The following is a 288358-nucleotide window of genomic DNA, read 5'->3' on the forward strand; positions in this document are numbered from 1 at the left end:
GGGGCTACCCCAAACCCAGCCATTGCAATTGCAAACAGCAGTAGCAGCTCCAGCCGTCAGGTCAGTAGTAGTAACAGCAGTCCACAGTTCTTCCTGGCTTTTGGTAGGCGCCGGTTTATTATTAAGGACAAAGAACATGATATTGATTTCTGGATGGCTCACATCTGGTCACATCTACGGTCCTTGACCACCAACGTCTTGCTGTCTCAATTAGCCGATGACCTTGCTCCTCTCTCCAGGCGTGTATTGGAACCAGTGGTCAGTGAACTTTTCAGCACAAAAGTTTATTATTTTCCTCTCGCTCCATGACCATCTACTGATTGGCCTACCTATTTAATCCCTTCCTGATGCAGCGATTTTCCATTTTTATTTTCACTCCCTGACTTCCCGGAGCCATAATTTTTCCATTCATATAATTGTGTGAGAGCTTGTTTTTTGCAGGACAAGTTGTACTTTCTAATGGCACCATTTAACACAGAATGTAGTAGCAAGCTGTAACAAAAATCCAAATAGGGTGGAATTGGGAAAAAAAGGCAATTCTGCAACAGTTTTATGGTTTTTGTTTTTATGGCGTTCACTATACAGTAAAACTGACTTGTGATCTTCATTCTCCAGGTCAGTACAATTACAGCAATACCACATATGTATGATTTTTCTTTCATTTTAATACTGAAAAAAAAACTTTAGAAAAATGTTTTTCTTTTCATTGCCATATTCTGACCCCAATAGCTTTTTTTTTTTGTATAGTTAAGTCTACGGAGATGTGCGAGGGGTCATTTTTTGTAGTACGCTCAGTAGTTTTTCTTGATACCATTTTGGGGTGTGTATGACTTTTTGATCACTTTTTATTAAATTTTTTTTTGAGGTAAAGTGCCGAAATCTGACCTTTTTTCCCCCCGTTACACCATTCACTGTATTGTTTTTTTTTTTATAGTATGGGCGTTTTTGCATGCGGGATGTTGACTTTTTATTTGAGTATTTTTATTTTGGGTAAAGGGGGGGTGATTTGAATTTGTATATTTCTTTTTAGGTCCCTAAGTGGACTACAATATGCAATCATGAGATTGCAATTTGTATAGGGTAATGGGAATTTCCTTGACATCCTGGATAATTTAGGATGCTACATACAATTACTTTAGTTGGGTATTGTGTTTGAGCTATTACTGTTGATGGGAATCTAGAAAAACATCTACACAGCCTCACCGGCTATAACAGGCTGGGCATCATGGCAAATGAACTGTATTAATACATGTTGAGTATGGACTTCTTTTGTCTTCAGTATGAGCTCATCCATTCAGCAAAAAGTTGGCACTCAAGAAAAGTACTGTTAGTTGGTGCTTATATTATTTTCAAGGCAATCCAACTAAGTATCCGTGTACATCACTTATACTCTGTTGGATTGCTTTGAAAATATTATAAGCACCAGCAATCACTACTTCTCAAATGCCAAGTTTTATTATCCATACTGTATGAAGTGAGACTCCCAACTGGGAGTGGCGCATACCCTGCTTTGACTTGTATATCATGTCAGAATTTCTATATTTGAGTTGCATATCTACTGTCTTACCTATACCCTTATAATATTCTGATTGTGAATGTGAAGTTAACCCAAATGGTTTTAGATCACCTTTTTCTTAAACCACTAGAGTCAACCTTGTTCATTGCCTATGCTCCAGGAGACATAACTTTTAGGAACACTCCTAAAGGTCTACATTTTCTGGTCATGTGGTCCCAACGCAGTTCCAGTCTGAAGCCAAGCCTAATTTTTATATATATATATATATATATATATATATATATATATATATATACACACACACACATACATACACACATACACACACAATCAAATAAAAGTTACTAGTTGTAAACATGTAAAAAAAAAAAAAAAAAAAAAAAAAAAAAAAAAAAAAAAAGTACATTATAACAGAGTAATCTGGACCACAGAAGACGTATGGAAATTTCTGATATTTCTGTGTTGCCACAGAGATTAAATTCATGTAGGCACCCCTTTCTCACTGAAGACCTCCAGGTTTTCCAATAAAAAACTGAAACCACACAAACATTCTCACTGGTGAAGAAAATAGATATGTCCTCCTCAGATACTAACAGGGTATTCTTGTGAAGATAAGCTCTTCTTTCGGCTCAGGCTATGCATTGTACACATAGCTGGTATTCATGCCATTTCTGGCTTTCGGGGTTCCTTTTCATAGATTTTGAAGTCATGCTCATGCCACGTAATCATTATTATTTTTCAGTAACTATATATGTGAATGAAACTTTAATATGAGGATTCATCGATTCAAAGATCAGACCCTTTATATTTCAGCAAATACGTAGTAGTCTGTGTACTGCCATATGTTTGGAGTATGAAGCTTTCATATACCGTACACTCTAAGGGTACATTCACAAGACCGTAGGCCATCCGTGCCTGTATTGCAGAGCACAAATGGCGGTTCTGCAAAATACGGGCACCAGCTGTGTGAATCGCGTGTCCAGAATACAGACTCATTGACTTGAAAGGGACCGCAATCCACAAGATGCGGTACGGAGGCATGGCTCGGAAGCACATGGAAATGCTTTTGTGGGCTTTTTGGTCCGTGCCCACGAACTGCGAAAGATAGGACAAGTCCTATCTTTTGCTATATATTGTGAATCGTGGACCTATTCAAGCCAGTAAGTCCGCGCAGCAATATGGGATTCACACGGCCAGTGCCCGTGCATTGCAGACCACAATTTGCGGTCCGCAGCACCGGCGGCTTACGTTTGTGTGAATGTACCCTGAATCTGTACATGTTTCACTGTTACGGGATACAAAACAGAACTGTGCAATAACATCATGTATTTATGATTCTCTCACCCAAGGAGCTCTTTTTAGTCTATATTTAAAAAAGTCTGTCATTTTCTAGAGGCCCATAAAACGCTTGGTTCTATATAATGTAACTAGTATCAGTGTTTTAGATATCCACAAGTGCTCTGTTGCTAGACTAGTCCTGGGTTAAAAGGTGTTGAGTCTTTTCATAATTTCTCTATCAAGACAATTTCCGGGCGAAAACAAACACAGGGCTCATTCCATACAGTGAATGTATTAATGTTTATTTGAGAAGGAAGATCTCAACTGAGTGCCTAGCAAAGGCAGCAGCTCAATCGTTTACACCAAAAAAACAACCATTGCCTCCAATCAATTTACAAAAATACATGTCTCAGTGACTTCCATACAATAATAATAATAATAAATAGATTATGATGCATCCAACAAAAAGGCACAGAAAACTGGTCACTTAGTAGTCATAAAAATTGCTAACTAGATTTACAAAGCCACCCAATATCTGTACAGGGAAATGTAACATTATATTTCAAAGTTGTAACCACAAAACATTGTTTCATTGTATGCAATAAATACCTTCAATTTGTATACAGTCTAGTAAAAAATAAAAACTGTGCCATTGTAAACAGCATGTAAACAAACACGTTATTCTTAACATCGTATCTAAGTAAAGCCAAAAAAAATGACACTATATGCGTATTACACTGTTGGCAATATTTGGTTTGCAGTTGTGCAATGAATGGCAACCATGAATACACAATTTTGTTTTTCTGTGTGGATACCAGCATCAGGGTCTATTCAATAGCTGGCTTGATTATAAGTTTGCAGTTCTATAACAATGAAGGAGCAGTGTACACTAGTAAAGACAATAGCTTATTAACAGACGAATACCTGATCCTACCAAACACCCAGATTAACCCTCTGCCCTTATAATATTTAATACACCAAAAAGATCAGGGCGGGGTATTGTCATACACCCTATGCTTCACTGTGAATATACATCTTAAAAGCAGAGGAGAATAAGCTATCTCACCTTTAATTGTGTTCATGGGAAGTAAAGGACGGATTAGTAATGCATTAAAAACATTGCACAATAACAATATAATCTATGTTATGCTACTTTTACCCTTCAGGTCTATTAAAAAGCAAATTATTGGGGGTAAAAACCCTATGGAGGTGGCATCTAACAGCAGCAGAAATTAGGCCTTGTTTGCAGGATTTATTTAGATTTTCTTTTACATTTATTCTAAGGACTAGACATGCATGTGACAGTTAAAGGGGCTTGGTACAATTAACATTACAATTAACATTTATTAACTATCCACAAGACCCTATGGGACCCCCACTAGAATGGGAGTCCTTCTCACAATGCGACGGAAACCAACTGAGTAGACCGACATAGATAGCGTTGTACTCTGCCTTCTCCATCAGGCTAACAGAACTTGAACATAAATGATCATTCAAGCACCTTCTCATTGCACTTGTGCAGTAAGGAGGAACAGGGTGTTTGGGACTCCTGTTGTGGTGATTGGTAGGGCTCCCAGTAGTGGTGGTGTGACCCAGCGATCAGACATTTATTACCTACAGTATCTTGTGGATAGATGATAAACGTCAATTGTGGGACTTTCCACAAAGGGATTTTCTACAAGTATTAAACTGAGATTGACCATGTACAGCCACCCCTCCACTGTGAGTAGACCTAACCTTCACGGATCACACCTGATGAGCATTAAAAGGTTATCCCAATGCAATAAGTTAACTCCTATCCACAGGATTGGGTAAACATCTTAATGGGCGGAGGTCCGACCACTGGAGCCTCTGCCTATCAATAGAATGGGTGCCTGTTCCCTCTTCTGAATGGAGCAGTGGACATGCATCTGTTGAACTCTATGAGGCTGCCGTTGACAGCAGATCGCAATCACCAGCTGTCCCACAGAGTTGAATCGAGTGGCAGTGCGCATGCATGTCCACCACTAAAATTTAAACAGTAATGGAGAACATGACCTCAGCTGTTAAAACCCTGACAATCAGACACTTGTCACCTATTCTAAGGGCATAAGTTGATGTAAAGGAACAACCCCATTAAGAGTTTGTTAAAAGTAAACCTTTGGTAGTGGTAAAACCCCAGGTTGTTCAATGCATTTATATTGAAGCTTCTAATTTAAGAATAAGTTAAATATGGCAACCCCGCGTAAATCTGAACGGTTTTGACAACATGAGAATCTGGACCATCTCACCAGAAATTGATGACCTCATCCAGGACATGGCACTATATGTTAGTAAATACAATTTCAGATCAACCAAGCACTTGGAATCCCACCGCCATAGAGTGCTCTCGTACAGTGATGCTTCTAGCGGACAATACCTCTGTCATATGCCGTCTGATGGAGCCTGCTGCACTAAATATTTTTACTGGCTCTGTATAGATCTATAGATCTGTGAGGAAGAACCCATAGGAGGGTACAGTATGCCATATACATTTCTTTGGACACTGTGTTACAGATTCCTTAAACAAATTTTTAACATACCTGTGTGTGAGGTCTGTCTGTCCTACCAATCAGAAGAGCTTTAGATACAGTTAATACTTACCTCTACCCTCTCTGGATATAGAATATTATTAACACTACTGTTTTTGGTTTTATTAACAATATAAAAAAAAAATCAATGCACTTAACAGGTCAACAGTCATCAAAAATACTAGGAAGCTCTAATGTACAAGAATATCTGCATATAAGTGGGTTTGTAGTGGAATGCTTTTTGTTGTAATTATATATAAAAAAAGAAAGGCAAATTCACTTACCTTGCTGGTCGGAACATGACCAGGGCACTTTATTGACATAGATGTGATGGAATCCACAAGGTACTGACATATTATGACAATGTTACAGTTAACCAGCCATTACAAAGCATGCTGCTTGCCATACTGGCACAGCCTATTTGACTATGGAAACCTTCTGACATGTTATACCAACTCTTTAGAAGTTTTGATTGGTGGATCCAACTCCTGAGAACCCGTCTGACCTCTGAAACTAAGAGGCAAAAGCACTCGGCTGTAATCAACCGGGTGTTATACAGGAGAGTATATGAGTTCATACATGGCTCTGCCAACAGACAGAAAAGCAAAGCTGAACACAACCAAAGTGGCACAGTGCTACGCACTTCTACTACTTTGGTTTCAGGTTCAGTGGGGATCTCAGGACCTGGACCCCAACAATTAAAACTTCCGACTAGGGCTGCAGTAAATGATTATTGTAGTAATAGAGTATTCTATCGATTATTTTTTACGATTAATCGAGTAATCTAATAAGAAAAAAATAATAGACTCTTTTCCTTTATAAAAACTCATCAGACCCCCTGCCATCAGTCCCCAACACCCTTTGTTCCGACAAGTCGTTGTAACATGACACAAGTTTTTAGAAATGTAATTGCCCATTAGAAAATGTGATGGAGAATTTAATATGGCGAATGATCATTATTGCCTAAACTGTTGTGAGTATTGATATCTGGCAGATAAGTAAATAATTACACGCATGGCATCTTATCTCCTTGGTTGCAGTCTGCAGAGCTGCATTCATTATTCTGCTAGTTTTAATGGAAACAGCATACATTTCCACTAAACAGGTTATCTTACATAACTATACATTGCCTGGTGTAAAAATAATCCACCCCAGAATGCAACATGAGAGAAAACTGAACCAGCAAGGAATTCTGTGAGATGGATCATGTAGTGAGACCTGAATGTGAAGCTCACATTTTTCCAACACTTTAGAAATGCAGCTGATAAGTTAGAAAGAGTTTTAACACATCGCATAAGAAATGTTATCATACAAAGTAGACTTCTCAGTTGTCTTGGGAGCAAATGGTTAATACACAGCACCATACTATGAGTTTTGGGCCTATCTGGAGTATTTGGTCATCATGAGATATTCTAATGTAGGAGAATGAAATGATATGTCTTAAAAACTGCAGACTAGAAGTATAAAAGTGTCTCATTTGTGCCTGGGTCACCTGGTGCATTATCTCCACCTGCCATGTTTAAATCTTTTACCTTCTACAGAATTACAAGGTTTCCTACTTTTCTCGTATAAGCTCTACAGTCTTTGGCAAGAAAATATCTGGATGCTACATAGACTGAATGCACTGTACAGTCATGCTGGCTATATGGGTTACTGCAGGTTGTTGCCCCTTTGGTCCAGCCAATAGTTAATGTTTCTTTAAGACCAACCAGAAATACAGTCAGGAAAACTGGTCCACTCTCACGAAAAAGGGCTAGACATCTAGAGGCAGTGTTAAGATGCCGATAGATATGAGATAAAAGTCAGCCATCATTTGTTTTTTTTAACTACTGTTTGACATGGTCACCCGAATTCAGCTGATCATTTTACAATTTGCACAAACCACAGGGAGTCAGTTTTAACAGACTAACCGGCCAATTTTAGGGTGGATATATGCAAATGTTTGAGAAACAGGATAGTCTCCTCCTCCCTGTACAGATGGTCTAAATTAACATATCAGGCACCAAAAACAACGGGGGGCACAGCGCCGGATCAGAGGGGTATTTTAGGAAAAAAAAAGTGCTGGCATCTGTAGGGGCCGCCCTACCTGGTAAGCATATCAGTTTCTAACACATAATCCCATGAAAGGTCCTCTAACTTTATTATATGTTCCCTTACCCATGTGCACCTTCCTACAGTTTTATATTCTTACATAGTTCCTTAGTACAGTTGGCACATGACTGCACTACTTTTGCAAATTTCGACTCTCACAAGGCACAATGTTAGCCATCATTTGAAAAATAAACATGAATGATCTTTCCCGATGGCTGACGAAAGACTTCTGTCTAATGAAGATGTATTTGACCAGGTTGGAAAATTTTGGCTGTGGTTTTCCAAAACTACTGTACATGTGCATGACATGGTCATCCAAATTCAGCTGATCATTTTCCAATTTGCACAAGCCAAAGGGAGTCAATTTTAACAGACTAACCGGCCAATTTTAGGGTGGATTTATGCAAAGGTTTTTGAGACAATGGGGGAGATTTATCATATCCCTTTCGTTGCGTTAAAAACTTGACAGTGTGAGTTTATAAAAAATTGTCGCATCTATCAGTTTTAGGCTTATTGCACACAAACGTGTGCGCTTTGTGGCTACATTGCGGACCGCATTTGCAGATCCGCAATACACGGGCACCGTTCCGTGTGCATTCCGCATCACGGATGCGGACCCATTCACTTCAATGGGTCCACAACTCCGGAGATGCGGAATGGTGCAGAGCGGAAGCACGGAATGGAACCACTACGGAGCGCTTTCGTAGGGTTTCGTCCTGTAGTTCCGTTCCACAAAAAGATAGAACATGTCGGATGTCGGATAGAACGGCCGGATCGCGGCCACGGGGCGCACACGTTTGTGTGCAAGAAGCCTTACCCCGAATTTGACACTTTCCCTAAAGAGGGTGTGGCAAAGGCGGAAAGGGGGCATGGCAAGTAGCTCCGACAAATTTATCTTCACTTATGCCGTTTTCTGGCGCAAATACAGCCAGAGGTCGATAGCGCGGTCCAATCGCAGTGGAGAGAGTCACAGCCAGAGAGAAAAAATAGCTCACCTTCTCCCTGGCTGTGACGCTCTCCACTGTGATTGGACCGCGCTACAGCCAGGGAGAAAGAGACGCCCAATGAGAAACAGGGCAGCCTCCTCCTCCCTGTACAGATGGTCTAAATGATCAAATCCGGCACCAAAAACAACACAGCGCCGGATCGGAGGGGTATTTTAGGGAAAAAAAAGTGCTGGCATCTGTAGGGGCCGCCCTAACTGGTAAGCATACTAATTTCTAACACATAATCCCATAAGAGGTCCTCTTTAACTTTATTATATGTCCCCTTACCCGTGTGCACCTTCCTACGGTTTTATATTTTTACATAGTTCCTTCGTACAGTTGGCACATGACTGCACTACTTTTGCAAATTCACACAAGGCACAATGTTAGCACTGTGTTAAAGGAACACTCTGGGAAGAGCTGTGGGTGGAGCATGGCAAAGAGATACTATCTGGTATGCTTTGAATCCCTGTGTCCTCTCAACTCCTGCCCTTGGCGTGACATAATAGGGGGATGAAACTAGATATGGGTGCACCATGAGGGATGCACCCATATTTTCCCCTCATACAGCAAGTATCACATCAATCAGTTGTTGGTATGTGTGACACAGGATAAAACGCCCAGTCAAACCTGTCATTGCTTCCACAAGTTTCTAATTTTACAAAATACATAAAAAAATGGCAGAAAGTGTTAGCAAAAAACCAGACAGGTCAGAGTGACGTTCTTTTACTGACAGGCACATGTTTAGCCTAAATGCCATACTTTTCATTGTACTTACATTTAAAACATGGTACAAGTCTGCAAAAGTGCATCCGTTCTGCATGGAGTGTTCCTTTAAGGAATTTATTAGATGCTAAACAGTCAAAGAATCAAAAGTAAGCATTTTGCAAGAGATGCAGCAAATAAGCACGTACATGTACTGAAGGCTACCATAATAGCTTGATGTAAAGTTGGGGTTGTCCAAGCAACTCTTGTGGTTAAAAGAGCAATCTGCCCATAAGCTCAGGAAGAATGTATAATAAATTACTCCCATGCAGAATAATGGTATAATACAAAGTATATATTTGATGTAATCATTGTGTAATAGTGAAGGCACCCCTAAAATGTATCTGTCAGATATGAAAGCAGCGGGAAGTAGAATGAAGCTTTGTAATGGCCACCATGAAATGGGTATTATACTGGCAGTGTTGGATACTTGTGAGCCTAAGGCCCCTTTAACACGGGCGAGTTTTCCGTGCGGGTGCGATGCGTGCGGTGAACGCATTGCACCCGCACTGAATCCTGACCCATTCATTTCTATGGGGCTGTGCACATGAGCGGTGATTTTCACGCATCACTTGTGTGTTGAGTGAAAATCGCAGCATGCTCTATATTGTCCGATTTTCACGCGACGCAGGCCCCATAGAAGTGAATGGGAAGCGTGAAAATCGCATAGCATCCGCAAGCAAGTACGGATGCGGTGCAATTTTCACGCAAGGTTGCTAGGAGACGATCGGGATGGAGACCCGATCATTATTATTTTCCCTTATAACATGGTTATAAGGGAAAATAATAGCATTCTGAATACAGAATGCATAGTAAAACAGCGCTAGAGGGGTTAAAAAATAATAATAAAATATTTAACTCACCTTAGTCCACTTGATCGCGAAGCCGGCATCTCCTTGTGTCTCCTCTGCTGAACAGGACCTGGGGTGAGCTGCTGCATTAAATAGAGGTTAAGGACCTTTGATGACGTCACTCCGGTCATCACATGGTCTTTTACCATTGTGAATCACCATGGTTAAAGATCATGTGACGTACCATGTGATGACCGGAGTGACGTCATCAAAGGTCCTTAACCTCTATTTAATGCAGCAGCTCACCCCAGGTCCTGTTCAGCAGAGGAGACACAAGGAGATGCCGGCTTCGCGATCAAGTGGACTAAGGTGAGTTAAATAATTTATTATTTTTTTTTAACCCCTCTAGCGCTGTTTTACTATGCATTCTGTATTCAGAATGCTATTATTTTCCCTTATAACCATGTTATAAGGGAAAATAATACAATCTTCAGAACATCAATCCCAAGCCCGAACTTCTGTGAAGAAGTTCGGGTTTGGGTACCAAACATGCGCGATTTTTCTCACGCGAGTGCAACGCATGACAATGTTTTGCAGTCGCGCGGAAAAATCGTGCATTTTCCCGCAACGCACCCGCCTCTTATCTGGGCAAAAAAAAAAACTGACGCCCGTGTGAAAGAGGCCTAAGGCTACTTTCACACTGGCGTTTTTTGCGGATCCGTCATGGATCTGCAAAAAAAACGCTTACGTTACAATAATACCACCGCATGCATCCATCATGAATGGATCTGGTTGTATTATGTCTTATATAGCCAAGACGGATCTGTCATAAACACCATTGAAAGTTATACCATTGTGTCAGAGAAAATGGATCTGTCCCCATTGACTTACATTGTGTGTCAGGACAAATCCGTCTTGCTCCGCACCACATCGCGGACAGAAAAACGCTGCTTGCAGTGTTATTCTGTCCCCAATAGGGGCACAACCAAACGGAATGCATTTTGGAGCATTCCGTTTTGTTCAGTTCTGTCCCCATTGACAATGAATAGGGACAAAACTGAGGCGTTTTCTTCCGCTATTGAGATCCTACGACGGATCTCAATGGCGGAATTGAAAATGCTAGTGTGACAGTAGCCTAATACATCATGCTCCACTGAGCACTCTATAACCGCCGCCTGCAGGAAGAAAAATCCAATGAAACAACTACATGACATGGTCACAGTAACTGTTCAGAATAAATACCAGCAAATTCATATTTAGTGAGGCAATATTAATTTATAGTAAAATGGATAAAAGCAAAAATGCTCACATCTCGTAACACTGAAAATTAACATCCAAGTACAAAAAAAAAAAAAAAAAAAGCCAATATTACTTACACCGTTTCATAAAACTTTATATATGTCGATACAGTGCTGAAACATAATATACAAATATGCAGATCAACTGCATAACAGTGAGACATTTAGATTTCAGATACAGTATTAAAGTAGTGCATGGTAACCCCCTTTATTATAGGCTTTGTGTGATAAGTTACCCCACAACAAACATCACATGCGCTTTGTTTAAGTAGAAATATTGCACATCAAAGATTGTCCTGCTTTTCCAGAAAACAGGGATGTTCTCATACACAAAATCATCCATCATGGAGGGGACAAAACGTCTAAAATCTGCATGGCAACCTGTAAGCGGTTTGTTGAACATGGGGAGGAGGAGGTGACTGTTAGAGCGGGTGAAGGTTTTCGTCCTCTTTATATTAAACCGTCCACATTATCTATGTGATGGTGACCTTTCCAGAAAACAAAGCTTTGGATCCACCATTGTGTTAATATCCTCTCTGGCTAGAAAATACTGTACTAAGGTGTACCCACGTTGATGCCCGGCCTCTCAAGCCTCCATTGGCAGTGTTACAGCGACCACTTAAAGTGCACTTTTGCCCACATAAGTGAGAAAGTTGTGGGCATAACTTTTCCTATGAAAGCAGGTAGGAAAATACACAGGGTTTAAAACTTATCACTAAAGCCCTATGGTAAGTAACCTACAAAAGCATGAAATCCAGGTACAAAATGTGCTTGTCATGCCAGTTACAAAATAGCAAATGCTGCCATTTAGCCCAATTAAAATAGTACACAGCTAGAAAGGTGCTTCGGCAATTTTCTATTTCACTCTCTTACAGAAGCGACAGTACAAGATGGTGCCCACCGCATGACCATATAACCTCAGTCTAACGTTGTGGTCACTAGAAGACCACACACCCAGCTATTCTCTTTACAGCTGTTAACGGGGCTCCATCAGTTTTCCTGACGTGTTGATTACAGTAAAGACTAGTGTTGAGCCAACTTGTGTTTTAAGTTCTGCGTCCAAAGTTCGGGTTATCGAAGAATCCAGTTATGGATTCCAAATTCCGTTATGGGCCGTGGTAGCGGAATGCATAACGGGATTCTTCGATAACCCGAACCCGAACTTTGGACGCAGAACTTAAAACACAAGTTCGCTCAACACTAGTAAAGACCTGTAGTTCCTGTAAAATAACAATTATGGTGCATCGTTATTGTATCTTTACAATGTGCTGCTCCTCTGTTATCCCTCCTAGAATAAACTAACAACTGGGTCAAGCATGTTATCAGCCATTTATAAATGTATATGGCACACTATACAGTTTTAAGAACAGATGCTCTAGAATTGTTATTTTATAGAGAATAGAGAATTCAAGCAAATTGACAAGTCAGGAGAGCTGAAAAATTGTGTTATGTGATCATTTTTTGTGGCGAGCTAAAACTATGTAAATTTGAAAGCTTTTATAAATATCTGTGATCTGTTAACTGGAAAAACCCGAGACAGAAAAAGGCTGGAGAAATTTAGGAGGCAGGTACACTTTTTTTAAGACTACATAATAAGGACTTTCCTAGACTTTTAAGGGAATGTTTTGTCAGAAATAACCTATTGTTTAAATCACGTTTTTATGTTAAACATACTGTTTTAGAATTTTTTGTGAGGTTTTTGTTTTAATTTTCCATGTCACTATGTATATTTAAAAGAAAACAAAAAAATAAAATAAAACATTTTGCATTTTTCACCTCGGCCACTCTGTCTACAGGTCATGATTTCCTGTTCTGTACAGGTAACATTTCAGTACCTATTATCATTATCACCACAGGCAGGATTACAATGACTGATAACACCTCTATATGGATTTTAGGATTATTTTTTTTAAATATAGATAGGGACATGGAATATTTAAAGACAATCATCCAAAGTTCTGCCAAGCATACATATTGGCAGGTTCCAGGTTAGTATCTGCATAGTTGGTTCCCCAGGATGACCAGGTGGTATGATCTGCATGGGGTATATCCCACAAGAACTGTTCCGCTACATTGTAGAATGAAACAACTGGCTAGGATTACATGGGAGATATGAGATTTGGAATGTAACAAATTACCCAAGGAACACATGAAATATTCTTTATCCATACAAAGTTATAGAAAGTTGGTGATACAGAAACGTGATGCAAGCAGCGAGTGAGTAGGCACCCTGGCCTTTTCTGTGGACATACAGTATGTTCTGTATATGCTACCATAAGGCTCGTGGGAAGACCACCATCATTATATTCTATTGCTACATTGAGGATTCTGACCCTAGGAATGCTGCTTAATGATAACTTAATGATATCTCATCTCCAAATCGAATATGATATAAGGCATTGGAAATGGTCCCCATGGATTTCCAAGAGAAAATATTTTGTGAGGTAACCATCTTTGCAGAATAAAAATTTGTAATAACCAAAATTTTATCAGTCTTCATTACTAAACAATATTGACTAACTAGAATAAATAAGCAGAACATACAGAATGCACATAATTTTTTTTTTTTTAGGATACATGGCACATAGGCTACATGTTCACATCCACAATTCCCCGGCCACTGAACAGTCATGCAAAAATATACAACTAATAGAAAAGTGCCTTGAACCAACAGACACATCAGTAGTAATAAATTAATCCATATTAAAATTAATATAAAAAGTTGTTCAAGTTTTTTTTTTGTTTTTTTTTACGCTTTTGTATCAGATATGTCATGCAACTGAAATACAATTTTAACAGGCACTCCATGCATTTAGATTGCATCCACTTTACACAAAGTGTTTTTCTAATCAAACTCCTTGGCCAGTGAATGAGCGGTACCTGAGGCAGCGTTAACCAAGACTACCCATATAGGCCTAGCCCAGTTGCATGTTGGCCTTCCCTGTTATTTGGAAGTCTGGGCCTCATACAAGGTAGCACATTGACTTTTTGCCATAAAATGATATGTTGTCAGACAATGCAGATGGCAGCGTTACAAATGTGCCAATACAACCCGAGGTGGCGTCTAACCAAAAGTCTCTTAGAATCAGATAAGCCACACGTTTCAAGTGCAGATGCAAACTTTATACCAAAATTCTTTTTTTTTTTGCTAATTTTGGCACAGACTGCTAGCTTAAAGCCAAGTTTGCGATAACTCAGATGTTCCCCCTCCAGCTGTATACAACCTCTTACTAAAGACTAAAAGCACACAGTGCCTGGAAACCACTTGAGCCACTGTCCAAGCCTCGCTCCATGCAGGGACTCCAGCATCCACTTCACACCTCTGAAAAAGATGTATTTTTGCAGAGCTCCTTAATTCCCTGTAGAATTCGCTTCATATGACCCACTTTCATTATCCCCAGATCCTGCAAAGAGAACCAAAGAATTTGTTATCTCACATGATATTCCACAAATGACACAATGTGAATTTCAAGAGCATTCCAACACAAAACTAAAACAGAGACCTTGACTTTAGAGGGAAAAGCTGTAAATACATTAAAGGGTTCATCCATTATATCGCTAGTATCCAACCAGTGAGGTTCTGAGAGCTGTCACCACTGTGGATCCTCAGAACCAAGGAGCTACAGTGCTGGTTGTGGTCACCTACTGTGCAGAGAACTGAAAAACAGCCATATTCACTTCAGTGGATTTGGATTGCTATTTCAATGTACAGGAGTTGTCTGGGAGCACCGCTGTGTGAAATGTCAAAGGGGACCTAGGTTCCTTAAAGGGGTTGTCTCATCATAGACAATGGGGGCATATCACTAGGATATGTCCCCATTGTCTTATAGGTGCGGGTCCTACCGCTGGGACCAGCACCTATATAGAGAACGGAGCCCCGCAAGGTGGTGGCTGTAGGACTCTGATCCGGCCAACACCAAGCCGGCTCCCCATAGAAGTGAATGGAAGCGCACCGCGCATACATGGCCCCTGCTCCCATTCATTTCTATGGGGGCGATGGAAATAGCCGAGCCAGTGCTCGGCTAATTTTCGCCGGCCCCATAGAAAATGAATGGAGGACGGCTGCGCATACGCAGTGTGCCCTCCTTCACTTGCAGGGCTCTGTTCTCAATATAACCGCACCTATAAGAATGGGGGGCATATCCTAGCGATATGCCCCCATTGTCCATGATGAGGCGACCCCTTTAAGAATCAGCATAATTCAGATCCTCACTGATTATAACCAGATTATAACCTAGTAAGGGTGAATTCACAAGTGGATTTAAAATTAAAGAGGACCTCTCACCTCTCCTGACATGTCAGATTTAGTAAGGCCTGTTTCACACTTGCGTTGTTCTTTTCCAGTATTGAGATCTGACAAAGAATCTCAAAAAAGGGAAAAACGGTTCCGTTCAGTACTAATGCATCCTGGAAAGAAATCCGTTCAGGATCTCTTCTATTCTGTCAGCCAAAAAAACGTAAGCTGCGGTCTTGTGGCCGGTCATATCTAAGTCAATGGTGACAGTTCCGTTTTTTTAATCCGGTTTGTTCCGTTTTGATTTCACACAACTGCATCGTAACGGAATTAATGCATCTTGATGTGCAAAATCAAAACGGATCAGTTTAATTCCGGTTTTGAGATCCTCTGCCGGATCTCAAAAGCGGAATTAACAACGCAAGTGTGAAACAGCTCTAACTGCTTGCATTCCCCATGTAATAACAGTTCTGGAGCATCTCTTCTTATGACTCTACGATGTTCCGTTCCTTTATTATTTCTACTAGAAGTTATGATTGAATTGCCAGTAGCTTGCAGTAAAGGTACAGATGGGTGTTACCAGCTGGGGGGGTGTCCCTGCACAGTCTGACACTGACAGCACTGATTTGGACAAAGTCAGACACACTCGCTACTGGTAACACCGAACAGTAGCTTTACTGCAGACTGCTGGCAACTTATTTGTACACTTCTTATAGGAATCATACAGGAATGGCACAACACAGAGTCATAAGAATAGATGCTCCAGAGTTATTACATGGGGAATGCAAGTAGTCACTATAACTAACATGTCAGGAGAGGTGAGAGGTCCTCTTTAAGTATAAGGCCAATGGTTGAGATTTTAAACTTTCTGTGCAAAAAATCTATCATGATGGAAATTTTTTAATCCTCTTCACACAGGCTAATTATTGGGTGGATTATCAGGAACGAATGGTCATTCCCTTGAAAAGGTGCTTCAGCCGATGAGTGAGCAAATACTCGTTTAGGCTACTTTCACACTTGCGTTCGGAGCGGATCCGTCTGGTATTTGTACAGACGGACCCGCTCCTATAATGCAAACGATGGTATCCGTTCAGACGGAACCGTTTGCATTATATTTTACTAAAAAAAGTCTAAGTACAATTTGTATTCAGACGGATCCGTCCAGACTTTACATTGAAAGTCAATGGGGGACGGATCCGTTTGAAAAATGCACCATATTGTGTCACCTTCGAACGGATCCGCCCCCATTGACTTCCATTGTAACTCTGGACGGATCCGTTTGCCTCCGCACGGCCAGGCGGACACCCAAACGCTGCAAGCAGCGTTCGGGTGTCCGCCTGCTGAGCGGAACGGAGGACAGACGGTGCCAGAATGCATTGGGGCTGTACGGATCCGTTCGGGGCCGCTTGTGAGAGCCTTCAAACAGAACTCACAAGCGGAGCCCCGAACGCTAGTGTGAAAGTAGCCTGAACAGGTGAAAAGACTGATGATGCGGCACCCAAAATCATTGTTTCTGGGCAGCAGATTGTTCGTTCCCTGCCTGATCACCATTGCAGACAAGGTAAACTCTCCCTCTTTACCAGTCTGTCACTCATTTAATTCATGTTTATTGTACTTTTTATGTTATGTAGCTAAAGGCCATGTACACCTTTGGGGGCAATTTTTATTTTACTATTGCACTGTACTCAGTTTCAGCTAAAAAAAAAAATTGTGAGCCTTTTTCTCTGTACAGCTTTGGGATTCTCTAGTATTAGGCTCTGTATTTTTACTGTTTTCCGTCAGGCAGCTCAGCTGACGGCTCCTTATCTCTGACCTTATAAACACTCATTATAGTTCAAATCTTATCTTACTGGGTGTGTAACCTTTTAGTAATTTAGAGATAAGGTTTATTAGATGACGGCACAAAGTGAAAGTACAATTCACGCAGCCAGTTAACCCTTTGTGACTGAACAGCTGAATATTTTTTAAATAAAGACCAATAAAAAAAATATATATTTTTAGCTCAAAATTAGTAAAATGCAACCATGACAAAAAAAAATAAAAATTGCCCCCGAAAGTGTACATAGCCTTTAAATCCTTTTCAGATATACAGCACTATGGAATTAATGCTCTTTACTGTAAAACATAATAAATCATCACTGTAATGTTACAGGAGCTCTGAATCCATAAGACTTTGCTCGACTCATCAGCCTTTTCAATAATAGATGTAACAGGCAGACACATCACCGTGGAATACTGCATTGTGTATTTGTGTGCAGAGATAACACTGGATTGTTTTCCGTTTTGATGTGAATGGCCTAAGAGGTTTCATAAAACAATCCTGCTATTTAGGACATTAGCATGACAAACTGTGTCCATGAGTACATGTCAAGGTGACAGAATAATGCAAGATAATGGAGATGATCGCTCAGTCAATAAAAAGAAATATGGAACTGTACAATGAAACATCATAAAGTTACAAAATGCTGATAAAAAAAAAAAGAATGTTATGGTAAAGAAATGAGTATTACAGCTAGCAAAAAAAGGAAGAAACATTATTTAATCCACTATTTAATATTTAAGGGTCCTACACAACGGCTCCAGTGGGTGCATTTTCTGAGCCCCTGCCTATTTACCTCTAGCGCAGCATGGGCATAGTCACATGCTCCACTGTAGCCAACGACTAGCTTCAGCGATGGCATGTCCACATGTGAGCATGCCCATTCTGCGTCGGAAGATGGATACACTGGAGCAGGTAAGCATGAATCTTACTGGTCGCTTACTGAGACAGGCTGCAGGCATTACGTAAAAACAACTTATTTCCGGACAGCTCTTTTAAACTTTGCAAAATGAATTGGAAAGTGTTCAGCCCTTTAAGTAGTGCATAACACCTGGCAAAGCTACATAAACAAGGTACAAACATACAGAGAACAGATAGCTTAATGGAAAGTCTAGGTTCTCCTTTGAGGGACCAGCACTGATAAACCAAGGATCGAGGCTTTGTTCGGACCTCATTTTTAGTTTTATGTTAGGTATATATATATCAGGGTCCTGACATATAACAGCAGCCACCATAAAGTTATACATGTCACCCCTTGCTGTGGTAAATCCAGAGTATCCAAGTATTTCATAGCTGGTGATTCAAATGAAATGTAATTCTATATTTTCCCAGCAACAGAACGGCAACCCACCGCTGTGGTGAGAATCAGCATCTTACATTAAAAAGTGCACATGCAGTTCTAACACTATTCCTGCCACAGGCATCACCAAAACAGGGCCTGCTGCTTCCCAGAGAAAAAGTGAACGGGACCAGGCCACAATAACAAACAACTATGGGCAGCTGTTTTTGGGAAAACTTTTATCATGTTCCTGGAAACCTGTTTAACCACTTCAAGACTAAGCCATTTTCCCCTTCCTGACCAAGCCTAATTTTGCAAATCTGACATGTGTCACTTTATGTGGTAATAACTTTGGAACGCTTTTAGTTATCCAAGCCATTCTGAGATTGTTTTTTTCATGACACAGTGTATGTTTGTTAATGGTAAATTTGAGTCAATATGCTTTACCTCTATTTATAAACCCCAACCCAAAAAAATAAATTAAAAATTACTGACATTTTGGAAATATTCACTATTTTCGAAATCTGAATTTCTCAGCTTTTAAGACAAATAGTGATAACTCATAATATTTATTAACATTCACATGTCCACTTTATGTTGGCATCATTTTGGTAATGCTATTTAATTTTGGGGGACGTTAGAAGGTTTAGAATTTGGTGGTTTGCCGCATAAGCTCAAGACACTAGCAGAACCTCCTACCCCCCTAGCCAGAGTCGCTTGAATGACAGGTATTGATGGCAGCCAATTCACAGGTAGCTTCAAATCAATCCCTTTCTACAAATAAAGGAATTGATTTCAAGATACCTGTGAATCGGCTGGCACTAATAAAAAATTGGAAAATTCTTTTTTTCATCCCCATATTCTGACCCCCTTAACCTTTTTAAAGTTACGTCTATGGAACTGTGTGTGGGCTGGTGGAATGATCAGTAAGTTTTATGGAGTGTGTATGAACTTTTTGTTCACTTTTTATGATTTTTTTTTGGGGAAGTGAAGTGATGAAAAAATGGTGAAGCAGTAATTTTAATTTTTTTCCTGTTACACCATTCACCATATGGGATAAATAATTTTATATCTCGATAGTACAGGCATTTTTGGACACTATGATGCCCATGATGTTTATTTTATTTTTTATTAGTTTTTTATGCTAGGGAAATGGGGGAGATTTGAACGCCTTAATTGACTATGAAATGCACTTGTATTCTGTATGCCACTGGAAATTTGTAGATTTGCATAAAAAAAGATGCACTTGGACTGGAGGTCTGCTTCAAATCAGCTAGATGGGTCAACTACGCCCACTTTCAAAACTGTATCTTTAAAGATAACCCAGTGACAAAACTGCTATGATGTGCCTGGTGCATGACACAGGGATTTTTACTTAAAAGGGGTTGTCCACACTTTACTGTTGATGACCTATCCTCAGGATGGGTCATCAATATCAGATTGGCGGGCATCCGACTCCCGCCACTCCCACCAATCACCTGTTTGAGAAGAAGTTAGCGCTCATATGAGAGCTGCCTCCTCTGCTCATTGAAGTAATTGCAGTGGTGATCAGGTGTAACAACAAGTATGGCGTCCCCATTTACTTCTATCGACGGCTCTGTAGTATTCACTTGAGCAGACAGAGCGGTCCCATAGAAGTGAATAGGGACACTATACTTGCAATTACACCTGATCACCACTGCAATTGCACCAGCAAGCAGGTAAACAGAGAAGAGAAGGCAATGCTTGTATGAGTGCTGCCTTCTTTTCAAACAGCTGACTGGTGGGGGTGCCAGGACTGCCGTTGATCTGATAATGACCTATCCTGAGGATAGGTCATCAATAGTAAAAAGCGGACAAGGGTTCTTTAACTCCTTCTACCCCAGGCCAGTTTTCACCTTGTAATAACTTTGGAACGCTTTTACTTATCCAAGCCATTCTGAGACGTTTCTCGTGATACATTGTACCATCATGTTATTAGTAAATATGAGTCAATGTATTTCACATTTATAAAAAAAAAATCAAAAATCTACCAAAAATTTGGGAAAATTTGCAATTTTTCTTCTTTTAAGATAGCAATGCCCCATAAAATTGTTCTAACTTAACATTCCCCATATGTCTACTTTATGTAGGCATCATTTTGTAAATGTCATTTTATTTTTATGGATGTTAGATCGATTAGAATTTTAAATACAATTTTACAATTTTTAAGAAAACTTCCAAAACTTGCTTTGTAAAGGACCAATTCAGTTATGAAGTCACCTAATGGGGCTTACATAATAGAAACATCCCTCAAGTTATTGAAATAGGATTTTACAAAGTTTGTTAATTCTTTAGGTGTTCCCAGGGAATTAACCCAGAATATAGAGGAGACATTTTCAATTTTAATCTACACTGAGCAAAAATATAAACGCAACACTTTCGGTTTTGCTACCATTTTGCATGAGCTGAACTCGAAGATCTGAAACATTTTCTACATACACAAAAGACCCATTTACTCTCAAATATTGTTCACAAATCTGTCTAAATCTGTGTTAGTGAGCACTTCTCCTTTCCCAAGATAATCTATCCCACCTCACAGGTGTGGCATATCAAGTTTACTGAAACACCCCATATGTGGTCGCAAACTGCTGTATGGGCACACGGCAGGGCACAGAAGGGAAGGAGCATTATATGGATTTTGGAGGGCAGATTTCACTGGAATAATTTTCAGGTACCATGTCGTATCATTGGTATCATTTTGGGGTACATATGATTTTTTGATCACGCGATATTATGCTATTTCTGAGGCAAGGTTAGAAAAATAAAAATAGCTGTTCTGCCACCGCTTTTACTTTTTGTTTTTCTACAACGTTCACCTGATTATGTGATATTTTTATAGAGCCAGTCATTACGGATGTGGCGATACCTAATATGCCTTTATATATAATATATATATATATATATATATATATATATATTATTTTTTATGTTTAACCGCTCAGATGCTGTGGTGAACTGGGACCACGGCTTATGAGCAGTCACTTGGAGATAGGGATCTCTCTCTGACCGCTGAACAGCTCACTGACAACAAGATCATGAGAGCCGTTCGGTTACTATGTTGGCTGAGAGCCTTCTGAAGGCTCCAAGGCCTGATAAAGCATAGTTCACAGTTTATAGTGAACCCTAGGTGCAATAGGAACACATCAATTTTCCAAATGACTGCAACACTAATTGATTTCAGTTTATGGCATACGAAATCACATCTTCAAGTCCCCTAGGTTTAAACAAAAAAGAAAAATCCAGCTCCTTTCGCCATCTCACAAAGAACAAAAATGATAATTATGTTAATTGGTATTTCCACATCCAAAAACGTGCAAAATCTTAAATAAAAAAAATTGAATAAAAAAAAAAAAAAAAAGAGCCCATACACAACTCAGTAGACAAAAATATAAAAATGCTATGGTCATAGTATGATGATGCAAAGAACATTTCTTCCCCTTTTTTATATATTAAAACATAAAAATTATACAAATTTGGTATCATAGTAATGTTACTGATCCACACCATGCAGTTCTGTATAAAAAAAACACCCCAAACTGGAAACACCCAGTTGGAAGTTTATTCATAATTGGTATTACATGGGGACGCTAGCAGCTGCTAAACCAGACATGACAGGAGGTTAATATCTCTATCACTTAAGGCATAAAACACAAGGCCCTTCCCATCCCTTTTACTGAATCTATGCCAGCAGAGTATGGGACACAACTTGGCATTTCACTTTAAATTTCCATCTTTTTTTCCCTTTATCAGTTAAAAATATGTAAGGCTATGTTCACATCTGCATCCAGAATTCCAGTATTCTTTTCCAGCAAATCAACAGAATTGCTGGAATTCAACATCGTCAGACACCTCCAGGTCTCTACAGCTACCCATACACTATAATGAAACCTTCCTGCTGGAAAAATACTGCTGCATACATGACAGGTATTGGCTGTATAATACAGCAGACACTCGCAGATAGTGACCGGGATCAGAGTAATTTAAACCTTCAGATGCCGTTGTTAAAAGCGACTGCAGCATCTGTAGTGTTTGACAAAGGAAGGGACCTCACTTCATCCTATGATAGGAGATGCCGTTGAGAAGTTGTGGGACTCCAATCGGTTGCTATGACAGTCTGAGGCTTTGAGAAGGGTACCAGGCCTATCAAAGCAAACTGCCTGCTAAGCGCTGTTTGGACTTTGATGTCAAGGAGGCAGTCCTATCAATGATTGACAGCTATGTCTGTATGCACAGTCAGAGGGAAGGCTGCCAATCACCAATAGCAAAGCTCAGAAAGAGCCTGAATTTAAAGGCTATATACACCCTTGGTGTCAATTTCTTTTTATTATTGCATTGTATTCATTTTAGCTAAAATCATTTTTTCAGTTGGTCTATCTTAAAAATACTGAGCCTTTTTCTCTGTACAGCCTTGAGATTCTCTAGTAGCATGTTGTCTGTCTTCACTGTATTCCGTCAGGCAGCTCAGCTGACGGCTCCTAATCTCTGACCTCCTAAACACTTGTGTTTATGATCTTTTAGTAATTTAGAGATAACGGTTATTAGATGACAGCACAAAGTGAAAGTAGGACACAGCTACAGTTAACCCTTTGTGACATAAAGGACAAATATTTTTAATAAAGACCAAATAAATAATGAGAACATTGCACTATTAAAAAAAAATTGTCCCAAAGGCGCACATAGCCTTTAACATACTTTTCTTGCGCAGTGAATGTTGTCACGAAAAAAAAAAACACGTGTGATTCACAATTTTTGTCTCTCCACCACCAAAAAATGTAATAAAGTGTTCAAAAAGTTGTATGTACCACAAAACGGTAAAATTAAAGACTACAGTTCGTCCTGAAAAAACTAAAAAAAAAAACTAAAAAAAAAAAACAAAAAAAACAAACAAGCCCTCACACAGTCTGTATAATGAGGGCCTATAAAGTTCATTTATGCAATGGAAATTTTCCGGGCATGCACAGTAAACGAGCAGTACCCAAGGAGCCCTAGGTTTCAGTGTATTGTTCTAGACCCTTTTTTTATTTTTTTTTTATTTCATTTTACCCCACAAAGATAATTTTTTCCTGTTTTCCAATAAAAAATATGATAAGGTCTTGCTCGCATCTCTACTTCACTCTACTCCACTGACTGCAATTAGGTCCAGTGGTGATCTAGCCATTTTCTGGCATAAATGCAAGGTTTGGGCAGGATAAAAACCATTGCATGCAAGGTTTTTTTGTCCAGCCAACAGCTGACATTTGCGTCGGATCAGGCACATGGATCCCCTTAGGGGCTCATGCACTTGAACATATTTTTTACCCGCAACCGATCCCAATTTTTGTGGGATGGATACAGACCCATTAACTTCAATAGGGCTGTAAAAGATGCGGACTGTGCACAGTGTGCTGTCCGCATTCATATGTCCGTTCCGTTCCGTGGCTCCCAGAAAAAAATAGAACATGTCCTATTATTGTTTGTATTAAAGACAAGGTTCTATAATGGGCTGAATGTTCCGTTCCGCCAAACGCGGAACGCACGTGGCCAGTATCCGTGCAAGATCCCTAATGGAGATGTGAACGTAGCCTAAATGAAATAGAGCCATTAAAAAATACAACTTATTCTGCAAAAAAGTCTTCATATGTGTATGAAAAATGTTAAAGATTGTGGCTTTAGGAAAGTAGAAAAAAAAATTGACCCAGTCCTTAAAGGGGTTGTCTCACTTCAGCAAATGGCATTTATCATGTAAAGAAAGTTATTACAAGGCACTTACTAATGTATTGTGATTGTCCATTTTGCCTGGAATGATGGGCCATAAATGTTGGAAAACCCCTTTAAGCTACATATACAATATCTATATATTGTAACCGAAATACTGCTACCATTCAGTTGGATGACCACATAACACGCTAAGGCATTTACCTTCCTGACTGCTTCTTTAATGATCCAATGATAGAGGTCTTCCTTTGTATACTTCTCTCTTTCCCTGCCTGACAACGATCTGTATGATTAGTGCAGGCGTCCTGAAAGATCCTAAGGTACAGTGAAAGGAGATGAAAACTCCGATCACAGGAAAATAAAGGACCTTTGATTATGTCAGTGGGAGGGGCCAGAAACAGGAAGAGAATACTGTTGTGTAAGAGTAGAGGAATGTGATTATTTTTTTTATTAAATTTTTATTTTAATAAAATAGAACATAACAAGGTACATATATAGGTATCTTGGAATGTGATCTTTTAACCCTTAGGATACTAGAGTTTTTTTTTTTTTTTTTCTTCCATCTTTCTGGAGCCCTAACTTTCAAATTTTTCAGTTCACATATCCATAGAAGGGCTTGTTTTTTTACGGGACAAGTTGTACTTTCTAATGTCACCATTTATATAGCATACCATATGGTGAAAAGCAGGGGGGAAAAAAAATCTAAATGGGGTGGATTTAGAAAAAATAAAAACAAAATTCCTCCATTCCTCCAGTTTTATGTATTTTTTTTCCCTACGGCCTTCCCTTTGTGGCAAAACTGACCTGTGTCCTTCATGCTCTGGTTCAGTAAGAGTACAACAAATTTTATTTTATTTTTTTCACATCACCATATTCTGACCCCCTTAACTTTTGTATAATTATGTCTACTGAGCTGTGTGGGGGCTCAATTTTTGCGGGATGATCTTTAGTTTTTAGCGATACCATTTTGGAGTGTTTATATCTATTTGATCACATTTTTCATTATGCCATTCGCCGTATTGGAAAAATATTTTTATATTTTAATAGTACCTTTTCGGACCCAATGATGCCCATGATGTTTATATTTTTTATGTATTAATTTTTTTATTCTAAGGAAAGATGGGTGTTTAAATGTTTATATTTTTATATTATTTTCCTTTTTTTTTTTTTTTTGTAGCATCCTTAGGAGGCTACAATCTCCGACACTTTGTTTTTTATTGAATATTTCTATAAGCCCATAGGGAATATAGAAAACCTTAGATTGCTGATTTCCTATGTTGGCCTGACACCTGCTGGACAACTAAGGAAATGCAGCTCTAATACACTGGGTCTCTTCAGAGAAACCCAGCCTATTAGAATTAATTACTGGCGTCCCCTTTTCGCCGCACGGGGATGCCAGTATTAACCCGGAAGTGCACGCTCCTGGGTTTTTCACCATTTAGATGCAGTGATCACACTTGGTCACGGAATCTAAAGGCTGTAATGTTCGCAATCAGTATTATTGCTGGTCATGGACATTAGCTGCGGGCCTCTGCTGTTTGCAGTGCAGCAGGCGCCATGTTTAATGATCGCACCAGCGCCAAACATGTATGGTGCTGGTAGTGAAAGGGTTACTAATGATAATAGCATGTGTGTACGAGAGATGTATATGTAGAAGGGCTGTGTTTGCTCAGTGTGTATGGCAGCACTGTTTGTACATGCAGCAGTGCTGTGTTTTAAAGTTACTAAACTTGACCCCTACTCTTTATTAAAACTACAGAATAAGGTTTAATAAGTATAAAAAATTTTTTCTAATTTACTGTTGTCTGCACCTAAGAGAATAGGAAATATATGTGGGCCAATGGAGGGGAAATTGATACCCAATTGTCTTTACTGTAGAGAATACTGTGGCCACACTCGCCACCCGGAAAGGGGGGAGGGGGTGTGTTTTTGGCTCAACTGCTCCTGCTTCACTAACCTGTGGCTGTCCGCTTCTGCTGCATTTAGCGCCCATATGGATAGGCTGTTCAGGGAGCACAACATGTCCATGTTATTTGCCCCTGTGCCAAGCAGTTCCTGCTGGGAAGGGGGGAGTAGGGAGTACTGGCCAGTTCTAAGTTTTTTTAGTTCTTTTTTTTTAACTTTAGCCCTCCGCTATACAGCTATTACGTGGGTACGACTGCTCCCTTGAATTCAGTGTCACCAGTGCAATTGTAGGATGCCTTGTCCTGTCAATGGTTACCGACAAAAATTAAATAAATAAAAAAGACTAGAAGAATAGCTCTGAACCACAACTAAATCAGAAATAGTATCACCATTATGAGATGGAGAACATGAATTAAAAAAAAATTAAAGACAGTATGTAGCGAGACACGATGAATGCATTAGCTGATGACGAGAATTTAGGCACATCACATGAGTGAAAGGACGGCAATAAAAACACTAGCATGATTTTTCACCTTCCACACTGATCCCACTTTGTCTGAAATTTTGAAAATGTATTCTTCAAAGATTTTATACTGTAGATTTATGTAAGCCAGGTTCTGAATTTATCATACAGTACGAAGGCTGTGCTCATGGTACCAGTAATGCTGATGTTGAAGGCTGCAATGGCAGTGTAACACACAGGGAGTGCAGGCCACAGAACAGTGCGGATTAGTTACAGACAGATCGTCATTGAAGCCAAGCTACAAGCACACAACAAGAAGGGCACAGGAAAGAGGTTTGATTCCAACAAGAAGGAAAAAAAATCTTAAGAGAGCGGAAAAAGTAGCACAAAGGAAATACCTTAAGATCCCGCCTTTCCAGATGCACTAGCTCTGAACCTCGGATGTCATGACGGATGAAGATTTCTTTGTACTCTCCCAAACTGAGCAGATCCAGCCAAGCTGCAACTTCATCTGTGCCCCATTTTTGAACTAACAAAGTTAAGAGCAAAACCCCCTTAATTTGTACATGCACAAATGCATAACAAGCACAGGTTAGGCCAAAGAGTGGAGAACAGAAATGCAGTGCTAGCAGAGGGAAAAGAGAAAAGGTATCAAACAAGACCTAATGGTTTGATTTCTCGGGCATGCAGGTTAAAATCAACAGTAATTCAAACAAATGTCTGTACAAGGACTGGGTTCGTTGCTTTGCAGCCGTGCTTTCAGCTTCGTCTTTCACTAAAGCGGGTTGTCTACTAATAGTAAACCATCCGTGAAATACAAAGAATTTGCTCTACAGGTTAGGATCAGTGGTGCAAGGTACACATTTGGTCTCATACAAAGTTGCTTCCGGTAGACAGTTCAGACGCATAACATACAAAGCTCTTTATCCATACACAAGTGACAGTATTACTGGCATGAGCAGAGAGAAGGCTTAATACTCAGCAAATAGCCAAACACAGAAGAGAAAGGTCAGCCGAACCAATCCGTTTCTTCAGGACTAGCTGACCATCCTCTGTTAGTCATTATGGATTGTTAAATGGTCATACTCCGGTCCAGCGGGAGATATGTTACTGCCAAGGGAGCCTGGTAGTGGCTTAGTAAAGGGGTTGTCCTATGAAAAATATTCTACAGTTTTTCAACCAGCACCTGTATCAGAATTATTTTATAATTGCAATTAATTAAAAATGTTTTATAGCTACTGAGTTATTTATTTAAATCTATACGTAAGGCACCACCTACCGTTTTCTCTTTTTTCTCATTTCTCTGTCCTGCTCACTAAGGCCTCTTTCACACTTGCGTTGTCCGGATCCGGCGTGTACTCCACTTGCCGGAATTACATGCCGGATCCGGAAAAACGCAAGTGTACTGAAAGCATTTGAAGACGGATCCGTCTTCAAAATGCTTTCAGTGTTACTATGGCACCCAGGACGCTATTAAAGTCCTGGTTGCCATAGTAGGAGCGGGGAGCGGGGAGCAGCATACTTACCATCCGTGCGGCTCCCGGGGCGCTCCAGAATGACGTCAGAGCGCCCCATGCGCATGGATGACGTGTCCATGCGATCACGTGATCCATGCGCTTGGGGCGCCCTGACGTCACTCTGGAGCGCCCCGAGAGCCGCACGGACGGTAAGTATGCTGCTCCCCGCTCCCCACTGCACTTTACCATGGCTGCCAGGACTTTAGCGTCCCGGCAGCCATGGTAACCATTGAGAAAAAGCTAAACGTCGCATCCGGCAATGCGCCGAAACGACGTTTAGCTTAAGGCCGGATCCGGATCAATGCCTTTCAACGGGCATTCATTCCGGATCCGGCCTTGCGGCAAGTGTTCCGGATTTTTGGCCGGAGCAAAAAGCGCAGCATGCTGCGCTATTTGCTGCGGCCAAAAAACGTTCCGTTCCGGAACGGAAGACATCCTGATGCATCCTGAAGGACGGACTGTCCATTCAGAATGCATTAGGAAAATCCTGATCAGTATTCTTCCGGCATAGAGCCCCGACGATGGAACTCTATGCCGGAAGACTATAACGCAGATGTGAAAGAGCCCTAAGGTGGTCGCACATGCTCAGTTTTATCTATCAACTGCCACTAGCTGATGGATCATGTGGGGAACAGGGCTGGTTCTAGCTTTGTTACAAAGAGGTTGTCATGTACTAGAGTACGTAGGATTTTCATTTTTTACATTATTCATGGGATAACCCCTTTAAAAACACAACTTATCACTGAAATAAAGATGAATGCTCAGCCGAGCACATCGTGCATGTTTATGGTGGAGTCTGGAAAAAAGATTGTTCACGCGATTTGTCCTGTTTGACCAGCATGGGGCAATTGATTTCATGCTTAATGGAACTGAGCAGCTTGCAATGTAGGAAAACATATGCAGGATGCAGAAGACAAATAGTTGATTTAAAAAAAATGTATATCTAATTCCAAAAATTATTTTTGCCAAAAATACATATACTGTATTTTAGTTAAAAAAAGCCCCCAAACTGTCCACAGCATTTAAAGCTTTACTTTTAGTAATATAATTCTGACTGGAATGGAAAACCAACTCATAACAGGTATAGATCATAGTGACATTTAAACTTCTAAGATGTCAATAAGTAAGTAAAGCTACAAAACAAAATCAAGCCTTTGGGGGTAGTAGATGGGCCTCAGTGTGCAGTATCAAAGGTTTCTTAATCTAGCCCACAATAAGTTTTTTTTTTAGGGGGACAGGAGGAAAGTCCAACTCTAAGAAGAATATTAACTGGTGAATTCCAGTACTGGACCTCTTTGTCTTATTTCTATGGTTTTGTACTAATTTGGCGATGTTCAAGAAAATTTAGGCTAACACAGAACAGGAAAGGGGTGAATATTATCACAAACAAGACGATTTCTATTAATATATATGACGTAGCTAAGAGAACTTGTGAGATTATAAGATTTATTATATCACATGGATATTAACACAGTATATGTTTTTGCTGACCATGAGACTATAATCGCAGGCTATGAGACTATAATCGCAGGCTATGAGACTATAATCGCAGGCTATGAGACTATAATCGCAGGCTATGAGACTATAATCGCAGGCTATGAGACTATAATCGCAGGCTATGACACTATAATCGCAGGCTATGTGCAATACTCTGAGCAACTACCAATTTCAAAATGCAATAAGTTCTTATACCCGAATTTATCAAGGCATAGCATTTGGGAAGAAGAAAAATGAACAAAAACCTATCACAGTCATAGTTCGTTTTCCACGCCTTGATAAACGTGGCCCTGCAAGGTTTCTAAAAATGGATGCCAAGGACTGAGTAGAATACAATGGAACAGGAAAAACAGGGGAAATGTAAGCCTGCTAACAGAGGGCACATAATTCCTCACTGGGACAGAGCGTGAACCATGGGAAGAGGGGGAGATGCTCTGTTCCAGCGTAGAAGGAGTTTTTAATAAAAGTGGCAATTGTACCTCTTCATGGAAGGCTGGAGGGCTTCTCCACACTTGATCTGATGGAGACAGAAGGGTCTCTTCAACATGACTTGCTGTCCCAGTATGTGCACAGTACACTGCTCATCAGTGGATGAATGCAAAGTTGGGTTAGCAGCTCATCTCCAAAGTTCTAGACCAACACTGGTGGAAATCTGGCCCATCTAAGGCTATGTTTACATCATGTTTTTGCTTAGCAAGAGCCCTGGGAAAGCGCCGAATGTACAGGCTAAGGCTACTTTCACACTAGCGTTCGGGGCTCCGCTTGTGAGTTCCGTTTGAAGGCTCTCACAAGCGGCCCCAAACGCATCCGTACTGCCCTAATGCATTCTGAGTGGATGCGGATCCGCTCAGAATGCATCACTCTGGCAGCGTTTGTCCTCCGCTCGCTCAGCAGGCAGACACCCGAACACTGCTTGCAGCATTCGGGTGTCCGCCTGGCCGTGCGGAGGCAAACTGATCCGTCCAGACTTACAATGTAAGTCAATGGGAACGGATCCGTTTGAAGTTGACACAATATGGCTCAATTTTCAAACGGATCCGTCCCTCGTTGACTTTCAATGTAAAGTCAAAACGGATCCGTTTGCATTATCATGAAAAAAAAAAAATGCGTTTGCATTATAGGTGCGGATCCGTCTGTGCAGATACCAGACGGATCCGCACCTAAATGAAGGTGTGAAAGTAGCCTAAATGTGTCCATGAGGTTACATTAGCGAGAGGGAGGCCAAAAAAAAAAAAGAAAAATTACCCTCTGTATGGCACATATGGTAAAAGGGTTTTATGAGGTCTTTATACTGATGACTTATCCTCTGGATCAGTCATCAGTATCTGATTGGTGAGGGTCCGACACCAGGGACCCCGCTGATCAGTTGTTTGAGAAGGCAGTGGCGCTCGTGGTAGCACAGATGCCTTATTGCAGCTTTTACTAGGCCATGTGATGTCATGTTTATCGATCACATGTCCTAGGAGCAGCTCTTCCCCACTGAAGCGAAGGGCTGAGCGTGATACCAAACACAGCCACTATACCATGTACGGTGCTGTGCTTGGTAAGCTACCGCTAGTGCCTTCATAAACAGATGACTGGCAGAGGTCCAAGGTGTCTGACCCCCACTGATCAGATACTGATCTCGGAGGCCATAAACGTGATGTGAACACAGCCTTAATCTGATATTTTAATATAATAGAATTACATATTCCACTCCGATACTTCACAGAAGGAGGTCATATCCACATTATAGATGTCTGCTCTCTTCTTGAGTGCACCTTACAGGGCAGTACCATATCACCAATAGAAATGCCTGTACAGTACTGAAATACCAAGACTCTGATAACATTAAGTTGTGATTAATTTAGGGATCGGCTCCATTTACCATTATTATGCAAATGAAGTCAATCTTACTGTAAAACACAGTGCACATGGAGTAAAACCAAAGCATGTCACCTGGCACACAGCTAGCTGCAGTGTCGGGATGGTTCAGAGTATCTGAAGACAATCATTTAAGACATCTGTTAATACCGTACGGAGGCATGTGCAGAGACTGGTATAACCAGAGATGCCAGCTTTCACTTACATGACCTCTGTTACAGCTGGCAGCACCAGGACCTGTGTGAATATCTACAGAACACCATTGACGCTATACTGGCATGATGGGACAGGCGTGGGTAGCTGCACATGTAACAGACTGCCGAGGTTTAATTGTGATTGTGTTACACATGTATTCGACATATGCATATGGTAAGGTCTGAGTTTACCACACTTTACAGTGATGAGAAACCATGTGTGTCTCATCAAGGAATGGCGTATAATGGGGAAGATGACATAAACCCAGTGTGCCATCTGCCCCAACACTACCACGACTGGCAGACACATACCAGGCTGAGGGCTGGACTTATGCTTCTGAGCCTTCTCCTTTTTAAACTTTGGCACTATACGAAATACTGTGCTTCTACTGTTCCTTTTTGTATATTCCAGGGGAGGATCCTGTTTCAGTAACAAGAAAATACCGCAGTTAGGACAGTAACATTAGGGCAGATATCACTCATTGCAGTAAAATGACGCATTCTTATGGGTGCTGCAGAAGTGCATGCCATGTACCTCTTCCTCATCTGGCTGTAAGACATAGTATAGCCAGGGGATCTCCGCTAGCTTAGTTAACTCTACTTCCACGTCATGCAGTGCATTGGACAAAAGCTCTTCATGATGAACTTCCAGCTGCTGCAAAACCAAAAGGAAATCACTAAAAAAGTGCAAGAAATGTCAGCCATGTATGAATGAAATCATTTCTATATACTTTATTAAAATATATTCTAAAAACCATAAAATGAATATTTGTAATACACTTTTTTTTTTTTTTTTAACGTTTTCTTTGCAAAATAGGAACATTCAATAATTTATGTCAGACTTTGGTGGAGTGGGTGCAGGCATGAGCACCGGAGTGCTATGCAGAGCTCCTGCCTGTGCGCGCTCTGCTAAAAGCTCTGCATACTGTATCAGTACAGGCTTTTAGCAGAGGGGTGTAAGCGGGTGCAGGCAGGAGCTCTGCATAGCACATTGGTGCTCATGCCTGCACCCACTCCACTAAAGCATGGCACAGCACACTGAATATGCTATGCCAGGCTTTGGTGGAGAGCAGAGCTGGCAAAGACAAGAGCTCCTGCCAATACAACGCTCACTGCGGCCCCGCACTGCAATCCGTACATCCGTCAGTAGTGCACGGATTAAAAAGCGCTATAGGCAATTGAACTTTACATGCCTATTTTGCAAGCAAAGTGTAAAAACGTTTCATGCACAAACTGAAGGCCAGGAGTGCTGCTGCCCAGCTTAAGCCTAGAAGGGAATGCAGAACTGTGACTAAAGAATAACCGCTCAGATTCATCAGTACACATTCCATCATAAAAAATAAAAACTTAGGCCAGCATGCGACTGCTGCAGCCAATCAGTGGCAACAGCAGTCACATGATGTGTCACTGGTATCATGGTTTCTACTGCTGAGTGGTGAGGTCAGTAGTTTGGCATCTGACCGCTAAAGCCACCTGTAAGCGGAGGGGACTGGAAAGCGCATGCACTGGATCGGCAGCTTTCTAGAGAGGCATCTTGGACTGTATCATTTGGTTTAAACCTGCACTGGAGATCTGCTTTCCTATAACAAAGTGTACGACAAGGAGCTGCACAGAATTCAAGCCTCCTGAAGCAATAGGCAGACAAAAGTTGTGGCTGCAAGTGCACCGGGATTTTTTTTTTTTTTTCAAGTAAACGATTGCTTACTTTGTAAGAACTGCAGTAAAGGGGTTGTGCAGTGGCCTAATATTGATGACCTATCCTCATTATGGGTCATCAATATCAGATCGTCAGGGGTCCAGCTCCTGGCACCCCCTGCCTATCAGCTGTTTGAAGGGGTCGCGGCACTCGTTCAAGATCATTTGTAGTATCAGCAGATTCAAGTCAATAGGACAAGCAATTGCAATTACACTGCATCGTTGCTGCATGCAGGTAACTTTGAAGAAGTGACGCTCCCAAACAGCTGATCTGCAAGGAACTGGGAGTCGAACCCCCGCCTATCTGATATTGATGACCGATCCTGAGGATAGGTCATCAATATTAAGCCACTAGACAACCCCTTTAAGTATTGAGTACATCAAGGTCTTACCAGTGGTACTCTCCCAACCAAGAGAGATTCTGTCTCGTTGTGCAGGGCCTTCACATTCACCGCTACCTCTATGGCAGTGTTCCTGGTGAGATTCTACAATTAGAAAACAATATTACTCTTTTATGGAACTTCTGGAAACAAAGGTCAAACATGACTCCTTTTATAAGGAGATGGGGCAGCTTTGGGGCACCTTACATTGCGCAGATCCCCTCAGATGGAATTACTGGAGGATCTGTGCAGGAATTGTTCCCTTTTCCAGCAGTGGCCAAATGGTCAGCTATTCCTCCTGACCTCTCCTATACACATGTATGCTCGGCTTAGCTAAGCATGCATGTGTACTCATTGGGGACAATAGAATAAGCCACTACCAGACACCTTTTACAAAGACTATTTTTCATGAGAACAAAGCCAAATCCAACTCCCCAATCCCGCTTCCCCAATTCCTGAATGGGAAAATTTGGGGAACCCCTATACTCATTAGGCTGATTTGGCTCATATTCATCTAAATGATGCAAAAACCTCCAAAGTAGTTTTGGGATTTGTTTTTAGCAGGGTCTGTACGATGAGCTGTGGGAGCTCATGGTGTAACCTGGCAGGCCATGGTAATGAATAAAAATTCGAAAGGGACATTGATGGATTGTCCCTATGGAATATTTGAATTTTACAGCGTTTCTGGACTGGAAATGTAAACTGCAATGTGTTATCCCGGCCTTTGTCAGTGGTTATCCCTGATCACTGGCTGATAAAAGGAAAATTCCACACGGACAATGACACAATATCCGATGGGACACATAGGAATAGCACAGGTTCGGGACTGTGGGCTATGGGAGTTTTACACAAAATAGACCCATCACCTCCTTCCACGAGCTCTACCGACCTACCTCAGGAAACCTGGGATTGGCTTTATTTAGTGCATGTGAGCAGGCGTTCACTGCATGTGCCAACTCCTGCTCCAGCAAACCATGTGTTTTCGCAGCTTCACATATTCTGTGGAGAAAAAAAAATGTATAATGTATTTAGCTAGGATGATGATCAAATGTATAAATGGATGGGATTTATCGTTCTTGCTCAATTAGTGCCAAAAAAATGCCATATATGCTTTGCACCACATGTATTTTAGATACTTTAAGATGCTTTTTGAGACTTGTCCACCAAGGGGGCAAAGCTGGGTGGAAATGGATGTGGCTTTATATAAAAGGGTGTGGAACTTTTTTTTGGAGTAACCTAAGCCAACATATAAGCGGTGTTACGTTAGACTAGACCAAGGATCAGCAACCTTCAGCACTCCAGCTGTGGCAAAACTATGACTCCCTGCATGCACAGATGCTTGGCTATAGAAGTGAATGGAGCATGTTGGGAGTTGTAGTTTCACCACAGCGGGAGTGCTGGAGGTTGCTGAGCCCTAGGCATCTAAAGATGCATCAGATTTATCATCCAGCTTTAACGACTGTGATCCAAAATCTGGAACAGTTTAAGATGTCTAAGGCGGAGATTTATCAAGACTGGTGCTTTCTGCGGCAGTCCGTGTGCTTACACAGAAATCTACAGCAGCTCAGCGCTGCCTGCCGTGGATTTCTGGCTTCATTTGTGCCAAAAAACTGGAGTAGAAGAAAATTAATTTGTTGCAGCGGCTGGCCACACTCCCTTCCTACCTACCTCGCCATTAACGCCACTTTTCTGGCGCAAACAAAATGATAAATCTCCCCCTATGCGTGCACAGTCTTCATTTTGGACCATATTAGTAAAATATAAATATATACACACACACACACATATCTAGTGCAGTGGAAATGAGGACAGCTTAATGTGTCTTAGCGGATTAGCCTCTTTTAATGCTGAAGGGGTGAAATCCACTACAGGATCTACTTAATTAAGCTACAGTGTTTGGTCAGTTAGTAAATTCCTGTATAACTGAGTGGGACGCTGTGACACCGGACAATTGTTTGTCACTCAACGTTCCTTACCCAATTCTGCCACAATACACTGGTGTATAAGTAGGCAGATGTGCCGTTCAGATTTCTAGAAAAGATGATGTGGGATGGGAAGGGTGTATCCAGGGGCGTAGCAATAGGGGGTGCTTTGAGGCCCGAATTCAGTATTATACAATGACATAATATGCAGTAACATTCTAGAAAACTGACGGAGCGGCTGATGGGCCTCGTCTGAAAGCGCGATCTTGACTAGCCACAGGAGTGGGGGTTAGAAAGAAGTTGCTAAGAATTTGCTGGGGGTGGGGTGCATTTAAAAAATTTCTATGGGGCCCGGTCAAGTTTTCCCTTGAATGTGGCGTTAAATAAAATAAATAATAAAAAATTAATAATACTTTTATTCCTTTAAGGATACTGAAACAAGCAAAAGAAATAGTGGAAACTAATTCACTAAAATAGATGAGACTGTTGAAATTATAATAGTATTACAGAGAAATCAGTTGTATTTGGCACACTAGAAAAAAAAGGTAGCTAGTGTTAATTATAAGGCAATACCTATGCTGTCCACAAGATGTCCTCACTGTCTTACAGATAGAGTATCTAGCTGCGATAGCTGTGTTATTTCACATAGAAACGGCAATTATAGGATATAAAACTAATCAGATGTAAGCAGGGACATTCAGCCAAACATACAATAGAGACTATAATTTATACTAGGGGTTGTCTATTTTAAAATTCTATGGTCAGATAAATTCGAGATAATGGGATAGTAAAACTGCTTGTAAATCGGGTGACAAGTGCTGGATTTACAGGTCTATGGGGGCCCATTTGGAAAGGATTTCTAAATGATGGAGATCAGGAACAGACAGTATCAATTGATCTTCAGAATGGCTGGCCAAGAGTTAATTATCTAAGAGAACTTATGGAATATAAACATTTTTGAATATGCCATTAGGAATTGTAGCGTCTAAGCATAACTAAAAACTAACCCTCCTGAATGGGGAATACAGCTTAGGTTACGTTCACATCTACGGCAGCGGACCACCATGCCAGACCTGTACAGTATACCTTCGGATCCCCATTCACTATAATGGGGTCCTGCGGTGATGCGATTGTTTTCCTGCATAAATGCCGTGTTTTGGCCGGACAAAGACTGTTGCGTGCAATGGCTTTTGTCCGGCCAATAGTCGGCCTTTATGCCGGACAAGGCTACTAGATTTAGAAAAACCACTGTGAACGTACTGTAACTGAACGTACTGTAACTGGGAGGACAGAATCCAGCCCAGGCACAGGGCAGATATGAACACATTTGGAGAACTGGGAGGCACCTGAGGATTGAATCTACCTTGAAATGAGTTCCTCCGCCGCCTGTGAGCAGAGGGTAATCAGTGCAACCTCTTCTTCTGAAGCCAAGTCCACCGCTTGTGGGGAGTACAGGTGGGGGCGGAGGGCCAGCTTGCAGGAGTCATACTTCTGCTTATCCTCCCAGGACTTTAGGGTATTTTCGAAAGCCTATTCAGAGAGAACACAGGTCAACACTTTGGAGAGTCACATACTGCACTGATTCCAGTAGGATCTGCATCGCTGGAACGGTTTCTGTTTGGATGTAAAACCGTCAATGATCTGCATCATATGTTTTCATATCTCATGAGAAGTGTCTCCCCCTGGCAGGTCATGACTGGCAGCTGCGGGCAGCTGGCCTGTTGTCTATGCATGCAGCAATGCCCAATACATTATTAAAATGGCAAACCAGAATTTCCCCTGAAGTGTGACTGTCATATCAGCTAGCAGGTGAGACAGCGCTACTGCCCCCATGTTGTAGTGGTCAGTGGGGGCCATAGCATCCAGACCCGCGCCAATCAAAACTTTTGACATATCACTATGACATTACATAAGTCACAGTGCCACATACTTTATATCTGACGCACTTGAGCAACATAATGAACAGATAAGTAGCATGTGTTGCCCCATAAGGTTACCATGTATAGGTAGTAACTGTGGTCCATAAAACAGTCTGTCATCTCTCCTGGCTTCTCACTGTAGATACTGCATGTTAAAGGGGTTGTCTAGCCTAGGAGCCGAAGACCCATGTGATCCTGACATATACAGTGGCGGAAATAATTATTTGACCCCTCACTGATTTTGTAAGTTTGTCCAATGACAAAGAAATGAAAAGTCTCAGAACAGTATCATTTCAATGGTAGGTTTATTGTAACAGTGGCAGATAGCACATCAAAAGGAAAATCGAAAAAATAACTTTAAATAAAAGATAGCAACTGATTTGCATTTCATTGAGTGAAATAAGTATTTGAACCCCTACCAACCATTAAGAGTTCTGGCTCCCACAGAGTGGTTAGACACTTCTACTCAATTAGTCACCCTCATTAAGGACACCTGTCTTAACTAGTCACCTGTATAAAAGACACCTGTCCACAGAATCAATCAATCAAGCAGACTCCAAACTCTCCAACATGGGAAAGACCAAAGAGCTGTCCAAGGATGTCAGAGACAAAATTGTAGACCTGCACAAGGCTGGAATGGGCTACAAAACCATTAGCAAGAAGCTGGGAGAGAAGGTGACAACTGTTGGTGCGATTGTTCGAAAATGGAAGGAGCACAAAATGACCATCAATCGACCTCGCTCTGGGGCTCCACGCAAGATCTCACCTCGTGGGGTGTCAATGGTTCTGAGAAAGGTGAAAAAGCATCCTAGAACTACACGGGAGGAGTTAATGACCTCAAATTAGCAGGGACCACAGTCGCCAAGAAAACCATTGGAAACACATTACACCGCAATGGATTAAAATCCTGCAGGGCTCGCAAGGTCCCCCTGCTCAGGAAGGCACATGTGCAGGCCCGTCTGAAGTTTGCCAATGAACACCTGAATGATTCAGAGAGTGACTGGGAGAAGGTGCTGTGGTCTGATGAGACCAAAATAGAGCTCTTTGGCATTAACTCAACTCGCTGTGTTTGGAGGAAGAAAAATGCTGCCTATGACCCCCAAAACACCGTCCCCACCGTCAAGCATGGGGGTGGAAACATTTTGCTTTGGGGGTGTTTTTCTGCTAAGGGCACAGGACAACTTATTCGCATAAACGGGAAAATGGACGGAGCCATGTATCGTGAAATCCTGAGCGACAACCTCCTTCCCTCTGCCAGGAAACTGAAAATGGGTCGTGGATGGGTGTTCCAGCACGACAATGACCCAAAACATACAGCAAAGGCAACAAAGGAGTGGCTCAAGAAGAAGCACATTAAGGTCATGGAGTGGCCTAGTCAGTCTCCGGACCTTAATCCAATCGAAAACCTATGGAGGGAGCTCAAGCTCAGAGTTGCACAGAGACAGCCTCGAAACCTTAGGGATTTAGAGATGATCTGCAAAGAGGAGTGGACCAACATTCCTCCTAAAATGTGCGCAAACTTGGTCATCAATTACAAGAAACGTTTGACCTCTGTGCTTGCAAACAAGGGTTTTTCCACCAAGTATTAAGTCTTTTTTTGTTAGAGGGTTCAAATACTTATTTCACTCAATGAAATGCAAATCAGTTGCTATCTTTTATTTAAAGTTATTTTTTCGATTTTCCTTTTGATGTGCTATCTGCCACTGTTACAATAAACCTACCATTGAAATGATACTGTTCTGAGACTTTTCATTTCTTTGTCATTGGACAAACTTACAAAATCAGTGAGGGGTCAAATAATTATTTCCTCCACTGTAGCTCAAATTGTCTGCGGTCTAGCAAGCAGGGATCGCAGGCAGCCAGGAACAGGCAGTGGCACAGGACCAGAACAGGAGAGTGTTAGAGCCATAAGGGTTGTCAGCAACTTTTTGGGATATTTTGGAATAAGCGGCTAAAAGGAGGACCACCAAATATAATACATAAACGGACCTTTTAAAGGGAACCTGTCACCGGGATTTTGTGTATAGAGCTGAGGACATGGGCTGCTAGATGGCCGCCAGCACATCCGCAATACCTAGTCCCCATAGCTCTGTGTGCTTTTATTGTGTTAAAAAAAAAAAAAAAAAAACGATTTGATACATATGCAAATTAACCTGGGATGAGCCCTGTAAGTGAGAGGAGTCAGGGACAGGACACATATCAGGTGAATTTGCATATGTATCAAATCTTTTTTTAACACAATAAAAGCACACAGAGCTATGAGGACTGGGTATTGTGGATGTGCTAGCGGCCATCTAGCAACCCATGTCCTCAGCTCTATACACAAAATCCCGGTGACAGGTTCCCTTTAAAGAATATCTGTCAGCAGCTTTGTAACTATGAAACTGGCTGACCTGTTCCATGTGCACTTGGCAGCTGAAGCCATCTGTGTTGGTCCCATGTTCATATGTGCCTGCATGGCTGAGAAAAATGAAGTCTTAATATGTCAATGAGCCTCTAGGAGCAACGGGGGCGTTGCCATTACACCTAGAGGCTCTGCTCTCTGCAACTACTGTGCTCTCTCCACTGTGACCGTGCCAGGGCATCTGGATCCATGTGAGGTACAGGGCATGTTCTCACTTTGTTAGAAAGAGGTTGTCATGTCCTATATGATGTCTGATTTTCATTTTTTTTACATTAATCATAGGATAACCATTGGTCTAGTTCTCTTGTTATAGGACCTGCATATATTCCAAATAACAACCTGTACCACTTGTACCAAACAACCCTGGCATAAAATGAGGGGCATGTGCTGGCAGCCCGCAGCTTCAATATACTTCCTCCTCCAGGCATGCTACATCATGACACAGGTGCAATGCGATCAGCCAGAATCATTGTACGAGAGACGTTGGGACTGAGGGGTCTTTTCAAAATCCAACCTCAAAAAGACTAACACATTTTATGTCCTATGGGGAAGTAATGTACGAAAGAACAGTCAGTAGCTCTGAGCTGCTACAGCCTCATATTTACACCACCATCAATCACACACAACGCTATCTTATACATTTCCCTCAATAAACGTAAAGAGATTGTCGGTTCTGCAGACGACGACAGCAGACGTCACCGCACTGAACACATTGTGACAGGTGTCATTGCTCAGGAGTCTCGAACAGCACAGAAGGAAAATAATGTATCACATTGATTGATGGCAGCGCTGCAAAACTCATCGACTGGAACAGCACAGAGGAAAGTGGACTCCAAATTCTACAAAGTAGCCTAACCGATGAATCAGGAAGCAAAAACCGGGCTGTGCACGGCAGACCTATCACCAAGGTTTTTTAACTAATTAAAACTAGATACTGATAAATATTCTGTGTTTTCATTTTCTAATTGTAGGTTTTTGTATTCTACAGTATATTCTGTACATGATTATGGGGGCGGCCATCTTGCCTAAGCTGCTACTAGCGGCATTCTGAGATAGGGCCCACAGGAACCTGCAGTCTGAAGATGTTCATTGACTTCCATGGGACAGCATTCTAAGTATGCTTTGTGACCTCTGTGGATACGGCGATATCTATACGCAGATATACACTTTGTTATCTTGCCTGTGATGATAAAGAGATGACTGCTGAATAGTAGACCTGTAGAGAACAAGTGTGTCAGGAGTGTCTACCAGTATCTGTCTATGGTGAGGATCACCGGTTAGAAAGAAAACTGCAGGATTTTAGTATTTTTTATTTTTTTTATATACATAGTATTAAAGGGTTTGTCTAAGTTATTTCCATTGATCGCCTATCCTCAGGATAGGTCATCAATATCAGATTGGCGCAGGTCCAATACCGATCAGCTGTTTGAAGAGAAGATGCGCGCCGCACCAGCGCTGCCTCCTCTTCATTGTTTACGTCATTTTAATGGGACGGCTCATTCCTATACAAGTGTATAGGAGGGAGACAACTTGGACAACCCCTTAAAGTAAAAAAATATGATGCAGAGGCGAGAATAAAGGGCGTGATGTCTAGCCTTCCTAATCACAGATGGGTGTTACCATAACGGTGCTCCAAGCCTTCTACCCACCCCTTGGTCCTCAAAAGAGCAGTAGAAAAAGCAGATATCTCAGAAATGCTTTTATGTAACAAAGACAACTAATGTAATAATTATAATGTGCCTATGCATGCACAACACGAAAAAGGTGAGCGTAACTGATTATATTTATTCTGTCAGTCATCCACAACGAAACTATCACCCTATGAGAGCCTGTCCCTTTTCTTCCACAATTAGTGTAAAAGATGAGGCTGATCATGTCATTCGGGTGGCATAGAAACTCATACTCCATGTGCAGCAGATCGTGATGCATAAACGACAATCTGCGGCGCCGGAACAATGGTTTTCTATGGAGACCAGTGGTTACTGTATCAATTGTTTCTCCCAGCATGTAAATGCGGCCCTCATCTCCGATGATTTGACAGTAACCGTCAGGGTCTGTTTCGTTCCCAATAATCTGACAGCTCATTGGTCCGTGTAAAAGGAATCAGACTTTTGTATTTCAATGTAAAAATTGGTGAGCACTTGGATTACACTGTGACATATATAGTCATTGGGATGTATGGAACTGATGCAGTCATTTTTGTTGCCATATTGATACAGGACGCCCACCACACACAGCACAAGCTGCATCCCCTCCTAGGCCAGAAGACAAAGGAAGAGCCATTTGTCACAGCAAGGATATCAGCCTGTTCCAGAAATCTATTCTTGCATTAATGATGTGACTTAATCATCAGAATAAGTCAAAAAATTGCTTAATTATTTAGAATGAAAAATGGTAAAAAGACATAAAAAGATGAGAAATGGTAATTAAATGGATATTCCTCAGTGAAGGCTAATGACAGATTTAATAAGTAATACTAATCGGACTTACTCTGTCTCTGGTTAACATCTGAGCCCTGTTTTTGTGAACAATTTTTATCACCCCAGGAGGCTGGATCCAAGCTTCCCCATCAACTTGTACAGGAACCCCCTCTTCTCCGAGGATTGTGATCTTCACAGATCGACACTGGAAAGGAAAAAATACAAAAGAGTAAGATGCAGGAGCACAGGTGGAGAACGCCCATCTAAGTGAGGTTTTACGCAGGAAGTAATGTAGCAAGACATGCCCTTGAAAAGGGGTTGTTCACCTTCGGGGCCTTTCAGCCAAACCCCCCCACCATCATGTCATTGGACCTGCTGAGGGAAGCATACTTACCTGCTTACGCGACGCTGCACTCTAGGTCCATTCATCAACATATGGTTTGACGGGGGGTCATGTGTGCCGCTGCAGAAACGTAACCTTCATGCGTCACATCAATGGGCCACGTGAAGCATGGGAATGCGTCACTGCTGTGGCCAGTCATTGGATGCAGAGACACACATGATCCCTAACAGGACTAAAGTGTGGAACCTGGCAGCAGGGTGCAAGTATGCTTCCCTTCCACAAGTCCGTGGAGGGCAAGGGGGAGGAATTGCCCCCCGCCAAGAAAAAGCAGACAACCCCTTTATCCTTTCAAATCTGTAGAAAGTTTAGTATGGAAATCCTGACATCCATATTAACACATAAATTACTCTTACCTGAGCTATTCTATGATGCTGAAGCTTGATCACCCTGGAAACTGCCATCTGCATGCTCCCAAATACTGCCACCACCTCCAGGATTTTATCATCAAAAGAAGGCGCACCAAATATCTGGGGTGAGCAAATAACACCAAGGTATGTCAGTACATATACTTTTAACAGTCACCTAAGAAATCAAAGATATTTAGTCAGTTGATGCCATCCTCAATCTAGAGAGCTTTATGTCCGTTCTGATTACTCACAGTGAACATTAGGGGGCAGTGTTGAAAGGTTAACCATGAAAACACACAAAAACCCTCGTCCCTTTAATTAGACTGGGGGTAGTAATGACTTAAACAACATTCACTGAAATTATAGATTTCCAATTAAAATGCTTACTCAATATAGAAGCAACATAAGTGGTTTTCTGTAAATCTAACACAGTAGAAGCTATCAAGGACGGTCCATATCACGGTGCTTGGTAATTAGGCTTTACAATAACTTGATGTATATATCCTTTGAATATGAACATTATTAATAAATGTTTAAAAGGAAATCCAAAATCTGAAGTACGTAACAGCGTGCATTTGTATTGTAACTCTGCTATATTGCCATAGACTGCTAATATACTGTACGTCTTCTATTAGGCTATATTCACCCTGCTGTATACAATGAGAGAGCTCATGGCATATACGTCAAACAAATCCATAGACCCTATTAACATGATAGAGGCCAGAAAAGTGTGCTTTTGTCTTTCGTCAGGCTGTTATGTTGTTCTACCTTTTTTCTGCTGAATGGAATAGTGCAGCCTGCTGTGCTACTCTATGTACAGGCGTCCTGCAATAAACCTACGCCGCGCAGCGCTGTGTGGCTACGTATCGGAAGTATACAGGTGAAACGCCAAAAATTAGAATATCGTGCAAAGTTCATTTATTTCAGTAATTCAACTTAAGAGGTGAAGCTAACATATGAGATAGACTCATTACAAAGCGAGATATTTCAAGCCTTGATCTGTTATAATTTGGATGAATATGGCTTACAGCTAATGAAACCCCACAGTCTCAATCTAAGGTGCCCTCTGCTCAGGGGGTATGGACTAATTAGCTGACTAAAGTGTGACACTTTAAGCCTAAAATATTGAACCTTTTCACAAAATTCTAATTTTAAGCTGTATTAATGCAATTGCTTTTAATTTGCATTACTGAAATAAGTGGACTTTTACACGATATTCAAATTTTTGGCGTTTCACCTGTATTTTGGGAAATCTGCCTGCCTTATACACTGCAAACGCAATGTGAAATGCCCCTTAAAGATAAGTCACCAGTTACTGTACACCATGTGAATATTGAAAAGGGTTTTAAATCTGGCTAAGAAGGCACAGATGGGAAAAAATAAAGAGAGTATACTTGCCAGTTAAGTCCACTGCCGGCCCTCCCCACAAGTCTGTGGTTATTTCAGCAGCAATGACATATATCCCACGTGGCTGCTACAGGTAATCGCAGGCCTCAGCAGTATAGGACACGGGTCTGCTGTGGCCAATAATTGGCTGAAGCAGCCTCATGTGGTGTTTGGTTTAGTCACTGCTGCAGCCATGTAAAGCGGTAGCGTGATAACGGTGAGGGATTTAAAGGGTTTCTGTCATGAGAAATAACGTTATGTAGCTGACTGACATTAGCGATGTACTAATGTCCGCAGTACATCACCGTATGCTTTATAACTCCCTGTCTGCCGCCATTCTCTTAAAATAAAGACTTGTATAATATGCTAATGAGCCTCTAGGTGCTATTAAGGCGTTGATCCAGCACCTAGAGGCTTGGTCTACGCACCCTTTGGCACGCCCAGGTCCAGTTGATTGACGTCCGAGTTCTCCTCAGGAGCGGGTCCTTCACTCACTGCGCCGGATACTAAACTGGACGGCGCGGCATTTACAGGACACTGAGGAGAACTCGAAAGTCAATCAACTGGACCTGAGTGTGCCAAAGGGTGCGTAGACCGAGCCTCTAGGTGCTGAAGCAACGCCCTAATAGCACCTAGAGGCTCATTCGCATATTATACAAGTCTTTATTATAAGAGAACGGCGGCAGGCAGGGAGTTATAAAGCACACGGTTATGTACTGCGGACATTAGCACATCGCTAATGTCAGTCAGCTACATAACGTTATTTCTCATGACAGAAACCCTTTAAAATGGTTTTACAAAATCCTCCGGATAAGTCATTAGTATCTGAGGGGTTATGGTTGTTGGGAATCCAACAACCATAACCCCTCCGATAAGCTGTTCGAGAAGGTAACAGCGCTCACTGTGAGCGCCACAGCCTTCTCCCCGATTACCAAGCACAGTACCCGTACATTGTATAGCGGCTGTGCTTGGTACCGTGCCCAGCCCCATTCAGTTATATGGGGCTGAGCTGCTCCACTGATGAACGTGGTGTCACTGGTCTAGGAAAAGGGGAGAAAAAACGGCGACACTACTGTGAGCATTGCTCCCTTCTCAAACAGCTAATCTGTAGGGGGTCTCGATACTACTGATAGGATAGGTCATCAGTATTTAAGTCTCGGAAAAACCCTTCAACTAGGTGAGTATACCATGATTTATTATTAACAACATCTGAAACCCGCCCCCCTCGGGGAAATTTTTCAACAAATTGGAAAACCCCTTTAATTATCTTTAATTAATTCTATACAGAGACTCATGCTTTTACATGCACATATAAGTATCCATTGCATTGTGGGCATCAGGTACCAGATTGGGCTCGTCATATGGAAAACAATGGGGTGATCCCTTTAAGATTTTCAGTCTGCATCACTCATGGACAGTGAGTGAGTGACATGAATAGGAACAGGGCACGGGAGGGTCAGCGACTATAACATTAGCATAGTCACTAATCAAGTAAATATCATGGATGTCTAGGATATGTGGCATGTCATTAGAAATATCCGACAGATCATGTGCACCATTCACAGTAGGAAGAACAGTACAAATTGTGCCCTGACAGGGAAAGGACCAAAAGACTAACAGGAGTGGAGCCAAAGAAAGAGTATTAATGTCTGTATTTATAACATGCTTTTCAGGAAATTTGTTTTAATGAGGATCTATCACCTTACATGCCTGTTTTTATTCCCTAACAATTTAAAGGCGTCTTTTCTTAGAATTCTGTATTGTCCAGTCCTCTGTTATTCCTCCTAAAAATGTATAAAAAAATTGACAACTGGGCACTACCACTCTAGGTGTTCCCCTACATAGTTTGACATTGTCATCGGTGATTGGACAGGTTGAGTGTGCAGAGACACCCCCCCAACAGGTAACACCCAATTATCAATGTATTCATAAATTCCTAGGAGGAATAAACAGAGGAAGACGTAGCATTCTTTAAGCCTGTAAACCTAGGGCAATACCCCAGTGGTTGCTTAATTTAGCTTATGGGGCATAAGTTCATTCTTAACAGGGCAAGTTAATTATAGTAACTGGCACAGTATTCGAAGGCTGAATTTGCACTGGAAACAAAGCGTAGCTGAGTTTTCAAAAAGTTTGCATAGTGGCTGTGCTTCTTTGTACAATCATAAATGTAAAGGAACAGTTATGTTTGGCCTTCCCAAATGTTTTTTCAGCCATATCATTCCGTTTGAGCTGCACAGCTAGATGTATTTCACTCAGAAGCAGGAGGTGTACCGTGTGAAATACACTGTACTGCTGTGACGTCCCTTCCCTTGTTTTCCACTATGTTTGTTTTCAGCTCTGGAGCTTACAGAACAGATAAGGAGAGAGAGAGATCACATTTATAGCCAGGCTATGAGCTGTGCGCTGCGATTGGCCAGCAGTTCAGCAAGGGACACGCCTCCTACAAGAAATCAGTCAGACGGAGCTGAGACACCGGAGCCTATACCGGGCGAACGGAGCGGCGCCCAGGCATACTAGTAAGTGCAGGGGGACCCCTGGGCGCCGCTCTGCCCACTGATCTAGTTAGTTTTTAGTTTGTAGAGTAGTGAGAGGTCCTCTTTAAGTAAATGTAGGGGTGCATCTTCCATTCCCTTTAAGCTTAACATCAAAAGTCCAAAAGTTGTCCAGAAGTCATCCCCTTTAATACCAGCTTGTTGGAAATGTGAGTTTACGGGTCAATAGGAGTAAGTAACTGGTAAGACTGAATGCACATAACAGACCTCTGACATGGTTTTCTTATCTCGCTGCACTCTCCCATAAGACTACTCTGTCATTACACGTCCAGGAAAAGTCTTTGTTATTTTATTCTTCTTGTAGGACAAGATTCCTTCACTGAATGTACAGAGGTTCCCACGCCTAAAATAGCCCCACGACGTGGAATCTGAAGCAAGCTACTGGATGAAGAATACCACGAGGAAAGGAAAGTGTAAGCAGATCCTACATGACGCAGCAAGAAGAAAAAATAAGAAACAAGGCTGACATAGGCTTCCTCTGTTCTGCTTGACTTACATCATCCTCTTTAGTTCCACCCCAGAAATTGGTGCCGCCAGCGTAGCTAGGGATGTTTAACACCGCAATGCCCTGGAGACTTGGAAGGGGGATGTACTGGCCATCACACTGCCAAGAATGAAACAATGGAGAGTAATGAAGAAAACATCAAGAGGCGATTGCATGACCAGAATTTATATAATGTAAAGCACAGAAGACAGGAAATAAGCTATACAGCATAAAGCAACAGTACACAGCTTAAAGTACAGCTTTAATCCACTGGGGCAGATTACTTGCAGCAGTCTACAGATGCACCACGTTTATCGCAGTGGCTCATGAAGATAAAACTGGTGCATAACTTGGCACCAGAATTCTGGCATAAACTTAGGCCACTCCAGTTTCCCACTAAGGGTACTTTCACACTGCGTCAAAGTTTTCCGGCACTGAGTTCCGTCCTAGGGGGCTCAATACCGGGAAAAAAAAAACTGATCAGTTTTATCCTAATGCCTTCTGAATGGAGAGCAATCCGCTCAGGATGCATCAGGATTAGTGTTGAGCGAACTTGTGTTTTAAGTTTGGCGTCTAAAGTTCGGGTTCGGGTTATCGAAGTATCCCGTTATGGATTCCGCTACCACGGGCCATAAAGGAATTTTGAATCCATAACGGGATACTTCGATAACCTCAACTCGAACTTTAGACACCGAACTTAAAACACAAGTTCGCTCAACACTAATCAGGATGTCTTCAGTTCAATCCTTTTACGGTATTTGGACAGAGAAAAAACCCGCAGCATGCTGCATTTTTCTCTCTAGCCAAAAATCCTGAACACTTGCCGGAATGCCGGATCCGGCCTTTTTTTTCTATTGGAATGTATTAGTGCCGGATCCTGATTAGTGCGCATGCGCAGACCTTTAAAAATGCAAAAATAAATACCGGATCCGTTTTTCTGGATGACACCGGAGAGACGGATCCGGGATTGCAATGCATTTGTGAGATGGATTCGCATACGGATCAGTCTACAAATGGTTTCCATTTGCATACAGATTGCCAGATCCGGCAGGCAGTTCCAGCGACGGAACTGCCTGCCGGAATCCAGCAACGCAAGAGTGAAAGTACCCTAAGCCACATCCCACAGCCCCCAAGAATTGCCCCCTTGGCAAGCTAGTTGTGGATTTTCCCAAAAACTAGATGCACCAAACAGAAGTGCATTTTAAGACAAGGTCTAGTCCTTGTAAATGTGGGCAATTGTTCTAATGGCAGCATCGCAAAAGCTGCAGCAACCCACCCAACCTACCACACTGCTCAGTTCACTGCCCTGTGGTAGTAGGCAGGACTAAAGCCTAGCACAAAAAGATCCAAAAAGGAGGTAGCGGATAATAAAACCTAGCCTTTATATAAATTAGAGATAAAAAAAAAATACCACCATGTACCCAAAAGACAACCCCACACACCACAAAGGATAGGCAGCAGCTCATGTCATTCCTGCGGCACCAGTACCCTGCATCATAACCTGGCGGATGAATGTAACGGAGGACGTAATTACACCTGCTCGCTGCTGCAAGGTCGAGGGCAAGCAGGTAAATAATGAAGAGAGGGGGTGCTGCCAATCTGATATGGAGGACTAAAGCTATTTCCACATCTGTGGCACGGAGATCCGGCCGAGCATGCCGGCAACCAGCCGGACAAAAACCGCAGCATGCAGCGGTTTGTGTCTGGCCGATTCTCAAAAATTTTCCCAGAATGCAGCCAGCTCTTGGACGGACCCTATTATTCTTAATAGGGCCGGTGGGTATTCCGTTTGTATCTGGCAGTGTTGGATCCGGAGAATTTCGGCAGGCTGTTTTCTGCCAGAATCCATGCTGCAGATGTGAAAGTGGCCTTATCCTCAGGATAGGTCATCAACATTGGAAACTGGACAATCCCTTTAATTCATGCACCTAGTCTCTGCTCACATAGACATGTAACCAGATTACAAGGTTACGGCCTTTGGCACTACGCTGTACTATCAGAACGGTGGTTTCTAGGGGCAGCACGTGTCACCACTGATTGTAACGTATCTGTTCACACATCAGTGGTTTTCCAATGACTGTGGGTCACTGGAAAAATCACAGACATGCACAAATTTGTTCCGTAATGCAGACCAAACATGCACATTTAAGGCCCCTTTCACACGAGCGAGTATTCCTCGCGGGTGCAATGTGAACACATTGCGTCCGCACGGAATCCAGAACCATTCATTTCAATGGGTTTGTGTACATGAGCGTTGGTTTTCACGCATCACTTGTGCGTTGCGTGAAAATCGCAGCATGTTCTATATTTAGCGATTTTCACGCAACGCTGGCCCCATAGAAGTGAATGGGGCTGTGTAAAAAACGCATTGCGTCCGCAAGCAAGTGCGGGTGCGATACGTTTTTCACTGATAGTTGCTAAGAGATGTTGTTTGTAAACCTACAGTTTTTATTATCACGCACGTGAAAAACGCATCAAAACGCATTGCACCCACGAGGAAAAAACTGAACAACTGAACGCAATCGCAGACAAAACTGACTGAACTTGCTTGCAAAATGGTGCGAGTTTAACTGAACGCACCCTGAACGCATCCGGACCTAATCCGTCACGCTCGTGTGAAAGAGGCCCAAGTCTATGGGTCTGAAAAACCACTAACACAACATAAATAGCATCCGTGTTCTGTCGTAGTTTCATGGACCATGGGTAGGAGATGCTCTGGAAATGAATTTTTAGCTGAGCAGCGTTTGCGTCATATGGATGGATTTTCCATGGACGTCAAAACGCACACACGGAAATGTGAACGAGGCCTAAGACCGATCCGCTCCAGATTACCTCCAGCTGAACCTTTTGCTCTAAATTCTTATAAGTTCTTTGCAGCAACTCTTTGGTTCCAAGAACGCCATACCACATCATGTTTTTTGTACGGCTTCTGTAATAAATTACAAATGGTCTAAATTAAATACACGGCTAATAATATAAAACACTTGTAAAAAATATCTGGTTTTGATGTATATGCCAGAAAACTGCCGTAGATGATAATAAATCTGCCTGGGCTGATGGCCCTAAGCACACCACATCACCTTTTGGCTCCATTCACACATTCGCAATTCTGCGCCGCATTTTGCGGAACGGAATTGCGGACCCATTCATTTCTATGGGGCCGCACATCCGGGTCCGCATTTCCATTCCCGAAAAAAATAGAAGATGCCCTATTCTTGTTCGTAATTGCGGACAAGAATAGGATTATTCTATTAGTGCCGACAGTGTGCGGTCCGCAAAATGCAGTACACACATTGCCGGTGTTCGTGTTTTGCGGATCCGCAAAACACACACGGATGTGTGAATGGACCCTTTTGGAAATTAGCGATGGTTGAATAAATCCCATTTGCGCAAATTTGGCCAATTTGGCACTTAAAAAGTTACAAATCTGCCAATTTTCTGGAGTTTTATGTGTTTTATGTAAGTCATTGACAACTTTTTTGTATAAAACAATTGATTTGTCATTACCTGCACTTTTCAGGGTGTTCCTCGCGTTTGTTGTTAAATTCTAGGGAAATTTTGGCATCTAAACCGATACCAAAGTAGTTGTTCATTACACACTTTTCTGAATAACCTTCTCTGAGGAAGGAAGAGGAGGGAAATGAAATAACAGATAACAGATTATAGATAACTGTAATAAGAGAATAACCATGTTCATGTTTCAGACAAAAAAATAATCTTATGCAAAGAGAAATTGTTACACTGAACATGCAGCGTGTTATAGAGCAGGAGGAGCAGACTGATGGATATTTTTGTGGAAAACGATTCAGTACAATTTCTATTTCTTTAAAGGGGTTGTCTCATCTCGCCGTTATGTGAAATGAGACACAGTCCCGACCACCGGCCGCCCGGGACATAGTGCAGCACTCCGGCGCTTGCGGTTTCAGAAGCGTCCATTGCAATGCTTAGCAGCCATGAAAATAATGTAGCACAGGAAGCTACGCTGTATCCCTAACTCAGCACCGCAATGGCAGCTACTGAAACAGCGAACACCAGCCGGCTGGTGGTCAAGACTGTGTCCACATCTATCCTTAGTAATGGCAAGATGAGACAACCCCTTTGATTTCTCCTTTCATTTAAATTCCTGCTATTTCTATGCTTAGGCATTGCTTGCCGATTATAATTATTCTATTGAAACCGAATTGAAAACCAGCAGACAGCTTATACACAACAGCCAACCTAAGCACAGGCAGCAGTAGTGTAAAGCATGGTGAATAGAGCTTCTCAAAAGATTAAATATTTCAGACTACCTTAGTCCCTCAAAAGTCAGTGGGGGATATTTATACAACTGGTGTAAAGTAGAACTGGCTTAGCTGCCCCCCCAGTGGATCTAAGCTTCAGTCTCTGATCAACAGCCCCACCTAAACTGACCACCTTAAGACCACAACAGCTGGCCTAATTTAATGAGGTATATTGTACAGTCACCACACATTGCAACATATGAGCGATGTGCTTCAATAACTGAGCTACTGGGCATCTGTCAGCAGATTTGTACCTATGACACTGGCTGACCTGTTCCATGTGCACTTGGCAGCTGAAGGCCTCTGTGTTGGTCCCATGTTCATATGTGCCCGCATTGCTGACAAAAATTATGGTTTAATATATACAGATGAGCCGCTAGGAGTAATGGGGGCGTTGTCGTTACTCCTAGAGGCTCTGCTTTCTCTGCAAACGCCGCACCCTCTGCACTTTGACTGACTGGGCCAGGTGTGATGACAAGCCTCTAGGAGTAATGGCAACTCCCGCGTTGCTCCTAAAGATTCATTTACATATATTAAAACAATTATTCTCAGCAATGCGGGCACTTATGAACAGGAGACCAACACAGATGCCTTCAGCTGCCAAGCGCATATCGATATGCCCCAATTATCTGGCAGACGTGGGTCCCACCACATACTCAGCTATTTCCAGCGACCCCATAGAAATAAATGGGAGCAGTGGCCGCGCATGCAAGGCTTAATTTAGAGATAGGTGCGGGTACCACCTGTCAGACAATGGGGGCATATCCTAGCAATATGAGATGGGAATACCCCTTTAATAGTGCAATAACAAATTTATTACTATGTATTTCCATAATACAGCAAAGCCTAACCGGTCATACAGTGCAGGAGAGCATCAGTAAACGTGTCGATCGAGCACTCTACATCATGCAGCCTGTATATAATAGTAGACTACAGCACCAGCAGAACTCCGCGGACAATGGGGGCCATGTACAGACATTCTATGCCTGTCTTTTAGGGTACAAAAGTTGCAAACTATGCTGCACGTGCCGTTTCCGACACCCTCTCCACTTTTCCAAAAAGTGGGCGAGGTGTGGGCAGGAGGCAGCAGGGCATGGGCAGAAGCTCTGCAGCCCGACTCATTTACCAACATGTGTGCCAGCAAACTAGCGCATGTTACACCAGAAATCTATTCCGATTCGGAAGTGAAGATTTCTCTTCTGGTGTACAGACATCTCGCAGGGTTTTTACTAAGATGGGCATGTCAAATGTGGTCTTTAATAAATGACCCCCAATATCTATATAGGCATAAGATCGATGACTCACACCCCCCCACAAACCATTATAGCTCTTTATATACTGTAATAAATATTACTTACAAGGAGTCTGAATCTGGATCAATAAAAGGTGAAGCACCAATTGCGTCCATATTTGCCAGTAACATTTTGTTAATTATTGAGCTGCCCGCAATGGAAGCCGCCAATCCTGCTCTCAAACCTGGCGAACAAACGTAAGAAACAGGAAGTAAAAAGAATGTAGATCTGACGCTATATTTTATATAAAGATGCCCAGAGACTCAACAAGAACCTGTCATCACAAAACGCAGTGCAATCTGAAAGCACAATGGTATAGAGCAGGAGGAGCTGAGCAGATTGATACATAGTTTTATAGGAAAAGATTCAGTACAACTTGTATTTTATACATTTAGGTTTCTGCTTTTCTGAACTCTGTTGTACACAGGGCCATCTTATCAGTGACTGACAGCTATCTATGTATACACACTTACACAGAGAACGCTACCAATCACTAATAAACACCTTCCACATGTACAATGAAGTCAGAAACTGTAGAAATTTAAATAGACAAGTTTTACTGAATCTTTTCCTAAAAAACTATATATCAATCTGCTCAGCTCCTCCTGCTCTATACCATGCTGCCTGCAGACAGAACTGCATTTTTTTGGCAAGGTTTTTAATCTGATACCCTCAAAACGCATATTAATTCCCCCTAATCCTCAAGCTACAACTGCCAAAAAGTTATCTCATACACAAGTATCATGGGTGATGTTCAAGACGGGAGAAGTAAGGGCTGTATTACACCAACAGATTATCTTACAGATTTCTGACCAATCATTGGTCCGATGGCCTATTACACACAGATCTTTTGTAATACACACGACTATTGGTCTGACTGGACAGAAATTGGTCAGATAATCTGTTGGTGTAATACAGCGCTGAAAGACATTGAACCTCCCTTCACCTATAGGGGTTTTATGATCACTAAACAATCCGGGATCAGCCTCTATTCCTGTTTGTCTAGTGGTTTGAAATGTTTCCTTTATCTCTAAAAACAGGATATTTCAGACAGAACTATTATATACAAAGGTTAGCGCCACTTTGTTTTAATGAGAGGAAACAACTGTCATAAAACCCAACCAAATCACTTTATGACTTTAAATATAGAAATGCGTAGATGTAAAGGTGAAAGGGTTTGACCGGTGGATTCAATAAAAAAAAAAAAAAAAGGCAAAATAATGCAAAATAATAAAATAAGCCATAGTCCCCTCACCACTCGGCCAATCACTTGGTGAGAAGTCTCAGGGCTGCAGCCGGTGATTGGCTGAGCGGTCGCTTCCTCTGTGTTGAGAGGGGCCAGAAGAGTCAAAAAGGGAGCGGCAAGAGACTTATAGGGTGAGTAGAACTTATTTTAATATTTTTCACTTTTTTGTTCATATGAATTCCTGTAATAAAGACCACAGAACACAACACTCAAAGGTCCTGGTTTCTTACCTGGGCAGATAATTCTAGTGTTTAACACAGGGAGATTCTCCTTACTAGATGCCAATGGGGGGCTGGAGAAGGAGCCGCTCTGGGAGTGAGCACTACGGCTTGTGCGTCTGTCTGGAGAACGTGGAGCAGCTTTTACTGTAGGTGAAAGGAAGAATATTGATAATACATAATACCGCGCAGGGCTATGGAGCTTAAAGCTTTTGTATGATTATATAGTAGGTTGCAGGACTCCAACCTGACAATTCCAGAAGAGGAAAAACCAAAAATGCAACTGCCAATGTCCTGCAGGAAAGTAGTGACATCTACGGTTATGGCGTGGTACACCGACTGTACGAGCCAGTTCTGCAGGAGCTATACCGTCAATGTATGACACTGTCTAGGCATACTGCGCAGTACACTCTGCATAAAATAACATGGTTACAATATTCTATACCACAAGAATTTTTTTTTAAAAAGCCCCGACCCGAGAGAGGTCACAGGGACTTTAGTAAGGCAACATTCACACTCGCGTTTGGTCCGAATCCGTCATGGATATGCACAGACGGATCCGCACCGATAATACAACCGCATGTATCCGTTTGCATTATCTTTGACATTGCCAAAACGGATCCGTCTTGAACACCATTGAAAGTCAATCGGGGGGGATGGGGGGGGAGAATCAGTTTTGCATTGTGTCAGTGAAAACGGATCTGTCCCCATTGACTTAGACTGTGTGTCAGGACGGATCCATTCGCCTCTGCATCGTCAGGCGGACACCAAAACGCTGCAGGCAGCATTTTGGTGTCTGCCTCCAGAGCGGAAGGGAGATGGAACGGAGGCAAACTGATGCATTCTGAGCGGATCCTTTTCCATTTAGAATGCATTAGGGCAAAACTGATCCGTTTTGGACCGCTTGTCAGAGCCCTGAACGGATCTCACAAACGGAAAGCCAAAACGCCAGTGTGAAAATAGACTTAGGTTCCCACGTATGCAACAAACATAGCACTCAACCACGGCCCAGGTTCTTGTAACCCCAAAGGATGCAGCCAATGTTTTACCATTTGTGTCCCACCATAAGTATGATTTTTCATTTACATGTACATATAACTTCGCACTAATTCGTACGGTACAAACAACATGTCAACCTGGTCATTACAATTACAGGAATATTAAATATGCATAGTATTTCTAGGTCCTATCACTTTTATATAATAATGGCTTTTCCATTAAAAAAAGATAAGGTTCATTCTTTTACATATGAGTCAAATTCAGTTTGAACCTTTTTACATTTTTCTTGTCCCACTAGGTTATTTTACTTTTAAAACATAGCTTACGGCAACACGTATGTAAAACATGCAGGCACCTATTAATCCATTTTGGAGAAAAAACAGCCATGGCTCATCCCCATACAGTGGAGGTGACTGCTGAATAAAAAGGCAGCTATTTCCTCAGCTGACGAGCAGGCAATTATCAGGAATGAATGGTCCCTTCCCAATAATTGCCTGCTCAGTCGGTGTGTGTAAATTCACCTTAAGAAGCAGTTGCATTTGACATCTCTGCAGGGGCGGACTGGGAACTTAAAGTGGCCCCGTTTTGTAGTTGGGTCCAAATTGATGGAAGGCAGGGCCAGCAATACCATATTGGGGCACTTTAGACGGCTCCAACAGAGCCAAATACAACAGTCCATCACAAAATACATCCCCATAAACTTCCACTGGCTGGCCGTGAGGAGGGCCCCCTGTAAGGTCTATGGCCAACCCGCCCCTGCATCTCTGTGGGACTTTGTGAGGCCCTGGCTGCTACATATACTATTCGGCACCATTACCACATGACTGGGGATAGGAGTCGGTTAGGGACGGATGACCTCATGTTAAAAGGAGAGCTCTCCCTATCTTTACATTTCTTAGGTGCCCACTACAGAGCTCGGCGTCAGAGACATTTCAGATTTTGGCGGATGGCACTTTAACTGTGCCCGCAATGTACAAGCACAGTGCATTAACGCACTGCTGTCATTGCTGTACCAATTACTCCAATGCCCTCTTCTGAATTTTTTTCTAAAACATCCACCGAAACCATTTTTTCTCTCCTTGCTGTGTGAAAGAAAGCGGGAGGCTGCCGAATCATTTTGTACGTAGGATGTTCTGCTCCCTTTACATAACAGTATACCGGACATGGTGGTCACCTTACTGTCACATGGACTGTTGCTATGTAACGAACCACAGATTTTGTAAACGTGTATGATTATAAAATAATTATGCACAATAAACTAGGGGGCGGACTGACGATAGACCGTACAGGGAAATTTCCAAATGGGCCGATGTCCGGGGGCCCCCTGATCCCTCCCTATGGCCACCAGCCAGATACATACTGTAATAATCAGATGCTCTCAGTATTAATTAATGTCAGGTACGTATGCCCCTTCAGAATACAATTGTCCTCCTCAGTATGGAGATACAGTGGAGTACAGCAGAGGGGGTGGCAGTATTTTGTGCTGCACTACGGTATCATTGGCCTCATCAACCTGTGTTGCCTGCCTTCTGTCACTTTGGACCTGCCTACAACATGGGGGCCTCTTTTAGTTTTTCCCCAGGGCCACTTTAAGCTCCCAGTCCGCCCCTGCTACAGAGTGACAAACATTTACACCTCCAGTAGAAAGCAGCGAGGTGTATGTCACACATCAGATAGACCATGAGATGTGTGGCTTGTGTCACTTCTGAAATTATCTGGATGTTGTGACTTTGGAGGCCGCTGCGGCAATCATTCACTCGCCTGGTAACCTTTGCACTACACGGTTACTCAGGATCTGGAAGTGCCATCTTTCACCTCATCTTTACTCCATGACAAAGCGAGCGTACGCCGTATAACAGCTGCTCTTTACGATGACAGATGGGACTCCTGCGGCTAGGCTACATCAAAAATAACCTTTTGCTGTTCATGCTCTGATAAAAAGCAACAGAGTCCTAATGACTGAAAATGATGTCTTGTTGCAGGGACCCGACTTCATATCTCATTATTCCTCGTGGAACACCAGCACAAATAACATCCATGGGCTCGGCTTTCTACCGTTCCCAGCCCTGGAATATGGAAGCTGCTCTTCCATCATCTCTTAAGTGGAGCAGATAAAAAAAAGGCCAGTAGTACTGGGACTGTGTGTTAAGATCACAGAGGGAGAAGATGAAAGCCGTTTACTCAAAGAAATGGGTTACAGAATCTCAGATGAATGGTTGTAATGAAACATTTTGAAAGAACACTGCTCGTCTGTACAAGTGAAATCTTACAGGCCATCCAGAAACACCGAGTCCTTATGAAGTCACCTATTTATGTAACGGCTGAAGACATCATTCATTCCCCTGACAAGCGCAGCATTCTGTACATATGTGCTCATACCCGACAAAGGGTCCAGTTCCTTGGTGTCTTCATCCTTTTCCTCTTCTCTTGACTCCTCTAACTCTTTCCTGTACTCCTCGGCAGCCTGGTTCTCTTGTTCTTCAGTGTGGGCATTTTGCTCATCCACCACTAGGACATAAAGCTCTAATTTAACATAACGTGAAAGGCAATTGTTGATTTTGAAACACTGTAGGGATCAAAAAATTCTATGAAAGTATGAAGTGCATCTTGGGGGTGGGGGTTGCATTCTGTGCCCCAGGGTTTTACTGAAAAGGACATCCAGGAGAAGAGCCTTGTCAGCTGCTCTAAGCCAAACAATGGCAATGCCGATTGGTTGACATCAGCTGGCTGTCAGACCTCTACTTTAAATGCTCCTCCCAAGTGTCCTGTTCAGTTGGATGCAAGTCAAAACATACAGCCCTCTAAACTAAGGTTTAGAGTGCCCACTAATTTAACCCTTTCTCGGAATGCTACAATGCCTGTCCCACCGGTCTACCGCTAAAGTACATATCATAAACTACATTTCACTCTTTATTTATGGAACATTTTAAAGAATAAAATAATTTTTTTTTTTAACCCAAAAATATATTCCATTGACATTTACACTGGAACATACTAACGAAAATAAAATGTGGATGTTTTTTCCATATCAATCATCTAGGTTTTCACAATTTTTTTTTAACTTGTTCTTTAATGGGACTAATTAGCATTAGGTTTTATACAGGTCTCACCTAATGATACAAAATTATTCAGTAACTACCAAGATCTTAGTCATGATGGGTGAAGCTATTTTCTGTGACACTTAGGCCTCTTTCACACTTGCGTTGTCCGGATCCGGTGTGTATTCCACTAGCCGGAATTACACGCCGGATCCGGAAAAACGCAAGTGTACTGAAAGCATTTGAAGACGGATCCGTCTTCAAAATGCGTTCAGTGTTACTATGGCACCCAGGACGCTATTAAAGTTCTGGTTGCCATAGTAGTAGTGGGGAGCGGTGTACTTACAGTCCGTGCGGCTCCCGGGGCGCTCCAGAATGACGTCAGATCGCCCCATGCGCATGGATGACGTGCCATGCGATCATCTGATCCATGCGCGTGGGGCGCCCTGACGTCACTCTGGAGCGCCCCGGGAGCCGCACGGACGGTAAGTATGCTGCTTCCCGCTCCCCACTACACTTTACCATGGCTGCCAGGACTTTAGCGTCCCGGCAGCCATGGTAACCATTCAGAAAAAGCTAAACGTCAGATCCGGCAATGCGCCGAAACGACGTTTAGCTTAAGGCCGGATCCGGATCAATGCCTTTCAATGGGCATTAATTCCGGATCTGGCCTTGCAGCAAGTCTTCAGGATTTTTGGCCGGATCAAAAAGCGCAGCATGCTGCGGTATTTTCTCCGGCCAAAAAAACATTCCGGTCCGGAACTGAAGACATCCTGATGCATCCTGAACGGATTTCTCTCCATTCAGAATGCATTAGGATAAAACTGATCAGGATTCTTCCGGCATAGAGCCCCGACGACGGAACTCTATGCCGGAAGAAAAGAACGCAAGTGTGAAAGAGCCCTAACTTGAGTAAATCTCACTACGTACACTACAGTAAACATAAATTAGGAATATTGTGGTCAAAACAAACAAACTAAATGAAGCAAATTGTAGTAAAAGCTTAAACAGTTAAAAATATCAGTCTGCAGCTCAGCTCCTGTAAACTGACAAGTATTCACGCTATGGATATCCTCTGCACTGCAACATACCTGGACAAAAATCACCTGGTAGAGCTTTTCCAACCAACACTATTTCAATTTACCCAACAAGAGGCTAGAGTAATCTAAGTCCTACAACACAGGAGATATGACCCAAATAAAAAACCTTAAGAATATGATGTACTTTACTTAAAGGGAACCTGTCATTAACTTTGTGCTGCCTATACTAACGGCAGAATAAAGTAGAGACAGGGGAGATGATTTCAGCGGTCTGTCATTTATAAGTTAAAAGTAAGTGGTTGCCGAGAACCAACATCACAATCATTGCAGACTGGGCCTGGAAAAGAGTCACGGCCACCTGAGAAGAGTCCTGGTTATTCAGGACTTCCTGCTCTCCTGCCCACCTGCTGATGACCGACCGTCTTCTACCTAGTTTTCTCTCTTTCTCTCTAGGAGAGAACTGCCAATCATCAGCAGATGGTCGGGGAGAACAGGAGATTATGTATAACCAGGACTCTTCTCAGGTAGATTTGACTCTTCTGGGATGCAATGATTATGATGCTGGTTCTCGGCAACCACTTACCGCTGAAATGAGCATCTCTGTCACTATTTTATACGGCCCTCAGTGAGGTCAGCATAAAGTTGATGACAGGTTCCCTTTAACAATGTAGGCCTGCACCTCGCCATAAACTATGCACATCCACCAGCAGCGCAGGGGATATCTAGACCAGTACAGCACATGCTGGTCTTGAAAAATCCTGAAAAATCTCCAGTTATTGGTCATGCAAATAATACTATTGTAAAAGGCCACCGAAGACCCCTAACTATATGTATACCCATACTGTGTGCATCACCAAACAGTGATAACGTCCCATCAAGTTTCCTATGCTGTAAGAGAGGAAAGACGCACTATATGCACATGGATATACAGCCTCAGACTTGAAGGAGTGTTTGTCTACTCCAAAACGCGTTGTCACGTATATGTAAATAAAAAGAATTGTCTCTAAACACTTGAGGTCGTGTTATTGTGCCAGGAGGTATCGAAAACAGTGGCCCACCCATACTCCACACCCCTCTATTGCCTCTCATCACTCCTCCAGGAGGACTGGCAACTCCACAAGTGAGGAGCGAACACCGACCACCACTTAAACATACGACTACACTAGTGTTGTGCCTATGCTTGCACAACACGAAAAGGTGAGCATAACCATGACCTCTTTTTAAACCAATTCACTTAAACTATTACCCTATGAGAGCCTCTCCCTCTCTTGCCACATATGCTATGCTGTAAGAGTGCGAAACCGGGTGTAGAAAACCTATAATTCTCAGGTTACATATATATTTTAGTGATTTAGCATATACATTTTTATGGCTGAAGTATTGGTAACTGGCTTCAGTAATCTATCTGGGCGATACTCATAATATCTGTAGAATCCCAGTATTACAGCAGCTCCAATCCATTTCCAGGCTTTTGTAATGCCTCGAATCATGACACATTTCATCATATTAATCTAGGCCCAACAAAACACCCACCCTTCTCCGCTTGTTCTATGATCTGCCTGACTGCTTTTTTCAAGCTGTTGGCTCGCAGCATGAGCTGCTCCCGAGGTTTGAAGAGCTTTGGGGTGGAAGACTTTGCAATGCTGTCCGTCAACTGCTCCTTGCTCTCCGAGAGGGAGTCTTCACTGGAGAATTCATCTTCTACCTCTTCTTCTACAATAGGTGGTGTTAAATGTGCCAACAGCGGCACCGCCTGAGCTTCTGCATGCAGGGTCTGAAGTAGCAGATCAAGCTTTTCATTCAAGGTAGAACACTAAAATACAAGAATCACAAAGGAAACAGATGAAGATCACATTGGGTTTACTACACTGCAATTCCTAGAAATATTCTGAACTTGAAATACTGTATGAACCTGATTTCACTTTGTCTATTGGCATGGAACCTGCTATACTGTGAGAGCTAGTGAATATTAGACAGTAGATACATTTGTCACTACTGCTTTCGGCACCTTTCTGTAGTAACTATTACACCATAGATTCCATAGAATAGGGCCAGCCTATACTGTGCTATAAAGGAGTTTGAGCTATCTGAACATTTTTCCTAAGCCTTAAAAATTTTTCAAATAATATTGTATACTCATCCTTAAAGAGGTTTGCTATATCAGTGCCAGATATCAGCGTTATATCACTTTCCCAAATACTACGATTTATTAAAACTAGACTAAGGCTACTTTCACTCTCGCGTTTTGGCTTTCCGTTTGTTAGCTCCGTTCAGGGCTCTCACAAGCGGTCCAACAACGTATCCGTTTGCACTCTAAATGCATTCTGAATGGAAAAGGATCTGCTCAGAATGCATCAGTTTGCATCAGTTCAGTCTCCATTCCGCTTTGGAGAAGGACACCAAAACACTGCTTGCAGCGTTTTGGTGTCCGTCTGATGACAATGAGCCAAACGGACAATGTAAGTCAATGGGGACGGATCTGTTTTCACTGACACAATAGAAAACGGATCCGTACTCTATTGACTTTCAATGGTGTTCAAGACGGATCCGTCTTGTCTGTGTTAAAGATAATGCAAACGGATCCGTTCTGAACGGATGCAGACGGTTGTATTATCTGACCATGACGGATCCGCACAAAACGCGAGTGTGAAAGTAGCCTAACATTGCACCCTGGGGTAGATCTGGTTTGATATTCGGTTGCTCTTGGACACGTCCTGCATTGGAGCCTTGTAATCTCGTACATTGGTGGCGTAATTGGTAAGAACAAGGGGTGTGATTAGTGTCAGATGATCTGCAGGTGATAGGACATCTCACTGCCCTAAGGCATGATGGGACGGCAGACACATGACAAACCAGGGAGCAGGATTCAAGCATAATGAGGTTAATCTAAAAAAAAATGAAGAAAAAAAAAACTATCCAAGGAAGAATGGGAGCTAGAGTAATTGATGAAAATAAAGTTTACACTGAGGCCAGTGACTGGCTGCAGCAGCCATGTGCCATATACGGCATCATCTCCGTTGTAAACACAGACCTGAGGTGAGGACTGGAGTGGCAGCAATGGAAACACCAAGGATGAAGCAGTAAGTATATTTAAAAAAAAAATATATATATTATGTTAACATATTTAGGGGCTTTGGGGAGACATTTAAATACGTTGGATAACCTCTATACAGATATTTTTGGCAATAATTACATCCCAAGGGCCATGTAACTGTATGAGGGCTTGTTTTTAGCAGGACTAGTTGTATTTTGGAGTTGCATATAGTTAATCGGTTAGATTGTATTCGCCTGTAACCAACAATTATTTTTGCGTGCTTCCACCATTCATGTGATGAAACTAAAATAACAAATCTAATTTTATTCTAGTGTTCAATAAAAATACAGCAATGCTAAATAAGTATATTTTTTACGTTTTGCTGCTTATGCTCAAGAAAACATATTTTACAGAGAAAAGGTACTTTTTGTGTTACATTATATATATATATATATATATATATATATATATTTATTTTATATAAGAATTTTGTCCCCACCCCTGGTCCCCCCTAAGATATTGTAACAGCTCTCTGTTTCTATATGAAAGCAACTGATGTTCCAAGGTGTTGAATTTACTGTGAAAGAGACATACATGGAAAGAATGTGTTTTCCAGTCCCTTTTGAGAATAATACAATATTTAACCAGAACAGAGCCTTTTGTTAAAGGGGTTGTCCCATCTCGCCATTTCCACGGTAAGATGCAACTAAGAGCTGGCCCCATACGGCTGGGCTTATGGAAACTGCTGAGCGGTCTGGCAGTCCGATGTTTCCCTAACTCCCACTGTAGTGAATCGGAGGTAAGTAAACATTGCAGAACAGGGTAGGCTGCTTCCGTAACTGCCAAGTCACACTGTTTGTGTAGCTCCTATTCACTGCAATGAGAGCTATGAGATCGGCACTAAGTCAGTTATTTCCTCAGTAAAGGCCCATTCCCACGACCGTATATTTCTGTCCGCATCTTTTCTGCATTCATTTCAATGGGGCTGCAAGACACCGTGTGCTGTCCACATCTGCATGTCTGTTTCGCGGACCCGCAAAAAATAACGTGTCCTATTCTTGCCCGTAATTGCGAACAAGGATAGACATTTCTATCATGGAGAAGGATGTTCCGTTCTGCAAAATGCAGAAGGCAGACAACCAGTATCCATGTTTTGCGCAATTTGCAGACTGCAAAAACACATATGGTCGTGTAAATGAGCTCTTACTGTGAGCCAAACCCAGTTGTGACGCCTACTCAGAGATCAGGTATAATGGAAAGATCTGCACCTGTTCTGTGTTTTTGACTCACAATAACTGATGGAAATAACTGAAGTGTGAACTCAGCCTAAGAGATCTACAATGCTAACTGTAAAATATACGTGCACACAGAAATAATGGTTAAAGGCATAAAGAAGACTAACCAGAGGGGAAAAACAGGCTTACCTTCATTGCCATCACTTCTGCTTCCTCTGAATTCTCCAGTGGTTTCTCATATGTCTTACCAACTTTTGCCACAAAGTCTTTTACAGTCTCACACAAAACCCTTGAGGAGGAAATACAATGAAGAGTAACAGCAGAGATGAGCTACAGCATACGGTAAATGTACAGAGCATGGTTTTACCACATACGTTATCCATTTTATGGTGTCGGAGAAACGAGGGAGAATTCCTATTTACCCGATTCCCTATCTGTTCCTGAACCGCTCCTTAGCGTCGCGCAGAGGTCACGCTCACAGGTCAGATTTGCCATAGATGTTGAGCTGAACCCACGCTGACATTTGGCGACAATCCTCAGTGCTATTCACATGCAGCCGAAAATGTCAGCCACGCAAATAAATAGCATGTTACACAGAATATGCTCCTAAGTACTCGTTCAGAGTACTTAGGAGCAAACCACAGATACCGGCCCAAGTGCTTTCTGCATTTTGCGGAAGGCACACGGCTAGCTCTATACAGAAATTGCCTATTCTGGTCCGCAATTGCGGGCAAGATGATGACATTTTTTTGCCGCGGAACTACGCAGGGAACACACCGTGTGCTGTCCGCATCTTTTGCGGCCCCATTGAAATGAATGGGTCCACACCCGTTATGCAAAACTGCGGAACGGATGCGAACCCATTCGCACAGTCGTCTGAATGAGCCCTAAGAGAGGAGTATTAGCCCAACTGAATGACAATCTGTGGCTGCTCAAACTGAACCCGAGGGTCGGCCCCGTAGTTCTGCTGCTGACATTCATGTTGGATTTTATCGCGACAGGTGAATATACAACACCAACCTTCTACATTACTCTAAATATGTGTCTGATGGTGGCCACAAGGTGAACCTATGCTCCTAGTACATTATAGTATCAAAGAAAGTGTCCATCATTTAAAGGGGAGGAGCAAAGTCAACCGGCATGGTCATCAAATATGACAACATTGTAATAAAAACTAAACCTAGCAATAAAACAGACCTGAAAGAATCGTTAGATGGTATTGGTAGGTTTCATGATGCCTCAGTAGAACAAATGTAAGACTTGGAAAACATACACAGCATAAAAAATAAAAATAAAATCTAAAAATGTGAAGGTTTCTGGGGCACAAAAGCCTGCAGTGTAACAGCGGGCGTACAGACGACTCACTTTGCAGAAGATATTACTATGGAATGCTTGTCTGAATTGAGAATTTTCGCCAAATGAGTGGCCACCGAGTCTTCATATGCAGATATCTGAAAGTGGCAAAATTGTTATTATATAGGTTTTTCTTTACTCTATTCCTATAGCTTGATTTTTTTTCTGTGTCGTATACACTGAATTTTGTTAGTCTTTCTAAATGAAAAATTCAGATGGGAGAAAACATTTTTTTATCTAAGACATGAACAAAAAACAAACAAAAAAAAAGACCTTCCTGAAATCACATAAGGCGTTTTGTGAAATTGACTTCAATGCAGCCTTTTCAGCCAGGAGGTGGTCCAAAATTAAAGAAAGTATACAGGAAAGACATCCACTCCTGTGTTTGGCAAAAAAAAAAAAAAAAACTGCCACAAAAACTGCACGTGTGATTTTGGTCTTCAGTAAAAAACAGAAGTGGACTACATAAAATGGTGAAACACCTATACAGTGGCTTAGATGACCAAGATTACGTATATTTCAGCAGCAGGGAAGACAGCACTGCCTTTAGAAAAGTGAAGTAGTCGCCACTTCCATTACATAGAAGACAATGTTTTTGTGGGGGGACCAAAGCTTCAAAATGGGAGATAATAAATACAGTGCATTGCTCAACAGACCAGTGGGATTTAGGGTACTTTCACACTTGTGTTTGAGGATCCACAAATCCGTATGCAAAAGTATAGCATTATTTCTGAATCTGGATCCGTCTGACAAATGCATTGAAATACCATATCCGTCTCTCCGGTATCATCTGGAAAAATGGATCCGGTATTTTTTTTTTTTCACAGATTTAAAGGTCTGGGCATGCGCAGACCGGGAAACCGGATCAGGTTTTCCAGAACACTTGGTACCGTATCCGGCATTAATACATTTCAATGGAAATTAATGCCGGATCCGACATTCTATCAAGTGTTCTGGAATTTGGGCCTTAGGAAATACCGCAGCATGCTGCTGTATTTTCTCCAGCCAAATACCGTAAGAGGGACTCAACTGAGGACATCCTGATGAATACTGAACGGAATGCTTTCCATTCAGAATGCATTAGGATAGAACTGAAGCGTTTTTTTTCCGGTATTAAGCCCCTGTGATGGACCTCAATACCGGAAAACTTTAACGCTAGTGTGAAAGTACCCATAGGCTACTTTCACACTTGCGCTTGATCGGATCCGTTCTGAACGGATCCGATCATATTAATGCAGACGGAGGCTCCGTTCAGTACGGATCCGTCTGCATTAATAACTTAGAAAAATTTCTAAGTGCGCAAGATGCCTGAGCGGATCCGTTCAGACTTTCAATGTAAAGTCAATGGGGGATGGATCCGCTTGAAGATTGAGCCATATGGTGTCATCTTCAAGCGGATCCGTTCCCATTGACTTACATTGTAAGTCTGAACGGATCCGCTCGCCTCCGCACGGCCAGGCGGACAGCTGAACGCTGCAAGCTGAACGCTGCGGAGGCGAGTGGAGCGGAGGCTGAACGCTGCCAGACTGATGCAGTCTGAGCGGATCCGCTCCATTCAGACTGCATCAGGGCTGGACGGAGGCGTTCGGGTCCGCTCGTGAGCTCCTTCAAACGGAGCTCACGAGCGGACCGACGAACGCAAGTGTGAAAGTACCCTTAGCTGGTATACGTACTTAACGATCTTCCAAATGATGATAGGTCTTCGTTAACACTAGACTTCACATACAAGGCACATACTGATACTCTAATCCACAGATTTTTACACTAGACGTAAAAAGAGACACTGTAGATGCACACTTACTTGGCACTCTTCAGACTCCTCTTCTGGAGATATGGGAAGTATTGAGGCTTTTGGCGGTAACTTCAACTCATACGACATTATACTCCATCTACAATGACAAGAATGCTTAATGCATATACTCGTAGCTTTCTTAAAGGGCATCTGTCAGCAGATTTGTACCTATGACACTGGCTGACCTGTTACATGTGCACTTGGCAGCTGAAGGCATCTGTGTTGGTGCCATGTTCATAGGTGTCCGCATGGCTGAGAAAAATTATGTTTTAATAAATGCAAATGAGCCACTAGGAGCAATAGGGGCGTTGCTGTTACACCTAGAGCCTCAGCTCTCTCTGCAACTGACGCACCCTCTAAACTTTGACAGGGCCAGGCAGTGAAAACATCAAACACCTAGTCCTGCCAATAAAAGTGCAGAGAGAGCAGAGCCTCTCTGTGTAACAACAACGCCCCCATTGCTCCTAGAGGCTCATTTGCATTTATTAAAACAACATTTTTCTCAGTAATGCGGGCACATATGAACATGGGAGCAACACAAATGCCTCCAGCTGCAAAGTGCACATGGAACAGGTCCGCCAGTGTCATAGGTACAAATCTGCTGACAGATAGACTTTAAGAATGCGGTGTTGGGCAGCACAGACAAGTGTATGGTTAAATTCTGGAGAGACGGCAAGCATCAAGATGACAATAAAAGGCATACTGCTACTAAATCCTAAAGTAAATTTATAGTTACATAGTACGGAAATTAAAAATACAATACATTTCTCCCAGTTGTGTTTGCCTTTCTTCAAAAGGGGCAAGTTCAAATTATTATTGCGTTCAATAGCACCTGAAGTACAATTCTAAAACTAAGCCAATTGCATACATATAAGGAGGCATTAAAGGCTATGGAAAACTTTGGGGTAATTTAGTTTTTATGATAGTATTTTACTCATTTTGAGCTACATTTTTGCAATTAGTCTTTATTAACAATTTCTAGCAGTTTTTGTGATACAGGGGTTAAAGTTGTCTATTTGCAGACTGTCACCTTGTGTTTCCTGTGAGTGCTGTCAGGGGAAGGCTCATGCACAGCTCTCTCCTGATCTGATAAACACTGATTATAGCTAAACTGTTATCATAATGATAAGAATATGGCTTAACTCCATGTTCATGAGGTCAGGAGATCAGTGCTAAGAGCTCTACATGAGCCATCATCTGACAGGACCCCCGAGTAAACACAAGGTGACAGTCTGCAAATAGACAACTTTAACCCCTGCATCACAAAAACTGTTGGAATTTTTTAATAAAAACTAATAGCACAAATGATTTTAACCCAAGATAAGTAGAATGCAATTTAAAAAGTTTCCCTAAAAGTGTTTATAGCCTTTAAAGGGGGTCAGTAACCAAGTTTATGCTGCCCGATTTGAGAACAACATGTGACAGAGCCCTGATTCCATCGAGATACCATTTACAGCATGGTTCATGTTATTTCAGCTGCAGTGGGAGCCAAGGATGCAGCCTGGGCAGTGTTGTGGACGGGCAGTATAGTCAGCGATAAATGCAACTTTTTGTTGGATATATACTAGCACATCTTTTCTAACTGTGAGGATAAACAGAGGCTCCATAGCGAGGTTTATAACAAAAACCAGACTTCAACTGTATGGTCCATCATTTTCTGACAACACATTTTCTTACAAATCTACATATTCCATAGAAGCCATTTGAAAGCAGTGACGCAGCGAAGCAATTAATGATATAACCACGTGCTACGGGTAGGTTTAGCAACCTCAGGCACTCCAGCTGTTAAACTACAACCCCCAGCAGTCTCGATTCACTTGTAGGGGAGTTCTGAAAGCAGCCTGGCATGCTGGGAGTTGTAGCTTCACCAAATCTGGAGTGCTGGAGGTTGCTGATCCCCGCTCTACAGATATTCTAAGTTGGGAATATTCTAGTAGCAACAATTTCTAGCTGTGCTTTCCGCACAATGTCTGAGAATTACAACACATTCACCAAAGAACTAGGGCTTTGCCTCGGAGCAGTGTATGGCTGCCGTAAGACGGTCACAACAACATCAATAACTCTCCACTAAAAGAGTAGCAAAGAACCATACACAATCAATACTTAATAAGACATCGTCTTAAACAAGCTCAATGCCAAAAAAGACCAAGGCTTTGTTCTCATATGTGTTGGAGGCTCCATTTGACGCCTCATTTGCAAAGTCTGTCAAAAATGTTAGATGAAATAGAGCTGCCTGCTGTGCTATTATGTCCGGGAAAATGATGGACGCCATGACAGAAACCCAATGGATCCCATTATAGTCAACAGGGTTTGTTGGGCACAGTTGGTGTCCATTGTTTGACGGATCAGTCCATGACTTACATTCTGTTTTCCTGTTCTTATGATGGTACAGAAGAACTGAATGCCCTGATGCAAATGTGAGTGAAGCCTTAAGGCCCCCACACACATTCAATAGCTGTCGGACTGTTGGCCGAATGACTGTATTGCCGACAGCTCTCTCCTGACTCTCTTATGGCTTCCATGTACGAGTTTAGCAGAGTTAAACGTGTCGTGTATTCTATGGGGAGAGCGGAGAAAGATGCTGCCAAACACTTCTGGTGGCAGCTCATCTCCTGGGAGAATAAAGGGATGGGGTGAAAATATTAATTTCACCGGATCCTTCTCTCCCCTAATCAACTGTCTGGGGAGAGACTGTAGCTTCAAATATACTGCTGTCTCTTATGAGACTGTTGGTCTGTTGGATTTACTAAGCCCTGGTGCATGTGGATCCAAATAAACTTATGGATGTTATCAGCTAATTATGTATAGGTCAGACATGGGTCCTTCAGGTACCAAGGACTAGTAAACTGCTGAAAGAGACCAACAGTAGAGGAAGATAAAAGGACAGTGTTTATGGAAAAGAAAGAAATTGTACCTGTCCAACATTTTAGTGCTGGCACGTTCTAGCTTCTCCAATATCTGAGGCAACTGTGTGTCATCATCACAGGTAGCACCCCAACCAAGCACCCGCGCCAGGTCGTTTCCAGTACCCAGGGGAAGGACTCCTAGTTGACACTATAGATATAATTATATAGAGGCATATAAGATTACTTAAAAGTAAGTAACACAATAGAAAGACAATCTGTGCAATCTGTCTTACCAGGAAATTCACTGTTTGCCATGGACCACACTCATTTTACTTATTAATGGGCTTCTACAGCATTAGAAAAAACATGGCTGTTTTCTTCTAAAATATGTGCCACACCGGTCCATGGATTGTGTCTGGCATCGCAGCTCAACTTCACAGAAGTTACACTTCAGCAAATAACATTGATCATGTCGAGAAAATGAATACAAGGCACTTACTAATGTATTGTGATTGTCCATATTGCCTTCTTTCCTGGCTGGATTCATTTTTCCATCACATTATACACTGCTCCTTTCTAGGGCATATGACCACCCTGCAATCCATTAGCGGTGGACGTGCTTGCACGCTATACCAAGAAGCGCTGGCCTCTCTGGAGGTTGGGACCATGGGGGCGCACAAAGGCACACATGCACAGCAGTTCCTGTCCCGGGTACCTCATATCTATGTTGCAGCGGTGGCCGTGGCCATATGGACCATCACAATAGTACATTAGTAAGTGTCTTGTATTAATGTTCTTTACATGATAAGTGCCATCACCTTTAATAATTCAGGTCACAAGATGAAAGTTCTCCTCTGTCATACGAAAAATGAATAATACAAAGCATGTATGGAAAATTTGTATATATATATATATTTTTTTTATTCATACACATGCAATTGCTTTATTTGTATAATTAAGAGGAAGACAGGTACAGACAAAAACATGATCCAAAGCTTTTAGCTAAAGAGGTTATATCAGAGGATCACTGTTGTTTCAAGTGGTTGTCACAAAAGGGACATCCCCGCTCTGATAAGCAAGTCGCCCTTGAGGTTAGCTGATCAATAAAGATCCCGTAGAGTCTACATTGACCTATTTCCCGTGAAAATTGTTAAAAGCCAGTTTCCGGTATACCACTGCTACTAAAAATACCACAGCACAACATTTACATAAGGGTTATATAATAATAGAAACAACCGCAGTACAATATTCTGTGAAATGCTACGCATACTGACCTGCTTGTGCAAGCTCAGCTTATCTATCTCAGACAAAACCCAGCCAACGCTTCCATCGCCTCCACACACAAGTATTCGGAAGTTATCAAACTTCTGAAATAATCGTAAACTACAAAAAAAAGAAAGAAGAAGTGAAAGAAAATAAAAAAACATAAAGGTCATGAAGCTTCCGTAAGTCCGTTTGTTTCTAATGTTCACAGCCTTAAAGGGGATGTCATAAACAGCACCCATAAGCTGTGTCTTTTAGTGACAATACTAAGCATAGCACACTGACAAACGTGGTTTTAGGGCAAAATAGAAAAAAGCTAACCGTTTTATTCTAATAACAGAAGAGAGGTGCAAAATGTTTTACCTCATTCATCCAATGTCTAAAACATTCCCCCCCAATGTCCAGGCCCCTCATATAGATTATACTTACCCCGCTCCCCCGCACACAGCTGCATCTCCTGGATGCTGGAGATGCAGCGGCGGCCGTGCGGGGATCATATAATCTAGATATGAGGGGCCAGAGCATGGGGGGCATGTTTGATACTTTGTATAATCCCTTTAAATTTGCCAATGACTACACCGGATTATCCTATTGCCCACTTAAAGGTGTTGTCCCGGATTTTGATATTGACGGCCTATCCTCAGGATAGGCCGTCAATGTCTAATCGGTGGGAGTCCAACACCCAGCACCCCCACTGGTCAGCTGTTTGAAGAGACCGCCTCACAGTTTACCAATAACAGCAGCGCATTCAGGTGAATGAGACTGAGCTGCGCCTAGTCATGCGACGGATGTACACGACGTCACTGGCCTAGTAAGAGCCACAGCACTCACCGAGTGCCACAGCCTCTTCAAACTGCTGATCAGGGAGGGTGCCAGGAGTCGAACCCCCACCAATCAGATATTAATAATTTATCCTGAGGATAGGCCATCAATATCAAAATCCCAGACAACGCTTTTAAAGGGAACCTGTCATCTTTATGCTGCCCATACTAACGGCAGAATAAAGTAGGTGAGTTGATTTCAGCGGTCTGTCATTTATAAGTTAAAAGTAAGTGGTTGCTGAGAACTAACATCACAATCATTGCAGACTGGGCCTGGAAAAGAGTCACAGCCACCTGAGAAGAGTCCTGGTTATTCATGAATTCCTGCTCTCCTGCCCACCTGCTGATGACTGACCGTCTTCTACCTAGTTTTCCCCCTTTCTCTCTAGGAGAGAACTGCCAACCATCAGCAGAAGGTCGGGAGAGCAGGAGATTATGTATAACCAGGACTCTACTCAGGTAGATTTGACTCTTCTCAAGTCCTGGGCTGTAATAATTATAATGCTTATTCTCGGCAACCACTTACTTTTAGCTGATGTGTGGCACACCGCTGAAATCTGCATTTCTGTCACTATTTTATACTGCCCTCAGTACGGTCAGCAGAAAGTTGCTGACAGGTTCCCTTTAAATCCTCTCAATCTGGGTGGGAAATAAAATCATCCAATGCATGCTAATGGCTGGCAACTCATCAACATTTTAGCAGAGATAAACCTTTTGCTGATCTCTGTTAAAAAGATCAGAGGATTACATCTGTGCCCCTTTTCTTGCTAGTGCTGAAAACATTCATTTTGCAGATTTCTATGCCATGTTTGAAAATGAGGTGTTATCAGTGTCATTTACCTCTTTTGAGGATGCTTCAAGCATATCCATATAGCTTTGCAGCATAAATGGAACTTCCCATTAATGGAAGTTATAGCATAACCCTAGGATATGTCATAAATGATTGATTAGTGGGGATCTGACTATTGGGATCGTCCCCAGTCACACAGTGTCCACTGTATAGTTGTTATGCTGGTGGCAGCCACCACTGATCTGATATTGGTGGCCTATTCTGAGAATTAGGTCATCAATATCTAAGTACCAGAAAACCCCTTTAAGACTTTGGCACAAGAAAATTAAAAGGGCTGCCATACTATCGCATTTAATAACAGATCAGTAGGACACAACTGGTTCAGCTTTGGGATCAGTGGTCCTGAAGTTGGACAGTCTCCTAGCAGTCATTATGTGCCTCAAGTGGCATTGAAAGTTACTGGTCTCCATGTGAATGAGTGCAATGTTAGTTTTTAGCCATAGACCTGTAGGTTCATTACCCTAAATGAGGTCCTCCATTCATCAAGTCAAACACCTGAGCGGGGTTCAGCAACTGCTTGAATCTTCGGAGGAATTTCACACCCTGATTGTCTCCGCTTTTTGAATTCACAAAGACAAGTAGAGGACTGGCACAAGAGGGAGGGCAGGTCGCTTTCCAGAACCCTGGCACAAGAATAAGGTTAGGTTCTAGTTATACCGTTCATCTGTCAGCACACATATATCCTGATTAATATACTTGTGCCTGTAATGTGGACAACCTAAACGATTACCCTCAAGTATCAAACATTTGCCCTGAGATATTCCCAAAGACTATACATTCCCAGTCTTCTTAATAATCCAGTTATAGCAAAAAGCCTCTGCATAGCAATAGGAGTAATATGTAGCACATTTCATTGCAAGATCATAAAATACTTCATAAGGTACTAAATGTTCTAGAAAACGGGAACGGCCTTAGGGTACATTCACACGACCGTGTGTAATCCTTTCCAATTTGCAAATAACGGAACCGTGTGTCCGCATTTTGCGGACAAATGACTTCCGTATGTCTTCCGTTATTTACTGTCCGCAAAAAACGGAAGGAAAAGAGAAAGAGAGAGAGAGAGAGAGAGAGAGAGAGAGAGAGAGAGAGAGAAAAGAATTATGGCCTTCAAAAATACGGAAACGGATCCGCAATAAACTGATGACATACGGAAACCATTCACTTGAATGGTTCTGCAGACCGATCTGTATGGACAATAGTAGGACCTGCTTCATATTTTTGCGGAATAGAAATGCGGACACACGGATGCGGACAACATACTGAATGTTGTCCGCACATTTTATTCACCCATAGGAATGTATGGGTCCGCTTTTATTCCGCAAAATGCGGAACGGATGCGGAAAAAATTATATGGTCGTGTGAATGTACCCTTAATGATGCATACCTAAACACTGCATACATTGAGGATTAAAAAAATACTCCATTCTGTAGGCACTTACCATCAGAGTCTATACTGTTGAGTGCTGTGGGAGGTATTATAGATACTTTGCATTGGCCAAGGGGACATTTTCGAGGATATTGGTCCTTGCATCCAGTGTGTACCTGAAAAACATAAAACATACTCAAATGGGGTATCTAGGTTTGTAAAAACAAGGCCTATCCTTAGGATAGTTTATCAATGTTACATTTGGGGCGATCTGACTCTTGCCGCCCCGTCACCCCCTGCCTATCGCTTAAGCTCTGTTACCTCTTCATTGCCTACATTGCACAATGCTATTGTTCTTGCAGCTCTGTCCCATTTACTGACCCATAACTGCTATGAAACGTACAGCATTTTACGGTACTACAAATGAAAATGAAGAGGCCACCGTGCTTGCATGAAGGAAGTGACACTGGTGATCGAGGTGGGTGCTGAAAGTCAGACTCTCACCAATCTGGTTTTAAAACCAGGAGAACAGAGTTTTCCACACTCACTATTGTTTTTAGTATGCTCCTCTAGATGCTTATCTCATGTACATCTTCTTCATCCTTTTTTTTCCCAATTTGGACTCTCCTGATCAGTTTTCACCATGTAACAAATCCCTCTGGTTAGTTTGTATGTAGTGCTTCCTGTTGCTGTATCCAACCAAACCCATGATGCGCTTCTCCTTTCTCTACCACAGCGCAAGCACCGCCTCTAACAAGCCCAGCTAGTTTACAGCTCCTCCCACCCAGCTAGTTACATACAATGCACCGCCCCTGTTGCTGCTTTGACACGCCCATGGACATATCACAGGAAATAAGAATGAGCTGCATGGACATGGTCACGTGACCACAGCCCATTACAGAAGAGAGGAGCAATAAAGAAATGCATCACAAAATCACAGCTACCTCAATAAATGATTATTTTAAAGGATGTAGATAAAAACCAGAAAACCCATTTAAAGGATATAGACATCTTTGTACTGATTTTTCTTATCGTTAATTTTCTTTATGCTGTACAGTCTTTGCAACTCCTGTACATAGCTAGCTGTACTGCTGCTTTTGACAGGAGCATACTGCTCCTGGCTGCTGTTGTCTGTCTCTGCTCTACCCCTACCTCCTCTCACAGTATCCCAGTGCCAGATATACCAGAAGGGAAGGAAAAGAACTGGTAGCAGTGCAGAGAATAGAGATTGAGGAAAGAAACCAAGAAAGGGCAGACTGCACTGTATCAAAGTGTGTATAGAGAAGGGCAAACAAGGCAGTCTGCAGGGCAAAGGGGGGAAAGATCAGACAGGCTGAGTAGAAGAGGACACCCACTGCTCGCTACCAAGGGGTTATGGCCACTGCTGCAGCACATGTACAAAGTGGTTGGGACCTTGTACTACAGTGTGCAAGCACGACCACCGCTGCTGGATTGCAGGGTGGTCATAACCACTGGAAATTAACAGTGTATAATGTGATGGAAAAATGAATCAATCACAATACATTAGTAAGTGTCTTGTATTAACTTTCTCTACATGATAAATGCCATTTGCTGAAGTGAGACGACCCTTTTAACGGGCAGCGCAGGAATGAAGTTGTGCTACATCCAGCGCATCCAAATGAAAAAAGTCAAAACTAAGAGCACATTGCACACTTCATTCAAAGTGAATTAAGGAATTAAATTTACACACAAACTTACTACAACATTTTTCTTCAAGGCAACCACTAACATGTTACAGGTGTCAATCGCCTTCACCAAGTGCAACAGTTTACTGCAATGACCTTATTACTGGCAATAAACTTGTGAAATGAATGGCATGTATAGAATTTTACAATATTCAACAATCGAAGTAAACAGTAAAGTCTAGATAAAGGAAAAGTACAGCATTCTCACCATTGCTTTACACCAAAGGCACCGCCAATCCTGCAGGCGTAACACACTGCCACACGTCTTATCACAAACTGCACATTTGGCACTGACAGGCAAGTTTCCTTCTAGCCACTGATGAGGCATTGCTATCTGGAAAGAAAAATCGGACATAGCAAGTCATTAACACTGGCAACCAAAATGTCTTACATCCGTGGCCTTAAAGAGGACATGTCACATCTCCTGACATTTGTCAGTTTTAATAGCTTCATGCATTCCCCATGTAATAATACTGGGGCATCTATTCTTATGACTGTATGTTGTGCCATTCCTTTATTATTCCTGCTAGAAGTTACAAATGAATGGTTAGCAGATGGGTGTTACCAGTTAGGGGTTTGTCCCTGCACAGTCTGACACTGGCATTGGCAGCACTGATTGGATAGTGTCAGACTGTAGAGGGACAAACCTCAACTTTTAGCACCCATCTGGACCATCGTTGCAAACTGCTGCCAATTCATTCATAACTAATCTCTCGGTATAGAGCCATATTGACACTAAGGGGGAGATTTATGAAGACCCGTGCTTGCAGCTCCGGTCTTGATATCGCCTGCACTGCCGGAGGATGCAACTAATTTATGACGACGCTTAGATCTCGTAAAAAAAATAGGCACATCCTCCTGCAGTCCGTGTGCCTAAACAGAAATCTAAGACGGCTCAGAGCTGCCCTAGATTTCTGGCTTCATGTGCACAAGAAAACCGGCGTAAATGAAGAAAAATTTGTTGCAACTGTTGGTCACACCGCCTTCTCTCACTTGCCATGCCCTTTTCTGAAAAAGTGGTAAAAAACCCTCAAGATGCATTGATTTTTGAAAAAGTCGCAGAAACGTAGTATTTCCAACATGCAAGTTGTTTCCAGGGAAAAGAAAAAGATACAAAGCACAAGCCAATATCTATACTCACACCATCCTCATCCTCAATGATATCTTTGCCAATGGAAGCTAGCGTTGTCCACTTGCAGTTGTTTGTAGCTCTTACAGCACATCTCTTATGAGCCTTAAATTTACACACTAAAATAATGAGAGAGATAGAATAGTACAAACGGTTGCATTGATGCCAGGGCGGACTGCGTATAGGACATTGCTCAGATTCCTAAAGAGGACTTTTCACCGCTCCTGACATGTCTGTTTTAATAGCTTCATACATTCCCCATGTAATAACAATTCTGGAACATCTATTCTTTTGGCTCTGTGTTGTGCCATTCCTCTATTATTTGTGCTAGAAGTTATGAATGAATTGCTAGCAGTCTGCAGTAAGGGTACAGAGGGGTGGGAACCAGTTGGGGGTGTGTACCTGCACAGGATGAAAATGGCAGCACTGATTGGACAGAGTGAGTCTGTGCAGGTACACACCCCAACTGGTTCCCACCCCTCTGTACCCTTACTGCAGACTGCTAGCAATTCATTCATAACTTCTAGTAGAAATAATAAAGGAATGGCACAACATACAGACATAAGAATAGATGCTCCAGTATTGTTATTACATGGGGAATGTATGAAGCTATTAAAACAGACATGTCAGGAGCGGTGACAGGTCCTCTTTAAGTCTGATTCCAACAGCTTTAAATTAAAAAAGAAATATTATATATACAGTGTCTATTTAACTATTGCAAAATGTGTTGTAAGTGGAGATAGCACGGTATGCTATTCCACTGCACATATAGCAAGAAGCCAGAGTGACAAGCAATTACTTAGGATCTACAGCATCTACCAGGGGCAGGCGCTGCCTGTAGGGGGCTGTGTACAGATAGCGGCTTTCCTGCCTCCCTGATGCCAATATCACTGCAGACACAGGCGCTCTCAAGCAGCAGCTCCATGGATTTTATTTTAAACACACACTCATTTGCTGGTGACAAAATAAACACTTAAGAAAATCTGATTTCTCTATGTAAATGTTTGGAGTAACGTCTGACCGATACTGAAGTAATTAAACAGTGAGGTTTTACGTGTGCTTCACCTGTATCGCCGCCATCAGGCATTTAGCACAGGGGTGGAAAGCATCATTCACATAGGAAAAATGTAGGTTATTTCCAGGGCAAACACAAAGGAATCACAGGTTGTTTTTAGAACTTGCTGCCTGAGTATACAGTAAATTTCCTTCTATTTGACATCAAACGGGAAAAAAGGAAAAACAATCCTTTACATTATGTTTTTTTTATTTTATTTCATTGAAGGCAGGAAAAAATACTCTGCTGCCTGGAAACTGTCAACAGGTATGCCGGCTGCCCCCACCAAGTCTTATGTATTTTAGAGGGGATCCTATGAATAACACTCATCTGTCCATATGACATGATATATATTAGACCAGGCATCCTCAAACTGCGGCCCTCCAGCTGTTGTAAAACTACAACTCCCACAATGCCCTGCTGTAGGCTGATACCTGAAGGCTGTTCGGGCATGCTGGGAGTTGTAGTTTTGCAACAGCTGGAGGGCCGCAGTTTGAGAATGCCTGTATTAGACTGTTGGGTCTCCAGTCACAGGAAACGACGACTAGAACAAGGGATCGCCATACCCTCCAATGTGGAGATGCAAGAAGTGGTGGCCAAGCGAGCAAAACCCAGCTCTCTACCAGCCTATGGGAGAAAAGGAACCCAAGCATATTCAGGAGATGCCTTGTACCATCTACAGCACCTAGACTAGCGCCTACACCCAGATCTGTCATCGCCAATCACCATCTTGGACTATTATCTGCAGTAATACATGGGTAGTACAGCAGATCAGGAGTCCAGGTCACTACTTTTTATTTTACTACTGCCCCACCACCCACCCCGAATTCCTTCACTGTCAGTATAATAATAAATGCAGGCAAAAAAAAAAGAGCCCCTGATGTACTAGAAGGTTATTAAAGTAAATGGTATCTGTAACAGAGAAGGTCACTTGCGTACATCATCTCCTGCAAAAGGGTAGATTAGGCGAGAATATGCCAGTCTGTACCAGTTTCTAGTACCAAGGACTAATGGGTAGCAGATAAGCATATAAGGGGTGACCTCCAGCTTAATTACGTGATTAATGTGTTCATGCTTAATTAATGTATTCATACGTAGCTGGAATATGTACATGTTAATTTAACCGTTTCACAGAGTTCTACCGCAAAATGATGTGTTTAATGACGACTGGTTACTTTTTGTACATAAACGGATCAGAAGCTATGAGACAGAGAAGCTTGCTGAGCTCGGATCCAGCCATATCTGTGTTTCATCTGACTCTGTCCATACAGTTATCATTTTATATTTCTGCGAATTCGGAACACCAGACAAAAGCAGGCACTGCTGCCTGAAATACACAGTCCGGACTGCTGTGCTGTAATGGAGAGGACTCGTGTGCGCATGCACAGCAGTCCTGACTATTTATTCCAGCACAGCATTGAGAGATGACAACAGAGACAGGGACAGTAGGCAAATAAAGAAAAGCAGTCTGGATTCCTTATATCTACTACTACTACTCATGTGGTACTGCAGAGAATCGTCCAAAATCATGGTGACAGATTTCCTTTAAATAGCTGTTGGCCAATAGCTATCCACTCATCCCTTACAAACAGCATGCATATATATTTCAGGACAGGGGAAGGGGCAGCAGCCGACTATGCCGACATCCAACATGCTCAATGATCTGATTTGTACCTATGAAACTGTCTGACCTGTAGTATGTGCGCTTGGCATTTGAAGGCCTCTGTGTTGGTCCCATGTTCATATGTGCCCGCATTGCTGAGAAAAACAATGTTTTAATATATGCAAATGAGCCTCTAGGAGCAAAGGGGAGCTGAGCCTATAGGTGTATCGGCAATGCCCCCGTTGCTCCTAGAGGCTCATTTGTATATATTAAAATACATTTTTCTCAGCAATGCGGGCACATATCAACATGGCACCAACACAGATGCCTTCAGATGCCAAGTGCACATGGAACAGGTCAGCCAATGTCATAGGTACAAATCTGCTGACAGGGAAGCAATACTTTTGATGACGTTATAGTAGTCAAAGGGGGTTGGCTCATCTCAGACATTGGGTGCACATCACTAGGACCCACTCCTATTTCAAGTACAGGTACTCTGAAGTGAACGTGGCCACCCTAAAATCATTTCTATGGGAGTTCCAAAAATAGTCAAGTGCTGGCCAGAGGTGAATGGAGTGGGGGCCACGCTTGTGTGGTGTGCTCCCTTTCACTTTCAGGGGCCCATCACGGCACCTACATATATGACGTTGGTTATATATCCTAGCTATATGCCACTAATGTCTGATATGATATAAACCCCTTTAAGTAGTCATAGCTTACATAAAATCTGTATTCATGGAGATTACTATGGATTGTCCTTCACTGGACCACTTTTAGTAGGGACAAACCTCTGCATGTAAGAAATACCCCACAAGACCTGCGGTTTTAGAGACGGTCTGACCAAGTTGTTTAGCCATTACTATCTGGCCACTGTCATAGTCAATCAGATCCTTACACTTCACTTTCTAAATCGTTTATCCCACCCATTGTCAGAAGATAATCAATGCTGCTCAGTTCTCCCGACAATGGGTTCAATGTTTTGGCCGATCAGTGCACGTCTGGCAGCCCATTACCTCATAAGGGGGATCAAAGCTTGTGTTGTAGACATGTTCGGAAAGATTATCTGACAGCAATCTCATGTGTATTGTCATCTCAGATAGTGAACCCCAATGACGACAGGGCCTAATGTGGTCACCAAGTGTGGGATATCGGAGTACCAGGAAATAAGTGATGGGCTACTGGACAGGATGAAGAGGACTCTAAATGATCATGCCCTCGTGAACATGTTAAAGATTTACCATATGTATCTTGGACTTTCCTAATACTGTCAATTGTGCAGAAAAAAAATGAACACAATATTTTTTTCTCCAATGTATTGACTGAGGAAAATAAACTGTCAGATGACATGCAGAATGTAAAAATAAATTCCCCATTAAAAGTGTCCTGTCTGACCCAGGAAGAAGTACATCAGCGACTTAAAAAGATTAAAATAGACAAATCGCCAGGACCGGATGACATACACCCCCGTATCCTAAGGGAATTAAGTAATGTCATAGCCAGACCCTTATTTCTGATATTTGCAGATTCTATACTGACAGGGAATGTCCCACAGGATTGGCACATGGCAAATGTGGTGCCAATATTCAAAAAGGGTCCAAAAACAGAGCCTGGAAACTATAGGCCAGTAAGTTTAACATCTGTTGTGGGTAAACAGTTTGAAGGTTTTCTGAGAGCTGCTATGTTAGAGCATCTCAACGGAAATAAGCAAATAACGCTATATCGGTCATGTCAAACTAATTTAATCAGTTTCTATGAGGAGGTAAGTTCTAGACTTGACAGCGGCGAATCAATGGATGTCGTATATCTGGACTTCTCCAAAGCATTTGACACTGTACCACATAAAAGGTTAGTATATAAAATGAGAATGCTCGGACTGGGAGAAAACATCTGTATGTGGGTAAGTAACTGGCTCAGTGATAGAAAACAGAGGGTGGTTATTAACGGTACACACTCAGATTGGGTCACTGTCACTAGTGGGGTACCTCAGGGGTCAGTATTGGGCCCTATTCTCTTCAATATATTTATTAATGATGTTGTAGAAAGCTTGCATAGTAAAATATCAATTTTGGCAGATGACACTAAACTGTGTAAAGTAATTTACACTGAAGAGGACAGTATACTACTACAGAGGGATCTGGATAGACTGGAGGCTTGGGCAGATAAGTGGCAGATGAGGTTTAACACTGACAAATGTAAAGTTATGCACATGGGAAGGAATAATGCAAATCCCCCGTACACACTAAATGGTAAAACACTCAGTAACACTGACATGGAAAAGGACCTAGGAATTTTAATAAACAGCAAACTAAGCTGCAAAAAACAGTGTCAGGCAGCTGCTGCCAAGGCCAATAAGATAATGGGTTGCATCAGAAGGGGCATAGATGCCCGTGATAAGAACATAGTCCTACCACTTTACAAATCGCTAGTCAGACCACACATGGAGTACTGTGTACAGTTCTGGGCTCCTGTAAACAAGGCAGACATAGCAGAGCTGGAGAGGATACAGAGGAGGGCAACTAAAGTAATAACTGGAATGGGGCAACTACAGTACCCTAAAAGATTATCAAAATTAGGGCTATTCACTTTAGAAAAAAGACGACTGAGGGGAGATCTAATTACTATGTATAAATATATCAGGGGTCAGTACAGAGATCTATCCCATCTTCTATTTATCCCCAGGACTGTGACTGTGACAAGGGGACATCCTCTGCGTCTGGAGGAAAGAAGGTTTGTACACAAACATAGAAAAGGATTCTTTACGGTAAGAGCAGTGAGACTATGGAACTCTCTGCCTGAGGAGGTGGTGATGGTGAGTATAATAAAGGAATTCAAGAGGGGCCTGGATGTATTTCTGGAGCGTAATAATATTACAGGCTATAGCTACTAGAGAAGGGTCGTTGATCCAGGGAGTTATTCTGATTGCCCGATTGGAGTCGGGAAGGAATTTTTTATTCCCCTAAAGTGGGGAAAATTGGTTTATACCTCACAGTTTTTTTGTTTGTTTTTTTGCCTTCCTCTGGATCAACTTGCAGGATAACAGGCCGAACTGGATGGACAAATGCCTGTTTTCAGCCTTATGTACTATGTTATTATGTTACAATAAGGTTTCTGCAGATTTAGAGAACAAGATGACTGACATCAAGGAAACGTCCTCGAAAAAAACATCAAAGCAAAGACTCTGCTAAACAAGTCAGATCTATAGAAAAGGGAATAGAAGCTTACACCATGGTCAAAACAAGCAAAAAAAAAAAAAAAAAAAAAACTACTATAAGGAGTCCATTATTCCTCCTTCTCTATTAGCTTGTGGCCACAAAACAGACTTTTTAAAACAGACATATAACTAAGAAAAAGTAATTAGCCCACCACTCTCTGGGGACTCCATTTAAGAGACTAACCAGGAATATGCCTGGAAGTTCTTCAGGTGACCGTTAGTCAACAAAAGCCAGAAGACCATTAAATACTTTTACCCTACAGTCCAATTCCGCTGCTTCCTGAGATACTGTAGGTTGAGAGCTTTTACTTAGAAAATCCATAATCAGTAAGTTTTCCTTATGCCTTGGAACAGTAGAGTCGGCTCAAGAGCATGTGGCTGTATGGAAAATGGGAAATTTTCCCTGTTCATAGGTCTCGCTACAAAATCAAGTCTAGTATTGTTTGTAACCGGACATAATAGGTATCATATACCAAAAAGCATCCAATAAAATGGAGCAAAACCATCCGAAAATAAGCCATCTAAAATGCATGCCATATGAATTGCTGGACATTTTCACCCTAGATGTGCTTTTCTTTCCTTCCTACTCTTAGTAGGTGAAGACACTTGGGTCCAAATCATTGTAGCCCTCGCTGCTGAAGACATCTTAGGAACTATGAATACCTCCAGATTTCTGGCATGTCTGCTACTGAAATGAATTTTAGGCTAAGGCTAGATGGCAACTTATTTATGTGCGACATAAGATGGCAATGTCATGCCGCCACATTAGTACCCGTGACAGGAAATGTGGCTCGTACAAGGTACTGGGACATGATTTGAAGAGCAGCCACATTCCCTATCACTAGTAGTGATTCCAGCAACATGGCATTGTGACTTTATGTCCTGCATACACAAGTTGCTGTGTACTGCTGGCCTAATGGTCGCTTTTCTTGTATACTTTCTTCTAATTGTGGGTGTAGAGTATACCGCCACTCACACACTGATACATACATGACCAGTATATTTTATCCACCATGATTGATTTATTATAAAATGTATCAGTCAATGGTTTAATTGGAAAAGAATATTACATATTTTGTCATGTCAATTAGAAGGAAATGACACGAATAACGGAATTTACACCATCCCAGAAAAAGGAAAGTGGTATATTATTTGGAATCGCATTAAGGGCGAATTCACTATAAGCGTTTTATGGTCTGTAAACCGTAGATCCGCAAAACACAGAGGCATGTCCTATACTTTACCGCAGCACGTAGACCCATTGAAGTCAATGGGTCTGCACCATGATACGGCATGCAAACGGCTGGTATCCATGTTTGGCGGGTCTGCGAATAGCAAAACACTTACGGTCGTGTGAATGCACCTCTACACGCAGATCTTTGCAGAAAAACAGTAACATAAAGGTTTTCACGCAGTATCAGTGATACGAACACAAAAGAAAAGAAATTGGGAGAAGAGGTTGAAGACTCCCCCAGTTTCTCGGCCATTCTGATTTGCTACCATTTTAGAACTCTCACACACGTAATATGTAGGCAGTTAAAATATTCAGTTGTCACATACCTTCACAAGACAGCCCATGAGAGGTGACCCCCGAGAGGCTTTCCCGGCACACATTACAGAAGGTAGGGCGGGCGTGGGAGCAGGCGTACCAGTTATGCATTCCTGAGAAATGTTCCACATTAAACTGTGCGGTCTAACAAGGGAGAAGTTGAAACAAAATTTGGCAGTACAGCTACGGTACATCAATTTTTTGCACTGACAATCTAAAAGCACACAAAAAGAAGAAAAAAAAAAAGAAAGAAAAAAAACACAGAACAGGATCTGACGGTTTAAACATAAAACCATTACAGTTTAGAACATTGCACCGTATTTCATTCATTGTGAACAACAAAACAAAAGCCTCCAGTTTTGCCTGAACGAGTAGCTCAAAAGCCATTTGGTCACCAAGTAGTGTCGCCAAACCGGAGGACATCAGGCGGTTTGGGATGCACATATTTATACAATTTACCCACATGTGACACCATGTGGATTTCTAGCAGATTTTTATGTATTTTATTTGTAAAATGTGGTTATGACAAGCACAGGAGAGATGCTTTCTTTAGGCGGATTTCATATGTAGCACTTTTTGCAATGTTTTTTTCCTACCTTATTTTACCCCAAAAAAAACCTGGTGGTCAGATGTTAGCCTTAAGTCAATAAGAAATATATAAAATGTACTACAAACTGTTTTTTCCCCCGTTTGTCAGCTTTTTTTTTACAAGCTACTGTATATGACTGGAAAACCCATGACAAAAATGCATGTTAAAAAATCATTTAAAAAAAGCCACCAAAAATGCTTTAAAACATGCATGAAATGCATTTTTTAAGCCACAAAAAGCACAAATACATATACAGTAATAAAAACTTAAGTGAAAGGACAGTATAAGGCTGTGATGGCTAACCTCTGGCACTCCAGCAGTGGTAAAACTACAACTCCCCAGCAGTGGTAAAACTACAACTCCCAAGGTGCACACTTGCTTGGCTCTTCTCAGAACTCCCTAGAAATGAATGGAGCATGCTGGGAGTCATAGTTTCACCACAGCTGGAGTGCCGGAGGATAGCCATCACTGGTATAAGGTATGTACAGACACACTCACTTCAGTAGTCTGTCACTTACATGTTAATGTGCTGTAGTTTGGGAGAACTTACAGGTTATTCCTTGAAATGTGATGCATGCGTCCCTAGCAAGTAGTTCTATATATTTATGGCATGCATTCTCCCCCGACCTCACCATTACTGTGCATAGGGAGAAATCTGTGGGTGGTCGAGGAGACTATACTGTATATCAGGAAAATAGGATGTAAGGGATATACATGCTCTTTTTAGCATAATTGCTGCTCTTATGCTTTCACCAATCTCGAAAATAAATCAAAACTAAGCTCACCCATCACAGGTACAAAACAAAATGAAACGTTCCTATTCAACTGTATTTGACATAAAAAATAAAATATCTTTGCTATACTGCTAGAAATATTTTCCGGATGTGTTACATGTCCACATAAATGCAGTGGAATAAACATAATAAAACACTTGAATACTACAACTTCCTAAAATGTCAGAAGAAGGCTGTCTCGCCGCTTTAGGTCAGATGATATAACGCCCCAGCACTACAAAATGCACTTAAAGGGATTGTGCACCTTTTGGGGCGCAGACATCCGAAGGGAAGCATACTTGCCAGCTCCCGTTTTAATGTCGCTGACCACAGCGGTGACTCGTTCACCTTGCGTCGTGACAAATGGTTATGTGAGGCAAGGGAGACAGGTCAACCCTGCGGCTAGTGACGCCTGCAGTGGGGTCAAAGCGGAAGTCTCCAGGCGGCCGGGCAGAGATGCCAAGGCTGGGAAGAGAAGGAGCCAGCAGCCAGGTAAGTATGCTTCCCTTCGCAGGTCTGCCAAACAGGTGGATTTGCCCATCCCTCCAAAAGGTACGCAACCACTTTAAATCAGTAACCTACAGTCAGAGTGGCAATTACCGTCTGAGGTCACTGCTCGGCACATCTTACAAGTTTCATTTCATCACAAAGATATTTCCTACCTCGTAATGCTCTCTGGATTGCACCGACTTCAAGGAGCTGATCCAATCCTCCATTTCTTTCCTGTTCTCTGCACACAATATGAGTCTTCTAAAAGGAGTGATTATCTGTGAGAGACAAAAGGAGTAAGAACATTTTAAAAAGCTGCAGATCTAACAGAGTGTGGCAGCGCTGTGAAAGCTGAGCGCAGATCCAGGGAACGCGCCTCACTTGCTCTGATCAGATGTTCTTCAGAGCTGCATAATCATTTAAGCTTTGCATACTGTCTTCATGAAAAATGCTGTGTCTGAGAGTGGGGGGAGAGACCACTTTCATCTCCCTGTAAACCACCGCAAGCAAGACTTATCCTGATCCCAGCAGACTCATTTGTAAGATTTCTCTTACGGAAGGGAAAAAGGAAGGAGCAAAAAGTCTTCCCTGATAAAACTCTGGAGGTTTATGACGGAGAGGCTACACAATCACTTTGCTCTCTGGCTGGAAATGGCTTCACACCACACAGCCATCAATACACGGACCACCACCATAAAGGGGTTCTCCACCCTGGACACTCCATTCTCGCTAAAAGGGTTTCTTAACAATAAGTGGATCACAAAGTGTTCAGCTCTTATCTCTGGGGAAAACCTGGTAGTAAGGGTCCATTTACCAAGCCTGCTGCAAGGTTATAATGAGCACCGATCAACGATCTCACAAACTGATCGGTGCTTATTGAAGAAGCCTTTATACCAACCGTACGGTGGTCTCGCAAGTTACATTATAAACTGAAATCATTGTAACTTCAGTCCATAACTCTAAAGAAAACTAGTTATTGGATCCAAAGCCCCGAAATGTCATGCCAAGATGACAGAAAATGAAGACTTAAGAAACATAAGAAGATCACCAAGACAGATAAAGCAAGTCCTTTAACATAACAGCCAGGAATAGATGCTGGAAGCTGGAAATCACCATCTATGGTGAGGACAGGAGCTTCTTCAGGGTTTTGTGTAGTACATCCATGGACCAGAAAAATAAAATGAAGCTGCTTCTCACCTGGTGTCCAGAGGAACGGCTCAGCGGGCACAGATAGGGGGCAGCACAGAACATGTAGTACCAGAGGAGCTACTAGACACCAACACAGATCTTATACTAGGGAAACGGCAACGTTCATTGCTTGTGTCTGAGGCATTGCATGTTGAGTCTACTTTCAACTTATGCTGGATGATTGAATGTTGAAAATATTGCACCCCGAGGCCATTGTTTCTTGAGGGACCATTGTATTATTGCTTGTCCCTCAGTTTACATAGGATAGCAGCTCATCTCCTGTTTACTTGGGAAGCATTTGTACACCGACATAAAACGTCCGATCAGTCGATCATTTGTCGTCTGATGGCAGCCCTGTTTACATGGGGCAATGAGTGGGAACCAAAGTTTTTATGAATGCTTGTTTGGCCAGTACAAAAAGAGTCCTAGGTGTTCAATTTCCCTGCAGTGCCACCACAGGGACAATGAATTACTGAACGGAGTCTACTGAAATCAATAGGTTGTCTGTGTAATGCAGGACAGGATAGGCGAGAGACGCTCCCCACTATGTGAGATGGACATCCAGAGCAGAGAAGTCCTCCACTACTACTTCAGAATTTCATTCCTTTACAAGGCTTACGAAAACGGGTTTTAGAAACTGTACAATCCCTTTAAAAATAAAAGGGTGTCTCATATTTATCTATCACTTCAGAATATAATCACTGCTTGCATTAATGAGGCACGTTCTTAAAATTCTAGTTAATAGTTGTTTTTGTGATTGTGTGGAAAGAAGGAAGTTTAATAGAAATAATAAAGAAAAAGTTATCTCTGTTTTCTTAGCAACACGGTTATATTTATATGTCGTAGTCAAATCATTTCAAGAAAAACAAGGAACGTATCATATTCTTTCTATGCAGTCATTTTAGTTGTGAAGGAACTGAAACCTTCAATTTAAAAGATACTGAAATTAAAATAGACCTGCATTTTGCCATTTTGACAAGAAAAAAAAAAAAAAAAAAGGCTTTAGTAATAGAAACTTGCACAGGTTCCATACATGTTATCATACAAAAGAAGGGTTTTCACATTGTGTCTACAGAATAAAGCGCATCAAAAGTGGGAGACTGGCTGACTGCATGGAAACTGTGTGGGAGATCTCTGATGGAACAAGATTCAGCAATAAGGAAAATAAATGAGCACGCTTCACCTTCTATACCCCGTACAATGGATTCTTTTTCTTCCGAAAAAATGCGCTTCAGCTACTCAAGCAGGCAGAACCCGCTGACCCTGTCCATTCAGCAACACCATCTTGTAATTAGCCAGACTGAGAAGCCATAGCACTTCCTAATCATACTTGCATCAATATGTATACTTTTAGATGTCAAGGATCAACACTAATATTACTACGAACATGGTACAAAAACATGTAATTATGTCCAAGCATAACTGTATGGCAGCTCTCATCATCCGAAACTACACTACACAGCCCAAGTGCAACTGTATGGCAGCTCTCATCATCCGAAACTACACTACACAGCCCGAGGGTAACTGTATGGCAGCTCTCATCGTCCAAAACTACACTACACAGCCCGAACGTAACTGTATGGCAGCTCTCATCATCCAAAACTACATTACACAGCCCGAGGGGTAACTGTATGGCAGCTCTCATCATCCAAAACTACATTACACAGCCCGAGGGTAACTGTATGGCAGCTCTCATCGTCCAAAACTACACAGCCCGAACGTAACTGTATGGCAGCTCTCATCGGCCAAAACTACACTACACAGCCCGAGTGTAACTGTATGGCAGCACTCATCAACCAAAACTACACTACACAGCCTGAGGGTAACTGTATGGCAGCTCTCATCATCCGAAACTACACTACACAGCCCAAGTGCAACTGTATGGCAGCTCTCATCATCCGAAACTACACTACACAGCCCGAGGGTAACTGTATGGCAGCTCTCATCGTCCAAAACTACACTACACAGCCCGAACGTAACTGTATGGCAGCTCTCATCATCCAAAACTACATTACACAGCCCGAGGGGTAACTGTATGGCAGCTCTCATCATCCAAAACTACATTACACAGCCCGAGGGTAACTGTATGGCAGCTCTCATCGTCCAAAACTACACAGCCCGAACGTAACTGTATGGCAGCTCTCATCGGCCAAAACTACACTACACAGCCCGAGTGTAACTGTATGGCAGCACTCATCAACCAAAACTACACTACACAGCCTGAGGGTAACTGTATGGCAGCTCTCATCATCCAAAACTACACTACACAGCCCGAGTGTAACTGTATGGCAGCTCTCATCATCCAAAACTACACTACACAGCCCGAACGTAACTGTATGGCAGTTCTCATCATCCAAAACTACACTACACAGCCCGAACGTAACTGTATGGCAGCTCTCATCATCCAAAACTACACTACACAGCCCGAGTAACTGTATGGCAGCTCTCATCATCCAAAACTACACTACACAGCCCGAGTAACTGTATGGCAGCTCTCATAGTTGGAAACTACACTACACAGCCCGAGTGTAACTGTATGGCAGCTCTCATCATCCAAAACTACACTACACAGCCCGAGTGTAACTGTATGGCAGCTCTCATCATCCAAAACTACACTACACAGCCCGAGCATAACTGTATGGCAGCTCTCATCATCCAAAACTACACTACACAGCCCGAACGTAACTGTATGGCAGCTCTCATCTTCCAAAACTACACTACACAGCCCGAGTGTAACTGTATGGCAGCTCTCATCATCCAAAACTACACTACACAGCCCGAGCATAACTGTATGGCAGCTCTCATCATCCGAAACTACACTACACAGCCCGAGGGTAACTGTATGGCAGCTCTCATCGTTGGAAACTACACTACACAGCCCGAGTGTAACTGTATGGCAGCTCTCAACGTTGGAAACTACACTACACAGCCCGAGTCCAATTTGCATAATAATTTGGAACGCAGTGGACTTGTCCATTTTCAGGGATTGGCAGACGTAGGAAAGCCTTTTTTTTGGTAGCATATAATCATTTCTGCCCAAACTGTCGCCAATGCTGCAACCTACTAACAATAAATTAGTCCATCACCAGTAACACTAACTTCACAGTTTAAGAACATGACTACTCTCCAAACGACATAAAGGGCTAATGGAGGACATCCCTTCCATACAATCCCAGGAGATTACCACAATAACTCAATGTGTGCACAGTTCTTTACATAGAGGTCCCTCCATGAGTGATAATAAAGACTCCAAGCAGTGAGATGCCATAGTTTCAACTGCAAAAACCCGCCGTGTCAGGTGTGTCTGCACAATCTAACATAAGCTTTTACAGTTTGTGAACATTAACAGGGCTGTCCAATACTTTAATATTGATTGTCTACCATCAGAACAGGACATCAATAACTGATGGTGGGGGTCCAACGTTCTGCGCCGCCACTGATCAGCTGCTACCATGTAGCTCCGCTGATGGAAGTAGGCACCGGAGGCGCACAGCTCTGTCCACTGTGTAGCACTTCACGCCAGTGGGAGCAGTTGTCAGCTCCGTCCAGTATGGATGCGTAGTGTCGGCACCAGGACTGCTGCACTGGCGAAGGTGTGGGATGTATATACTGAGGAGTCGCCATCAATATAGAAATACAGGACAACCCCTTTAATTAAATGCCGTTTTTTGAACAAATCAATCATAAATGGCTTTCAGAGGTTTATTACAAGGTTTATCCCATGAAAAGTACTACCTACCCACAGGATTGTGGGGGTCTGACCATGGGAACCCCAAGGTTGAGGGTCCCTGGATCACCCCAGTGAATGGAGCAGCAGTGTGCTTGTCAGTCCACTGCTTTATTCACTTTCATGGAGCTAGACCTCACTTCGTCAGTCCCATAGAAGTCAATGGAGAGGTGGACTGACATGCTCTACCATTGCATTCAGAAAGGGGACTCAGGGACACCTCATTCTCAGGGTTGCTGGGGGTTCCAGCAGTTGGACCCCCCCCCCCCCACCCCCCCTATAATAAGATATCTGCAACCTATTCTGTGGATAGGTGATACTTTTCCCAGGATAGCCACCTTAAGTTTCCAAGGAGTATATTAAGCAGTAGACTAGTACATAGGATGCCTGTGTGTTCGCACAGATAGGCTGGATAGGCAAAAATAGCGTCAACAAATAAATCTTTTGTGGCTTTAGAGTAAACTGTATGGGTTCCGGATAAATACAGTAAGTCCATGTCATTATGGGTGGTTCTGGCAGTACTAGTTAGTGAAGGGGTTTGAATTCACATCCTCCCGGTAGCCTGCCACCCCTTGCCTGTGATGCTATGGAGAAAGCTTTGAAGTGATATCTTCCTGTTTGCTTTCAGTGACTGTACTGACTAGCAGTGCACTAGAGAGGAAGCTGAGCAGGACCAGTGCCACAGGAGCCAAAATATGCATAGTTAGGTCACATCTGTGTTGGAGGCACCGCTTGGGCCCTCTGTGGCATATTCTGCCAGAAAGAGAGGACAAAAAAGTCTGCATTCAGCTAAAAAAGTATAAAAAAAATGAACCTCATTAGGGTCAACGTGGTCTGTATGGCTCCATTGGTTTCAGTTGTGTGCCACATCCGGCACTTCTGTTATTTTCGTGGTTCTGCTCGGCTAACGGAGCAGAACAATGGAAATAACTAGTGCAGATGTGAACATGGCCTAAGGCTAGGGCTATCCGCGGCCAGGATTGTTGAGTAGCGGTGATCGCCGCAATGGATTGAATGTGATCGCCGCATTGGATTCCTTTCTATTTGATCATCGCTACTCAGGAGTCCTGGCCGCGACAGCGACTCACTGTGTAGCCCTAGCCTAAGAGAAACACTATGATAAGGTATAGCCCCTCAAAGTAAAAATACCAGTGAAGTTAACAAAAAGCTACAAGCATGTAATAACAGAGTACACCTAAAAAGTAGTAGAGCATGCCGTAAGGGTTTACAACTAGTTACATCTAATAGGAAGAGGGCAGCCCACATCTAAAATGAGAATGACTGTATTCACGGTTATTTTTAACTGTAAGATTCTAGTTCTGTTTGGACGAAGAACAAAAAAAAAAAAAAAAAAAAAAAAAAAAAAAAAACATTTTAAGAAAGTGAAGAAATGGAAATAATAGAGTCAGTAAGTGAGCGCTGCAATGTGAAAAGCAGGGAGCTCATTACAGCCATAACAGGAAGCAGATCATGTAAAAGTTAATTGAGATGCACAGAGACGTGGGTGGCATAACGGCTGAATACTCCGCTGGAGTACTGTCAGCCGGAGAAAAACCCACCACAGACCGCGCTTCTACATTTTAAGGATTTACAGGAGTTTTTAAAACAAAAAATTACTTAAAGCAAGCCTGTCACTTTGCAAAGGCAATGCAATCTGTTATAGAGCAGGAGGAGCTGAGCAGATTGATATCGTTTTACGGGAAAAGTCAGTAAAACATCTCGGCCCTTCCTCTGCTTAGGAGTCCAGTGGGTGTATACAGTACAGACAGAACAGGGCCTAAAAGGGGTTGTCCAGTTTAGAACTACCCCTTATATGAGCATCAGAGCAAGGAAATGCTTTGATAATCTCCTTTGCCCTGCGCTAAATCACACAGGGCAAAGACTTTTTTTTTTTTTTTTTTTTAGATACAGTGACATACCGGGCTGTCCATAGGGACTAATAGGCGGAGGCTTCAGTCTGGCAGTGAGCACGATAACATCACTGGCACCAATGGACTGGCTTTAGAGCTGCCCTAGCCTGTAAAACTGCTAGGGCAGCGCTAATGCCCGCCCATCAGTGCCAGTGATGTCACTGAATACACTGCTAGGGGGAAGCCTCCGCCTAGCAGTATAAAAACAAACAAAAAAGCCGACATGCATATCACAGGGCCCGCCTGTGTGAAAATGTGGTTATGTCTGGGTTCATCTGTGAACCTGGACAACCTCTTTAAATGTATAAATTACAAATTATATTGAATGTTTTTCCATAAAACTATATCAATCTGCTCAGCTCCTCCTGCACTATAAACTCTGCATTTTCAGGGTGAAATAGACTAAAAATCGACATCTGCCACGCCTCTAGCCTTCCATGGTGCCTCATACCAGCTTCAAGGAAGAGCCAAATAATCTAGGGCTAATAATGCATATTTACCCCCGTCATTCTGACACCATGCTGTAGTGGGCTAGTCAGGACTGGGGCACGGGTGGCAGGTCATAGGCATCCTTTAAGAGGGGGCCTGTCAGTTCTCTAATATTTCTGTTTTAGAAAAAACGTTTATTCCTGATGAAATGAAAACCGCTGGAGCAGCTCTTAGAATTGTGTACTGTGCTTTCCCCTTGCCCATGGGCGGTGTGCCTATACAGTCGGACATTTTTAAAACTAATTGGGCAGACTGCGCAGGGACACGCCCCATTGACATGGGGGATGATAACGCCCACTCATTGATCTTTTCATACAGTTCCAGAAAGAAGAACAGAAGAAATACACAAATCAATGTCTTAAGAAAACATAGTCCAGAATTGCAATTTTGCGACAAATGTAGAAATTTACTAACTCCCCCTCGTTTCCTCTTCCTTTTTATCATGTTTTCTATAACGGAGGCAAGCTGCTCAAGAACCAGAGAGCGCAGGATGAACAATGCATTGCATTAAATTGAGGAAGGTAGAAAGAGACGGTGAACAGCACTGGTAGATGGATGTGTGGCAAATAATGGAGGGCGAGGAATTTACTCTTCCCAGAAAATGACCATTGCACAGTAGCTACTGACACGGGAAGTAGAGAAATCTTTATGCCACACATCGTTGGGGCTGCGGCTTTTAAAGTATCCAGAGGTGGTTTCCAGGCACATTTAGTGCTGTAATATCCACACACTATTTAAAGATGCAGAAAATAAGGTCAGCATTTCCAGGAAAGGATAGACCCATTACATCAGATGTCCTGCTGCGCAGCGCCGGTGGTGACCACAAGAGGCCTTCTCCATCCCTAAACGTCTAACAAGCTTTATTTCAGTCCTCGCTTCAATAATAGAAGATTGTATTTTTTTCCAATAAATTCTTAATGCAGAGAAACATTTTTTCCTCATTAGCGGGGTGCCAAGTGCACGCTTTATTACCTCAGACTTCTTTTTTCCAGTGGACAGCTCATCAAGCAGAACACAGAGGAGTCATTAAACCACAATTTAATCCCAGCGCCCGTAATGAGCCTGTGCAATGCTTACCGCTGTCAGCAATGGGGGAGCATGACATCATGCGAAGGATTCCCCGCAACATGCTGCAGCCAGACATTCTGGGGCTATGACACAAATCGCTTCATTCACAATGAGACACCCCCCACCCTTCCTCAGGGTCTTCAGTCTACGGCAGCGTCTTCTGCCCGGTTCTGAAACACAGCTGGGGTATACTAATATATGTTAAAAATAATAATCCCTTAATAATAAAGGCAAGGGAGTGCACATGCTTGACCTGTGGCTCCGTTCACTTCAGAGGGGCCCCTGTTCTCGTGATGAGACCACCACCAGTCAAAGTTATCAACATGACTTGAAATAACTGGAATACCCCTTAAAGGGTCCATTCACAAAATCCGCAAAATGGGTCCGCATCCGTTCAGCAATTTTGCGGAACGGGTGCAGACCCATTCATTTTCAATGGGGCCAGAATGTGCTGTCCGCATCCGCATTTGCGGATCCGCACTTCCGCATCTGTGCTTCAGTTTCCGCCCAAAAAAATAGAACATGTCCTATTCTTGGCCGCAATTGCGGACAAGATTAGGCATTTTCTATTATAGTGTCGGCGATGTGCGTTCCACAATGCACATTGCTAGTGTCCGTGTTTTGCGGATCCGCAATTTGCGGATCCACAGAACACATTTACGGACGTGTGAATGGACCCCAAGGCCTCCCAGAAAAATATCTCCCAGTAAACTTCTGGAACAAATCTACTGATTGTGAATTAGCTCTATTAGCCGTTGCCTTTCATTGTAATCCTACCATCTGATAATGTGATGACTGCTTACTCAGTGAACACTGCAAAATCTGAAAAGGGCCAGGAACTGTTACGCAAAGTGGACCCTGGAAGAGTCTTCACATGGCTAGGAAGAGTCACAACTTTCTGTTTGGAACCTTGGCTTTCCAGTTTTCCTGCATAGCGCCACCCTTGGCTGGCTGCTGTACATGGAACTACAGCACCGCACCATTTACCTGATTGGAGAAATGCTGAAATTCTGTCCCGTTATTCTAGGGCCGGGGAGAGTCCGAGAGGAATGCCCTTACCGATCATAAGGGTACAGCAGATCCAGATGACGTATCACATGCATTTCGCTAATGATTCTAAAGTGAACTTACATATGATCTACCTGCAAGAGAAGTCAATACCAGAAAAGGTCCTACAACTGCTGCTCTTTCCACTGACCTATGATCCAGTCACAGATCTCAGAGCCTGACAGCGCTTCCAAACTTACCGCAGTACCGCAAGGACATGTTCATCCACTTTTATTAATCAACATGCAAAACAATCAATGCTACGGATTCTATTTGTGGCTGGGAGTATACAGTCACTAGACAGCCCATTATCTTCATGCTTTTTAAATGTGGGCTACGGCAATAAATGACATAGGCTGCATGATCCAATCTCCATGGGTCAGATGTAAAAGCACAGACACAAGCCTGCTACATTACAGGAGCCCCGTGTCCAGACTGGCATAGAAGGGGATTCCAACGTAACAGAAGGTTTGTATTCACTTCAACAGAGGGCACAGCTGAAGAAGACAAAGAAATGAGTTTTTTTTATTTATTAGAAAAGATTTAAAAAAAAAAAATATATATATATATAGAGAGAGAGAGATGTCCTACATGGATCTCACATGGTTCTAGTACAGCTACTTCTAAATGGCCAATTGGTGGCTACTTACCTGTAACCACTAGGACCATCGGCACAGACGTTACCAACTGGGGGCAGGAGCAGTACTCCATTTACTTTGTCCAGGGTAACTTTAGTGCAGGAATATTTAGCACCGTTTTAACCCTTTGTAGACTACTTACACTGATCAATACATAGAAGTGCATTTGTCTTAAGTCAAATGCACCTTAAAGGGGATTTCTGGAATTACTATGTTCTTTAATAGATATGCTCATGTAGTTTCATCAAGTACATAATTTTTCCCATGGACTCTCCTGACCCATTTTCAACATGTAAACCACTCTTGTTTGTTATATCCTGTTCTGTATCCAACCAAACCCATGATGCACCTCTCCTTTCTCTACCACCGCCCCCAACAACGCTCAGTTAGTGCACAGCTCCTACCATCCAGCTGGCTACACTGACACTCCCCTATCACAGCCCCTGATACGTCCACGTCAATAAAATCACAGGAAATAAGAGAGTTGCATGGACATGGTCATGTGACCACAGTTTAGAACAGAAGATAGGGACAGGAAAGGGAAATGAAATCTATTACAAAATTACAGCTACCTTCAAAAATGATGCAAAAAGAAAAATCCCTTTAAAGGACTGTCCGAGATCCAGCACCGCCGCCAGGCTTTTTAAGGCTAGGGCTTCATGGCAACATGTGGCACATAACTGCAAGTCACAGAAAAGTCGAGTGACAAAAATATGTGTGACTTGTCTGAAACTTGAAGTTGCATGAGTATTTTAGAGCTGTGATTTGGCTATAAAAACACTGCCATGTCGCTGGCGAGTCACCTGTGACTTCAAGTTAAGGGAGAAGAAAAAAAAAAAAATCGCACACAACTTGGGATGTTGTGCGACTTTTATGTCGCTAGCCCGAGCCTTAAACTCATGCACAACTTGCGACACAAAATCCATCCAGTCTGGATTTTTTACGGGTCACAGTAGGTCATGAGACGCACTGTGATACCACTGACATGCCCATTTACTGTAGTAGCAGGGAAGATCTGAGCGACGGCACTGGAGCAGAGGGGGTTTGAACCAGGGGGTGTGCACTCCTGTTATGTTAACACCTTCCCTGCCTTCTATCTTTTTTTTTTTTTTCTTGTTTTGTTTTAGACTACTTTCCCACTTTCCGTTTGTGAGATCCGTTCAGGGCTCTCACAAGCGGTCCAAAACGGATCAGTTTTGCCCTGATGCATTCTGAATAGAAAAGGATCCGCTCAGAATGCATCAGTCTGCCTCCGATCAGTCTCCATTCCGCTTTGCAGACGGACACCAAAACGCTGCCTGCTGATGAAACTGAGCCAAACGGATCCGTCCTGGCACACAATAGAAAACGGATCTGTCCCCCATTGACTTTCAATGGTGTTCATGACGGATCCATCATGGCTATATAAGACATAATACAACCGGATCCGTTCATGACGGATGCATGCGGTTGTGTTATTGTAACGGAAGCGTTTTTTTCAGATCCATGACGGAGCCACAAAAAAACGCTACTGTGAAAGTAGCCTTACTCTGATAACCCCTTTAACAGGGTTTTCCAGGATTTTTATCTGAATGGTGGGGGTCCGACACCTGGGACCCCCACAATCATCTGTTAGAGAAGGCGTTGGCGGCCTTTTCACAACTTACCAAGCGCAGTACCATACATAGTACAGCGGCTGTACTTGGTATCGCACTCAGTCCCATTCACTTCTATGGGGTGGGGCTGCGCTGGGCCTAGGCCATATGATCGATGAAGGTGCCGTCATTGGCCTAGGGAAAGCTGGTAAAGGCCGCGGCGCTACTGTGCATGCCGCTGCTTTCTCAAAAAGCTGATCTATGGGGGTCCCAGGTATCGGACACCCACTGATCAGAAAATCTCAGAAAACCCTTTGAACTTATGTACTAGCCAGCATATAATAAACTGCTGAGAAATTTCTAACGAGATATACAAATGTTTAAATCGCCGTGTAATAAAAAGGTTTACAAGAAAACCGATAAAAGTTACATAACATACACGTGTAAGATTAGCGACTTGTGCCGTTTTCAACGTAGAAAACCATAAATTTAGTTTACTATTTCACTGGTCTCTTTGCTTCCTCAGTTGCATCTTTCTCGGCCCCTTTCTTGGAATACGACAGGCGATATTAGCAGTGATAATAACATAATGAAGTGCAGTTACAATCGCTTTTATAGCCCTGGGAGAACTAGCAGCCCAAATAGGGATCGAGCTGGAATACTACAAGCGTGTTTTATTTGGAGCTGGCATTACAATGTAAATAGTACAAAGTACTGTACAGGATCACCCTGCCAAATTTAAGGATTTCCATTTCAAAAGGATCGTCTGCTATACTGTTACTTGGTGACTAATGTTCACTACTGTGGTTTCAATTGACAGTCTGGAGAACGGCCTGTATCAAAGAGGCAGAAATATCTGAATAAGACAAACAGTACCGACATCATAGATCAGTCATTCCCATTAATGCCGCGGCTCACAGTCACTGGCTCCCAGCCGCCACACGTAGCCAGTGCTGCCCTATATTACTAGACCAAACCAATGCAGGAATCTGAAGCTGATCTCTGGATTAATATAGGAGAATCAAGGTCTGGAGGGCAGCCTGCATGGTCCAGCCATCTTCTTGTACGCACAAAGTCAAAGGGATCATCACTTCCTTCCGATTGACCCTTTGAAGAAGGATTCGGAAAGACTACTGATCACGTTTAAAAAATAAAATAAAATCTTTCTAAACTAAAATTACCAGTCCTGATACCCAGCCAATAAACTTGCTGGGCGAGGAACATCATTGGTGCCCATTAATGGCTTTCCGCAAGCAAGGCAGCGATGACCTGAATACTGTCACCAAGAGTGACATGTATGGATCGTGCTGCTGGAAACGGTATCATGATCCATAAAGATCAAATAAAAATTATGGCTATACCGTTTATCTCCTCTTCATTCACCCTGGCCAATGACTGTCAGCATGGCTTGGAGATCAGGGCCAGCAGACATGTACAGAGGACGATTCCAGGACTTGCCAAAGAGTTGCTTAAAAAAAAAAAAAAAAAAAACACAACACAAACTAATACTGCTCATTTACCATCATTGCTCTAAGACGGGAAGTGAAAAATCAAATCAACCAAAACCTCAAAACCTTTGCTTTCAGTTTCTAGCCTTGTACTGTAATAATTGGCTGCTTGCGGTGGTTAAGTGCACACTTCTACGATACAGCGATATTGACCCACAACCCTGAGTATATTCAGTACTGTGAAACCTTTCTAGGAGCTGAAGGGTTTATCCTGTGGCTTGGCACATCTTATAAAACTATTCTCTTTAACTCGATAGTCTAAAGCCACCATCTTGCCATGGTTTAAAACAGATCAATCCCTGAAGGGAAATGTAAGGAAATTAAAGGGTGTGTCCCCTTTTGCAACCATTATTTATAGCTTTTTAAAATAAGGCTAGCTTCACATTTGCATTAGACACCTCTGGCAGGCTGTTTCGGCAAGGAGCAGCCTGCCAGAGATGTCTGGATCTGACACTGGTGGACGCTACTTGACACCTGCCGGCCCGAGTCACTATCATGGGGACTGGCAGAGATCCAGCCACTACCCGGCAAACATGCTGAAAATTGGCGGGATGAGAACCTCTGCACACAGCAGTTTTCGTCCAGCAGACTTTCGTCATTTTTGCCAGGTTGCAGCTGGATGTGCGCTGGTGCCCATTATAGTGAATGGGCCTGGATAGCGATGCGGTAGCTTCCAGCAATGCCAGAATGCAGAGAGATTCGGGAACAGCCTGCCAGATCTCAAAGCGCTAGTGTGTAACTAGCCCAACATGTAGTCTTGACTGAAAGGATCCTACAGTATAGTTAGTTTGATTTTTTACTACAAACAAATTGTGTGCAGTGTAATATATGACTGAAGGATCACCATGCTAAATCTGCCCCCCCCCCCCCCCCCCCCTCACACACACACACACACACACACACACACTTTTTGCTAACCTAGGGGGTAGATTAAAGAGAGTAGTGCATGACTGCAGGCTCAGACTACTTACAAGTTCAGACTACACACAGGGATTGTTTGTAGCAGGCATCCTCAAACTGCGGCCCTCCAGCTGTTGCAAAACTACAACTCCCAGCATGCCCGAACAGCCTACAGGTATCAGCCTACAGCAGGGCATTGTGGGAGTTGTAGTTTTACAACAGCTGGAGGGCCGCAGTTTGAGGATGCCTAGTTTGTAGTCTGTAACCGTGGAGATACTCTACTAATTTACAAGTTCAGACTACACACAGGGATTGTTTGTAGTCTGTAACCATGGAGATACTCTACTAATCTATGCTAAGTGTTTTGCTTCATATACAGCACCCAAGAGGCTCAGAATACAGAGAGAAATAAATAGTCACAAACCATCTTATCCTTCTACCAGTCTTCCACTATAAAGAGGAAGGCTTAAACTCCTGTTTAAGGCCACGTTCACACTACAATTGGAGGCTTTGTTGGGTTTAATGGCTACAACAGAATAGTATGCAATGCTATTCCTGCTGTCAAAATTATAGAAACTACGACAGAACCTCAAAAGACCCCATGATCGGTCAGTGGGGCCGGTAGGGATCTCTCGTGTGAAGGGTCCAGCACAGCGTGACATGATCACGCTCCACTTCCCCGTGCTCATTCATAAACCTCAGTGGATGATGTGTTCTCCCCCTAGATACTGTACACAGGCTGTGGTAAATTCACAGCTTGAGTGCAAGCCTGGAAATACAGACTGAAGCCGCTTTAAATCTGCATCCACTGCCTTCCGGATGACGCTTTTCCATGGGCATGCTTTTACTTCCATTTAACATTAAAAAATATATATCCTCCAGGATTATTCCAACTGATGTCATGAGACTCCAGGTTCTTACCCAATCTGCTCAGCTCCAAAAATATCTCGTCTGCCATCGCACAGGAACATATGCAGATCTGAGGCATTTACACCACTGAACTGGCAGGGAGGGAGAATTTTACAAGTCCATCTGTTTTTACAAAACAAATTGAAGCCGCCAAAGACAACAGTGGATGTATTAAAACATAGCAACCTCGTAGCAGTGCCCTAGAGGACTACAGCTTGGCAATGCACATGAGCACGGCAGCAGCTACTCTGCACAACATCCCTTTAAGGGAAGACGACACCACGGTTTTTAACCCCATTTTAGTCGGATATTATTATCCCTTTAGACTTGTTAGATATAATTCTTCCACTATTTGCTGAGAAAAGCCTGAATGTGTTTGGGCCGTTGCTAAGAAACAGCTGTCGCTGTCCGCGGGTGACACAGCTGGATGTCCAAGCTCTAAGTTTAGCCGCGGAAAAATATGCTTCACCAGCAATTCCAGACCCAAGTAAAGAGAAAAATGGCGGCGGACGGTGGATATCACAGCTCTCCAATGAAGACGAGTTATTTTGTTTTGGAAAGATTTCACATTTGCAGCTCTGTAGGGGGCGCACTTATGGAAGAAAGTAATGGAGATCACTATACATGGAAGTATTCAGTCGATGCAAAGTCTGATGGCGGTATCTATGTGTACACATCAGGGGTGACCAATCTTAGAACCAGCCCTGTACCTCACATGGATATAGGGACCTCCCCATTCATTGCTCCAATTGCTCTGCTAGGTTTATATTAAACGGGCCTCTCAGGGGTCATGTCCTCTCTGCTGCAGCTCAGGAGGCATGTCCTTTCTTCTACAGCACTCTCCCTATCACAGCTCAGAAGGCAGATGAATGATGGAACTGTGCAGGTGCGTCCACCTCACCGTGGTGTACAAAGAAGAAAGAGAACAAACAGCAGGTGGCGCTATACAGATACATTTTACTGAATACACAGGCTACTGCAGTTGTTCCTCCCTCATTCTGTTCACAGGGAGATGTGCTACTGATAACTGGGCATCTTTCATCCTGATTTTACGAGCCTATTACTGGAAACTAGGGTTACTATGGACGCTTGTTCCGGATAATCTGCGGTCTAAGATAAGGCTAAGAGAGTAAGTGCCTACTAAGGGCCCATTCACACGTCCGTAGTGTATAACGGATCCGCAATACACCTGGCCAGAACCCCCATAGAACTGCCTATTCTTGTCCGCTATTGCGGACAAGAATAGGACATGTTCTATTTTTTTCTGAAGCCGCGGACCAGAAGTTCGGGGCCGTGCTCCGGAAATGTGGACATCACACTGTGTGCTGTCCGCATCCATTCCTGACACAAAGAGAATAAATGGGTCCGCACCCGTTGCAATTATCTGGAACGGGACACATTCTACGGACGTCTGAATGGAGCCTTAAGATGTATTTCACATGTATGGGTTTAAGAACAGTTACATTTGCACTGGGGGGAAAAAACGTGTTTTGCCATGTTTTTTCTAAGCAGCTGCGGTTTCATAGGTGAAACATATTACACTGAAGTGTTCACACATCAAACACATTAAAATACAATGAAAACAGTGGCAAAAACACATTATTTTTCCTGATATGGTTTTAATGGCACCTCAACCACTGTATGTGAATATAGCCTATGGATGAAACCGGCCATGCCATGTGAGGTGCAGCTTCTGTGCACCCACTAGGGATCGACCGATTATCATAAGTACCGATATCATCGGACGATATTCAGGATTTTATACATTATCAGTATCGGCATCTAACCTTGTCAATATACCGATAATGTGTATATAGCGAATACTTGTGAGCGCTACCATTATGGAAGCGAGCACTAGTATGCATCGGGTGCCGGCAGGGGGGAAGAAGCGCAGCAAGCGCTTCCGATACTCACCCTCCCTGGTATTCTTTGATGGGGCCCACGCTGCATTGTCCTGACCCCGTACAGCGTCAGGAAGTAGTGCGCGCACTATGACCTGACGCTGCACACTGTCAGATGACATTGCAGCGCGGGTCGGAAAACACAGGGAAGCGAGACGCTGGACCCGGAGATGAAGAGGAGCCGTGGCGCAGGAGAGGAGAAGAGATTTTTTATTTTATTCATCTAAAGTGTGATAGGGGTTAATAAAAGTCTTATCTGAGGTCTGATAAGGGTTAATAAAGGTCTGATCTGAGGTCTGATGGGGATTAATAAAGGGCTGATCTAATGTCTGGTTGGGGTTAATAGAGTCAGTGAGGATGGGGGGGGGATGGTGTGGAAATTGTCATTTGGCACTAGTATATTATACATTTAAATTATAAATTGACTACCAACTAAGGGCTTTATTAATTTTTAATTTATGTTTATAATATACTAGTGCCAAATGCAAATTTCCACCACCTCAGTGACTACCAACTACTATATATTATGGCTATCGGCCTGAAAGTTCACAGATTATCGGTATCGGCTCAAAAAAAAAAAATCTATACCGGTCGATCCCTAGCACCCACATGCAGTTTAACCATAAACTAATGTGGTGTTTCCAATGTGCACTCTGACAATAAGATTGTAACACACACAAAACATCAGAAGCCTGCAATAGGAAAATAAAAAATTAAAAAAGCATTTTTGTTCCCACTTTAGGCATCTGAAGGGTTAAATGACAGGAGTTCTCTCTGATCCCCATCATTGCAGCTGGGTGTCAGCTGTATTACTCATGTATAAACTCATGAGCCCCGTGCCATACATTCACCACATGCTAATGACATACAGTTATTCTGCATTAAGGAGTTATTAACAACAAGCTCCGTACTTATTGCCCAGCTATTGCTTGCCGTGTTGGGCACCAGTATTATTGCTGTGCCAGTCAGAGCACTCATCAGTGCAGGGAAAGTCTTGTGTAGAAATATGCATACGTCTCTTTACAAAGTGTAAAAATGCCTGTACCGGCATCTATGACACTTATTATGTTATCTCTCATTACAGCCACATATCCACAGGCTTAAAGGGTAAATGTCATGTTTTCATAGAAAAATCGATTTTAGCATGTTACTGCTGCAACAGCATTATGCATAAAGCAATCTTTGGTTTCTTCATATACCATTGTTTTCTTTGAGCTTTTCCCTTAGTTACGGCAGTTTAAACATTTACAATATGAGGACCTTCTCAAGATGGCTCCTCTGCCAGTTCTCTGAGGCCAAAACTGCTTTCCCTCACTTCCTATACACACTAGCAGTAGCCAGCAGCTCCCTGCCAGCCAATCAAATTGGATTACTGAGAGACACGCCTCCTCACTCTGAGCCTAATCCAGGCATGCAGCGTGAAGGACCGCCCCCGCCATCTTCCTGTCTTCTTAGCTGGAGACAGACAAGCCATAGCAACAGTCTTTTAAGGGAGCAGTGGAAAGAGACAAAGGACATTAATGAAAGCTGTTATTATAAGGTAATTACAGATCTTTGACAATCATTGACAGACTAACTCAGGTATACATGCCTAGCTCTAATAAACTAGCAAATAAAATAAAAATATGACAGTTACCCTTTAAACTACCTGAACTAACAGCATCATGGGGATCAACGATACTGTACATTTTCGGTCTGGATTTGCATTCGTAACACAGCCGCTAAAATGCAGCCACATTACAGCTGTCTGAATGAAGCCTAAGCGACATGATTAAAATAAATGCATTAAACTGACGAGGAGAGGCAGAGGACTTTTCCATGCACCCTTTTTGAGATGCGCAAGGACTGAAAAATATAGCAGTAAAGGCTAATACACACGACTGTGATCGGCCCAGGAAACACTGCCCGTGTGTCTGCCGGATCTCCCAGGCCGACCGCAGCTCCCCTGAACTGACTGTATCATAAAACACTAAAGGCTCATGCACACAAATTTTATTTATTTTTTTCGTGTCCATTCCGTTTTTATTGTGGCCTATATACAGAACCATTCACTTAAATAGGTCCACATAAAAAAAGAAATGTGTGCATTCCTTTTCCATACCTTGGAACCGAACCAGAGTTCGGGAAATGTTTTTTTACAGTATAAATCAATTTCTGTAGTTATTATGATAAGTCTTGCGAGACTTCGCAAAGCAATAACTTCGGCTCATCAGAGCCAATACATTCTAATATTCTCGAGAGTAGGAATACATGAAGTGACTTCTAAAATTATATCCAAGAACCATCCACAAACATAAAAATAATTACATAGAATATTCACATATAGGCTGTTAATATGTGATAACCCCATTTTATATAAAGCGGTCAATAAAAAATAAATAAATAAATAAATAAAAAAAAAGCCAGGAAGCCATTAGAATAAGGCTACTTTCACACTAGCGCTTGATCGGATCCGTTCTGAACGGATCCGATCATATTAATGCAGACGGAGGCTCCGTTCAGTACGGATCCGTCTGCATTAATAACTTAGAAAAATTTCTAAGTGCGCAAGATGCCTGAGCGGATCCGTTCAGACTTTCAATGTAAAGTCAATGGGGGACGGATCCGCTTGAAGATTGAGCCATATGGTGTCATCTTCAAGCGGATCCGTTCCCATTGACTTACATTGTAAGTCTGAACGGATCCGCACGCCTCCGCACGGCCAGGCGGACACCCGAACACTGCAAGCAGCGTTCAGCTCTCCGCCTGGCCGTGTGGAGGCGAGCGGAGCGGAGGCTGAACGCCGCCAGACTGATGCAGTCTGAGCGGATGCGCTCCATTCAGACTGCATCAGGGCTGGACGGAGGCGTTCGGGTCCGCTCGTGAGCTCCTTCAAACGGAGCTCACGAGCGGACCGACGAACGCTAGTGTGAAAGGAGCCTAATAAGAACACCTCCCCTCCACATCTCTGTCCTCCCTGCCAGGGGTTGTTTTTCTGACTGCAGATGTAAAGTGCCCATATACTGTACATGACTGCTGCAGACAGTCACTGGCCTCAGTAGTCTCATGCTGCATATCACTGAGACCAGCGATTGTCTGCAGCAGTCACATGCAGCATAGAGGTATGTCATCATTACAACCAAAATATGATGTCATGGCTACAGTGGTGGAGAGGACAGGAGTGACCGTGCTGGAACAGATTGGGGTCGGGGGCAGTGAGTATAATTTTTTTGTATTATTCTAATATAATTGTAATATAGACATCATATAGCCCATGACATAGTCTTTCTAACAAAGCTAGAACCAGCCCTGCACCTCACATGGATCCAGAGATCTCCACATTAATTGCTCTGCAAGATTTATATCAAGCTGATAGTTCAAGGGGAGTGTCTTTTCTGCTGCAGCTCAGGAGGCGTGTCTCAGCTCTCCCTATCACAGCGCAGGGTGTGCCCTTTCTGCTGCAGCTCTCTCCCCATCACAGCTCAGGAGGCAGTTGGAGGTGGACAGAGAAATAGAAAAAAACAAAACAAATAGAAGATGGCGCATTTTATTGAATAGCTTAGTAGCAATGCCACATATAAAAGTAGGTTTGAAAACTGCAGAATATGTTTCGTGGGACAATCCCTTTAAACACCTCCCGACCGCCTAACTCAGGGATGCGTCCTGCGGGCGGCCGGGGGTTATTCCTCTGTCACGCAATGCATCATCTCGCGACAGCCGAGATTTCGCGTGAACGCACGCGCGTTCACAACGACGCGCAGCTGAGAAGTTGATCTACAGCCTGCCAGCAGCAATCATTCGCTGGCAGGCTGTAGATGCGATTTCTTTTACCCCAAAAAGGTATATTAGACGCTGTTTTGTTAACAGTGTCTAATATACCTGCTACCTGGTTCTCTGGTGGTCCCTTTTGCTTGGATCGACCACCAGAGGACACAGGCAGCTCTGTAAGTAGCACCAATCACCACACTACACTACACCCCCCCTATCACTTATTAACCCCTGATCACCCCATATAGACTCCCTGATCACCCCCATGTCATTGATATCCCCCCTGTAAGGCTCCATTCAGGCGTCCGTATGTGTTTTGCAGATCCGCAAAACACGGACACCATCAATGTGCTTTCCGCATTGCGGATCCGCACATTGCCAGAACTATATAGAAAATGCCTTTTCTTGTCCGCAATTGAGGACAAGAATAGGACATGTTCTATAGGCTCTTCAAAAAACTCAGTGTTCGCCCGATCAGGCCTGATCTTGTGCGCACACTTGCGTTCAGTCCGCCCCACCGCAGTGACAGAATATATATTTTTTCTGATCACTGCAAAAACACCGTAAAATCGCTGCGGCACTATAAAGATCACTTTTGAGGGGCATGGCGAGTTCATAGAAGATTTTTTTTTTTTTTGGGGCACAAGTTAGCGGAAATTGTTTTGTTTTTTCTTACAAAGTCTCATATTCCACTAACTTGTGACAAAAAATAAAAAATTACATGAACTCCCTCACGGAATCCAAATGCGTAAAAATGCCCTGTGAAATCCTAAAGGTACTCATTGGAATTTGAGTCCCTTTGCGCATCTTGGCTGCAAAAAAAAAGTTTCACACATTTGGCATCGCCGTACTCAGGAGAAATAGGGCAATGTGGTTTGGGGTATATTTTTACATATACCCATGCTGGGTGAGAGAAATATCTCAGTAAATTGACAACTTTGTATAAAAAAAATGTAAAAAGTTGTCATTTACAGAGATATTTCTCACACCAAGTATGGGCATATGTAAAAATACACCCCAAAACACATTGCCCTACTTCTCCTGAGTACGGCGATACCACATGTGTGACACTTTTTTGCAGCCTAGGTGCGCAAAGGGGCCCAAATTCCAATGAGTACCTTTTAGGAGGGCATTTTTAGACATTTGGATTCCAGACTTCTTCTCATGCTTTAGGGCCCCTAAAATGCCAGGGCAGTATAAATACCCCACATGTGACCCCATTTTGGAAAGAAGACATCCCAAGGTATTCCGTGAGGGGTATGGTGAGTTCATGTAAAATTTTATTTTTTGTCACAAGTTAGTGGAATATGAGACTTTGTAAGAAAAAAATAAAATAAAATCAGTTTCCGCTAACTTGTGACAAAAAAATAAAAACTTCCATGAACTCACTATGCCCATCAGAGAATACCTTAGGGTGTCTTCTTTCCGTAATGGGGTCATTTGTGGGGTGTTTCTACTGTCTGGGCATTGTAGAACCTCAGGAAACATGACAGGTGCTCAGAAAGTCAAAGTGCGTAAAAAAAATTTTGGCACCATAGTTTGTAAACGCTATAACTTTTACCCAAACCAATAAATATACACTTAATGCATTTTTTTTATCAAAGACATTTAGAACAATAAATTTAGAGAAAAATTTATATAGAAATGTAGTTTTATTTGAAAAAGTTTACAACAGAAAGTGAAAAATTTCATTTTTTTGCTAAAACTTCGGTCATTTTCGATTAATATAAAAAAAAAAGTAAAAATGTCAGCAGCAATGAAATACCACCAAATGAAAGCTCTATTAGTGAGAAGAAAAGGAGGTAAAATTCATTTGGGTGGTAAGTTGTATGACCGAGCAATAAACGGTGAAAGTAGTGTAGTGCAGAATTGTAAAAAGTGGTCTGGTCATTAAGGGGGTTTAAGCTAGGGGGGCTGAGGTGGTTAACATCTTGTCTGCTTTACAACTCATCAATGTCAAAAAGAGGACCTTTCATCAGGCTAGCTCTAGTCTAATTATTCGTCTGCTGTTGGCGCCGTATATTTTGGCGCCTTATATTATAATAAAGGCGACTCGGTTACACTAGGCGGAGACTTGTATTTTTCCTGGGAGCGGTTATCTTCCCCCTGGCTGTGAGCGCATCTAATCAGAGCGCCCCGCTCGTAGCCAGGGAGAATGAGTTCAAGTATGTCTACACGCTCAAGTTCTCGCGATTCTCACGAGAACTTGAGCTCATTGTCCCTGGCTAAGAGCGGAGCGCTCTGATTGGATGCACTCAAAGCCAGGGAGAAGATAACCGCGCCCAGGGAAAATGCAAGTCTCCGCCTAGTATAACCGAGTCGCCTCATTATAATATAAGGCACCAAAATATACGGGGCCAACAGCGGATGAACAGGGGGTTCTGTAGAAAGAAAAAAAAGTGTCATGGCATCAGTGGGGGCCGCACTATAAGGTAGGATAATAATTAGACCAGAGCTAGGCTCAATGAAAGGTCCTCTTTAAAGGGGACCTGTCACCACAAAACACAATGCAATCTGCAGGCAGCATGTTATAGAGCAGGAGGAGCTGAGCTGACTGATGTATAGTTTTATGGGAAAAGAGTCAATAAAATTTTAAATTTAAATTTTTATACTTAAGCCATCAGTGACAGACAGAGATCTTAGTATACAGACCTAGATATAGAATGCTATCAGTCACTAGTAACATCTCCCCTGTGTACAATGAAGTCACAAATAGAGATTTAACTGTATAAATTACAAGTTTTACTGAATCATTTCCCATAAAACAATATATCAGTCTGCTCAGCTCCTCCTGCCTGCAGACTGCACTGCATTTTGTGGCGACAGGTCCTCTTTAACCCCTATTCCCTAGGTGCCGAAATTAAGATCACTAAAGGCTCTACCAGCGAGACACCCCCCCCCCACCCCCCGCCGATTACTAGAACGGGTCCCAAGTCTCCGCTCGTCCTCACTGTGGACTTGCAGTGAGGGGTTTGAATAGAGAGGCGGTGGAGCATGCGCCCTGCCATTCCAATCAAAGTCCATGGGACTGACGGAGCCATTACTTATCCTTTTCTTTGTTTCATACCACGGGTTACTCGCAAAATCAATCTGAAAACATACAGCATTAAAACACGTGACAGGTGATATGATAAATGCCATTTTTCCCCTCACAAAACACACTTGTGGGGTCATTTATCAAACTGGTGTAAAGTAGAACTGGCTTAGTTGCCCATAGCAGCCAATCAGATTCCACCTTTCATTTTTTACAGCTCCTATGGAATCTGGTTGCTATGAGCAACTAAGCCAGTTCTACTTTACACCAGTTTGATAAATGACCCCATAGATTTTTAGATTTCAGTGCCACATATTTCTACGTCTTACCGTGAAGCTGTTGTTGACATTCTTTGTACTTGATTCTGCTACACTGGCGTCCGACAGGTCAACCTCGTCAAATATAAGAGACTACAGAAAGACAAAAAAAAGAGCATATCAGGTTTACAAGCATGGTAACAGTCATGAATAAATGCCACCTTTACATTACAATGTCGAGACGAGAGAGAGAGAGAAACAATCATGACGCCACCAGTATACACTGGCTGAGCAAATACTAGGCATGACTGCTTAGTACCTTAAAGGGGTTGTCACAGCTTAAAAGAAAAGTTTAAATGCAGGGAAGGTGTTCAAACAATAAGAGAAGTCGTACTCTCCGGGCCTCAGCCCCTATCCTCCTTGCCGCTGCAGCCATGAAGTCTTGTTCCTGACTGCAGTGGTGACACCCCGTACACTGCTGTAGCCAATCACTGACCTCAGTGGTGAGGCCTGCGATTTTCTGCAGAGGTCACATCCAGTCTATGGGTAAGTCACCAAACACGCCCATTAAAGTATACGGGTCCATGAAAACCACTGACAGGACAGAGTTGGCATCACGGATGACCACTGCTAGGAGATGATTTGGAAATCCCTTCAGCCTAGCAGTGCATGTGGAATATGGATGACACAGAGAGGGTAAAAAACAAACACCTGGACCAAGCACTGATGCTTCACGGACATCTGGATGCATGTCATGAAGGACGTGTGTAGCATGTGCACCAGGTTACTCTGTGCCGTTTTGGGGATCAGGCTCCACCTAAATCCCCCAGGTAACCCAACCTGCAAGAGAGGTCCAAGGCACTGCCACATTCAGCATAACCTGCTTTATTTGTAACAGTAAGCAATGTTTCAGCATGCAGGGCTTTCTCACGCTGAATACACTGAAAAATAAGGGGGATTTAGCAAAACTAGTGCCATCGTTTTTTTGTTTATGCCATTTTTTATTTCGTGTCATTTTGTTACAAGCATTTCTCACATAGGCTTCTCTATAGGAATAGAAAAACTATGAGAAAAACACCAGGAAAAAATAGCCAGAGAATGCTTCGGTTTAAAAAAATAATAAAAAAAAGTGCCGCTGTCTAAATCTAACAAACAATCACAAAAAAACACTTAAAAACGTCAGAGAAAAAAACTACCTAATTTTCGAAGGGCCTAGGAGAAATGACAGGACTGATTTCATACGGGCTCTGATTTTCCCTCGTCACATACCTCCCCCAATGTCTACCATTCAATGTGGCCCTGATGCAGGGTTGTAGGGAACAGCTCGTCTCACGGCGTGCTGTGTTGTGACGGATTCTCTCGTTACGCCTCCTCACGATGGCGGTCATGCATCATTAATGTGCTACGCTGCACAGATATCATGGATGCGTATGTGTGAACCAGCAGCGCTCAACAACACATCGTATGTTGAGGATTTTAATACAAACCCAAACCGCACAAGGTACGTCCAAGATTCGCACATCACAAGCCAGTAGAACGTGAAAACATTCATGTGCTTTTCCCCGTTTTTTAATCCGTCATGTGCGCTGGGGTGAAAAACAATGGCACGTGGCCATGTACATGCCCTAATGGCTACCAAAAAGGGTCATATTGTAAGGATCCATTCACACGTCCGCAATTTCGTTCCGCATTTTGCGGAACGGAATTGCGGACCCATTCATTTCTATGGGGACGGAAATGTGGACCTGCGCTTCCTGGTCCGCATTTCCACTCCAGAAAAAAATTAGAACATGTCCTATTCTTGTCCGCAATTGCGGACAAGAATAGGCATGTTCTATTAGTGCCGGCGATGTGCGGTCCGCAAAATGCAGAACGCACATTGCCGCTGTCCGTGTTTTGCGGATCTGCAAAACACGTTACAGACGTGTGAATGGACCCAAAGGGTCAACCAAACACGACTGCAGAATTGGGAATTCATCACATGCTTTAGCTTCTGTTTAGACTGGGCCTACGTGATGTATAAGGCTCTGTGCACACTATGTTTTCTGAACGCGTTCAGGGAATGTGCTGGGAATGCTTCCAATGCTATAGCCACAAATACAGACCATCAATCCATGAAGTATAAGGCTCTGGTCACATTACATTTCATGAACCCGTTCAGGGTGCGTACTGGGAAAAAAGTTATAAAAAAAAAAAATACATACAAATAATATAAATCTGGCATCACTGTAATTGTGCACAATGAACACCACAAAAACAAACCCCCCCCCCAAAAAATGACTGAATTGCATTTGGTTTTTTTTCCCTACAAAAAATATTTTTCTCGCGTTCCTCATACAAAACATGGTAAATTAAATGGTGCCATTAAAAAAAATACAACAGGGCGATGTGAACAGAAAAGTAAAAAAGGTATGGGTCTTATAGGGGGAGGAAAAAGAATACAAAAAAATGAAAATGGTCCTGATCCTGAAGTGGTTAAAGGGAACCGGTCACCGGGATTTGATGTATATAGCTGAGGACATGGGTTTGCAAAAAAAACCTATTTGATCCATATGCAAATTACCCTGAGATGTGTCCTGTACGTGAGATGAGTCCAGCGTGAAGGAGCGCAGCACCGCCCCGCATCCTCAGAATCTCCTCCTTGACATCAGACAGCCAGAGCGCCGTAATCTCGCGATGCGCAAGCTAGCTCATGCGCAGTGTCCTCAGAGTGTTCCTTCCCTGTGCTGGCATCAGCCTCAGTGAAGGAACAGCGCATGCGCTAGCTCACGCATCGCGAGACTACGGCGCTCTGGCTGTCTGATGTTGGGGAGCAAGGAGGAGATTCTGAGGATGCAGGGGCGGTGCTGGGCTCCTTCACGCTGGACTCATCTCACGTACAGGACACATCTCGGGGTAATTTGCACATGGATCAAATCGTTTTTTTTCTCCACAATAAAAGCACACAGAGCTATGGGGACTGGGTATTGCGGATGTGCTAGCGGCCATCTAGCAACCCATGTCCTCAGCTCTATACACAAAATCCCGGTGACAGGTTCTCTTTAAAGCCAACAGAGGAGCAGCATAAAGTAGTCTTATGACATGTTCTCATATGCAATCTTATAATTGAATCCATACTTTTTGGACAAAAATTAATTGTAAGTTAACCAAAGCAATAAAAGTCTAATCCGACCATTAATAAATTATGTAGAGTTTCTGGAACAGATATAAAATGTTCTCCCTTCAGGGGATGGACCGGGTCAAAGGGAAGACGTTAAAATCTGAAATGATACCAATTAAGTAGGACCTCTCAGCTCTCCAGACATGTCCGCTTTAGTAAATAACTGTATTCTCCAAGCAAGAACAATTCTGGAGCAGCTCTTTTTGAAATCTATATTGTGAGGTTCCTATTTTATTACTCCTAGAAACATAAATTGACAACTGGGTGTTAACAGTTGTGGGTGTGTCCCTTATACTGTCCAATCAGTGCTGACAGAATCAAATGGAGTAGGCATAAACCTCTTCAACAAGGAGTATGGCAACACTCCTAAATTGCAAGGAGGAATAATTGAGGAAAGGCTAAGATCAGATGGTTCAGAATTGTTATTTCATGGGGAATGAAAGCATTTAGCAGCACAGGCATGTCAGGAATGGTAACAGGTCACTCCAAGCTTCGGATATTGATGACCTTTTCCCAGGATAGGTGATTACTATCCAAGTGATCATGGTCTGGCACCCGAGTTTTCAGCATTAAAGCACCTAGCAACATTAAGCGAGCGTTTCTAAAACCAAATTAACCTCCACAGAAGTAAAGCTGTAAGGTCATAAGACGTGGTCCTGAAAGGCACGATTGTGGAGCACATCATTTACATTTTTAGGGATTAGACCCACTGTATAGACACCCTGTTAACTGCCTTATTTGGTTTAATGCTGAAAAACCGTGAAACTGAAATTCAGCTCTACAGTTCTCTTTGACGTCAGCAGAGAGAATAAAAATAGTGCGGCTTTCTGCCTCAAATAAAAAAAACACTATGTCCCTGTACTGTGTGTGGTAATCTGCAATTGTGCTGCCAAAATAACATTTCCCATAGGAGTTGCATAAAAAGATACTAAAATAAGAAATCCTGAAAAATGTGTGGCTTCTCCGAGCCTCCCAGAGCACAATCTGAACTGGAATGCTCAGAGCGTATTCCTGTCCACAACCTTCTAGAAGTTAGGTCCTATCAAACTGTGGCACCGTGGACTCGGCATAAAGGAAATCACCACGTCACAAAGTTATTTTAACCGACTTCTCTGTTTATTTTCCAAGTATACAAAGTTTCAGTGTGTCTGTGCTATACCCAGATTTCCTTCACTGCTTCTAACGTCTGGTACTTTGCTCCATTAAAGGGATTATCCCATGACTAATTAAAAAATGAAAATCCGAGATCATATAGTATACAGTAATTTCTTTCTAACAAAGCTAGAACCAGCCCTGTACCTCACATAGGTCCAGAGATCTCCCCATTTATTGTACTTCTAGATCTATATCAAGCTGGAGCTCAGGGGAGTGTCTTTCCTGCTGCAGCTAAGGGGGCGTGTCCATGCTCTCCCTATCACAGCTCAGGAGGCAGCTGACGGATAAAACTGAGCATGTGCGGCCTTCTCAGTGAGCAGGACAAAGAAATAAGAAAAAGAACAAACTGCAGGTGGCGCTATACAGATACATTTTATTGAATAACTCAGCTGCTATGCTAAATTTGTAATTACTTGCAGTTAAAAAAGTATTAAGATCCAGGTGCTGCTTTGAAACCTGTTTCGTGAACAACCCCTTTAAGGGTCAGGCTATGAGACTGCTATTTAGGCATCACACAGAACCCTAAATAGTTACCCCAGTAAGTATTCCAAATTGAACACCAAATTGGACTCTATTTTCTAAAAGGAATATAAAGCGTGGGAAAAAAGCACTAAATAAATAAATAAATGTACCCAGAAGCCAGATCATCTGATAGGACACCCAGGTTGGTGATGCATATGTGGACTGCATAGGGTCCCATATTTCTTGAAATAGTTTACAGAGGTGAACATGCTCTTTCACCTGCTTACGATCACGATATACAACTGAGGGCACATGTTCCAATCTGTGTTTCGTATATATGATATAATATAAATTGCTATATGGATAACGTTTAGGCTTTGTTCATATTACGCTATGGAAACACATTCAGGATATGTAGTTTTAGCTTCTACTGCATTTGTATATTTTTTTCTTGGCTGTACAGAATAACACAATTGATTACACTTTTCAATGCAACTGCATCTATTATATAAAAAAAAAAAAAAAAAAAAGGATATAGAGTATATAAATAAATATATATTATTGGGGGGGCCTGACATATGCCGCTATAGACCTAAAGAGTGTGACATATGTTGAAGCTTTCTGTTGGAGGTATATGTTGTGAAATACTGCATTAACCATTTGCTGGTTGACTATACGTATATGTCAGGGCAGTCGGCACTTATCCCCGCAAGTGTGTTTCTGAATGTCCATGTTTGCAGGTGCATGCTCATCGTGTGGGGACCCCGCTGTCACTAACAGAAGGGTTCCCCATAGATAAGGGATCCCTGCCTTCCTCATCTCTATATACACAATGCCGCTTTCTATAATGTTCCTAGCGATCATGCTGGGGGTCAGGTAACTGCATGGAGCTGCTGGGTCTTTGCAGACCAAGATCAGCTCTGCCATGAGGTTGTACAGCCTTGCACAACCTCTCTGGGGGTATTATTTTCACCTGTAGAGGGGGGTATTATGTCAGCCCCAATTATAGGATAAATCAGCAATACAAAATGTAATGTTAAATGTCCCCCAAAGGTCGTGTATGAACTTATCGAAGGCCCAATTTGTAAAATGAAGACAAAATAACTAAACAAAAACTATTACAATAAGGCTTCTAGGCCCAGCCAGGGCAAACATAACCCATACATCCCTTAGGCAGAGTTCACACTTAAGTTATTTGGTCAGTTTTTTCCATCAGTTATTGTGAGATAAAAACCAGTAGTGAAGCTACACAGAGATAAGGTGAAATGGAAAGATCTGCACCTGTTCTGTGTTTTTGACCCGCACCTGGTTTTGGTTCATAATAAATGATGGAAATAACTGACCAAATAACTAGAGTATGAACTAGGCCTTATATCAACACTACTATTATAAAAAAAAAACGACAATATTTTTAAAAAAGTAGTTGCATGTTGTACTATTAAAAAATTATAGAAATGGAAAAAAAAAAAATAAAATGACCATTTCCTTTTTAAATAAAAAAATTAAAATTAAAAAGTACTGAAATAAAAACCTAAAAATAAATATCCATATATCATAAAAAAAGAGCACAAAAATTACATCCATAATTAACCAGGAAAAATAGTTCAAAGATGAAAGCACAAAAAGAAAGAAAAAATAACTGAAAATGTACCTGGCTAGGAAGGGGGGTAAATGGCCCGGTCTTGAACTTGTTAAGGGGTTTTCCATGGTATTCTTTTATTTTTGTAAACTGCTAGGGGTGTGTCAAATAACAAGTAAACTTACACTTCATTCCCAGCGCCCCCTGCTCCAGAATCCCCACTCTATCCTCTTACCTGGGCTGCAGCCAGTGATGTACTATTTGGGCTGCAGTGGTGACGTCCCCTATACCTCTACAGCCAATCACTGGCTCAACACTGTACACTCAACACTGCAGATCGCTGAGACCAGTGATTGGCTTCAGCCGTGTACAAGATGTCACTGCTGCAGCCAAAACAATACATCACTGGCTGCAGCCCAAGGAATAGGAAGTGGCACTGCAGGATTGGAGGGGTCCTGCAAGATATGTGTAAGTTTGCTTATTTTGACAGATCCCCAGAAGTTTACAGAAAAAATAAAAATAAAAAATCCAGTACAGTATGTGGCTGTGTCACTTTAGAAAGCAATTCTTGCAGGATTAGACAAGCTCCATGCTTTATACGTTTAGATTTTACTAGATTTTTAACTAGGCAATAAAAATGAATATGCTTCTACAAAGGGGCTGACAAATGGCTGTATAATCCCACTGCTTTTTACAGCCAAGTCCTCACTACATAAACACTGCTTATTGGAAAAAATACTCAATGTCGATTCTCTTACCTTTGAATCCTTGGCATAGTAAAGGGTTCTGCCCCGGAGCTTAAAATAGCGTTTTTTCCATCTCTGAAATGAACTGGTTTGCTTCAGTAATAATCCTTCTTTGATACTTGTCTGGAAAGTAAACAGAAAAAACACAATTGTCAAAAAGGAATGAGCACATTTTTCTTCTTCCTCCAGAACATGAGTGGTCAGCAGCACATTACAGCAAGCGCTGCTCCTGACATCCAAGCGCGAGCTTCCCAAACTTCCATGTTCACCAAAATCAGGGATGAAATCTCCTTAAAGGCACGTACTTTACAGAAGGAGCTGTATCAACCCTTGAAGCCCACGTAGACATCAAGAAAGCTCCTTCTCCTAAATTACTGGTGGTTGATGCAGAAATAGAGATAAAAGGCGTTTTTTAAAAACTACATAGCAATAGTATGTAGAAATATATTCAGTGATCTGAGCTTCAATGACCAAACCTACTCAAAGGAACATAGTAGAAGACTGTATCGGTAAGGTCCACAGGTTGTACACAACGCTATCGTTTGCGCCATGTCTTGTCAGCCTCAGTCTCAGATCACTTAGGAAACAATAGATTGAGCCGATACAGTCTCTGCACTAACAGCGTATCTGATGAGTGAAGAGAAGAACTGCATCTGATGGTCTAAAGCAGGCATCGGCAATCTCCGGCACTCCAGATGCTGTGAAACTACAACTCCCAGCATGCACACTTACTCTGGGAGGATTCTGGGAGTTGTAGTAGAACAGCTGGAGTGCCAGAGGTTGCTGATCCCTGTTTTAGAGACTAGTAGTGGTCTCAGCTCCCTGAACCCATCTTCCTACAAGTCGAAGAGACAGTTAATTTTATGCACACGCTCTTTAGGACTAGATCCGTATTTTGATCCATGTGCATTCCGCATTTTCCTCACTCGCATAAATAGAAATGACTTCTCGTCCACAAAATGGACCAGAATCGGACATGTTCTATAAGTTGCTCAACAGCCACATGGATAAGCAAAAAATACAGATGTGTGCATGGCCTTAGGGGTGGGCGATATGGCCTAAAATCTATATTGCGATATAATTTTAAGCATGTGCGATATGCGATATATATTGTTTTCTATATTGGGGGGGTTTAAACTTTTTTTTTTTTTTTTTTAAATTTATTAACTATTGGCCTCCTTAAGGGCTAGAACCCTTGTCATATTCACCCTAATAGAGCTCAATTAGGGTGAATAGGACTTTACACTCTCCCTGTGCTTTGTGCACACAACAGCAGGGAGCTGACCATGGCGCCAGCCTCTCATGTGCCCTCCAGCCTCTGATCTGCCCCCCCAGCCTCTGATCTGCCCCCCCCCACCAGCCTCTGATCTGCCTCCCCCCAGCCTCTGATCTGCCTCCCACCAGCCTCTGATCTGATCTGCCTCCCCCCAGCCTCTGATCTGCCTCCCCCCAGCCTCTGATCTGCCTCCCCCCAGCCTCTGATCTGCCTCCCCCCAGCCTCTGATCTGCCTCCCCCCAGCTCTGATCTGCCTCCCCCCAGCCTCTGATCTGCCTCCCCCCAGCCTCTGATCTGCCTCCCCCAGCCTCGATCTGCCTCCCCCCAGCCTCTGATCTGCCTCCCCCCAGCCTCTGATCTGCCTCCCCCCAGCCTCTGATCTGCCTCCCCCCAGCCTCTGATCTGCCTCCCCCCAGCCTCTGATCTGCCTCCCCCCAGCCTCTGATCTGCCTCCCCCAGCCTCTGATCTGCCTCCCCCGGTAACGCAACCCCCCCCCCCCTCCCCAGTATTAATCATTGGTGGCAGTGGCCACAGAGTCCCCCTCCTCCTCCCCATCATTGGTGGCAGTTTGCAGTTCCGATCGTAGCCCCAGCAGTGTAATGCTGGGGCTCCGATCGGTTACCATGGCAGCCAGGAGTCACGCTACTGAAGTCCTGGCTGCCATGGTATGTTAGTGAGCAGAGAGCAGCGCATTATATTCACGTGCGCCGTGGCCGCCGGTCGCTCCTTCTTCTCATAGGTCTGTGCGGCGCATTGCTAATGCTGTAAGATACTGCATATCGCCTATATCGCCCACCCCTAATATATATATTGTGAGACAGTGACTGGAAAAGTAGTAGAGAATCGTTATATTTCGCCTTTACTATGTACTAGGCTACAGGAGGTGGATATCTCAACTAGGAAAGCTGGGCGAGATATCAGAAATCCAGGAAAGATGGGTTACCTTAGCAAAACATAGCTTGATGAGGATATAGGGTAAATGGTGTTGTCAGGCCTGGATTTTAATGGAATGAGGATGCAGGTTGGTAGCGGGGCTCCTCATTCCCTTCCTGTCCAGAACAGGTTTCCTATAGAGCTCTCAGCCAGGTGATGAGCTCAGCTTTTTTGGGGGCTATAAAGGTTTGCACTATGAGCATGTCTGGGTGGGGGACTGGTTGAACTGATTGGCTTTCACCATTGCTGCTGAAGTCTGCTCAAACAAGAAAAAGGACACTGAGGTTTTTTTGAATTGTGTCGTGTGGCTGGTAGTAGGCCCCCCGTATAGAAAGGGTCATTTTATGTTTAGTTACTGCTCAGTCGAGCAGGAATTTATTTTGTGTTTTGCCTGATTGTAAAGGCCTTATATTTTGCTTGTTGATGAGAATAAAGAAAACAGGCAAATCCCTGTGTGAACTGTGCCATTGTGTCACTGTCTCTGACTGCTGCCCACCACTATTGAGCTGACCCCAACATATATATATCTATCCAAATAATAAACATTTAAAAAACCTTGAGCTACCTTGCTAGCCATCAAGCACATAAAACTCTCTGTTCAGCTCAGGAAGTCACATAAAATAATAATTTAATTAGGGAAATTGCTGTACCCATCACTTGGGGTATACGACTGCTCCTGAATCTTTACTTTAGTCCCACTGATTTCTAATCTGTAATTCAGCAGCTTCTGTCACAGGACCATACATTCACATTGAATATTGAAGGGAAGTCTCATCCCCTGGTGTTCTTCTGATTCCCTCTCAGAACATCCTCTTAATAAAAGCAGTAATCACTCTGCTGCCCCCGGGGTTCTGACTAAGCCACATACATCTCAATTAGTATGCTATAATGACAACCTCTTTCTAACAAAGCTAGAACCAGCCCTGTACCTCACATGGATCCAGAGATCTCCCCATTCATTGCTATTCTAGATTTATATCCGCTCAGGGGAGTGTCTTTCCTGCTGCAGCTCAGGGGGCGTGTCTCAGCTCTCCCTATCACAGCTCAGGAGGCAGCAGGATGAAACTGAGCATGTGCGGCCTTCTCAGTGAGCAGAACAAAGAAATAAGAAAAAGAGCAAACAGCAGGTGGCGCTATACTGATACATGCTATTGAATAATTAGTTTTGCTAAATTTTTTATTACATGCAATTACAAAAGTGTTCAGATCCAGGTGCTGGTTGGAAAACTGTAGAATATTTTTCGTGGGACAACCCATTTAACAGGAAGATCTCACAGCATTAGGCCTCTTGCACATGACTGTATGTATTTTGCCGTCCACAAAAAAACGGATCCAGAAAAAAAACGGATGAGATCCGTGTGCATTCCGTATTGCAGACAATAATAGGACATGTTTTATTTTATTTTTTGTAGTGCGGAGGCACGGAGAGAAACCCCACAGAAGCACTTCGTAGTGCTTCCGTGGGGTTCCATGCCTCCGTTCCGCACCGCAGCTCTGGATTGCGGACCCATTCAAGTAAATGGGTCTGCATCCGTTATGTGGGGAGCACACGGCCGGTGCCCGCATATGGCCACGGCCGGGCAACGGCATTGTGCATGAGGCCTAAGAATGGCATATTTTGCCCCAGTATATACAAAATGCAGTTCTGAAGGACAGTCCCTTTAAGTTTATGCAGAGATAGATTTTTAATACCTGTAGCTGATCACAAAGCCAAAGCAAATGAAGATTAATGACAGTAAGCATTAATTATGAAACATAGTCTGTTCCATCCATTACTGGATACTGTGAGAGACATAATGGATCAGTCTGGGCTCAGACGCCTCTCTTGGGAACCATGAAGATGAAGCAGAAATAAATCATCACGTATAAAAGAGAAAGAATGTAAGGAAAAATATATATCTGTGGATATTTATGAAAGATACTTTATTATATCGTGAAACTTCAGTTTTGAGACTTTACTTTCTTATTTTAGGAAAGTCCAAAATGCATCAAATTGATAAGGCTACTTTCACACTTGCCGCAGGACGGATCCGACAGGCTGTTCACCATGTCGGACCTGTTTTGTGGCTATTTCACCGTGCCTCTGGACCACCGCTCCGTCCCCATTGACTATAATGGGGACGGGGGCGGAGCTCCGGCGCAGCACGGCGAAAGCCGCCGGACTAAAAAGCCTGACATGCAGTAATTTTAGTCCGGCGGCATTATAGTCAAAGGGGACGGAGCGGCAGTCCGTCGGCACGGCGAAATAGCCGCAGGACGGATCCGACAAGGTGAACAGCCTGTCGGATCCGTCCTGCCGCAAGTGTGAAAGTACCCTAAGGAGGTGCACACCTGTTAATAAATTTAATAAAAATATTTTTTTTAGACTGGCGTATGAAACACCATTTTTAATAAATGGGGCCTCGCCTCGGTCTTTACCTTACAGCAGTTGTTTCCCTTAGGCAATTATCTGAAGTCCATGACCATGAGGCTCACGGCGGCTGGCGGCAGTTTACAGCGGGCCATGGGAGCTTTGACTACTGTCCCTGCATTTAGCCTCATAGGCCTCATGCCACTAGGCCTGAAGCCTATGAGACAGTAGAATAACGTAGGGGGCATTAATACAGGCACGCGCACTATAGAGGGAGGGGGTAGCATTATAATTCATGAGGAACTACTGGGGACATCAATACAGACTAGAGGAATAAAGGGGGGGGGGAAGGGCAATATAATACATAAGGCAGTACTGGGCTCATTAGTACAGGCCTGAGCACCTCTGGGGGAGGAGGGTATTATAATACATAAGGCAGTACTGGGGTCATTAGTACAGGCCTGAGCACCTATGGGGGGGGGGGGGAATTATAATACTTTGAGGCACCACTGGAAGCATTAATACAGGTCGGAGCACTACAGTGAAGGAGGGGGGCATCATAATACAGGGGTACTACTGGGGCTATTAATACAGGTCAGAGCACAAGAGGGGGCTTTAATATAGGACAGAGCAATATGGGGGCATTATCCTACAGGTGGCACTATGGGGGCGTCATAGCTGCAGGAGGGCATTATAACTACATGGAGGCACTGCAGGGGGCATAATAACTACTGGGGCACTACAGGGGCACATTATAACTACTGGGGCACTACAGGGGACATAACTACTGGAGCTACTACAGGGGACATAACTACTGGAGCTACTACAGGGGACATAACTACTGGAGCTACTACAGGGGACATAACTACTGGAGCTACTACAGGGGACATAACTACTGGAGCTACTACAGGGGACATAACTACTGGAGCTACTACAGGGGACATAACTACTGGGGCTACTACAGGGGGCATTATAACTACTGGGGCTACTACAGGGGGCATTATAACTACTGGAGCTACTACAGGGGACATAACTACTGGAGCTACTACAGGGGACATAACTACTGGAGCTACTACAGGGGACATAACTACTGGAGCTACTACAGGGGACATAACTACTGGAGCTACTACAGGGGACATAACTACTGGAGCTACTACAGGGGACATAACTACTGGAGCTACTACAGGGGACATAACTACTGGAGCTACTACAGGGGACATAACTACTGGAGCTACTACAGGGGACATAACTACTGGAGCTACTACAGGGGACATAACTACTGGAGCTACTACAGGGGGGCATTATAACTACTGGGGCACTACAGGGGACATAACTACTGGAGCTACTACAGGGGACATAACTACTGGGGCTACTACAGGGGGCATTATAACTACTGGGGCTACTACAGGGGGCATAACTACTGGAGCTACTACAGGGGACATAACTACTGGAGCTACTACAGGGGACATAACTACTGGGGCTACTACAGGGGGCATTATAACTACTGGGGCTACTACAGGGGGCATAACTACTGGAGCTACTACAGGGGGCATAACTACTGGAGCTACTACAGGGGACATAACTACTGGGGCTACTACAGGGGGCATAACTACTGGAGCTACTACAAGGGGCATGTTAAATACTGGGGCCACTATTAGGGGAATTATAACCACTGGGGACACTAAATTGGACTTTATTACTACTGGGGGCATTTTTTCTAATGGCAGCACTATGGTTGCATATTTACTACTGGGAGTATTGTGGGGGCATTAGTATACATCCAGCAGAGTTTGGGACCCCTGCCTTAGAGTAGTACAGTAGTCTACACACATAACATTTCTATTAACCTGCACAACTCATACAGCAAACATATAAAAGTTAATTCCGTCACAAACAGAAACATTTTATTATTCATTGTGACTAAAAACAGAGCAGACAGCCGCGCTTCTAATTACCCTAAATAGGAGTGTGTCATAACATTTATTCAGCTCACATAAGTGATGGCGCAGTGGGGAGGTGAGCTGAATGGAAATGTCCCGTGCGTCTCGTAGCCAAACAAAGACATAAACCTCACCAGATTCCCAAAGTGCACTTGGGGTGCTCCAGGTCATTAATAACACGGCAAGGTTCAGAAGACAAGTAGAACATGCTCAGAGCTGGGGTGAATGAGGACAGGGGACTGCACTAAATGGATGAGCGAGGTTATGTGCAGCACACCTTTGATGCATGTAAACTGTAAGCTCTCCAGACGTATCCGAGTTAGTAAAGAATTGTATCGCCCACACAACGTCTACAGGCGAAATAAGAATAAAGACCCTGCCATTTGGCACACGTGAACGTGCCCTTACAGGAATAACAGAGGGATGACCCAATGAACACTGCGATCCCTCCAATGTATCTGAAAATGAAAAATGAAACAACTTTGCAAAAGGATTAAAAACTTGACTTGTTTCTGCAGCTCCTATGCAGGTCTATGTATCTCCATGGCAACAGACAACAAACTGTGCAGTCTGATTTACCTCTCACATATATACTCATCACTCCACTCACTATTGACTGGAAACAATCTCATAACTCATAAGTCATGACGATCAATCACATGCAGAGCCTCCTGCACAGTTGTATCACTGCTGGTTATTTCTGCCATGCACTGATTGAGTCTTACCCAATAGAGATATCTAATAGCCAATTAGGGTCACATAATCAGGTACACAACTATCACGATACTCTCGCAGTGCATGGAAAGCACAATTAAGCCTGGGTTCACGTCTGGGTTTTAAACTCCGGTACTGTAATCCGGCCTACAAGTCTACTTTCAGCCGGACGACAAATGCTGCACGCAACATTTTTTGTCCAGCCGAACGTTGGCATATCTGCCAGAAAGAGGCCGAAATACCACTGGATCTGGATTTTCAGGATTTGGTGTTTTCCTACATCTTGCCTCATCAGATACAACCTCTTTTTTTTTTTTTTTTAGGACTCATTCACATGACCGTATATTTGCCGTGCCCATGTTGCGGACTGCAAACAGCGGGTCCACAATACACAAGCTCCGGCCGTGTGATCTCTGTACTGCGGTGCAGACCCATGGACTTGAAAGTGTCCACAATAGGCAAGAAACTGCAAAAGATAGGGCGTGTAGCTTTTGCTGAATTGAGGCACAGATCAAGAACCCTTGGAAACTCTTCCATGGGCTTTGGGGTCCGTGCCTCCGCACCACAAAAGCTAGGACATGCCCTATCTTTTGCCGTATCCTGCGGATCGTGGACCTATTCAAGTCAATGGGTCCGCACTGCAACACGGAATTCACACGGCCAGTGCCTATGTTGGCAGACGAGTATTTGCAGTCTGCAACATAGGTACGGCATCCACTGATCAGCTGTCCAAGAAGGCACCGACGCTCGCAGAGTCGCCGGAATTCTCTCTGATCACCAAGCACAGCGCTGCACATTGTATAGCGGCTGTGCTTCGTATCACAGCTCAGCCCCATTGACTGCAAAGGGGCTGAGCTGTTCCTAGGCCATGAGACCGATGAACGTGATGTCACATGGCCTAGGCTAAGCTGTGAGAAGACTGCAGTGCTACTACAAAGTTAAAAAGGGTGTCCCACAAAACATATTCTGCCGTTTTCAAACCAGCACCTGGGTCTGAATACTTTTGTCATTGCATGTAATTAAAAATTTAGCATAGCCACTGAGTTATTCAATAAATTGTATCAGTATAGCGCCACCTGCTGTTTGTTCTTTTTCTCATTTCTTTGTCCTGCTCACTAAGAAGGCCGCACATGCTCAGTTTCATCCTTCAACTGCCTCCTGAATTGTGATAGGTAGAGCTAAGACACGCCCCCTTAGCTACAGCAGAAACGACACTCCCCTTGAGCTTGATATAAATCTAGCAGAGCAATGAATGGGGAGATCTCTGGATCCATGTGAGGTGCAGGACTGGTTCTAGCTTTGTTTGAAAGGGCTTGCCATGTACTATATGATGTCCGATTTTACTAACTGCATCAGAAAGGCTTCCGTTATTTATCTATCTTACTAGGAGCTGTAAACTGGATGCTTATTTTTATAACTTTTTACCTTAAGGATTGCAATATAGGGAAGAAACAAAATAGATGATTCTCTGTTTTACCAATATTTTTTAGGTTTACTGTCCCTTTAAATAGGTAGGTACTTTTTGATACAACAGGGCAAAATACGGCATACACAAACATGCTCGTCACTATCCATCCAGTGGACTAATAAGATGACTACACAGGTTCTCCTCCTTTGAAGTGTAATGGGTTGGACATAAGGAATCTTGTGTGCATATGTAAACCTGTAATTACCCGTCTACAGATCATTCAGTAATGATATTCCTACACGTGACTTTGAAGTTGTGTAAGCTTAGGGTAGGTAGGTACTACTTGATGGCAAAATAATATCCAAAGCAGTATCTCCTTCAGAAATAATAGGACATGTTCTATAATTTTTGAGGAATGGCCATGCAGACATACAGAAATGGAATGCACACGGTCATTTCCGTATTTTTTTTGGGCCCATTGACGTGAATGACCCTGCATATCGGCCATAAAAAAAAAAAAGGAACGGACATGGAAACAAAATACGTTGGTGTGCATGAGCCCTTATTGATAAGCTCCAGCTCTCCCCGCCCATCTGCAGATGATTGACCGTTCTCTTCTAGGGAGAAAAGTAAGGAGAAGACGGTCAGTCATCAGCAGATGGGCGGGAGAGCAGGAGATCATGTATAACCATGACTCTTCTCAGGTAGCCATGACTCCTTTCCAGGCCCGGGCTGCAATGATTATGATGCTGGTTCTCGGCAACCACTTACTTTTAGCTTATAAGTGACACACCGCTGAAATTAGCGCCTCTGTCACTACTTTATCCTGCTCTGAGTGAGGGCAGCAAAAGGTTCCCTTTTATATACTTTTCATCATTAGTTTGGGTCAGTGCTCAGCCATGAATTTTGGGACAGGTAAATACTTCTGTAATGAGCTCCTATACCTAGCGCTGGTGAAGAACGAGAAGTTTCTCAAGCCGGTGTGGAACTTATCTGTCGCTTAGCAACAGTACAGTGCGCATATAACTACGTGGCCTTTTTTTTTTTTTTTTTTTATAAATTCCAAATATAGCCACCATTTTCACAGGCTTTTTTTTTTTTTTTTTTTTTTTTTTTTTTTTTTTTACATATGGTTTAACCAGCCTCACAGAGAACACATTTATAGGACCATGGCTGATGTTCTAGATTTTGTAAAGCTACTTCGACATTGGTATCCTGAAATATATCAACTAATGAGGCAGCAGCAATCTAAATCATCATAGCAATCTGATGGCAACATAATAATGACTTTACACTGTAATTAAGATAACTTATCCCGCGTGTACTCTGCCGCTCTAAATGAATAATTGTCACTAACATAAATTACAAATCAGCGAATACTTTCCATGAGAGCAGAGACACTTAAAAACGGGATTTTAACAATGCCAAGGATTATTGAGTTAATGCAGCAGTAAGACACATACATAGCAATATATTACACCAGGAATTACTCACAGATTACAAATGTCACAGCTTATCTACCTACAGGAGGAGCGCTGGGTGTCTGACCAGAGATCTCTGTCAACAACGAGAACAGGGTTCCCGAGTCCCCTGTGTCAGACCAGCATTGATGAGTAAGCAAGACCACCGCTCCATTCCCTTCTATGGGACTGACTGGGATAGCCGAGCGATGTACTCAGCAGTCAAATAGATGGGAATAGGGTGGTCGCATATGCGCACTACATTCACATGTCAGAGCGATTACAGCGCACAGAAGCTCTATGGCTCCGTGTTGATGAAGCCATACAGGCTCAGGGCGCATTCACACGACTGCGGAGTATTCTGTGGGCCGCAAATTGAGGATCCACAAAACATGGATGCCCATTACAGAAATGGCTATTCTTGTCTTGCGGACAAGAATAGGACATGCGCTATATTTTTTGTTGGGCAACAGAATGGAACAATGGTGTGCTGTCTGCATCTTTTGTGGCCCCACTGAAAAGAATGGGTCCGCACCCGTACCACAAAATTGTAGAATGGGTGCAGACCCATTCATACGGTCACGTAAATAAGCCCTTACTTTGTGCATGAGCCATCAGATGTTCAAGAAAAACCTATGGACCATAAATCCCAACACTGCAATTATTACATCCCAAATGAAGATCCAACCTGATCCTAGAAATTGGCAAAACTGAGCCCCACATTTTAAAATTTAATACATTGCATCATGCTCCTGGGGATGGACACCGTAGATAAAGAGTCAATAGGACTTATTTGGAGCCAAGGCAACAAGAAAATGGTTCTATAGAAACCATTTTAATACAAAAATAATCTGGCATTTCATAGGATGCAATACGCACAGGTAGGGGGACCACGAGGAATTGATCAGATGTCCCAGGACTGGAGTGAGACACACGCTCTCACACCTAATTAGTAAATACTTTCTATAACCACAACAATAGCTTGGCCTTCCTTCATACAGGCTTGTAAATGCCCCATGTATGTGCAATACAGGGCTTAAAGTCATTTTAGTCCTCACATTAAAACAGCACATATGTGAATAATCTGTGTCAGTCATTTATTTTATTTTTTTACAGAAACAGGTAGATGTTTTTTTTTGGGGATAGAATTTTTTAAGTGACTCCATGTACTCTACTTCCTGTCCTGGCTCATTAAAGGGGTTCTCAGGGAATTATTATTATAAATATATTCTCAAATACCTTTCATTAGGTATAATGGCTTGTTATCTCTAGGAGGCAATCATTAGGAGAAATACAATGGCCGCTGTCCTAATAGTACACACAAAACCTGTCCTAATCACACAGGAGGACAAGTTACTTCAGAACACTGAGCTGAAGAGCTGCCTCATCCTCCTCTCTTCTCTGCTTGTCAGAGATCCTAAATACACCTGATAAAATCTTCAGCTGAATCTCTGTAGAAAAGGAGTTTATGAGGAGACATGAGAGGACGGACAGGACAGGCTGTGGTAATGGAGACTATATACAGGAGCTGCTGCTCATGAGCTTCACCCCCCACCTCCTCTCTGTACTTCATGTCTCCTCATGAACTCCATTCCTACAGAGATTCAGCTGAAGATCTTATCAGCTGTATTCAGGATGATAATCCCTGACAAGCAGAGAGGAGGCTGGGGCAGCCCTTTAGCGCAGAGTTCTGAAGTAACTTGTCCTCCTGTGTGATTAGGACAGGTTTTGTGTGTACTGATAGGATGGTGGCCATTTTATTTATCCTAATTCGAGATGAGCGAATCGGCTTCGGATGAAACATCCGAAGTCGATTCGCATAAAACAACGTTCTAATACTGTACGGAGTAGCAGCTCTGTACAGTATTAGAATGTATTGGCTCTGATGAGCCAAAGTTATTGCTTCGTAAATTATTTTGTACTGTAAAAAAAAAAAAAAAAAAACATTTCCCTAACTCGGGTTCGGTTCCAAGGTACCAGAGTTCAGGAAATGTTTTTTTACAGTACAAATTAATTTATGAAGTTTAAGCAATATGAAGGGGCACACTCAAAAGGGAACCACAATGGTAGCAGAAAAATATGGACTTTATTAGTCTAAAAACATACCCCTAAAAAATGCATATAAAAACATACAAGTAGGCACACTTGTACCTATACAATTCTATGCAGATATGGTCTGACTGTTTGCGTATTAATTTCCCATTGACATATATAGCGGCGTGCCGGCAATGTCCCAATAGGTGCTATTATAAGTCAATGGGAAATTAATACGCAAACAGTCCTACCATATCTGCAAAGAATTGTATAGGTACAAGTGTGCCTACTTGTATGTTTTTATATGCATTTTTTAGGGATATGTTTTTAGACTAATAAAGTCCATATTTTTCTGCTACCATTGTGGTTCCCTTTTGAGTGTGCCCCTTCATATTGCTTACACCTCATTTTGTTCTTTAAGGTCCTGAGTGTGGGACCTGAGGGTGAGCACCTTATCCATACGGTGAGGGGGTGAGCCGCTGTATCCTTGCAAGTATTTTTAATTTATGAAGTTATTGTGAGACTTCACGAAGCAATAACTCCAGCTCATCGGAGCCAATACATTATAAACGTTTTAGGCCCCATGCACACGGCCGTGTTTCACAGCCGTGTGCGGGCCGTGGAACCGCGGCCTGGATCCCTCCTGAGAGCAGGAGCGCATGGCGTCACTGGTTGCTATGACGCCGTGCGCTCCCTGCTGCCGCCACAATACAGTAATACACTGGTATGATCCATACCAGTGTATTACTGTACTGTGCCGGCAGCAGGGAGCGCACGGCGTCATAGCAACCAGTGACGCCGTGCGCTCCTGCTCTCAGGAGGGATCCAGGCCTTGGTTCCACGGCCCGCACATGGCCGTGAAACACGGCCGTGTGCATGGGGCCTTATGCAAATTTACTTCAGAATTTTCATCTGAAGTCAATTCGCTAATCCCTACTCTTAATGATTGCTCCCCATTCACTGCAGGCAGAGAGGGAAGGGGATGAGAGTATCAATTACAGCATCACACATTACACTGATAAGTACAGTGCTTGTCTGTGGGCATCTTCGAGCTATCATACTGTTATCCCAATGCTACACATACAATTATTCTAGCAGATAGTATATTTTCCTAACAGCAGCAGTGAGCTGAAAATGGGTTTCCAATCTATATAGGAATTAATCTCTGTGCGCTGACCGCTACAGAAGGACAAAAGGTGGGAAAAAAACGTAAAATTGTGAAACAAATTGCTTTCTATGAATAGAGGCAGATTTACTAATAGTGTCATACAGTTTGTAAATTTGGAGTACAGTAAATCCTATGCCACATTTACACTAGCATTCTGTTCGTGCGCCACAAATTTGTCTATGCGCCTGAATAATGTCTGTACACCAAAAGTTTGTCCGTGCCCCCAAAAAACTGTCTAGTCTAAGTTTATGCCACTTATAAGTTGATGTAATTTCACTCCAAAAATGGTCCAAAATTTAAGCACCTTTTTGGCCCACAAATGTGTATTTAGGGCCATCCCTTTTCATGCAAAGTTGCACCCCTTTTCCAGCAAAGCCACACACCCTTGTTAGACGAGGCGTAAAATGCTTAGAAAAGAGTGTAAAACATAGGTGTTGTGACTCTCAGTTCATAAATGTGTTCATAACTGCATTTGTAGACGGCTACTTTTTGGGGAGAGTACATTTCCTACAAATACATAATTTGTAACTACCCTCCTAGGGTCCCTACACACATGAAATTGGCTTTTTTTTTTGTTCTTTGTCTTTTTTTGTGCTGTTTTTTGTTAAATATCTGTGTGAAGTCTTATTTATTCTGGCTTTTTCCCCTAATAGTGAAAATGATGTAGCAACTCTTAAACGACTGTGGCGGAACCTTGTGACAGACTTCCTGTAGGGCTCTGTTAACATCATATTTTCAGCCCACATGGAGGCATACATTCGGAGCCAACTCAATTTTTTTTTTCTTGGAAACTTATGCAAAAATCACAAACGTCCACCTTTTTTCTTTTTGCAAATTCGAAAAAAAAATCTGAGCTGTACACATACTGTATATAACTGATTATCTTTATGATTCGTTATGAACACATCAGATGAATTTACTATGGACTGTAAAATAATGAAAATTTACAACCACAGGAATTTACAGACGTTTGGCAAGCCTCATGATGCATACCTCAGACAGAAGGCTAAGACATATCTAAATGCATAGACAAATAGTGGGATGGGATAAGCTGCTATGGGAAATCCGATTGAAAAAAAAATATATATTTTATATATATAATGTAGAAAATCCGCAGCACTCCTTGAAGTATAGAAAAAATGTGTAGTTTTATTCACACATGTCAAATAAGACTTACATATATGCACCATAAACCTTTGAATGATCATAGCCTACTCCTAAAACATACAGCAAAGAAAAAGGTATCCCGACTTAAAGTAAACCCAAAACGTGCGCATGGTTTTCATCACTGTATTCTACTCATTTTGCCCTTTCAATTGGTCTTTATCAAGACATTTCACATTTTTTTCTTCTACAGCTTGAAGTTTAGGTGCATCTACAGACTAGCAGACTGCTTGACACTGAATCTGTCAGGGAGCTGCTCTGACGGCTCGATCTGTAGCCAGACTCATGGTTCTGTGGCAGATTTAATGGTAAACACATCTCAAACTTTTCTGACATGTATTTGGGCCATGTGAACACGGCCTTAACCTTCCTTCAATCACACAGGAGACAATGGGAAATTATCACGTATTAGGTTGAGATGGTGCCCATTGGAACAGGCTGAGGAATTCGCCTTAAAATTTGTACCCTAATCTGCTTTTGCTGTGGGTTTCCTTGACAATTGCAATGGGTGCAGTTTGTGGCAAAAAAAAGTTCAACAAATATGATACGTGTGACCAAATACATACATTCTTCTAGGTTTCTAGTGATCTAATAATCAATGCACATCACGTTTTGCCCTACATTGGAAATTGTCAGTCTAGGTTTAAAAGGCATCTGTCAGCAGATTTGTACCTTTAAAATTGCCTGGCCAGTTGTATGTGCGCTTGGCAGCTGAAGGAATCTGTGTTGGTCCCATGTTCATATGTGTCCGCATGGCTGAGAAAAATTATGTTTTAATATATACATATGAGCCTCTAGGAGTAATGGGAGCGTTGTCGTTACTCCTAGAGGCTCTGCACTTTCTGCAACTGCCGCACCCTCTCCACTTTGATTGACAGGGCCAGGCAGTAAAATCAACATAATGCCGGGATCTGTCAAAGTTCAGAGGATCTGGCAGTTGCAGAGAGAGCAGAGCCTCTCGGTGTAACGACAACGCCCCCATTGCTCCTAGAGGCTCATTTTCAGATAATAAAACATCATTTTTCTCAGCAATGTGGGCACATATGAACATGGGACCAACACAGATGCCTTCAGCTGCCAAGTGCACATGCTACAGGTCAGCCAGTTTCATAGCTACAAATCTACTGACAGATGGACTTTAAATGTTGGGAAAAATATATTTAAAATAAAAATAAATCCATATCCTGGTCTACTGACCAAAAATAATAACCCGTGCTGTACTGCCAACTGAAGTCGCTCCCAAGCCTCTATCATTAACTGCCATTCTTTGTAATTAGGTAAAAGAGGGCACAGGCATAAGCAGACACGCTGGACATGTATGTATACTCGCAACATTCTTCTTGTTCTAATTAGAAGACGTCTCCAGTAGATAGCACAAGTTTCGCTCAGATCTGGATAAACATTCAGCACTAATGAAGCGCTATACTTAATCTATGTTACCAGGCAGAAGACAAAGCAGATAAGAAGCAGAATATTCCCTGTATCCCTGGCAACAAGATGGGGCATCGTCGAGCACACAACCACTTCTTTTCTGCCGTAAAAGTTGCAGGTGTTTCTGCGGTATAATGTAAAGACAATTCAACCCTTGAAGTTGAAAACGCGTCGAATGTGGAGTACAGAGAACCAGAGGATACATGAGGACAGCTAGAAGACCTGGGAACCATGGCCGTTTACAGCAGTTGAGGAACGTTGGGTGCTCATCTAGAACCGTCTGTGTGGAAAAAAAAAAATGCTTTCAAGTTTCCTTCCAGCGTCTTGCATCTCGTACAAGATAAGAAGGGCTGTTTGGGCAAACAAGACCGATGACAACAGGTCATGGGATACATTGGCGCGAGAATTTGTGTTGATGGGCTCCTTTATAAACAGGGGTCGAAGAAGTGAAGCCACTAAACGTTTTAAGAAGGGAAGGCTCTTTGCTGTTCCTGCATCTGAGGTTTACAAATGTTTTAATGTAAGTCAAATATTATTAGTTTAAGTCGTCAACAGTCGGTGAAGTGTTTTGGCACAAAGTTCTTAGAGTCCACCGCTCTCTGACGTCCAATAAATTGCAATGGGATGTTTAAAGAAACACTTCATATATTCTGTCACACATTAACCTCAGACTGCGAATCCCACTCTTTGTGCATTCTCCTTGATATCCTGGTAATGCTATGGCTAAGAAAACAGCTGTCCTTGTTTAAAGGACCAATAAAGCTAAAATACAAGTTAAAGAGACTCCATTAGTTTTCTAAAAGTGGAGGCAACCTACAAGAAACCTCATTAGACAACATACATTCAGGTGTCCTCTTTATATAAAGGCAGATAGTCAAATGGGTGCTGCAAGAGGGACTATACCTCTTATTATTCTCACCAATACTTTCAATATGGCGATTATCATAATAGGGGTCCTTATACACAGGGTAATTTTAGCCCCCAAAAAGCACCATCAACAACAGTATTATACGGCCTAATGCAAACTGAATTAGGGTCAAAAGTCGGTTGCTTGGCTGATTGCTGGGTCTCTGCAGCCATATTCTTATCAGTTTGATAAGAATTTAGCTGTTAAAGAGTGTTTATAAGCTGTCAGGAGTTCAGAGACGAAGGCTACAAAGCGAGGCATCCCTGACAGTGTGAGGCAGAGAGCAATAATCTGTAGGTGCACTAAAACTGAAAGCTGCAGAAGAAAAACTGTTAAAGGGGTTGTCTAGGATTTTAATATTGATGGCCTATCCTGATCAACACCCCACCAATTCACTTAAGTGGGAACAATGCTGCAGTTACCAGACCTGTCCATTACACAATGGCTGTGTAGTTCTGCCGAAAACTTCTGGCACCAGAGCTACAGCAGAACAGACGATTACCAGGGGTTCGGGGACTTAGACCCCTGCTGCTCCATATCGATGGGCTGTCCTGAAGATAAGCCTTTAATAGTAACATCCTTGACAACCCTTTCATCAAGAAATGAGACTTTGACTTTTACTGTGTTTATCAATTTACTATTAAAAGGTCTTACATTCATTCCAATTAATTTAAAGGGAGCCTGTCAGCTGCACTGTGCTGACCTCACTGATGTCAGCGGTCTGTCACTGCTGTGATGGCATTAATTACTTTTATAGTAGTGAGCAGCAAATGCCTGTAGGGCACACCAGTGCTGCAAGAAGGACGAGTCCGATGCGGCTCACTTCCCTCAACCTGTCAATCATCGTCCAGAAACCGGGTCGGGCGGTGGCAGTATTCATGTGTTCTCAGTAGGCGAGAAACCTCTGGCAGCGACTTCTCTCTCGAGGATTGGGCATGTTTGGAGTTGCCACCGAAATCGGCATTAATGTAATGCATAGGGCAAGAATTACAGCTCTGTGAAACTGGTGATGGTACATTTACGGCTCAGTTATACTAGTAGATAATTGTTGCAATTCGAACGCTAGCTGTTCATAGTGGAGGATAATCCTGTAATGTGAACGTTTGTACTGACTGAACGATTAAAAAAAAAAAAAATCTCATTCGACACCTTTAATTGCTTGTCATTAATGAACTTAGGTACTGTGAATATACATTGTGTGACCTTTCGCAGATAGGCACGATGGCTAGACCTGCCTGGACACAGTGAACAGTCATCTTTTAAACAAGTATACCATCAAAGAGGAACAACTTTGTACACAATATTCCCTCCATGTAAATGCTTGTCCTCTGGATAGGTCACCAGTATCTGATTGGTGTGGGTCCGACACTCGACCCCCACCGATCAGCTGTTTGGGAAGGCACGGCACTCCATTAGTACCGCAGCCTTCTCACAGCTTTTCCGAGACCAGTGACGACACGTTCATCGGTCACGTGGCCTAGTCACAGCTCAGCCCCATAGAAGTGATACCAATACAACGTACGGCGCTGTGCTTGGTAAGGTGTGAGAAAGCAGCGACGCTCACAGGAGTGCCGGTACCTTCTCAAACGGCTCATCGGCAAGGGTCCGACGCCGATAAGATACTGATGACCTATCAAGAGGGTAGATCATCAGTTATAAAATCCTGAAAAACCCTTACAATATATATATAATGATATATTTGGACCTAATATGGCACTTCACATATTTGGGGTTGTCTTTCCCTCATAAAACATAGGGCTCGTCATGCCTGATGTTGACTGATAACACCATACAATTTTTGTTTCTGGGTTTGATTTGTTTGGGCTGTCCCATCCAATGTGGTGCGAAACCTCCAGACCTGAATGTACTGATATGTGCTGTGAAACTCATTCCGATAAGATTTTTACTTTACTTAACTCCCAATTGGTGAGGGGCACCCTGTGTCCTCCCAGTCTAACATTAGCATGACTGATCTGTATAAGTTGTAAGAATTTTCACTACTATGTTTACTTATGTCACTTTCAGCACCGTGCACTTTAAGGGTCTATTCACACGTCCGTTGTTTCTTTCCTGATCTGTTCCGTTTTTTGCTGAACAGATCTGGACCAGATCTGGACCCATTCATTTTCAATGGGTCCTGAAAAAAATCGGACAGCACAATGTCAGATTTTTTTTCAGGACCCATTGAAAATGAATGGGTACAGATCTGGTCCAGATCTGTTCCGCAAAAAACGGAAGAGATCAGGAAAGAAACAACGGACGTGTGAATGGACCCTAATATTGTGAACCAACAGTTTGTATACAGTACAGACCAAAAGTTTGGACACAGCCTTCTCATTCAAAGAGTTTTCTTTATTTTCATGACTATGAAAATTGTAGATTCACACTGGAGGCATCAAAACTATGAATTAACACGTGTGGAATTATATACATAACAAAAAAGTGTGAAACAACTGAAAATATGTCATATTCTAGGTTCTTCAAAGTAGCCACCTTTTGCTTTGATTACTGCTTGGCACACTCTTGGCATTCTCTTGATGAGCTTGAATGGTTTTCACTTCACAGGTGTTCCCTGTCAGGCTTAATAAGTGGGATTTCTTGCCTTATAAATGGGGTTGGGACCATCAGTTGCGTTGTGGAGAAGTCAGGTGGATACACAGCTGATAGTCCTACTGAATAGACTGTTAGAATTTGTATTATGGCAAGAAAAAAGCAGCTAAGTAAAGAAAAACGAGTGGCCATCATTATTTTAAGAAATGAAGGTCAGGCAGTCTGAAAAATTGGGAAAACTTTGAAATTGTCCCCAAGTGCAGACACAAAAACCATCAAGCACTACAAAGAAACTGGCTCACATGCGGACCGCCCAGGGAAAGGAAGACCAAGAGTCACCTCTGCTGCGGAGGATAAGTTCATCTGAGTCACCAGCATCAGAAATCGCAAGTTAACAGCGAACGGATGGACTCTACATGCCTGGTTCCCACCATGAAGCATGGAGGAGGAGGTGTGATGGTGTGGGGGTGCTTTGCTGGTGACACTGTTGGGGATTTATTCAAAATTGAAGGCATACTGAACCAGCATGGCTACCACAGCATCTTGCAGCGGCATGCTATTCCATCCGGTTTGCGTTTAGTTGGACCATCATTTATTTTTCAACAGGACAATGACCCCAGACACACCTCCAGGCTTTGTAAGGGCTATTTGACCATGAAGGAGAGTGATGGGGTGCTGCGCCAGATGACCTGGCCTCCACAGTCACCGGACCTGAAGCCAATCGAGATGGTTTGGGGTGAGCTGGACCGCAGAGTGAAGGCAAAAGGGCTAACAAGTGCTAAGCATCTTTGGGAACTCCTTCAAGACTGTTGGAAGACCATGTCAGGTGACTACCTCTTGAAGCTCATCAAGAGAATGCCAAGAGTGTGCAAAGCAGTAATCAAAGCAAAAGATGGCTACTTTGAAGAACCTATAATATGACATATTTTCAGTTGTTTCACACTTGTTTGTTATGTATATAATTCCACATGTGTTAATTCATAGTCTTGATGCCTTCAGTGTGAATCTACAATTTTCATAGTCATGAAGATAAAGAAAACTCTTTGAATGAGAAGGTGTGTCCAAACTTTTGGTCTGTACTGTATATACGAACAGCTTGATTTTATTAATTGTATTGATGAATTAGCTTTGGGCACATATTGAAGATTTCACAAATTATGTATATATAAACTCGATATTGTCACAGTATTTCATGCTTGAGAAAGGTCCTGTGATAGGACTGAAATGCTGCTGTTGTACGAGGGTGAACAGTCCACTCGTCTGCACATCATTGATTGAGTGCTGCAGATTGCTACTTCATAGTCATCACACAGATATGCCAGCACATAACTGTTTAAATATTGAAAAAGGATGTGTAACCTCCCCTGGTACATCTTTTTTAGTAGCATCTATTCCTATGCTGTGCCATTCCTCTATTACTCCTGCTAGAAGTTTATGAATAAAGGTACAACTGGGTGTCAACAGATGTTAGTGTGTCTCTGCACAGTCTGAAATTGGATGCACTAATTGGATAGTGTCAGACTGTGCAGGGACACATCCAACTGGTAACACCCATCAGGACCTTTACTGCGCACCGCTAGCAAGTCATTGATTACGTCTAGCAGGAAAAACAAAGGAACAGCACAACATAGAGCCATAAGAATAGATGCTCCACAATTGTTATTACATGGGGGTGCACGTAGTTGCTAAAACAGACATGTCAGGGGAGGTGACAGGTCGTCTTTAAAGATATATGGCATTGCACAAGATATTCATGGCAAGGCATGCGTGATATCTCCATAGCTGTAATAACCTGTACAAGAAGCATATCCAATTATTGATAATTTGCTATGAGATACAGTCATGGCCGTAAATGTTGGCACCCCTGAAAGTTTTCAAGAAAATGAAGTATTTCTCACAGAAAAGTATTGCAGTAACACTTGTTTTGCTATACACATGTTTATTCCCTTTGTGTGTATTGGAACAAAACAAAAAAAGGGAAGAAAAAAGCACTAAACATGGACAACAGAAAGAGGAGAAGAGAATTGTCTGAAGACTTGAGAACCAAAATTGTGGAAAAATATCAACAATCTGAAGGTTACAAGTCCATCTCCAGAGATCTAGATTTGCCTTTGTCCACAGTGCGCAACATTATCAAGAAGTTTGCAACCCATGGCACTGTAGCTAATCTCCCTGGGCGTGGACGGAAGAGAGAAATTGATGAAAGGTGTCAACGCAGGATAGTCCGGATGGTGGATAAGCAGCCCCAAACAAGTTCTGAAGACATTCAAGCTGTCCTGCAGGCTCAGGGAGCATCAGTGTCAGTGCAAACTATCCATCAACATTTAAATGAAATGAAACGCTATGGCAGGAGACCCAGGAGGACCCCCCTCCTGACACAGACATAAAAAAGCAAGACCACATTTTGCAAAAATGAACTTGAGGAAGCCAAAATCCTTCTGGGGAAACGTCTTGTGTACAGATGAGACCAAGATAGAGCTTTTTGGTAAAGCACATCATTCTACCGTTTACCGAAAATGGAATGAGGCCTACAAAGAAAAGAACACAGTACCTACAGTGAAATATGGTGGAGGTTCATTGATGTTTTGGGGTTGTTTTGCTGCCTCCGGCACTGGGTGCCTTGAACGTGTGCAAAGCATCATAAAATCTGAGGATTACCAACGGATTTTGGGTCGCACTGTAGAGCCCAGTGTAAGAAAGCTGGATTTGCGTCCGAGATCTTGGGTCTTCCAGCAGGACAATGACCCCAAACATACGTCAAAAAGCACCCAGAAATGGATGGCAACAAAACGCTGGAGAGTTCTGAAGTGGCGAGCAATGAGTCCAGATCTAAATCCCATTGAACACCTGTGGAAAGATCTAAAAATTGCTGTTGGGAAAATGCGCCCTTCCAATAAGAGAGACCTGGAGCAGTTTGCTAAGGAAGAGTGGTCCAAAATTTTGTGTGAGAGGTGTCAGAAGCTTATTGATGGTTATAGGAAGCAACTGATTTGTTATTTTTTCCAAAGGGTGTGCAACCAAATATTAAGTAAGGGTGCCAATAATTTTGTCCAACCCATTTTTGGAGTTTGGTGTGACATTATGTCCAATTAGATTGTTTTCGTTCCCTTTTTTGGTTTTGTTCCAATACACACAAAGGGAATAAACATGTATATAGCAAAACATGTGTTACTGCAATAATTTTCTGTGAGAAATACTTCATTTTCTTGAAAAATTTCAGGGGTGCCAACATTTACGACCATGACTGTATAAGTACAACTTGCCTGCCGAAAGGTCAACTATATTGATGTACAGATAAGGCTCTGTTCATATCTCACTGTTGCTTCCGTCTATAACAGAATCCACAAAGCTGTGCCAGATACGGCACAAGACATACCCTGATAGTGCCCAACATATGTAACTGACTGACAGTGGGGTCTGTTGGGTTGAACTGAAATGTCCATCATTCCATAGGAAAAAATACAGCTGCATACTAGGATATACTATTTTTTCCACATAAAAAACAATGCAAACAATCTTTAAAAAAAACTTTTAAAAAAACCACAGCTCAATCCTCTCCTGCATAAAACACACTAGCTGCTGTATTCTTTATTAGGTGACTTGTTCTTTACAGCATAGCATGATGAATTATAAAGTATAAAATAGGGTCAGACACAATGATTTCAATGGGCCGTCAGTCATGAGGTAATATTAAGTGACTGCCCAGAACCTGCAGCATAGGGGCGCATGCCAGCCATGCCCGTGTTGTGGTCTGCAGAACAAGGGCACCAGCCGTGTAAATTCTGTGTGCGGGTTCATGATCCACAAGTTGCGGCGAAAGATAGGAAATGTTCTCTCTCCTGTGGCATGGAGGAACAGGCCTGGAAGCCCACAGAAATACAAGGAAGCCCTTCCGTGGGCTTCCGGGTCCGTGCCTCTGGTCAGCAAAACATAGAACATATCCTATCTTTCGCCACATCTTGTGGATCTTGGACACATAAAGCTGGTTTGCGGTTAGCAACACTGGCACCACGGTCGTGTGAATGCGCCTTTAAAAGGGGTGTCCGGGTTCAGAGCTGAGCCCGGACATACCCAGATTTTCACCCAGGTAGCCCCCCTGACAAGAGCATTGGTACAGTTCATGCTCCGATGCTCTCCTTTGCCCTGTGCGAAAGGGCATTTTGTGGAGTTCCAGTGACAAACCAGGCTCTCCTTCTGGCTGCCAGGCTTCCGCCCAGCAGTGAGCCTGGTGACGTCCCTGGTACTGAAGGCGTAAGCCTTCGCCCGGCAGTGTGTTATAGTAAATTAAAGAGACCTTGCCCTGTGTGATCCTGTGCAAGGGAGAACATCGGAGAATGAACTGACTGTGGGCTTCCTGGGTGAAATATGGGTATGTCCGGGTTGAGTGCTGAACCCGATCAACCCCTTTAACTGTCTGAGCCCAGCCCTGGAAAAGAGTCACTGCTGCCTGAGAAGAGTCACAGTCATTCATGAGCTCCTGCTTCCTCCACCCGCCTCCTGATGATTGGCAGTGCTCTTCTTAGGGGAAAACTGCAAATCACCTGGGCATAGGTGGAGAGAGGAGCTCATGAATAAACAGGACTCTTCTCAGGCAGCCTGTGACTCTTTTCCATGCCCAGGCTGCCATGATTACATGGAAAGTTCTTGGAAACCACTCGATATTAGCTCAAGAGTCACAGCTCGCTGAAAGCAGTGTCCCTGTCAGTACTTTACAGTGCTCTCACTGAGGGCTTCCCTTTAAAGGGAATGAGCCAAGTTTGAAATGTATCCCTTACCCACAGGATGGAGTATACCTGTCTGATTGGTGGGGGTCTTGTGCCCCTCCTGTATGAATGGAGCAGACTCCATTCATCTCTATGGAACAGCTGGAGGGAAACAGAGTACAGTGCTTGCTTATCTCCAGCAGCCCCCTTCCCATGGTCACTGGGAGCCCCAGCAGTCGGGCACCTCACTTATTAGGCACCTATCCCCTATGCTGTGGCAGGGATCAAGCTTAAAACTTGCCACAAGCCCACTAAGCACCACTAAACTAATCGCAACAAACCAATATGCTACAAATGCTACAGTAACCAGCGATCGGCCATACCAGAGATGTAACTGCGCAGAGCTGGTGTAAGAAAAAAAAGGAAAGAGAAGAAAAGCATTTAAATATTTTCTACAAGAATAAACAGCGTCTATCCTGGAGGGAGTCTCTCTGTGTCTGGAAGGTATTTTGGTCCTTTACCACTGTAACTACATCATGTAGCTGCTTAAGTCTGGAAAACAAAGCCGCAGAACAAGAAAAAGCAGATGTTTCGAATTACGCATATTTTTAGATTCAGGAATAGAAGACTATATAAAGCAACATGCCTCCTGGCAGAGTCCTCTCCTCCAGCGTTTCAGAAGGTCACGTTCATATGAAAAATCACTAAAATAAAGTGGTCTAAATGGGAGGAAATACCCCAAAACCCCAAACACTGTAGCGTGTTTATAACCGGGGGAGCGATTCCTCCGCATGTGATCCGTTGCTAGCGGCAATCCCCAGCAAAAAATGCATACAATGGAGGATGTCGGCAGCGGACCACACGCACCACAAAGGCATCCTACACAAGATGGAGCAGTGTGTGGACCCATGCCACACTGAGATACCTTGACGGGTGGTGAAAAAGGGCTTCGATGTGTTCCTGACAGGAATAAAGTCTCCGTTTTTATCATCAGCCTGAGGGATCGGCCAGTATTGTCGGTTGCATATCACTGTGGTGCACCTTTTGTAGCGATTCATGTTCATATGAAAACACAAATCAGCTCATTATTATTATATATACATATATATATATATATATATATATATATATATATATATATATATATATATATATATATACACACACACACAGCGGTCCCTCAAGATACAATGGCCTCAGGATACAATATTTTCAACATACGGTGGTCTTTTCTGACCCATCTCAGACTCGGACCCAACCAATCCCCTTCAATGGTAAAATAGCTGTATTTGATGCTGTTAGATGGGTCAATAAACCATCCACTTTTTTCATCACTACCTTGGAGTGCTGCTTTTTTTCTTTCTATATATGCATTTGGGACCTTGGTCGCAGGCCCGCATAAGGATTTGCACCCGCTATTTACGTGTGCTGCTTATTTCTGTATTAGATGCTAGTTAGCAGCTATTCCTGTTATATGTAAGGACTTGTTTTATCTGTATCAGTTATCATCTTAGTTCTCTTAAAGGGAACCTGTCACCAGGATTTTGGGTATAGAGCTGAGGACATGGGTTGCTAGATGGCCACTAGCACATCCGCAATACCCAGTCCCCATAGCTCTGTGTGCTTTTATTGTGTATAAAAACTGATTTGATACATATGCAAATTAACCTGAGATGAGTCAGAGCTTGAAGATATGACTCTTCTCTGGTCACACCAGTAAGATATGACTCTTTTATGTTAATTTGCATATGTATCAAATCGTTTTTTTTACACAATAAAAGCACACAGAGCTATGGGGACTGGGTATTGTGGATGCGCTAGCGGCCATCTAGCTACCCATGTCCTCAGCTCTATACCCCAAATCCCGGTGACAGGTTCCCTTTAAATCTTCATTTTCTCTTATCTTGGATGACATTTTGGGGCTTTGGAACAGATTACTCAACTTACAACGGTTTCAACATACAATGGTCGGCGAGGAACCAATTAATATTATAACTTGAGGGACCACTGCATATAATTTTTTATAGCGATATATATATATATATATATATATATATATAGTACTGTGCAAAAATTATAGGCAAGTGCGAAAAAAAAGTAAGAATGCTTTCAAAAATAGAAGCATTAATAGTTTATTTATATCTATTTAAAAAGTGCAAAGTGAGGCCTCATGCACACGGCCGCAGTTTTGGCGGCTCGGATGCGGACCCATTCACTTCAAAGGGGCCGCAAAAGACGCGGACAGTACTCCGTGTGCTGTCCGCATCCGTTGCTTCGTTCCGTGGTCCGCAAAAAAAAAAAAAAATGTAACATTGTAACATGCCCTATTCTTGTCTGCGCTTTGCGGACAAGAATAGGCAGTTATATTAAAGGCTGTCCATGCTGTTCCGCAAATTGCAAAACGCACACGGACACCATCTGTGTTTTGCGGATCTGCGGACCGCAAAACACACAACGGTCGTGTGCATGAGGCCTGAATGAACAAAATAAAAATCTAAATCAAATCAATATTTGGTGTGACCGACCTTTGCCACCAAAACAGCATCAGTTCTTCTAGGTATATCATACACAGTTTTTGAAGCTCAACAGGGAAGCCTGAGAAAGGTCCTGTGATAGGACTGAAACGTCACACAGACATGGGTGAATAAGTGCCACTTGTTTCACATCTAAATTCAGAAGTGCTGTGGATTTCCTGATCTATTACTTGGATCGGTGATCAAGGTCCCTTCCACTGGCACCCCTGGCTTGTCTTTTCATTGGGGAGCAGGGCTGCCTATTTTTCATACTGCTAAACTATATAGTGGCAATGTAGCTGCCAGAATGGCATACTGGGGTCATTATTATGGTGTATCTCAGCCAGAGAAAGCGGATTGTGAGAGAGTTGGAGAAAATAGGGTTTTCCCTCTCTGTACATCATCTGAGGAGCTCAGGTAAATGGGGGCTTCGCTCTGTCCATGGGGCTCCCGCTGTAATGTGTTGTGGGGGACACTGAGTGGCAGATGCAGATCCTGGTAGTTAGGACCGATAAGGGTCCATTCCCACTGTTTTGTGCGGGGCCACGGAACGAAAGTGTGGATGTGGACAGCACACGGTGTGCTGACCGCATCTTTTGCGGCCCCATTGAAAATGAATGGGGTCTGCTCCACATCCATTCCACAATTATTTTGAGGATGTGTAAATGGACCCTTATTGTGTAGACAGACAGCTAAGTGATCCCATGTGGCATGTGTGTGTTATATATATATATATATATATATATATACACACACACACACACACTCATCAATGTGCTTCAGAAAACAAGGAATTATCCTGCTTTTCCAGTTCCCCGCAGAATAAATGTGCACAAGCAGAAGCAGCTCAACCCGTCCGAGCACGCAGGACGCAGCGACAGATTTATTGTCTGCAGCACGTGCCTAGATAATTTCACACCACATTCAGATGAATGGAAAGAGTCGAAACTTCTGTGACAAATGTGTCACGTATGGCGATTCCATTAAAGGGATTTCCCGGTTGGCATCAACATCCTTTAAAATACGGTAATCGTTTATGAAGGTAGCGGTCCTTGTGTAATGCATTTCTTTTTCCTTTATCGCTCCTACCTTGCGTTCTGGGCTGTGGTCACATGACCGTGTCCATGCAGATTTGACTTATTTCCTGTGATGTTATGTCCATGAGCGTGTTCAAGCACAAGGGCAGTGATAGGAAAGGGTCTATGTAACTAACAAAAGGAGAAGTGCATCATGGGTTTGGTTGGATACACTACATACAGGATGGTTACATGGTGAAAGTGGATCTGGAGAGTTCAAATAAAAAAAATAAAAAATAGAACAGGGAAGATGTACCAGTAATTCAACAGCCTTTGATACTTCAGGCCTCCTTTACACACATTTTTTTTCAGCATTTAAAAAAACTTGAAATGGCCAAGAACTTCACGAGTTTATTACAACAGTTTTGTTGCCTTTTTTATTATTTTTTTCAGCTTTTTTTTAAATCCTACGGTATAGTAAAGGGGTAAAAATCACTAAGACTATGCTGCGTTTTCAGCCCATTATTAGAATAGATGTTCGTTATATACATTTATGACAAACAATCTGATACCATTTCGTTTCCTGAACCGCCAGAAGCAGCAGAAATTTCTATTTTTGCCTCCACGTGCGGCGCCTGTTAGCTGCATGCGCTCCATGCACTAATATCCGCGCTCATACCACATTTACGTTTTCATTCTGATGTTATATCTGGTCTATAGCAGGATTTATAATCAGCAGTAATTACACCGCCATGGAGTTTACCAATGCAAATATCAGTAAACCATTCACCGGGGGAATCCAGAAAGTAGCCCAGCCGCCTCTCGCAGAGTGGCATCCTGCTATTTGTCAGGAGGGCTCGCCATAGTCTCCCTCTAATTAGGACAATGTGAATACAAACATTTCACAAGAGTGACAGCTTGGCATGACCTAGCCGACGCTGTCATATCCCGGTGGGGGAAACCAACCCCAGCTAGATCTAATTTTAGAAGCAGATCCTTCATGGCTGGAGGTCTGCCAGCAATGCAGGGACATGACAGGATGATAAAACATCCTCACTTTGCAGCTGAAGTCACAGCGGTCACAGGAAGCAGGGAGCCAAGGTTGCAGTGCGACCTGTGGTGACATGGGACTTGAGTGACTATGCATTTAGGAGTCTGCACTCAAGACCTTAAGAGTCCATTCACACGTCCACAAGCGTTTTGCGGTCCGCAAATTGCAGATTTGCAAAACACGGACACCAGCCATGTGCGTTTCGCATTTTGCGGACCGCACATGGCCGTCACTATAATGGAAATGACTTTTCTTGTCCGTGTCTGTGGACAAAAATAGGACATGTTCAAATTTTTTTGGCGGGGCCACGGAACGGAAGTGCGGATGCGGACAGCACACTGTGTGCTGTCCGCATCTTTTGCGGCCCCATTGAAAATGAATTGGTCCGCACCCGTTCCGCAAGATGCGGACCCATTTTGCTGACGTGTGAATGTACACTTACTAGGAGTCAGAGCGCCATAGTATACAATGCTGAATACATCCACTACAGCTGTGCGGTTCACACAACTACCAGCGCAGTGTAATCGCACCTCATACCGACGCTATTAGCTGTCCAGTTACATGCTAAGGGCTTATACACATGACTGTGGTTTCACCGTGCACCCGATGTGCATTTTTTGCAGATTGAATGCTGGCCCATTCATTTCCATGTGGCCACAAAAGATGCGGACAGCACACGATGTGCTACCTTCATCAGCGGCCCCGCAAAAAAGATAGAACATGTCCTGTTCTTGTCCGCTTTATGGACAAGAATAGACTATTCTTTAAGAGGGCAGGACATAGCATTCCGCAAAATGTAAAGCGTACAAGATCAGTATTCGTGTTTCGCGAATCTGCAATTTGTGGCTACAGCTGTGTGCATGAGGCCTAAGGCTGTGTTCACATCAGTGTTATGGTATTCACTAGGGATGAGCGAACTCGAACTGTATAGTTCGGGTTCGTACCGAATTTTGGGGTGTCCGTGACACGGACCCGAACCCGGACATTTTCGTAAAAGTCCGGGTTCGGGTTCGGTGTTCGTCGCTTTCTTGGCGCTTTTGTGACGCTTTCTTGGCGCTTTTTGAAAGGCTGCAAAGCAGCCAATCAACAAGCGTCATACTACTTGCCCCAAGAGGCCATCACAGCCATGCCTACTATTGGCATGGCTGTGATTGGCCAGAGCACCATGTGACCCAGCCTCTATTTAAGCTGGAGTCACATAGCGCCGCCCGTCACTCTGCTCTGATTAGCGTAGGGAGAGGTTGCGGCTGCGACAGTAGGGCGAGATTAGGCAGATTAACTCCTCCAAAGGACTTGATTAACTGATCGATCTGCAGCTGTGGATCATTGAGCTGCTGATCCTCAATTGCTCACTGTTTTTAGGCTGCACAGACCGTTTGTCAGTCTCATTTTTCTGGGGTGATCGGCGGCCATTTTGTGTCTTGTGGTGCGCCAGCACAAGCTGCGACCAAGTGCATTTAACCCTCAATGGTGTGGTTGTTTTTTGGCTAAAGCCTACATCAGGGTGAAGCTGTCACACCAAGTGCATTTAACCAGCAATAGTCTGTTCATTTTTTGGCCATATACAAAATCAGGGGCAAGCTGCGCCTGTCACCAAGTGCATTTAACCCTCAATGGTGTGGTTGTTTTTTGGCTAAAGCCTACATCAGGGTGAAGCTGTCACACCAAGTGCATTTAACCAGCAATAGTCTGTTCATTTTTTGGCCATATACAAAATCAGGGGCAAGCTGCGCCTGTCACCAAGTGCATTTAACCCTCAATGGTGTGGTTGTTTTTTGGCTAAAGCCTACATCAGGGTGAAGCTGTCACACCAAGTGCATTTAACCAGCAATAGTCTGTTCATTTTTTGGCCATATACAAAATCAGGGGCAAGCTGCGCCTGTCACCAAGTGCATTTAACCCTCAATGGTGTGGTTGTTTTTTGGCTAAAGCCTACATCAGGGTGAAGCTGTCACACCAAGTGCATTTAACCAGCAATAGTCTGTTCATTTTTTGGCCATATCCCAGTCTAATTCTGTCACTAAATCCATACCGGTCACCCAGCGCCTAAATACTAGGCCTCAAATTTATATCCAGCTAAATCTGTCCCTAGTGCTGTAGCTGGGCGAGTTATTTAGTGTCCGTTCAAGCACATTTCTTGTTCTGGGTTGAAATACAATTCCCAATTTAGCAATTTCATAATTTAGTGGTTCCTGCTATATCAGAGCTATTTGAAATCTATCCCAAAAAGGGTATATAATATTGAAGGTGCACATAGGGTCATTCAGAGTAACTTCACACACACCCGCTACTGTGTATTTCCAAGTCTAATTCTGTCACTAAATCCATACCGGTGACCCAGCGCCTAAATACTAGGCCTCAAATTTAATTCCCTCTAAATCTCTCGTTACCCACCGCTGTACTGTTGTTGCTGGGCAAGATATTTAGTGTCCGTCAAAGCACATTTTTTGTTCTGGGTTGAAGTACAATTCCCAATTTAGCAATTTCATAATTTAGTGGTTTCTGCTATATCAGAGCTATTTGAAATCTATCCCTAAAAGGGTATATAATATTGAAGGTGCACATAGGGTCATTCAGAATAACTTCACACACACCCGCTACTGTGTATTTCCAAGTCTAATTCTGTCACTAAACCCATACCTGTCACCCAGCGCCTAAATACTAGGCCTCAAATTTAAATCCCTCTAAATCTCTCGTTACCGTTGTCCTGTTGTAGCTGGGAAAGTTATTTAGTGCCCGTCAAAGCACATTTTTTGTTCTGGGTTGAAGTACAATTCCCAATTTAGCAATTTCATAATTTAGTGGTTCCTGCTATATCAGAGCTATTTGAAATCTATCCCAAAAAGGGTATATAATATTGAAGGTGCACATAGGGTCATTCAGAATAACTTCACACACACCCGCTACTGTGTATTTCCAAGTCTAATTCTGTCACTAAATCCATACCGGTGACCCAGCGCCTAAATACTAGGCCTCAAATTTAATTCCCTCTAAATCTCTCGTTACCCACCGCTGTACTGTTGTTGCTGGGCAAGATATTTAGTGTCCGTCAAAGCACATTTTTTGTTCTGGGTTGAAGTACAATTCCCAATTTAGCAATTTCATAATTTAGTGGTTTCTGCTATATCAGAGCTATTTGAAATCTATCCCTAAAAGGGTATATAATATTGAAGGTGCACATAGGGTCATTCAGAATAACTTCACACACACCCGCTACTGTGTATTTCCAAGTCTAATTCTGTCACTAAATCCATACCGGTGACCCAGCGCCTAAATACTAGGCCTCAAATTTAAATCCCTCTAAATCTCTCGTTACCCACCGCTGTACTGTTGTTGCTGGGCAAGATATTTAGTGTCCGTCAAAGCACATTTTTTGTTCTGGGTTGAAGTACAATTCCCAATTTAGCAATTTCATAATTTAGTGGTTCTGCTATATCAGAGCTATTTGAAATCTATCCCTAAAAGGGTATATAATATTGAAGGTGCACATAGGGTCATTCAGAATAACTTCACACACACGCTTCTGTGCATTTCCAAGTCTAATTCTGTCACTAAATCCATACCGGTGACCCAGCGCCTAAATACTAGGCCTCAAATTTAAATCCCTCTAAATCTCTCGTTACCCACCGCTGTACTGTTGTTGCTGGGCAAGATATTTAGTGTCCGTCAAAGCACATTTTTTGTTCTGGGTTGAAGTACAATTCCCAATTTAGCAATTTCATAATTTAGTGGTTTCTGCTATATCAGAGCTATTTGAAATCTATCCCTAAAAGGGTATATAATATTGAAGGTGCACATAGGGTCATTCAGAATAACTTCACACACACCGCTTACTGTGCATTTCCAAGTCTAATTCTGTCACTAAATCCATACCGGTGACCCAGCGCCTAAATACTAGGCCTCAAATTTAAATCCCTCTAAATCTCTCGTTACCCACCGCTGTACTGTTGTTGCTGGGCAAGATATTTAGTGTCCGTCAAAGCACATTTTTTGTTCTGGGTTGAAGTACAATTCCCAATTTAGCAATTTCATAATTTAGTGGTTTCTGCTATATCAGAGCTATTTGAAATCTATCCCTAAAAGGGTATATAATATTGAAGGTGCACATAGGGTCATTCAGAATAACTTCACACACACGCTTCTGTGCATTTCCAAGTCTAATTCTGTCACTAAATCCATACCGGTGACCCAGCGCCTAAATACTAGGCCTCAAATTTAAATCCCTCTAAATCTCTCGTTACCCACCGCTGTACTGTTGTTGCTGGGCAAGATATTTAGTGTCCGTCAAAGCACATTTTTTGTTCTGGGTTGAAGTACAATTCCCAATTTAGCAATTTCATAATTTAGTGGTTTCTGCTATATCAGAGCTATTTGAAATCTATCCCTAAAAGGGTATATAATATTGAAGGTGCACATAGGGTCATTCAGAATAACTTCACACACACCGCTTACTGTGCATTTCCAAGTCTAATTCTGTCACTAAATCCATACCGGTGACCCAGCGCCTAAATACTAGGCCTCAAATTTAAATCCCTCTAAATCTCTCGTTACCCACCGCTGTACTGTTGTTGCTGGGCAAGATATTTAGTGTCCGTCAAAGCACATTTTTTGTTCTGGGTTGAAGTACAATTCCCAATTTAGCAATTTCATAATTTAGTGGTTTCTGCTATATCAGAGCTATTTGAAATCTATCCCTAAAAGGGTATATAATATTGAAGGTGCACATAGGGTCATTCAGAATAACTTCACACACACGCTTCTGTGCATTTCCAAGTCTAATTCTGTCACTAAATCCATACCGGTGACCCAGCGCCTAAATACTAGGCCTCAAATTTAAATCCCTCTAAATCTCTCGTTACCCACCGCTGTACTGTTGTTGCTGGGCAAGATATTTAGTGTCCGTCAAAGCACATTTTTTGTTCTGGGTTGAAGTACAATTCCCAATTTAGCAATTTCATAATTTAGTGGTTTCTGCTATATCAGAGCTATTTGAAATCTATCCCTAAAAGGGTATATAATATTGAAGGTGCACATAGGGTCATTCAGAATAACTTCACACACACCGCTTCTGTGCATTTCCAAGTCTAATTCTGTCACTAAATCCATACCGGTGACCCAGCGCCTAAATACTAGGCCTCAAATTTAAATCCCTCTAAATCTCTCGTTACCCACCGCTGTACTGTTGTTGCTGGGCAAGATATTTAGTGTCCGTCAAAGCACATTTTTTGTTCTGGGTTGAAGTACAATTCCCAATTTAGCAATTTCATAATTTAGTGGTTTCTGCTATATCAGAGCTATTTGAAATCTATCCCTAAAAGGGTATATAATATTGAAGGTGCACATAGGGTCATTCAGAATAACTTCACACACACGCTTCTGTGCATTTCCAAGTCTAATTCTGTCACTAAATCCATACCGGTCACCCAGCGCCTAAATACTAGGCCTCAAATTTATATCCCGCTGAATTTGAATACAATACATTGGGCCAAATAATATATTTGTTGTTGTGGTGAACCATAACAATGAGAAAAACATCTAGTAAGGGACGCGGACGTGGACATGGTCGTGGTGGTGTTAGTGGACCCTCTGGTGCTGGGAGAGGACGTGGCCGTTCTGCCACATCCACACGTCCTAGTGTACCAACTACCTCAGGTCCCAGTAGCCGCCAGAATTTACAGCGATATATGGTGGGGCCCAATGCCGTTCTAAGGATGGTAAGGCCTGAGCAGGTACAGGCATTAGTCAATTGGGTGGCCGACAGTGGATCCAGCACGTTCACATTATCTCCCACCCAGTCTTCTGCAGAAAGCGCACAGATGGCGCCTGAAAACCAACCCCATCAGTCTGTCACATCACCCCCATGCATACCAGGGAAACTGTCTCAGCCTCAAGTTATGCAGCAGTCTCTTATGCTGTTTGAAGACTCCGCTGGCAGGGTTTCCCAAGGGCATCCACCTAGCCCTTCCCCAGCGGTGAAAGACATAGAATGCACTGACGCACAACCACTTATGTTTCCTGATGATGAGGACATGGGAATACCACCTCAGCATGTCTCTGATGATGACGAAACACAGGTGCCAACTGCTGCGTCTTTCTGCAGTGTGCAGACTGAACAGGAGGTCAGGGATCAAGACTGGGTGGAAGACGATGCAGGGGACGATGAGGTCCTAGACCCCACATGGAATGAAGGTCGTGCCACTGACTTTCACAGTTCGGAGGAAGAGGCAGTGGTGAGACCGAGCCAACAGCGTAGCAAAAGAGGGAGCAGTGGGCAAAAGCAGAACACCCGCCGCCAAGAGACTCCGCCTGCTACTGACCGCCGCCATCTGGGACCGAGCACCCCAAAGGCAGCTTCAAGGAGTTCCCTGGCATGGCACTTCTTCAAACAATGTGCTGACGACAAGACCCGAGTGGTTTGCACGCTGTGCCATCAGAGCCTGAAGCGAGGCATTAACGTTCTGAACCTGAGCACAACCTGCATGACCAGGCACCTGCATGCAAAGCATGAACTGCAGTGGAGTAAACACCTTAAAACCAAGGAAGTCACTCAGGCTCCCCCTGCTACCTCTTCTGCTGCTGCCGCCTCGGCCTATTCTGCTGCTGCCGCCTCGGCCTCTTCCTCCGCCTCTGGAGGAACGTTGGCACCTGCCGCCCAGCAAACAGGGGATGTACCACCAACACCACCACCACCACCTCCGTCACCAAGCGTCTCAACCATGTCACACGCCAGCGTTCAGCTCTCCATCTCACAAACATTTGATAGAAAGCGTAAATTCCCACCTAGCCACCCTCGATCCCTGGCCCTGAATGCCAGCATTTCTAAACTACTGGCCTATGAAATGCTGTCATTTAGGCTGGTGGACACAGACAGCTTCAAACAGCTCATGTCGCTTGCTGTCCCACAGTATGTTGTTCCCAGCCGGCACTACTTCTCCAAGAGAGCCGTGCCTTCCCTGCACAACCAAGTATCCGATAAAATCAAGTGTGCACTGCGCAACGCCATCTGTAGCAAGGTCCACCTAACCACAGATACGTGGACCAGTAAGCACGGCCAGGGACGCTATATCTCCCTAACTGCACACTGGGTAAATGTAGTGGCAGCTGGGCCCCAGGCGGAGAGCTGTTTGGCGCACGTCCTGCCGCCGCCAAGGATCGCAGGGCAACATTCTTTGCCTCCTGTTGCCACCTCCTCCTTCTCGGCTTCCTCCTCCTCTTCTTCCACCTGCTCATCCAGTCAGCCACACACCTTCACCACCAACTTCAGCACAGCCCGGGGTAAACGTCAGCAGGCCATTCTGAAACTCATATGTTTGGGGGACAGGCCCCACACCGCACAGGAGTTGTGGCGGGGTATTGAACAACAGACCGACGAGTGGTTGCTGCCGGTGAGCCTCAAGCCCGGCCTGGTGGTGTGTGATAATGGGCGAAATCTCGTTGCAGCTCTGGGACTAGCCAATTTGACGCACATCCCTTGCTTGGCGCATGTGCTGAATTTGGTGGTGCAGAAGTTCATTCACAACTACCCCGACATGTCAGAGCTGCTGCATAAAGTGCGGGCCGTCTGTTCGCGCTTCCGGCGTTCACATCCTGCCGCTGCTCGCCTGTCTGCGCTACAGCGTAACTTCGGCCTTCCCGCTCACCGCCTCATATGCGACGTGCCCACCAGGTGGAACTCCACCTTGCACATGCTGGACAGACTGTGCGAGCAGCAGCAGGCCATAGTGGAGTTTCAGCTGCAGCACGCACGGGTCAGTCGCACTACAGAACAGCACCACTTCACCACCAATGACTGGGCCTCCATGCGAGACCTGTGTGCCCTGTTGCGCTGTTTCGAGTACTCCACCAACATGGCCAGTGGCGATGACACCGTTATCAGCGTTACAATACCACTTCTATGTCTCCTTGAGAAAACACTTAGGGCGATGATGGAACAGGAGGTGGCCCAGGAGGAGGAGGAGGAGGATGAGGAAGAGGGGTCATTTTTAGCACTTTCAGGCCAGTCTCTTCGAAGTGACTCAGAGGGAGGTTTTTTGCAACAGCAGAGGCCAGGTACAAATGTGGCCAGCCAGGGCCCACTACTGGAGGACGAGGAGGACGAGGATGAGGAGGAGGTGGAGGAGGATGAGGATGAAGCATGGTCACAGCGGGGTGGCACCCAACGCAGCTCGGGTCCATCACTGGTGCGTGGCTGGGGGGAAAGGCAGGACGATGACGATACGCCTCCCACAGAGGACAGCTTGTCCTTACCCCTGGGCAGCCTGGCACACATGAGCGACTACATGCTGCAGTGCCTGCGCAACGACAGCAGAGTTGCCCACATTTTAACCTGTGCGGACTACTGGGTTGCCACCCTGCTGGATCCACGCTACAAAGACAATGTGCCCACCTTACTTCCTGCACTGGAGCGTGATAGGAAGATGCGCGAGTACAAGCGCACGTTGGTAGACGCGCTACTGAGAGCATTCCCAAATGTCACAGGGGAACAAGTGGAAGCCCAAGGCCAAGGCAGAGGAGGAGCAAGAGGTCGCCAAGGCAGCTGTGTCACGGCCAGCTCCTCTGAGGGCAGGGTTAGCATGGCAGAGATGTGGAAAACTTTTGTCAACACGCCACAGCTAACTGCACCACCACCTGATACGCAACGTGTTAGCAGGAGGCAACATTTCACTAACATGGTGGAACAGTACGTGTGCACACCCCTCCACGTACTGACTGATGGTTCGGCCCCATTCAACTTCTGGGTCTCTAAATTGTCCACGTGGCCAGAGCTAGCCTTTTATGCCTTGGAGGTGCTGGCCTGCCCGGCAGCCAGCGTTTTGTCTGAACGTGTATTCAGCACGGCAGGGGGCGTCATTACAGACAAACGCAGCCGCCTGTCTACAGCCAATGTGGACAAGCTGACGTTCATAAAAATGAACCAGGCATGGATCCCACAGGACCTGTCCGTCCCTTGTCCAGATTAGACATTAACTACCTCCCCATAACCATATATTATTGGACTCCAGGGCACTTCCTCATTCAATCCTATTTTTATTTTCATTTTACCATTATATTGCGATGCTACCCAAAGTTGAATGAACCTCTCCTCTGCCTGTGTGCTAGGCCTAAATATATGCCAATGGACTGTTGCAGTGGTGGCTGACATGAAGCCTGATTCTCTGCTATGACATGCAGACTAATTCTCTGCTGACATGAAGCCAGATTGTCTGTTACGGGACCTCTCTCCTCTGCCTGGGTGCTGGGCCTAAATTTATGACCATGGACTGTTGCAGTGGTGGCTGACGTGAAGCCTGATTCTCTGCTATGACATGCAGACTGATTCTCTGCTGACATGAAGCCAGATCGTCTGTTACGGGACCTCTCTGCTCTGCCTGTGTGCTAGGCCTAAATATATGCCAATGGACTGTTGCAGTGGTGGGTGACGTGAAGCCTCATTCTCTGCTATGACATGCAGACTGATTCTCTGCTGACATGAAGCCAGATTGTCTGTTACGGGACCTCTCTGCTCTGCCTGTGTGCTAGGCCTAAATATATGCCAATGGACTGTTGCAGTGGTGGGTGACGTGAAGCCTCATTCTCTGCTATGACATGCAGACTGATTCTCTGCTGTCATGAAGCCAGATTGTCTGTTACGGGACCTCTCTGCTCTGCCTGTGTGCTAGGCCTAAATATATGCCAATGGACTGTTGCAGTGGTGGGTGACGTGAAGCCTCATTCTCTGCTATGACATGCAGACTGATTCTCTGCTGACATGAAGCCAGATTGTCTGTTACGGGACCTCTCTGCTCTGCCTGTGTGCTAGGCCTAAATATATGCCAATGGACTGTTGCAGTGGTGGGTGACGTGAAGCCTCATTCTCTGCTATGACATGCAGACTGATTCTCTGCTGTCATGAAGCCAGATTGTCTGTTACGGGACCTCTCTGCTCTGCCTGTGTGCTAGGCCTAAATATATGCCAATGGACTGTTGCAGTGGTGGGTGACGTGAAGCCTCATTCTCTGCTATGACATGCAGACTGATTCTCTGCTGACATGAAGCCAGATTGTCTGTTACGGGACCTCTCTGCTCTGCCTGTGTGCTAGGCCTAAATATATGCCAATGGACTGTTGCAGTGGTGGGTGACGTGAAGCCTCATTCTCTGCTATGACATGCAGACTGATTCTCTGCTGTCATGAAGCCAGATTGTCTGTTACGGGACCTCTCTGCTCTGCCTGTGTGCTAGGCCTAAATATATGCCAATGGACTGTTGCAGTGGTGGGTGACGTGAAGCCTCATTCTCTGCTATGACATGCAGACTGATTCTCTGCTGACATGAAGCCAGATTGTCTGTTACGGGACCTCTCTGCTCTGCCTGTGTGCTAGGCCTAAATATATGCCAATGGACTGTTGCAGTGGTGGGTGACGTGAAGCCTCATTCTCTGCTATGACATGCAGACTGATTCTCTGCTGACATGAAGCCAGATCCTCTGTTACGGGAGCTCTCTCCTCTGCCTGGGTGCTGGGCCTAAATTTATGACAATTGACTGTTGCAGTGGTGGGTGACGTGAAGCCTGATTCTCTGCTATGATATGAAGACTGATTCTCTGCTGACATGAAGCCAGATTGTCTGTTACGGGACCTTTCTCCTCTGCCTGGGTTCTGGGCCTAAATTTATGAAAATTGACTCTTACAGTGGTGGGTGACGTGAAGCCTGATTCTAGGCTATGATATGAAGACTGATTCTCTGCTGACATGAAGCCAGATTGTCTGTTACGGGACCTTTCTCCTCTGCCTGGGTTCTGGGCCTAAATTTATGAAAATTGACTCTTACAGTGGTGGGTGACGTGAAGCCTGATTCTCTGCTATGATATGAAGACTGATTCTCTGCTGACATGAAGCCAGATTCTCTGTTACGGGACCTCTCTCCTCTGCCTGTGTGTGTGCTGGGCCTAAATATATGCCAATGGACTGTTGCAGTGGTGGCTGACGTGAAGCCTCATTCTCTGCTATGACATGCAGACTGATTCTCTGCTGACATGAAGCCAGATTCTCTGTTACGGGACCTCTCTCCTCTGCCTGTGTGTGTGCTGGGCCTAAATATATGCCAATGGACTGTTGCAGTGGTGGCTGACGTGAAGCCTCATTCTCTGCTATGACATGCAGACTAATTCTCTGCTGACATGAAGACAGATTCTCTGTTACGGGACCTCCCTCCTCTGCCTGGGTGCTGGGCCTAAATATATGCCAATGGACTGTTGCAGTGGTGGCTGACGTGAAGCCTCATTCTCTGCTATGACATGCAGACTAATTCTCTGCTGACATGAAGACAGATTCTCTGTTACGGGACCTCTCTCCTCTGCCTGGGTGCCGGGGCCTAAATATCTGAGAATGGACTGTTCCAGTGGTGGGTGACGGGAAGCCAGATTCTCTGCTATGGAACCTCTCTCCAATTGATTTTGGTTAATTTTTATTTATTTAATTTTTATTTTAATTCATTTCCCTATCCACATTTGTTTGCAGGGGATTTACCTACATGTTGCTGCCTTTTGCAGCCCTCTAGCTCTTTCCTGGGCTGTTTTACAGCCTTTTTAGTGCCGAAAAGTTCGGGTCCCCATTGACTTCAATGGGGTTCGGGTTCGGGACGAAGTTCGGATCGGGTTCGGATCCCGAACCCGAACATTTCCGGGATGTTCGGCCGAACTTCTCGAACCCGAACATCCAGGTGTTCGCTCAACTCTAGTATTCACATTTCTATTCCTAAATAAAAATAAAAAAAAAATTAAACTACACAACGGATACAAATGGAACACCTTCTGTCATTCACTGTCATTAAAAATAAAAGAAACCTGACAGAACGAGAGAAAAAAAAAATTAAAAAAAAAAAAAAAAAAAAAACGGGGTCCCAAAGGCAGCACCAGGCTTAGGCCTCATGCACACGACTGTAGTTATGGTCCGCATCCAAGCCGCAGTTTTTGCAGCTCGGATGCGGACCTATTCACTTCAATGGGGCCGCAAGAGATGCAGACAGCACTCCGTGTGCTGTCCGCATACGATGCTCCGTTCCGAGGCCCTGCAAAAAAAATATAGCATGTCCTATTCTTGTCCGTTTTGCGGACAAGAATAGGCAAGTCTAGAATGGGCCGCCCGTTCCGTAGATTGCGGAAGGCACACTAGCGACTTCAGTTTTTTGCGGATCCGCGGACCACAAAAAAAAAACGGCACGGTCGTGTGCATGAGGTCTTATAAACAGATCTGCCGTTTTGTTTTTTTTTGTTCCTCTGATGCATCAGAAATACAAAAAACACAATCCTAGTGTGAACAAGCCCTAGCCATTTAAAGCAAAAAAACATTATTCAATAGAAATGCAAACAACGTGCATCTTTCAATTATAAAACTAAAATCTACAATACTCCCTTACTTCAGTATTAATATAAACTCGGACAAAATCACCAATGTGTGGCCACCGGATTAAAGGTGAATGGCCTATAGCCATATATTCTAGCCGGGACACTGCTTAGTATGAAATCCGAAACAGTAAATTCTCAAGATCAGGGCCCAACCTGCGGCCCTCCAGCTGTTTTAAAACTACAACTCCCAGCATGCCTGGACAGCCTACAGCTATTAGGGCATGCTGGGAGTTGTAGCTTTTCTAGAGCTGGAGAACCGCAGGTTGAGCATTCCTGCTCAAGACAAAGTAATCCGAGAGCACCTACCGTCCAAATAGGTGAAAGCCAGAACCACAGATGACCGTGACACAACAGAACCCGGCAGATGCCACCACACTCCGCATTCTGTGGAGCAGCCCTAAAAAACTCCTTCTCCAAAGTGTTCACTGCTAAACACGAGAATCCGCACAAGCAATTATATCTTGTCACATCCCAATGTTCACCTATTCATGACAACCCGTTATTTTCACACTTTAAATTAACATCAAACCTATAATTAGGCACTAGGTTTTCTACCTCAGCCTTTCACTGCTGAAAATAGACTGAGATGAATGCTCACGCATGACATGCACGACAAAAAAAAAATATATTCCATCTAAATCCAAGTATAAATATAGCACTGAGGTTGGGGTACGGAGAAAAAACAAAAACACCCAAAAGGTTCACCTTGTGGCACCACAATGTTTCATACAAGGGGCTCGTAGTCTTGGCTGGAGGTGCCCTGACCATGAAATAGTGAAGATTTTATTGGGCATTTTTTAAAACTGTAATGTACAACTTTAGTCAACATGGAAAAAACAAGACAAGATAAACATTTGTATAAAGATGCATTAACATTTTTATTTTATTGACTGGCATGTTTTACATAATGAAAACACATTTTTGTAATCGGATTTAATCAAGTATTCTCAACCGTTAGTCTTCTGCAGCCTGCATGTGACCTCATACGCTGCATGCTGCTCAGTTCTGCACAGGGTGGATATAGCATGTAGCGCTCCTCTCTGGTCTCCTGAACAACCTTTTAAGCAGACATCTTTACAGCCAAGGAAAAAACTTAAATCACTAAAGGTCCATACAGACGCACCAATTATCGGGCAGATTATCGGGAATGACCATTCCTACAAACGGTCCTTCCTCACAATCTGCCCGTCTGAATGCACTGCCAATCACCCGATAAATTAGCGAAGCGCTCTTTCATCGGGTGAGCCTGTCGCTCGATCAGGCACCACCAATCATGGCTTCTGTACAGCAGATCATGTGGTCTAAACAGCGTTCCGCTGCTCAGAAGCCATGATTCTGTATAAGAACAAGGGATCGCAATAGCCATCCCCCGTCCTCATACAGTGAAGGGGATCGCTGCATGTAAATGCAAACAGTCTCCTTCACAGAACGAGCAACAGACTGTCGCTTCCCTCCAGACAATCTGCCACTGCATCGCCTCGTGTAAACCTGGCTGTATTACACCAAGATTATCTGACCAATTTCTGTCCAATCAAACCAATAGTTGGTGTGTAATACAAAAGATCGGCGTGTGTGTGAACGGCCATCTGACCAATGATTGGTCAGAAAATCTGTCAGCTAATCTGTTGGGGCAATACAAGTGTCTCCTTAACCGATCATTCAGTATTTTGATGTGAAGGTGTCCGCGGTCTTGGCCACTCACGTAATATAAAAAAGGAAATGGGTACCGATGTCTTCATATGTAAAGTCCTGCCCCCTTGTTCAGTACTGACTTCAGGGAAGCCTCCTTCCAGGACATGGCCGATGATGGAGGGGCACCAAACTTACCAGATGTTTGTTTCTATTAACGTGTGCAGTGTTATTTAATGGAAAAATCACAGTGAGGTGTCCAACCGCTTTAACAGGGTTCTCCAGAATTTAATAAGCGATGACCTATCCCTAGGACACGGAATCAATATGAGATTGTGATCATTTGTTCGGGAGAAGCTCCAATTTGGAACAACACAACTCCAGGTGGTACGTAGCGCTACTACCATTCACTCCGATGGGACCAGCTCTGTCCACTCCACAAGTGGACAGAGCTGTGTTGCTCCAGCATCAGAGCTACTCCCGGACAGCTGACCGTCCGGTGGGGATAGGTAAACAATTGGTATCTCCTGCGGGGGAAGGGGATCAGTGCAGATCTTCCCCTGGAACTCAATGTTGTCTCAGGAAATGAGCTGCTAAATAGCCCTTTATCATCTTCTTAATCCATTTCATAAATATCTTCACAGATGGACCCTTTCACAAGATATTTTTAGAAACTCCAAATATGTGGGAGGGGGTGGAAAATGAAGGGTTAAGTAAGGCCTGTTCTGAGGTAATGACAGGAAAGAGTCCGCAGGCGTTCAGTGTAACCGAGATGAACAGAGCAGCTTTCTCAGCTGGATCATATCCTTTTCTGAACCCCTTTCCATTCCAATGCAATTGAAATGTAATGCTATAAACAGCAACTTTACCTAGAGGTCCATGCAGACAGCGCAGAACACAAGCCTCGTGTCCGGTGCCAGGCCTCCCCATAATTAAACCAGGCTAGCAGATGCCCTTTCCACGGTCATGGCGGACACTTCAGGTTTTATAGAAGTTATCCGACATCTGACCTTGATTTGGGCTTTACCAAGTAAGGAAATTATGGTGATTTTTGCAGCCAAAATTTTCTTTGGAGTAGGGGGGAGGGCACTGGCCGAGCTGACAAATAAATAAATAAATGAAATTTAGGCTAAAATCACACACGGCATTTACTACAAGCATACATCTGCCATAAAAATATCAACATGTATATATATTAGTAGGTTTATAAAGTATAACAGTATACGTTGTTATTATTATTACATATACAAGTGATGGCTCTGAAAAGTGTCCATGAAATATATAGAATTAAGTCAGGACAAGATTTGCAACAATCACATCAGCGATTTGTATCTACGTACATAAAGAACTCAATAAAAGGACGGTCAAGATATTAAATGGGTGTCCCACAAAAAATATTCTACATTTTTCAAACCAGCACCTGGAACTGAATAGTTTTGCAACTGAATGCAATAATTTTTTTTTTTGCATAGCCACCGAATTATTCAATAAATTGTATGTGTATAGCGCCACCAACTTTCCTTATTTATTTCTCTATCTACCTCACTGAGATAGACACATGTGCTTAGTTCCATCTGTCAACGGCCTGCAGCCATATCTACTGACAGGAGCTGCGACAGTTACAGGGACAGAGCTGCGGCAGAAAGGCCACAACCCCTGAGCTGTTATAGGGAAAGAGCTACAGCAAAACACAAAAACTCAGCCATTATTATTTGGAGGCTCTGATAACGGTAACCGCTACAGAGATTCTCTCTCTTTATAATAAATAAATATATATATTATTATCTTTAATTCCCTCCTCTGCACATTTAGTACAAGGGAAAGGGTTAAGAATGGCGAGTTAACATTTACGGCGTGCAACCTGTTTCCAGGCAACCACCTATCCTTAGTCCCTGGTAGTCTGCCAACTTGACAATAAGAGAAACTGGAAGAAAAAAAAAACTAAACAAAAAAATAATATTTAAAACCACCATTTATTTCTTCACATCAAACTAAATAAAGTACACAAACCCTAAAAGTGCCTAGCTTCTGGCGGCCTCCTGGCCAATGGAGATCTTTTTGGGCAGAGAGCGCTTTCCTCCACCGAGGCGTGCATCACTGGAGATAGCCTTTTCTCTGCCCGAGCAGCCGGCCACGTATGTTTGTCAGAGATTGTCACGCTGCTCGGCCATATTTGCAAAAAAGGAAACAGGCGGAAAAGCTTGTTACAGCACAAGATAAAAGCAGCTGCTCCTACAGTCAGAAGACAAGGAATAAGCAGAACCGGCAGATTTTGTATTATTTTAATGCGATAATAGAGGCTAAAAATAAACCGGATTACACAATTTATGCTGCCATAAACAGTGCTATAAATAAGCCGGAGAACCTACAATGTCTGCACTAGAAATGGGTTACCCATGATGAAGCTCCACGTGATGTGGCAGGAGGCAACTGGAGAAGCAAAAAGAATCATGATAATAACAACAACAACCCAGCACAGTCAGCAAAAACCACCACCAATAACCTCCCCGTAAGCAACGAGGTAAATAAACTCATGATGAACTCCACTGCCATCATGGCAGACTTGGAACGAATGACCAAATATAAACTAAATTTAGGTTTCCAGGGTGATGCTGCTGATAATAATACACCTTTATATGGGAGACACCACCGTCTGTAAAGCCAAGCAATGAAACGCATGGCGCAGATGTCTGATGGAAAACATAAACACTAATCCTTTCCAACTAACACCTGATATCTCCCGCGCAGCCGCAGCGCCCATTTATTGTGCGTTTTATAAACTCTTTAATAGTTGGTTTGCGGATCATTTACTTAGTGGACCCAGGAACTTAAGAGAAAAAGGAAATCCATTCATTGGGTCGGTATGGTTTTGGAATGACAGCTTTTATTCTATTTACCGTGGAGATCCAATTCCTAAAACTACACCCACGCAAAACATAAACTGGAAAAAAAAATAAAAAAAAATCTGTTATGGATTAACCACTGAATTGCCAGGAAAAAAAAAAAATCACTTTTTCACATGGCCTTTAAATGTGGATTTGCTGCAGATTTCCCCCTATGCATTGTAAAGGGTAAGATCCACAAAATCAGCTGACGTGCTTTGGATTTAAAATCCATTAAGTAAATTGACATGCTGCAGACTGAAATTCCACCCCACTTGTCAATTTCTGCACAGATTTTTTTCCACAATAGTTTAACTCTTATCTACTTTAGTGCTACTGGCAGAAAATCTGCAGCGCATACGCCATGCTTAAAGGGGTATTGTGATTAGTTAAATTTATCCCCTATCCTACTGCTGGGACCCCCACCGATCACAAGAATGGGGCCCGATGCCTGCATGTGCGACTGGCCACTCAGTTCTTTTCTCATGATCTGTGGGGTCCCAGCGATAGGGGATAACTTTAAACAGACCGGAATACCCCTTTAAACATGTCTAATGATCCCCTGACAGCGAAAAGGAATGGCAACTACTCTCTACTGATACTTCAGCAGCATTTGATACTGTAGACCACAAATTTCTCCTTAGTATGCTCTACACTACTGGTCTCAAGGACACTGCTCTCTCCTGGATTTCTCCCTCTCTCTGGACGCTCTTTCAGTGTATCATTTGCTGGCTTTACTTCTCCTCATCCTCTTGATGTTGGAGTTCCTCTGGGTTCAGTCCGAGGTCCTCTCATCTTCTCTCTCCACCCAAACCCTATCGGACGGACTTTTAGTAATTCGTTTTTTACAACCATCTCTACGATGACACCCAACTATATACTTCTTTGCATGACATCACTAAAGCGGTACTCCGAAACACCAGCTGTTTCTAACATCATGTCCTCTCTCTACCTGAAACGGAATCTCTCAAAAATTGAACTTCTTGTTTTTCATCCCCATTTCCACATAGATTGTAAGCTCTTGCGAGTAAGGCCCTCACTAGTATTTCAATTGTATATTAGCCTGTAATACTGTCTGAGAAGTATATTCTGGTTTGTACACATACCCTCTGTGGGATATGGTGGCACTATATAAAGCTTATTATTATGTATATTCCCAAGTGACACTTGCACAGGTTTGGCGCAGGATTCCCTTGCATTGTATTGAGTGTAGGCAATTGCCCCAGCAATGAACGATCATCTGACTAGCAGCACAACCCTTCACATTCAGTTGTGGTGTGGACGATCTCTAAGATTATTCATCTATAAGTGACCAGCACGTCAAGATTAAAAAAAAAAAAAGAAATGTAATTTAAACCATTTTGTGAGTTCTGAACACGTGCTTTCTAAAAATAAAAGCCATGAGAATGAAACTGCTGGAACGAAACACAAAAAGGCACATCACCAACTTTATTTAAGCCATCTGCAGACATCATGGAAATCTACTGTATTCCACTACTGTAATTATGTGCATGTGTGATAGAGAAAATATATACCCTGTAAACAGACCATGTACATTAACCCTGAAATTTTCCTTTGGAAGGAAGAGCATCTGACTATCCACAGGCCAAGAGTTCAAGTGACGAACATCAGGAGCCAAACCAAAGGAGATCTAAGGGGCTGTCTACACGGCAGATTATGAAGCTGGTAAAATCCACTTCGTATAATGTGGCAAAAACTTTGTCGGGTTCACTTAGGATGCCGCAAACTCAATTGCAGTTTAGGTCCTCAGAATTTCAAGAGGTGGCTGTCCACATACCGCGTCCAGCAGGGACGTGTCTGTTCACTTAAGATGCCGCGGACCAGCTTGTGGCTTTGCGCCATACAGCTTCAAGCAGCGGCTGTCTGTGCACCAAGAAGGGACATCTCTCTTATTTGCATGGTTCCAGATTTTTACCACCAGGCCACGAGTTTTAGTGCCGTCTCCCATTGAAAACAATGGGAGGCAGAACACTCGTGGCCACAGCTGAAACTTTGGCGTGCTGTCTGCGCCAAAATTTGGTCCCGAATAGTCTGTTTCTAAGGCATGATACATAACATTAGCAAAATATTCATATCAGGCATCATAAATATCACAGTTGTAGCTTTTTGGTCCACATATAATGTGATATCAGGAAAACTGGCCAATAATGATTATATATACAAAGAGCTTTCAGGGTTTTCTTTCATGTCTTTAACATTACAGTCAATCGATGACGGACAGAAACTGAGCATTTTCTGACTGCATCCAAGATTCAATCCGTTTTAACGGTTCATTTATTTTTTTGGGGAAAAGTCAACACAGATGTGAACTCAGCCTGTAGACTATTAGCGCTGCTCTGATATACATGCACTAACGTATATGTGACCTGCAAATTGGTATTCCAATGATGGAATGACTGTGCGTCCAAAAAAACAGTTTCAAAAGCTTTAAATCCGGTATTTCTGGGCACAATTATTCTAAACACCACTCAATAAGGAAGTTATTTTCAATGAGACAACACAGATTAGAATTTGGGGGTATGCAGCTGCAGGCAGCCACTCTCCGTACCTTTATGGCTGTCATGTAGTATATTATAATCTTACCCACCATCAAAGTAACAAATGCATTCACAACCTTAGCTCACTGTAATGTCTGCCTTCTGTTCTTATCACTTATTTTCCAGCAACCCCAGGTGGAGAAAGAGAGAGAGAGAGAGAGAGAGAGAGAGATCACTGCTTGCGGTTCTTGCATGGATATATACATACATTAAAGAATATATCTAGTTTCCAAGAGCTCTAGATCAACAGGCAAAGGAAGTTTTCATCTTCATCTGTATTTGGATGAAAAACTTTTAGCCGCTACTATTTTTAGTCGTTTTCCATGACTTTACCATTTACTTCCTTAAATAGAAATCTGGATGTTTATCTGAAAGTCGCTGAGATCCAAGGGGTTCAAGGGGCGGCGGAGGGATCAAAGCACAAAACCCTGAAGAGCGGAAGGTAAATGTCTTTATCCATATTTATTACAATTCTAATTTTCTCCTTTTTTTTTTTTCATTATGTTGCAATGTGAACAGTAACCGGAAACATTTGGGGTACGTTCACACACAGCTGCTTGTTGTGGTCTTGCCAGTTTTTTAAAACTACAAAACACTGCAACAAGAACAGTGATGTATGGACGCAATAAACAGTAAACCAGAGGGCGCACTAGGTGTTTTTTGGCCAAGTAAAAACAATCCTCTTGGCACTTTGAGAAATATTTTTAGCCAAGGAAAAAGTACGACATATGAGGGATGACTTGAATTTTTAGCCCATTTTGAGGTACTTATAACTTTTCAATTAACTTTTATAAAAATTTTGGGGTGGTAATAAGAAATAAAAGCAGTTATTTTTTGCACTTTAGATTGACACCATTCAGCGTGTTGCATAACTAGCAAGTTACATTTAATCTATGGATCAGTACAATTACCGCAATACCAAATATGTATGGTTTTAGGTGGTTTTATTTTTTACTACTTTTGCACAATAATAGCACTTCTCATGCAAATATATTAATTTATGTCGCTGCATTCTAAACCATAGAATTTTGTAATTTTTCCATCAATAGAGCCATATGTGGCTTATTTTCTGTAGGACAAGATGCAGCTTGAATAGGTAACATTTTGGGGTACATGGGACTTAAGATTTTTTTTTGTGGGGGTGAATAGGGGAAAAAAAAATTAGATTAGTATTTTTTGCATTTTTCGGGTATTAACAGGTATATGGGTTGTGGCAAACACGGCAATATCATGTGCATGTTTTCTTTTAACTTCTACAAAATAAAGCCACTTTTCATGGAAAAATGGTTTTAAATGTTTTGTCAAACTTTACTAACCTTTATTTTTAGTCCCACTAGGGAACATCGCTATTATAAAGTATTGGTTTACCCCGTGTACCAATGCATTAAAACCTCATTGCAACATCGATAAACAGTCTATTAGGCTGTGTATGTGGCACTGTCTAATAGTCAATCGTGGCAATGCAGAGACACCCCTACAACTGCATATGTTTGGAAGAACTGGGGGGGGGGGGGGGATTTGGTCAGGATTAATGGTATTCTAAGGCTACATGCACCCAACCGTATGCGTTTTGCAGTTGTGATCCGCAAAAAAAAAAAAAAAAAAAAAGGCGACATCCATATGCCATTGTTTTTTTTTTCTTTTGTTTTTTGTGGATCCATTGTAACAATGCCTAAAAACAGACAAGAATAGGACATGTTCTATATTTATTTATTTATTTTTTGCAGGGCTACGGAACGGACATACTGATGTGGACAGCACACAAAATGAATAGGCCGCATCCTATCCGCAAAAAAAAAACCTGAATGGACACGGAAACAAACCACGTTTGTGTGCATGTAGCCTAATGCTGAGAAATATAAGCAGATACATATCCATCATGGAGGTGACTGATTGGATCCAAATGTATTCTGCAGCAGGACAACAACCCCAAAAATATAGCTAATGTCATTAAGAACTATTTTCGGTGTAAAGAAGAACAAGGAGTCCTGGAGGTGATGATATGGCCCCTAAAGAGCCCTGATCTCAACATCATCAAGTCCGTCTGGGATTACATGAAGAGACAGAAGGATCTGAGCAAGCCTACGTCCACAGAAGATCTGTGGTCAGTTCTACAAGATGTTTTGAACAACCTCCCTGCAGAGATCCTTCAAAAACGGTGGATAAGTCTACCTAGAAGAATTGATGCTGCTTTGAAGGCAAATGGAGGTCACATCACATACAGATTTGATTTAGATTTCTCTTTTGTTCATTCACTTTAGGCTACTTTCACACTAGCGTTCGATCGGATCCGTTCTGAACGGATCCGATCATAATAATGCAGACGGAGGCTCCGTTCAGAACGGATCCGTCTGCATTATTTTAGCATATAACAGCTAAGTGTGAAAATAGCCTCGTACGGATCCGTCCAGACTTTCAATGTAAAGTCAATGGGGGACGGATCCGCCTGAAGATTGAGCCATATTGTGGCATCTTCAAACAGATCCGTCCCCATTGACTTACATTGTAAGTCTGGACGGATCCGCACGCCTCCGCACGGCCAGGCGGACACCCGAACGCTGCAAGCAGCGTTCAGCTGTCCGCCTGTCCGTGCGGAGGCGAGCGGAGCGGAGGCTGAACTCCGCCAGACTGATGCAGTCTGAGAGGATCCGCTCCATTCAGACTGCATCAGGGCTGGACGGCTGCGTTCGGGTCCGCTCGTGAGCCCCTTCAAACGGAGCTCACGAGCGGACCGACGAACGCTAGTGTGAAAGTAGCCTTACACATTTTGTTAATTGATCAAATTAAACTAACGATTCAATTTTTTTAAAGCATTCTTACTTGCCATTTTTTCCACACCACAGTTCTGTATATTGGTCTTTTGGACTCTGTCGGAGGACTAGTGCCGTATAAATACTCATGGTGCACACACTGGGACTTTTCCTCATGTAGACCCCAAGCATAGGCAGAAACATGATACGGACAGGTCCTAATAGTTAACCAGTCTTAACACACATAATACAAGTTTTATGCCCATACACAAACATGGAACAATCTTACTATAAAAATGTATGAGCTAAAGACTAATCGCTATATACAGCGTCACAGCTCTATAGATGAGCATATGCATTATGTTCCCAAAAACGTTTCACAAAGGAAAACTCTAGAAAAAGGATGAAATTAATTTAAAACTTCAAAAGAGTTGACAGAGATGCAAAGTCCAGGCAGCACAAGTGGCCCTATAATTTCATCATAAAACCCAACATGGTCCATCCATAACATCTGACTCAATACAATTTGTCCTGAAGCAACAATAGAGCCATGACTGTAATATTGCAGAATTGATTTAAGCACTACAATGACAACCTTATATAATCCAATCTCCTAAAGCAGAACGTTAGATAAGATTTCAACAGCAGTAAACCAGTCAACGGTTAGAAAAACAGATTCCCTTATCAGCGGATCTCAAATTTATCTTCATCTGAACCATTCCGGCTAAGAAATATAGGGTGCAGAATCTATTAATCTACCCAGCAGACACGAAAAACATAAAGGATCTGCCTGGATATTACATTAGAGTTTTATTAGGAGATGGATGCAAAAAGGAGTTCATTTCTAAGATGCTGTAGGAAAGAAGGCAGCAACAGCGATGAGGACTCCTAGAAAACGAGTGAGGAGAACGTTGCTGCAGATCTGACCAGACATCCGGTCACCCAGACGAGTAAAGCCACTTGAGAACATTACTACAGGGAAACAAACAGAAAAGACAAATATTCTCCAACAACAACATCTCAGCAAAGTTACTCGGAGGATATATGAGAGCGATAAATTAGAAAAAGTCACCACACGTACCTCAAGACAAACATTTACTGTCTGGGAAGAGGAATTCCAGAAAAGTATAGCTTGATCCCACATTTACACATGCCCCAAGGTCGGAGCTTTGTGAGGAACTCTCGTCAGTGCCCAAGTGCTTTATGGAAGAGGCAAGGGAAGGAGACTCAGGCATACTGAAGTTTACTGGCACACGACCAAGATGGGAAGGCACTAGATTCGCAGAGCGAGCCGACAATACTAAGCACTCTCATCTGGCTGGAGGTTTATGGGGAACACCAAGTTTCATGTACCCAAATCTGGAGCTTGTGTTTTAAGTAGCTAAATCCAATTTGCCATCATCTGCCGTTTAGATCTGGTTTGTGTACATTTGATCTGCACAGCAAACGTAATTTGCAAATTGAATTTACCTACAGTTTCCTAATGTCCATTAATGTGCCTCTTCTTTTTAAGCAAGGCTTTTACACCATTTACAGTTCAGGCCCAGTGCTTGTAATTAGATGTGATCGATCCTGAAATATGGTAAATGGCTCCGTTAGCGAGACAGAGAGACGGCCTGTCATTTCCTCCATAATTGTAACGAGCAGTAAATGAGGGAGATAACAACTATTTTCCAGCCCTTATCTATTCCTTCATCGGCAGACCCAAACCTTTCTAGCTCTGCTTCATCAGAAACAAACGTAAATGGCGCACCAGAACGGCAATCGGCAGAGCCATGATTAAAGGCTAGGCCGAACCAACACGTCATCTGTCAAATGGATGGTGCACATACAATTGACAGGAGCATCTGCAAACAGTCCATGAAGACAAAGAAGAGATATCAGAATGTACTGGAAGGAAAATACTGCCCTGCCATACTGCTTCTATAGGTATATGCTCTAGTTCTAGCACTATTCACACCATTACATATTCTCATAGTCATAGGCTATCGTCCACTTTTCTATTTTTTATTTTTTTTTAGGTGTTTGGAGAAGGGAAAGTTTGCAATCAAGAACATTTTTATTGAGAGGACAGATAAAAAGGAGTAGGAAATGCAGATTCAAATTAGGCTAGTTTCACACTAGCGCTATTAGACCGGAAGCTACCACATTGCCGCCTGTCCCCATTCAGGCTGATGAAAAACGCTGCGTGCTGCTTCTTGGCATGTTTGCCGAGTTGTGGCTGGATCTCCGCTGATCCCCATTAGAGTAAATGGGGCCTCACGGCAATGTGGTAGCTTCCGGCAATGCTGGATCCAGATGTCTTAACGCTAGTGTGAAACTAGCCTTAAACAGGGTTAGGTTGTAGTCTGTAACTATGGAGACACAAACATCTGCATAGGAGGTGCAAGTCGGTAGATTTTTTTTATAAAAAATATTTACAAACTTAATTTATTTAGATGAATCACAAATCTGTATAACATTATTATAATTATTATTATTCATTCCATAGCGCTGTACATATGAGAAGAGGTACACATACATAATACAGACAATTGCACTAAGCATGAACAAGACGAGTTACAGACTGGTACAGAAGGAGAGCGGGACCTGCCCACGAGGGGTTACAATCTACAAGGGATATATAGCACATCCTTATACAGAGCAGCCCAGGAAAAAGTAGCCCGCCTCCAATATCTCCAAATCAAACTACCCAATAGTAAATTGGTCTTAGATGTCCATAGCAACAGATTTACTATTAGGTAGTTTGATTTGGAGATATTGGAGGCGGGCTACTTTTTCGTGGGTCTCCTTGTACACAGCACGTTCTTTTTTACACTCTACAATTGCCTAATAATATAATATAATTATTATTACAAGAGCCATAAGGAAACAGGGGGTAAAAGTGCTTGTTCTGTACAATGGTCCAGCCATCTTTTGTCCTAACTAGAAGAGTCCACATGATCCAGTCACTAGGCAGTAGTATGTACAGATATGACGGGTCAGAAATATGCACATCATAATGGACAATGTAATGATAATTGCCGTTAACTTCATAGTAAATTATTGGCATTGAGACCTAGATTTATTTCCCCCTTTATTTGAATTAAAAAACTAGAACAATTTCCCTGAAGTCCCAAGGTACACTAGTACAGTTTCTAATAAAATGAATAGGCTGTCCTGTGTGCACTGCTCTGCTATCTGTTAGTCCCACAGAGGTGAACTGAGTGGTAGCGCACCTGCTGGACCACCACTTCATTCATATGGTAGGACACAGGACCCACCACCATTCATGACCATAGTGTCAATCGGACATTTATCACCAATCCTGTGGAAAGGTGAGAAGTTTATGACTTAGGAAATCCGACAAAACTAATTTTGCCCCCTTCAAAACTAACAATTGAAGTCAAAACCGTGAGAAGTGCGTACCCTGAACCTGTGAGGCTTGGTACTTGTAATCCAGGTGGAGAAACAGCTCCACAGCATGGATGCCTTTGTAACCACCCTCTGCACCGGTCCATAGAGGATGGTCCCGCATATGGGTCCCCTCTAGTAACGCAGGATACATTAAATTTCTAAACCAGGTAACCATTTTCAGGAATTTACTTTTCTAAAATTCCTGCAAAAATGGTTAAAGAAAAGCTGACAACAAATACCTTCCAACATAGGTATTAATGTAGCTCCTTATGATCAGTGGTCCGAGAACTGAAGACAAGGGATATTCTCAAGCTTCTACGAAAACCAGTCTGCACACTGAAGGGTCACAGACAGGCTGAACGTCCAGGGCAAAACACACTTGCACATTTTTCTCCGTGATATAAAAAGCAAGGTTAGTTGATTAATTACCTGCTACAGAAATTCCTAAGCTGTGCCGCTGCCAGCAGCTCTCTAGGAATGAGCCGTCAGCTCCTACGCTGCCAACTGCATGGTCTGCAGTAGTAAAATACAAGAAATCCACAAAAATGGATCAACGCCTGCCTTATGAGACTGGAAAGCGGACAACCAAGTGAACAACAAGCAGGTCTTCTCTGTATGGCCCAAACCTATATCACACCCCTAAAGAGCCTGCTTTCAACATGCTAATGTAGAAGCCATCATTTCAGAACAATACCATAGTACACTATGTAGAGTGAAGGTTATTAAATAGTTAAAAGGGTTTTCTAGGACTTACCTACTGCCCTGGGCGGTAGTATCCTTTGAATGAAGAGGAGCATTTTTAACATGGCTACTTGGGCGGAATATGAGAGACTGGGAGAAAAATTTTGCCCTTTGCTCAGCTTGGTATCACAGTGTGCAGCGCAAACCCTGGGTGGTCCAGCTCCAATATCTTTATACAGAAGCCAAAGCCACCAATGAATAAAACTGAAGACCTTAAAGGGGTCTTCTGACTTCAGCAAATAACATTTATCACGTAGAGAAAGTGAATACAAGGCACTTACTAATGTATTGTTGTTATCCATATTGCTTCCTTTGCTGGCTTAATTCATTTTTCCATCATATTATACACTGATCGTTTCCATGGTTGCGACCATCCTGCAATCCAGCAGCGGTGGTCGTGCTTGCACACTATGAGAAAAGGTGCCAGCTTCTCTGGTGGCCAGGAACATGGGAGCGCACAAAGACATGCATGCACAGCAGCTCCCGTTCTGGCCACCTTGAATCTATGCTGCAGCAGTGGTCGTAACCCCTGTGATGGAAAGGAGGCAATATGGACAATCACAATACATTGGTAACTGCCTTGTATTAAAGGGGTTGTCCGGGTTCAGAGCTGAACCCGGACATACCTCGATTTTCACCCCGGCAGCCCCCCTGACTTGAGCATCGGAGCAGTACATGGAGTTCCGGTGACGTACCGGACTCTTCATGGAGCTCCCAGGAAGCCCGTTGACGTCACCGGCACCGATGGGCGGCTTTAGTGCTAAAGCCCGCCTATCAGAGCCGGTGACATAACCGAACACACTGCCGGACGGAAGCTTCGGCGAGACAGTGTGTTATTGTAAACAAAATAGCCCTTGCCCTGTGCAATGTAGCGCAGGGCAAGGAAGCGCATCGGAGCATGAACTGGGGCTGCCTGGGTGAAAATGGAGGCATGTCCGGGTTCAGCTCTGAACCCGGACAACCCCTTTGACTTCCTCTACATAATAAATGCAATTTGCTTAAGTGAGAATGCCCCTATAAAGTCTACCTAAACTTTCAGTTTAACTTTATTAAAATATACTGTACATGTAATAAAAAGCATATTTCTAATATACTTTCATGACTTTTTTTTTTAACTTTTACTTTTCCTAGTAAAATAGGCATTAATAGTTTGCTTATGAATCAGGCCTTAGACCAGGCATCCTCAAACTGCAGCCCTCCAGCTGTTGTAAAACTACAACTCCCACAATGCCCTGCTGTAGGCCAATACCTGTAGGCTGTTCGGGCATGCTGGGAGTTGTAGTTTTGCAACAGCTAGAGAGCCGCAGTTTGAGGATGCCTGCCTTAGACACTGCAAACAATGAGGAAAAATGAGTGACCACCGAAGGAGGTGGGTAATATTAACTATTAATCTACATTTAACAGCTTGCTTTTGAGTGTGTACTGTGCTTAGAATAAAAAAATAAATTCTAAAAGCCCGAAGAAAATGGTTACGAGCAGTGTTCCCTTATTAGAGCGCACACTGCCCCATGGCAGAAGTAGAAACATAGAAACATAGAATGTGTCGGCAGATAAGAACCATTTGGCCCATCTAGTCTGCCCAATATATCTGAATCCTATGAATAGCCCCGGCCCTATCTTATATGAAGGATGGCCTTATGCCTATCCCATGCATGCTTAAACTCCTTCACTGTATTTGCAGCTACCACTTCTGCAGGAAGGCTATTCCATGCATCCACTACCCTCTCAGTAAAGTAATACTTCCTTATATTACTTTTAAACCTTTGCCCCTCTAATTTAAAACTGTGTCCTCTTGTGGCTTGGACAGCACCGATTTGCTAGACTTTTTACGGCCTGTTCACACAGGCGCTATTTTCATGCGTTTGCCACGCCAAAAAATGCCTCTAAAAAGCCTCCCATTTATTTCAATGGGAAGCAGAACTGAAAAAAAATAAAACACAGTGTGGAAAAAAGAAGCAGCATGCTCAATCTTGCGGGTTCTGCACTCTCCCATTGAAATGGAAGCTGAAAAAAAAATGCACAGAAAATCAGAACAGATTCTGCGCAGATTTTTTTCAGCACGTTTTCAACATCCATCATGTGAACATTGATGGATGCGGACCCATGAGCAATTGCGGACCCATTCATTTCTATGGGGCAGCACGATGTGCTGCCCGGACACGGAATTACGGATCCGCACTTCCAGGTCCGCAGTTCCGATCACAAAAAAAAATAGAACATGTCCTATTCTTGTCCGCAATTGCAGACAAGAATATGCATTTTCTATTAAGTGTTGGCGATGTGCGGTCTGCAAAATGCGGAAAGGACATCGGGGGTGGGGTGTCCTTGCACATTTGGATACTATTCAAACAGTGCTGCCAGTGTTTGACTATTCACACCCCTAACTGGTAACACCCAGCTGGACCTTTATTGCAGATGGTCGGCAATTCATTCATAAAATTTTAGGGGAATACCACCAGTTACTAAAACAGATGTTTCAGAAGAAGTCAAATGTCCTCTAAGGCTGGGGATGCATGTGCATACAAAATCACCACTCTAAGTACTCTCGAGAGCTACTTGTCACAACTGAAAGAGAACTTCAAAGCCCAAAGCCTCCTCCGACATGTTTCACACTGAAACCGGCATCTTAAGGAGTACAAGGTCAGAGTTGACGAAGATAGTTCCTAAAGACACCAGTTTCAAGGGAAAACAAGTCAGAGGGCACAGTGGAATTCCTAGAACTACTCCTAACAAACACCTCCTGCCCCATTCAGCCAATAGTGCATGTAGTCTCAATGGGGAGAAGGGAATAAGCGCTGCCACACACCTCTCAGCCAGGATCCTTTTATTATTATTATTATTATTTCCCCTGGCAACTGCTAAAATTAGTGGGTTCAAACAATTAGGATCTAATGTGTCCGGCATGTATGGCAGCTGTCTTTAAAGGGAACCTGTCACCAGTTTTATGGTGTCCTAACTAAGGGCAACATAAATAAGTGACAGATTCTCTTAGCAAAATGCTGGGTCACTTTCTTTTATTGACCCAGTCAATCTGCCAACATCTTGTATTGAAAAGTTTCAGCTGATAATGATGAGTCATGAATATTCATGAGCTCCTGACTCTCCCCGCCCACCTGCTGCTGATTGACAGTTATTTTCCATATGAATCAGCAGCAGGTGGGCAGGGGAGTGGCTATAGCTCGAAATTAAATATACGCTGGACTCAAATCAGCTCATTAGCATGCAGCATCTTTGTGTGTATATTATGAAGTAACCATCTGTCACACCAGTAAGTGAATACATCTAAGGTACTTTTTAGTAGTTAATGATTGTATATAATTAGTTAGATTATAATCAAATATCCACATGACAGGTTCCCTTTAAAGATGACGCCCAGTCAGGAGCTGGGTGGGCATGAAACCCTCTGGAAGCCCGTTTTACATAGCAGATGCCTGGTGTTAATGTCCATGACCGGTGACAACTCCAATCATGGCCTTCCATGCTGTGGCAAAAAGCAACCACTGAGCAGTTATTTACCAGGGACACTCATGGTGACTAAACCCCCCCCCCCCCCCCTTCACCCCACAAAGAGGCTGCAGAAGCTGGTTGGTTGCTATGGCAGCCTGGGTCCTTCTGAATGCTTTAAGGCCTGCTGTATCACATTTCCTATCTAGACCCCTTTTTTTTTTTCAAACATTTTTTAAAATGTTACAAAGCAGTAATCAAAGCAAAAGGTGGCTACTTTGAAGAACCTAGAATATGACATATTTTCAGTTGTTTCACACTTTTTTGTTATGTATATAATTCCATGTGTTAATTCATAGTTTTGATGCCTTCAGTGTGAATCTACAATTTTCATAGTCATGAAAATAAAGAAAACTCTTTGAATGAGAAGGTGTGTCCAAACTTTTGGTCTGTACTGTATATAGATTAAAAAAACTGAGAATTTTACAAATCAAATCTATTTTTTATTATTGTAAATGGGGGAAAAAAAAGAAGATTTATTAGGAGCTTCACATCTGAAAATACTGAAAAGTATTTACCCTGTATGGTTAACATCTTAGCCGGAAAAAAAAGGAAATCAAAAGGAGAAGAAAAAATATATAATAAAAAAAAAAAAAATGGAACTAAAAGTGATCAAAAATTCACACACAAGCCCCAAAATAGTATCAAATTAAACTACAGATCGCCCAGAGAAAAACAAGCGGGCCCGTACCCAGCTCTGTAGATGTAATCACAGATGTCAGAGTAAGGCAATGCAAAAGAATTTTTATTTCAAAGATTATTATTTTTTTTATGTATTAAAACAGAAGACAAACTATAAGATAATTCGTATTGCTGTAATCCTACTGACTCATAGAATGAAATTAAAACATCAATCTTTGTGCATAGGGAACGTAAAAAAGAAAACCCTGCGATCCAGCAGCGGTGGTCGTGCTTGCACACTATAGGAAAAAGCGCCGACCTCTCTGCTGGCCGGGACTGTGGGTGCGGGCATAGGCAGGCATGTGCAGCAGTTCACATCCCAGCCACCTAATATCTGTGCTGCAGCTGTGGCCGTAACCCCTGGAGATGAGCAGTGTATAATGTGATGGAAAATGAATCCAGCCAGCAAAGGAGGCAATATGGACAATCACAATACATTAGGAAGTGCCTTGTATTAACATTTTCTACATAATAAATACCATTTGCTGAAGTGAGACAACCACTTTAAGAAGTATAACTTTTAATTTTTCTGTTCACATAGACAAACTGATTTGTCTATGTGAACAGAAAAATAAAAAAGTTATGGGAGAAGAAAAAAAAAGAAAAAATCTAAATTAAAAGGCTGTGTCAGTAAGAGGCTAAATAAAGTACCTTATCAGCAGTCTCCATGGCATGAAGTGGCAGTGCTACTTCTGTATTGTTGAGATAATGGTGTTAATGCTCAATAAAACCCCAAGAGCACTGTTCATACATAGCCCACTTGTCCTGCGCACCTATGTCCACTGGCCTATGATAGGCACTTGCAGAGATGAATGCTCTGCGCCGCCATCACGTTACTGCAGCAGAGAGGATAATGAAGAGCGGCAAGCTGTCTAGAGAACATGCCATCCCCTATCAGACACAACAGGTGCCCTTAGTCTTTACCCATATTCATTCAACTGGGCTATCCTATGACCAGAAAGCAGAAGCTACATTTCAGTGGAAAAAGAAACAGCTATGACAGCCATTAAAGAAACCAATTCAAACAATCGCAAAAGTAACACCTCTCATATCTGCAATTCAAAGATGTAAAATGACCCTTAAAGGGGTTGTCCTACAAACATTTACCACCTATCCAAAGAATAGCCGATGTCAAAGACAGATATCACAGGATTAGGGCTCCTTCACACGAGCGAGTTTTCCCTCCGGATGCGATGTGTATAGTAAACCCATGGCAGATCCTGACACCTTCCATATCCCTCGGGGGGCCTCAGGGGATGGCAAACAGACTTCTCTCCACCTCATCGACATCAAAAATGAAATTAGCATACAACATGAAGAGGGGTTAAAGTTCTTATTGAAGTGTACCTAAAGTTCCAAAGTTTATTAAAACCTACTGTAAATACCTCAGAATGATTCATTTTCAAATATACTTTATTTTTTGTTTTCCATGCAGTATAGGCACCTGAAATCCATACTTACGTAAACCTGTGTTGGGGAGGATGGATTCACCTGCAGCCGCACTGAGCGCTGTACAGGCAGGAGCTCTGTGGCACATCGCTGCTCCTGTCTGTACCAACACTGCTCTCTTAAAGCCGGACATGACAGGCTTTAGCAGAGCGGGCACAGGCAGGGGAGCGATGTGCTACGCAGAGTTCCTTCCCTGCACCTGCCCGTTCCGCACTGCTAAAGTGTTGTATGAGGCAGGGTCAAGCAGAGCGGAGAAAGCAGGCATGAGGCAGGAACTCGGCATAGCACACCTCTGCCTGTGCCCGTGCTGATAAAGCATGCCATAGCACATCCATGCAAGGCTTTAGGAGAGCAAAGTTGCTATAGACAGGAGCAGTGAAGTGCTGTGGAGCTCCTGCCTGACAGGCAGCCGCCGGGGAATCCATACTTCTATACACAGCGGTGAAAGGGAGTACGGATGGCAAAGCACTATGGGCACAGGAACCTCAGGTGCATATATTGCATAGAAAACAAAAAATAAAGTATATTAGAAAAAAATAATTTAAGGGCATTTACAGTAGATTTATTAAACTTTATTTATAAGATTAGGTACATAATCCTGCACCTACTTTGGACAGTAAGGACAATTAAAAAGGCACAGATACTTCACGGTTGCAGTTTGGAGAGCAGAACGCTTCTGACAGGTTCTGACTGAAAGATACTTACAAGTGAATGCAAAACTATAACGCTGGGTTCAGACCTGAGCGTTCTGAAAGGCGCGCTCTGTATGCGCGATTGTACCGGCGTCTGCAATTGCGCATACAGAGACAAGCGAACACCTATTGTCGCGCGTTCCCGCTGAAGTCTATGTACGGGAACGCGCGACAAGACGCCCCAAAGAAGCTCCTGTACTTCTTGGGGTGTCGGGCGTTTTACAGGGCGATCGTACGCGCTGTAAAACGCCCAGATGAGAACCATTCCCAAAGGGAATCATTGGTTTCTCCTTGTTGAGCGTTTTACAGCACGTAGGAACGCGCTGTAAAACGCTCAGGTGTGAACCCAGCCTCAAGGAGCCTTCAGTGGTAAAACTGGAAGAGCTACAACCAAGGTTCTCACTAAAAGGGGTTCACAATTTTAGAAACCCCCCTTACAGACAGAACATGCTGGGTATCTACTCCACGGACTACTCTGTCAAAGTGGACTTCTACTCCCAATAGGGCTGAAACGATTACTGGATTGAATCGAGTAATTCGACACCCAAAAAAAAAAAAAAAAAAAAAAAAATCACTGATGCAAATTTTTTGCAGAGGATTAGTTTGTGTCATGTGACCACGGAGCGGAGTGAAACGCTTGCTATTACTTACCGCTCCGTGGTCACCCGCCGGCCCGTACCACGCTGCACTGGATCCTGACACATCGTCAGGTCATAGTGCATGTAAGTGTGCACTATGACCCGTCGCCATGTGAAGTCAGGATCTAGTGCAGCGCACGGTGAAGAAGAGGAAGGAGCTGTGGAGTGGCGCCCCTACAGGAAAGGTAAGTATTTTATTTCACTGGCACTGGGACATGGCTCTGAAAGAGGACAGCCGGCAATGGATGGCACGGAGGGGCTGATCCGATGGCAATGGGAAACACGGAGGGGCTGATCCGATGGCACTGGGGGACACGGAGGGGCTGATCCGATGGCACTGGGGGACACGGAGGGGCTGATCCGATGGCACTGGGGGACACGGAGGGGCTGATCCGATGGCACTGGGGGACACGGAGGGGCTGATCCGATGGCACTGGGGGACACGGAGGGGCTGATCCGATGGCACTGGGGGACACGGAGGGGCTGATCCGATGGCACTGGGGGACACGGAGGGGCTGATCCGATGGCACTGGGGGACACGGAGGGGCTGATCCGATGGCACTGGGGGACACGGAGGGGCTGATCCGATGGCACTGGGGGACACGGAGGGGCTGATCCGATGGCACTGGGGGACACGGAGGGGCTGATCCGATGGCACTGGGGGACACGGAGGGGCTGATCCGATGGCACTGGGGGACACGGAGGGGCTGATCCGATGGCACTGGGGGACACGGAGGGGCTGATCCGATGGCACTGGGGGACACGGAGGGGCTGATCCGATGGCACTGGGGGACACGACGGGGCTGATCCGATGGCACTGGGGGACACGGAGGGGCTGATCCGATGGCACTGGGGGACACGGAGGGGCTGATCCGATGGCACTGGGGGACACGGAGGACATAGCAATGGATGGCATGGAGGGGCTGATGGCACTAGGGCAGTACAGCTGAAGGCACTGGGGTGGAGGACAGCTGAAGGCACTGGGGGATCTGATGCACTCGGGCTGATAGCACAGGGGGGAACGAAGGGTGTTGGGGACTGATGGCAGAGGGTATGATTTTTTTTTTATAAAGGAAACCAGTCTATTAATTCATTTTTTCTTATTAGATTACTCGAATAATTGTAAAAACTATCAATAGAATACTCCATTACTGCAGCCCTAACTCCCACCCAACCTGTTTCTTCAGAATCTGACGTGCAGAGTTCTAACTGTTTTGTGTAAAGCAGGGATGATAGGGTCACGCGAAGGGACAGTTAAAGCGCCCAACGTACTGCCGGCCAATGACTACAGCTTTTCCCAACCCATGGAGAAATGGGTTGTCAAAGATGTTTTCAGGACATTCCTTTTTAAATTTGTAGAGGACCTGTCACCTCTGGCTCTTTTAACAACTACTTGCATTCCTCATGCAATAACAATTCTGGAGCATCTTTTCGATTAACTTTTTGTTGTTCTGTTCCTCGGTTATTGCCACTAGAAATGTATAATGAATTTGCAACTGCTGAGGGTATGTCCCTGCACAGTCTCACACTGGCAGCACTTATTGGATAGTATCAGATTGTGCAGGGACACATCCCCAACTGGTAACACCCATTTCAAAGATGAGCAAATGGATTCTAAATTAATTGGACTCGTCACAAATTTCTAAATGATCCCTCTGCCAAACGAATCTGGAGTTAGAACCAAGGCTGGACCCTGATTAAAGAGGCCACTAGTTGGCCTGACTCTGTACCTATAAGTAATCTCAGCCCCATGATACATCTATAATAATAAACTGGGTAGTTTCTTAAAGAAGACCTCTCACCGCTCCTGACATGCCTGTTTTAATAGCTTCATGCATTCCCCATGTAATAACAATACTGGAGCATCTATTCTTATATCTGTATGTTGTGCCATTCCTTTATTATTTCTACTAGAAGTTATGAATGAATTGCTAGCAGTCTGCAGTAAGGGTACAGAGGGGAGGTAACCAGTTGGGGGTGTGTACCTGCACTGTCTGACAATGGCAGCACTGATTGGACAGAGTGAGTCTGTGCAGGTACACCCCCCCAACTGGTTACCACCCCTCTGTACCCTTACTGCAGACTGCTAGCAATTCATTCATAACTTCAAGTACAAATAATAAAGGAACAGCACAACATACAGGCATAAGAACAGATGCTCCAGAATAGTTATTACTATAGTTATTACCCCAAAAATTACAATCCAGCTTTTAATATGAACATATACTGCTTGACATGCTGGGCACTGCCCATCTACACATAGTGCAGTCAGTCTACTGTCCATAAGCCACTTGTGCAGGAGGTGGGAGACTAGGGGCCAATCTTGCTCAGGGGCCCGCCGAGCGATTCACCTGTTCCCATGTAGGCCAGTCTGCGATGTCAGGTTTCTGAAACAAATATTCCTCAGAAAGTTCAGAAAGCTGCAATGAAGTGTAACAAATGGTTACCTGATCTTTACACAGCCACAAAGAGAAGAAGTGGTTTGGCTGCTGTACTTTGCTTTACTAGCGGTTTCATGTATCTACTTATGCTACAATAGCAAACATACACCACCCATGACCAGGAACTGTCTGCCTAAAAATAACCTTCTCTAAATAATGCATTGGCAGCGAGAGGAGGACCTGCAAGTGCATTATTCCCAACTGCTAACTAAAGCCTTCTCTCAGCACCCACCGAAGTAAGCGAGACCTGCGCGCGTGATCTTTATCTAAGTATCAGTCTCCTGCCACAGGAATGACACAGGAGCAGCATTTTAAGAGATTTTCTTGTAATGGGAGCAAAATAAAAAGTGCACTGCATGCAAAGTACACGTAGCTTCCCGCCATCATGTATTCAGAAACTCGCTTCCAGACTCACAATGTGGTATCTCCATAGGTCTACGCTCACATCTCCGGCAGCTCATTTTTCAAGTTTTTGCCTCTCTATGTTGAAGCAGCCATAATTTTGTATTACAAAATTATTTTATACAAACCACAAAAATGTGACGTCTCCCATTGCATCTGTTTTTTTTGTTTTCTTTTGTGGACACATTGTAATGATGCCTATTGTTGTCTGCAGGCCTACAGAACGGACATACGCATGCGGACAGCAAAAAATGCTGATCGGATGCGGACCAAAAATACGTTTGTGTGAATGGGTCCTTAATGGCAGGAGATGCCCACTAAGCTAGTTACTGCCATTCTCTGTTTGTCAAGCCAGGACCAGAAATCGGAGACCAGCGGGGACCGCATAAGCATCAGAATAGCAGCAATTCACTGAGCTGAGTAACGCTTTGGAGTTGTTGTTTTTTTATCCCATTCTTTAACATTTCTAAGCATCAAATGACCGGTGTGGCGGTGAGGGAATTGCATTCTGCTGTCCTGTGTACGCATGTAATAGTAACACCCCAGCTTTTTAACAATTCCAATAATCCCTTGCGCGGTAATATACTGGTGGTGTGGTTTCACTGGAGAAAAAACTAAATTCATACCAGCAGTAAAAAGACTGGAATTGTCTGGACTTGCAATTATTATAATATGGACTTTGTGACCAGACGTCTGATCGCTGGGAGGCATAAGGTGACAACCTTCAGTACAAGCCCCGTTCTGCACTAAATGGAAGTTAAGTGGTAACGTCCTGTTCCTGTCCTGCATTTTCCTGGAAGTAGGGATCTGTGCACTGTCCAAGGACATGAGAGTTGTGTCTTGGGCACGCAGACTGTGCTGCTGAATCCACATCAGGAAATGGGTAGCACCTTGCCGGTGTGAGCTGCCTCCCAATTTAAGAAGCACTAATGCATTTATTCTGGCGTTTTTTACAGCTCCCCACCCAAAAAATAGTTTTTTTGTTTTGTTTTTTTTAAATGCTACAAGTTCCTACCAGTAATGTGATACTCAGACAGGGACATTTAGGCCCCATGCACACATAAGCCACAGATTCGCAAAACACGGATCCCAGCCGTGTGCAGGTCAGCTTTTTTCTCCACCTCCTGTAGAAATGTCCTACCCTTGTCTGGACAAAAAGAATAGAACATGTCCTGTCTTTTCTGCGGGGCTACAGAACGGACATACAGATGAGGAGTGCACACAGTGTGCGGTCCACTGAATAGGACAGAGAATACAGTTACGTGCATGGGCCCTTATCAAAACACCCAAATCCTATTAATCCAGTTACTATCTGACACTGGAGTCTGGAATCTCCGGTCCGCGGTTCAAGCAGCGTTTTACAGTACCATGAAAGTGGAGAAAATCTTAAGAGATCTCATCCACATGCCACAGAGTCATTTTTTTTTTCAGGTTACCCACAAATTTTAAAGACCATCTGTCAGCATGGTCAACCCTATTAAGCTAGACATACTGGCTGGTAGGGTTGATCATGCTGATTAAAATGCTACCTTATTATGTTTCTACATTGCCCAGTCTAGAAATCACTTCTTATATAATTAAGTGCCTGCTCTGTGCCTTGCACTTGCGCAATGGATCTGCTGCTGCTGCATCCCGGGCAGCACAGATCCTAAATGGCAGAAGTGGGCATAACAAAGGGATGTCACAAAACTGGTACTCCGAGGGCTCTGGCTGATCCCTTGGTGCTCAAGCTATCTAATTTGCATAATGATAAAAAGGAGTGATTTCTAGACAACGGGTCAATGTAGAAACATAACGAAGGTGGCGTTTTAATCAGCATGATCAACTAACTCCTCCAGGCAGTAAGCTGCCTAGCTTTATAGGGTTGTTTATGCTGACAGATGCTCTTTAAATCTGCAACATGTGAACTCTGCTGTAGATATCCACTGCGAACTTCACCCTTATAAATTGCAGCAAATCTGCAGCATATGCGCTATGTAGGGACATAACGCCAACGGTAGTTTTAGCAAGCTCCCAGTTACCTCTGAAAAGAATTTTCTTCAGTTTTTCTATTATGTTTTACCTAATATGCCCTTTAATTTTTTCAAATGGAAAAACAAGACAAAAAACAATGAATAGCAACTCAAACGGCTTTACTTTACAAATATCAATATGTATTTAGAGATTAATAAAAAAAAAAAAAAGGATAAAAGCTACGTGACGTTAAAGGGGGATGGTAAGGTTAAGAAAAACATGGCTGCTTTATTCTAGAAACAGCATCACACCTGTCCATGGGTTGTGTCTGGTACTGCAGCTCAGCTCTATTAAAGTGAATAGGACTGAGCAAAATACTGGACACGACCTCTGGACAGGTGTTGTGCTGCTACTGGAAGACAGCAGCCATGTTTTTTTTTAATCCTGTACCACACGCTTTAAACACTTTTGTGTTATGTCAAAAGTTTAAGTGTACATTTACAAGTGCATTTTTTGAAGCAAAAACTAAGGGCTCATGCACACGAACGTATTTTCTTTCTGTGTCTGTTCCGGGTTTTTACTGCGGATCCAATGCGGAACCATTCATTTCGGTGGGTCAGCAAAAAAAAACTCCAAAAAACAGAAGTTACTCTGTGTGCATTCCGTTTCCGTATGTCCATTCCGGAAAAAAATTGGAACATGTCCTATTTTTGTCTGCATAATGGACAAGGAGAGGACTGTTCTATTATGGCCAAGCTGTTCCATTCCGCAAAATGCGCAATGCACATGGAGATCCGTATTTTTTTGCGGATCCGTGTTTTGCGGACAGTAAAATACATATCGGTCGTGTACATGAGCCCTAAGTGTGGATTCGATGGAAAAAGGAGACGTAGAGGCGTCTGCTTTTATGATCCACATCTAAATTTTGGCTTAAAAAACTGCACCGGTGAACATACCCTAGAAGGAGCGATACCTTTACTGGCTTACCAGAAAAGAAATAAAAAAAAAAAAAAAAAAATATATATATACACATCCGAAAGCTTACAAACATCATTTTTGTGCTTGGTCCACTGCTATGAAACTCTTCTCTTGTTCTGGAAGATCAGATCGAGTGAACCCTAGCACACAACATACAGCAGAGGAGGGGTGGGGTAGAGATGTGAGCGGGACTTTCAGGAAGTTTTATTCTTTTTCCTTCCTATATTCCTCATTCCAGAGGATGTGCATCCTTGTAACATATGTGTTATCAATACCGGCTACTTCACATATCTACAGAACTACGGTATTTCATATTAAGTTCTATGCAAAAATAAATCCTTTTATCCTTACTGCAAACAAAGATTGGTCTTCATCAATTTGTCGGTTTTTAACCACTTAATAAAAAAAAAATTTAAAAAACACACAAGCCAAAATAAGTTTGTGCTTCTTGTCAGGGCACTTGCAATTTGCTGAGTTTTTTCTGGCTTTTCTTTTTTTGCTTACAGTGAAAGGAAGCCAGAAAGACAACAAAAAAGCCACTTAAACCCTTCTACCCCGGGCCAGTTTTCGCAAATCTGACATGTGTCACTTTATGTTGTAATATGTTTGGAACGCATTTACTTATCCACGCCAGTCTGAGATTGTTTTCTCGTGACACATTGTACTTCACGATAGTCATAAATGAGTCAATAGATTTCACCTTTATTTGTGAAAAAAATCCCAAATTTACCCAAAATTTGGGAAAATTCCTAAATTTTCTAATTTCAATTTCTCTACTTCTATAATAGATAGTGATACCTCATATAATAGTTATTACTTTACATTTCTCATATGTCTACATCATGTTTGGATCATTTCGAAAATTAAATTTTATTTTTTGGGGACGTTAGAAGGCTTAGAAGTTTAGAAGCAAATCTTACAAAACCCACTTTTTAAGGACCAGTTCAGGTCTGAAGTCACTTTGTGGGGTTTACATAACAGAAACCACACAAAAATGACCCCATTTTACAAACTACACCCTCAAGGTATTCAAAACAGATTTTACTAACTTTGTTAACCATTAGGTGTTCCACAAGAATTAATGGAAAATGGAGATGACATTTTAGAATTTCACTTTTTTGGAAGATTTTACATTTTAATCCATTTTTTCCAGTAGCAAAGCAAGGGTTAACAGCCAAACAAAACTCAATATTTATTGCCATGATTCTGTAGTTTACAGAAACACCCCATATGTGGTGGTAAACTGCTGTATTGGAACATGGCAGGGCGCAGAAGGAAAGGAACGCCATATGGGTTTTTGGAAGGCAGATTTAGCTGAACTGTTTTTTAGATGCCATGTCTCATTTGAAGCCCCCCTGATGCACCCCTACAGTAGAAACTCAAAATAAGTGACCACATTTTGGAAACTACGGGATAAGGAGCCAGTTTTGTTGGTACTATTTTGGGGTACATATGATTTTTAATTGCTCTATATTATGTTTTTTGTGAGGCAAGGTAACCAAAAAATTTATGTTTTTATTTTTAACAGCATGTTAGATCATGTGCTATTTTTATAGAGCAGGTTGTTACGGACGCAATGATATTAAATATGTCTACTTTCTATGTTTGTTTCAGTTTTACATAATAAAGCATTTTTTTTGTTTATGTATCTCCATTTTCTGAACGCCCTATTTTTTTTATTTTTCGGCCAATCGTCTTGTGCAGGGGCTCTTTTTTTCAGGAAGATTTGATGTTTTTATTGGTACCATTTTTGGGTACATATGATTTTTTGATTATTATTACACTTTATGGGGCAAGGTGACCAAAAAATAGGTTGCTTTGGCGCAGTTTTTATTTATTTATTTTACAGCGTTTACCCGAGGGATTAGGTCATGTGACTTTTTTATAGAGCAGATTGTTACGGACGTGGCAATACCTAATATGTCTACTTTTTCTTATTCAAGTTTTACACAATAATAGCATTTTTGAAACCGAAATAAAGATCTATCAGTGTTATCCAAAGTCTGAGAGTCATAGCTTTTTTATTTTTTGACCGATTGTCTTAGGTAAGGTCTCATTTATTGCAGGATGAGGTGACTGTTTGATTGATACTATTTTGGGGGTATATGCCTTTTTGATCGCTTGGTGTTGCCCTTTTTGTGTTTTTTTTATTTTTTTATATGGTGTTTATCGGACAGGGTGGATCAGGTCATATTTATAGAGCCGGTCATTACGGACACTTTTTTCATTACTTCATTTCTGATATTCACTTTTGGGGGTCTGATCCCCTCTGAAATGCATTACAATACATCTGTCCGATCACCATCTCCTATTGCGTCAAATTGCAGGAACGCAGTGGCTTCCATGACGTAATAGTACGTCATGTGTCGGGAAGGGGTTAATTAACAAAAATGCCAGGAGCCATTTCATACAGACCTTTAAAGGGGTTTTCCGGGATTTTGATACTGATGACCTGTCCGCAGCATATTGGGTGTCTGACTCCCGGGACCCCCACTAATCAGCTGTTTGAGAAGGCACCACCCCCCCCCCCTCCCCCCACACCGATCAGATACTGAAGACTTATCCTGAGGACTAACTAATATGTGGATATGGCATTTGTGCAGCAAAAAAAGGCCACAAAAAACAGTGTGAAAGCAGCCTTACAATACACTTTAGGATGTTCTCAAAGTTGTGGAATAGCAGTCCATTCTATACCTAGCATGAGGGGCTTCACTGTACAGGGGAAATATGTGAAGGGGCTTCTGTAATTTAAAGGGTTGTGCCACTAATAACAGGACAGGGAAGAAGTGTTTGATTTCAGGGGCTCCAACCACTGGGACCCTGTGATCACAAGAACTGGGTTCCGCAAGTGCCACCAAACTGCCCCACAAGAATGGAGAGGAGGTGCACATGTGTGTCCTCCACTCCATTCCCTTTCTCTGGGAGTACAGTTCTCACAGCAGTCCCATAGAAATAAATGGAATAAAGAATGCACGTGCACATCATGACTCCATTCTCATGGGCCAGGTCGGCGGCACTTGTGGATCCAGCTCTCGTGTTGGGTGGGGGTCCCAGAGGTCAGAACCCCAGCAATCAAACACGTATTTCCTGTCCTGTGGATAGCGGCACAATCCCTTAATCTCATATGATCTTATGAGAGCGGGAAAATAGCCCCGCGGTCGGACCGACGTGCACAGCATCATTGTAATCTATGATGCTGTGTGCTCCCGATCAATGCCGCTCACGGACCGTATGTCTCGCAGGGCATACGGTCATGTGCAAGAGGCCTTATGGTCTAACTGTTGTGGGGATTCAGGTGCCAGAACTCATTGATCAGCAAATTGTGAACATTTTCTGTGAATGAAAATCAGTTCCATTTATTTGGGTTATTTTGGCAGGAAGCACATAGATTTCTGAAAGCACCATTCAGGTGATTTCTGATTTTGGTGCAGTATGTGATGGTGTCGAGGTGAATTCACATTAGTAAATGTGGGCCACATTTTTTATATGTCAATGGTGGCATTTTTTGTAGCATTATTTTTTTGTTAAAAAAAATCCTTCCAAGTCTCTAGGTGTCTGTAGGATCTTTGTTATTGAGGTCACTGGCATTTTTAGCAAAATACAGTATGCACTAGGTATTGGGGGGTCTCAATCAGCTTCCCAAGACCTAAAAAATGCAGCAGAAAAACCACATGTACAAAATTAAGAAAAGAGCCATCAAAAATGCACATAAAAATTCTGAGGCTTCAACACAGAAACTAGAGTGTGTGTGTCCTTAGAAAGCTTTCCACCCACCGACCTCTTTCACGTGAGCCAGAATCTGCTGCTAATGGTAATGAATAGAGCTACTCACATCGGCACACACTACTCACAAAAAGTTAGGGATATTTGGCTTTCGGGTAAACATAAAAAGTTCACGCTACAGTGATATTATATCATAAAGTAGGGCATTTAAGTAGAAGCAGCAATGGTGATTTTCTCATCCCAAACAATGTATTGAAACAAAAGCCAACAGTGGTGGGTATACCCCACAACAAATGTCAATGTCTCAAAAACTTGCAAATAAAGATCGGCACTCGCTGATGAATATTGGGAACTTCTATACATTTAATCTAGATATGGACCTACAACGTATTTACCCGGCGGTAAATAGTGAGAAGGCAGCAGCGCTGCTGGAGCGCCGCTGCCTTCTCAAACAGCTGATCGGCACGAGTGAGAGAGGATGGAGTCATTGATGCGAAGTTAGGTGATTTTCTAGTCAATCAGCATCCGATTACCCCAGTATTTTATACTCTACCAAAGATTCATAAATCTCTTACAAAGCCTCCGGGCCGCCCTATAGTAGCAGCCACTGACTCCATCCTCTCTCCCCCTGCGATCTTCCTGGAGAAGGTATTGACACCTCTCATCCAGAAATCTCGCTCCTATTTACGTGACAAGGGACATTTTCTATCTGAAATAGGCACATTAGTGACTGATAGAGACTGCATACTAGTTACATTTGACGTATGCAGTCTCTATACCTCGATTACACATGAGAAGGGGCTGGAAGCAGTTAGGGATTTACTCGATACTAGTCCATATCACACAAATTAAAAGGTAGATTCCCCCCCCCCTATCACTTCTTAAGATTGTACTAGAGAGAAATTATTTCCTATTCCAGGACTCTTTATCAACAGTGCTGTGGGACCGAACGTCGCACCGCCATACGCAAATTGCTATATGTCTTATTTTGAGAGCAATTTTATTTACCGCAATGACTTATCAGCAACATTGTGTCTTTTGGCGTCGATTTATCGATGACATTTTTTGCGTATGGCGTGGCGACTTTCGGTCCCTCACGGCCTTTACTACATATATCAATTCTATATGGGAGGAATTCCAGTTCACCATACATTTTGATGAAAAAAAGGTCTCATTCTTAGATACCTGGGTCTTACTAGGGGATGATGGGCGTATTCACACTGACCTTTTCATCAAAAACACAGATCGGAACAGTCTACTCTCCTTCACCAGTAGTCATCCAGAACCCACAAAAAAATCTATTCCATTCTCATAGTATCAGCGGGTCAAGGGGATTGTGAGCAATCCAGATACCCCAGAAATACGTTTAGAAGAAAGGACTCAAAAATTCTTGAGAGAGGTTACTCCAGGCGACTACTGGATGAATAGAGAAATAGACTGGCAGGTCTACAAGAGGTTAAACCTACTAAAACATCACGGATCCCACTGGTGGTCAAATATCACCCTTGGATCCAAAGGGTTAAAAGCATAGTCAATAAACATTGGCAGATAATTTCAAGATCTTACCCCCAAATTGATGAATTTAAGCGACCTCCGATGATGTGTTTTAAGATAAAATTGTCAGAGCAGACATAGGCAGCAACAAGATTGGCCCCAGACAGATGACATTATCCACCCCGAGACACATTCCCATGTTTAAATTGTGTGAATTGCTCTAATGTTATTAAGGGTGGTTACCTTTCACACCCGCATACCGGTGAACAAATCCCTATTCGAGGGGTCTTTACCTGCGATAGTCAATTTGTGGTATATATTCTTAAATGTCCCTGTGGTTTATTGTATGTGGGGGAAACCTCCATGAGAATAAAAGATCGACTTAGGTAAACATAAATGGACTATCAGAAAGGAGCACTTGCTACTCCCACTACCATACCACTTTCATCAAAAGGGCCACACTATAGCACAATTGCGCTACCAGGTCATTGCAGGCGTTACTTTACCTCGACGCGGTGGAGACCGAAATAAGTTACTTTTGAAAAGAGAGGCATCTTGGATCCATCGGCTACAAACAATGGATCCAAAAGGCCTCAATAGAGATTATAATGTCAGTAGCTTCATGTAATACGATTATTTGTATGATAATTTTGCTCAGTTTTTTTGTGATGAAACTAGATGTTTCTGACAATGTTTCACCTGTTTGATTGAGTTGATTCGCATACTCCCCAGACACCTGATTGTGGGAGGAGCCTATAGTAACAATGTGATGTCATTTCCTTTGTATATATATCAGAGCTAGTGGTAAGGTATTCACACATGTCTGATGAAAGCATACGATTTGCTGAAACACACGCATCACTATGATGGAATATGTGACTGAATAAGGCTGCTTTCACACTAGCGTTCGGCTGTCCGCTCGTGAGCTCCGTTTGAAGGGGCTCACGAGCGGATCCGAACGCCTCCGTCCAGCCCTGATGCAGTCTGAATGGAGCGGATCCGCTCAGACTGCATCAGTCTGGCGGCGTTCAGCCTCCGCTCCGCTCGCCTCCGCACGGACAGGCGGACAGCTGAACGCTGCTTGCAGCGTTCGGGTGTCCGCCTGGCCGTGCGGAGGCATGCGGATCCGTCCAGACTTACAATGTAAGTCAATGGGGACGGATCCGTTTGAAGATGCCACAATATGGCTCAATCTTCAGGCGGATCCGTCCCCCATTGACTTTACATTGAAAGTCTGGACGGATCCGTACGAGGCTATTTTCACACTTAGCTTTTATATGCTAAAATAATGCAGACGGATCCGTTCTGAACGGAGCCTCCGTCTGCATTATTATGATCGGATCCGTTCAGAACGGATCCGATCGAACGCTAGTGTGAAAGTAGCCTAAACCTACAAGAATATTCATCAGCGAGTGCCGGTCTTTATTTGCGAATCATCTACTGGGATCCCTGCCCGCAGACACGTGCACCGCTGCACCTCTTGAGCAGTGCCGACCTTCTTTGGAACATGTCTCCATAACTTGTCATGTGGCCTTGTGCATCAAGTACAGCTTGACAACAACGTCTCCTGCTGTTCACAAGTCAACTTATTGACATGCTTATGGCATCCCACTCTTCTTGAAGGGCGGCCCTCAGGTCATTGAGGTTCTGGGGTACAGAGTTACGAGCCTCTACACGGCGACTCAAGTGATCCCATAGGTTTTCAATAGGATTCAGGTCTGGAGAAAGTGCAGCCCACTCCATTTAAGGTACCCCCTAGTCTCCAGCAGCCGTTCCCTAATGATGCGACCCCGATGAGCTGGCGTATTGTCGTCCATGAAGATGAAATTAGGCCTGTGTTGTTCATGCAGAGGCACAATGACTGGATTAATGATGTTATTCAAGTATCAGGAAGAACATGGTGGATCCGGGAAGAGTACGCTGTATTACGGTTATTGTAATGTATATGTAACATGACAGCGCGTGGTCAACCACAAGGTGCCAGGCTCAGGTCACTCGTGATAACCACAGCTGCCCCCGACCCAAATGTGCCCGCTACTAGATCACACTCCGCAAGGAAAAAGAGACCGCTTTACAGGAAAAAGCTGCACTACATCTAATATACACCCAGAATGGAGATGAGCAAATTTCATATTTTGACATTTGTTCACACTTCGTTGGGTGGTAAAAGGGGAATTGCGTTATGGATTCCGTTACCACGGACCATAACGCAATTCTATAACAGAGTACATAGCGGAATGCCTTTAGAGGCATTCCGTTATTCATTCCATCATAATAGAAATCTATGGGCTGCAAAACGGAAGCCATTATGCAGGGGAGTCCTCTAAAGGCATTCCGTCATAGAATTGCGTTATCGTCCGTGGTAACGGAATCAATAACACAATTCACCTTTTACCAACAAACGAAGTAGGGAACGAATTTCATAAGCGGAAATTCACTTCTCACTGACCCAGAGCTACCTACGGAGTCGCTGGGATCATTATGACCCCCTACAGCAGAAACGGGTATAGAGTGCCAGTCTCTGATAAGTGACCCCCATTGTGATTTTTAGTTCGTCACAGAAACAAAGAACAAAGGGCCCCATGTTCCCGGCCAGAGCCACTCTCCATAGACATGAATGCAGCGGGTACCGAGTGGTAATAATAAGAGCACCAGCCTATTCACATACAACACACAGGAGAGGCAGCAGCAGCTTCTTGATGGCTTCACCCCAACAAACGTTTCTGCACCGCACGGGGTAAACACAATACATAATGCAATACGCAATATACACATTTTTGCTCTTTTTACTTTTTTCACTACTTCCCAAAGATAATCCAGTCTTCATTTACAGCCTTTAATACTTCCATACATACAGAACCCAAGTTACAACCAGTACAAAAGTCCAGAACTGCATTCACTATTCTGCCGACTTCAGAGATGAAATCTCCCAGAAATCCTGGCCAGCTCAAAATCATAACGCCGGGGACTGTACAATAGCCTCTCACCGCTTCTGACATGTAACTACTTGCGTTCCCCATGTGATTCGGGAGCATCTATTCTGATGACTATTTTGTGCCGTTCCTCCATTATTCCTGCTAGAACTTATGAATTATTAGCAGTTTGCAATGAAAGTCCAGATGGATGGTACCAGTTGGGGGTGTGCCCCTCACAGCCTGGCACTGAATGGATAGTGTCAGACTATGTAGAGACGCACCCCCAACTAGTAACATCCCATCTGGACAGTCAGTGCAAATTGCCAGTAATTCACTCATAACTTCTAACTGGAATAATAGAGGAACTGCTCAGAGTCATCAGAATTCTTATTACGTGAGGGATACAAGTGGTTACTAGACAGACAGGTCAGGAGAACTAACCATCTCACTGCATGATAGAAGTTCAGTGAAGCAGTTAGGGATGGGACTGACAAGCTTACTGACTGTTACCCAACAGCTGACAGAACTGAGAAGGCAGCGCTGGACATGAACATGTTAAAACTCAATATCAGCACAAGTCATACAATGTATATACAAATCTTACAGTTTATGTCCGTTAGAGAGTTATAAACTCAGGTAATTGCTAAATATTACGGTTAAATTACACACCAGGCAGTATTTAAAAAAAAAAACATTTAAATACTCCATCGTCCAGCTGAGAATTGGATTTTCTCCTGGATCAACACAGCTACCCGAGCTTACGTTAATGCTCGTAACCCTGGATGCTGCGCAGAGCTTAGAAGGGCATCCAGCCACACAGTGTGCGTAATCCGCTCAGCATATCAGAGAGCAGGAAACCAGCGCGAGGAGAACCATCACCTACCGCGTCACAACAAGGCAAACCACCAGCACAACCACATTACAAACCCGTCTCTGCCACAAGGGCCCACTTGGTATTATACAGGGCACACATCAGGACCGAGTACACGTGCAATTACCACCACACAAGGTGCAGCTCAAAGCAGGAATTACTACCCACCCCTGGCACCAGCTGCCACATACTAGTATATACAGTGTGTGGCACTGCCATGGTCTTGTCACGTACCAGTATATACAGTGTGTGGCACTGCCATGGTCTTGTCACGTACCAGTATATACAGTGTGTGGCACTGCCAGGGGCTTGTCACGTACCAGTTTATACAGTGTGTGGCACTGCCAGGGGCTGGTCACGTACCAGTTTATACAGTGTGTGGCACTGGCAGGGGCTGGTCACGTACCAGTATATACAGTGTGTGGCACTGGCAGGGGCTGGTCACGTACCAGTATATACAGTGTGTGGCACTGGCAGGGGCTGGTCACGTACCAGTATATACAGTGTGTGGCACTGGCAGGGGCTGGTCACGTACCAGTATATACAGTGTGTGGCACTGGCAGGGGCTGGTCACGTACCAGTATATACAGTGTGTGGCACTGGCAGGGGCTGGTCACGTACCAGTATATACAGTGTGTGGCACTGGCAGGGGCTGGTCACGTACCAGTATATACAGTGTGTGGCACTGGCAGGGGCTGGTCACGTACCAGTATATACAGTGTGTGGCACTGGCAGGGGCTGGTCACGTACCAGTATATACAGTGTGTGGCACTGGCAGGGGCTGGTCACGTACCAGTATATACAGTGTGTGGCACTGGCAGGGGCTGGTCACGTACCAGTATATACAGTGTGTGGCACTGGCAGGGGCTGGTCACGTACCAGTATATACAGTGTGTGGCACTGGCAGGGGCTGGTCACGTACCAGTATATACAGTGTGTGGCACTGGCAGGGGCTGGTCACGTACCAGTATATACAGTGTGTGGCACTGGCAGGGGCTGGTCACGTACCAGTATATACAGTGTGTGGCACTGGCAGGGGCTGGTCACGTACCAGTATATACAGTGTGTGGCACTGGCAGGGGCTGGTCACGTACCAGTATATACAGTGTGTGGCACTGGCAGGGGCTGGTCACGTACCAGTATATACAGTGTGTGGCACTGGCAGGGGCTGGTCACGCACCAGTATATACAGTGTGTGGCACTGGCAGGGGCTTGTCACGCACCAGTATATAAAGTGTGTGGCACTGGCAGGGGCTTGTCACGTACCAGTACATATAATATGTGGCACTGGCAGGAGCTTGTCATGTACCAGTATATACAGTGTGTGGCACAGCCAGAGGCTTGTCACGTACCAGTATATACAGTGTGTGGCACTGGCAGGTGCTTGTCACGTACCAGTATAAATATAATATGTGGCACTGGCAGGGGCTTGTCACGTACCAGTATATACAGTGTGTGGCACTGGCAGGGGCTGGTCACGTACTGTGTGGCACTGGCAGTGGCTGGTCACGTACCAGTATATACAGTGTGTGGCACTGGCAGGGGCTGGTCATGTACTGTGTGGCACTGGCAGGGGCTGGTCACGTACAAGTATATACAGTGTGTGGCACTGGCAGGGGCTGGTCACGTACCAGTATATACAGTGTGTGGCACTGGCAGGGGCTGGTCACGTACCAGTATATACAGTGTGTGGCACTGGCAGGGGCTGGTCACGCACCAGTATATACAGTGTGTGGCACTGGCAGGGGCTGGTCACGCACCAGTATATACAGTGTGTGGCACTGGCAGGGGCTTGTCACGCACCAGTATATAAAGTGTGTGGCACTGGCAGGGGCTTGTCACGTACCAGTATATACAGTGTGTGGCACTGGCAGGGGCTGGTCACGTACCAGTATATACAGTGTGTGGCACTGGCAGGGGCTGGTCACGTACCAGTATATATAATATGGGGCACTGACAGGGGCTTGTCACGTACCAGTATATAGTGTGTGGCACTGGCAGGGGATTGTCATGTACCAGTATATAGTGTGTGGCACTGGCAGGGGCTCGTCACGTACCAGTATATACAGTGTGTGGCACTGGCAGGGGCTTGTCACGTACCAGTATATACAGTGTGTGGCACTGGCAGGGGCTTGTCACGTACCAGTATATACAGTGTGTGGCACTGGCAGGGGCTTGTCACGCACCAGTATATACAGTGTGTGGCACTGTATATACAGTGTGCGTCACTGATAGGGGCTTGTCACGTACCAGTATATGGCACTGGCAGGGGATTGTCACGCACCAGTATATACAGTGTGTGGCACTGCCAGGGGCTCGTCACGTACCAGTATAAAGAAGAGCAGCTCTGGAATGAGCCTACCACGCACTAATCGCGGCTCTTGTACAGATTCGTCGTGTGCCCTGGCTTATCACACACAACTATATAACGGTGCAGCTCTGCCACACATGACGCTCGGGTACAGGCTGCCCATACACCACTATATAAATGGGGTCCCGTCACACAGGCTGACCAGAGATTCAGCCATGGCACACAGCTCTGCTACATGGCGCACAGGTGCCGTTCTGGAGGAGACTTCCCATGCACTGCCCAATCTTAAAGTGGTATATCTAGTTTGCAAAGTAAAGGCATAGTGCTAGGATAATATTTATATAGCGCCAACATAGTCCGTAGTGCTCTACCACTAGGATTAGCAATTGATGAGGGCGCCCAGTACTTCTCCTAGTGGTACACCTTCATCTCACAGGACTGGAGTGCCCCCGGGGTGCGTGCTGCTGGCAGGGCACTGGGTGACAGCTCAGGTGATGCCATGGGCAGCGCACACTACACGTCTCTCACCTTGCTGCGGATCTGGCCGGAGGTGGACACTTTGCGGATGAGTTTCTGGGGTCCTTCATGTTCGCCCTCGCTGTCAGAGGACTCGTCTCCCGCAGCAGTCCCTGAAGTTGTCCCGGGTGGAGGGTCCCTCATGCCGGACATCTTGTCACAGTCCTGCCGGGAGAAAAGAAACCAATCCGTGTCAGCCAGGCCGCCCACTGCTCTCCTGCCGGCCGGGGGCAGAGCGGAGGTGCCGGGCACAGTGGCGCGCCTGGCCGCCATCTTCCACCGACACCGCCCCCTCTTACTACTCCCCGTACTATCACCCCCGACCACTCCTCCCAGCACTTACAACCGACCACCCAGCCCCGCCCCTTCCTCCCGACCACCGCCTCTTACCCATCCTGGCCGCCTCTACAAGTGTCCCGGGCACAGTGTCACCCGGCCACCATCATAATGGGCACGCTCCTGTCCTCCCCCCGCTCCTGGACCCCTCCCCGGCAAGGTCGTTCCCTCTGGACACCACTCCCATGTGAAGGCTATCCCCGATCCCAGCAGCGTGCGGCTATAAATAGACGAGGCACCGACCTGAGGCGCCTCACATCACACTGCCCGAGCCGCCCCCACAGGAGGCATCCCTCATGTCACATCTAGTGTCCCCTCAGAACCTCACTCCAGGTCACATCTAGTGTCCCCTCAGAACCTCACTCCAGGTCACATCTAGTGTCCCCTCAGAACCTCACTCCAGGTCACATCTAGTGTCCCCTCAGAACCTCACTCCAGGTCACATCTAGTGTCCCCTCAGCGCCTCACTCCGACATGTCACATCTCATGTCCCCTCAGCGCCTCACTCCCACGTCACATCTTATGTCCCCTCAGCGCCTCACTCCATGTCACATCTCATGTCCCCTCAGCGCCTCACTCCATGTCACATCTAGTGTCCCCTCAGCGCCTCACTCCATGTCACATCTCATGTCCCTTCTGCGCCTCACTCTGTCCCCTCAGCGCCTCACTCCATGTCACATCTAGTGTCCCCTCAGCGCCTCACTCCAACATGTCACATCTAGTGTCCCCTCAGAGCCTCACTCCATGTCACATCTAGTGTCCCCTCAGCGCCTCACTCCAACATGTCACATCTCATGTCCCCTCAGCTCCTCACTCCATGTCACATCTAGTGTCCCCTCAGCGCCTCACTCCAACATGTCACATCTCATGTCCCTTCAGCGCCTCACTCTGTCCCCTCAGCGCCTCACTCCATGTCACATCTAGTGTCCCATCAGCGCCTCACTCCAACATGTCACATCTTATGTCCCCTCAGCGCCTCACTCCATGACACATCTCATGTCCTCTCAGCGACACATCACTCCATGTCACATCTCATGTCCCCTCAGCACATCACTCCATGTCACATCTCATGTCCCCTCAGCACATCACTCCATGTCACATCTCATGTCCCCTCAGCACATCACTCTATGTCACATCTAGTGTCCCCTCAGCACATCACTCCATGTCACATCTCATGTCCCCTCCGTGCCATGTAATCTCACATCCCACGTCCCCTCACCGCGACAGTCTAATATGTCACATCTCATCCCCTCACCACCATGTAATGTCTAATCCCATGTCCCCTCACCAACATATAATGTCACATCTCATCCACTCACCACCACTGTTCACACTAACACATAATGTCACATCTCCACAATTGGCAGTGGATCTGCTTAAAGGGGTTCTGCAGTTTGTTTAAACTGATGATCTATCCTCTGGATAGATCATCAGCATCTGATTGGCGGGGATCCGACACCCGGGACTCCCGCCGATCAGCTGTTTGAGGAGGCAGCGGCGCTGGCAGTAGTGTCACGGCCTTCTCGCTGTTTACCGCCGGCCCAGTGACGTCACAACTAGTATCACTGGCCTGGGCGGGGCTAAGCTCCATTCAAGTTAACAGAGTTTAGCCCCGCCCAGGCCATTGATACTAGTCGTGACGTCACTGGGCCAGTGGAAAACAGCTGATCGGCGGGGGTCCCGGGTGTCAGACCCCCGCTGATCAGATGCAGATGATCCAGAGGATAGATCATCAGTTTAAAAAAACTGTAGAACCCCTTTAAGGCCTCATGCACATGACTGTAGTTTTGGTCCGCGTTCAATCCACATTTTTTACAGATCGGAGATGAACCCATTCATTTCTATGGGTCCGCAAAACATGCAGACAAGAATAGGCATTTCTACTCATGAGTGAGAAAACTGCGGCATGCACATGGCCGGTATCCGCATTTTTTTTTTAGATCCCTGGTTTGTTGACCACAAAAAGGATAAGGTCATGTGCCTAAGGCCTCATGCACACGACGGTATTTTTTCACGGCCCGCAAAACAGGGTTCCGTGATCCGTTTTTGTTTCCGTGTGTCTTCCTTGATTTTTGTAGAATCACCAGACATGAAGGAAAGTGAAAAAAAATCTAAGTCAAGTTTGCCTTGCAAATGATAGAAAAAAAACGGACACGGATCATGGACGCGGATGACAATCTTGTGTGCATCCATGTTTTTCATGGAACCGTTGTCCGTGAAAAAAAATAGGACAGGTCATATTTTTTTCACGGACTGGAAACTTGGATCACGGACGCAGATTACAAACGGTGCATTCTACGAATTTTACACGGACCCATTGAAAGTCAATGGGTCCGCAGAAAATCACTGAAGACGGAACAACGGACACAGGACTCAACAACGGTCGTGTGCATGAGGCCTAAGGGGAATATCATCAGAATATGACCTATTGCTTGGATTGCTTTAAAGATTAACTAAACTTTTATTCAACTTTTTTTTTTATGTCTCAAATGACCTAAAATACGTTTTTCTAACATACTTCATAAATTGATTTTGACTTGTTACTAAAGAAATTTCCACCTAAAGCCCCGATTTCAAGCACATCGGTGACTTGTCAGCAGAGTACGGACTGTGCACTGTATCAATGGGGCCGCGCTGCTCCTGTCTGTGCCCGCTTTGCTAAGCTACAAGCCAACATGCAGGACCTTTAGCTTAGTGAAGCAGGAGCCGCCCCGAACAGCTAATCCTGGCATAGCCCTTGGTTACAGTGTACTGATGTGCCAGCATTTAGCCAACCTCAGGGGGCACGGGCAGGAGCAGCAATGTGCACAATACAACGAAGAGTCCATACAGCACTGACAAGTCAGCAATGTGCCAGAATAGGGAATTTAAACTGCACTTGAAAATCAAGGCTTTAGGGGGAAATGTCTGAAGGGTCTCATTTATCCAGGTCATGGTATATCTGTAAAGAATAAATCAAGAATTCAGAATTGAGAAAGCTCGTTGGAGGAACGAGTGAAACGTTTTCAAGAAATCTACAGTACGTCCAGTTGCCTTGATTTATTCTTTACAGATTTAGGGGGAAATGTATTTAGTAAAAGTCCAAATAAGTTAATAAACTATATTAGAAAAACTTTTGGCATTTGGGACATTTAAAAAAAGTTTTATAAAAGTTTATAGTTACTTTTTAACATATTCTTAAAGAATTTTTGGTGATGTTATTTTTAATTTGCAGTGTCAATACATATATTAAAAAACAAACAGTTTTTGCACTGGCCACTAAGCGTAATAATAGGCGCCACTTCTTGGTCTGTACAGATCACTCTACTGCAGTTATCTGCTTATCATTACTGGCAGGATCACAATAACATCACCTCTATACAAATGACAGCATCCACCATTTACAATAGGGGACCCTCAAAGCTATTCTTTCTTTGTACGATGGAAAACTTGCCCATAGAAGTCAATGAGGTCCCCTCCTGACCATCGTGTCTATGGCCCATGAGGGTTCTGTAAAGCATCTCGCTAAATGCTGTCAAGAACAGCTGAGGCAAGATGGCTGCCCCCATCATCACGTTCAGGAAATAGAATTTTTAAAGAGTCTACTATCAGGAAAAAAAAAAAAAAAAAAAAAGGATATGCGTCGCCATCTGGTTCTAATGGCAGAAAAAAGAAATTGGGGGACATTTCCTAGACCATATATTACTGTGCAAGGAAAGGCCTTAGAAGGTCTATTTTACACAAGGCAACGAGTCCAATAACAAAATGCACTTAACATTACAACCACGAACTACATCCAGTCCATTACCATCCTGTAGGCTGTTTCGGAGAACAGATCACTTTGTAACCTGTAGGTCCAGAGTCTTGTATTAGGAGCTGGAATATGGCTTGATTAGATTCCTGTATTGATTGAGCACCCAGTAATGCAGGGCGGTAACATCTCATATTGATTTGGGCTTATGCTCTAATACAGTCTGGGCAGCTCTCATTTACTGGCGTCATCAATAATGATGTACAGTAGAGAGATGGAACTTTTCTGGGCTCCTGGCTTGTACCCAAACCAGGGGTTAGATTATCTGCCCATCCCTGCTGTTATGGCTAGTATTAGATGGGATTCCCATAAAGAGATATTACATAATAAGTAGAGTATTCTTAAAAATACTGTGATTTAGGCTGTGAACACAGTTTTTCTGCAATTTAAAACCCCAAAATTAGCCATGCAGTTACAATAGCAGCAGCGTTGATGAACGTGGCATAATGCCATCACATTACTTAACTGAATGATCGCGTTATATCAGCTATCCAGTCTATGAGCTGAGATTAAGGGGTTAAACATGTACAGTAGAGGAAGCAATAAAATTCTAATAGCTGTAATCTGAAAACCTGTTCAACCAAAAACTATTCCTCAATGGCTTAGCATAGCATCCATGTGTACTTAAAGGGAGAGGAGTTTAAGCATCCTATTACATTGCCTGATGCTGGGGCAGTGCGAGCGCTGATGGATGGACACGCTGGCATTAGCCTGATGCAAACTTTTAGGCCTCTTTCACACGGGCGTCATGTTTTTGGGCACTATAAGATGCGGGTGCGTCGCAGGAAAATGCAGGATTTTTCCGCGCGAGTGCAAAACATTGTAATGCGTTTTGCACGCGCGTGAGAAAAATCGGCATGTTTGGTACCCGAACCCGGACTTCTTCACAGATATAAAGGGAAAATAATAGCATTCTTAATACAGAATGCATAGTACAATAGGGCTGGAGGGGTTAAAATAAATAAAAAAATAATTTAACTCACCTTAATCCACTTGCTCGCGCAGCCGGCTTCTCTTCTGTCTTCATCTTTGCTGTGCACAGGAAAAGGACCTGTGGTGACGGCACTACGCTCATCACATGGTCCGTCACATGATCTTTTACCATGGTGGTGGATCATGTGACGGACCATGTGATGAGCGCAGTGCCGTCACCACAGGTCCTTTTCCTGTGCACAGCAAAGATGAAGACAAAAGAGAAGCCGGGCTGCGCGAACAAGTGGATTAAGGAGAGTTAAATTATTTTAAAAAATTAACCCCTACAGCCCTATTGTACTATGCATTCTGTAATTAAGAATGCTATTTTCCCTTATAACCATGTTATAAGGGAAAATAATAATGATCGGGTCCCCATCCTGATAGTCTCCTAGAAACCGTGTGTGATAATCATGCACCGCATCCGCACTTGCTTGCGATTTTTACGCAGCCCCATTCACTTCTATGGGTTCTGCATTGCATGGAAAATGCACAAAGAGGAACATGCTGCGATTTTCACGCAACGCACAAGTGATGCATGAAAATCACTGCTCATGTGCACAGCCCCATAGAAAAGAAGGGGTCTGGATTCTGTGCGGGTGCAATGCGTTCTATGGATCGACCGATATAGATTTTTTAGGGCCGATACCGATAATTTGTGAACTATCAGGCCAATAATTTATACCGATATTCTGGGAATTTTCATTAAAAAAAAAAAAAAAAAAATCCTACACAAATCTGCTGAAAATTAATGTTTATTGTTAATGTGTATTTATTTTTTTGTAAATCTTTTTTTTTTCATTTATACTTAATATTTTGGTGTTTTATTTTTAATTTTGTACTTTTTTTTAAATAACTTTTAGCCCCCTTAGGGACTAGAACCCTTGTCCTATTCACCCTGATAGAGATCTATCAGGGTGAATAGGAGCTCACACTGTCCCTGCTGCTCTGTGTTTTGTGCACACAGCAGCATGGAGCTTACCATGGCAGCCAGGGCTTCAATAGCATCCTGGCTGCCATGGTAACCGATCGGAGCCCCAGCATTACACTTCTGGGGCTCCGATCGGAGGAGCATAGGAGAGGGGATCCTGTGGAGGGGCGCACTGCGCCACCAATGTTTTTAATACTGGGGGGGGCGCACTGCGCCACCAATGTCTAATACTGGGGTTGGGGGGGGGGGACTGCACCACCAATGTCTAATACTGGGCTTGGGGGGGGGGCGTACTGCGCCACCAATGAAGATTAATCTCTCATTTATTCATATACAGGAGGCGGGAGCTGGCTGCAGAATCACATAGCCGACTCCCGACCTCTATGAGCAGTAGCTGCAATCCGCGGCACCTGAGGGGTTAACTACCGCAGATCGCATCTACCGCTCATAGAGGTCGGGAGCCGGCTATGTGATTCTGCAGCTCCCGTCTCCTGTATATGAATAATGAGAGATTAATCTTCATTGGTGGAGCAGTGGCCATAGCTCCTCCCCTCCTCCTGTCCCCTGTCCTTACATTGGCTGCAGCAGCAGCACAGGGGGAGGAGACACGGCTTCCTTCTCCCCTGTGCTGCTAAGGGGAACACGGAGAGTGCCGTCAGCAGCGCGATCTGTGTTCCCCATACGCTATCGGAATATCGGCAAAATAGATACCGATAGCGGTCAAAATCCTCAATATCGGCCGATAATCGGTAAAACCGATAATCGGTCGATCCCTAAATTTGCGTTCACCTCACGCATCGCACCCGTGCGGAAATCTCGCCCGTGTGAAAGGGGCCTTAATATGGGAGGAAAAATGGCTACCTCAGTCGTTCTTCCCTCATTTTTTTTCTATTCCGTATCAGCGGCACATCCCTGATGACAGAGCGTTTGCTCGTTCATTAACGGATCGATCACAAAGGTAAATTATCAGGGTTCATTCACAAAGGCGAGTTTTCTGTCCGGATGTCGTGTGTTGCAAATGCATAGCATGCACACGTATCTGAGAACCAAGGTCAGGGCAGGCGGCAAAGGAACAATACAAGAAAGAGGCTAAGGTCAAGGCAGGCAGCTAAGAGTCAGTCAGTAATCAGACAAGAGTTCTGTACACGGGTAGTCATTCAGAAGAACTCCTTTGCTGGTTACTACAGACTAGGAAAACCTAAAGCTTAGGCACTCTCCCACTGGGGAGGGTGCATTAAATAGCCAGAGACCACTGGCTGGTGATGGATTTGGACGTGCACATGCTCGACCTCTTAAAGGGGTTGTCCAGGTTCAGAGCTATACCCGGAAATATCCCCTTCTTTCCCCACTCAGCCCCTCTGACGTGAACTGAATTACGCAGGGCAAGGGCTTTTTCTTGAGATCCAGTGACGTACCGGGCTCTCCATGGGTAAGCTAGGTGGAGGGTTCCACCTAGCAATGAGCCCAGTGACATCACTGGCACAAATAGGCGGACTTTAGTGCTGCTCTAGCCTGTAAAACGGCAAGGGCAGCGCTAAAGCCCGCCCATCAGTGCCGGTAACGTCACTGGGAACATTGCTAGGCAGAAGCCTCAGCCTAGCAGTGAACAAAATATAAACATATAGCCCTTGCCCTGCATAGTACAACACAGGGCAAGGGGGAGCATTGGGGCATAAAATGCAATGCTCATGTCAGACAAATGAATGGCGGAAGGGGATATGTCTGGTTTCAGGTCTGAGCCCGCACAACCTGTAGGGGACATTGGCGACCAGGAAGAAGCTAATAGGACAGGACACCAGGGTGAATCGCATGGTGCCCGTACCCGCAGGAAGGAGTGGGGCAGCAGTGGGAACGAAATGCCAGCACAACAAAATGCTATTCACTGGATAATGAAAAGCTATAAAATGTTCCTACATACTTTCTGTATAAACTTGTGCAATTGCTGTCAACGCCTGGATTAAAAAAAAAAAAAAAAAATGTCCTAGTCATGTGCTAAACACATAATTGCACAAGACAAAGCTCTAATAACGTATCTGTACTTGAAACCAGATCTAGACTGTATCACATGACTGAAAGCAGAGATCTTGAAACCCATAAGGAAACAATGCTATATGTACAGTATATTGGAAAGTTGTACAACTATTGGTCATACAAATAAATAATGATAAAAAAATAATATGGCTTTAAAGGGGTTGTCCGGGTTCAGAGCTGAACCCGGACATACCCTTATTTTCACCCCGGCAGCCCTCCTGAGCCTGGCATCGGAGCATCTCATGCTCCGATGCGCTCCCGTGCCCTGCGCTAGATCGCGCAGGGCACAGGCTCTTGTGTTTTCAATAACACACTGCCGGGCGGTAACTTCCGCCCAGCAGTGTGTTCGGTGACGTCACCGGCTCTGAGGGGCGGGCTTTAGCTCTGCCCTAGCCGTTTTACTGGCTAGGGCAGAGCCAAATCCCGCCCATCAGTGCCGGTGACGTCACCGGGCTGCCTGTCAGCCCCATAGAGAGCCCGGTATGTCACCGGAACTCAGAAAAATGCCTTTGCCCTGCGCGATTTAGCGCAGGGCAAAGGAGAGCATCGGAGCATGAACTGAATGTCCGACAACCCCTTTAATGCTTAAAACTAATAAAAACAGCTATTCAAGCATGAAGTTGTACTGACTCATTTACTGGTCGCTATAAAGCAGCTTGTCGCAGACTGACTAAAGCAGGCATCCTCAAACTGCAGCCCTCCAGCTGTTGTAAAACTACAACTCCCACAGTGCCCTTCTGTAAGCCGATACCTGTAGGCTGTTCGGGCATGCTGGGAGTTGTAGTTTTGCAACAGCTGGGAGGGCCGCAGTTTGAGGATGCCTGGACTAAAGCAATGGTGACCATCAGTACAGACTCCGTGTGACGCTGAAGAAGGCCTGTGCACGCTGTACATGAGCCCTTAGGTCTCTTTCACACGAGCGTGACGGATTAGATCCGGATGCATTCAGGGAAACTCGCACCATTTTGCAAGAAAGTTCAGTCAGTTTTGTCTGCGATTGTGTTTCCGTTTTTTTCCCGCACGGGTGCAAGGCGTTTTGATGCTTTTTTAACGTGCGTGATAAAAAAAACTGAAGGTTTACAAACAACATCTCTTAGCAACCATCAGTGAAAAACGACCGCATCCGCACTTGCTTCCGCATCTCTTTCACTTCTATGGGGCCAGGACTGTGTGAAAACGCAGAATATAGAACAGGCTGCAAAGCAGTACTGATGCGTGAAAAAAACTAAGACCCATTGAAATGAATGGGTCAGGATTCAGTGCGGGTGCAATGCGGTGAAGTCACGAAGTGCACGCGCGCCGAAAACTCGCATGTGTGAAAGGGGCCTTAGTCTCATTTCCTAGAACTCCCCGCTCACACGATAATGTACTTTTTTAGCCCCACTATGACACTTATGGACCAATTTAAATACAATACTTTGAGATTTAAATTGACAAGTTATTCTCCTATAACACAGGGAGCAAAAAGCAACAAGGAAAAAACAGGGCAGACAGAAGACGGAACGTGATCTCTGTGCTGCCACCATATGGCTGGCTGGGTACACACATGCAGCAAAGAGTCTTCATTAGAGATGAGCGACTTTCCGCTTATGAAATTCGTTCACACTTCAGTTTAGTGGTAAAAAGTGAATTGCGTTATGGGTTTCGTAACCACGGAACATAACGCAATATCTTTAGAGGACTCCCCTGCATAACAGAAACGGGACGGATCCGTTATGCCTCCCATAGACTTCTATTATGACGGAATGAATAACAGAACGCCTCTAATGGCATTCAGTTATGTATTCCAACTGTATTCCAACATAAAATTGCGTTATGGTCCGTGGTAACGGAATCCATAACGCAATTCACCTTTTACCACCAAACGAAGTGAGAACGAATTTCAAAATATGACATTTGCGCATCTCTAGTCTTCATGTATGTTTGCTGTAAATTGTAGGCATGTCAGTCGTGGACAATGGCCATTTTCCACATAGTACTTTCCACACGTCTTTTTCACTACACAGCCGTTTTCAAGGCATATTATTTCTTTTAGGCGTATTTAGCTGCGTTCACCAATCACGTCAATGGGGGAAGAGCTAAAATAGCTAGTGGTATTTTGAGATCTCAGAGACAGGCAGATCAGCCAGTTTGGCTGCCATGGATTTTCACCATGTGAACCTAGTCTCGGAGTTCTACTTTACATGGAAGTTTAAAGGAAAAACAGAAATGCAGATTTCAAATACGTAGTATGTCAATCTATGGAGGTATGTGGCCATATTTATAGGGAACATTACATGGCATATTTCTGTGGCAGTGTCTTCCTGGAATAAACGCACCTACTGTAGAAACTACTGCATGGATCAGATTTTCGGCTTGCAATTAATCTGCTGTGTGTGAACATAGCCTCAGGCTATTTTCAGACTAGCCCTAAAGCAATCCTACAGGCTCATCCAACAGACTAAGGCCCCATGCACACGGCCGTGTTTCACGGCCGTGTGCGGGCCGTGGAACCGCGGCCTGGATCCCTTCTGAGAGCAGGAGCGCACGGCGTCACTGGTTGCTATGACGCCGTGCGCTCCCTGCTGCCGCCGCAATACAGTAATACACTGGTATTATCTATACCAGTGTATTACTGTACTGTGCCGGCAGCAGGGAGCGCACGGCGTCATAGCAACCAGTGACGCCGTGCGCTCCTGCTCTCAGGAGGGATCCAGGCCGCGGTTCCACGGCCCGCACACGGCCATGTGCATGGGGCCTAAGGCCGAATGCACACGGCCGTGGAACGTGGATGTGAGCGGTCCGTGGTATCCCGGCCTGGCATCCTGCTGACAGCATGAGCGCACGGCGTCATTGGTTGCTATGATACCGTGTGCTTCATGCCACCGCTGCACTAGAGTAATACACTGGCATAGATCATACGAGTGTATTACTGTAGTGCAGCGGCGGCATGAAGCGCACGGCATCATAGCAACCAATGATCCCGTGCGCTCCTGCTGTCAGCAGGATTCCAGGCCGGGATGCCACGGACCGCTCACATCCACGTTCCACGGCCGTGTGCATTCGGCCTAAAAGCTCATGCACACGACCATATGTATTTTGCGGTCCACAAAAAACGGACCCGGAAAAAATACTGATGACATCCGTGTGCATTCCGTATTTTGCAGAACGGAATAGCTGGCTCTTAATAGAACAGTACTGTCCTCATCCGTAATGCGGACAATAATAGGACACATTCTATATTTTTGCGGAACGGAAAGTTGGACATACAGAAATCAAATGCACACGGAGTAACTTCCTTTTCTTTTTTTTTGCGGACCCATTGAAATGAATGGTTCCACATACGGTCCACAAACAAAAACTGAATGGACACGGAAAGAAAATAAGATTGTGTGCATGAGCCCTAACAGCCTGCTGGAGTTCTCCAGAACCGGCATGGCTGTATCGTGCCGCATGCCTTCCGGACCCCATAGACTATAAGGGGATGCTGCAGAAATCCGGCTGGTCCCCGGCATAAATTCTGGGATTATGCTGGACAAATATCACTGCATGCAACAATCCTGGCATTTAAGCAGGAGAGCGGCCAGTTCCAATTACAGTCAATGGCCCAGATTATCATTAGCTCAAGTCAGAATAATGGAGTGAAAAAGTTGCAAATTTTTGCGCAATCACTAAAACTGCGCAAAAATTTGCGACTTTTTTCTGCTCTGCACTATGCTCACCAGTTTTCTGAAAGTGGGCGTGTTTTCTTATGTAAATTAATCTCTAGACAGATTTACTATTGGGACTATTTAAAAAGTCGCAAAAAAATGCGCAATTTCACTCCAGTGAGGACCATGCTTATCTTATGATACTTTTTAATAGAACATGCGACTTTTTCGTAAAGATGTGCGACTTTTGTAAAGCTGCTTACTGGACGGATAAACTGCTACCGTCAAACCACATTTATTACAGTCTTAAAGGGCCGATCATAAATCTGACTTGGCTAAAACTGACTTTAGCCATACGTGAAAGTGGAGTGAGCTGTCAGAGTCATGATAAATCTGGCCCATGTGCTCTGGTGGTGAACAGCTGTATCCGGCTAGGCATTCTTATACCAGCAAGAAGTCATGTGATGGAGCCCTTCTCCCGAGGAGTCATGCTGGGCATTCCTCCTCCCTTGAGGCTGGGTTCACACCTGAGCGTTTTACAGCGCGTTCCTACGCGCTGTAAAACGCTCAACAAGGAGAAACCAATGATTCCCTATGGGAATGGTTCACACTTGGGCGTTTTACAGCGCGTACGATCGCGCTGTAAAACGCCCGACGCTCCAAAAAGTACATGAGCGACTTTTGGGGCGTTTGTGGCCATAGGACACTGTAGTGAATCACACAAACGCGCGTCAAACGCGCGTTTACTATTACAAAAACGCGCATAAAAATGCGCGTCAAAAACGCGCGTAAAACGCGCGTTTGCGCAACGCTCAAGTGTGAACCCAGCCTGACTGTTGTCCCAAAGATTGGGTACGTCTTCACAAACTTCCTAATTCGGTGCATGCGCAGTTTGAAGTTTAAAAAGACACTACCATACAAAATTTTGGTCATATAGTAAAAACCTATATCGGACTATTCTATATCATTTTTTTGTTTTTACAAATAAAAAGGTGTATGGTTTTCTGGATATAATATAATTTTTTTATGTCCCTCCTTGTATTCTTCCTGTTCTGGCTTTTTAACTTCCTCCTTTATTCAGACTTTTAGCAGGGTAGACAGCCTCTCTTGATTTTTTCACTCAGACCATTCACTGTGGCCAGAGAGAAGAGCGATGAGAGACTAAAGCCTGTATTATACTGGATGATTTTTTGGCAGATAATCGCAAACGAGCATTTGAAATGCAAATCTTTTCACATATTAAAATATTATTGTTCGTGGTGTCTAATAATGATCTGCCACCAGCAAACTACTAGACAGCATGGGGATGATGGAAAAATGATCGCTCCCCCCATGCTGCGGAGATCGCTGCAAGTAATAGCATAGGTCTACTCCGCTAGTAAGCAGGCGATTGCTGGGATGGAACGCTTCCCCCTCGGCAATCGTCTGCCACATCGGGCTGTCAGTCAGAGCATCACACAATATACTGATAGGTGCAATGATCTTCTGTAGGGCTATGAAAATAACAACACAGCTGTCATACTGTTATCCCTATTCTACTAATGTACTATTTTATTAACAGATGACATCCTTCCCTCACAGCAATGGAGTCTCTATCTATATAAGAGTTTTATCTCTGTGCTGACTGCTACATAAGCGCAACAGGTTTTTTTTTCATTTTCAATATAATACTGCCAAAAACGAGAAAGAAAAACTGCAAAAATTGTTTTAAAACCTTTTTTTTAGGAATATAGGGTTTTAAAAATACCCTTCTGACAGAAGTGTACCTTTAAATTTGTCTACCCTAAAAATCCAAGTGTCTGTGTTTCCGCAGCAGAAAACATAATGCGTTGCGGATTTTGTAAAGTTGTAAAGGTCAATGAAATCCACAACAAAAAAAATCTGTATTTGTGTTTTTGAGTGTGTATTTTTCAGTCATGGGTGAAGGCAACATTAGGTGACTTGTGATATACATCTGGTCTGTGGGATGTCAATCAAGCCTGGAGGGAGACCGCCCAGCATGACTCCTCAGGACAGTGGCCCGACCCCTATGACTTGCCGGCATCCAAAATAACTTTTTCATGATGCAGAAATACCGTAGAATTAAGAAGATGATTATTGTAAATCTGTCACTAGAGCGGATAACAGTTTAGTGGCGGTTTGGTTGGGGTCAAATCCTAATAACGCAATTCTCTTTCAGGCTAGGACAGGTTAAAAAAAAATATATATTATATTATAAATAAAAAAGGACCAACATTCTAATAAATGTAACAACTGAATAACAAATAAAACCATAAAACCAATATCAAATTCTATTAATAAAAACTCGAGAGCAGAGATACGTGAAATGACTCGTACTAAAATATTCATCTCATCAACGAGTTCTTCACCTGCAAGGGGCTGTCCCCACTGCTTTAGAAGATCCCCCCGCAGCTTGATTGACAGGAACGGACATCTCGCACCTGCGCTGCTGCTCTCATTAGCGCCACAAGCACAAAGTCTCTGCTTCCACCTCTAGAACAGCAATTGTTCACGTGCCACTACCAGAAAGTGTAGCAGCACATGCACAGTCGTTGCTCTGGAAGTGAAAGCAGAGCCACGGCGCTTGCGCTACTATTCAGAGCAGCGGCAAGATTGGCAGGGCCAGGCAAGATGTCCATTCATGTCAATTAAGCGGCAGGGGAGTCTTCTTCTCCCCTTGCAGATGAAGAACTCTTGTTGATGAGACCAACTGCATTTATTAATCTCTAACTGGGAGGCAATGGATACTGTGCCCAACTCACAGCATGACTGAAATCTAGGTACAAATGATTGAATAGCAAGATCCGAAAAGCAGACCACCACAGGATGTAAAAAAAATTACTATAGTAGTTAATAATCGAATGGTAAACTACGTGCATTTAAGTAAGTAAATAACATTTCATTGTGGTTTTCTTTTAGCACTTACTACGGCTGTACAAATGTAGCCATTTTTGAAAGGCTTCTTTTGGCGGCACTAAGTATTTTCTTTTCTTTTACAAAGCACAAAATTATTTACTTCCCTTTGGAATGAGACAAGTGTTTGTCTCCAGTTGGTGTTGATGGAGGGCTTCCGTCAAGTCCATCTGTTGACTTACAAGGGGAAATCCACCAGTAGATCACACCATGGAGTCTACAAAACTATAAACGCACCCAAGCCCCTTTGGTACCAACAAATGATGTTCACCAAGGCATAATCTCCGATACAACGTTCTAAGCACATTGTCATTGACCTGAAAAGCCCTTTGCTAAAGCGGTCTATAAAAGGGGTTATCCCACAAATAATATTCTAGTTTTCAAATCAGCACCTGGATGTGAATACTTCTGCAATTGCATGTAATTAAAAACCTATCATAGCCACTGGGTTATTGACCTATCTGTATAGCGCCACCTGCTGTTTGCACTTTTTCTCATTTCTACTCACTGAGATAGAAGCACATGCTCAGTTCTATGCTTCAACTGCCACTATCTGCAGAAAAGGACACAGCCCCTGAGAAAGAACACCTCCCCTAAGCTGACCTCACAGGTACATACCTTCCTACAAAAAACAGTGCAAAAGTCAGGTGTATTTGGGGAGGAGGGCGCACAAAAAATAAACTATGAGCCTGGAACTAATTACTGTACATTTTTTTAGATTCAAGTTACAAGATTTCCAAGTTAAAATGGTGGTCCTAGCCCATATCTTAATTGCAATATATCCACACACAAATATATATACAGTACAGACCAAAAGTTTGGACACACCTTCTCATTCAAAGAAAATTGTAGATTCACACTGAAGGCATCAAAACTATGAATTATCACATGTGGAATTATATACATAACAAAACAAGTGTGAAACAACTGAAAATATGTAATATTCTAGGTTCTTCAAAGTAGCCACCTTTTGCTTTGATTACTGCTTTGCACACTCTTGGCATTCTCTTGATGAGCTTCAAGAGGTAGTCACCTGAAATGGTCTTCCAACAGTCTTGAAGGAGTTCCCAGAGATGCTTAGCACTTGTTGGCCCTTTTGCCTTCACTCTGCGGTCCAGCTCACCCCAAACCATCTCGATGGGGTTCAGGTCTGGTGACTGTGGAGGCCAGGTCATCTGGCGCAGCACCCAATCACTGTCCTTCATGGTCAAATAGCCTATACACAGCCTGGAGGTGTGTTTGGGGTCATTGTCCTGTTGAAAAATAAATGATGGTCCAACTAAACGCAAACCGGATGGAATAGCATGCCGCTGCAAGATGCTGTGGTAGCCATGCTGGTTCAGTATGCTTTCAATTTTGAATAAATCCCCAACAGTGTCACCAGCAAAGCACCCCCACACCATCACACCTCCTCCTCCATGCTTCACGGTGGGAACCAGGCATGTAGAGTCCATCCGTTCACCTTTTCTGCATCGCACAAAGACACGGTGGTTGGAACCAAAGATCTCACATTTGGACTCATCAGACCACAGCACAGATTTCCACTGGTCTAATGTCCATTCCTTGCGTTCTTTAGCCCAAACAAATCTCTTCTGCTTGTTGCCTGTCCTTAGCAGTGGTTTCCTAGCAGATATTCTACCACGAAGGCCTGATTCACACAGTCTCCTCTTAACAGTTGTTCTAGAGATGTGTCTGCTGCTAGAACTCTGTGTGGCATTGACCTGGTCTCTAATCTGAGCTGCTGTTAACCTGCGATTTCTGAGGTTGGTGACTCGGATGAACTTATCCTCCGCAGCAGAGGTGACTCTTGGTCTTCCTTTCCTGGGGCGGTCCGCATGTGAGCCAGTTCCTTTGCAGCGCTTGATGGTTTTTGTGACTGCACTTGGGGACACTTTCAAAGTTTTCCCAATTTTTCAGACTGACTGACCTTTATTTGTTAAAGTAATGTTGGCCACTCATTTTTCTTAACTTAGCTTAGTCATGAAAATAAAGAAAACTCTTTGAATGAGAAGGTGTGTCCAAACTTTTGGTCTGTAGTGTATATATAAATAATAAAAACTTTTGGATCAAAATGTACTAAACATCACCTATTGCTACAATGGAAGGAGAGACTACAGGAAGTATGCTTTCCACATGTGAAACCAGCTTATGAGGAAGCAGAAATTATGGCTTTGGAGTAATAAAAGCACATTGTCTCATTCACACCGGATTTCTGAAAGAATTTCACAAGAGTGAAGATTAGACATAACTGAAGAGCTGAACAAGTCAGGACTCTGCAACGCAGCTCCACTGTACCCGAGACTGGGAAACAGAACTGCTCCACCACAACAGGCTTGTGCACGTCAAACCCCAATAAATAGATTATTCCGTTATTTAACTGGATGGTTCATACTTGCCGCAGGACATTAAGCAACACAAAAAAAAAAATACTATAGCTCGCATCAGTCACAGCTACAAGGAAGAGCAGCAGAAAGCGTGTGGCAACCAAATCACTGCCTATAAACTAGACCTGCCCAGGCTTGAGCTATGCAAGCCATGGAGCAACTCAGTCATTGTGTCCTATTTACAGATTGCCATGTTGGGTAAGATGTCTCACCTAAACGAAAACTTTAAGATGGTGGCATGTTTTTTTTTATTATTTCTCTCCTCCCTCTCTGTGACTGTCTACCTCCATGGACCAGGGTGTTGGGATGTGGACAGGGGTTGATTTTTCATAGCTGTAATTTTTTTTTTCACTATGTTTTGTACTAGACCAGGTCAGGGTTTCAGAATATGCCACCGTATGAATACCTGTGCTAAGTCCTGATGCATGGACACTAATTTTATCACCTGCTCAATACTAAGGAAATCCTGAAAACATAACCGTTAGGTGGGTCCCGAGGATCGGAGTTGAGAAACCCTGTACTAGAATAAAAATCTATAAAAAATGTATTAAAAAAATAAAAATGTATAAAAGGGTCTGCAAAGAAGTTTAGCAAAAAGCAGAAGGCACTTGGTGTTTCAATAGTATGGTTACCTAAGACATCAGAGACTGTGTTGGCAAAATTGAGTACTTCTAAGGCTAGGGGTACACAATGACATTGGTCGCGCAACAATATTTATAATGATAGTGTATGGTGTCGCAAAGAATCCATTCGAAATGTCACGTGTCACATGTTGCAGTGTTGCTGTGCCCTATGTGTTTTGCGACTTATTGTCGCGCGACACATGTCGTTGTGTAGCCTTAGCCTAACTGTGGTGAAGAACTCCAGAAAATGTTAAAGGAGCCACACACCTGAACATTTCTAAGGCCTCTTTCACACGAGCGTGACAGATTGGCTCCGGATGTGTTCAGTGAAGCTCGCACCATTTTGCAAGCAAGTTCAGTCAGTTCTGTCTGCGATTGCATTCAGTTGTTTCATTTTTTCCGCACGTGATATAAAACTGAAGGTTTACAAACATCTCTTAGCAGCCATCAGGGAAAAACACACTGCATCTGCACTTGCTTCCGGATGCAATGCGTTTTTCACTGAACCCCCATTCAATGCTATAAGGCCAGGGCTGTGTGAGAATGCAGACTATAGAACACGCTGGGTTTTTCACGCAACGCAGAACTGATGTACACAGACCCATTTAAATGAACGCGTCAGGATTCAGTGCGGGTGCTATGCATTCATGTCACGCATCGCACCTGCGCGGAAAACTCACTCGTGTGAAAGAGGCCCCAGAAAGACTTGGGACATAAACGTATTCCAGTTCAGTTATTATATACTGCCACTTAAAGAGCTGTGCAGCGATAAATAAGGCATTATTGTTGGCATGCTACCCAATACCAGTGGTTGGAAATGGACAACAGAAGGTGCATTTGTAAATGGCAGGGCTGTGGAGTCGGAGTCAGCATATATACTGGGGGTCATTTACTATAACTGCACACCAGTTTTCTACTGTAGTAAAGTCACAAACTTGCAAGTGCCGGTTTGCAAAATTTGCAACTTTTCAGCTTTTTTTGACACCTTCTTTTTACAAAAATAGGTTGGGGTTGGAGCAGGAGGAGGCAGGCTGCAGGGGAGTTCCATGGCCCAACTCATTTAACATGTGCATCAGAAAACTGGAGCAAATCGCAGCAGCTCTTTGGCTGGAGTAGATTTCGGTTCGGACCTACAGACAGCAGAAGATGTGCATCTCTTAATAAATTGGATAGTTTAGTTAGTACATAGAAAACACAGGCCCAGGGCAACTGTTCAAGGATACAATAGTTTATTAAATTGCTGGTTACAACACATCTTGTTCTTTCTCCAGCTGTTTTTTACTAAGTCTTCAGTAAACGACCCCCACTGACTCCAACTCTGACTTCAAAATAAAAGTATCAAATATATACCATATTTTCAGATCCATAAGGCGCACTTTTCCCCCAAAATAGCAGTGTGTTTAATGGAGTGAATACTAATGAAAGCTTCCATTAGAGGTGGTCATCAGTATGCAGAAGGTGAGAGGCGAGTGTAGAGCTGCGCAGGCTTCACTCTGATCCCTGGTCTTCTTCCGGGCACAGCACTGCACGTGTTCTGACTGCGTACAGCGTCAGGACGTAGTGCACGTAGGTGCGCCTTATGACGCTGTGCAACGTCAGGTCACAGTGCAGTGCTAGGCTGGCAGCGGTGCATGTCAGCTCAGTCTGAAGCAGGAGAGGCAAGTTTATTTATTTATTAATATTTTTTTGTCTGATGGAGCTTGGGGGACTGATCTGAGGAATGGGGGTCTGATACAGAGGCCTAATGGAGCTTGGGGTCTGATCTGAGGAGGAATGGGGGTGTGATCCAGACGTCTTACGGAGCATATATTGTATTACTTATTTTCCTCCTCTATATCCTAGGTGTGTCTTATGGTCCAGTGGGTCTTATGGGGAGAAATATATGGTATTATTAATATTTTATCATTTATTAAATGCACAGCTTTTTGATTATTTACTTTCACAGGAATTTATGAACGTTTATACATGTTACGTCAATCTAAAGCTAGGTTTACATATCTGTTTTGTAACTTCAGTAGTCTGTTCTGGTAGAGGAACACACTACTGGAGTTACCATATCCGGCATTGCCAGACACCACCAGATCCCAAATCACAATAATGGGATATGGCGAGTTTCCTAAAGAATGCTGTCATTTATGCTAGAAACGCGCCAGTAGAGTAACTCCAGTGGCTGTGCCTACAAAACATAGATGTGAACGAACCCTTACAAGCCGATTTGTCAAAAAAACTGCGTGAACTAGCAGGGCTTGGGAGTCGGAGTCAGTTTTGGGTTATTGTAGATGGAATCAGAGTGGATCATTTGGCTTCCTGACTGCATAGTCGTGGGGAATGGAGTGCTGTATTCGGCATAGCCAAATGTACAGATTCGTAGCTATGTCTGCAACCCTTGTAGTACTGATCATCAGGGAAAAGTCAATCAATATGTAATATTGCTGGTAAACCCATTTTAACGCGTAGCCATACAGTGCTGTAATATCTTACAATATCTACGTGCTCTATTGTTGAGCTGAAACGTCGCTGTACCACTTGGGTGAATAAACTTTTTTTTTTCTTTACCTTAGAGTGCTCTCATAAAAAAAAAATAATAATAATCACTAAAAACTGCACTTTGTTGTAGGTTTTTCATCAGTTTTGGCTTCTGTACTTCTTTCATCAAAAAATGTCTAGAGCCATTTTATTACAGTTATAAAATGCTCCATAAGCTTCCTATAGATTCACTTTCCAAGAATACATCACAAATCTGAGGAACCTTCCCCGCAGAAGGCTGCCACACTCACACTGTTTGCTTTGTACGGTTGGATTTATTTGTGCAGCCAACACCTTTATTTTATGCTGTTTGTATAACTCAGCCATGCTACAAGGAAATTCATTTATATTACCAGAAAGATATATAACGTCATGTAGATGCAGTATTATATCTCCTCTTCTGTTTTTCTAGACTAGCGAGACTGAAGATACAACCAGTCGTACGCCAGATTTCTTTTTCTTCTACTACAATGAATGGGAAACCCAGAACACCAGCACATGGGGTCTCTACAGCCCTCCTAGGTCTACAGGTAAAGCTCCATAATACTTTTTAAGTCTTATTTCATGCAACTGTTAGAGGAAATCTTTGTATAAAGTAAGAGGTAAAGGACACCATGAACAGCATATAAAACAAAATGTATTAAAGGGCACCCATCAGCAGATTTGTACCTATGACACCGGCTGAAAGCATCTGTGTAGGTCCCATGTTCATATGTGCCCGCATTTACAAATGAGCCTCTAGGAGCAATGGGGGTGTTCTCATTACACCTAGAGGCTCTGCTCTCTCTGCAACTGCAGCACCCTCTGCACTTTGATTGACTGGATCAGGTGTAATGATGTTTTCACTGCCTGGCCCTGTCAATTGAAGTCTAACAGACCCCACCATACCCCCATTCCTCATCAGACCCCCATTCCTCCTCAGATCAGATCCCTGTTGCATTTTAATAAGTACTAATCTGCTGATGCCCTTTAAGAGACAATACATTATTGTTTCAATAAGGTTTTTGTATTTAACATATTTTAGAGAACTTAAGGTAATGTTATTTTTAATTTTCTATATCACTAACATAAAAAATTCCTACAATCCTCCATATGATGGTTACAACTGATCTACTCCCCCTCCCTGTACAATGACCACTGCACAGGTCATAGACCATGCCTAGAAAACTCCACGTCTCCTATTGCTCCATGTGGCTGCTGCAAAGCATACAGTTGCAAGAAAATGTATGTGAACCCTTTGGAATGATATGGATTTCTGCACAAATTGGTCATAAAATGTGATCTGATCTTCATCTAAGTCACAACAATAGACAATCACAGTCTGCTTAAACTAACAACACACAAAGAATTAAATGTTACCATGTTTTTATTGAACACATCATGTAAACATTCACAGTGCAGGTGGAAAAAGTTTGTGAACCCTTGGATTTAATAACTGGTTGAACCTCCTTTGGCAGCAATAACTTTAACCAAAGTTGCAGATCAGACGTGCACAACGGTCAGGAGTAATTCTTGACCATTCCTCTTTACAGAACTGTTTCAGTTCAGCAATATTCTTGGGATGTCTGGTGTGAATCGCTTTCTTTCAGCATCTCAATCGGGTTGAGGTCAGAACTCTGACTGGGCCACTCCAGAAGGCGTATTTTCTTCTGTTTAAGTCATTCTGTTGTTGATTTTCTTCTATGCTTTGGGTCGTTGTCCTGTTGCAACACCTATCTTCTGTTGAGCTTCAGCTGGTGGACAGATGGCCTTAAGTTCTCCTGCAAAATATCTTGATAAACTTGGGAATTCATTTATCCTTCGATGATAGCAATCTGTCCAGGCCCTGACGCAGCAAAGCAGCCCCAAACTATGATGCCCCCACCACCATACTTCACAGTTGGGATGAGGTTTTGATGTTGGTGTGCTGTGCCTCTTTTTCTCCACACATAGTGTTGTGTGTTTCTTCCAAACAACTCAACTTTGGTTTCCTCTGTCCACAGAATATTTTGCCAGTACTGCTGTGGAACATCCAGGCACTCTTGTGCAAACTGTAAACGTGCAGCAATGGTTTTTTTTGAACAGCAGTGGCTTCCTCTTTGGTATCCTCCCATGAAATCCATTCTTGTTTAGTGTTTTACATATCGTAGATTCGCCAACAGGGATGTTAGCAGATGCCAGAGACTTTTGTAAGTCTTTAGCTGACACTCTAGGATTCTTCTTCACCTCATTGAGCAGTCTGCGCTGTGCTCTTGCAATCATCTTTACAGGACGGCCACTCCTAGGGAGAGTAGCAGCAATGCTGAACTTTCTCCAATTATAGACAATTTGTCTCATCGTGGACTGATGAACAGCAAGGCTTTTGGAGATACTTTTATAACCCTTTCCCAGCTTTATGCAAGTCAACAATTCTTAATCATAGGTCTTCTGAGAGCTCTTTTGTGCAAGGCATCATTCACATCAGGCAATGCTTCTTCTGAAAAGCAAACCCAGAACTGGTGTGTGTTTGTTATAGGGCAGCTGTAACCAACACCTCCAATCTCATCTCATTGGATTGGACTCCAGTTGGCTGACACCTCACTCCAATTAGCTCTTGGAGATGTCATTAGTCTAGGGGTTCACATACTTTTTCCACCTGCACTGTGAATGTTTACATGGTGTGTTCAATAAAAACATGGTAACATTTAATTCTTTGTGCGTTATTAGTTTAAGCAGACTGTGACTGTCTATTGTTGTGACTTAGGGCTCTTTCACACTTGTGTTGTCCGATTCCGGCGTGTACTCCACTTGCCGGAATTACATGCCAGATCTGGAAAAACACAAGTGAACTGAAAGCATTTGAAGACGGATCCGTCTTCAAAATGCGTTCAGTGTTACTATGGCAGCCAGGACGCTATTAAAGTCCTGGTTGCCATAGCAGTAGTGGGGAGCACGGGAGCGGTATATTTACAGTCCATGCGGCTCCCGGGGTGCTCCAGAATGACGTCAGAGCGCCCCATGCGCATGGATGACGTGCCATGTGATCACGTCATCCATGCGCGTGGGGCGCCCTGACGTCACTCTGGAGCGCCCCGGGAGCTGCACGGACGGTAAGTATGCTGCTCCCCCGCTCCCCACTACACTTTACAATGGCTGCCAGGACTTTAGCGTCCCGGCAGCCATGGCAACCATTCAGAAAAAGCTAAACGTCGGATCCGGCAATGCGCCGAAACGACGTTTAGCTTAAGGCCGGATCCGGATTAATGCCTTTCAATGGGCATTAATTCCGGATCCGGCCTTGCGGCAAGTCTTCAGAATTTTTGGCTGGAGCAAAAAGCGCAGCATGCTGCGGTATTTTCTCCGGCCAAAAAACTTTCCGGTCCGGAACTGAAGACATCCTGATGCATCCTGAACGGATTTCTCTCCATTCAGAATGCATTAGGATAAAACTGATCAGGATTCTTCCGGCATAGAGCCCCGACGACGGAACTCTATGCCAGAAGAAAAGAACGCAAGTGTGAAAGAGCCCTAATTAGATTAAGATCAGATCACATTTTATGACCAATTTGTGCAGAAATCCATATCATTCCAAAAGGTTCACATACTTTTTCTTGCAACTGTATCTCTTATTGCAGTTAACAGCAGGTCAAATAAGATGGCTGCCCCAATAATCATGTACAGCCAATAAAATAAATCTACAATTGGAAAATAAAAACAGATTAGACATATGAAGAATATTTGCCACTGTCTTGTTCTAATTAGTAAAAATGGCTATTCCCTGTAAAGGGGTTGTCCCATCTGGGACATTGGTGGCATATCACTAGGATATGTGACCCACTCCTATCTTCAGAAAGTGCCCCTCAAGTGCTCTCCATTCATCGCTATGGGAGTTCTGAAACCAATGGCAAATTGTGTGTGCAACAAGCCAACGATTGTCTGCATTGGTCATGTGTTGTCAACGTGACGTCACCGCTATAGCCAGGTAAACGCGGCCCGACTGGGAGAACCAGAGCTCTCAGAGGGATCTGTCAGGTAAGTATTTACAAGTTCTGTATTGCAGGCAGAGCTTGAGGGTTGTCCAGGTTTCTTCCTGAAACTGGGAGACCCCTTTTAAGAAGACAGAATGGGAGCCTCTTGTACAGCGAGTGTCTCTATTCTGTGTTATACAGCCAAGTTCCAAGTGGGGCACCCTTGTTTATCAAGTCCATATACCCTAATAGCATATGTGGACAGAGGTCATCTCCAGGAGATAATCAACTTTGATTAAGTGTAAAAATGAGTGTCTTCATCTGCACCGGGCTTCATCCTCTAAAGATTTTACATTTGCAGCTCTCTAATCCTGCCAAATACTGAGATCACATGGCGATTAGAACAGTCCTGAGACCCTCTTGTGATTTCACTCTGACCCGGTCAGTAAGCAGGGCGCTGAGGCTTGTATACGTGTCAAAGGGAGAAAACTGAAGCATAGCTCTACGCAACGTGTACACTGCCTATTCTCCTGCAGCGAGTGCTCTTCTACATCTCATACAAAGAGAACTGTTCTAGTTCTGAAAGCCAAAGAACACAGCATTCATCACCAGCATATACCAAGTCAATGAAATACCGGGAGTAGCAAAGAGCTCATAATGTCACCACCGGCGTGCTGCCTGGAGTAGGAAGGATTCTCAGCCTCAGCTGAATGAATTGTCAACTTCTACTATGGATAGGCTATAAATCACCCCTGGGACCTGCTCCTATCTCCACAACAAGACCCTAAAGTGCATGGAGTGCAAACAGTGGAAGTCCCATGGTGGTGAACGAAAAGGTTGCTCCACTTGCGTGGAAGGCACTTCATTTACTACTGTGGAACTTCCCAAAAAAAGTCCCATATCAGTGAATGGAAAGTACCCTGCACATAAGTGGGTGAGCTCTCTGTTCTTGAGAGGTGGGACCAACACCAATCAGACATTTATGGCATATGCTATCTATAAGCCATAAATGTCCCAGATGGGACAACCCCTATAAAGGGTTTGTGCAGCGTCATTGTCTTTCTGCAGAGCAAAGCCTCTGCTTCCGCTTCGCAGGAAGCCCGGTGACGTCACCGTCAGCCTCAGTGATTATGCAGAGCGCACTGAGCGGCAGAGACTAGACGGCAACACATTGCGCTAAGCCCCGCCCCTCTTGACCGGTGACGTCACCGGGCAGTGCGCTTTCTTCTCAATGAAGGAGTCAGAGCACTATGCTACTTAGCATAGTAAACACCTCCTATGTAAAATACAGGCAAATGGTGCAGCAGGCTGGAAAAAGAATGATTCAGGGGGGCGGATGCACGGAGAAGGTGACGATGTGCGGCAGGAGGCGGAATATGAATGAAGGGGGCAAATGCACGGAGGAGGTGACGATGTGTGGCAGGAGGCGGAATATGAATGAAGGGGGCAGATGCACAGTGGATTGCTGCGCTGGGACCCACAGGGCAGTGCGGCAGGAAGTTAGCGTGAACATAAACATCAATGTCAACAATGAGTGGGGGACTGTCGGAGCCCTGTAGAATAGGAGAAAATACAAAAAACATATGTGGGGGCCCTGAATCGGCTATTTAGAGTGAGTAAACTTATTTAAAAAAACAACCCCTTTAAGTAAGGGTTTATTTATTATAACACAAGGGAATTGCGCAATAAGAATTCCCTAAATCTAATGTTTCCTTTCGCTGCGTGAATAACCAGACTGTAACTTACAGGGATGCAGAGGACATCTCAGATGATAACAAGTATCCATTTACTACCCATTATGATCCATTATAGAGCCTCAGACCTCCATCGGCATAGGCAATAATCCTCACTAATCCCTTCTCTCCCATCTGTGTGGTTCACTCCCACTGCGCCCTGGTATCCGTTGTATCATGTCAACACATAGGGAAGTAGAGAGGTTTTTCCAGCCAGCCACAGAATAGGCGACAAATGTCAGCGTGCTGGGGGAACATGAACTAAGCCCCAAATCACTAGAACAGGGATCAGAATCCCCCATGATGAGTAGCAGGCAAAACCATATAAATATGTGCGGCAATAACACACATTATTTTTACATGTGGCTTTAGGGTGGCATCTGATGCACATGACAGAGTCCGTTTTGCGGTCTTCAAATAGTGGATCCACAAAATACGGAGGCAGCCTGTGTGCGGTCCGCATTTTGTTTGCAGATCCACTGACATCAGTGCTACACATTTTGCAGACATAGTCCATCTTTTTCAGGAACGGACATATGGATGCAAAAGGCACACAGATGATCTGTGTGCGTTCCACATCCGTATGTCTGTCCTGCAAAATATGAAGTCAATGGGCCAGATTTATCATGACTGACAGCTCACTCCACTTTCACATATGGCTAAAGTCAGTTTTAGCCAAGTCAGATTTATGATCGGCCCTTTAAGACTGTAATAAATGTGGTTTGACGGTACCAGTTTATCCGTCAGTAACCAGCTTTACAAAAGTCGCACATCTTTACGAAAAAGTTGCACGTTTTTATGAAAAAGTCGCATGTTCTATTAAAAAGTCTCATAAGATAAGCATGGTCCTCACTGGAGTGAAATTGCGACTTTTTAAATAGTCCCAATAGTAAATCTGTCTAGAGATTCATTTACATAAGAAAACACGCCCACTTTCAGAAAACTGGCGAGCATAGTGCAGAGCAGAAATAAGTCGCAAATTTGTGCGGAGTTTTAGAGTTCGGGACTTTTTCACTCCATTATTCTGACCTGAGCTAATGATAAATCTGGCCCACTGGGTCCACAAAAAAAAATATGGAGGCCTAATGGAGAGGCTCTTTAGTGTGAGTGAAGTCTGTAAAGTAACACCTCCGATAAAGCGCCCCTTTCATAGAGGACCACCTCACAGGCAACATTATAGGATTTGAAGACTGGTCTGAAGGCTCAAAGGAGCTTGTAGCCCCTTTCCTTCTGGAAGTCAGAAGTAGACAGTGTTCACAGAATACAATGATAAGCCCTTTCAGGAGATTTATTTTAGGTGGATTTCTCCTTTAAGAAGTCTTATAATCAACCATTATGTCTAGGACCAGAAGGGACTGCGCTGTCAGCTCTCAATGACATGACGGCCTGGGTGATCTGCTCCCCTGACAGGTGACATATAAAGATTGGGATCCAGCGGAGAAGACCACAGCACTATGTCACGACTAAGGAGCTCGATTTACTGATCCGAAACAGTCGCTGTGTCCTATATTCTGCGTGCGAGGATTTATCATTTCTTACAATAAACTGCGAGTTTTTAGTGGAAACTGGACCTTTCTGACATTTCTATGATCTAAGAGAGAAGACTGTAAGTGACCAACACTGTACCAGTCCAGAATAACCTATGGCCAGTACTCAGTAAACTGCACCTGTCCATTATAAAGACTACTGTACCAGACTGGTATAACCAAGGCACAGCAATACCATGCCAGCCCGTTATACCCAGCATATAACTGTACTGTACCAGACCATTATAACTAATGCACAAAACTCAGCATATAGCCTGTAATGTACTAGACCATTATAACCATTATACAACACTCAATATATACCTTGTACTGCACTGGACCATCATAACTAATGTGCAATACTCAGTATATACCCTGCATACTACACCAGACCATTATAACCACTGTATAATACTTGATATATACCATGTACTGCACCAGACCATTATACCAGTGTACAATACTCAGTATATACACCGTATACTGCATCGGACCATTATAACCAGTGTGCAATACTAAGTATATACCCTGTGTACTGCACTGGACCATTATAACCAGTGTGCAATACTCAGTATGTACCATGTACTGCACCAGACCATTATAACCAGTGCACAATACTCAGTATATACCCTGTGTACTGTACCAGACCATTATATCCAGTGTACAATACTCTATATATACTGTGTACTGTACCAGACCATCATAAGCCATGTACAATACTCAGCATATATCCTGTGTACTGTACCAGACCATTATAACCAGTGTACAATGCTCAGCATATATCCTGTGTACTGTACCAGACCATTATATCCAGTGTACAATACTCTGTATATACCCTGTGTACTGCACCGGACCATTATAACCAGTGTACAATGCTCAGCATATATCCTGTGTACTGTACCAGACCATTATATCCAGTGTACAATACTCTGTATATACCCTGTGTACTAAACCAGACCATCATAAGCAATGTACAATACTCAGTATATATCCTGTGTACTGTACCAGACCATTATAACCAGTGTACAATGCTCAGCATATACCCTGTGTACTGTACCAGACCATTATAACCAGTGTACAATAATTAGTATATATCCCATGTACTGTACCAGACCATTATAACCAGTGTACAATAATTAGTATATATCCCATGTACTGTACCAGACCATTATAACCAGTGTACAATGCTCAGTATATATCCTGTGTACTGTACCAGACCATTATAACCAGTGTACAATGCTCAGCATATACCCTGTGTACTGTACCAGACCATTATAACCAGTGTACAATTCTCAGCATATACCCTGTGTACTGTACCATACCATTATAACCAGTGTACAATAATTAGTATATATCCCATGTACTGTACCAGACCATTATAACCAGTGTACAATAATTAGTATATATCCCATGTACTGTACCAGACCATTATAACCAGTGTACAATACTCAGTATATACCTGTGTACTGCACCGGGCCATTATAACCAGTGTACAATACTCAGTATATATCCCATGTACTGTACCAGACCATTATAACCAGTGTACAATACTCAGTATATACCCCGTATACTGCACCGGACCATTATAACCAGTGTACAATACTAAGTATTTACCTGTGTACTGCGCTGGACCATTATAACTAATGACCCCCACCCAGTATACTACCAGTACATGACAGCACACTGACGGGACAGATAAGTGGCACATCAGACAGCACACACAGTCACAGTCGCTCCCAGCACCATGTACACACAGCGGTCCGTGAAGTAGATGCCAAGTTCCTGCAGTCAGCCCCCGCTCCCCCCAGTATCGGCATTCCGTGCCCCCCGTACCCACCATCTCCACCCACACCGGGCTCCGGCCGCTGTAGGACGGATATGTGTGCTCCATCATCCCCCCAGGAAGTCGCAAAAGGTGTAAGGAAGAAAGAAGGATCGGAAGGTCCCAGGAAGTGTGCCTAGTGCTGCCCCGGCAGTGGTGGCAGAGCTCCGGGCACAGCGCTCCCTCCGTCCCCGCTCTCAGCTCGGTGCTAGTAGCGCCCCACTCCGTGCTTCCCGCTCGTCCGCAGCTTCCTCCAGTGTGAGGCGACACTCCTTCTCCTCATCTTCCCTAGTGTGGAGCCGGCGGCTGCCTGTTCCCGCCTCCTGCTCCGCCCCGCTCCAGCCTCGGCTGCTGTCTGCCCGCTCTCCTCAGCCTGAGGGAAGAGCACTCAGCGGACCTGCCTGTATGCTTGCCTGCCGCACACACCAAGACAGTGGCCATGCAGCTCCTTGAGTTTATTGGGTCGGCTCATATGGGGTTCTGAGGAGATGTTCACACTGAGCGTTAGAAATGTCTGTACCTTAATTGTGCCCAATATATATATTTATTTAACAGAAAAAATGGCCATCAGATCTCCCTACCCCCACACTGCGCAGGCGCGGAGATTGGATGGATGTTCTGTTAGCCGCACTGGGCCGTTATTTTTCCCTACCCTAAGGTTGGTGAGGCTCTCTGGCGCATGCGCAGTGTCCCGGTGTCCAGCTGAATTCCGCTGTGAGATTTCCCTGAACCGTCGATTTGCGCATGCACAGATCGGCACGACTCCGGCACGCCTCCTACGAAAAACGGACACACGGACTAAACGCGGATCCTTCACAGATGAAGCACGGACTGATTTTCCATGCACTTCAGACACAGATATGTAAACAAGGCCTAAGGTGTCTCTTTTTTTTAAGGCAAACTGTTGTCAGGGCATTGGCGGATCCAGGAGGGGGGGCAATTGCCCCCCCCCCCCCCCCTTCCCCCGAGAATGTAGTGAAACATTCCGGGCCCGGCGGCGATGGCAGCGGCAGGGAGAGAAGAGCGTTTCCATTGTGGCAATACAGATGAGCGGTGGCAGAGCAGATGAGAGGCGTCTCCCTTGCCCGTTCCTCTGATAGGCTACACTATGATAGGCTAACTATCAGAGGCCGATGCAGGCGGCGCGATGACGTCATCGTGCCGCTTGAGCCTCGCAGTGTCATGGAGGTAAGTATAAGTGTTTATTGTTTTAATTATTTTTAGTACAGTATAGCAAGAAGGGGGGTGGGGCCCTACATACTGGCACATTATGGGGGGGAGCACTATGGGGGCCCTATATACTGGCACATTATGGGGGGAGCACTATGGAAGAGGGGAAGCACTATGGGGGCATCTAATGGGGGCCCTATATACTGGCACATTATGGGGGGAGCACTATGGGGGACACTATGGAAAAGGGGGGAAAGAGAACTATGGGGACATTATATAGGGGCATTTAATACTGGCACCCATTTTGGTGCCACTATGGGGAAGGGGGAGAGAAGCATTATGGGGGCATCTATGTGGGGCAGTCTATAGGGGCATTTTATGCTGCCACATTATGAAGTGCACTATGGGGATGGGATGGGGAGGAGTACTCTGGGGCACTATATAGGAGTATTTTATACTGGCACAAATTATAGGGGCACTATGGGCACCTTAGCTCAACTAAGTGTTTCTTGTAGTGGCACACAGTACGGGTCATTGGAACACATTAGGGCATACTGAGGGCACTAAGAGGAGGTATTTTTTATTTATTTTTTTACTGCCACACAACGGAGCATTTCTTTGTACTGGTGCACATAATAAGGGGGCTTTATTACAACTGGGGGACTATGGGAGCATTATTACTTCTGGGACACAATTACTGTTGGGGGCACTGTAGGAGCACTATTACTACTAAGTGCACTCTGGCACAGAATTATTACTATTGATGGGATTTTGGGGAGCACTATTACTGTGGGGACACCCTGGCACAGTATCAGCTAAGCACATACATTTCTGGGGGACATTACAGGGCTCCAGACAAAAAAAAAAATTTCAAGGAGCCATTGGCTCCTAACCTGAAAAATTTAGGAGGCAAATTTGCATTTTTAGTCGCCAAATTTAAAATACATATACCGTATTTATCGGCGTATAACACGCACTTTTTCCCCCTGAAAATAGGGGGCAAATGATGTATGCGTGTTATACGCCGATATAATGTTAAGAAGCCATGTTTTTACATACCGGAGGTATAACATTAAGACGGCGCAGCGCCTGCCGCAGCTCCCTCCTCATGCACCGCCTGTCCCAGCTCCCTCTGTCATGCGGCGCCTGCCCCAGCTCACTCTGTCATGCGCCGCCTGCCTGTTCATTCATAAAGTGAGATAAGCAGGCAGGCGGCGCATGAGGAGGGAGCTGGGGCAGGCGTCGCATGAGGAGGGAGCTGAGACAGGCGGCGCATGAGGAGGGAGCTGAGACAGGCGGCGCATGAGGAGGGAGCTGAGACAGGCGGCGCATGAGGAGGGAGCTGAGACAGGCGGCGCATGACCGAGGGAGATGCCGGTCTGCGCCGTCTTAATGTTATACCTCCGGTACTACAGTAAGTACCGTACACTGTACAGCGCGTCTACAATTATAGAGATCAGATTGAATGTTTAACAGTTGCGGGGCCCGGTGTATTAGAGTAGAGTCACTGCACCGGGCCCCGCCATGAGTGTCCCCGCCTCCTCTCTCCACACTGATCCATCTGATGGGGGATCTGTAGATGACACTTATGGGGATCTGTGTCATCCACAGAGCCCTATAAGTGTCATCCTTTTACATTATTTACCTTTATAAGTGGTAATAATATTAATAAAAAAAAGTTCTGAGCTACCCTTATTATAGTTCTTTATTTGAAATTTAAATTTTTTTCCTGAAATTTCCCTCTTAAAATGAAGGTGCGTGTTATACGCCTGTGCGTGTTATACGCCGATAAATACGGTAATTACTGCATAATAAAAAAAGAAAAACACACATGTCTTACCTAGGGTTGTCACAATACCAAAATTTTGACTTGATTTCGATAGCATAAAAAAGTATTGCGATACTCGATACCACGTGAAACAAATAAAACACCAAAAAAGCTGCGTGTATTCCACATTTTATGGAACTGGAACGTCTGGAACATAAAAGCACAGTCCAATCCTAATTTTTGTCAGGAAAAGGTGACCAAAAAATGGCAAATTGCACTTTATTTTTAATAGTTCGCACTTTTTCGGCAGTGGTGATATGATATTTTTTTATTGTTTATATATTTTATATGTAAAATTGGGCAAGGGAGTGATTTAAACTTAATATTTTGTTGATTGTTTTTTTAACCTTTTTTATTTTTTTTAATTTTATTTAATATTTAATCTTTCATCCCTTGTCCTATTCACCCTGATAGATCATCAGGGTAAATAGGACCTACATCAGGGTGAATAGGACCTCACATACTATGGTAACCGGGATTACACTGCTGGGGCTCCGATTGGAACTGCCACTGCCACCAATGATAATACTTGGGGGGTTGGGGGCGCACTGCACCACCAATGATTATAATACTTTGGGGGGGGGGTTGGGGGCGCACTGCACCACCAATGATTATAATACTTTGGGGGGGTTGGGGGCGCACTGCGCCACCAATGATTCTAATTTATAATACTGAGGTTGGAGGGGGGGGGTGCGGTTCACTGCACCACCAATGAATATCGTTTATGCTTAATACAAACGCAAGCTGCAGGTGCCGTGGACATATCCTATACCCGGCACCCAGCTTCTATGACTGTGCACTGCGATCCGCTGCTATGAACCCCTCAGTTGCCGCACCTGTGGGGTTAATAGCGGCAGATCACAGCGCGCAGTCATAGAGGCTGGGTGCCGGGTATGGGATATGTCCGGCACCCGCAGCCTGTGTTTGTATTAAGCATAAACAATATTCATTGGTGGTACAGTGGCCACAGCCACTCCCCTCCTCCTCCCTGCTATCAGCCCATTGGTGGCAGCAGGGGGGAGAGACTGCCTCCTTTTTCCCTGTGTTGTTGAGATGAGAACATAGCACGCGCTGAGAGCAGTTTGTGAAAGCGGCAGAGCAGCGGCGGGCCTAGGCGCAAATGGCGACAAGACTGCAAAGTGTCGTCGCCATTTAGTAATTCTAGGTCGCATTTGCAACCATTTTGGTCGCCATCTGGAGACCTGCATTATGGTTACACTATTTGCTGGGTACAGTTATTTTTTAAGGCATTGTGTTTCCATAATTATTGAAGGGGGCGATATCTGTGTGTAACTAGTATTTTCAGGGGGTTTCTGTTTCTACAGTATAGTTTTGGGGGGCACAGCGTCTCAGTATTGGGGGTGCATAATGGGATGTTGAGAAGGTGGGAGGAAAAGTAGGAAACTAAGATGTCTGTCTGTTTTTTCCTGGTATTGAGACCCTATGACGGATCTCAATACCGGAAAATATTAACGCTAGTGTGAAAGTAGCCTAACTGTTATTTCTTGTATTACATGTAATGTGCCTGGTTCACAAGCAGGTGGCAGCGGATATATGGCAGAGAGATCTCTAGATAGAATGACACTTACCATTCCATTCTCCCCCCCTATTGGGCAGAATTGGGCTAGTCCTGCTTCTTACCAAGGGAGGGGCTGCAGGAAGTTCTAGTTCAGTTGTTCTAGACTAGCATTGGAAGGAAACGTGTCAAGATGTAGCAGAGAGAGGAAGGTTCCCATCCTGCAATAGGAGTCCTTCCAGAGGAAAGCAGCTCATAGAGAACCATGACTCTTTACAGATTAAGAGACAGGGTATTCCGATGGGATCAACAGCCAAAGGCACCCGACTCTGAAGGTACCAGAATCACTGCAGAGTCCAGCTACCAGACTAAAGTCGAGTTTAGCACTGGAGAGAGGGATAAAGTAGAATATTCAAGTTTGCCTGCCAGTTATCAACCTGCTGGAACTAAGAGTAAGTCTGAATATTGTATGGATGCAAGTTTATTCCAGTAAAGCTGTTGAACTTTATAAAGTCTGGACTCAATTTATTCTCCACCTCCACCATTATTCTCCCCTTTATTGCTTCGGAGCCTAACCCTGGGGAGTGACGGTATCCAGGTAGGAACACCGTGACACACACAGAGACTATTAAGGCCGCACCACACCATTCGGCATTCCTATAAACCTGGGACACTATTGGCCCTGGGGGGTGGCGTGTTGCACTAACTTTGGCACACCTTTAGATTGTCTAGTCTAAGTTTATTCCACCCATTAGGTGGTTTACTTTGTACTAGAATCGTATGCCTGAATTTTGGTAAGTTTGATAAGTACTTACTTTGGTTAGTGAGACTAAGTCACAAACTTTGGTACATGTGTCATTTTGCTGGTCGCCAGTGTGTGCCATCATGATGGTACAGTTGCAAGAAAAAGTATGTGAACCCTTTGGAATTATATGGATTTCTGCACAAATTGGTCATAAAATGTGATCTGATCTTCATCTAAGTCACTACAATAGACAATCACAGTCTGCTTAAATTAATAACACACAAATAATTAAATGTTACCATGTTTTTATTGAACACACCATGTAAACATTCACAGTGCAGGTGGAAAAAGTATGTGAACCCTTGGATTTAATAACTGGTTGAACCTCCTTTGGCAGCAATAACTTCAACCAAATGTTTCCCTTTAGTTGCAGATCAGACGTGCACAACGGTCAGGAGTTATTCTTGACCTTTACTCTTTACAGAACTGTTTAAGTTCAGCAATATTCTTGGGATGTCTGGTGTGAATTGCTTTCTTGAGGTCATGCCACAGCATCTCAATCGGGTTGAGGTCAGGACTCTGACTCGGCCACTCCAGAAGGCGTATTATCTTCTGTTTTAGCCATTCTGTTGTTGATTTTCTTCTATGCTTTGGGTCGTTGTCCTGTTGCAACACCCATCTTCTGTTGAGCTTCAGCTGGTGGACAGATGGCCTTAAGTTCTCCTGCAAAATGTCTTGATAAACTTGGGAATTCATTTTCCCTTCGATGATAGCAATCCGTCCCAGGCCCTGACGCAGCAAAGCAGCCCCAAACTATGATGCCCCCACCACCATACTTCACAGTTGGGATGAGGTTTTGATGTTGGTGTGCTGTGCCTCTTTTTCTCCACACATAGTGTTGTGTGTTTCTTCCAAACAACTCAACTCTGGTTTCATCTGTCCACAGACTATTTTGCCAGTACTGCTGTGGAACATCCAGCTGCTCTTGTGAAACTGTAAATGTGCAGCAATGTTTTTTTTGGACAGCAGTGACCTCTGTGGTATCCTCCCATGAAATCCATTCTTGTTTAGTGTTTTACATATCGTAGGTTCGCTAACAGGGATGTTAGCATATGCCAGAGACTTTTGTAAGTCTTTAGCTGACACTGTAGGATTCTTCTTCACCTCATTGAGCAGTCTGCGCTGTGCTCTTGCAGTCATCTTTACAGGACGGCCACTCCTAGGGAGAGTAGCAGCAGTGCTGAACTTTCTCGATTTATAGACAATTTGTCTTACCGTGGACTGATGGACAGCAAGGCTTTTGGATATACTTTTATAACCCTTTCCAGGTTTATGCAAGTCAACAATTCCTAATCGTAGGTCTTCTGAGAGCTCTTTTGTGTGAGGCATCATTCACATCAGCCAATGCTTCTTGTGAAAAGCAAACCCAGAACTGGTGTGTGTTTTTTATAGGGCAGGGCAGCTGTAACCAACACCTCCAATCTCATCTCATTGATTGGACTCCAGTTGACTGACACCTCACTTCAATTAGATCTTGGAGATGCCATTAGTCTAGGGGTTCACATACTTTTTCCACCTGCACTGTGAATGTTTACATGGTGGTTCAATAAAAACATGGTAACATTTAATTCTTTGTGTGTTATTAGTTTAAACAGACTGTGATTGTCTATTGTTGTGACTTAGATGAAGATCAGATCAGATTTTATGACCAATTTGTGAAGAAATCCATATAATTCCAAAGGGTTCACATACTTATTCTTGCAACTGTACATTCATGATACATTCCTCCCTTCATTTCAAAGCACAGACCCTTTGCTAAATGTGACCTTCTTCACTTTGATTTGCTTATATGTACAGTATAAGCCATTTTTACCATAAACCAAGGGACTGTGCACACAGCACAATCTGTGGACACACTGCATGTATAGAGCAGTGTATACAGCCGGTCTATACTACTCTGTCTACACACATATTTGAACAAGCACAACCCCTCCATGTAGGCATCCATACACAGACACCGTATAGAATGTGACTCCAATGAATTCTCAAACCACTGATGACACAGATTGTTGCCAGTCACTCTTATCAGTACAATACCAGTGCTTCACATCACTCTGATTTCCAAACATTTGCTTGTCCAGTTTTTCCCATATTTCACCTAGTTTTTTAAGCTAGGTGAGATAAATTCCCAGGGAAGTTTGTTTTGCTCAATGGAAACTATTCTACTTCAGAATATTGATTAGAAAATGCAGTACAAATACAAACGTACATATTTCCACTCACACTGAATGATGGGCAGCGTCCACAGCCACTCAAAAAAACCAGCTTAACAACAACTAAACAAACCTACTGTCACAGGAAGTACGGGGAAGGAAAGACAACTAAAGGGAACCACAACTAAACAACAACAGACTAGGCCCCAAATCTAGGGAAAGAAGAGGTCACCTGCTAGTAATCCCTGATACTCTCCCTACGCTGCTAACAACATGTGCAAACCTCAAAGGTAAAAATGCACATGCACCCGAACCTGAGACTGCTGCAACACTGCATCAAACCCTCAGCTTCGGGAACAGGGAAAGAGGCAACCGGCTCCTTCCAAACTGAAGGAGCTAGTGTCTCCCTGAGGCCTCATAAGAACCGATACACCAAGAAAAGTGAAAAGGACTTAGCTTGAGATGTAACTGGAACAGGAGAACCACCACACAAGCAGAGCACTCCACAGAAGAACTATCAGCGGCAGGGAAACAAATGAGAGGCGGAACATATAAAGAGCCACCTGACTGATAATAAGCAGCATCTGCGAAGGGGTGGAAACCTGTCAGCAACAATGAAAACAAGAGAGATCTGTCAGATAGACTCCTGAGTCTTACGTCTATCTGAACTTCTAAGATCTCTCCCAGGGCTGGCGGTGACACCTACACAATAAGACGCTGAGTCTCAAATGGCTGTAAAAATGATAATAATTTTTATTAAATACATATAATCAATATATTAAAAAGAGGTGGAAAACATCACCATAAACGTGTGGCACACGAAAGAGGGACAAAGTAGTAGTACTTTAAATGAAGAGGGTAATATGGTCACTGTATGTCATTCAATCACCAAATAGTAGGCATATAGTAAAAAACATATTGTGTAACCGTCAAGACACGTCTATCTAAACAAAAAACATTGAACACCTCTCACAAAGAGACTGCAAATATGAAACAATTAGTTACATACCTATAAGTGGGGGAAATCCCCTCAAATGGTCCTTAACTATCCACGGTACAGTCTAGACCTGGCTCCCAGTGATTACTTTCTCCTTTGGAACCTTGGGCAACAATTTCCTGGTAAGGTGGTAACAGGGTTCCTGCAGCAGCAAGAAGTCTCCTATTCTGAGGGCATCCAATCGCTGGAGGTGAAGTGGGATAAGTGTGTTAAAGGGAGTCTGTCACCAGATTTGACCTTATAGACCGCTTACATAGCGCTCTAGCATAGCAGTCTATGATTCTAATGGTACCTTTGATGTTTTCTTGTCAAGTTCCCCCAAGGCAAAAACAGACTTTTATTCATATGTAAATTGGGGGTCGCAAGTGCCCAGAGGCGGCGTTCACCTCGTTGGTGCCCAGGCTGTTCTGCCTCTTTTCGTCATATCCCCGCCCCAGCCTCTTCCTCTGCCCGCCCCGCCCTTCTTTTGCGTCCTCCTTCTCAAGTTCTCTGCAGCGAGATCCCGCGCCTGCGCTCTCCATTGCTTGGCCGGGGCATGCGCACTGCGATGCCCATTGTGGGTGTCTCTGGTCCGCCTCCTCGCCGCTGTTTCATGTCGTTGGCCGGCGCATGCGCAGTAGCTACTGGGATGCATTGCCCACAATGGGCATCGCAGTGCACATGCCCCGGCAAAGCTATGGATAGCGCAGGCGCGGGATCTCGCTGCAGAGAAGGAGGACGCAAAGGAAGATGCTGTCCGCATCCGTATGTCTGTTCCGTAGCCCCACAAAAAAATAGAACATGTCCTATTCTTGTCCGTTTTGCAGACAAGAATAGGCATTGTTACAATGAAACCACACAAAAAAAAAACAGATGCCATACGGACGTCATAAATTTTTTTTTTTTGCGGATTCGCAGTTTACAGACCGCAAAACACATCAAGCCTTAGACTGGACACTGCACTAAACTACTAATCAGGAAGGCAGAACCAGTCATCCCCTGGCAACCTAAACATGGTTTGCCAATTGGTAAACATTAGATTGTCAATACATGCAACACAATAAATCCTAAAGGGGTTTTCTGAGATATTTTTATTGATGACCTATTCTCAGGATAGGTCATCAATATCACATAGGCAGGGGTCCAACACCTGGCACCCCCGGCGATTAGCTGGTTGAAGGGAAGGTCAGAGCAGCCTTCCCTTCATACCTGCTCACCGTCGCAGTGGTGAGCAGGTGTAATTACAAGAAGCCCTCACATTCACATAAGTGGGACGGCTCCTTCCTATACAAGTCTCTTCAACCAGCTGATCGGTGCCGTTACCAGGTGTCGGACCCTTCCGATCTGATACTGATGACCTATCCTGAGTATAGGTTAACAATAAAAATATCATGAAAAAACCCTTTAACATTTAATTTTAGAACATTGCATTAACACTTTTGGTATTAGTTAACTCTTTGCAGTAGTCCTCGGGAGTATGGTGGGTAGAATTTTTTGTAGGACAACCTTTTAAACCGCTTCATGCACTTTTAGCACCTAATACCTTTCTTTTGGTTTACAAGATCGTATTAATTTGCTATCTACATGTGAAGCCCCAAATATTCCCTATTCCCCTGGTAATCACCATACCTTTATTATTATATCATTTTAAATATATTGTAGCATGTATAGATTAGAGATTAAAAGCTGATGCTGTGCTGTATGTAACTGTGTGCATTCCTAAAACTGAAGAATGTCTTTGATTTCCCATTTCCATTAACTAAAATAATGACCGTGTCAGTGACTCAGTGACATGATGTCTTTGCTGAGAGGGATTAGACTTGATTAATTTGTTTTGATTTGGCAGCAGCTTTACAGACTGCAACGAAAGATAGGAATATATGTGCCGTAAATCCAGCAGAAAACCTTGTTTCATAGAACCACAGGGAATAATCATTTTGATCACAAAAGCAAGAATAAATCCCCAAAGAAATGGCTTTAAAATGGTTTCTCCAATTTATTCTCATATAAAATACCTAGTTATCCAGAAACCCCAACCAATTAACATTTCTGAAATCTGCTTTGGGATTTTCGCACTCGTGCGCTAAAATTGATAATTGAGAGTCTCATAATAAACTGAGAGATGATTAGAAAACATGGACTCGTAGAGTTTCCTGGTTACTGATGTTATTTGTGGTGCACTAGGAATAGGTAAGGTACAAATTAATTTCTATTTCCCATGGGAACTCGCAGAGCTAATCATAAAGTAGACAGTATTTATTCTAAACAAAAAAGGAATGATTGGGTCATGATTAAAACATCAGAACCAGGACTACCCATCAAGTGGCCTATAGTCCCCTCACGGCCATACTTCTTGTGGAACGTTGGGGTCTGATGGACCATTTTAATAATTAAAGCAGCTCTGTCACCAGATCACTCCTATTAAACCAAGCACATAGCCTGGTAGGGATGATCTTATGATCTTGCAGTTTAAAATCATACCTTCCTCCTCACTGTCGGTGCCACAGTTGTTGATAAAATCATACTTTTATTCCTTTGCTGGCACGCAATTTCGAGCACCAGGAGGTGGGCTTTTTAAGTACGAGCACCGCTATGCGACGCCTACCAACTTCTACCCCCCCCCCCCTTTGGTCTAGCGCTGTCAATCAAGGGGAGGGGGGGGTTTGGATTTTGGTAGGCGTCGCACAGCAGTGCCTTCTGGTGCTCGAAATTGCCTGCCAGTAAAGGAATAAAAGTATGATTTGATGAACAACCATTGTGTCGACAGTGAGGAGGAAGGTATCATGGTAAACTGCAGGATCACCCTACCAGGGTATGTTCCTTGTTGGTGATCTGGTGACAGAGCTGCTTTAAGCTTACAAATACAAGATTTACAAAATACAAAACTGTTCATAGTAAAGCTTATGGAGCTTCACTAGCACGCCAACCTGGTTGTAAAAAAATAATAATCACCACTCTTGCAGATGAATTGGTCTATTTATTGTAATGCACGTATTATTAGGCATACTTATTTATCCACAAAAGGTCATGACTTTCATAGAAAGATATTTACATAACTGTTAACAACAAAGTTTGTGAAATGTTGTCGAAATCTCTTCCTGTTCCATTACTTCATCTTGTGTTTTCCTTACTATGTTAGCAACATACCTGTTCTTCTTCAAACAATAAGTAGGTGAGTAGTAGTCATTTTATCATAGAGTCACCCAGGCTTCTTGGAAATGCATAGCTTCTGTTTTCTCTTCAGGCTACTTTCACATCTGAGGCGTGTATTACGGCACTGCCAGATACAACCTCAATGGCCCCATTAGGTGTAATGGGCTCCGGCAAAGATCCAGCTGCATTCCGGAAAAAATGCAGAGAATTGCACCCTTCTATGTGTCTTCTGATCATGGCAATCATTTTTACACAACACCACCGTAAGTAACCTGAAAAATACCTCTATGCAAAGCTCTCATTCTATACCTGGAGGTATGTTCAAAATAAAAAAGACTGTGATGGGATAATTTATGCACTTGTAATAAACTGCATGGATCATCTGCATTAGGGCTCGTTCAGCCCGTGCTGTGGACCGCAAATTGCGGTTCGCAATGCACGGGCACTGTTCGTGGGGCAGGCGCATGGGGATCGCAGACCAATTCCCTTGAATGGGTCCTTGATCCTTCCATTCCGCAAAAAGATAGAGCAAGTTCTACAAACCGGATTCCAAAAAAGTTGGGACACTATACAAATCGTGAATAAAAACTGGATGCAATGATGTGGAGGTGCCAACTTCTAATCTTTTATTCAGAATAGAACATAAATCACGGAACAAAAGTTTAAACTGAGAAAATGTACCATTTTAAGGGAAAAATATGTTGAATCAGAATTTCACGGTGTCAACAAATCCCCAAAAAGTTGGGACAAGGCCATTTTCACCACTGTGTGGCATCTCCCCTTCTTCTTACAACACTTACAACAGACGTCTGGGGACCGAGGAGACCAGTTTCTCAAGTTTAGAAATAGGAATGCTCTCCCATTCTTGTCTAATACAGGCCTCTAACTGTTCAATCGTCTTGGGCCTTCTTTGTTGCACCTTCCTCTTTATGATGCGCCAAATGTTCTCTATAGGTGAAAGATCTGGACTGCAGACTGGCCATTTCAGTACCCGGATCCTTCTCCTACGCAGCCATGATGTTGTGATTGATGCAGAATGTGGTCTGGCATTATCTTGTTGAAAAATGCAGGGTCTTCCCTGAAAGAGATGACGTCTGGATGGGAGCATATGTTGTTCTAGAACCTGAATATATTTTTCTGCATTGATGGTGCCTTTCCAGACATGCAAGCTGCCCATGCCACACGCACTCATGCAACGCCATTCCATCAGAGATGCAGGCTTCTGAACTGAGCGTTGATAACAACTTGGGTTGTCCTTGTCTTCTTTGGTCCGGGTGACATGGCGTCCCAGATTTCCAAAATGAACTTCGAATCGTGATTCGTCTGACCACAGAACAGTCTTCCATTTTGCCACACTCCATTTTAGTTTCAAAAACCATTTATTGGGTTATTGAATATCGAGCAAAAAGGTCATTACATAGGCAATTGATGCAGCAAAGAACATAAAACAAAAATAAAAATGTTTCTTGGAGTTACACAAGACATATATCGTAGTAAGCTATGAATTATTAGATAATACAGTCATAATTATATGTGGAGAGAGAAAGGGCGTCATTCACAAAAGCCATTCCGAAATCACATAGAATCAGAGCGAAATACTGTATCGGATGTTTGAAGAATGAGGGGAAGCTATCCAGGGTTCCCATACCTTCTCAAAGGTGGCATACGTGTCAGTGCGGATGGCTGAGAGTTTTTCATACAATAATATTTTATTGACCCTATCTAAGACAGCTTGAAAGGATAAGGAGTTTGAACGCCATTTAAAAGCTATGTGGATCCTGGCTGCCATAAGTATGAATTGGGCGAGTTTGAATTTAGCAAAGGGCAGTCTATGGGGTTTATCCCCCAGCAGACAGAAGGTAACTGTCATTGGATAGGGGCATCCCAAAACCGATGAGACTAAGTTTGTCACCTTGCTCCAAAACCTCCTAGTTATTCGGCATGACCACCACGTGTGTAGCATAGACCCCATCTCACCGCACCCTCTAAAGCACATCGGGGATACCTCTGGGTATAAACTATGCAGGCGGGTTGGAACCATATAAATCCTATGGAGCACCTTTACCGAGGATTCGGCCAAAGTGACTTGCCAAGAGCCCTTCGTAAGGGTTATAGAACGTTCCGACCACTTGGAGGGTGAAAATTCTCGGTTCAGATCCTCTTCCCAAGCCCTCATGTACGGCATCTTATAGTCAACTGGAACTGCATTGAGTGCTGCATACATTCTGGATAATAACCCCTGTCTGTATAGAGAGAAGTTGATTGAACGCTCAAATGGAGTTATTTCTACAGGGCGGTCCGATGGCATAATTGATCTGAAAAAGGAGAAAATTTGGCACATGGTATGGTGTTCTTTAGTGGGAGGAGAGAACTTCGCTTTAAATTCCGTAGCAGAGATCAGCTTGCCTCTATTCAAAAATTTGAGTAGGGAACATAAGTTATTGTTCACCCACCAGTCCAGTACGTGGGGTTGAGTACCTGGTAGGAAAGCAGGATTCCCTAACAGGTTTTCCAATGGCGAAGGCTTGGCCTGCAGTGTAAACTTAAATCGAACCGACCTCGACAGCAGGATAGAGTAGTACGACAGTATTGAGTTACTATGCAGAACTTGAGGAATGGGAGAGGTTGACCAAATTAAGGCCCTCCAAGTGTAGGGTTTAAAGTTGTTAAGTTCCAGCCCGATCCAGATAGGATGCTCTCTCGGGTCAAGGAGGGTCAGGAACATCTGGGCCAGTCTCGCTGCTCTATAATACTTCACAAAATCAGGTACTGACAAGCCTCCCTGGATTCTATGGCTACATAACGTTGTTCTAGATATACGTTGCCGTTTATTTGCCCAGACAAACGTCATCACATCTCTCTGTATGGACTCAAGGTCCTTTATAGGGACTGGTATTGGTAAGGTTCTAAACAGATATAGTAGCCTAGGTAGGATTACCATTTTGATTATGTTTATTCTACCTATCCAAGATATTTGCATGGATTGCCAGGCCAGCAAGTCCTGCCGTATCTTGCGATATATGGGTAGGTAATTGATTTTGTAAACTAAGTCCAGACTACTTGGTATCTGGGTCCCTAGGTAAGTAAAGTGCTGGGGTCTGTATTAAAAGGGGAAGTTATGCATCAATGCCAACCTAGTAGAGTCAGGGGTATTGCACAAAAGTAATTCGGATTTGGTATGGTTAATAGATAGGCCTGATGCTTTAGTAAAGGATTCCAGTAGTTTTATGAGGGAGGGGAAAGTAACCAAGGGGTTAGTTATAGTTAGTAGCAGGTCGTCAGCAAACAGACTAAGTTTATACACCCCTGTCTCGTACCTCTGTTGATGCGTATGGGGGAGGGACTAGTTGTGGGAAGTTTAAGGTAGGCCTCCGGGTTAGAGTAGATAGCCTGTATGGCAGCCAAAAAGTGACCATTGATACCCATTCTTGAGAGAACCTCATACAGATAGGTCCAGGCTACAGTATCGAAGGCCTTTTCAATATCAAGTGCTAGTAGAGCTAAAGGGGTTTTGTTCTTGCTGGATGAGTGTATGACATTCAAGATCTTCCTGATGTTATCAGGGGCCTCCCTTCCTGGTATAAACCCAACTTGGTCTTTGTGCACAAGAGATGGGAGAAATCTTTTAAGTCTATTAGCTAAAATAGAGGTGAAGATTTTATTGTCAATATTTAGAAGGGAAATTGGTCTGTAATTGGATGGGAGTAGTGGGTCTCTATTGGGCTTGGGGATAACTGTGATTGACGCTTTAAGATATTCCTCAGGGGGAGTGGAACCTTGCAGTAGTTGATTACAGTAATTTGTTACATGGGGGATAAGATGGTGACTAAATTTCTTATAATATAATGCAGAGTACCCATCTGGCCCAGGGGCTTTGCCTAATTTCAGGGAGTTAATGGTATAGGTCACTTCTTCCGCTGTGATAGGGTTGTTTAGTTCAGTTTGAGCTTCCGTTGTTAATGAGGGAAGTCGAATAGATGATAGAAAACTGTCAGTTTGGATACGGGTGCTACTCTCCGGGGCAGAGTAAAGGGATTTATAATAATTATGGAAGATCGTATAGATGGTGTCTGGATTAGAGGTGATCTGTCCTGGCCTGGTACGTATCTGAAAAACCTGATTGATCCTCTGTTTAGACTTAAGTTGGCTTGCTAATAGTTTGTTCGGCTTATTCGCATATTTATAATAAAAGGAGTTGGTCCATCTAAGAGCTTTTTCAGTATTGTTCGAGAGTACCATATTCAGTTGTTGTTTAACATCTTTTATTGCTTTGAGTAGGTATAATGTAGGGGATCTTTGATGCGCCCAGACCAACCTTTTCAACTTGGCCTCCAACCCTATTTGAGCTTGAGACCTTTCCTTCTTTCTCATGGAGGCAACTCTTATTAACCTTCCCCTCATAAAAGCTTTGTGGGTCAGCCAAAGTGTCATAGGGTTAATTTCAGGGGTATTGTTTTCAATGAAGAAGTTTTCAAGATCCTCCTGTAGTTGGGAGAATATGGTGGGATTAGTAAGGATGGATTCATTTAACCTCCAATGAAAGGAGGCTTTCGCTTGACCGGGCATCAAAAAATCGGAGATAACTAGATCATGATCTGACCATGATGATACAACGTGCCTAGAATAAGACATGTATGGTAAAATGGAGGTGGATGCTAATATCATATCAATCCGAGTGTAGAGTCGATGGGCAGGTGAGTAGTATGTATACCCCCTCTGTGGGCCATTGTGTTCCCTCCACGTGTCCGCCAAGGATAATGAGAGCAATACCTGATCAATCAGTTTCACTTTTGTTGCCGGGCGAGGAGCAGCGGGGGGAACAGAACGGTCCAATACTGGATGGAGAGTGAAATTAAAATCCCCACACCACAATAATCTCTGAAATGTAAGGGTTTCAATCACCCTGCTTACAGACTCGAAAAAGTGAATAGGGTCATCTGTGGGTGCAAATGAATTAACAATGCAGTAGGATTCATCTTGGTGGATTCCAACCAAAATCACATACCTCCCGTTGGGGTCAATACAAGTCTGAGTCACAGTGAAAGAAAAAGAATTTCTTAGTAAAGTGACAACTCCCCTACATTTTGATGTAAAAGAGGAGGAGTGGAAGTTAGAATATTGTGGGTGGAAGTATTTCGGGTGTGATGTTGTTGTAAAGTGCGTCTCTTGGAGACAGATGACGTCAGGCGCATGTTTAAGGTAAGTTGCAAAGGCAGCTTTCCTTTTTCTAGGGGAATTAAAACCCCTTACATTGTGTGATATTAGTTTACACATAATAGTATTATAAAGAGTGAATCTCCGTAGTGGCATGTCCCGACGTCACCTACTCCCCGAGATACCTCCACCCTGGCCCTCTCTCTCACATTAGTACTTACAGTGACACTCATGACCGCATAATACAAGAGCAAAACATCAAAACAGTAAAACATCATAACATCCTGAGGGAACAGGAAATGTAAAGTGGAACCAAAAGGTTCCATCCTTAAAATTGAACAAGGTGGGATATAGGAAAAAGGAGTCAGCCTATTAATGGCCGGCATCACCTTCTCATAACATCCCATAATCAGGGGTAGCATGAAAGTCCGCAGTATCGAGACCCTGTAGTTACAAAATTGGCCTGACTAGATATTTAAGGGATATGGAACTAAAGTCCCCATCCGCGGTCACTGCAAATAATCCTGACTGTTACCACACTCTGGACGCGCTGGGCTGAAAAGTCAGGTATTCCGCTGTCTGGTGGAACCATTCGAGGTGGATGGAACTTTTGTCCAGACTCTTGCCGGTCTCTGCGGTTTCGGCGAAGAAGATGGTAAGTCTTGATGATCGCATGGGATCCCGGCCCGCCGTAGTGCTTCTAGGCCCTCCGTCACAGTATGGATCGTATGTGAACGTGAGTTCAGCTGGAAAGACAAATTGAAGGGAAACCCCCACCGGTATCTGACATTACTCTTCTGTAAAGCCTGTGTAACCGGCCTCATTTCCCTGCGTCTGCGGAGGGTGGATGGCGCTAGATCAGCATAGAGGTGGACCGACGGTGGCAGCCCCGGAAGGTCAGGATTGTCCCTTGCTGCTGCTAGGACCTTGTCCCTTGTGTCAGGGTGGTGGAACTTAAGGATTACATCCCTAGGGAGATCTGGGTTCCGTGGTTTACCCAGAGATCTATGAACGCGGTCCATCTTCAGAAAATGCGGTTCTGACTGGGGGAGTAAGGCGGCGAATAACTCAGACAGAGTGGATTGCAGGTCAGTAAACGACTCAGGTAGACCTCTAACTCTAAGGTTGCCCCTCCGGGACCTGTTTTCGAGGTCTTCTATCTTGAGTTCCAACTCCGTTAGCTGAGCGTCATGAGAATCAATGTCCTCCCGGTCTCGGCCTAGTGTATCAGACAAGTCGTCTGTTCTCGCTTCCAGGTCTGAGACTCTGTTACCCAGATCCTGGATTTGGCGCGTAAAGTCCGAGACTGCTTGGGATAGTTCTGCTTTAAATAAAGCCGCAATGTTCTTGTATAAGTCCCCCTGACCAACCTGTCAGTCTGTTGTCTCTTGTGGAGGATCGCCGCCATCCGATGAAGCTGGGCTGGCGGGAGTATTTGGTGCGTCCGCCATGACAGTCTGCCTGGTCATTCTGAAGATCTCTGGCAAAGTCTGCGACGGGACCGGAGTACCCAGTATTTTAGACTTCCCCTTGGTGCGGGTCATCTTCGGGGACCCCTGCATCAGGTTTCAGGATAGTTGGAGCCCGATAATAGGCGCTTTGGGTAGGGTTTTCTCGATGTGCGGAGCGGAGCTCACTGAAGCATGTCCTCCTCGTGAGCCGCGCGCATGCGCCCCCCCACCACACTCCATTTTAAATGATCCCTGGCCCAGTGAAAACGTCTGAGCTTGTGGATCTTGCTTAGAAATGGCTTCTTCTTTGCACTGTAGAGTAATAAACTTCCTTTATTATTATTTTATTTTTATTTAAGCATTTATCCACTGAGCACCATCTGAGCAGTGTCATAGGGAATCTGAGGTTGGTCAGAGTGTGAGGTCTGCATGGGGCTTATGATTCGTCTGCTAGACACAGCAGTGACAGTCTAAATGCTCCGTATTTTTGCCTTTGGTAAAAAAAAAAAAAAATATTCACAGCTTGCCTGAGCACTGCGGCCCCTTCAAACAGCTTATCTTTTCCTTACTTTTCTAATCACTCCTAATAGAAGGTTGATATGTTGGTGCTATAAAAGCAGCAAGGAATAAATATCAAGTGTTTTCTAGCTGAGGCTTCACTTTAAAAGGGTTTTCTGAAAAATAACATTTATCATGAACATGGGATAAAAAAATCTGAATGCTGGGGGTGCCTGTCACAGTCTCTCTCATGACAGGGGTCAGAAGATCTAAGAGACTGGCTGCACATGATGTGATCTGACAGCCTCTTTGGTTTCACTTGTTTCTGTGTTGTTGCTGGTTATGACCACACCTCTTGTCTCATGTTTAGCCAGGGCCGGCATTGGGGGGGGGGGGGGGTGCAAACTGGGCAATTGCCCAGGGTCCCCATTGTCTAAGGGGCCCCGTGCTTCAGTGCTGCTGTTCAGCTGAATGTCCGAGGAAGCCAGGGCCAGACTGGGGATAAACACCAGCCCTGAAAAAAGTTGCATACCAGCCCCACAGCATTGCGTCATTATTTACTTGTTTATAAAAGGGGAAAGCATTTATTTTAAACACGAATATGAACTTTGCCCCACAATAGCTCTTTTGTAGAACCCCCATTGTTCATATTATCACAGTAGACCAGCTTTTCCCAACCAGGATGCCTCCAGCTGTTGCAAAACTACAACTCTCAGCATGCCCAGAGAGCGTTTGGCAGAGGACCAGTCAGTGTCTGGTGCCTAGGCTGGCACACTGGGCGCACAACATGACTCAGCATTTCCCCGACCTGGCTTACACCTCGGCTCTGCCCCTCTCTAATATCAAAAACACGTGAGCGGAACCTATAGGAGACCTCAATACAGCAGTCCAGTACAACAACCACAGCATTCGGCATGAACAAACTACTTAAGTCCCAGGAGGAACCTGAGGCCTAGTGACAATTCACGCTCTCATACACACCACGGTGACAGTAGGTTGGTTGAAATGCTGAGGTAATATGGCTTCAACCACCCTTTTACCTGTCAATAAACTTTTCGGTAGAAGAACGAAGCCTTTTCAGCGTTTTCTCAGCAGTGAATCAGCCGGATTTCATTCAAAGTAATGCACACAGAGCACTTCCGGGTGTAAGGCTACGTGACGTCCGGTCTTTTGCAGGCAACCAATCAAGGGGGAGCATTAGGCTACTTTCACACTAGTGGCACGGACCTCCGGCAGGCTGTTCCGTTGGGTGAACAGCCTGTCGGATTCGTCCTGCGGCTAGTGACCGTGTGCCCCGGGACTGCTGCTCCGTCCCCACTGAGTATAATGGGGACGGGGGCGGACTTCCAGTGAGGCACAGCAGCGAACGGCAAGAGGCTGCCGCAATAAATGTCGGACATGTCATAGTTTTATTCCAGCAGCCTCTCGCCGTGCGCTGCCGTGCCTCGCCGGAACTCCGCCCCCACTATAGTCAATGGGGACGGAGCGGCAGTCCGGGGGCACACGGTCACTAGCCGCAGGACGGATCCGACAGGCTGTTCACCCGACGGAACAGCCTTCTGGAGGTCCGTGCCGCTAGTGTGAAAGTAGCCTTAGATACACAACTGTGTTACGCTGCCGACAACTTAAGTGCTCTATCGAATGCTAGAGTGAAAGCTGCTTTCATAACATGTGTCTGTAGTACAGGAGCCATGTTTGGTGCGCCTTTGTGTATTTATGTACTGAGTAAAAGGCAAGCTACAATGAAAATGGTGACTGCTTATCACGTTAGTGGTGTATATGTTGCTGTGTAACATGCGGCAGTCAGCTACACGCCTTCACCTGCCAAGAGGGCCTCTGTGATAGCAGTACACCCCACCAGGACATATAGATATAAGTAATGTGAAGCCACCAGTCCCCTCGCTGCTATACTGCACGCTTTGAGTGGGCTGACATGGCCTTTCTTGCCAGGTTTGTGGTCTCCCGACACCCGCAGCACCAGCGCTATCCTCAGCACCAGCACTAGGACAGTGAGCAGAAAGCCAACTCCATCAGCCCCAGCGCGCTAAGACATTGTCACTGGGCACTCACCAGAACCGGCCACCACCAGCAGGCTGACATGGCCTTTCTTACCGGGTTTGTGGTCTCCCTCAGCACCAGGACAGTGAGCAGAAAGCCGATCCCCGCTGGCAGCAGCCACTCCATCAGCCCCAGCGCGCTGAGCAGAAAGCCGATCCCCGCCGGCAGCAGCCACTCCATCAGCCTGCTGTGACGTCCAGGCCGCCCTGAAACGCACAGCCATTCCGCATTGGTGACGTCAGGAAATTAGCATCCTGCGGCTGGCTGTACAGCAGTCAGGGCTACCGGCCTAACAGGAATTTTCCCGATGTCCAAGTAGGCCAGTCCGGCCCTGGAGCAAGCAAACAGGCGGACAGCTGAACAGCTGCACTTTACAATGCAGTGTATGGTCTCCTCCCTCACATATAAGAGAAATCATTACCACAGTGCTGACAGGACCTGTGATAATGTCAGATGCAGGAGGCTGGAGCTCAGCAGAGAAGAGGGGATGAAGGACCTGTGATGACCTCACCATTATGTGACCAGAACTGGTGGCGGAGCTCAGCAGTGCAATAAAGTAATGAAGAAGTAATGAAGAAGAAGACCAGCCATGCATGTGAAGAAGTATGGATTCAATGTAAGTGCAAGGGAAATGCTGGGAGTTGTAGTCCTCTCCTCTTATGTAATATCAGAGTACATTACAAGAGGAGGTATGAGGAGATGACTACAACTCCCAGCATGTCCAGCTTTTTATGTAATATCAGAGTACATTACAAGAGGAGGTATAAGAGGAGAGGACTACAACTCTCAGCATGTCCAGGCCATTATTATATAATACCATTACAACACCCTGGATATGCTGGGAGTTGTATACTACCTCTTATAATGTACTCTGATATTACATAATAACTGCTTGGACATGCTGGGAGTTGTAGTCTTCTGCCGCCTGCTTCATTCATAAAGTGGGCGGCGCAGGCGCGTGACGTATGACTCACGTTGCCAGCGCCCGTCCTCCCGGCCTGCCTCCTCCCTCCTCTCTGCTCCGAACGGCGAGTGCTTCTAATTGTAAGTACGGTGATACACAGCGCTAATTATCGCTCATTATGCGATTACATGCATACAACAATTAACTATTAGGGATATGATTATACAGTAAGCGGGGCCCGTGTAGTAGAATACAGTCACTGCACGGGCCCCGCTGTCATTATAAATGCAGATGCCGCCCCCCAGCCCCTCCTCCCTCACAGCTGATACACCCGCCGCACGGCATTGCGGCGGGTGTATCATTGAAAACTGGGCAAAATCAGCTACATTCGCCATATAAGACGCACTGCTATTTTCCCCCCACTTTTGGGGGAAAAAAAGTGCGTCTTATACGGCGAAAAATATGGTACTCTGATATTACATAATAACGTCTTGGACATGCTGGAAGTTATAGTCCCATCCTCTTATACGTCCCTCTGTAATGTGCTTTGATATTAAATAATAATGGCTTAGACATGCTGGGAGTTATAGTCCTCTCCTGTTATACCTCCTGCAATAATGTGCTCTGAATTAGAGCCGGGACGGTGGATAGGGGAGGGTAGTCATCCGCCTAGGGCGCCACTTCGCCCCCATAAAGGGGGGTGCACTCATGGCCATACAACTTCACAACCCTCAGGCCGCTAGGCCTCAAGCCTGTGAAGCATTAGAACAGAGCAAGAAGCCGCAATGACATCACTGCAACCTCCTGCTCTGGGTCTCTCATGATGATGTCATCACGTGAGACCCGGAGCAGGAATGGTGATTAGTGATGAGCGGCATAAGCAATATTCAAATTTGCAATATTTCGCAAATTTTTGGCCGAATATTCGTCATAAATTAGCAAATTTGAGAATTCGTGATCTCCAGTCATTGTTTACTTGATTGCGAAAATCGGCAATGTAATATATTCGCGATAAATTCGCAATAAATTAGCGATAAATTAGCGATTAGAATATTCAACACTATCCGAATATATAGCACTATATTTAAAATATTAGCAAATTCTCTAAGTGGCGATATTCGCGATTAAAATTCGCGATTCGAATATTCGTGCTCAACACTAATGGTGATGTCATTGGGACATTAGAGCTACTGGGAGCATTATGGTTATATTGTACTAAGGAGAAAAGAGGCGGAGTGGCACTGGAGTAGAATGAATGGCGCCCCTGTTACTGTGGCAAAGACACGTCAATGGGGATGAAGTCAGGTGAATCTGCTATTAAATCGAAGCGCTGGCTGGCGGTGCACTGTCCCACGTGTAACAATCAAGTTACATTTAGAAAATTTCATTAGCAATTGTAGAAAAGACGGACGGCACTCACCCTTTTGCGCTAATACGATCTTCTTTTTATTGGCAGTGAGTAGCGGACAACATGTACAGCAGTGTGACCAGCTGAATGGGCGACGGCCGTTTCGCACCTAAGTGCTTCCTCTGGCCCTTAATCAAGTGCTAAATTCACCTGGTCTTTTAAGACAGACAGCCCGTGACGCGGAATTACCTGCGCCCAACAGGTACTGCACCTGTGCGTCAGAGTAAACCGCGTCACAACTGAAAGACAGATAACAATACAACAATTAAAAACAGTACCATAATAATGAGGTTCCACATACAGCATGTACCCCGGAGAAATCGGGTCTCTACAGGAATATACCCATATCTATTTTATCATTTAATCCCAGGGGTCCCATTGCGTCTGAGCGTAATATCCATCTACTCTCTCGTCTGAGGAGTTCCTTGTGTCTATCGCCCCCCTGTGGTAAACTTTGCAATATTTCTATGCGGGCAAAACTAAGAGTCGAGCTGTCACCTGTATGCTCCTCCCTCACATGATCAATCAATCGCATACAGCCTTTTCCTGTAGACAGGGAATTCAGATGTTCCCTAATTCTTTCATGGAGACCCCTGATGGTCTTGCCTATGGTTATATTATTACTACTAGGGTACTGTAGGGGCATTATTATTTGATGCAATATGGAGGGCATTGTTATTGATGGGGGCTATCTTGGGGAGTATTATTACTATTGGGGGCAGCATTACTAATTTGGGCAGTCTGGGTGTATAGTATAGTATAGTGTTTGTGGACATGGGGAGGAGCACAACAGGCACAATATTGGGGGTAGCTTCAAGAGGTTCTCTTTTTTTTTTCATATTGATGACCTCTCCTTAGGATAGGTCAGCAATATTAGATCGGCGGGGGTCTGACACCCGGCACTCCCTCCTCTCTTCCTGCTCTGCTGCTGTATGTCTATGGCACAGCAGCAGTGAACAGCACGCGCTGTCTCTTCAAACAGCTGATCGGCTGGGGTGTCAGACTTCGGACTGTGTTTTTAGCACATTATTACAAGATGTGGGCCCCCCTTTTGATTTTGCCCAGAACCACATTTTGTCTAAAACCGGCCCTGGGCGTAGCTTAAGTGGTCATTCCTACTCCTCTATTTAGTCTGGTCTCACCCATCATGCTATGCGGTTGATAGCTCCTTTCTGGTTGTGGAAGTGCTGGTGTTTGGTTCTCTTCTGAGTGCCTGCTCGTCCGCATTCTTCGGAGTTAAGTGTCTTTTCCCTATTATTCTTTGAAATTCTTTATTTATACTTTGCAAAAAGTAACAAAGTTACAGTACGTTGAGTCACATACAGCAGAAAGGTAAAGTCGGAACCAGGCCGACAAATAAACACGGAATACAATCCTTCATCTATACATCAATCTTTTATGCCTATGTATGACATGCCCCTATTATTCTTTGACGTATTCCCCTATCTTTTGGTATTAGGCCTGAGGGAGTCTCCTGTTCATTCAGCTGGGAAGGAAGAGGTCATCTTTTGTCCTGACACTATTTCCAGGGCCCTTTAGGGTCAGATAGGGCTCTAAGTTCCTGCTTATGAACATTCCTACCATTGAGGTTTGTTCATACTGATAGTAGTCAGCGCTCGATTTATGAATTCACTAGGTAGTGACCTTTCCTCTTTCCCTAGTTTCCAGCCCTAGTACCTTTTCCCTTTCCTCCTGTGTTCGGTGTGGAGTTTACCACCCACACCGTGCCGTGACTTTATCAACCGCCACAAACTGTAATTATTTTGTTTGTGTCAGTGAAGCTACGGATCCAATCGCTGCACTGGTTAGACAATTGCAGGATCTGTCTATAGAGGTAGCTGACCTCCGCACGCAGATCCAGGGATTACAGGCTGCTGGTGCCAGTAGTAGTTACCTGGCCTGTCCTGAACCTAAGGTTGCACTTTCGGACAGATTTTCGGGAGGAAGCGATAATTTCATTGAGTTCAGAGAGTAGTGTAAATTGTACATTAAGTTACGTCCGCTCTCATCTGAGGATGAGAGTCAAAGAGTGGGTATTATCATGTTGTGGCTTAAAGGGGACGCTCAGTCTTGGACTTTTTCTCTACTGACCGGATCACAGTCCCTCCGGTCGGTAGAAGAATTTTTCAGAGCGCTAGGTCTTATCTAGGATGACCCCGATCGGATCTCCCTGGCCGAGACCAAGTTACGTGGTTTACAGCAGGGAGAGCGTTCTGCGGAGATCTATTGCTCTGAATTTAGGAGATGGGTTACGGATACGGAGTGGAATGATCCAGCTCTCCGTAGCCAATTCTGTCAGGGATTGTCCGAGAGGCTAAAGGACGCGTTGGCATTTCACGAAAATCCTGAGTCATTGGAAGCGGCTATGTCCCTTGCTGTATGTATGGATAGGATAGACACCTGAGAGAGAGATCTAAGGTCCCTCACTCTCAGGACGAACTATCATATAATGTAGTGGCTTCCTCTGACACCTTGGGTAGAGAGACTCCTGAGTTTATGCCTGGTGACGTACCTATGCAGTTAGGGGGAGCTACCCCTGGGCCTGTTTGCAAGAGTTTTCATCATAAGAAGGGAGTATGTTTTTTCTGTAGAAAAAGGGGACATGAAAGCTAAAAAAAACAAAAAAAAACATTTAATTCCCATCTTACTCTTGGTGGTGTGGGTGGAGAGCCAGAGAACTTACTTTTGTCATTTACTGGTAGTACCTGATTTCTCCTGTCTGCTGAGGTGACGTTAGAGTCTAAAACTGTGAAAATTGAGGTGTTTATTGACCGTAGTTGATGGTCAGTTCTTCCGTTTGCATGAAAACAAGTGCATTAGAGAAAGATATTTCGGTGTTTGCAACAGACTCTGCACCACTTACTCAGAAATGTTTGTTACAGATGGTGCAGGACAGCCATTTAAGAGTGGGGGATTTTTATCAGGAATCCATTTCGTGTTTTGTGCTGGAGGGTCTGCCTGCTTCGTTGGTTCTGGGTTTACCGTGGTTGAGCAAACATAATCCTACCATTGACTGGCAAGCGAGACAGATTCTCGATTGGAGTGATTATTGCATGGACAACTGTCTTAATACATGTCTTTCTGTCTTGACCACTAAAGCTGTTCCCTCTTTCATTTCTGATTTTTCTGATGTATTTTCTGAGAGTGGTTGCCAGGGTTAACCCCACACCGGGAATATGATTGTCCCATCAATCTTATTACCGGAGCGAAGTTGCCCAAATCTAGGTTACATAACCTTTCTGAACCCAAAAGAGCAGCCATGCAAGAGTATATTGCTGAAAGTTTGGCTAAGGGACATATTAGACCTTCCAAGTCCACAGTGGCGGCGGGGTTTTTCTTTGTAAAGAAGAAATACGGAACTCTTAGGCCATGTCTGGACTTCCGTGAGCTCAATCGGATTACGGTCTATGATCCGTACCCCCTTCCTTTGATTCCTGACTTGTTTACCCAGATTGTTGGTGCCAAGGTGTTCTCCAAGTTGGACCTAAGGGGGGCATATAATCTAGTAAGGATCAAGGAAGGGGATGAATGGAAGGCAGCGTTTAATAACCCAGAGGGTCATTTTGAGAGTATGGTCATGACTTTTGGGTTAACTAATGCTCCTGTGGTTTTTCAGCATTTTGTTAATGATATCTTTCATCATCTAGTGGGGAGGTTAGTTGTTGTATATCTGGATGACATACTAATTTATTATCCAGATATGGAGACTCATCAGGATCACATGAGACAGGTGTTACAGATCCTAAGAGAGAATAAATTGTATGCTAAGATGGAGAAGTGTGTATTTGCAGTTCAGGAAGTGCAATTCCTGGGTTACCTACTCTCATCTTCAGGTTTTCGTATGGATCTAGAGAAGGTGCGTGCTGTGTTGGACTGGGATCGACCTGAAAATCTGAAAGCGCTTATTCGATTTTTGGGGTTCACCAACTACTACCGTAAATTCATTTTGAACTACTCAACTGTGGTTAAACATTTAACGGACATGACTAGGAAATGTTCGGATGTCTTAGTCTGGTCTGATGCAGCATTACAAGCTTTTTCTGTGGTGAAGGAATGTTTTGCTTCTGGTCCTATACTGGTGCAACCTGATGTGTCACAGCCATTCATTGTGGAGGTTGACGCATCCGAGATAGGGGTAGGAGCAGTCTTGTCACAGGGTTCTTAGCAGTCTTGTCGCAGGGTCCTTCACCTAGTAAATGGCGCCCATGTGCATTCTTCTCTAAGAAACTCTCGGGTGCAGAAAGGAATTATGACTTGGGTAATAGAGAGTTGCTGGCCACTAAGTTGGCTTTTGAGGAGTAGCGTCATTGGTTGAAAGGAGCAATTCATCCTATTACTGTGCTTAATGATCACAAAAATCGGGCTTACCTGGAGTCGGCTAAACGACTGAACCCAAGGCAGGTCAGATGGTCGTTGTTTTTTACCAGATTTAATTTCATTATCACCTATTGCCCTGCGGTTAAGAACATCAAGGCTGATGCTTTGTCGCGTAGCTTTCCTGGGGGAGGGGTGATTTGAAAGATTCTGGTCCGATATTGTCTGAAGGGGTAGTTATATCCGCCCTATATCCCGACCTTGAGGCAGAGGTATTGGAGGCCCAGGGAGATGCAGGCGTTCTGTACTCGTCTGCGGGTACAATTGTCCTTCTCTTCGGCCTTTGATCCTTAGCCGAACAGACAGACTGAACGCACTAATCAGAATCTGGAGACTTATTTGAGATGTTTTGTCTCGGAGAACCAGGAGGAGTGGTCTTCATTTTTGTCTTTAGCCGAGTTTGCCATAAATATCCGTGGACAGGAGTCCACTGATAAGTCGCCGTTTTTGGGGGCATATGGGTTACACCCGCAATTTGGCACATTTTCTGGTACGGAGACTTTTGGTATGCCTGAAGAGGAACGATTTTCAACTTCTTTGTCATCTATTTGGTGGAAAAGTCAAAATAATCAGAAAAAAAAATGGGCAACAAGTATAAACGTATGGCTGACAAGAGACGTATGAATGGTCCAGACCTAAGAGTGGGTGATTCTGAGTGGCTGTCCACAATAAACATTACGTTGAAAGTACCTTCTTGGAAGTTGGGTCCAAGGTTTATTGGTCCATATAAGATCACTGCCATTATTAACCCGGTAGCCTTTCGTCTTGAACTTCTTCAGGCTTTGAAGATTCATAATGTGTTCCATAAGTCGTTGTTGAAGAGATATGTTGAACCTGTTGAACCGTCCTCCTTGCCTCTCTCTCCTGTCATGGTGGACAGTAATATGGAATTTCAGATCGCCAGGATAGTGGACTCCTCAATTCTCCGTAGATCCCTCAAGTATCTCATTCACTGGAAGGGTTATGGACCAGATGAGAGGATGTGGGTTCCAGCGGGCTACATTAATGCTAGTCGTCTGGTGAAAGCCTTTCACAGAGCTCATCCGGATATAGTCGGTCCTGGATGTCCGGAGGCCATCCGTAGAAGGGGGGGGGGGGGGGTTACAGTCATGGTCTCTCCTGTGACAAGGGTAAGAAGATCTAAGAGACTGGCTGCACGTAATGTGATCTGACAGCCTCTTTGGTTTCACTTGTTTCTGTGTTGTTGCTGGTTATGACCACACCTCTTGTCCCAGGTGTAGCTTAAGTGGTCATTCATACTCCTCTATTTAGTCTGGTCTCACCCATCATGCTAGGCAGTTGATAGCTCCTTTCTGGTTGTAGAAGTGCTGGTGTTTGGTTCTCCTTTGAGTTATTTTCCCTCTTTATTGTTTGTTGTATTCCCCTGTCCTTTGTTATTAGGCCTGAGGGAGTCTCCTGTTCCTTTAGCTGTAAAGGAACAGGTTATCTTTTGTCCTGACACTATTTCCAGGGCCCTTTAAGGTCAGATATGGCTCTAGGTTCCTGCGTATGAACATTCCTACCATCGAGGTCTGTTCATACTGATAGTAGTCAGGGCTCGCTTTAAGGATTCACTAGGTGGTGACCTTTCCCTAGTTTTCAGGCCTAGTACCTTTTCCCTTTCCTCTTGTGTTCGGTGTGGAGTTTTACCACCCACACTGCGCCATGACAGTGCCACCACTGGGAGCCACATTGATCACTAGAATTAGAGTTCTAAGCCCACTCATTGTCTCCAGAACTGAAACAGCCGAGCACTGTAATCAGCTTTCCTGATTAGTCCCACAGACTTTGAATGGAGCGGCAACATGTATGCCTGACTGATATACCATTGAAACATCATCATGAGTCTACCATCAGTCATTTGTTGGAAGATCCCTTTCACACACGGCTGATATGCTGCAGATTTTTTGCTGCAGAACTTTGTGCTGAAAATCTGTAGTGAGTTATAGTACCAGGAAAGTTTCTGACATTTTTGCAAATCTCATCAACTAAACTGACCTGTGGTGCACATTTAAAGGAGACCTGTCACCACGAAATGCAATGTAATCTGGAGGCAGCATTTATAGAGCAAGGGAAGCTGAGCAGATTGATACATAGTTTTGTGAGAAAAGATTCAGTAAAACGCACTGGTATACATTTAATGTAGGCAGCCCATTTGACTGTTACGAGGGGAGGGGGGCCAGACACTGAACTCTATCCTATCTTCCGGGCAAGGAAACAATTTTTTTTTGTAGTGGCCACTAGGCGGAGCTCAGTGCAAGGAGATCAATGCTAAGTATATAAATTCCCATGCACTGAGCTTCACCTAGTGGTGGCCACAGGCAAATAGCTTTGTAATAGAAGAGAAGCAGATTTATCAGTGTACAGTATTTATGCTAATTGTCTGGTGTAAATATATTGAGAAATCTGGTGCCCAGAATGAACGTCATAGCACTATATCCATCATAGAAAGAGAGTGAGTTGGAGGGCAATGTTTATTAGAATTTTTTTTATTAAAATTTCTTCCACTTAAAGAAAAAAGTAAATTCATCAGAGAACTTGGGCATTGTAGCTTGAGTTCTGCATTTCCTGGGAGTGATTGATGCACGTGTATATTGGGAACCCATAGTGAGTTTTGCTATGGTGCCCTGTGAAATCTGTGTACATCCATGGTAAAAGGTGTAATTTATACATTTAAGACCTCATGCACACAACGGTATCCATTTTGGATTCTGTAAATTGCGTTTACCAGCTTTATGCGTACCACCATTTTTTTCTAACTCCTCTAGAAATGTCCTTTGTCCACAAAATGGACAAGGATAGGACATGTTCTCTTTTTTGTGGGGCCGCGGAATGGACATACGAATACGGACAACTTATGGTGTGCTGTCCACATCTTTTGTGGCCCCATTAAAATGAATGAGCCCGATCCAATCTGCAAAACATGCAGATCAGATGTGGACCGAACATACGGTCATGTGCATGAGGCCTAAATCCCTACTAATTTTGATTGCATTTTTCACAGGAGAGGTGTTATCTTTGTATACACACTGGCTGGGGCTACATGGTGACATGTGTTACTCGACATTGGATCTAATGATTGTTAATGGTGTCACAGTACAACACGCGATATGCAGCAACTGCAACATGACAGACCCAGACCCGACTTTTACCCTATTGACTTTAAAGGGATCCTGTCATGTGGATATTTGATTATAATCTAACTAATTATATACAATCATTAACTACTAAAAAGTACCTTAGATGTATTCACTTACTGGTGTGACAGATGGTTACCTCATAATATACACACAAAGATGCCGCATGCTAATGAGCTGATTTGAGTCCAGCGTGATGTCATTGAGTCCAGCGTATATTTAATTCAGAGCTATAGCCACTCCCCTGCCCACCTGCTGCTGATTCATATGGAAAATAACTGTCATTCAGCAGCAGGTGGGCGGGGAGAGTCAGGAGCTCATGAATATTCATGACTCATCATTATCAGCTGGAGCTTTTCAATACAATATGTTGGCAGATTGACTGGGTCAATTAAAGAAAGTGACCCAGCATTTTGCTAAGAGAATCAGTCACTTATTTATGTTGCCCTTAGTTAGGACACCATAAAACTGGTGACAGGTTCCCTTTAAGTTGCGCGTGACACGAGAATCACCTGCAACTTGCCTCCGATTTGGCTTAGCGTAATAGTCACACAAAAGCAAGTTCTATATATATATATTTTGTCCCTGTGACATGCTGTCGCCGTGTAACCCTCATCCTAAAGGTGTATTAGACAGCCCTATTTAACAGGCAATTGTCTGGAAGGAAGTGTTCCTTCCCAGCAAATGTCTGCTCACTAGAGGAGGAGACCGCAGCTATTACATGCAGTGGTCTCCTCCTTAGTATTGGGAGGAGCAATTGGTATACTTTCGCTTTTCCATATACTGAATTATTGTTTGCCGGCAGCAGATCACAATTTTACTGAATCTTTTTTTACAATGAATGGGGACAAAACAGAAGCATTTTTTCCAGTATTGAATACCTATGACGGATATCAATACTGGAAAAAATTTACGCTATTGTGAAAGCAGTCATAGTTAGTTACCTACTTTGTGGGTAAGAACAGTCAAGTTCACAACTTAAAGGGGTTGTCCGGGTTCAGAGCTGAACCAGGACATACCTCCATTTTCACCCAGGCAGCCCCCCTGACGAGCATCGGAGCAATTCATGTTCCGATCCTCTCCTTTACCCTGCGCTAAATCGTGCAGGTCAAAGGCATTTCCAGAAGTTCCGGTGATGAACCGGGCTCTCCATGGGGCTGCCAGGAAGCCCGGTGACATCACGGCACTGATAGGCGGGCTTTAGCGCTGCCCTAGCCAGTAAAACGGCCAGTGCAGCGCTAAAGCACGCCCATCAGAGCCGGTGGCGTCATCGGAAGCTTCCACCCGGTAGTGTGTTATTCTAAACAAAAGAGCCCGTGCCCTGCGCGATCTAGCTCAGGGCAAGGGAGCGCATCAGAGCATGAGATGCTCTGATGCTAACATCAGGGGGGCTGTCTGGGTGAAAATATGGGTATGTCTGGGTTCAGCTCTGAACCCGGACAACCCCTCTAAATATAAAAACTAAAAAAGATATGTTTTGCCAGAAAAGTAAAATATGCAAACAGTACAATCAGACAGTGTTTGGAAAGTAATTTACAAGAGCTGCAGACACTCTGATTCTTTACGCTTCAGTTACTAGAAGATCATGCATTTTCTTTTGGGTTTAACTAAGGTAACCAGAAACCGCTTTATGCAATGTTATGCATATTCTTTCACAGCTGTACTCCTGTGGGACTTTTATTCTTGCTTGTGCCTTACTTTTGAACATTAACCTTTGCTTGATTCTTGTCAACTTGATCAGGTGATTTTTTTAACTATTTGAATTTCAAAAGAAAATAAATTATTAAACTGTAATCACAAATTCTTTACCTTTTCGAGCAATCCTGCATTGGAAAATCCACAGTATATCTGCATCGTGCAGTGGTACCCTGTACCTGTAGTCTACAGTTCTCACTGGGAAGAATTTATCTCTCATTTCACTTGATTATTGCCTTAAAATATCCAAAACATAATGTTGCATATTATTTTTGCACAACAGTTTGTAACTTTTTTTGTCAACTCGCAAAAAGGCCGCTTTCACATGAGAGTCTTGAAATCCATCTATTCTGGCTGTGGATTATGCAAGGATTCCAGACAATATTCCATCAGCGCGTTGTCATCAGTATTGCTTCAGCATTTCATCAGGAAGCTGTCTTACATTTAGAAGGGGTGGAGGATCCGTCAAAGTTATGAAGAGGCCGGCGCTTCTTCATAACTTCGGCGATCCACCGCCAGCTATAGGACTTTATTAAGACTGGCGTCCAAAATGCCGGTCTTAATAAATGACCCCAGAAGTGACATCTCTAGACAAGTGTTCTGTTTAAACATTAATAAATTTGGCACAAATTATGGAAAGTGTCACGGGTGAAGTTGCAGATAGCTGGAACTTATAAATAAACGACCAACTGGTTTGATCCCAAACTAAGGAGCATATAGGTGAGCCCTTTAAAACCCCGAGAGCTCTCCCTGACTGCTATGCACATGCAAGGGTCTCAATGGTAGACGATTGCATGCCCACGTACCTAAGACTTTGTGACACCTGAAAACCCTATAATAGTGAGGGGACACGACTACCAGCTCCCTGCACTGAATACGGATGGAGTCAGGGTCACCTAGAATCAAGCCAGCAAGGAAACACAATAAAGGAAAAGACTTATCTGAGCAAACAGCAGCAGCCTCCAGCAGTGAACACTTCATCCAGGAAGTAGTATAAACCGCAAAGTGAGGCAGTAAATGACTTAAAAAATTATTCTCTACAATTCTCTGACTAATTACTCCCAAAATATAATGGCAATATGTACTGATCCCCTAGGGGACAAAGGGGTAAAACTTAACATTTAATAGATAATATTATAAAATATAAAGCGCCACGAAAGGTAAACCCTCAAAAACAAACATGAGACAGCCCGAGTGGGCTTGGACAAATAGACACTGAAAGGTAACAGTAGCATAAGTATGTGAATGAAACGTTCTCATCCATCAGCGGCTGTAGAAATGGGTGGTGGAATCACTTTTGATGAAGCAGGCTTCCATGCGGTAAACAGTGTCTGTGTAAGATCCTCACCTGCTTTGCACTCCAGGGGAACCAAGAGGGGTCCTCGTGGAGTTGCGGGACAGGTTATGCGTGTCTCTGATGCACCAGCGCTGACCCCTTTGCGAGCCAGTGCGGAGATGCGTTCGCGTGGACATCGGAGGGGAGGACCGTCAGAGTCCCGGGGACAGAGTGGCCAGGCGAGTGACAAGACGCCGCGGCCAGGGTTGTCTCCGGTGTCTCCTGCGACTTCCGTTTCCGCATCTGGGTCCACGCGCTCGCATACTCGCGCTGAGTCAATCATGCGTCCGTGCGTACGCACGAGGGCAGGTTCGCAAAGGGATACACGGTCGCGAGTACGCGCTTCTTATGCACTTCGTCGACCAGTGGCGCATATTATACTGACTCACAAGAGCAAAGTGGATTAGGGAGCCAGCCATGGGCTAATCAACTTGTGATTGCCTTAGGCCTTGTACTCAGGTGCAGGGCAATTTGTTCACCTATGGTAGTGGACACTTGGCACCCTGGGATTGGTCAGCAGGCATTTAAAAGGAGGTCTCTCAGGGTGATCAGTGCCCACTGTTATTTTCCCTCAACCAGGTATAGGTCACAACTCCTAGTGACTGAAGACTGCCAGGAACTTTGTCCTTACAGCGGACCCAAGATCTGGAGTGACTCGACTGCCAAGTGCACAGCATCATTCAGCACTGGTTGGGACTATTCCTGGAATCTCCTTGCCTGGTTTTTTGTTATTATTCCTTGTTACCAGCAAGTGTCCTGGACGTTTATGTTTCTGGTGAATAAACACCTTTTTGCTTTCATCACTGGTCTGTTTGTTGGTGCCTTGCATTACAGAACAGTGGGCCCAACTAACAGTTGCCATGGACAAGATCCAGCAGCAGCTGAATGAATTAACGGGAGCCGTTAACCTGCTGTTCCAACGACGCCCAAATATACCAGCAGCCGCTGCAGCGCAAATCCAAGAGCAACTGACAACTGTGATGGAGGAGGTTCAGCAGCTTATCCAGGGAGCCTCAGCACTACCCGTCACTATCGCAAGGCATCAAACAGAACCTAAGATCCCTCTGCCTGACCCCTTCACAGGAGAGCGACAGGAGTTCTTAAACTTCAGGGACTCCTGTCTCCTTTATTTCCAGTTACGACCGATGGCTTCTGGCACTCTCAGGCAGAGAATTGGGATTGTAATGTCACTGCTACGTGGAGACCCCCAACGTTGGGCATTTAACTTGCCTCAAGACCATACAGCTTTTTCGTCAGTGGATGCCTTCTTCGAGGCTATGGCTGTGATTTACGATGACCCGGATCGTACTCGCACCGCAGAGACCAATCTTGAGCATATTCAACAAGGCCGCCGCCCAGCTGAAGAATACGCTGCAGAATTCAGGCGATGGGCAGCTTTCACCACCTGGGGCGACGCAGCCCTACGCCATCGCTTCCGTTTGGGACTTTCGGATGCGGTCCGGGATCTTCTTTTGGCCTTGCCTACCCCCTTCTCGTTGGAAATGGCTATCTCTCAGGCAATCGATGCCGACAGGCGAATCCGTGAGAGGCGAGTGGAACGGTCGTCTCGGTTTTCATCCTCTCGACCACATCCAGGGCCTCTAAAATCGGCCGAAGAGCCAATGGAGGTTGGATCCTCCCATCTCACACAGGCAGAACGAGCTCGTCGCCAACAGAAAGGCCTGTGCCTATTTTGCGGGAAGTCTGGACACCTCGTTAAAACCTGTCCCCTCCTGCCGGCGGGAAACGAATGAACCTAGGGGGCATAGAGGAGAACCCCCTAGGTGCTATTATCCCTCCTCCAAGCCGGGTGATGGTATCCATATCCTTACGGTGGCAAGACAAGGTCCATGAGTTGTCAGCACTAATCGATTCTGGGGCCGCTGGGAATTTTGTGGACTCAACCTTGGTTCGTCGACTTGGCATCCCGTTGATCCAGCCGAAAACCACCATGTCAGTGACCGCGATTGATGGTTCCCCTCTTCAAGATGGTCGTGCAGTGTGGATGACTCCGGGAATACAGGTAACGGTGGGGGCTGATCATCGGGAGACCTTAAGCCTTTTTGTCCTTGACATGCCATCCACTCCCGTGATTTTGGGTCTCCCTTGGTTAAGGCTCCATAATCCAGTAGTGGACTGGCGCTCGGGTCTTATCTGTCAGTGGAGTACGGAATGCCTTACTAAGTGCATTCGTCCCGACCTGTCACTAGCCTCCATGGAAGTATTAAGTACTTTACCACAGCAGTATCATAATTTCCGAGATGTGTTCAGTCCTCAGGGGGCTGATGTATTACCTCCCCACAGGTCATATGATTGTCCTATAGACCTGTTGCCAGGCACCATGCCACCACGAGGGCATCTTTATAATCTCACTGGGCCTGAGGTTCAGGCTCAGCGGGAGTATATTAAAGAGAACCTTGAGAAGAATTTCATTCGTCCATCCACTTCCCCTGCTGGAGCTGGATTCTTCTTTGTGGAGAAGAAGGATGGAGGCTTGAGACCTTGCATCGATTATCGTGCCCTTAATCGGATTACGGTGAAGAATCGGTATCCACTGCCTCTGATTGATGATCTGTTTTCTCAGGTGGCAGGGGCCCGAGTCTTCACCAAACTCGATTTAAGGGGTGCTTATAATTTAGTTCGCATTAGAGAGGGTGACGAATGGAAGACCGCATTTAATACCAGAGACGGGCATTACGAGTATCTCGTGATGCCTTTAGGTCTCTGTAATGCTCCCGCGGTCTTCCAGGAGTTCATCAACGATGTTCTCAGAGATTTCTTGGATAGATGTGTTGTTGTCTATCTAGATGACATACTAATCTACTCCTCGGATCTGGTCTCTCATCGGAGACACGTGTGTCAGGTTTTCCAGAAGCTGAGGGAGAACCGCCTCTATGCCAAACTTGAGAAGTGTCTGTTTGAGGTGAAGGAGTTGCCTTTCCTGGGGTACATTATCTCAGAAAAGGGATTGGCTATGGACCCATCCAAACTTTCTGCTGTCTTGGATTGGCCTCAACCTAAGGATCTTAAGGGGTTGCAGCGTTTCTTAGGCTTTGCCAACTTCTACCGCAAGTTTATTAAGAATTTTTCTGCGATAGTAGTACCTCTCACCAACCTCACTAAGAAGGGAGCTAATCCTTCTAAGTGGACGAGAGAGGCAGTCAGAGCCTTTGAGACGCTGAAACAGGCCTTTTGCACGGCACCAATTCTTACTCATCCAGACACCTCCAGACCTTTTGTTCTCGAGGTCGATGCCTCAGAGGTCGGTGTAGGGGCAGTTCTCTCACAGTATTCTGGGGACCCCGAGAGGTTACATCCCTGTGCCTTCTTCTCTCGGAAGCTCTCTCCAGCCGAGTGTAATTATGATATCGGCAATAGAGAGCTTCTGGGAGTAAGATTGGCTTTTCAAGAGTGGAGACATTGGCTAGAGGGTGCAGAACATCCCATCACGGTTTACACTGACCACAAAAATTTGGAGTATCTAGAGAGTGCCAAAAGACTCAACTCCCGACAAGCCAGGTGGGCATTGTTTTTCACCCGCTTCAATTTCCGCCTCACTTATAAACCAGGTTCCAAAAACGTGAAGGCAGATGCCCTGTCCCGCTGCTTCCCTGAGGCTGCTTCCATCCTGGACTCTGAGCCAGAAACCATTCTCCCAACTAAATGTTTTCTTGCTGCCCTGGGGGCCGCAGAAGTAATGGAGGACTTGTCCTCTCTTCTTGAGCCCTCACAGGCAGAGAGTCCACCTGACAAACCCGAGGGTCGATGGTTCGTACCCATTAACCTTCGATTGGAGGTCATCCGACAGCTTCATGACTCAAAGTCTGCCGGGCATTTGGGTGTTAAAAAAACACTTGCCCTTGTTAAACGTCACGTGTGGTGGCCCAACATGTCCGTGGATGTTAAGGCCTATATCCAGGCATGTACTGTTTGCGCCAGATGTAAACCGTCTCGGTCTGCCCCTTCTGGGACTTTACTCCCACTGCCTATTCCCCAGGCTCCATGGACTCACATTTCCATGGATTTCATCACAGATTTGCCAAGGTCCTCTGGAAGTACGGTAATCTGGGTAGTGGTGGACCGTTTTAGTAAAATGGCCCATTTTATCCCACTCCCTGGATTGCCCTCGGCCAGAGAATTGGCAGATCTGTTCTTGAATCATGTCTTTCGATTACACGGAGCGCCGGATGACATTGTTTCAGACAGAGGAGTGCAATTCATCTCCCGCTTCTGGCGTTCTTTCTGCTCCCGATTGGGTATTAATTTGTCTTTTTCTTCTGGTTTTCACCCAGAGACCAACGGTCAGACGGAAAGGACTAACCAGACCCTGGAGCAATATCTCCGGTGCTTCGTGTCAGACTGCCAGGAGGAATGGGCAGCGTATCTACCCTTTGCGGAGGTGGCTTATAATAACTCTGAGCATGCTTCCACTAAGATGTCTCCGTTCAGGTGCGTGGGGGGCAGGGATCCAAGACTCTCTTCTTTGGCCGGACCCTCCACTGACTCACCGGTGGTGGATCAGTGGTTCAAGGATAGGCGTCCCATTTGGTCGTCGGCCCAGCGGAATCTCCGCAGTGCGGTGGCGCAACAGAAGAAATTTGCTGATCGTCATCGCACCGTAGAGCAAAAGTTTAAGGTGGGAGATCAGGTGTGGGTCTCCACCCGGAACATTCCGCTGCGTCAGCCATCTTCCAAGTTGGGTCCTCGATTCATTGGCCCATACCCAGTGACACAAAAGATCAACCGAGTTACGTACAAGGTTGCTCTTCCACCGTCGATCCGAGGAGTGAACACCTTTCATGTTTCACTTCTCAAATCGGCAGCCGACTCCGCTCCCTTCATTCAGACCCCATCCCCGCTGGAGGTCCAAGGGGTACCGGAGTTCGAAGTGAACAGAATTTTGGACTCTCGTTTTGTCCAAAGGTCTCTTCAATACTTGGAGGACTGGAAGGGTTTTGGTCCGGAGGAGAGATGTTGGATACCTACTCGCCAGGTGCATGCGGATGAGTTGGTGGCAGCCTTTCACCGGGATAATCCGGGGAAAGCTTGCTTGGAGTCTTCAGAGCCGCCTCCTCGAGGGGGGGGTAATGTAAGATCCTCACCTGCTTTGCACTCCAGGGGAACCAAGAGGGGTCCTCGTGGAGTTGCGGGACAGGTTATGCGTGTCTCTGATGCACCAGCGCTGACCCCTTTGCGAGCCAGTGCGGAGATGCGTTCGCGTGGACATCGGAGGGGAGGACCGTCGGAGTCCCGGGGACAGAGTGGCCAGGCGAGTGACAAGACGCCGCGGCCAGGGTTGTCTCCGGTGTCTCCTGCGACTTCCGTTTCCGCATCTGGGTCCACGCGCTCGCATACTCGCGCTGAGTCAATCATGCGTCCGTGCGTACGCACGAGGGCAGGTTCGCAAAGAGATACACGGTCGCGAGTACGCGCTTCTTATGCACTTCGTCGACCAGTGGCGCATATTATACTGACTCACAAGAGCAAAGTGGATTAGGGAGCCAGCCATGGGTTAATCAACTTGTGATTGCCTTAGGCCTTGTACTCAGGTGCAGGGCAATTTGTTCACCTATGGTAGTGGACACTTGGCACCCTGGGATTGGTCAGCAGGCATTTAAAAGGAGGTCTCTCAGGGTGATCAGTGCCCACTGTTATTTTCCCTCAACCAGGTATAGGTCACAACTCCTAGTGACTGAAGACTGCCAGGAACTTTGTCCTTACAGCGGACCCAAGATCTGGAGTGACTCGACTGCCAAGTGCACAGCATCATTCAGCACTGGTTGGGACTATTCCTGGAATCTCCTTGCCTGGTTTTTTGTTATTATTCCTTGTTACCAGCAAGTGTCCTGGACGTTTATGTTTCTGGTGAATAAACACCTTTTTGCTTTCATCACTGGTCTGTTTGTTGGTGCCTTGCATTACAGTCTGTTTGTCCAAGCCTACTTGGGCTGTCTCATGTTTGTTTGTTTTTGAGGGTTTACCTTTCGCGGCACTTTATATTTTATAATATTATCTATTAAATGTTAAGTTTTACCCCTTTGTCCCCTAGGGGATCAGTACAAAAATGATTCTCCCCAACGGTGGTTTTTATTGCTGACCCAGTCTGCAGATTATTGTTCCTGCATATGCTTCTCTGCCAGTCACTGCACTCTGGTCTGCTGTGATGATCCAATTCAGTTATCTAATGTTATGTCTGTCTAGGGTGCAAATGAGTGTCTGTGAGGGCAGCAAGTTAAATGAGAAATAACACTAGGCTAGGAATATTATTACTGAGGTACTTTAGGGGAGAATTATTTCTACTGTGGGTCTTATGGGGGGAAATTATTATTGGACACACAGTGGAGGGCACTACTACTAATAGGGATGCTCTGAAAGACCATTATTACTATTGGGGGCACTGCAGGAGGCACTGTTACTAGTGAGAACACTCTGGGGAGAATTATTACTCAGTTGAACTTTTGATAGCACCATTACAATGTAAGGGTTAATGATAGTATCACTAATGGTCTAGGGCAATAAAGGGATCAACAGTAACAGGCCTCATGGTCTAGGGTAGCGAAGGGGTTAACAATAACATCAAGACTGTTTAGGCACACAGACACTGCATCATCTGCTGTAAGTCAATAAAAGAGCTGATTTACCATTTATGGGGTTGTCTCCTCTCGCCATTAATAGGTGAGATGAGACATAGTACCGACCACTTCCTGGACTGGAAACAGCAGAGCGCCGGCTGGTGGTTGGGGCTGTGTCTCATCTCACCCTAGTAACGGTGAGATGAGACAACCTTTTTAAGGTTCAGTGATGGAGTAATTGGGTTGAACCACTGTCAGAGTGTACAGAGTGTGAGCAGAGGAAGGTGCAGAGGGAGTATCCTGTGACCACAGTGGGTCCCCTCCCCCTCTGGTTGGCCTTTCAGTTGAATAGGCAGCAAGGGAAATATGTTCGCCCTGCAATTATATTTCTGCTGCATTTTGAGAAACACTAAAATGCTCCTGTCTTCTGGTGTCGGCTATGCCCCTGTGATATAATTGGAGTATGAGAAATAAAGTCTGCTGGTTGCTGCTAAAAAAAAGTTAACTTTTTCGGGCAGAGCCTGACCACTGAGTGAGATGGTTGCCTAACTCCACAGCTCCTTGCTTCCTCAGTGTTGATCCCTCTTTATAAGTGAGCAAGATTGGAAAAGATAAAACGAGGGACCCAGCAGGCGAGTAAGAACCAAGCAAACATGGTCAAATTTGCAAGAAAGAAATCCCTCTAGAACTAGTAGGATGGCGCCAGCACCTCCCTCAGTGGAGAAAGAAGACTCCAGCTTGGACAGCATGGCGGCTTCAACAGCACAAGATCTGGATTTCACAGAGGTATCCTGCTCATATCTAAAGATAACTATCCTACAAGCACTGAATTCTGTTCTCAAAGACCTAGATAAGGCTACTTTCACACTAGCGTTGTTTTAATCCGGCGTTCAATTCCGACACCGGAACTGCCCGCCGGATCCGGAAAAACGTGTGAAAACGGATTACATTTGAATCCTGATCAGGCTTTCGATCACAATGGAAAAATGCATTGGAAAAAACGGATCCGCCATTTATGGACTTTAACTTTTTTTTCACATTTTTCGGGTTTAACATGCAAAAGCCGGATCCGTTTTGACTGAACACACGGGGCCGGATCCGGCGTTAATGCAAGTCAATGGGAAAAAAGCCTGATCAGGCGTTCAGTCAAAGTGTTCAGGCTTTTTGGCCGGAGGTAAAAATACTGCATGCTACGTTTTTCTGAAAAGCCTGATCAGTCAAAAAGACTGAACATAAGACATCCTGATGCATCCTGAAGGACTGACTCTCCATTCAGAATGCATTAGGATAAAACTGATCAGTTCTTTTCCGGATTTGAGCCCCTAGGACGGAACTCAGCGCCGGAAAAGAAAAACGCTAGTGTGAAAGTACCCTAAAAGCAGATATAAAGAAGAAGATTGGCCAGAGAGTATTACACTTGTAAAATGTAGTTACAGACTCCATCAGCTTCTATGACTCGCTAGGTCACATGCTTTGTGCTTGACAGACTCAGCTGATCAAAGCATTCACTCTAATTAAAGATCCAGCATAAAGAACAGAAGGAGGAAGAATATTAGATTTAAAGAGGATCTTTTATGGGTTTTTGTATCACAAACTGGTATGCTTACCAGTGCGGCCCCTGTAGATGCAAACCCTTTTTTTTTTTAAATACCCCTGCACTGCTGTGCACCCCATTGTTTTTGGCACGCTATATGGTAAGCCGGACCATCGTTACAGGGAGTAGGAGACATCTGGTTTCCTCAGTGGACGTCTCCTTCTCCCTGGCTATGACGCTATCCAGTGGCAGCCGACTGTGTCACACGGGTTGTTGCTGCTATATCTTAGTATAGGTGACTAAGATTTCTATTGTAAGTCCAGTGTTTCCCTGCCAGCCCCCAGTATGGCTGCCATGTCTACATAATTAAGAAGCCCACAGATCACACCTCTGGACAGTTCATTAGCTTTGGATTTAGTGTGTAATGCTCTGTCGATTCTCTGTGTAACAACTTTCGTGGCTCTCTCTTTCCCATACTAGTGATGTGAAAATATCTTTGGACACTTTCTGAAGGGTTTTAGTGACATACTGTAGCTTTCCAGGACTGCCTTAACCCTTTTATGACCAAGGGTCATTGATGCCCCAGTGTCCACGTCAAAATTTACTAATCTGACATGTGTCACTTTATGTGGTAATAACTTTGGAACGCTTTTACTTATCCAAGCCATTCTGAGACTGTTTTCTCATGACACCTTGTACTTCATGATAGTCATAAATTTGAGTCAATATATTTCACCTTTACTTATAAAAAAAATGCCAAATTTACCAAAAACTTTGAAGAATTTTCAATTTTTAAAATTTACATTTCTCTACTTTTAAAACAGAAAGTGATACCTCATAAAAAATGTATTACTTAACATTCCCCTTATGTCTACTTCATGTTGGCATCATTTTGTAAATGTCATTTTTTTGGGGGGGGGGGGGGGGACGTTAGAAGAGTTAGAATTTTAGAAGCAATTCTTACATTTTTTAAGAAAATTTCCAAAACCCACTTTTTAAGGACCAGTTCAGGTCTGAAGTCATTTTGTGAGGCTTACATAGTGGAAACGCCCTCATAAATGACCCCTTTGTAGAAAATAAACCTCTCAAGTTACTCAAAACTGATTTTACAAACTTTGTTAACCCTTTAGGTGTTCCACAAAAATTAAGGAAAATGCAGATGAAATTTCTAAGTTTCACTTTTTTGGCAGATTTTCCATTTTTATAAAAAAAAAAAATCTTTAACACATCGAGGGTTAACAGCCAAACAAAACTCAATATTTATTACCGTGATTCTGCGGTTTACATAAACACTCCACTTGTGGTTGTAAAGTGATGTAAGGGCACACGGCAGGGCGCAGAAGGAAAGGACTGCCGTATGGTTTTTGGAAAGCAGATTTTGCTGGATTGGTTTTTAGACACTATGTTCCATATGAAGCCCCCCTGATGCACCGTTACAGTAGAAAGTCCCAATAAGTGACCCCATTTTTGAAACTAAGGGATAAAATTCCAGTTTTATTGGTACTATTTTGCGGTACATATGATTTTTAATTGCTATATGTTATGTTTTTTGTGATGGAAGATAACCAAAAAATGGCTGTTTAGCACTGTTTTTATTTTTCATTTTTTACAACATTCATCTGACAGGGTAGATCATGTGCAATTTTTTTAGAGCAGGTTTTTACGGACGCAATGAAATCAAATATGTCTACTTTATTTGTTTGTTTCAGTTTTACATAATAAAGCATTTTTGAAAAAAACCTATATGTTTTTGTGTCTCCATTTTCTGAACGCCCTATTTTCTTTATTTTTCTGCCTTTTATCTTGTGCAGAGGCTCGTTTTTTGAAGAAAGAGTTGCGGTTTTTATTGGTACCATTTTTGGGTACATAGGATTTTTTGATCATTCATTATTACACTTTATGGGGCAAGGTGACCAAAAAATGTATTGTTTTGGAACAGTTTTTATTTATTTTTACATCGTTTACCTGAGTGGTTAGGTCATGATACATTTCTATAGAACAGATCGTTATGGATGTCGCAATACCTAATATGTATACTTTTTCTTATTAATTTAAGTTTTACACAATAATAGCATTTTTTTTTTTTTAATGATGTTTTAGTGTCTTCATAGTCTGAGATCCATAGCTTTTATATTTTTTGACCGATTGTCTTAGGTAGGGGCTTATTTTTTGCAGGAAGAGGTGACGGTTTTATTTCAAAAGCAAACTGCTTTTTGATCGCTTGGTGTTGAAATTTTTGTGATGTAAAGTGACAAAAAATTGCCTTTTTGGCACTATTTATATTTTTTATTTTTGACGTTTTTCACCTGAGGGGTTAGCTCATGTGATATTTTTATAGAGCAGGTTGTTACGGACGCGGCGATACCTTATATGTATACTTAAATTTATTTCACTTTAACACAATAATAGCATATTTGAAAGAAAAAAAATGATGTTTTAGTGTCTCCATGTTCTGAGAGCTATATTTATTTTTATTTTTTGTTTGATTTTCTTATGTAGGGTCTTATTTTTTGTGGGATGAGGTGACGGTTTAATTGGTACCATTTTGTTCGACATATGCCTTTTTGATCGCTTGTTGTTGAACTTTTTGTGATGTAAGGTGACAAAAATGACTTTTTTTGACAGTTTATATATTTTTTTATGGTGTTTATCGGACGGGATGGATCACGTGATATATTTTTAGAGCTGGTTGTTACAGACGCTGTGATACCTAATATTTGTAGATTTTTTCTTTCCATCTTTTATAAGAAAAGACAATTTATTTATTTTTAATTGACATTTAAATTTATTTATTTATTTAACTTTTATTATTTTCACTTTTTTTTTAATCAAGTCTCACTTGGATTTTGAAGATCCAGTGGGGCTGATGGCTGTACTATACAAGAGCATTGCAAAGTATAGTACTATCAAGTTTCCTGGTAGATGGCAACATAGGACGCCTTGGCCATGGCAACTATCGGCCGCTGCCGTCCAGCGCGGCAACCCCGATGGTTGAGAGAAGGTGCCCCCTACTTCTATTAACCCCATGGATGCCGCTGCCGCGGCATCTAAGGGGTTACAGCAGAGTGTCAGCATTCAGCTGACACTCGCTGCTGATGGCGGCGGCTCAGGAACGGAACTGCCACCATGATATACAGCAGGGGGACAGCATCAGGGGCAGGGGGCACAAATGGCGGCATGGCTGGAAAGGAGGAGGTATGGCCAGCATGGAGGAGGCACGGATGGGGCACTGCCGGGACAGAAGTGCGCAAGAGCGCATGGCAGGCGAATAGGTTGGAGGCAGGGGAGTTGGGGGGGAATCGATGGACAGATCGATGCAAGGGTCACAGATGGGGCCCGGAGCACACCCTACCTAATTTCAGGCAGATCAGAGCCTGAAACAGGCACTTTTACACTGCCGCGATCGGATTGGTTAGTCTGTGCAGACTAACCAATCAGGTCAATCTCCGGCAAGGGACCACTCTGATTGGCCCCTTGCCGGCATTACTGCACTGTATGCTGTCCGTGACAGCAGCAGTGCAGGGACAGAAGCTTTATCCAAGCATTTTTCAGCGCTTGGATTAAAAAACTGCCATGACGTCTATACATGTGCTAGCTGCACATGGTATGTTTTTAAAGAACGGCGGCAGGCAGATAGTTATAAAGCATACTGTTATGTTCTGCTGACATTAGCACATCGCTAATGTCAGTCAGCTACATAACATTATTTCTCATGACAGAAACCCTTTAAATTCAATTAATCATGCTCAGACCACGAACATCCCTCAGATGCTTCTTGGCATGGATACTGAGATGGCATCTCATAGAGCAGCATGGATTTTCTACGCAATTTACCCTGCTTCAGGTTAACTTCCCTCCACAGTTTTCCCATAATATATATATATTTCTGGGTGATCTGAAGAGGGCTGTGCACAGGAGATGCCCTCGCAATCTGACAGATTTGGAGTGTTTTTGCAAAGAAGAGTGGACAAATCTTGCCAAGTCAAAATGTGCCATGCTGATAGACTCATACCCAAAAAGACTGAGTGCTGTAATAAAATCAAAAGGTGCTTCAACAAAGTATTAGTTTAAGCGTGTGCACCCTTATGCAACCATATTATTTTATTTTTATATTTCTTCTTCCCTCTACCTAAAAGATTTCAGTTTGTTTTTCAATTGAGTGGTACAGTTTATAGGTCACATTAAAATTGGAAAAAGTTCTGAAATTATTTATCTTTGTCTCATTTATTTACATCACAGAAACCTAACATTTTAACAGTGGTGTGTAGACTTTTTATATCCATTATATATATATATATATATATATATATATATATACAGACGTGGACAAAATTGTTGGTACCCTTTGGTCAATGAAAGAAAAAGTCACAATGGTCACAGAAATAACTTTAATCTGACAAAAGTAATAATAAATTAAAATTCTATAAATGTTAACCAATGAAAGTCAGACATTGTTTTTCAACCATGCTTCAACAGAATTATGTAAAAAAATAAACTCATGAAACAGGCATGGACAAAAATGATGGTACCCCTAGAAAACACAGAACATAATGTGACCAAAGGGACATGTTAATTCAAGGTGTGTCCACTAATTAGCATCACAGGTGTCTACAACCTTGTAATCAGCCATTGGGCCTATATATATGGCTCCAGGTAATCACTGTGTTGTTTGGTGATATGGTGTGTACCACACTCGACATGGACCAGAGGAAGCAAAGGAAAGAGCTGTCTCAAGAGATCAGAAAGAAAATTATAGACAAGCATGTTAAAGGTAAAGGCTATAAGACCATCTCCAAGCAACTAGATGTTCCTGTGAGTACAGTTGCACATATTATTCATAAGTTTAAGATCCATGGGACTGTAGCCAACCTCCCTGGACGTGGCCGCAGGAGGAAAATTGATGACAAATCTAAGAGACGGATAATCCGAATGGTAACAAAAGAGCCTAGAAAGACTTCTAAAGAGATTCAAGGTGAACTTCATGCTCAAGGAACATCAGTGTCAGATCGCACCATCCGTCGTTGTTTGAGCCAAAGTGGACTACATGGGAGACGACCAAGGAGGACACCATTGTTGAAAACGAATCATAAAAAAGCAAGACTGGAATATGCCAAACTACATGTTGACAAGCCACAAAGCTTCTGGGAGAATGTCCTGTGGACAGATGAGACAAAAATCGAAGTTTTTGCCAAGGCACATCAGCTGTATGTTCACAGACGAAAAAATGAAGCATATCAAGAAAAGAACACTGTCCCTACTGTGAAACATGGAGGAGGCTCTGTTATGTTCTGGGGCTGCTTTGCTGCGTCTGGCACAGGGTGTCTTGAATCTGTGCAGGGTACAATGAAATCTCAAGACTATCAAGGAATTCTAGAGAGAAATGTACTAGCCAGTGTCAGAAAGCTTGGTCTCAGTCGCAGGTCATGGGTCTTGCAACAGGACAATGACCCAAAACACACCGCTAAAAACACCCAAGAATGGCTAAGAGGAAAAAATTGGACTATTCTAAAGTGGCCTTCTATGAGCCCTGACCTCAATCCTATTGAGCATCTTTGGAAGGAGCTGAAACATGCAGTCTGGAAAAGGCACCCTTCAAACCGGACACAACTGGAGCAGTTTGCTCATGAGGAGTGGGCCAAAATACCTGCTGAGAGGTGCAGATGTCTCATTGACAGTTACAGGAAGCGTTTGATTGCAGTGATTGCCTCAAAAGGTTGCGCAACAAAATATTAAGTTAGGGGTACCATCATTTTTGTCCATGCCTGTTTCATGAGTTTATTTTTTTACATAATTCTGTTGAAGCATGGTTGAAAAACAATGTCTGACTTTCATTGGTTAACATTTATAGAATTTTAATTTATTATTACTTTTGTCAGATTAAAGTTATTTCTGTGACCATTGTGACTTTTTCTTTCATTGACCAAAGGGTACCAACAATTTTGTCCACGTCTGTATATATACATATATACATATATATATATATATATATATATATATATGTATATATACGTACATATTACATGTATAAACATTACATCAACTGCACACAGCCAAGATTAAAGTGAATGGGATATTATTGTCACGGCTGAGGATGGGGAAAACCCTCAGCCGTGCGGTATCAGCAGATGGATGGTCAGAGCATGGCCAGGACAGGAATCAGGGAGCAGGTCACCTCCTAACAATCCCTAATTCTGACCCTGTCTCCTAGCCTGTATGAGCCGACCCTGATGGTAGGAGGGCTCATACTCCGGAACCTAATATTACTGCTAGCCCTCAGGGTGGCCCTGGAATAGGAGCTGGGTAAGACTACCTGTTCCTCCGAGATACGGACGAACAGGAGTCTCACTGGCCAAGCTATAAAGACAGGGGAAACAGAAACAGACATATGGCAATGGCAGGTAAGTGAGACTAGTACCACACCTACCTGCCACCGACACAGAGCCTGGAACCCATGTATAAGTGCTGCTGTCCACAACAACACAAGAGACACAGCACACAACACACATCACACGGGAAACCAGGAAACCATATGCTGCAATAAATAAAGACCAAAGAAACATCTACTTAACACCATACATAAAGCTTATGACCACAAGGGTGGCCCCCACTGGCAGATGGAATTACACAGGAGGCTGCTCCAGCTAACCATGGCTGAAGTACCCCTCCGACTACAGATATACACTGAGGCTTTATAGGCCCAAGTAGCCACACCCAACAGACGGGAATTAACAGTGTTCACACACACAGAAGGGAATTAACCCTTCCAACACAAGGCAAGGGAAGACGGCACCTTAAAGGGGAAGTACACACATAAACCCATACTTCACCTGTTGCCGCGGGCAACGGCATGCGTGGCAATCATGTCCTGGAGATCAGCCATAGGGCTGAGACACTGCCACCACATGCACACAATACCACACGTTGCCACGGGCAACCAAGTGAAGGAAAGTGTCACAAAACACAGCATAGGCCGTGACAATTATCCCCACTATTCACCATATGAAACAGTACCAGACAGGAATGACCACTGCCTCCACCTTTTTATTTTAACTATGAAAACCCTGTTACAAAACTTAAAGAAGAACTGCAAAAATGTTCTCTGGCCTGCTAGAAAGGTACATGATATAATCTGTAGTGAATGTAATTGTCTTACCAGTGGCTGTATTTGTGAGTTAGAACCTCCCTTCTGCTTCTCACCTGTGTCATGTGACCAGCAATCAGACTCTCCAAATCACGTTGCATCTTATGTGTGGACAGGAAGTCAGTTTCTCTATGTATTTCTTATGGGAGTTTCACTCTCAGGGTCTATTCACACATCCGTAAGTGTGTTTTGCGCAAAACACGGACACGGCAATGCGCTTTCCGCATTTTAAGGACTGCACATCGCCGGCACTAATAGAATAGGACATGTTCTATTTTTTTCGGGAATAGAATTGTGGACCCGGAAGTGCAGGTCCTCAATTACGTATCCGGGCAGCACATCGTGCTGCCCCATAGAAATGGATGGGTCCGCTATTCCGTTCCGTAAAATGCGGAACGAAATTGCGGACGTGTGAATGGACCCTTAGTCTCATAGGAATGAATAGAGAAGTAGCTGACTTCCTGTCCTGTGTCAGTTGGAGATCAGAGATCTGGTCACATAACACAGCTAAGGATCAGAAAGGAGGTTATAACTCACAAATACAGTCACTGATGAGAAGATTACATTCACTACAGTTTACCATTATCATGCACAGTTCTAACGGGTGTCACAGAATAACCATTAATTCTAAAGCTTCACTTTTAATATTTATATTTAAAATTTACGACCCATATGATATAACAAATACACAACAAAAAAGGATAAAGCAAATAGAAATCTATCTCACTTGTCTTCTAAGTTGTAGGAGATCAAGTGAATAATATATAGGGGCAATATCCCTAATGTATTCCCCTACAATTGTGGCCCTGCCTGAAAACGGAATGGCCGCCCCGATAGGGGCGATCCCGTATCTCGTACCTCCTGTAGTACCCTGGAGGGCCCTGATACAGGTGACAGATGATAATGATCCTATCGGGAGGCCAGTACTAGTCTACAGGTGTGCCAAAAATAAGAAATGCTTTATTTGTACAAATAACACCCCATCCCCCATATGGTGGGGGTAAAAAATGACAAAGACAGTGTGTGATTATGACATGTTTGTATAGAAGGTCCCTACGCGTTTCGCACTGTTGATATTGAGCTCCTCAGGGGACAAAAAACCAAAATAGCACACGGGGTGTATAACACCAAAACACAAAAACAGCAAAATAGCAAAGAAAAAGGTACTAATTAAGTGACTACAATCTGGTTAAGTATAGCTTGATGCATCGGTCACTTAGTTATACATAGTTATTTGTTTGGAAATATAACAAGCGAGACTCCAGTTATAGGGAGAGGCAGGAGGTATGCCAAACAGTATAACTAGAAAGGTGATGATATACAGCTAATCACACAAATAGTGGAAGAACAGTCACTATAGTGCCGCGTGTCCTCTCCTTCATTAAATAGATTTGTCGGAATATTGATGAACAGCAATGCTGGTGTAGCAAGTGATAGCAATCTCTTCTAGATATAGATAGAGCTAGAAAGTTAAGTACAAAAGTACCTGGGAGTCTACCAGCATATAGCAACGGTCTCTTCTGGATGCAATATAGGGTTAGTATGGTTAGGTACATTAATATATAGGAGTTCCCCTATCCCATCTAGTTGCATAGATAGTAAAGTCCCAATTTTTGTACTGACAATATATTAACAAATTGTATTAGTCATTATAAGATGCTCTTCTCTATAGGTACTAGTATGGCGGCTTTATAACCCTGTTATGGACCGAGTGGCAATATAATGACAATGTACAAAACCAAAAACTTGCGTGTCCAAGAGGAGGTAAATATATCTCCGTTGGTAAGTGGCCCACTCTGGTAGATGGAGATGTCCTATTAGTGGAGGGCTGAAGATGCTGTTATACAGGAGTCCCGGCGTGACCGCTATCCAGATGAAGACGCGGCCATTCCGTTTTCAGGCAGGGCCACAATTGTAGGGGAATACATTAGGGATATTGCCCCTATATATTATTCACTTGATCTCCTACAACTTAGAAGACAAGTGAGATAGATTTCTATTTGCTTTATCCTTTTTTGTTGTGTATTTGTTATATCATATGGGTCGTAAATTTTAAATATAAATATTAAAAGTGAAGCTTTAGAATTAATGGTTATTCTGTGACACCCGTTTGTAATTTGACCTAATTCTATTATAGTCCCTTGAACAGGGTTTTTTGTTCAGTCTGTGAATACAGTTCTAACGGGTCAGAGAATAAACATTTTTGTGTGAGTTCTATTTTAAGACAAGATGACTTAATAGAAGGATTAAAAATTAGCTCCTAAACCCACTTGCTGCCTTTGTGGATAATCTACTACTTCCTACAACCAATCCTCAACAAGCTATTCCACAAGTTATTAATTCAGAAAACCACTATAAGCTACTAACTCAGTGGTACAGGACAACAAGAACTCTTATACCAACCGGGTCTTTTGGATAGCAAATTATGTTGGAGATACACTTCAGCAGTCTGCTCACTATTACATATCTGGTGGTATTCTCCTTTGGTTACTCCATATTAGCAGATGGTAGAATCTCATATTCAAGTAGTCTGCTCACAAATTTTTACTATAACCATTAAACTAACAGTGCTTGGCCTTTGGTAGCAAAATGCTTAAAGAGGACCTGTCACCACAAAATGTAGTGTAATCTGAAAGCGCCGTGTTATACAGCAGGAGAAGCCGAGTAGATTGATATATATATATACATTTTGTTGGAAAAGATTAAGTAAATCCTGTAATTTATACATTTACTGTAAATCTTAGTTTTTTTTAACTTCCTGACCAACTATCAGTACAGGGAGGAGGAGTATTCAGTGACTGATAGCTACCTCTGTATGCAAACCTATACACACAACGCTATCAATAACTGATAACACCTTCCTCCTGTACTGATAGTTCACAAAAAAGTGGAAAAAGCAGAGATATGGTGACAGGTCCTCTTTAATACCACTGTCATGACTGAAAAAAGTGACCCATCCTGAAACTCTCAATGGTTTGATAAGCTTAATCAAATATGTTGTGTGGAAGAATTGACCAGTCTCATAGCTACCGGTAATTTATATAAAATTGGGGTCCTTGACTACAATAGAGCAATAGGAGACTATGACACACCCTTCTTAGGCTACTTTCACACTAGCGTTAGGTTTGTCCGGCAGGGGAACAGCCTGCCGGATCTGTACTAACGCTTACATACATGTGCTGCCGGACGTCCGGCCCAGCTCCTTTTACTATAATGAGGATGGACTGGAGATGCGGCCGCAGCATGGCAAACATGCCGAGAAGTGGCCGGACAAAAACCGCAGCATGCTCTGACTCAGCAGTATGACAACACAATCAGAAGCAGTCTGACTCAATACAATCAGTGCTGCCATTGTCAGATGGTGCAGGGAATCCCCCCCAAATGGTAACACCAATGTGCACCCTTAATGCAGACTGATAGCAATCCATTAATAAAGGAATGGTACAATATAGAGTCATAATAATAGATGGCCAGAATCATTATTACGTGGGGAATGCAAGTAGATACTAAAACAGGAGGCATGTCAGGAGAGGCGACAGGTCCTTTCTAAGCATTATTATCTTTCCATATTGATGATAACAGATGACAAATTATTTCTGCTTCTACAAAGTTTTATCCTGATATATATATATATATATATATATATATATATATATATAAACATCACTGTTCTTTTTTCACTGACAAAAGTAAATTTTCTTTAAAATAATTTTCTAAAAAAGTCTAATAAGTCCTGAAACATTTTATATGCATTTGTTACTGTATTATTTGCCCTGTAAGTCACACCTGCGCAGAAGACGCAGCTAGGTTTTAGAGAAGGAAAAATATATTTTTAATCAGAGCTCAGCTCAGACCCCAAATGTAAATTTGACCTCAGTTCAGAGCTCCGATCAGACCCCCAATGTTAATAAGACCTCCATTCAGACCTCAGATCAGACTCCCAATGTATTCAGGTGCCTATAGTGCTTTGCAATCTTGTTTAATGCTTACATGTGAGCAGTATATGGGTGTACATATGAGTGGCTACAGTAAGCACTGTACAAGCAGGAGCACACATCACTGCTTCTGCCTGTGCCAGCTCCGCTCTGCTAAACCTGCACATTGGATGTTATGCCAAGCTTTGGTGGAGCGGGCACACGCAGGAGCAGCAATGTGATATGCAAAGCTCCTGCCTGCTAAAAGCTCTGCATAGCACCGCAGTGCAGGAGACCCTGTGCCAATGTGCTAAGCAATGTGCAAGGAAAGTGGACACAAGCAGGAACTCTGCATATCATATGGCTGCTCCTATTTCTGCGTGCTCCACTAAAACCTGGCGTAGTAGATGTGTTAAACCAGGTTTAGGAGAGTGACGCTGGCACAGGCCTAAGCAGCTTTTAGGTAAGGATTTAATACAATTGTTGGAAAGTTTAGATACCCTTTAATATCTTAATAACAATGGCTAGTATATCTGTTGAATCCATTGTCTGACGTAATCTGCTTTCAGGCACCATGGAGCTTCACAATGTGAAAAATAACAATATGAGTAGTCAACATCTAACTCCATTAATTTAGCTTGGTGAAAAGTAATAATGATCCCACATTTTGTATCCTTGCTGCTGGAAGATATTATATTTATCTGCTGTTTGAATGTGTTTACGTTAGTATAGCGTATAGGTTTTATCAAATACACTGTATACAGTTCTCCCGAGCTTCATAGTACCATGTTGTTTTTTTTCAAAATATATTAGATTTTAGCATTTGTAGGACTCACATATCATTGAAATGAAATAACGTTATAAATAAAATCCACATTAGAGTGGCAATAATAGAATTGAGCTGCAGGCACTTGGCATATCCCATGGCAGTGCTGTCCCAAAATAGTATTCTTGATAATGCCTCCAGCTAAATGCTTTCACAAGCACTTCTTTAAGTCTAGAATTATTGGAAATATTACTCATTTATATGTAAGGCTGTCAAAATACTGTACATAGACCCTAAAATATCCAGGCCTTCTAAAAGCCACAAAAACAAACAAGAAAATATCAATAAGGCTAGGTTCACCTCTCTAATGGACGTTTCAGCAGGAGCCTTGGTCCCAGAAACAAAAAACAAAAAAAAGAAAGAAAAAGCATAAAATACCATGGTATGGAGCAGTATTTTGTATAGCAGAATCCATGCAGATAAGTGAAAAACAGAATTTTGGCACTGATGTGAACCTAGCCTTAGCGAAATAATAATAATAATAATGATAATAAAATGTATTTATATAGCGCCACCATATTCCTCAGCGCTTCACAAGTTCATAGGGTTTATATACAAAACAAAAATAACTGGCTAATATGCAACTGAAACACTAGGAGTCAGGGCCCTGCTCGCAAGAGCTTACAATCTATGAGGAATTTAGGGTGACACATAAGGGAGTTGATTGTGATAAGTAGGATTTGAGCCATTATTGAACTGACAGGAGTGGTACCGGCCGATCTGCTTTGGGTTTGGGACTACTAGAGGATCGAGTTTAGGCCAGAGGAGTTGGTGGGGGAAAGGTTTAGTCTGGGAAAAGTCATTTTAGGTAGCTTGATAAGCCTGCCTGAAAAGATTTTTGAAGGCCCGTTTGAATATGGAGCAGTTATGGATTGACCTAGTATTCCAGGGCAGAGTATTCCAGAGAGTAGGTGCAGCTTGAGAAAAGTCTTGAAGACGGGAGTGAAAAGTATGAATTTTGGAGGTTATTAATCTTAGGTCGCTAACAGAACGGAGAGCACCAGTACGGTAGTAGATGGAGATGAGGGAGGAGATATATGGAGGTGTGGCATTGTGCAGAGCATTGTGGGTGAGGGTGAGAAGTTTGAACTGTATTCTGTGGTGGATGGGCATCCAATAAAGTGACTGGCACAGACTAGTAGCATCAGTGTAGCAGTTGGATGGATAGATGAGCCTGGCTGCAGCATTTAGAACAGACTGAAGGGGGGAGAGTTTAGTGAGAGGGAGACCGATTAGTAATTAGCTAAATGGTGGAGGTAATACAAAAATGGCACAATTAACTGTTATACCTAACTAACTGGAAATCCTATATACGCTACAAAAAATAAATAATAAAAAACACCTGGAAAACAATGCGATTGAGCTGAGATTGACCAAATATGAGCTGATAGTGGTGCTTGGTCAAAGATCACCAAGCCAAGGTAGTTGTTGAGCATTGGAGATCTGTTGCCCCAACCAGTCCCAGACATTCTTGATGAGGGAAAGATCGTGAGCTTGCCAGGGGAGCTACTGGATACCATGAAGAGCACATTGTGTAGCTTGGGCAGTGTGTGGGTGGGCATTATTTTCTTGGAACACCACATCTCCTAACCAAGTCAAAAAATGCAGTAGGACTGGTTCCACAATGCCCAAAACATACCTAGGGATGGTCAATGTTCTCTATGGTCATGGTAGCTAACGGTGCCCTATTACACCTGGTGTTGGTCCTGTGTATCTCCACATGCCTATTCTGCCTTGGTATTAATGATGGCAGCATCATTGGTTTCTATTACACCTATACAGTGGCATACATGGCAGTGTTCCATCCCCCCAGTATTTCACTGCAGCTCTGCCTGCTTAGATTTGTTCTTGGGTACAAGCCATTACACATACCCCAGCAAGCCATTGCTAGGAATGGTGCTTTCCATTACATCAATAATAAAATATAAAATAAAAAAAAACACAAGCAACTAAACCACCATTAAGAAAAAGACAACTATAGGGTAATTGTCATACTGTAAGACACTCTCCTGCTTCGTGGTCCACTGGGGACCCCAGGAATTCTCACGTGGCTCGGCCTGCGGGGGACCCCATTGCAGTAGCGTGACAGGTGACATGTGCCTGCAGAATCTTCGGTTCCAAATCCTTTTTCGTGCGGACGCACTTCCGGTGTCCGCGCCGATGCGATTGTGTATCCATGCTGGGCCACTTAAGCGTCCGCGTGCATGCTTGAGATGAGGTTCGCAAAGGGTTATTGTCATGGTCTTACCTCCTTGCTGTTCCCTTCGTTTGACATGTGCTGGCGGCCATCTTGGTTTCTGGGTTTTCTTGTAGCCTCCCACCCTGCGGCTCCTCCTTCCCACTGGGAGGAGCTGGATGCCCAGCTCATATATATAGGAGGTCTGTGGCTTCAGTTCCTTGCTTGGTCCTCCTGTGTTCACATGCTTCCAAGACTGCTGCTGCTTCTGGTTCCTGATCCTGGCCTCGTCTGACTACCCCATTGGTTCCTGATTCCGGCTTCGTCTGACTACCCCGTTGGTTCCTGATTCCGGCTTCGTCTGACTACCCCGTTGGTTCCTGTTCCTGGCTTCGTCTGACTACCCTTCTGGTTCCTGACCTCTGTCTCCGCAAGACCCTGCTTCGGTTTAGCCATCCGTTCGGACTTTGCTTACGGCTTGCTCTTCAATAAAACCTTCTATTTTCCACTTATCTCTTGTTGTACGTCTGGTTCATGGTTCCATGACATTAGGACCAAGCCCTGAATTCTGACGGTACAGGGCCACCCTCGCTACCTACGCTGGTTGCCAGACTTGATCAGCAGGATCACCTGTTGGGTCGGTTCGCTGTGGCGTTGCAAACCCTGCTTGAACGCACGGCTCATTTAGCTTCCGTTGCCGATGGGTCGGTTGTCGCTCCTGGGCCCGCTCCTACTGCCGCTCCGGTTGTTGCGCCAGAGTCTACCCTGACACCTGTTGCTGCGCCTGTGGTGTTTCAGGGTATGACCGGTTCTGCCCCCCTTCCACAGCGCTTTGGGGGAGAGCCAACTCAGTGCCGAGGTTTCCTTAACCAGGTGGGCATTTACTTTGAGTTGCTGCCACATGCCTTTCCTACTGAGAGATCAAGGGTGGGCTTCTTGATCTCGCTGCTCTCGGACAAGGCCTTGGCCTGGGCCAGCCCTTTATGGGAGAACAACAATCCGGTGGTTGCCGAGTTTTCCGGTTTTGTTGCTTCTCTTCGGAAGGTATTCGATGTGCCGGCTCGTGCTGCCTCTGCTGCGAAGCTCCTTATGTCCATCAGACAGGGTTCACGATCCGTAGCTGAATACGCCATTGAGTTTCGTACCCTGGCAGCAGAGGTGGGCTGGAATAATGAGGCTCTGGTCGCTGCTTTCTCTCATGGTCTCTCGGATGCCTTGAAGGATGAGGTTGCAGCTAAGGACCTACCAGTGGAGCTCGAGTCTCTTATTTCTTTCCTGATTTTGATTGACACCAGACTCAGGGAGAGACCTTCCTTTAAGGAGAGCCTGCGGAGGTCTCCTAACAGATTGGCGCCTACGTTTGCTGTCCCACCCGTGCCTCCCTCTCCTCCCACGCCTCCTGGGGATGACTTGTCTGGGGGTGAACCCATGCAGCGGGGGTTTGCTCGCCTGTCTGAGGGGGAGAGGGTACTCCGGAGACGCGAGGGCCGATGCATGTACTGTGGTCTCGGTGGGCATTTTCGGTTGGCATGTCCGAACCGTCCGGGAGAACGCTCGCACCTGAGGTCCTGTCGGGGGCAGATCTTGGGTGGAGTCTCCTCGTCCCCGGTTTCCCGTGTTGACAAACCACTGATCACGGTTGTCCTCTCCTGGGTCGGGGGCTCGGTGACGACCCAGGCGTTGGTGGACTCTGGTGCTGGTGGTTTGTTCATTGATAGAGTGTTCGTTGCCGCCAATTCCATTCCTCTGCAGCCTCGAGGTTCCCCACTGGCTCTTGAGGCGATAGACGGCAGACCCCTTCTGCCGCCACACGTGACTCATGAGACCCTTCCAGTGGGGATAGCCATTGGTGCCGTTCACAGAGAGTCGGTCTGTCTCCAGGTTATTTCGTTTCCACACTACTCGGTGGTCTTGGGGTACCCCTGGCTCCAGAAGCATAATCCGACTTTCGATTGGAGATCGGTCGAGATCCTCTCGTGGTCACCGCAGTGTGGGGCTAGTTGCATCCATGGGCCTGTCAAGTTGCTGTGTACTTCCTCGGACTCTCTGTTGCCTCCTGAATACGAAGAGTACCGGGATGTATTCGATAAGGTGCGCGCGGTTGCCCTACCTCCGCACCGCCCATACGATTGTGCCATAGAGTTACAATCCGGTGCCGTTCCTCCTCGTGGCAAAGTCTATCCACTGTCGGTAGCGGAGAATGAGGCCATGGAGGAGTACGTGAGGGAGGCGCTTTCACGCGGACACATTCGCAAATCCTCGTCCCCGGCAGGGGCTGGATTTTTCTTTGTGAAAAAGAAGGGCGGCGAGTTGAGGCCTTGCATCGATTACAGGGGTCTCAATCGCATCACGATCAAGAACGCTTACCCGATACCCTTGATTTCCGAGCTGTTCGATCGCCTCAAAGGGGCCACGGTCTTTACCAAATTCGACCTGAGGGCGGCATATAACCTGGTAAGGATCAAGGCGGGCGATGAGTGGAAGACCGCGTTTAACACCAGGACCGGTCATTATGAATCCTTGGTTATGCCCTTTGGGTTGTGCAATGCGCCCGCAGTCTTCCAGGAATTCATCAACGATGTTTTCCGTGACCTGTTGCAGCAGTGTGTGGTGGTCTATTTGGATGACATCTTGGTATATTCTGCATCCATGGAGGCCCACATTCTGGATGTCAGACGAGTGTTGCAACGCTTACGAGAGAACAAGCTGTTCGGTAAGCTTGAGAAATGCGAATTTCACCGATCCCAGGTAACCTTCTTAGGTTACATCATTTCCGCTGAGGGGTTCTCCATGGATCCTGAGAAGGTTTCGGCTGTCTTACAGTGGCCCCAGCCCAGTGGGCTTCGTGCCCTGCAGCGCTTTTTGGGCTTCGCCAATTATTATCGGAAGTTCATCAGGGACTTTTCCATGCTAGCCAAGCCTCTCACGGATCTGACCAGGAAGGGCAGTAATCCTCAGGTCTGGCCGCTCGAGGCCATCCGAGCTTTTGAGGCTCTAAAGTCCGCCTTTGTGTCGGCTCCGATTCTGTCGCATCCCAACCCTGGGTTGCCTTTTGTCCTCGAGGTGGACGCGTCTGAGACGGGAGTAGGCGCCCTCCTGTCTCAGCGTAGAACACCAGAGGGTCCTCTGCTTCCTTGTGGGTTTTACTCCCGGAAACTGTCTTCCGCGGAGTGCAACTATCAGATTGGTGACAGGGAGTTATTGGCCATCGTGCAGGCCCTTAAAGAATGGAGGCACTTGCTCGAGGGCTCGGTGGTTCCGGTTCTCATCCTGACGGACCACAAGAATCTGACCTACCTCTCTGAGGCCAAGAGATTGACACCACGTCAGGCCAGATGGGCTCTGTTCTTGTCACGTTTTAATTACGTGGTCTCCTACCTACCCGGCTCCAAGAACATCAGAGCGGATGCCTTATCACGGCAGTACTCCGAGCTGTCCGGGGAGGAGTCGATTCCGACTACGGTCATACCCCCGAATCAGATCCTGGCCGCTATTCGCACCAGCCTGACTTCTCCTCTGGGTGAGCAGATTTTGGCGGCTCAATCTGGTGCTCCCTCTGGGAGACCCAACGGCAGATGTTTTGTGCCTGAGGAGTTGCGCACTCGGTTGTTGCGAACCTACCATAACTCCAAGGCCGCGGGGCACCCTGGAAAGAATCAGCTGTCCTGGGCGGTTTCACGTCTGTTCTGGTGGCCTTCTCTACGTTCCGACATCGCCGCATATGTAGCGGCATGCTCCGTTTGTGCCCAGAGTAAGTCCCCTCGGCACCTTCCGTTGGGCCTTTTGCAACCCATAGCCACCGGGGAGCGTCCATGGTCACACCTGGGGATGGATTTCATTGTGGACCTCCCTGCATCCCGAGGCCATACGGTCATTCTCATGATTGTGGATCGGTTTTCCAAAATGTGCCACTGTGTTCCTCTCAAGAAGTTACCCTCTGCACAAGAGTTGGCCTCGATTTTTGCCAGGGAGGTCTTCCGGTTGCACGGTTTGCCCAAGGAGATTGTGTCGGATCGGGGGAGTCAGTTTGTGTCCAGGTTCTGGCGCGCCTTTTGCTCCCAGTTGGGGATTCATCTCTCTTTCTCCTCGGCCTACCACCCTCAGTCCAATGGGGCCGCAGAACGATCCAATCAGGCCTTGGAGCAATTCCTTCGTTGCTATGTCTCCGATCACCAAGACAATTGGGTTGACCTCCTGCCTTGGGCTGAGTTTGCCAGGAACACGGCGGTGAACTCTTCCTCTGGGACGTCTCCCTTCATGGCCAATTATGGGTTCCAACCTGCCGTGTTACCGGAGGTATTCTCTCCCCAGGATATTCCGGCTGTGGAGGATCACCTTTCCGTCCTACGTGCTTCTTGGGTACAGATCCAGAGGTCCCTTGAGGTCTCTGCGCAGCGCCAGAAACTCCAGGCTGATCGCAGACGAGCGCCCGCTCCTTCCTACCAGGTCGGAGACCGCGTATGGTTGTCCACCCGCAACCTCAACCTTCGAGTGCCCACTCCCAAGCTGGCGCCTCGCTTTGTTGGTCCCTTCCGAGTGCTTCGCAGGGTAAACCCGGTAGCCTATGCCCTTGCGCTTCCTCCTGGCATGCGGATCTCCAACGTGTTTCATGTCTCCCTGTTGAAGCCACTGGTGTGTAATCGTTTCACTTCCTCGATTCCTCGGCCTCGTCCGGTCCAAGTGGGCAATCGTGAGGAGTATGAGGTGAGCAATATCCTGGACTCACGCCTGGTCCGCGGCCGGGTGCAGTTTTTGGTCCATTGGCGTGGTTATGGTCCAGAGGAGCGTTCCTGGGTTCCCTCCGCAGATGTCCATGCTCCTGCTTTGCTCCGAGCCTTCCACGCACGCTTCCCTCAGAAACCGTTCCTTACTCCGCGGAGGAGGGGCCCTTGAGGGGGAGGTACTGTCATGGTCTTACCTCCTTGCTGTTCCCTTCGTTTGACATGTGCTGGCGGCCATCTTGGTTTCTGGGTTTTCTTGTAGCCTCCCACCCTGCGGCTCCTCCTTCCCACTGGGAGGAGCTGGATGCCCAGCTCATATATATAGGAGGTCTGTGGCTTCAGTTCCTTGCTTGGTCCTCCTGTGTTCACATGCTTCCAAGACTGCTGCTGCTTCTGGTTCCTGATCCTGGCCTCGTCTGACTACCCCGTTGGTTCCTGATTCCGGCTTCGTCTGACTACCCCGTTGGTTCCTGATTCCGGCTTCGTCTGACTACCCCGTTGGTTCCTGTTCCTGGCTTCGTCTGACTACCCTTCTGGTTCCTGACCTCTGTCTCCGCAAGACCCTGCTTCGGTTTAGCCATCCGTTCGGACTTTGCTTACGGCTTGCTCTTCAATAAAACCTTCTATTTTCCACTTATCTCTTGTTGTACGTCTGGTTCATGGTTCCATGACAGTTATGCGGCCGAACATACACGCATCTTACTCACTACGCCGGCCGCTGATAGGGAATATACCTGTACATAAACTCTAGTAGAGGGCAGGCATGGGTCAAGTGATCAATGACCAGCCAAGGCCGCACAAGTGTCAGGAATTAGATATTCATATGGCCTATGAGGAATAGACACATGGCACTCTGTGATTGGCTAGCACGTGTTTAAGAGGTGATATCCCTGGCTGGTCAGTGCCCACTGTTTTTTTGACAACCCGGGTGTATGTTGCTGTTCACATTCTTCCAGACTACCTGTGCATGACCTCTGACTTCCTCAATCCATCTCTAGGGACTGCCTGTGGGAAACTTCAATGCGGAACTGTTTGTCTCAAGTTGGACCTCGGATTGGACTCTGAAAATGCCTCGTTCCTAGGTACTACGTTACATAGACTATTTCTGTGCATATGAACTTTGGCCTGGTCTGGCTGTCCCTTGTGAGTTTTCCTGCACAAGTTATTATTTGGATTGATTACCTGCATATGATTTCTGGTCTGGACTGTACTGCCGTCATTTAATAAATCCGCCATTGTTTAAACTCTGTCTGGTTTGGGGATCTGCACCATTACAGAACAGTGGGCCCCAACCTCCAGTTATCATGGATCGTATCCAGCAGCAATTAGTGAAATTTACCGGAGCAGCCAATCTCTTGGTCTAACAGAGGATAAACATCTCTGCTGTAAATAACAACAAGATCCATGCACAACTAGCAACAGTCGGGGAGGTGCTTAAACTCATCCTTCAGGGAGTTCAGGGTTTGCCCGACCCAACTCCAGCAGAACCCAGAGTGGAACCCAAGATACCGTTACCTATTTCGGGAAATAGGCAGGAGTTTCTCAACTTCCGTGATTCCTGCTATTTATATTTTGAATTAGGTCTGCATCTTCGGGGAATATGAAACAGAAAATTGGCATTGTTATGTCCCTATTGAGGAAGGATCCGCAACGTTGGGCCTTTAATCTCCCGGCGGGAGATCCCACGTTTGGCTCAGTAGAGACCTTCTTTCATGCCATGAGTGTATTATATGATGATCCTGA

The 288358-nt window shown here is 43.8% G+C and overlaps 1 protein-coding gene across 5 annotated transcripts; it reads right to left on the reverse strand.

Annotated features, from left to right (window-relative positions):
- Positions 1 to 10941: 10941 nt before the first annotated feature.
- Positions 10942 to 226362, reverse strand: DGKH (diacylglycerol kinase eta). Of its 5 annotated transcripts, none has more exons than XM_044286089.1 (30): positions 226131 to 226362; positions 196986 to 197138; positions 117460 to 117570; positions 110418 to 110498; positions 86622 to 86726; positions 84609 to 84741; positions 77193 to 77299; positions 76260 to 76385; positions 74419 to 74521; positions 73440 to 73602; positions 71320 to 71428; positions 70114 to 70253; positions 67209 to 67296; positions 65420 to 65505; positions 64244 to 64343; positions 61319 to 61598; positions 58087 to 58215; positions 54721 to 54855; positions 53311 to 53428; positions 51180 to 51290; positions 50505 to 50601; positions 47685 to 47792; positions 43257 to 43370; positions 42571 to 42705; positions 37121 to 37287; positions 34729 to 34834; positions 33848 to 33940; positions 32296 to 32415; positions 32073 to 32181; positions 10942 to 14678 (listed from the first exon to the last, which is right to left on the reverse strand). In XM_044286089.1, exons 1-30 carry the CDS (start codon positions 226185 to 226187, stop codon positions 14626 to 14628), a joined length of 3537 nt encoding a protein of 1178 aa, XP_044142024.1. In that variant the 5' UTR covers positions 226188 to 226362; the 3' UTR covers positions 10942 to 14625. The 5 variants fall into 5 exon arrangements, with proteins under 5 accessions (XP_044142024.1, XP_044142025.1, XP_044142028.1 ...); XM_044286090.1 differs by lacking the exon at positions 226131 to 226362 and adding an exon at positions 197364 to 197431; XM_044286093.1 differs by lacking the exon at positions 226131 to 226362 and adding an exon at positions 27088 to 27218 and having other exon boundaries at positions 196986 to 197258.
- Between the last annotated feature and the right edge of the window lie 61996 nt (positions 226363 to 288358).

This window comes from Bufo gargarizans, chromosome 3 (assembly GCF_014858855.1).
Source record: "Bufo gargarizans isolate SCDJY-AF-19 chromosome 3, ASM1485885v1, whole genome shotgun sequence".
NCBI lineage: Eukaryota > Metazoa > Chordata > Amphibia > Anura > Bufonidae > Bufo > Bufo gargarizans.

Coding starts and splice junctions, on each gene's coding strand:
- DGKH (XM_044286093.1), bottom strand. CDS start 197,246: ATGGCGGCCAGGCGCGCCACTGTGCCCGGCACCTCCGCTCTGCCCCCG. Junction 76,386..77,192: donor TCATTGAGGATGAGGATGGT/GTGAGTATAGAT, acceptor TTTTCTTTCCAG/ATAGCAATGCCTCATCAGTG. Junction 61,599..64,243: donor CAGAAGTGATGGCAATGAAG/GTAAGCCTGTTT, acceptor CTTGTATTTTAG/TGTTCTACCTTGAATGAAAA.